At 46.1% G+C, this 222,500-nt stretch overlaps 2 protein-coding genes and 1 long non-coding RNA gene across 11 annotated transcripts in view; 1 reads left to right on the forward strand and 2 right to left on the reverse strand.

The window, feature by feature from the left end:
* Nucleotides 1-25,922: 25,922 nt before the first annotated feature.
* On the reverse strand, nucleotides 25,923-92,522 carry pcdh7b (protocadherin 7b). Of its 2 annotated transcripts, XM_085935946.1 has the most exons (4): nucleotides 88,779-92,522; nucleotides 56,964-57,159; nucleotides 27,018-27,036; nucleotides 25,923-26,064 (listed from the first exon to the last, which is right to left on the reverse strand). In XM_085935946.1, the coding sequence occupies exons 1-3, from the start codon at nucleotides 91,848-91,850 to the stop codon at nucleotides 27,020-27,022; spliced, it is 3,285 nt and encodes a 1,094-aa protein (XP_085792072.1). In that variant the 5' UTR covers nucleotides 91,851-92,522; the 3' UTR covers nucleotides 25,923-26,064; nucleotides 27,018-27,019. The 2 variants fall into 2 exon arrangements, with proteins under 2 accessions (XP_085792072.1, XP_085792063.1); XM_085935937.1 differs by lacking the exons at nucleotides 25,923-26,064; nucleotides 27,018-27,036 and having other exon boundaries at nucleotides 56,583-57,159.
* Nucleotides 73,614-206,030, forward strand: LOC147059990 (uncharacterized). Of its 5 annotated transcripts, none has more exons than XR_015068705.1 (10): nucleotides 73,614-73,724; nucleotides 73,998-74,072; nucleotides 116,670-116,888; nucleotides 118,830-118,965; nucleotides 185,257-185,409; nucleotides 194,074-194,298; nucleotides 194,377-194,473; nucleotides 203,274-203,421; nucleotides 203,517-203,592; nucleotides 203,693-206,030. It is a non-coding gene; the product is annotated as an uncharacterized LOC147059990 (long non-coding RNA). The 5 variants fall into 5 exon arrangements; XR_015068704.1 differs by lacking the exons at nucleotides 73,614-73,724; nucleotides 73,998-74,072 and adding exons at nucleotides 114,954-115,683; nucleotides 193,935-193,972; XR_015068701.1 differs by lacking the exons at nucleotides 73,614-73,724; nucleotides 73,998-74,072 and adding an exon at nucleotides 114,954-115,683.
* A 7,941-nt stretch (nucleotides 206,031-213,971) lies between these two features.
* Nucleotides 213,972-222,500, reverse strand: part of stim2b (stromal interaction molecule 2b) — an 11,788-nt gene continuing 3,259 nt past the window's right edge. For 2 of the 4 annotated variants that reach the window (XM_085905972.1, XM_085905975.1), the window contains exons 2-10: nucleotides 219,353-219,483; nucleotides 217,244-217,355; nucleotides 217,019-217,130; nucleotides 216,659-216,774; nucleotides 216,409-216,586; nucleotides 216,155-216,332; nucleotides 215,757-216,088; nucleotides 215,450-215,688; nucleotides 213,972-215,369 (exon numbers count right to left, since the gene is read on the reverse strand). In XM_085905972.1, coding sequence (XP_085762098.1) covers nucleotides 214,696-215,369; nucleotides 215,450-215,688; nucleotides 215,757-216,088; nucleotides 216,155-216,332; nucleotides 216,409-216,586; nucleotides 216,659-216,774; nucleotides 217,019-217,130; nucleotides 217,244-217,355; nucleotides 219,353-219,483 — 2,072 coding nt within the window. In that variant the 3' untranslated portion in view covers nucleotides 213,972-214,695. Of the gene's footprint in view, nucleotides 215,370-215,449; nucleotides 215,689-215,756; nucleotides 216,089-216,154; nucleotides 216,333-216,408; nucleotides 216,587-216,658; nucleotides 216,775-217,018; nucleotides 217,131-217,243; nucleotides 217,356-219,352; nucleotides 219,484-219,806; nucleotides 220,868-222,500 lie in introns of those variants that run through there. The other 2 variants (XM_085905976.1, XM_085905973.1) reach the window with 2 other exon arrangements.

Here is a 222,500-nt window from a genome sequence, read left to right on the forward strand (position 1 = left end):
ACGAATTCCTCACCTGTAAATGTAAGGCGGCCCCGCAGCATCCCTATACTTTTCATGAGTACATCGCTCTCATAATTAGCCTTTTCTCCGTTTTTTGAGGGGAATGGCAGCTAGCAAATAAGGACGCCGCTCCTTGCTAGAAGATGCCAAGCTTGTGAATAATTTAGTGGCGCTAACAGATGCAGGAGAAAGAGCGAGGGAGCGGTGGCTGGGAGATAGATCAGTGCTAGGGATTTCACTGTAAACATTCTGCTGCTTTAATATTTACCATTGTGTCAATTGCAAATGCAGATTTGCCTCCTTTTGTTTTTCTTCGGCTGTTTCCCTCAGAGCCAAACCTAACAAGGTTTCTAGCCCCCTAAATGCGATATTTGTTATTGTGCCAATTGCTCATGTAAATTTCGCTCAGTCTCCGAGATCAGTGCTCGGTTTCGACTGCCAGCTTTTTTAGCGTGACTCCCTTTTGTGCCGACAGCGATCAAAAGCCAAACGAAAGAACAGCATTCCACCCTGAATGTGCTTTTTCTTGAGATATTTTGCGCAGTGCAAATTTACCTCAGATTCTACGATTGGATTTTTTTTTTTCTCTCTCTTTCTCGGAATGTTTGAATGCTTCACTCCCTTTTTGTGTCGACAGACTCGTCAAGCCAGATAACGAGATCCCGGCTTTAAACGCTTGACTCTGCTGATCCAAATTTCTTTCTACGATGGCAACTTTTTTTCTCTTGTTTTTTTTAATTTCTTGCTTTGCTCCCCCACGTAGTCTCGTTTTAGTTTGCTTTTCACTGGACTATAAATCTATTGTTTTCATTCGAGCTGGGAGCCCTAATTAAAATGTGGGGGGGAAAAAAAAAATATTAAAAACCAGCCGAAAAGGTCACAGAAGCGATCCGTGTGGGCAAATGCCATCGTAAACGGCACACACATGCACGCGCAATGATTTTTTTTTGCCTGCTAACCTGTTCTCGTTCTCATCAACGAACTGCCTCCCCACGCAACAAGAACACACACACACACACGCGCAGACACAAACACGAACACACACACACAACCATACATACACAAACAACACAAAAAAACGCACACAACACACCCGCTCGCTCGCTCACTCGCTCACTCACTCACTCACTCACTCACTCACTCACTCACTCACTCACTCACTCACTCACTCACTCACTCACTCACTCACTCACTCACTCACTCACTCACACACACACACACACACATACATACACAAACAACACAAAAAAACGCACACACCCACTCGCTCACTCACTCACTCACTCACTCACTCACTCACTCACTCACTCACTCACTCACTCACTCACTCACGCACAGACGCACACACGCACACACGCAGACACACACACACACACACACACACACAAACACACACACACAAACATACATACACAAACAACAGAAAAAACGCACACAACACACTCGCTCACTCACTCACTCACTCACTCACTCACTCACTCACTCACTCACTCACTCACTCACTCACATGCATGCACAGACACACACACACACACACTCACAGACACACACACAAACAAACACACACACACGAACACACAAACAACACACACACTGGTCTTGATGGTGGCTCTACCCAATTTTCTCTTGTGACAGTTTGTTCCAGTCCCTGAGCACCTCTCCCCACAATGGCCCTTTGAATCATGCGGCCAAGCCTCTTGAGCGCCGGTAATACCACTTCTTTAGCACCCAGCTGCAGAAAAGGGGAGAGGAGGGGGGGGGCACTTAAAAGAGCCTCCAGCATCAGGCAAGAGCGAGGCCTGAATGCTCGATACCCTACGGACGGACACTTTTACAGGCTTCAATCTCGCCTCTCTCGACGGCGCTCTGATATTTTGCCGGATGCCGCCGCCGCCGTTCGCCCCTGCCGGCGAGACTGGCTTTTGTCTCGGAGGGGGCCGGCGGGCGGGGAAGAAACGGATGTGAGGAAGATCAAATGATCCATAACGTATTAATATGTCATTTGAAAATAGCGTTTGCCGGCGCTGGCTTTCTTCAGGGCCTCAGGTAGCGCCATAAAAGCAAAGCTGTCGGTGTGCTATTAACTAGCCCTTCTCTGAAAATCCAATTGGAGATCCAATTGTTTGGTCGCAACGCAACCACTAGAGGGAATCTTCTCGACTGTATGAATCAAAACTCGCAGGTGTCAAACCTAAGGCCCGGGGGCCGGCTCTGGCCCGCCACATCATTTTATGTGGCCCGCAAAGGCAACTCGTGTGTTAACTCAATGTTTCTTGTTAAAATACTAAAATTGTAGATTGTCTTCCAGTGAGATATTGCCCCAAAAAATTGAAAATGCCAATTTGAATCAATAAATTATAAATCGTGTGTATGCGAAAATAGAAGATAGTCATCGACGGCCCCGCAGGGGGACGTTTTCCTCGCCGATACGATCTCTTTACCATTGGAAAAAAGTTTGTTGGGCCTAATTGGGAATGACGGCCAATCAGGAAGCAACCTGAAGCTGTTGCCAGATCGAAACAAAGGCGCAACCTGTCAAGTTAAGTGTTGCGCAACGTGTTTAGCGGTGCGACAACCGTAATGAAGAATTTGTCATCGCAATTTAGCTGGCATATAGCTTAGTGAGCTGCATACATGTACAAGGACCATTGAGTAAATTCTCGCAAGGAATTGAGCATGCAAGTCAAGGTAGCATTTGCGATCTTTCCCAAGGCCGCCGGCTTCCCTCACTCAAGGACACTTTGTCTCGGGCGAACACTCACTTTGCTCTGATCGATCTTGCGACCTTCTGCTTTAAAGGGGAAAAAAAAAAAGCATTGCTCCCATCTGCCTCCAGACAATTGCATTGCCCCCCCCACCCCACTCCCCAACCTCAACATGTCCATAAATTGCTGAGCAAGTGAACTTAAGCGACACCTTATTCCGCTAACACGATCCGATTACTTGCACATAAAATGCCAACCTCGACAATTGTCTGTGAAATTGAGTCATCTTTAGACCATCATAGCAGCCTGCTCATGTTTCTTCATCGGGATGATGAAGTGCCTCCGTGCTGGTTCATCACCGTCGGAGTGGTCCACGTATGATTCCGATTGAAATGTCACTTTCCTAGAACTTTTACAAAGAGCTGCAGCGTGCTATTTTGAAACTTTTCACTTTGTGATGTCACAAAGTGACATTTTAACGCATCGCGGCTAAAGGCTCGAAAAGTTGTTCAAATGTTTTTGTTTGCGTCAAATGTTTTCATCCCTCTGCGGAAGGCAAGCTCGGGTCATCCATTTATTTATCCGTCTTGTTCCGGCAGGTGGCCCAGGAGTCAAGGCATGGCTAATTATTCGCGGCTAATGCCCGAACGTGGAGGTGCGGCCAGATGCGGCGCACCTGCCAGGAAGGCACATCTGTGCACCGGGGGAGACGGGGGGGGGAAGAAATAATATTCATTGCTCCACTCCCCCATTTTCCAAGCTAGATGTTTCTTGGCAATAGCAGGCGTCATTTAGACGAGATTGCATCTTGTCGAGCGGCCGATTGCTTTGGGAAAAGTTTGCAGAAAAGCCCCCCAAAGGCAAAACTCCACAAACTTTGAGAGAGAGAGAGAGAGAGAGAGAGACGAAGCGGCACTTAGTCGCTTTATCAAACTCGAAGGCCTCTCGTTCGCATTATCAGTTATTAAAAAAATTGATTTCTCAAGAGAATATTTTAAAATGTAGCTGGATTTTTTTTGTGTGTTTTTTGATAAATCGCACAATTGTACAAGACAAATGGTCTCCCGCTGTCGCTTCATTAGGCCGTCTTTCATTTTGCAAGTTTACGGCTTATCCCTGCAAATAATTGCAAAGAATCCCGCCGGGAGCTGCGCACATTTTAATCACAGCTAACCTCAAACTTTGACATGATTTTCGTATTTATTTCTTCGGAGCCGTATGCATATTCAATTTTAATTTATTGTTCTCACCCTTGCCGTGAACAAAGCACGCACGCCAAAGTTACGGGAGGGGAGATGTATGCCCGAGCCGTTCATACAATATTCATTAGTCAGCAGTGATTTATTTTCATTTCCTTTACTGCTGCCGAGCATTACCGGCCAATTTCCATGCAAGTTTGCGGAAGCCCCTTCCAAGGGCCGTGAAAGGCCCTGTGAAATATTTGCCATTGGGTGAGAGGGCACATTTATGAATATTAAATATAATATAAATATAAAAATAAACTTATAAAGAAAATGAAAAAAATATAAAAGTCTCTCTCTCTCAAAATATATACATGTGTGTATTATAATATGTATATATATATATTTTGTATTGTCTATATTAGTAATTTAGACCCTCAATATTCTGATCCCTAAAAGTGAAAGTCACAGATACCAAACATACTACACTGAAGACTCAGCCTTTATCAGCCTTTCTTCACAGAGGATGAATAATATATGCCTGTGATTGCTCTTATATTGTCTGTCTGCCTGTCTGTGTTGCTGCAGCGTTTGTTTTCAGGGCGCCGGCTAATTGTTAGCCCGTCTACTTATTGTGTTTCCAATGTAGCTTAGCGCCAACCTCCTCTAAGCTGAAACTGTTGTTGACGATAACGATAACTAGACCGTCTAATGCGTCTCTTATCCCCAAATGACCTCGGTGGGTGGAGACGGCTCGCAGACGCATTCTAGACCCACGCGATACCTGAGATAGAATCCAGTCGAGTCGTATCACATGCCCGCTTGTGCACTCCCCGACACTGGCGTAGGTGAGAAGTGGGGTCCCCCGTGTGCGTTTGGCACGACGCGACGTGCCCAGCCGTGCCTAATGGCATCAGCGCACGCTCCAGAGAGCTGATGGCGTTTTGTCCTCCCCTCGGCGAGCCGGCGCTTTCCCTCTGTGCTGCCCAATGACCCGTCCCCTTGCGCTCCGTCACCTGACCAAAAGTGCGGTGGGAGGGGGAGGCTTGATGAGGCATCAAACCACTCGAAAATACTCGCCTAACAAAGGACAAAAGAAAAGTTTGCAACCGCCGTCTGCTTCTAAATTTCCATTGTTTCCTTCCGGAAACGTATTTTTTTTGCCAGAAACACTTTAGTATCCGTTGTGTCGTTGGCGGCCAAAAAGGCAAGCCAATAGCAAAACATTGGACACGCTAATGAGGTGTTAGCTATTTAACACCTCCAATCAGTTTTCATGCAAAACACAGAAAGCCAAAGAAATAATCTGCAAATATCATATGAGTCAACAGGTGAGCTGTGAGTTCCAACCTGCCCTGGTCACCATCTTGAATTTCTTAAGGACAAAGAGCTCGGAAGACGCAGTGAACCTCCCTGCTAAGTTTGCAAATTTAACGACTAGATTTTTTTGTAAGTAGGAAAGTAGTACCTGATAAAAGTAGTACCTGCTTGTGGAGGTTCTAAGTCCTGGAATAATATACGCCTGTGAATGCGAGCATATTGTCTGTCTGTCTGTGTGTGTTGCTGCACCGTTTGCTTTCAGATCGCCACCGAAAGGCTAATTCGGCTAAACACTCACGATAGCAATGAAATGACCACGCAAAACCATAAAACATCAACACACCGAGTTAGCACAACGGCTAATAACAAACCTTGGCCCTTTCCATGGCCTGGAATTTCAACTACTGCACGTCAACACCAGAAAAGGTCTCCCCCTCCCCAAATAGTGATTACTATTTGAAACACTGAGCTTTTGCTAATCCTCTTTCTTTTCCAGTACATTGGAATGAGAAGCTAGTAAAGTCCGTGTAATACATAGATGGAGTCGAGTGCCTGCAGCGGCTGACACGGAATCCAACAGTGAGCTTTAGCTACACTTATAATTAAAAGACTCATTGATCTCTGCTCCCATTGCGTGGAGCGCCCCACCCCGGCCGACCCTCCCCTCCCCTCCTTCACGATCCAATTCCTCTTGCCCTGCAGGATTTATTTATCACCCACAATTCCACTCAGGCGCCATAATTCACTGGGTAAAGAGGAAGTCTTGATCTGAGTAGTGAGCGGCTACTTTGGGAAAAAAATGCTTACACCCGGCGTTGTCGCACGTTGTTGCACGATCAGCTTTCGAACGCATCGGGGCCCGATGAGCAGCGGCTCTCTGGAGACAGCGCGCCAAAAACACTGAGGTGGAATATTCATGCCACTGAGCAAAGGGGCTCCGAGTCGCTCCAAATGCACCGAATTGTGCTGCCGAGATTTTTGTTTTGTTTGTTATGCCACGCGGAATTCTTTGGAAAACTTTTTCAGACAGTTGACAGACGTTGAAGCGCTCCGCGTAATGGAGTTTGAGTTCCCTACAGGAGTCGCAATACAGTCGCTGTAGCCAAGATCTCCTGATTAATTTCTTTTTTTTTTTTTTTTTTACCCCCGTGCGTGGCGACGTGTTTACATTAGCAAAGTGATGTGGCAACACGAGGTGTAATCAGGGGCGCAATGTCTCAAGACAGACTCATCCCAAATATTACAGCGAGTTACGAACTCGATTCACCCGCACTCGCGTATTCTCGGAAATACGGTCGGCGTGGCAAACGGCGGCCATCTTTGCTTGCGAGGTTTCATCGCAATATGAATTTGCAGTCACCTCTCAGACAACTCGAAAAAAAAACACCACCATTGTTAGTACATAAAGCAAACAGCGTCTGATCTTTTCCGCCATTCATTTTCGGACTATTGGGAAAACGAGATATTTCGAAATGAAGTCAGGGCTGCGGCGTCGTTTTGTTGGCTCCTCGTTTCCTCAACCCCGCTGAAAGCAAAGCTGGCAGCGTCAATAGGAAAGATGCTGACACATGCGTTTGAAAGCAAAGCCTGACAAGCAATCGCTAGTTCCCTGACGCCGTCGTCATCCAGCCGGCTATTTTTAGTCGGCTAACCTTTTGTTACCGGGCCCCGATCCAAAGCACGCTCTTTCTCTCTTTCTCCCTCGGAGGCTGTGCTGCCGACCCACCGAAAGATTACGCATCCCTTATTGTTATGCCCGACCATTTATTTTTTGTGCTAGCGTTGAATGATCATAATTTGAAATGAAATTGAAGGACCAGGGCGGAGACCCCCCAAAAAAAAAAAGCTCCCTCAAGTGCTTTTGAGTCAAGAAGTGGAATCCGTAAGTTGTCGGTTTGGCCATCCGGGTTTGTGAAATGCTGTCCACGCAGCAGTTTCTGCCCCGATTGGCGCCCGGCGCCCAGATGCTTTTTCCTCCCAGCCGACAGCTGCGTTTGCAGATGATCCGTGCGGCTAATAGGCCGCCGTCTCCATATGCAGCTGCTCGCGAGTTGGGAGGGGGCGACGCTTGTTTTCCATCGGCCTCATTGAGAGCTGCTGACATTTTCACGGTGAGCGCAAAGAAAAAGGTGTTTGACGCTCTTTGCACTAGCAGGATGCAAATTGAGAGCGGGTGACATTTGGAAGCCCCATGTTTCATGGTGACCACTGTGGGCGAGGCTTCACTATTTTGCAAAGACTTGAAAGTCTATTACGTTTTTAAATATATATTTGAATAATAATATTTCATTAAATAATATACATATAAATATGAATAATGCATACGTATAAATAACATTTATATTTAAACAATTCTATTTCATTCAATGAATCAATGATATTTAATCTAACACAATGCTGAAAAATTGTAAGGTCATTCTTACGGATCGTCGTTGGCCAACATATCAGACTGCAGCAGTTTGGTTCCACGTGACGTCATCGTCGTGTTCATCGTCCTTTTCCTGACTTTTCATTGGCTATCTTTCTCAAGCACCGTGTTTACAGTATTTCCCCGCAATCATCGACTTCATCAGCGCCGCTATTTCCAAGTGTTGCAGTTCGAGCCGTCGATCAGCATCTCGCGGTGGAGGGAAGGGGGCGGAAATAGTGAAACGCAGTCCAGCTGGTACAACAAATCACTCGGATTTGTTTCCTACGCGCAGTTTGGCCCGAGCTATCATGTCATAAATTGGCATGTGGCGGCAGGCCAACTGCGTATTGCATTAGTTGCTGAAATAAAATGCAGCGCACGTAAAGACATCGGAGGGGGGGGGGGGGGGGGGGGCTATGGGGGAATAAAAAAAATAACCGAGGTGCTTTCTGCAGATTGAGATCTTAAAAAGGGAGCCGGGCGCCGAACAACACATCTCGGCAAGCGCGGCGGGCGAGCGACCAGTCGCAGAAGATCGTATCGGAGCGCAGGATTACGGCTGCCCTAAATGAGATGACATTCACTCGGACTAATCATTTCCTTCTGTTCCATGCAGATTGGAAAATGAGATTAGTCCAAGTTGTGTTTGTACAGCTTCAGGGGCAACGACGGAAAGGGAACAAAACAATCAATCTGCAGCGCTCGGGCAATACGTTACCTGCTGCGTGTCACCATTGTGTGTAGTAGCCCCGGCCTCGCCCGTGAAATGTTCATTTTCCCCACATCGCTTGTTCTCAAGATGTTAAGACTCTGAAAACATTTCCTTGTCATTCTTCATACATGCTTTATGGCATAGATGAAATCCCATAACGTAGTATGGCAAGCAGCATAGATATAGATAGATAGATAGATAGATAGATAGATAGATAGATAGATAGATAGATAGATAGATAGATAGATAGATAGATAGATAGATAGATAGATAGATAGATAGATAGATAGATAGATAGATAGATAGATAGATAGATAGATAGATAGATAGATAGATAGATAGATAGATAGATAGATAGATAGATAGATAGATAGATAGATAGATAGATATCTCAATCCATCTCTCTCTCGCTCTCTCTCCCCCCCGACCTCAAACCGATCGAGCGTGAATTTCATTTGCTCAAGAAAGACCCGAACTGAAGACGGTTGGCCTAAGAAAGTGTCAAATAATGCTAAACTCAATTAAATGAATTAAATCATTACAAACTAAATGAATTAATTGCAATTAATTAATTAATTAATTCGATTCACTGAAGAACTGTATTTGACAAATGCAAACTAATTAAGACAAAAACAATGTCGTTTACAACACCGTAACCTGTTGTGTTATTCTTTCATGTGGCACTAGGGGGAGCCAGTCAAGTCAATCGTATCCACTTTTAGTGTTGTCGTTACTGGCGACGTAAAGCCATCGAGGCAGCCTGATTCCGATGGTCGTCGCTTTGCGTTTCCCACATCCAGTCCACCGCAGAGATGAATGAAGAAGTGTAGTTTCCCTCCGAATATCTTCGCAGCGCCTCAATCGCTGTAGTCCTTAATTTGGGAACTTTGAGAAAGTCTTTTTTTTGGTCCTTTTTAAACAACTGCACGAAAAAATCTACATGATGAGGCAAATGGATCGAATTGAATTGCATTTTTTTTTCGTCTGGCGTGGGCGGCACATCTTTAACTCGTTCAGTGCCGTTGACGATTATAGACGTCAAAGATATGAATTAGGTTGGCAGTAAATGAGTTTGAAGGCCCCCAGATGAATACCGAAAGTGCTTTGCTTTAAGGAACTGCACACTCCTAAAATGTGGAGCTCGGCTTTTACGACAACCATCACGCAGCGGCCTCATTAAATGGCCGTCGATGGTTTTGCCGCAAAAGCGTCTTGTCATGTTCTTTACCAGGCCGCTGCATGTTCAGTCGATGATTACCGTGTCGCTGTTTATTACCGGCGGCGATGATGTTTATGGGGCGGCTTTTGGTGGCATTTAGCGTGGACGTCTGCCTGATTTAACGGCGAATAAATAACGTGTTAACATCAATAAAGTCATTGACTCGAACTTCTAAACTTTTTACAAGTAGCCTTTATTGTCGGCGGCTCACATAAATGCCCCGCGGCTTGGATTTTATCAGCGCATGACAAATGTCCTGCCACGAATACACAATCCTCGAGCACAAGTCGCTTTATTGTCCCGGCTTGTGCGTATATCTGGAATATCACTTTGTGTGCTAGACCTCCATTTGTGAATAAATACCAGGGAGTCTGCAAAGTGAAATTACTCAGCTTGCGCTCATTGTTAGCGGCGCGCCCCGCCGCCAATTGCTGTTTACTAATCATGCGCCATTATCTGTGGGGGGGAAAAAAAGAAACGTGCGCCGGCCATCCTTTTTGTTTTTCTTTCCAGCCTCTGTCGGCTTGGTTTTTCCCTATCATTTGTGAAATCAGGTGTAGCAGCGGGAGGAGACTTTGCACAAAGTGCACCTCCCGGAGATTCTGCTCGGCGGCAAAAAAAAGCGGCGGCGGCGGTGGCGGCTGAGCCAGGCAGAAAGTTAATGAATAGAACAGTTGGAAGCTAGCTGGAGACGGCCCCCAAACATTTGTCACCTCAACAGGCGTCGCCTCTGTTGTGAGATTGGATTTTGTTTCTGCTTTTTATTTTATTTTATTGTTGTTGTGCAAACAAGGGAGGCGAAAAAAAGGGGGCGTCGCACTGTTCCCGGGCAGAACCTGCTTTTTTTTGCTTGCTTCTCGCGTGACGGGCGAATTCCACGCGCCAAATTCCGCGTATAACGCAGCTAGCCCTGTTATCCATGTACATTTTAACAAATGAGGTTAAAGCATCATGATATCATCACATGGTGAAAGGGGTTGGGTGTATAGTCAGACCTTCAAAATAAAAGCAAGCTAATGTACAACACAGATGGAGCACAGTGATGGCTCCGCCCCCTTTCCCATTTTACCAGTTCTTCCTCATTTCCCATTGCGGCACATTCAGAAATGGATGAGTTAAATTAGGTGTGTCAAACTCAAGGCTCGGGGGCCAGATGCGGCCAGCCACCTAATTTTGTGTGGTCCGCATAGACAAATTCACGTGTCATTACTAAAATTGCAAATTCAGTCTTCACTTTTAAACATCATCGTTTTAAAATTTTTACTTGTGTGATTTGAAAACGAGTTGTTTGTCCGTTTGTTTTGTAGCTTACACGATATAGAATATAGTTCATACATTTAATTGGGTTGACAGCCATCATGGCCCTCCGAAGAAAACTATGACTACATTGTAAATCCATTCATTTCGATGTAAGAACTCCTAAAATTGGGAATAGGAAAGTAGTAATTGGCGTTTCATTGAATTGAGAAACAGTTCAACAAATCAAGTCATCTCCGTTGCTCGGTGGACCCAAGTGCAGGGAAACAAAAAAATCTCCCTAAACATCAAAAAGGCAAAGAAGGAAAACCGATTTACAGTTGACAATTCTTGTTTCTCCTTGGATCTCCTTTGAAGCTTGATCTCGCGTCCTCCTCGTCCCCCCGGTGTCTGAAGAAGCCCTTGGCCAGAAGCATTCTCCGTCAAATGAAGGAGGCAAACGCCTGTGATGTTGACAAGTGCTTAATGGTACCCTTGTTCCACGTAATTGGGCTGGAATAGCGCCGTCATTTGTGACTGGAGAACCCGGACTCGACTTGAGAAAAATGCAAATGTGCGCCAAAGCGGCCCTTTTGCTTAATCAGTCCTCCACAAAGAGAATACTTTGAGTTCATTAGCGCGCCGTTTGCATATGGCCTCTGTAAAGTGGAGAGTTCATGGCAAAAAAAAAAAAAGCCCTTCAAACACAATCACAATCAAAAAAAGGGTTTTTAACTCGTTCGGTTTCATTGACGGTTATGGACGTCAAAGATATTAACTGGGTTGGCAGTGGATGATATAAGAGACAGCATCGTTGTGCATCTTTAAATATTTCAGGCTCCAATTTGATACCATTTAACGTGAATTTGACCTCTCGTGAAGTCATTCCTGTTATTTATCATTCAGTATTTCAGCATTCAGACTCACAAATCACATTCTCGAGCTATTCCGTCAAAATGCTTCGGTTGAAGATAACCAAACACTGACCCTTTCTCCGTTTCACATCTTTTCGTGGAACTTGACCAGTTGTGGCATCTAAATGAAGCTAGCTTCAAGGTCGGCTACCTGAAATAGTTGGAAATACTTTGAAATCACGAGGGATGTTAGGTATCGTAACTCTTGTTCTCTCAGAAGGAGCAAAGCGGGTTTTCTCACCCGACTCGGACTGTGTGAGGTCGGCCTCGGTGATGTGGGCTCTGGCCCAAGCGCTTCTTTGGATGATTCCTCCATGTTAGATGTGGGAGGAGGTTGACAACAAAGCTATCAAAGCAATTGGTTGTCTGGACCCAGTCCAAAGTCCAAAGGAAGGACAGTGGGACTTTTTCCTCGTGTAGGTGTGGATAGCCGTCAGAGCTTACCTGTCCGCCTCTCAATTTTGTCCTCGATATTAGACACGGAGGCCACGCGTACCTTTAAGTACGCCGCGGTGCTTTCCGGGCCTCGCAAAGGTCGTTGCGGATAACACTTGTCGGGTGCTGTCTCAATTATGCCATTGAAATTATGAAGAGCAGCAGAAGTATTTTCTCTCGCCACTCTGGTGGTCCACTTCACCTGGCCAAATGGATGTCGAGTGGTCGGACGTCACATGACCTTCACTGAGTTTAAAAAAAAAACAAAAAAAACATTCTCATTCGAGAAAGTAACATGTAAACAACCTCAGTTGATGAGCAAAATATGTGAGGAAAACATCAACTTGGTTAACTAAACTAAAGGCAAATGTAGGAGAATTACACCTGTGACTTTAAAACAAGCACAAAGTCAGCATTAAATCCACTATCTCAATGCTAACGCTAGCACTTAATTGCAAATTACATAGAGAGCTAACAAATAGCATCAATGTAGCAGTCAGTCAATTCTTTACATGGATTGATTGATTTATCTGACATGTTTTACAATATTACAGAGAGCTGATTAAAATCCACGCGACAAATGCCATTTCCATTGGCCCGTTGACGTTGGAAGTCGGCGAGGAGCAAATGAGGCAAAAATCCACACAAGCGAGCGAATGACACAACTTGCCGACTGTGAGCCCAACCTCAAAGATGAAGCATATTGTCGGTGAACATTTCAAACAGAAGCCAGTCTGCCCACACAAGTCACTTGAGCGCTTTACAAACGTGAATCATATCGTACAGCGATCTGTTTTTGAAGAGCGCTGGTCACATGTGCCACCTTCACCTTCCATCTTCTGCTCCTTCTGTTTGTCCTTCTGCCAGTCTGGCACGGAATGAATTCTGCCTTCCTTTGATTTTCTCCTCATTCTTGGCTGCTAAAGACTCTCCCGGTAGCTACACGCCACAGTTTTGTGGGATGCTTAAGTTTTTCTGCTCGGATCGCAATCGCCCAGCTAGGGCCAAGTTTGAAAATCTATTTTTCGAACCCTCTCGAGGGGAGGGAGGAGTGATGAAGGCAAAGTGAGACAGAGGGAGCAGATCGACACCACAGCTTGGCGACCAGCGTGGGGCCACTCGCGCTTGTTACGCTTCCTTCCCGGCGTCCTTTCCACCGCGACCGCTTACCACACCTGAGTATCTGCGGGCCATGGCCGGGTGACAACCGCGAGCCTCGCCGCCTCTTTAGCGGCCAAGCAATCTGCTCGCTGAGATCCGCCCGCTCTGGGGGGGGACCGAGACCACCTGCGGTGAAACATGGTGGCCAACCAGCAAAGGTAGTCAGAGCAAACCCATGGCGGTTTGGTCCTTGGGAACAATTGGCAATCGTTGGCTAACTAGCGGCTAAAGCTAGCCCCCTGACTTTTAGTTTGTCGACTACAGCTCTAGTATCCATCTGCCCGGGAGGATCCGGAGACGCTCACGTCTACTGGCCGTTACACATCGAAAAATGCTCAAGGCGCATTGCGTGGAGATGAACAGATGTTTGAATCAAATGTGCAAGAGTGAGCCAAGGCGAGGGCAGTTTTATCTAAGCAATGCCGACGAGCAGATTGACGGCGAGCCCGCATTGGGTTCTCCTATCTGGGATTTTTTTCTTTTCAGTTCGAGTGGCTCGAATGAAATGAAAACTAGAAGTGGAAACCATCTGCCGTTCAACATATATATATATATATATATATATATATATATATATATATATATATATATATATATATATATATATATATATTTTAGCAAATTCTGATGCAGAGGAGAGCCTGGATGGATGGATGGATGGATGGATGGATGGATGGATGGATGGATGGATGGATGGATGGATGGACGGACGGATGGATGGACGGATGGATGGATGGATACTTTATTGATCTCCTTTGGGAAGTTCAGTCATGAAATTCTTGCTACAATGGCACGAACGATTGTGGTCCCTAACGATTCTCAATTTCAATTCCCACCAACAAAGGAGGCTTTATTTTCGAACAAATTGGTTGTACTTGACTAATAGGAGGCCTGTGGGTTCTGAAATGTACATTTTGCAAATGTACAAAAGAACGATTTTGCTGTTGCCCATGGAGTCTAAAAAGCACAGCTTCCAAGCGTGCAAGATGTTTGCACTGCTTTGTTCTGGTAGCATCTGCGCTATTGCATAAAAGCAAGTGTGTGCGTCTGTGTGTGTTTGTGTACCGCTTGTGCCTTGCCAACACTTTTTTTTGTTTTGTTTTTTCCCCAAAGTGACTGTGGCAGTTTGGATTACAGTTATAACCTGTTCGCCTCGCCTTCAGATGGCGAGGGGTGGTGTGACGCCATGTCAGGGGCCAGCTTATAATTAAGTCGGCTGCCAAATGCTATTATATATTATCAAGGTCCTGACAAAGTCTAAGGAAGTGTCAGCGCTCTTGTCACTTGCCTAATAAGGTCACCATATGGCATGCTAAATAACAGTTATTTCCACCATTCAAACACGACATTTAGTTGCGCTGTCATCTTGTACGTGGACGACGCGTGGGACGATGTCGTTTATTGAGAACATACACGCACGGACAAAGCTGGAAAAAAAAAAAAGACACAAATAATAAAAAATTCTTTCGGTGGTCCAAAAGATTGATTAAAAAAAGCAATCGAATACTTCAATTTTATTGTTGGACGTGACGTGACTCGCGAATGACTCGGTAGTCTTGAAAATATAAAACATAATATAATGTAATAATATTGGTTGATTGATATCTTTATTTCGATCATATCCAAAAGAGAAAAAAATTAAAAATAAACCAAATAACATTTTAAAGTGCCATTTGTAAATCCATACAACAAACAAGAAACCAAAAAACAGAAAAAAAAATCAATAACATATTAATATAATAACGCAATTTTTCACAATATAAAAACATATGATTATAATATAATATAATAACATAAAAAATAATTATAATATAAAAAATAATAATATAATATGTATAATCTTGACACGGGCAACTTGTTTCGCTCAAAGAAGGTTTTGCCAATCTTGCTACAGTCAGGAAAACAAAATCTCCATCAGGTTCAACTTGGTAGGAACTTCAGCATAAGCGTTTTATCGAGCTTTCTGAGACCGATAGTCTGCAACAAAAGCGGCCATCTCGCCAAGCATCTTGGAGATTTCGCATAAGCTCTCCCTGGACGCTTTCAATATTTTAAGCGTGTCGCCCGGTCATAAACACATTAGCGAGCGCTACGTCTACAAAGTCACATTGACGGCTCTCCCGAAGGACGCCCTCGACAACACGAATCGCTTTGCGTGCGTGCGGCCTTTGATTTCATCCAGATGGACACTTTATTCCATACGGAGCTCTTAACTTGCACTAATCTTGGAAATTTGGATATTATACGTAATCGAGCTGGAAATTGCATTCTTCTAATATTACCTTCAAGGACCGGGAGCTGGTTGAATGTCACCTCCACGCGTCTGTGACGTGTCTGTGGCCCTCGCTCAAGCCAATTTGATCTTCAACTTCCAACGATTTGGACACGCTCGACAGGTCGACTCTCGGCGAATTGCGAGAGAAAACGGAGGCGTTATTTCCCGCACGCTTTTGTGCCAGCCGTTGCACGTGGCCCCGTCATTATTCTCTTGCACAATTACCACTTCTGAATATTTCGCTCGGCCGGTAAATGATGAAAGTGATAATAAAAAAAAAAAAAAAAAATTGTGAGAGAGAGGTCCTTTTGTGCACGCTGTTTTGTTGTGCTTGATTAGCCGATGTAATTACACTTTCCCCCTGCAAGCTTCCCCTCCTCAATTTACATAAGCGCCCTATAGAATGCCTTCCACTTTGCAATATAATCACAACGTCTGTTGAAAAGGCTTTCTTTTCTTTTGTTTTGGGCACAGGCCATTTGGTTAAGTGCAAATTTCTTCCTCCTTATCATGATTATAATAGTAACAAAAATAAATTGCATTGCTCAACAGAGACGTTTTCATTCCGGGTCCTTGCACCGATAGTTAACGTCATTTGGGTTATTGTTTTGAGCCAAGTACGCAAGACTTTTGTTTCAGAGGTGGGAAAGAATACTATGAAAAAAATATATCTGAAGTCAAACTTTAGATAATGGCGTAAAAAAAAAAAAGAGTATTGATTTTACTCATTGTAAAAGGCATTTAGTAGCTGGGCTGGCTGACTCCAAAATGGAATAAAATAAGATGAATCGAATAAGGAAAAAAAAATCCCTGAAAAATAATCTTCAATAAATACTCAATACGAAAATAAGATGAATCAAATAAAAATCATAAGAAAAGTCATTTTGTGGGTGGGCTGGCAGACTCCAAAACGGAATAAGATGAATCAAATAAAAATCAAATACTCAGGAAAAAAATCCCTGAATAATATTAATAAGAATAATAATAAATACTTCATAATAAAATCAGATGAATCAAATAAAAATCAAATACTCAAGGAAAAAAAAAAATCCCTGAAAAATTCTCTTCAATAAATTAACAGTCTTTGTATGGTGTTACTTTCCAACTCCGCTTTCAAATGACTCTACAATGTCCTAATGAATCCCAGCGTGGGACCGAACCCCTCCAATTCCCAAAAAGCAGAACATAGTGATTAGAAGCTTGCGCAAACACAGCAAAAGACGCAAATAGTGATTAGTGCCTATTGGCAACTCTCAAAAGGAAGACGATGCTCAGCATGTCACTTGTTGGAGCGTTTGACCCTTCAGATGAAATTATAAACAACAAATTATTTTCCCAAGACAATATCCCGCTATTAAATGGAAATGCTGTTACGATCAAAGACATGAAAAAATAAACAAAAATAAAATATGCACCATTGGGGTTCACTCTCGGATTCTATATGGATCGGGGTGGGCAATGTTTGGCTTGTTTTAGATCGTCACCACCTCCAGCAGGAAAACTGCCCATTTCCCGTCGGGCTCCTAATGAGAACTTCCTGTGAGGATCATTAGGGAATTTCATCTGGTGGAGATTCCTTTACAAGCGGAGAAAAGACGCCGTCTGCATGTACAAGCAGCCGCTCAGCGGGATTAGCGGCCAATTTGCTGAGTGCGAAGAAGTTACCAGCCCTCAAAATCCTCCCAATCATCACCCACTTGCGTCTTGGGGGTCTTCATTTTCCTTTGACTCGACTTTTTTTTTTTTGACACAAGTACAGAAATTGAGTACCAGAGTTGCTGTCGTTTGAAATTGTGAGTCGCTTACTTTTGTCACCTCTGGCCAAGATGACTCGGACGTCCCTCGAGTCCAACGTTATTTTTTGTAGTCGTTAGCTCGCTGGTTTCCCCGCCGTCTTCCATCACGACCCCTCAGGGGACCTCGGATGGCGGCCACTCGGCGGGGAGGTGTCATTGTGGAGAAGGGCCACCCACGGCGGTAATACAATTAGGCAAATGGCTCTCTTTGCCGCCAGAGGGGAAGGTTAAGGCCGCAGGATTAATCCAAGCCTTAACCCGACTCGTAAACATGACAGTGGATCGACTTGGAAGTGAGAAAAAGATCAAATCTCGGTGGCCTAAAAGCTCAGACCTCTGATTTTAGACATATAAAATGATATCAAATGTACAGCCCCCATAGCAGCAAAAGCCATTTTAGAAGAAAATTAAATTAAATTAAATTAAAACAAGAGTTGGACGGTACTTTGAGGAAAATCACACTCACACGAAAAACAAATTTGTTAGCCGGAGACGTGCAGGGAAAAACAAACTATTGGGAGCATGTGAAGAACAGCCATGTATATAATAATAATAAATAAATAAACATTATAATATATTAATAAGAATATAGATATAAATAAATAAATAAATAAATAAATAAATAAATAAATAAACATGAACATCCATTCCACTCCAAGAGTCGGAAGACTTTTGAAGACAGCTCGAGCAGCGTCGAGCGTTTGATCAGCGAAGCCTCGAGAGTTAAGTCGAAGCGTACCAAGGGGAGGAGAGAACAAACCCAAATAGTAGATTTTTAACTCCATCCGGAACTTGTCGGCTGTGTCTCTTCCAAGCCGGCCCGCCTGGTTGTGTGGTAAGAAGAAGAGCGCCATCACGTTCTCGCAAAGTCAAATCTGCCTTTTGTGAAATGCCAAGCCAATTAGCACCTTTGCATCGTGTTCCCAAATTGAGGCTTTTGCATCATCTGGCGCCTTTCAGAGCCCATGTAGGGGGGGGGGGGGGTTTCCGCCCTCCCGTGAGGCCGGCCAAGCAAGGTGGTTCCTAAACGGGATCCAACAGGACTTGACAGATTTTCCTGGGACGGTAATGCCCGCTTCTGGGATCCAATGTGTGTTTCTTTTATTTATTTTTTGATGCCGGGCAAAATCCATTGTCTTGTGTAAAATCTAACCACTCTTGATCATCTTTTACTTTTGAAAACCTCACCTGGCTTTTCTTGATCTCCCATTTCTTGCCAGGACAATTTACTCATGGCAATATCAGTTCCTCTGCCAGTTTCTTACCAAACCTGTGCTCGGAGAATCTGGCCAGAAACGATCAAACATTTCTCCCTTTGCCAATTATTTTTGATGTGGCTTTCTTTTTTTTTTTTTTTGTGTATTCTGGATGATTTATCTAAAGAGCGCACTGCGCGAGTGTGCGCGCTCTGTGGCGGCCCGCAGCTATTTTCCACACGGGCAACCGTGAAGTCATATTGACACTCAACATATGGTCGGCCCCGTTTGGAGATACACTCGGAGCCTCCCCACGTTTCACTTGTCTTCATGAATAATACCGCGGTGGGATCAGGCATCTGGAATCTGGGAAATTTTTTCACCGGCACCGACAATGCCTTCACGCGTGAATTAGCATGTTACCAAAAATCTATTCTCTTCGTTTCATAGCATTTCTCAAGGCTTTGCTGCTTTCAGTATGTGAGATTTTTGAATCATACGCATCGTCACAAGAGCGTCAAGCCGCTATTTATTGCGCTTTCACAACCACCCGACTGCTTCTCAAGTTTGAAGACGTTCATAAAATGCACAGTGTAACGTAAAATTGGGCAGACGCGTCTATGAAAGCTGAGAGGACGTACATTTGAGCAAAGTATTATTTTATTTTACATTATATTACATTATATTATATTATTTATTATATTACATTACATTATTAAGAATTATGACAAAAATCGCTAACCGCTATGTTCATGTTTTGAAACAAATTCTAAGTGAGGCTTCCAAGGCGTCAAATTGCCTTGCCCTCCAAAAGTCAAACGTGACTTCAGGATGCCGCGTTCGCCATATGCTCTCGGTCGACCGGGCATTTAGGAACCCGTCGACCTGATGACATCGACAATAAGTCCGTCTCGATGCGTACGTCTGCTGATCAATGGCGGGAAGCGAGAGTTGCGCCCGGGAAACTTTGGATGGACGTAAAGGTGTGGCAAGCCAGATGGTCTGAAGCCAAAGTCACTTTCCTTCCTTGGACTTTTGTCACCTTCCACTTAAGTGCTGAATAGGCAGACTTGCCAGAAGGTCACCTTGCACTGAGATTTGGTGTGAGCGGGATTTATTTTTGCCTGCACTAAGTTTAACATTGAGATATTAAAATGGCAGCAAGCACGGAGACTCAAAGGTCATATTTGCACTCGAGTGTTCCCTGTCATGTATTTGATTTGTTGGCTCTGAGTCAGAAAGATTCAAGCCCCCCCCCCCCCCCCCTTTCGTATTAGCCTTCCTATCAGCACATGTTTCCAGAAATATACTCTTGCAGATTCTCTCCATCCTGACATTTCTCTCCGCTATATTTTGATTGACAGATTGGTTGTCTGTTTTTGGAGTTAAGCTTGGCGGAGTGTCTCCGTTCGATTTGATAATAGTTTATCGAGAGATAACAACTTGGATGCTCTGTTGTCTTTGTGATAAAAAAAAAATGGCCTTCACACTTGCCGATAATGTAAACCTTTGAATATTCACCAATCAGGACATAATGTGTAATAAAACAGCCAGTCAAGAAAATGAGCAAATAGATATTAATGACAGTCGGGTGTAATTAATGCCCGGGTTCTACAAGAAGGACGTTGACAGTAACACGGGTCATTTATCACCAGCGGGCCAATGCAGGAGCGGGCCGGCCGTGCAGAATCTTAATTGCCGGCTCAGCCCGGCGTGCCTCGAGACGAGACCGGAAAGCCAAACAGTCAGGCCGGGGCTCCTCGCCGTTTTCTATTTCATTTTCGCCACTGTACACGTGTAATGCTTGGTGGGGGGAGATAAGTGAGCCAATGTGGTGTTCGGGTAGTCCGTCTCATCCGCGGCGAGACTCGGGAGTAGATTACAGAGCTCCTGAGGAAATATTTTCCCTCCTCGGAAGAAGATTGAGTAGCCCAAGACAAACAGACTCCGCCTTCTGCACACAACGTTATGTCCGTCAACCCCCCCCCCCCCCAAAAAAAAAAGAAAACGCCGATTCAGCCAAAGGGAGAGTCAACGCAAACGTGTGAGAGGTTTTCAGGAAGCACCTTTCAATTTTGTAATCCTGTCAAGTATTTTTTTAGACGATGACGGTTTTCATCTTCCATTTCAAACACTAATCATCAGTCTCTCTGGTAGGACTGTTGCGTAATACTTAGCGATCAAATTTCCACGCATTGCGTACAATGACGATTCAGATTCTGATGTGTCCTGGACGTCGTCTGTCCAAAGTCTCGGAGAAAACTCTCAGCCCAACGTGACATCACCGCGCCGGCGTGTCTTGCCGCTTACAAGTTGCGTAATTATGTCAGACATGGTAAAAGACTTTGCTTTGACCAGCAGAACGACTGTAGCGGATATGTGTTAGATGGACTTGGCGTCCAGTGCAGTCCCAAACTTTCTTCCCCCTCCAGGACACGTCCGTGCGTGTCACCCGCACTCCGGTCGCCGGCGACAGTTGCGAGATTGGCCCCGGCTTTGCACGCAAATTGGCGGGTGGGCTGCCACGCACGGCCTGCGTGGAGCCGATCGGCGTGGCAGCGGCGGCGGCAGACGCTAATCTCATGTGCCAGGTTGGAGGTCTCTCACGGGGTTGCCGTCGCATCCGCGGATAAACCCGTTTCTTTCTGGAGCTGACGCCAGTCAGCATTTGTTAAGAGCTCGCCAAAGTTCCGTCACAAAAATCACACGGGGGATCAATACAAACTTCAGTTGAACATGTCTGGAGGAGAAAAAAGATTCTGGCAAAAGTACCTCTGGAAATGTACTGAGCAATTTATTTTTAACAACTTCTTAGTACGATATCTGATGAAAATCGAAGTCGAGTAACAAACTATTTGATTTGCTTGGTAACATGACGCAGCTAAAAGGTGTTTTGTTGCGTGAAGACAGGCTGCCCGCTGGGATCGGGAACAGTTCGGCGTCCCCAATCCCTGCGGGCTCCTCGCCCGTGTTTTTTGTGCGAGGCGCTCATTAGCGCGACGCACTTCCTCACCGAGGGAGGAAGGCAAAGTTTTCGCCGAGGGTCAGGAAGCGCCGCCGTTCGCCGGATGCGGGCCGCGGTTGCAAGTAAACAACTCGTCTGTACTTTTCACCCTTCCAGCGTACGACGGGATGAAAGACGATGACGTGATTCGGTCACATGCAGTACGCGCCCGATTTCTTGCCCTACAATCTGTCACGATTGCGAATGTGGCTTTTCTCTTTCGAAGTGTGTGTGGGGCGCTAACCCCAAATTCCCTCACACGGAACTTTCTGTCTCTCTGTGCCTTATGCAAAATAGCCGTTGATGAATGTTTCATGAGCAAAGAATCACCTGCGGTGTAGGGTTGCCTTGCAAATTCGGTGGCCGCATGTGCTCGGTTTGAAAGATCACAGAAGGATCAATAGCCGCACGGTGTGGAAGGAGGCGCGGTTATTTGTTTATGCATGAACACATGTTCACGACAGATACGGCCCGATACGTCAAGTGTGTTCAGATCTGTTCCCTAAGACGTGATTGGCTGAAAAGACCTTTAAGATTGTGGTTGGTCTGTATTGTGAAAACACGGAGGATCTTTGCAAAGAAAACTTTGATTTATTGATGCTTTGGACATTTTGTTTTTTTTGTTTTTGCAAAATTCGTCATCAAACACCTTTGCCACCCCAAAACATGGCTCGCGTGAAGACCGCAGGAAAGGAATAAAAGTGTCAATCTGGAAGAGTTAGCGCAGGTTTTGCAAATGATAGCCGAGACAAGATGCTCAAGGTGACCCAGGTCCAATAGCTTTAATCTCTGGCATTTGATTCAACTTTGGTTATTTATCTGAGCTCTCAGTTTTGGACCTCTCTGTTGATTAGTGTCATTACAGTTTGCCGACATAATGTATTATGTAGTTTTTCTGCTACTGATGAGTTTTTTCTTGCATTTTAATTGTATTTATCTGATTCAGTCACTGTTTAATTCATTATGAAAACAAAATTTGTATTCATTGCCCCAAAATTAATATCATTCAAATTCATTGTAATTGGCCTTAATTCCCCCCCCCCCACTTGTCTGCTTAAAAATCCGCTACCCCACTGCTTATTTTGGCGATTCACAATGCTTCACAAGACAGGATAATGAGCGACATTTGCATAACAACAACAAATTTCTTTGAAATTGCGTCTTGACTCGGCAAATGGTTAAAAATGGTCTTGGAACTGAATTTTCTCTTAGGTTTGGAAAGCCTCAGAGGGTATGTGTGGAGCAAATTTGTTGTCGAAGCAATTTCCACAAACAAATTTTCAGGATTTTTATCAATAAATTATAATATTTCTCTATATTTTTAAGTCATTAATTAAACACTTTATGGATAGTTAAAGCTCCCTGCAGCAATTATATTATATTATATTATGTTATATTATATTATTACCCTGATGAATTATTCTGTAAAGGGTCATCAAACTCAAATCAAAGCAAAATGGCTGACTTTCTTTTTGGCGTTTTTATGGCTCCTTTTGGGCTCCAGACATGAAACTTTTCCATGTGTCCTGTTAAGACAGACGTATCCTCCAAAATTTGTGAAATTAGTTGAGGAGCAGTTTTTTTCTCCTCAAATTTTCCCCATCAGGTTAAGTCGCCCATAATGTGTGTTTTAGCCTAAAAAAATTCCAATGACAGAAAGATAACGTGGACAGAGGCGTGGACACGGTCAAGATTTACCATGTTATATTTTAATTTTTGCAGGGACAAAATTGACAAGCGATTTATTTACACAAAGCTGTACAAAAGCAAATTAACTTACATAAAATATCTCATAAATAGAAGTGGACTTGCGTTCAATACACGTTGCCATGTTCAGCTAAATTGCGTGCATAGTGATTTATATTTAACGATGATAAGTCAGGATTCCTCGATTTTCTATATCAACATCTAAGTCGCAGGACAAATAGCAATGGTTAATATTACAAATCTGGATACACGTGGTGGATAGTGGAGGACGCACCTCAGGCAGCGCTGGAGTGGAATTCGCACGTTCAGTGTTTTCATCTGGAGGACTCCCTCACATGTAAGCAGTTGAATGTCTCCAGGGGCAATGGGGGGCGGGGCAAACTACAACTTTCAACAACATTCTACGCCTCCATATTCAATCCTAGAGCTTGTTTCATGCAAAAAAAATCCTCTGATGTCTTACTTGTCCATTTATCTGGAGGCAGCGCAGATTCCAACGAGAATCTCAACCATCTCGTCCCCAATCGACGGGATCGATCACTTTCACAAATATATTTGGAGATGCGGCTGATAAAATGCCGAGCGGATAAATCAACATCGTTACGCTCGATACCGACAAGCAAATCTTGGACCGTACCGGGAAATGCACCGCACTAGGAATAGATAGTTGAAGCCCAGTTCAAGTTTGGCTCGCTGACACCCGACCGACCGGACAGGAAGCAAGAAACGTGTGCCCCGTGTCGACTCTTACCGATTGGTAGAAAAAGGCACAATTGCAATTTTGCATTCACTCTCAGCATTTTCGTGTGTGTGTGTAAGTGTGTGTGTGTGTGTGTGTGTGTGTTTGTGTCTTTGTTCAGAAGCACTGAAGATACAAAGTGGCACCAGAAAAAAGAACAACAGTTCAAATAGCGAGTACAATTTCATGATCATCTCTACAATTTCAGCTGTCGTTAACAAAGTCATGACGATGACGTAGATCCCTTGTTCAAAATTTGCGTGACAATATCCATACCCGAATGAGGAACCGGCGTACCGAGTCGGAGTACACGGCTCACCTTTTCATTAGTTATAAAGTAAGCAAGCAACAAGGTGGAATCCAATGTTACAATAGGGGATTTGTCTACATTATAATTTTTCTTCTTCCTTCTCACTAAACCAAGTAAGTTCCATAAAGCGTGCAGTAGAAAAGTAAATATTCATGTATACACTTGCTAAGTATAGGAGCAACGTCGTACACACTCGAGAGAGAGAGAGAGAGCCGGAATGGCTAAAATTGCAACTCTGTTCCGAACGTAACGAACAGAAACACAGCAACAAAGAAAAACAGATGATCCCCTTTTGATTGACAATCGAAAAAAACACGGCGTGGAATGTTTCAAGTTCAGCGTCTGGCGTGAAACACAAAGGATCCAAATGTAAAGTCTGCGTTTGATTGTTTTTGCGTTTGCTCGAGCTGATTTCTACATTCGTGCTCAAAGGATGCCGCGGCGACATCTCGTGCCCTTCCTTCCTTGTGCGTCGCTTTTCGATGCTTTGAGGGGGAATCGTTCCAAAATCGTAACGACGGATGATTGATGGCAAATGTTTACTCGATGATTTTTATTGCTCAGTCTGTCCCACGATGAAGTCAAAGCTGTTTAAAAAAAAACAAAAAAAAAAACAAAACAGGACGCTGTTCTCAGAGCGGCGCGCGGTCATGAACCGTTGGTGCGCTAGCTAGCTAAGCTAGCTATAGCGTAGCCTGTACACTTGTACCGAGTGTCTCTGTACAATTTTTCCATGTCGCCGGTGACATCGCCCGTGCCAAAGAGTCTTGGCAGAAGAATATTTGAAATCATTGCTGACATCTCCTTGTTTTCGGTCTTTGAGTCCACGGATGCTCCAAATGCTGCGGACCGATAGCCGCTATGTTGCAGTAACCAGTTCCAGACAAAACGTTGAAGTTGGCCACTCTTTTAAAAAAAAAAAACAAGTCTTTTTTTTGTGGTTTTTTGTTTTTTGTTCTCAATGTGTATGTGATGGATGTGGATGCATGCATGTGGTGTCGCATCAGTGTGTCAAATACGTTGCTTAATCTACAGGCGGACTCTCGGGCAGCAGAGCACGTTGCAAGAGCCCAAGTCGCCAGATTGACATCTCAGTGGTAGCGCTTATTTTTTCTTATTTTTTAAAGGCCACCTTCTTGACATTTTGAGTCTTTGGAGTCCGACCTCATTGAATGCAAGGGGTGCTGTAGGGGGGTGGAGAAAATAACGTTGTGGGCTTTTCCTTAACGCACGTGGTCTTACAGGTAGACCTCCCGTCGAGTTAAGGTGCCGCAGGAGGTGGGCTTGTACTCCCCGGTGGCCACCATGGGGATCTCCTCGGTGGGGTGGCTCAGGGTCTCCTCGCCGCCCCCGGGCGAACCGTACGGAGGCGAGCCGTAAGACGGCGAGCCGAAGGCCTCGTAGGAGGACGAGGAAGAAGCCATTTTCTTACTAAGAAGGTTGCGGTTGCGGTCGCCCAGCACGTGGCCGGCGGCAGGGTCTCCGTTGGCCATGGCGGCCATGGCGAGGGTCTCTTGGCTGCCGGACTGCTCTTGGCTGCTGCTGCCGCCGTTGTTGCCGTTGCCGCCGCCGCCGCCGCTCATGAAAGTGGAAAGCTTTGGTTGTTGGGGGGTGGTGGTGGACCTGGATAGCCGCCGCTCGGGCGGGGTGCGGACGGGCATCCAGCAGGAGTCCGAGTGGCCGTACTCGTCGCATTCCCGGGTGCACTTGCCGGTCATGGCTACGTCAGGCAAAGGCCGTGAATCTGCGGGGGGGGGAGAAGACAAATGCGTCAGCGCCTTCTGTTTGTTTTCACCAACTTTGGAGATTCATTGATGAGTGGCTCGTGTTGATATCTAACACTTGATTGTGTGAAGTGTTGGCAGATGGCAGAATTTGCGCTTGCGCTACTTGTGTCGACTTGCGCGGTGATTGGCAGCGCGGCACCTGACGTCCAAATTAGTGTCATTCCAAAAAAAAAAAAAAAAAAGGAAACTATCCAACTCCGTCTAGCTGTGTTGCTAAATGTAACCTGTTAAAGTCGCTACTGACTTTTTTTTTTTTTTTTTCTCGCAGCACTAAACGGGCATAAATAAAAGCAATGTTTTTGTTTTCATGCATGCCACCACAGCGAGTGTAACAAGACAATAATGAGAAACTGCTTCTTGCTGGCTCGGACGGACGGCAGAACTCCGACTTGAGACGGGTGGAGGGGTGAAGAAGCCTTTGAAATCATGTCATGCTTCAAAAACGTGTTTGTGCTGAGGCGGCGGCGAGCAACAATGAGCAACTCAAGAATCAATTGGACTCCTTCGCTTATCTGTTGATTGACAGCCGGCAATCACGCCCCCCCCCCCCCCCCCCCCCCCCCCCCCCCGATCTAAGTAGCTTTTCAGATTTGGATGGCTCAAGCGTCCTGCTAGTCTCTTTAATCCACAAATTAGGCCTTGAAGCAATTACCTGTTTTAGCCACGGCCTCAGATTAGCGATTGTATTTACGAGAGGTTTCTAAAGGACTCGCCGGTGTCACTTAAAACGCGTCGCTGGACAAGTGAGAGACGTTATTGTTGTTTTTTTTTTCTCTGGAGATGTTTGATGTAGTTTGGACATGAAAGGATGCATGGGAAATCAAAACCAAGCAGCGACGGGGAGTGCAAACCAAGCCAAGCATGCCTTTGCCCAAAAGAAAACAACAAAAGAGTTGGTATGGCGCCTTACTTTTAATGCTCTTTTTCTCCTGCAAAAGAAAGAAGACAGAACAGAAATCATTTGTTCTGTTTGTCACATTGAATACACGGACGGCGGGCATTTTTTGAAACAAAGGAAAAGGGGGCGGGGCAAGGGAAAAGCTAAAGAGTGCCATTCATAATCCCTTTCCGATGGCTCGAGTGTCAAGCCCTCGGGGGAACCGCTTTCACTTTTATCATTAGCCGATCTGACGCAGCTCTTAATGAATCCGAAGTAGCCGGGTGATGGAAAGGAAAGGCGAGAGAAGTTGACAAAATTGGGAGATGTAATGCCGTGACGTGATGGATGGTGGCGTAAACTCTCACACACACACACAACTTCAGAAAGAGAGACAAGCGGACACTGATTGTCCTGCCCACAACGCCAGGCGGGACTCTTGAGAGCACTGATTGCTCATTCAATTGACTCGTCAGAACAACTAAGGTTCAGATGCTTTTTGTTGTCGGCTCCCCTGGAGATGACATTTCGGTTTTCCGAATTGTAAGAATACAGATGTGAGGCGCTTTTGGGAATTAATTTGACTTGTTTTAGCTCAGTGGTCTCAAACGTGCGGCTCGTGGGCCAATTGCGGCCTGAGGGATGATAGTTTGTGGCCCTCTCCTTAATACGAAAGTTTGTTAGTGTGGCCCGTGATGTAATACGAATGGTTGTGTCCGAATGCGTCTTTTGGGAGCACATAGTACTTGTGCGTAAAGCTCTTTTCTACCTTGAACTTCAATAAGTCCAAGTATATCTCTGGACTTACTGACGAGCAACATAAAATTTAGATCTTCTGACAACCTCTGGATTTTGCAGGCCTTTTGTAACCTCGAATTTGATCGCGAGTTTGAATTTCAAGTGGATATTGAAGGTTGCTTCCATCCCACAATTAGGACGTGGCAAAGAAAAGTCGTCAAGTTTCCGAGCGGGGTCGCAAGCCTCACTACACCTCTAAGTGGCCCGACAAAGAAGGCCCTTTTCTCGCAGGTTTTGCCCCCGGGGGGGCGGAGACCTTATTTGCTAGCCAGAGACGGTCTGTATCGCTCGGGGGAGAAGCGCTTTCAGCCACGGGGAGGTTGTAAATTCATAATGACCCACAACACAGCCCATTTGCCCTCCTTCAGTTCAGAAACGGGAAGCGGGAAGGGTCGATGTCACTACTGCCGTCTTTCGGACGAAGCCAAGCTAAGTTTTTGAATGATCCAATTGAATTCATACAAAAGCTTTGCTCGTGCTGAGCGTCTGGCTTCGCATCAGTTCAGGGTACGCAAGAAACAGAGGGTGACACTGCGGAGACAGAGCCGAGGAGAATTAAAGGAGAGTGACAATGCACCGAGTGTAGCGGAGGTCAAAGCCCGGGCAAGGCAAAGCGAAGCGAAGCAGTCCGTCAGATTGAACAGGGAAGACAGCATGGCCGCCTCTGGGCCGTCATCGGCCAAACACACTGCCAAAAGACGGCGAGTGGTCCAGACGGGATTCCTGGAGGATGCATCCCGGAGGAAGCACTTTGACAGGAACTGGCACTCAGCGTCCAGTACATCTTCTCAGACATGATCTTGTGACATGATCGTGTTTGCTCCCCGTCGACAGATTGAGCTTTTGCTTTATGACAAACGCTGCCATTTTATACAACCCTTGCTATTTTTTTTTAAGTAATTGCAGACACAAATCGTTTGAGAACAGGAAGCTCAATATTTGAAATACATTTATTAATTTTTTTATAGTTTAATTGTAATACTTTTGTAAGATTTTTATTTTTGTAATATTAATAATTAATAATGATAAATAATTATTTTTATTGTTTAATTAATTGTTATAGTTTTGTCATTTCTTTATTTTTTAATCATTTGCTGAATATTCCTTACTTGACTCGGATTAAGCGCAGAACATTCCAATGGACTTTGGTGGCCACTTCAAAGAGCGCAAACAGAAGCGTGACGATCGGACTTTTTCAGATCAGATTAGATTCGACAGAAAAACCCGGGTAGGTGTATTTTGGACTAAGACTCAATCCCTCACTCAGTGCCGTCTTTTGGGCCGGATCATTCGATTGACTCCCACTCCACCCAATTCCCAAGGAAGTTTAGAAACACTTGAACCTCCAAATGTAATTTACACCCCCTTGCACATGTTTTGGATTTCAGGGCAAAGAGTCATAACGGGCCGGGTGGAGCGGAAAAGGCACAAGAGGCGGCGCGGCGGCCTTGTTGAGAACAAAGCTCGGGAAATGGGCTGGCAATTGCCTCCAACCCCTCATCAAAAGGTGCTCAGATGGAGGCGGCGGACGGAGCAATCCCGGATGACAGTGTACATTGCCGCCTGTCGTACAGATTACTTCAAGCCGCCGGCAGAGCCCGATGAAATATTTATCCGGCAAAAAACCAACTGCCACAAATCGGAGGGAGCGTCGCGAGAGATAGGAGGAGACGGGCGACGCTTCATCTTCACACTTCTCGCGTCCAGAAGTGGCTAAAGTACTCTGCAAATGACAAAAGCCGAACAAAATCCCACAGACAAAAACTTCGAGACGTAGAATGCGAGTCCCGAGGGTGGTGTGTCTTCCCCGTTCCAGTGAGCAAAAAGAACAGAAAGAAAATATGGCTACTAAATTCATAATCGCATGACAGCGGGCTGGCACAATCCGCAAAATTTGTCTTCCCCCACGCCGAGACGTTTGCCAGACAATTAAAGGAGTGACGGTGGCCGGGCGGCGCTGCGCTGCGGGGAGACGTGAACTAAAAGCTAATCTCGGGGAGTGCTGACCTTTATGCAAGCGCACCCCGAGCAACGGCATTAATTGACGGCGTTCACGTCGGCGTGGGTGAATATCGTCGTCTATTTGATGGCGGAACGTTGTCCTACTCCCCGGCAGGAGCGGGTGTTTGCATACCGAGTTAACGTCTTAACTCAGACCTCACACAGCGTGAAAAAGAAAAAAGAATAATGCTGAGATGAAAGCTGACTGCCGTGGTACCAAAACCGACCCCGGGAGAGGCAGCCTGGTGCCATAGAGCCTCCAGACTGCCAGAAAATAAAACTGAAGAAGAGAAAGTAATCAGCAAAGAAGAAATCCAAGGCTATAAGCTAACTTCTAGCGCGTCTGCTAACTACATTGAGGTTGCAAACTGAATACAACGAAGAAGAGAAAGTAATCAGCGAAAAAGAAATTGAAGGCTATAAGCTAACCTTTAGCGTGTCTGCTAACTACGCTGAAGAAATCCAAGGTTATAAGCTAACATTTAGCGTGTTTGCTAACTGAGGTTTCAAACTGGAGTTCTAAGGATATGCCAGAAAATATAATAAAGAAGAAAAAATAATTAGCGAATACATCCAAGGCTATAAGCTAACCTTTAGCGTGTTTGCTAACTAAGGTTGCAAACTGGAGTTCTAAGGATATGCCAGAAAATATCATAAAGAAGAAAAAATTATTAGCAAAGAATACATCCAAGGCTATAAGCTAACCTTTAGCGTGTTTGCTAACTGAGGTTGTAAACTGGAGTTCTAAGGATATGCCAGAAAATATCATAAAGAAGAAATAATAATTAGCGAAGAATACATCCAAGGCTATAAGCTAACCTTTAGCGTGTTTACTAACTAAGGTTGCAAACTGGAGTTCTAAGGATATGCCAGAAAATATCATAAAGAAGAAAAAAATAATTAGCAAAGAAGAAATCCAAGGCTATAAGCTAACCTTTCATGTGTCTGCTAACTCCACTGAAGTTTCAAACTGGAGTTCGAGGAATGTGCCATTGTTTCAGAGACACCTTGGTTGACCTTGCAGAGTGAATGCTCAGATCTGGTTAATTGTTGCTATGCTGTGCTCATATGAGATTAGCATTGGCGAACCGGTATCTCTGCTTCAAGAGTGCTTGAGTGGATTTGAGAGGACAAACACAATAGGCATGTATGACATACATTCACAAAGACGACGTTGATTCTTTTGAAAGCTGGTAAATGGCGCAGAGGTGGCCATAAACTGGTACGCTTTACCCCTCCAATTCTTTCGGGAGGGTAAAAATCGGTCGGGAAATGCGTCTACGCTCGGTACTTTTCTGTTTTGCTCGTTTGAGCTCAAACGGCTCGTCTGTGGAGATATTGTAATGAGATGACACTTGCCTCGGGTAACCTAAAAAATGATCACACGGGCTCCCTCAAGGACTGACGCCAACGGAGAAAGTTGACAATAAAGCACGTCGCCGATAAAAACGCTAAAGCGACGTGTCACTCGGCAAATAGGTTCGTCTCGAACGTGTCTTTGAGTCTGACCCGGGCGCCCTTGTTGTTTCAAGCTTCTGGGAAAAGGCTTCCCAAAGTCATCTGATCATCAGTTCAATTTGAAAACATGTCAAATATCAGCGCAGACCGGGCCTCTTGTAAAAATTGCACTCGCTGGAAACGGACGGAAGATCTTTGATTTCTCAAGAGCCTTAAAACATTATCCGGGCTTTCTCGCTGGCTGAGCGATGGGGGCCCGATAACGCCAAGGTGTCCTGGATTAAGGATAGATAGGCTCGCCAGAGTTTGTCCCCTCCAGGTACGCCGCATTACATTTCACCTTTGCTGTTCACCGGCTGTCTTTGAGACTTGCCGTGTAACTTTGACTCCACTCAATTTTTCAATCCACCGGAGGAGACGAGAGGCAGAGGCTCCTCGGCAACAATCTGTCTTTGTGCTTCCTTTTCACCGTGGCGTCTTGCCTTTTGTCTGTAGCGGTACCTTTATTTCCTTTCTTGCAACGGCTGAATATTTTAGAGTTACTCCTTGAGCACTTGATACTTGTAGTTTCTACACCTTACTTTTGCAAAATGAATTCATTTCCTTCCAACTTTGTATGATGATCACAATGTAAATAGGGAGAGGTTAAGATCAATCGATCAAGGTTAGGATCTTGATTGAATAAGGCAGGAAACGAAGCTAGCAAAACTGCTATTATATTTTATTGACGGTAAAAAAAAATAACTCAAGTACTTTTTTGAGCTGCTTATCAGTGATTCTGCTTAAGTATACTTTTGCTAGCCAGTGCTAGCTAGCTAAACTGCTACTCTATTTTATTGATGATCAAAATTTTTTGAACTCAAGTCCTTTTTTTTAGCTGCTTATCAGTGATTCTGCTTAATTACACTTTTGCTAGTCAGCAAAAGTCTTTTTTCAAATCTACTCTTCATTGGTTCCACACCGGGCAGGTTATCCAGGCAATATCCAAGTACACAGTGTGTGCGGAGGCCCAATTTGTCACTCTGGTGGGCCCATCACGGGCGAATCTCCTTTGTGAAATGTATTTTCCACAGCGTCTGTCGGTGAGATCAAAGCGGCAGCCGCCCGGCGATTCCTCCCGTCTTTGTCTCTTTCCCCGAGCTGAGCTGATCCCCACTGACAAAAGCAGTCAATTCAAACTGAGCAGATCTGCTTTTGAAACAACAACAAAAAAAAGAGGAGCTTGGGAAATAGATTGGAAGAGATGAATCTCACGGCTGGGTAAGCTCTGGACAGGTAGATGCGTCGTCACTAAAGAATCTTCTTCAATTTGTTGACTGTCCGAGATGTTCCAAATGTTATGATATGAATGATATGTCATTTCTCCTCTTCAGCAAATGCCTACTTTATTATTTATCCACTCTCGCCCCTTTTGAGCAAAGCACCAATTGATTTTTTTTTTCTCGTGTCTCCCCCACCCCAATCCAGCCTGGCTTTGATTCAAATACTTCTGCCTTATGGGGAGCGTTGATTTTTTATTTATTTTTATTTATTTTTTTCTTCCCCCATCGAGCTGACGACCGAGTTGGAAGTCAAACTGTTTTTAGAATATCTGCCACTGCCGTTCAAGACCAGATGGTCGATGAGTGGAAATTGTGTAGCTCAGCTGGGCTAGTTCTTTGCCACTTTAGGACAACATTTTTTTTTCAAGGTGAAGCTGAAAAAAGCCAGGGTCTTCAAGTTTATAGACAATGGGACTCCAGAATTAATCGAAAGCCGGGCCAAATTTGGGCTTTATTTTCTCTTACGATCAAAGTCCCAGACAATTACACAACAGAGCTCTGTGGCTATTTTTCTTTGGAGTTCTTCCTTTTCAAAATTGCTAAGAGCAGTAAGCACAAATGCCAATTTTTGCCGATATGGATTAAGTTGTCAAAACAGTATCTGTATGCGTGCCCCAGACACAAACGTAGATTCCAAAAACTGACACGAGCCGTACGATCCATCGATAGTCAACCAGTGACAAAATGTCTGCCCCAAAATTAGTAAACGGCTAATCCTCATGAATACCTGCACTCGCTGACTCAAGCGTTCTTTTCATATTTTCAACATTTAAACCAACGTGGAAACGATGATGGGCAACGTCTGAGAAATGCTTCGTCTTCTCCCAAAATAAAAAAGGATATGAGAGAAGGCAAACTGAGCTCCAGTTGAATGTGCTGCAACCAAATTAAGAGAGCGAGAGAGAGAAACATAATCGGTGAGCGTTTGAGCGGTTAGTCATATGCTTGGGGAAATTGAATAAGGCTCAGCGCTCCTCAATAATATCAGCCGCTTCACAGAGTCCTCTGGGACACATGAACTGTACCGATAAGGGATGATGCTGTCCTCTGACAAACCAGAGCTAGCGCACGTGCTAATGCGCTTCGTAGCACACTTTGGTCTCAACTTTAGGGTTTCGTTGTTACTCATGATGACGGCGAAGAGGTTGGGATCGAAACCGATCGAAACGTTGACGTGGCTTTCTTGATGCTGTCCTCTGACAAACAGAGCTAGCGCACATGCTAACGCGTGTCTATCAAACAGAGACAAAGAGAGCTAGCGCACATGCTAAAGAGCTTCGTCGCACACTTTGGTCTCTACTGTAGGGTATCGCTGTTACAGTTGACGGCAAAGAGATTGGGATTAGAATCGATCGAAACGTCGACGTGGCTTTTTTTGACTAGTATCAGTCAAACACGGGTTTCGTGCTGTCGCCGTGATAGCTCGTTCTGTATTTGCCCTGTGATTAACTAGGCTAAAAGCTGCCAGAAAAACCTTGACCAAACACTAAATGGGTCAAGAGCAGACATTTCCAGCCTGCTGCTATTTTCTTGTGGACAGCAGAGCTCCAGTTAGCAAGCCTGGCTCACATTTATGACGTTCTCATCTACATTTCATGTTCTGCGAGCACAGTTTTTCCTTCTGGTTCAGCCCGGAAGAATGTTAGGTCCAGGAAGGTCTATATATTTCCACCCCAAGGATCTACTTCAGCTATTAGGACAAGAACCTTCCAGGAAGTCAAGTTCTTCGCCCTACTTCAGGACTTTTAATAGTCTTAGCCTGAACCTGGTCTCCTTCAATTGACATACATCAGAAGTGTGCGTGTTCCCGCTGACAGCGACACAGCTGAGGAATGCACCTGGCCCGCAATGTCCTGTCAAAGCAACAGAGACAGGCAGCCTCTCGCTCCGTTGACTTTCATGACATTTACATACCACACTCCCTGCTAGTGTAGAAATCACCCTCGGGTTGTACCAGACCTCAAATTTAGGACAGGCTCCCCCAATCAATCTCCCTTGTCGCTACCTTACCGGGACTCGCTCACGCTTGACTAAAAAAACAAAAAACCCAAACATGTATCTTGCTTCACTGCAGCCAGGACGCGCCGTCGGCTTTCAGATGCATAGCGTGAAAGGCAAAAAAGAGAAAAAGGTTGTCCATTTCCCTCCCTCCCTCCCTCGCTGGGCTCTTTCTTATCGAAGATGACATTGATGTTGGCGTTCCCTGGTTCTGTCTATCAAAGCTCACCTGCTCTTTTGTCTCCCCTAATCCGTCCTCGTGCTCGCTCAGCTCCCTTTTGAAAATGTTCTCCTCACTCCGCACGCCCGTTTCTCTCATTATCCGCCTGTGTCTCTGCCGATCGGCCAACGACTCCCCATTGGCAAATTCATGAGATTGATGTCTTTTTTTTTTTATACACGGGTGGGCGGGTGTACTAAAAGGGTCCCTCTCCGCTATTCTCTGCTACCGGTGCGCTTATTTGGCTGCGGAAAGCCCCCGCCCGGCGTCGAGACTCCCGAAGGCCTTGCGAGCGCTTAACATGCACCGGGTTCACCCCCCCACCCCAAGGGAGGCTCCCGCGGTGAAAGGAAAACGAAAGGCGAGTCGTAGGCAGAATACTAATCAAGAGTGGCACTCCAGGAAAAAGGGTCTCCGGAATTACATCTTAATTTGCCGCAGCACTCCAGCCTCTCCACTTGCTTTTATGTTGGTACTGTACGTCATTACATGCTGATATGGCCGCGACTGCGCCGTTCCATCACAGCTATTACATCTTACATTGTTACTTATATATTGCATGTTAGACTTTCTTATGTATTTATATGTACATGTAACATCTAAATGTTATATTTTCTTTCTTATGTACTGGCCTGCCTGGGGACATTATTAGTTCATTAATATCAAAAGTCAAGTTTGTTTTCATACTGTTCATCAATGTGCATTGTACCGAAATAGAAATACTAAATAAATAAATAAATAAATAAATAAATAAATAAATAAATGAATGAATGAATGAATGAATGAATGAATAAATGAATAAATAAATAAATAAATAAATAGATGGATGAATGAATGAATGAATGAATGAATGAATGAATGTGTAAATGTCGGTGATGAATTTGCTAGCCTTTCAACAGTGTAAATTAATAAATAAATGTACGAGTTCGAGAGCATTTCAATAGCGTAAATAAATAAATGAATAGATAAATAGATACATAAATAATCATAAATGAATGTGGTGATGAGGTTGAGAGCATTTCAATAGTGTAAATAAATCAATAAATGTCGGCGATGAGTTTGAGAGCGTTTCAGTAGTGTGTGAAAAAGTTACGGGAGTGAAGTGTGAGAGGTAATTTGGAATTATGTCCTCTAATAAAAAAATAAAAACCACCCTTTTGTTTTATTATTCCATTGGCGGCGTTTGATGCTCAGGCAGAGGCGGCAGAAAAGTGGCCACCATTAGTGCGATCACAAAGACAGTCACAAACGGCCGCCGTGTTTGCATTCTATCGGCCACAAGTATCAAGGGGTTCGCCTCTCGAGGTCGGATCATCCCGACGACTTTCCTCCACGGCCTGTTGTTGTTTTGTGGTTTTCCGAGCGATGGCGGCGTCAGCGTCTGACTAGCCATCAAATTTTAATGGGCTCATGCTCGGTTCGGGTGCTCGGCTGCACACCGCAACCATTTATTGGTTCTGGTCACCGATGGCCCAGTAATTGTCCAGTTTTCCACCTGATGTGAGCATAAGAGCGGAAAAAATAAATGAATCAAAGAAAAAATGTTGCATCGCTGGACGAAGGCGCTTCTATTTTTGCCAGTGTTCATTAATATTAGAGCCGGAGAAAGGCTTTAGCGGACATTATTTTTGACATCTTTTGCAGCCCGTGCACGGCAGGTGCTCTCGGCCGGACTAAGCGCCAGGCCGGCCTCCCGGGATGCGTTTGAAAAAGCGCAGTGCTAGCACAAAGTGTCAAGGTTGCTTTCAACCTTTTAATTTGATATCTTGTTGTGGGAGAGTGTCGCTTCTCATAGACAGCGGACTCGATGTGATTGGAAGGGTGGGGGTCGTCTCGTCTCGTCTGTCGGGCCTTTGGGCAAACACTGAAAGCCGTATTTGAATTATTGAAGCTTCTGTATAAATTCTAGCTATATCTGGAATGCCCTTTAAGGTCCTTACTGGATTTGCAGCAATACTTGAACCCAAGCATGTCCAACTAACAATTGGATCTGTTGTTCAAGCTCATTACGAGACAACATCTGAAAACGTTTTTTTTTTTTTTCCAATCAATACCATTTAATTGTCGCTCGGCCCCCCCGAGTGTGAGATTAGCCTTTGTACGCGGGCGGCGACGTGACGTGAATCCAGCGCGGGGCCGAGCAGAGAGAAAAGTCAACTCGGAATTGGTCCCGCGGTACCAAAGTGTTGTCGTTTGACGAGCCCAAACGCTGCTGGCTTGTGTGATAGATTGAAAAGAAGACAAAAAAATAAAGAAATGCTTGTGAGCAGAATGAGAGGGATAAGCTTTGGCGAGGAAGAATCTATTCTCGGAGTGTGTTTGTCCTATATTTTGAGAGTGCCGCCTTGCGTGAATACAAATGCCCTTCTGTGCTCGGGAGGGGCGGGGCGGCGGTATTGTTTTACAAACGTAAAGAAACAATGAATGGAATGACGCCTTGCAATGCGTAAATGCAAAAGGGGGAGATCTTGTGTCATCACCAGGAAGAAAAACTCTTAAGTAGATTGAAATGTGGATCCACGGGAACCTTGCCATACAAGTTCGATTCGTTCCGCTCGGCTCAACACTGCGGCACTGATATTGTCCGTTCCTCGCAGAGGATAAGGAATCTATGACTCCAAGTCCAAAGATTCAATAGCAAAGACTACTCACAAATTCCTATTCATTTATTTATATTCTATTCCTGGTTTGACAGATTTTCGAAGGGCGACAGATAACCTGTTTGCGTTTTTTGCGTTTATTTATTTTTTAAATCTGTTCCTGATTTGGCAGATTTTCAAAGGGTGACAGATAATCTGTCAGCATTTTTGTATATTTTTTTTTATTATCTGTTCCTGGATTGTCAGATTATCGAAAGGTGCCAGATGACCTGTTTGCATTTTTACTTTTTTTTATATCTGTTCATGGTTTATCAGATCTTCGAAAGGAGCCAGATGACCTGTTTGCGTTTTTACTAGTTGACGATTTCTCTCGTTGGCTTTTTCTCATTGACTTTGGCCCCCGGCTGGTAAACAGGAACGAAAACAAACTCTCTCTCTCTCTCTCTTTCCGAGCTGGTGGATGCATGTGCCCGCTGTTTTTCTCCCCATTGATTTTCTCAGCGGCTGAGGCGCTTGTGACAGGGAGTCTCCCTCACCCCCCTCACGCGGCCGCGTTATTGATTCGCCGAGTGTGGCAGCGGCGTGGGTGCATAAGAGGGTCAAGCGTGCCGGTGAAAAGAGTCGGAATGCGGCCCATTAGCCGCCATCTCTGACACCTCTCATTAACGTCCGCAATGCGGCCCCGTTCTCGTTAAAGGTAATAGGGCGCCTGCACACTCAACATTGTGTCCCAATGGGAGGAAGTCACTTAATAGCGTAAAGTTCCCAGCGTAAGCCGCAACTTTTCTTTTTGTTTTTTCCCCCCCGCCACAGCTTCGACCCCTGCGGTCGGCTGAAACCATCAAACTGGCACTTAAGCACAACCACGGCAGTAAAAGTAACAAATCCGAGATTGCTCACAGTATTGCGGCGGTACCCTGATCCGTGAGTTCGGTTCCGTGATCCTCGTTCGGTCAGCCCGTCTATGATGTGGGTTTTTTTTTTTCTCTCTCTGTAGAAACTGCCAGAGCTCATTTTTTGACGTCTTCATTTCTCGACGTCAACAATCAAGCGGACGGGTCACGTCGACTGAATTTGACACAAGTTGACTTGAGTTTTAGCAACTTTTTCCGAATACGATTTCATACGTCTTGTTGGAGGACACCAGAAAAGTGGCACTAGGTGAGGCAGATGACATTTGGAACCCTCCGCAAGGAGCCAATCATTAGAAGCAGCTCCCCCGGTGGAAGCATTGCCGCGTCAGCGATATTTCACACCGACACTCGACAGCTCAGCTCCTCGTTCCAGCTTTTATTTATGAATATCTCGAGTTCTTTCTTCCTCGCTCGAGACGGCGGCGAATTGGAGGGTACTCGTCGAATGTGGAGCAAATTTGGAACAGTGGCGTGCTGGAAAGAGCGCCGCACTCCAGTTGGAGAGGTTTGATGAGAATCAGCCCCCCCCCCCCCCTTCCTCTTTATGACATATTAGCAGCACTCACACAGACACACTGTTCCTCTCGTGTTTGTCCTTATTTGGGGAAGATGTCTCTTTTGGGTCCCTTGTGTACTGCATCATTCTCAAGGAGCCAGAAAAAAAAAAAAGTTTGGGAGGATTTCTCCTTACTTGGTGCGACCTTCTCCAAAGTTACGCCAAAGTCCCCCCAAGTTGGAAATAACAGCACGCTCTTTGGCAGAAACCAAGCCACGTGAATCTCCAAACAAGTGAGGCATGTTAGCTTTGGACGCCGCTGATGCGGAAAGAGCATCGATCCCAACTCGTCTCCCGGGAGCACTCATTCTTTTTGCTTTCATCCCTCTTTGGGTGGGCCGTGTTGTCTTTTCGCATGCAAATGTACGTCCTTTGCTATCTCGCCGATCTTTTTCTCGTCCGTTTAGTCCGGGAGAACTTCGAGATTTATGATGATTGTTTGTCCTTGCTGACTTTTTGGCAAATTCGGTTGAAGAAATGAAGCGTACTTTCTACATTTTGTCCCAAAAACTACGCAGCGTAATTTGATACGATTTCAATTTATTTACATCCAAGATTTGGGCCTTTGCTAGCTTTGATAGCATGGATGTGAAAATTTTCCAATTTCAACCACATAGCAATGCGTGTGTGTGTGTGTGTGTGTGTGTGTGTGTGTGTGTGTGTGTGTGTGTGTGTGTGTGTGTGTGTGTGCGTGCTTCCGTGTTTTACCGACTGACCGCTACGAAAACAAAATTCAACTCCAAATCACGTGTTACTTTGCGTCGACCCTCACTTACTACTTTCCTAAATTGAGGTCTCACCTCGCCATGAACGCTGTCACGAGCAGTGACTAATACTCGGATCGATTTGCCGGATTGGCTTCGTCTCGGCCAGCCCGGCGGGGGCGGCGGTTGCACACAACTTGTCCGGTGAAGTAAATGCGAGCGCTTGTCAATAATGGCTGAATAATGGGCCTCCGAGGGGAGGGGGGGGGGGGGATTCATTCAGGTGGCGATGAGTTTTGGCCAAACGATAGACTTCTTATTCCCTCGCTTCTCTTTACTTGCCATCTCGATCAATATACCAGCCCCGCGGCTTTGGTGAGGACAAAAAAATAAATAAAAAAAAGCGCAATTGTCTGACTCTCTGTGTCTCGGCCGCATTTCCCGTCCAAACCCGACGGGTCGCTCGGCGTCACATCTAAACAGCTGTAATCGAATGCGCCGCGGTAACGTTGTCGTCCGCCTGATCACAAACGTGGGAGATGCCACAAAAAGAGCATTTGAGCATTTGAAATGAAGACGGCGACGAGCAGAAGAGCTCCTGCTATCTTTTTCCCGCCTTCTGTTATCTCGCTCGCTGCCCGCATTTTCCACCAAAATGGGCTGATGCAAAACCCCTCATTCGGATCACGCCGGGAAAGTTACCAGTGATTTTTTTTTTCCGTCCCCCTGTTGCCTTTGTCTCGACCGTAATTTGGCTTCTTTGCCGCATTTGAGTGCAGCGCATCATTGGTGATGTTCAAAGCCCCCCCTCTGTCATTCAAGTGCCGTCTTGACAATGGCAACACATTTCAAGAGTCTGTGAAGCACCATGGGCAACATAACGCTTCGTTTATTTGTCCTCTTTTTGCCTCCTTCTCCCAGAGGTGTCAGACTGAAAATGAGAAACTTAGCTTAGCTAAAACATTTGTATTTTTTTGGTGTGGTTTGCACAAAACCTGGCAGCTTCAAAATTGGACTCGGTAATTTACGCTTTTGATTCAAAGTGGGTACAACGCGGCAAAGGGACGATAAGAACCGAAACGATGAGCACACCGGATTTCATCCGTCAAATCCCACAAAGAAAGCTACACTACGTTAGCTTGATACTTTAGCTCACCGCTAGCTAAACAAACAATGCTTGATACAGTTGAATTGAGAAGAATTTACAGAAAACAAGGAGAGACCATGACAAATGTTGACATGGTTATGAACGTGAGCAGCAATTCTAGACTCGGAGTGCAAAGTGGTGAGCAGCTAACGCGAGTCCACAGTGGCTGCTAATGTGCTAACGCACTTGGCTATTGAGCCGCGATTGTTCCACTGTAACCGTTTTGAAACTTGAAAGAATCCAAACTTACTCATTTGCGACTTACTCACGCGGCTTTTCCTCGCCGCCCGATAAATAGTTTCAAAAGACCCCTCGCTGTTTTATTTAAAAGACGAGCAAACGGACAACAAGGGAGCGAGCCGTCGACAGCTGCGCTTACGAGGCGGGGAGCAATTTGGTGCGGAAGGGCTCAATGGCCTCATGAATCAAGCCAATATGGACAATGCCGGAGCGATTAAGAGAGCGGGGACAAGCCGCCTGGAGGTTTCCCCTGGCTGTCGCCAACTGTCTGCGCAATCATTCTATGTCCTCAACAAGTCAAGGAAGGTCGATTGCTCGCTTCCTCGCTCTCCCACCAAAATATACTGTTGGTTTGTTTCAAACAGCCAGCAGACAAACAGCTGACCTCTTGTTGGCTACTTAAGCCGCTCACGCTAATGACGGCAATCAAAACACGGGCGCTAATGCCGCTAATAGTGACGATAGCGCTAATGAGGAGGCTACCTGGGAGGCTGTTTGCTTAAGCTGTTTTTCTGGCTCACCCGCGGGGGAGAGCAGATAAGAAGCCCTGATATCCTGTCGTAGCCATCCCCAGGTGGGCCCCCTCGAATGTCATCGACGCTCATCTGCGCCGGAGGACCGCTAATACACGCCGCTAATTAAAGGCAGGGGGAATGAGCTAACGCTAACAGTCCCTCGAGGGGGGAGCGGTGAAAGCAGCCTGATTGTTCTCTCCTTGCGACAACGGAGGTCATGGAACATTTTTGCTTTCCGAGCGGCCCCGCCTCCAAAGAACGACTCGGAATTTTGTTCTGCAAAGTGTCAGCGGAAAGAGAACGAAGAGGGCTTGAGTTCATCTCGCTGCCATTTACAGTATGCGCTGCTGTATTTGGTGTTTTTGTTTGAGGAATCTGCCACTATTGATTGGCCGTCATAAAATCCGGTTATGAAACAGAGGAATCTGAGATTCGAAGCGAACTCGACGACCGCTGCAGAATTACAACCATCTTTGGTCAATAACGTACGCTCGGAATTTGTCATCGGAGCCACTTCGGTGAGACAGCCGCAAGAGCAAAATGGAAGGAGTCTCTTTTGACTGTCTTACCGTATGTGACTACTTGACATGTGACTTTTTTTAATCGTCACTAATAAGAGCAATTACGGTTGCGGTTAGAAGGCTTCGCTTTTGATGACATCAGAGGACGACAACATTAAACAAAATCTATATTCCTCGGGATCAAAGCAAGCGGTAGCCGGCAGATAAAGCCTCGTCTCATGTTTAGTGATGATAAATGTTTAAAAGAGAAGCTCAGAAAAGTATTCTTGGAACAGTGCTCGGCCCCTCCCCTCTCCGCCTTCATTTTTTTTTGTGTGGCTATCTGGCAGTTGGCCTTTAAGAGTGGGAGTCCGCAGGCTCCGTGCAGGAGCCCGATCCCCTGTTTGGTCATTAAAAGCGGATTGGAGAACGGCATCCATCTGCTGCTCCCTCATTACCGCCGTGAGTGATGGCACTAATGTTCCTAAACACGGCAGCGGCGAATTGTCAGCGCGACCCTTGACTCGGAGAGCGGACGCGGGCCGGATAATGATGCCGGCGCACGGACACCGGCGAGTGGCTTCTCTTTTCCGAGCTGAACTTGATGCAGCTTTGCGCGTGCCGCTTGCATCATTAAGATGGCAACAAAACAAACAAAAAAAAAAACAGCTGGAAGGCCAAAAGTCAAAGATTGCGGCACCGCTCGTCAATCAAAACCGGCCTGAGCCAAAGATTCCTTTCTTAGGCGGATGGAAAACTCAAACGTGTGAAATGAGTAATAAAGCGTCGATAAAGCGCTAAGCCCGTGACTCAGCGAATGGCGCATTCACCGAGGATAAACGCCTTTTCCACGGCAGCCATTTTGATTTGGCATGCGCGCCGTCAAGTAGAGGCTACGTCGCTCTTCATCTTTTTGTTTGGGAGGGAGGAGCTCGTTTTCCTCAGTCGCCTCTTCCCCCCCCCCCCCCTTTCATCGTGACCCGCTTTTTGCAACGAGAGCCTAACGACATCATCCCAAATTTCGTCTACGTGCTAAAACGCACACCGTTACACTAACGTGTGAATACGCAAAAGCGAAGCAGCTCGGCGAGGCGTCTTCATACAGTAGATAGTCGACTAAGCACTAATGAGCTCATTGTCTCTGCGGCCCGATTCCTCAAGCGTCACCCTCCACATTTTGCCTTTCCTCCCTCCTCGTCGCCATCTCTTAGTTTTTTCCTCGACTTTTTGAAGCGTCCGAACCGGCGGCTGTTTGTTCGCATTTTGGGTTGGGCCACGGGGTTATCTCGGGTCAGAGCCAGACATAACGGGCGCCACTGTCATACACCGATGGGCGATAATTAGCGCCGCCCTCTGCTGGACATTGGAAAAACTTTACAAAGAAGACCGCTCACCAACTTTAGTTCGCTAGGTTATATCCGTTTGCCTGAGACGGATTTTTCGCTTTGGAAACAAATCTAAATGGCCGGCGAGTTGCGCCGCCATTAAAAAGAGCCACTCTGATCCCATAAAAGGTGTCTTTGTGGTAAACGCAGCTGCTGCACTGCAGTCCGCTGCACTCGGGCTAGCTGGTAATTATCACCGCCTCGCCGGGGAGACGCAGGAACTAATGCCTCATTCCATAAAAAGTCAAGGAAAAAAAAGCTGATGGAAGGAGTGTCGTATCTCCGTTGTTGCTCTCTAAACTTCCAGGCGAGTCCCGCGGGAACTGTCAGGGAGAACCGAACCGATTGTGACCGGAAAATGAACTCAAATTGGCTTCTCCGGTCCTCCGATATTATTTCATTCTTCCAACTTTAATTACTTAGCCATTGTGCGGCCGAAGCGCTCCTAGATTAAAATGGACACTCTTTTAATAAAAAAAAAAGGAACACACCTTAAAGATGGAATAATTAAAGCAGCAGCGAGATAAGATTCATATCCTCCTCTCTTCTCTGCAAATTCGATTGGGCTCCAACCAGAACGCAGAATTGACCACTTCAGTGATTTCAAATCAATTTCAGTATTGATACATTTTGTAACATTTTAGTTTGGAGGTGTGCTGTGTGATTATGATTATTATTTTTTTTAATATGTGCCTCTATTCAGTAAAGCTCGGGAAACCGCTGACATGAAAGTAGTGGAGAGGATAAAAAAGACATTTTATGGAAAGCTTTTAATGACGCATCTCAAGGTGAACACGGGCCGGGTGGGGTCGTGGCCCTCTGGGACCGAGTCTATTTAAAGGGAGGGACGGACAACATGACTCTGCTCAACAAAAAGTGGGGCAGGACGTCCTCCTCGCAAACTGGTGTACTCATTGCAATATTCGGATTTGTTCCCGCATGTTCGCTTTCTGTCAAAGAGCTACTGTAACCCGAATCTCCACGCGAACTCACGATAAAGAATGTTTTGCCGTGGCGCAAGCTAGTTAGCCGCACGCCGTTCGTAACCTCGAACCGTTCTATCCCCCTGTGCTGGAATTTGTCACAATTTATCGATCATTTGGGTTTACAGTTACATGTGTATAGCGACATCGCTTCAATGTTTTCCCGAGCATTTTATTCCTGTCATCTGCCGGGATGTTTTAGAAGTCCCAAATGGGTGATAACCTTGGTAGCTACTATGTTAGCAGCTCGCTATTATCCAGCTTTGATTTGTGGGGTGATGGTGGCCCATTTAACATTTTCAGTGTGTCTCTCCATGTAGGCTAAGCGTGTTTGTCAGCGTTCCTAACCTGCGTACCCTCGTGGCCTCACCTAGTGAGAAAGCCACGGCCGGTTAGCTCGGCAAAGGCGATAGGGCTTGACACATATTTACCAAAGCCACGCAAACAAATGGCCCGCTTTTGCCAACAGCATCCCCTCCGGCCATTTTACGAGTCGCACGCGTCGACTCCTTTCCTTCCATTACGCGGCGGCCGCCCTCGCGTCTCTTTTTCATCCCTCGGTGCTGACACGCCAGTCTGAAGCGATTAGCGTCATACCTTGCTATGAGCTTAAAACATGGGGGAGGTGTCCTTTTCATTCTGGCATAATAGCTTCTATTTGAGAACACAGTCATCTTCACCTTCCACTCGGGTTTCAGACTTTTCTTTGAATCCATCTATAAAAGGTGCACGCAGTACAAGATACACCTGAATCTTTGAAGCATCGGGTACTACCTCCAAAAAAAAACTTGGCTATTCAAGTACCATCGTAGTGATAAAAAAAAAAACAACAAAGCAGAGGTTTTATTCTTCTATTTAATCTTTTTTTGTAACTTCCGTATTGCCACTGTGCTTAACTACAGTCATGCCTTGAGATACAAATGACCCAACTTACGAGTTTTCCCTCATACAAGCCGATTTAAAGTTTCCTGTCAAGCCTAACGTGAAACAAAAAGAATGACGGATTTTTCAAGCAAACAACGTTGCCTTAGGAACTTCCCCCTACTAGCTTATTGCTAATATATAATGGAAATGCCATTGACATGTTAATGGAGAGCATCAATGTTAACTGTTTTACTAGTCTTGAAGTAGTGCATGTTCAAATAAAAATAGGCATATATTCTTTATCCTCTGTGTAAATTGACTAAAATGACCGAATCCAGACTCAATAAACCTGCTCCAGAAACTATTTGTATGCAAGCAAGTCAAAAAGTCAAATTTTCCATCAGCTGTCCCTTTTAATCTACAATGTCGGTGCCACTTCAGTCTGTCGCAAAGTACACAGCCACGATTTGAGAAATATTTGTATATTATGCACGCTATTTAGCCCGCTTCAGCGTTTGATAAGGAGCGCTCGGGGAGTCGTCCGACTGAATGAAGTCGCGAGAGCGACTAATTCAAAACGACGGCTGCGGAGCACAGTGGGAACTCGCAGTGCGCCACCTTGGGCGCAAGCAGATCAGCCCCGTCTAGGTCAGCCATTCCAAGTTGAAGTGAGCTTTAAATTAGTCTTCACACGAGATGGGATGAAGCCGACGGACAGCTGTGACCTTTCTAAACGAGTGTCCGCGGCCAAAGTCGGCGTTGCTTTCTAATTGAAACCTTCAACGCTTCAATTGAGGAGCAGAGGAAGCAAAATAAAGCCGGGAAAGATGTCCAGTTGGCCGACGCTGATGCCCTTCATGTCTGCGAGCTCGAGACACTTCATAAGGTCGAGTTATTTCTTAATGCGTGACGCATCTTGGCTCGGAAAGGCGTGTCAGGAAAGCAGGTGGGGCTGTCATCAGCCAAGACAAATAAACACCTCGGAGGCACTCAGCCAAAACTGCCCTCTGTCGCTCGTTTTTCTTCGCTTCACTTTGACTGATGGATGATGCGCGACTCCAAAAGTTGCTCATGTTTTAGCTTTCAGGTGTAACTTTTGGATTAACTTACAATGCACTGCAACCTTGGTGAGGGGGACTTTTCAAGTCTCTCGCTATCTCTGTCGCAACAAACCTAGGGCGTAGAGATTTGACAGCGAGTTGTAGGAAATCAAAACAAATTCAGTTCAGATAAATAGTAGCAAATTCGAAATATACCATGTGACACGACCTGGGGAGTACCGCAGGGATTGAAACGATTCATGATTTGGTAAATGCATCGAAGCTACATGAAACATTCTTCTTTACTGATGACAGTTATTTATTTCTGGGACGATTAAACAACTCGTAAGGGGAAAAAAGAAAAGAGTATCTATTGTTCACCCAAACCCATACTAAAGGCACAGTTGGAGAATTGGTCAGGTATGGAAACTCAAAATTCCAGGAAGCCTAAGCCTGTTATTGTGTCAAATCTAATTGAAGGAGTATTCTACGACGACAGAGGGAAAAAAATAGCACTCATACATCCTCAAAGGAGGGATTACAGTTCCAAACTGGAGACGAGTAGGAGAAGAAAAAAAAATTGGTGTCAGAAATGGGGATGGACTTCCAAGCGGACTAATTATGCTCGTTGAAAAGTTCAAGCCTCATTTCCCGGGCTTACGTCGTTCAGTGGGCGACCTCATCCGTGATGTGATGAAAAGAAACATTCTGTTCATAACAAGTCTTTCTTTCCAGCCTGGTTCAATGTGACGGCTAAATGTTAGCCTACGCGGGAATGCGTACCGCTCATTTAGGCCACGGCTATTGGTCGATGGGGATCTAATGTGAGCGGCCGAGCTTCGGGAGTCGAACGGGCCGCTGGGCGAGCTCTGAAGCCAAATGCGCTACCGCAAGGTCAAAGGCAGGACAGCGGGTGCGATCGATGCTAAAGCGATTAGCGACGCGCCGAGGTGGCTGCCGGTTAGAGGCCGTCGCGGAGGTGCGAGGGATCCCGGGGAACAGACGTGTGCAGGTTAACGCACAGCTGCCCTCGGAGGCTAATCCATTTAGGACTGTAAACACAGACGAGTCGAGGGGACATTTATTGCTCGGGCCGCTATATCATCTTCTGCGCGGGCTAAAACCGAATACATAAGTTAAATTAAAAGCGACGGCGATGAAGGATCGCTAACCAATTACAGCCGGCGACTCGGGAAAAAACGCTACTCCCGCCGGTCTTAGCGAGAAACCTTTTCAATGCTGTTCTGTTGAATATACAGTACGAGAATAAAAAAGGAAAAAAAATGTGCGTATTTGCCAACGAGCCTTTTTATCAACTGCGCTCGATCGGTTCGCCGACAAGACTCGCCACGCTGCACTTTTGTTAGCCACCGTGAATAAAAGCTAAGCATCATTGTAAAACACAACATATAGACTGTGGTGGCAAAACGGCTTTTTTCACAGTACTCTCTCTCTCTCTCTCTCTCTCTCTCTCTCTCTCTCTCTCTCTCTCTCTCTCTCTCTCTCTCTCTCTCTCTCTCTCTCTCTCTCCACCCATCCATCCATCCATCCATCCATCCCTCCCTCCCTCCCTCTCTCTCTCTCTCTCTCTCTCTCTCTCTCTCTCTCTCTCTCTCTCTCTCTCTCTCTATCTCTCTATCTCTCTATCTCTCTCTCTCTCTCTATCATCTATGCATCCATCCATCCATCCATCCATCCATCCATCCATCCATCCATCCATCCATCCATCCATCCATCCATATATATCTCTATATATAAATCTCGCTCTCTCGATGCAGAAGACTACCTTCTAATTGGCCGCACGCATGTTCCTCTCACGGCGTGATGACAATCAGGCTTCGGCAAACGCCTTGACCGTAGCGTGGTGGCTGATTACGCGTGGGAGGTGTTGGACTTGGGCGGGGGACGGGTGGTGCTTGGGGGGGGGGGGGGGGGGGGGCAATGTTGGACAAAGTTGAAACAAGAAAAAAACGCGTTTGGAGAACACAAAAGGAGCCCTTGCATCGCTGGCTCTCTGCGCTTCAAATAGAAATAGTTGGCATCTCTCTTTTTTTTTTTTTTTTTTTCGTCCTCCCCCTGTAGAGGGGAAAAAAAAAATCTGCAATTGCACGCCCACACGCAGGGAATGGGGAGAAAGAGAAGCAGCTGTAGAAACACTTGCCTCTTCGTATCAGAATAGACAATGACATGTATTTATAGTCCCTAAAAAGACAAGTCACATTCAAAGACGGTGGACATTTGGCTCGTGCCTCAAGCAGGGAACACACGCGCATGCACGCGCACGGTAACTTTGAAAATCTGAACTGAATTTTAAATCCCGCCGCCGTACAAGAAAGAGCCCACCCGATGCCCACAAAACTTTGACGTGTGTCGTCTTTGAGATGATCCGGATGTGTCGGCTTCACATATACAATTGTTAATAATTACTCAGGATCATTTGTCAGTGACATCGGCCAACCGCGTCGTTGCATATGTTGATGACAAATTGGACCCGATTTTCTGTTTTTTGTGATTTTCGATGGCCAACTCAGACCGCAAACATTTTTCGCATTTCTCAAATTGATGTGCAAGCGCCTCACCTTGACGCTTTACAGCAGATTTCTTCCCTAGTAGCGCCGCCAAGGAATTTCATTACCAAAATGTGCAGCCCAAAAAAAAAAAAAAACATGTCGGACGTTCCATTTCATTAGGCCAAGTGCTCTCGCCTTATTTGTTTCTCATTATTTTCCCACTCTTTTATATTTGCATCAGCCGCTCCTCAGATTAAAACAGCGCTCGGATGGCGCACAATTAATCTTGGCAAGAAAATGACCAGGTTGCAAAATCAAATCGCTTTCCTCGCTCGAGGAGCTGACTGCGTGAATGCTTCCGCCCGAATTCCTCCACCTTTGATACTTTTGTCCTCTCTTGAGGTCGGCCAAAGAAAAGCATCCTTAACTGGCGGGCGGGGGGGCGGGATTAACGTCGGCATATATGTATTGACATGGATTAGGACTTTGATGCCGTTAAAAGGTCAGGACAAGAGCATTTGGGGGAATTGGTCAGCGGGGTCTAAGCCTGGATAATGCCCCAAAGACTCTTGTAAAGTCGCCCCAAAGCGGAGGCAGTCATAAAAATAATCATAAAAGAGGGGAGGCCAGATCATAAACAATCAAGAAATGCCATTTTTTTTTATTCCCAAAACCATCTGCTCCCGTCCTAATCTGCGTTTGCTTTCGACGAAGATTAAGCCAAACCCCCGTCAGTTAAATCTGCCTCTGTTTTTTTTTATTTATTTTTTTTATTTTCTTCTCCTTTCCACAACTTTGTATTTATGAATCAATGTGCGCGCACGTCCGAGCAATCCGTCACGGATTAAGACGATTGAGCTCCGATTCAAACGTGAGGTGATGGGCAGTTTTACTTTCGGAGAGCGTGGAGAATGAATCAAACTTTTTTTTTTTTGGCACACAGCGTACACGTGAACCCAATCTGTCACTCGGACGAGATTTCCCCCCCCTACCGCCGAACCCCGAGATAAAAAAGTTGACGTAGGCGGGCGGCTCGACTCCCGAAAAACCCGTTTAAATGCGCTCGTCACTTGCTTCGAGCCGATCCCTCGTGGCCCTTTGAGAGGCTTTTGCGACCCGTCTGGCAAAGTAATGGCCTCGGGCGCAGATTAAGCCGCAGACAAAAAAACTCTACGCGATTGGTTTAGCGTCGCAGGTGGGCCATTAGTTTGCGGGCTCGGTCACAAACAAAAGGACAGGAGGGCGCCGGTCCAAATACTTTGCCAGGTGTGTTCCCAGCGTGTTTGCTCGAAGGGTTAATCTGTGTGTAAAGCTCACCCTAAAGTCACCTGGCTCGAGGCCAGAGTCACGTTACGACCCCGCGCTCGACTCGTCTCGTCTCCGGGGACAAACATTGGCCCGTTTATTTAAAAGACGACGACGCTGCGGGCTGTTTGATGCTTGGGCCACCAGGTGGACTTGACGGTCCACAGAAATAAACGATTGTGTTCTGAATCTGAAACAGCCACATCATTTTGCCTTCTGTGAGCTTCATGCTAATGCTAATTCGCGAGCGATTGCGTTCTGTAATCCGAAACAGCCACATAACTTTGTCTTCTGTGAGCTTCGTGCTAACGCTAATTAGCTTGTGTGTAGCGGTGCTGTAACTCATTAAGATTGAACACAAACGGTGCGGCAACAATTTTTTTCTCTCCAGACTGATCTATTATATATGAAGTCATATCGGTTAGGCCTCTGCTCCGATCAAAGCTAATGAACCGTTAAATAATAGGAAAGATGGGTCAGCTACTTCAATCGAAGTTGCTGACCCCAAAATTGTAGCCTTTTGCGATTTGAAACTTCCTTTCCACTACATCGCCATGCCAGTATGAAATGGATTCATTATTCAGCCCTACAAGAAAATAACAGCCAAAATGGCGGGGCTGCTGCTCCATTCCAGTTTTTGGATGCATATTCATAGCAGATGAAAATGGCAGCTGAGCACCCCCCCCCCCCCCCCCCCCCCCTCCAGTCCCCACCGTGATAATTCTGGAGCCGTCAGCGGGTTGTGTTCTGCGAGCGTCTTTGCATACTGCTGACAACGTTTTCACTGCGACTCCAAATCCGAGAAAAGAGGGCAAGGCGCCGGGAACAATCACGTCTTGTGTACCGTACATGCCACGCACTTAACGCCGTCGCCTTTCAAATGGGTCACGCATGTGCACAATTTACTTTGCCCTAACGGACGCGCCACCAAGACTAAGACGGCGCTCGGTCTTCATAAAACACGCATGACGTCGGCCGTGATGGACGAAGTCTGTCGGACGCAGAAGATTCCACGCCGCCACGGGAGAGAATTAACGCCATCCGCTTTCCCTCTTTGGGAGAGGGGGGGGGGGGGGGGGGGGTTGATGGCTCAGGGTTAGGAGATAATGAGCATCCTGCAATATTTAGATACTTGTGTAATCAGCCATCCTCTTGCAGAGGATTTCTTCACCGGAGTAATTGTCTCTGTGAGCAGGGACCCCTGGAATAAAGCTGAAGGAAATAAAAAGGAGGGAGGAATCAAATCTTTGGCTTTTTGGCTGTTGTGAGAACAACTCGTGTTGTGGCCAATTTCATCATCCCCCTGACCTCAACCCAATGGAGAACTTTCTTAAAAAGAAACTCACGCTTATGCCTCAAATGATCATTTCCCAATTGAATGAATGGAAATGCCATTAATCTGTTCTAGACCCCTACAATGAAAGAACAAAATGATTGAAAGGATTTATTTTAATAAGAAAAAGTATATAAATATTATATTACTTTTGAAGTGTGCCCATTTTGACCACCTGGGGGCAGTATAAGACAGACAGATGGTAGAGAAATTATGAATCACACTTGCGTTCTTGGCAGCCCTTGTCTCTTTGTCTTGCCTTGAACTGATCATTAATATCAGTTGCTCTGCGCAGGGGATAAAGAATATATGACCCTTCTTGACCTATTTGTGTTCAATCTGCTGCCAAACGGGTTAAACCGTTGCAATTAGCATCTACTAATTAGCATGCAAGTTAGCGGGCCTTTTTTTTTTTTAGGTAGCGGTTTTGCAATTTCATCTTTAATTTAACAGAAAAGTTCAACAGGGAGTCACATGAAACAGATTGAAGTCTCCGAACGCCAACGAGCAATCGGTTCACCATCGGGATAGGAACATCTGTCGCCGTCTCGGAAGCGTGAGGGCAGCGAGCCGTTCTCTCGGCCCAGAACTTCTTATTTATTTCAACAACTATCTCAAATGTCAGAGGTTAAGCAGCCGGTGGGGGCCGGCCGCCGCATACATAATACAAAGCGAGGGCTCGGATGAGAACATGTGCAAACATCGGCGAAGGCCGGCCGGCCCAAAAAAAAAAACCTGTCTACACATTTTGGTGATTCCTATCTTAAAAGGTCCCAATGGTGAGGAAGGAGGTGTGTAATCTCCGTCCATTGGGGAATCGACTCAATGTGATAAATGGAAGATACGGCTGTCCTTATTTTCCTTGGCCAAAACGAGGGATTCGTTTTCACTGGGTCCGCTCCGAGCTCCAATCAGACGTGGCGTTTGACAATCACGGCAAATTCCAGCGTGTGGCCTCGTTGTCGTGGCGACGCGTGAAGCAAATGTAGCAGGAGAAACTTGTTCCCGGGAGTTATTATGCACCGAGCGTATGTGCCTCGCCATCCCTCTCCTCCACTGTGAAATATGTTTGCCGGCGACATGAATGAATGCATGAGGCGCCGCCGTCCAAGTATCAAACCTACACAATATGTGTGAACGCCTCAATGTGTGTGTGCGTGTTTTTATTCCGGCACATCTAACTTGAGTGAGAAAAGAAGACAACACACACACACACACTGACTTGATTGTGTGTGTGTGGCAACATATGCACCGTCTTGGCATAATTAGGTATTCAAAGGAAGGACAACAATGTCGGTACAGCTTATTCACATTTCCTTACACAATGCATGACACGCCCCCTCCCCCACATGCAAAATAATGTTGGTGGGAGGGACCTCACCAAAACGCAACACCTGTTATTGCACGCTATAGCCGCGCCGTGCTAGCCAGAGGAAAAAACAAAAAAAACAAAAAAAGGGGGACGGCAATTGTTTGAATCCGAGCCAGACTTCTGCTTGACTGCACATAAATATGACTGCGGGCCCTCATTAAAAACACAATCATGTCTGTGCGCCGCCATGACAAACTGTGTCGTGTGTGTGTGTGTTTGAGTTGTGCGGCAACTCAGAAATCACTCGGCGATTCAACACATTTTAGCATGTATTCGCATTTTCAACAAAAGCAAGGGGCCATCGAGTTCAGAAACGCTTCTCCGGCTTGCTATTGCATTTGAATTTGAATATATATATATGTGTATGTAAACAGATATATATATATATATATATATACACACACACACACACACACACACACTGTGTCTGTCCAAATAGTCTGTTCCTGCGAGACGTATCTTTTCCTCCGGAATCCACGGGGAGGGATTTTGGGGGTGCACAACGGAGGCTTTATGGCTCATGAGTGTTTGCGTGCAGAGGCAGTGAGGAGGAAACCGGACCTTTGGATGCGCCACAAGGGTATGATTTGAATACCTGCCTGCTCCAGCTGAGCAGTGATCAATCACTTCTCTGTCAGCCGCCACTCCCCACTGGCGTCTTATCCGACGATGCTTCCCCCCTCGCCCCGTCCTCTACGTCTTCCTCTCTCGCTCTCTCCCTTTTTTTTACATTGATGAATTAATTTTCCTCCTCTATATCGCCCAGGCCTCTCCCGCCTCCCCGCTGTTCCATCTGCTTTCCGAGCTTCTGTTCTGCCGTGTTAGTCATTGGCTCGGCGGCCATCTCACGGCTGTCGGCTCCCTCGCTCTGCGTTATCTCACCGGGTCCTCTTGTTCTGCCTATCTCGCCTTGCCTGGGGGGATATCACCAAAAGAAATAGGGATGCCAAGGAACAGGTGATGGATAGGATGGGAGCACGCCGTATAAAATCTACAGGAGCAACAACAAAAACTGTTTACAATAGAACCTCCCTGACATCTTGTGTATTGACCTAAACCAGATGATCTTGTTTTAAGAACATTTAAGAGTTTAAGGCCACCACATAATGTGGAACGTCATAGACAGACATTGAGATGATATAGAAATAGATGGAGAGCGAGAGAGAGCGAGAGAGAGAGAGAGAGAGAGAGAGAGAGAGAGAGAGAGAGAGAGAGAGAGAGAGAGAGAGAGAGAGAGAGAGAGAGAGAGAGAGAGAGAGAGAGAGAGAGAGAGAGAGAGAGAGAGAGAGAGAGAGAGAGAGAGAGAGAGAGAGAGAGAGAGACTTTTCAGTATTTATGTCGTACTTAAAATACAGGTGGTGTGGAAAAAGAGAGAGAGATAGGGAGAGAGAGAGAGATCTAGACAGATATCAAAATATCTAGATATCTAGATGTATAGATATAAATATTTAGATATAGAGGTTTGTGCAGCTTGCCGTTGTTGCACGTGTGTGTTTTAATATGTGCGCACCCAGGGGCCGTGACCTTTGGGAGGGGGATAGAAAATGCTTTGGTGCCTTCTGCTTTGCACAACCATCCATCCCTCCGCCACGTTTGGGGAAATCAATCCTAAGACCAGCTCCGTTATTGCGGCCCTCGCTCTTGAAATATGAATGGTTTTAATTAAACACACTTTCTTTGCCATCTGGCCCCACTATCGGGGCCTACCTCGTTAACACACTCACGCATCCTCGTTATTAACTGGGCTTTAAAAAAATGCCAGACATAACAACAAGTGTGGAGTGGGGAAGCTCTTACTCCCCTCGAAAAAAAACCCTCTCAAAGCTCAAGGTAAAGAAAAAGCGTTTTGATTCCCCACCTGTCTTTTGTCTTTTGCCTTATGAACAATTGTAATCTCCCAGTGAGGGAAACGTTTGCTCCCCCGTCTGGCAGCCATTGCCAAAGAGTGTGGGAGGCTTGCTCGGACCAGCTATTACTCTTTTTAGAGCCTGCAATATATTTGCACTCCTCATCCGTCTCGGCGGTCGACGCGAATGAACTCTCAGCGGTGTCCGGGCCAGTAAAAGGTTCTTCTATCTGCAAGTGATCATCCTCGAGGTGCCGCCTCGGCTTGCGGGGAGTGTTTTAACGATTTTTCTGGCTCCCGGCGACTCGCTTTGCTTGCAAAGTTGTCAGTAAACATACAGATGGGCAAAACGCCTTCCCCGGGAACGGTAAATTCAGTCCAAACAAGCTAAGCTAAAAGGTAACGCCGTGCTGCTACGCCGACCTCGTCATGTGACCGCTGAACGGTTTCAAAGGTGGGAGGAAGACAAGAGTGTCAAGTGGTTGAACTTTGCAGCTTCAAACAGGTCCCAGGGGGACTGTGCTAAAATCAAGCTCGTAGCGCGAGTAAGCTATCGCCACATTTACAGACATATATGAAGCGTACATGACAATCGATAATGTTCCAAAACCAAAACACACATCTAGCCGTCACCTTGACCGAGGTCGGCCATTTTTGACTCAATTGCACTTTTCCGCTTCCAACGTTCGACGTAGCGCTCCTAGCTTGCGACCGTGCGGCGGCATGTTGTTGATTTTTGCCCATCGAGTCCAAGAGGTTGGGAAAACGCCACCTCGGAGTGACGTGCTGATCAATAAGACGGCACGAGGCACTTCGCCAGAAGAATTTAATTGGCTGTTTGACGCCGAATTTTGTGAATATCTGATGGAGTGTGGGGGCGAGCTCATGAATAAGTGAAAGGGGTCCAGCTGTGCAGCGTGATCAAGAAGGCAGCAACATTCCAGATGCCGTACTCTTGAGTCATATCCTGTAGTCAGCGCGCCTCCATTTTTAAGATCTGCTATCAACCGGAGAATTTTTTAACACTCCTGTCGCCCGATTTGATGAAAGCGCGACATAGGAGGTCTGATGAAAACTGTCTGGAAGGGAGCTGACAGGCGAGTTCATCGCGGGAAAAACGGCATCACGCCGTAGAAGTAAAACAATTGACATCCAAATGAGAATTGTTAGCTCCTCCCCCCCTTAAAGGCTCGAGCAGTTGCCCTAACCTTTGATCATTGCATTTATTTTGCACTTAGGTGTTGAACTGACACATTCATTCACTGTCAACCCAGTTAATATCTTTGACGTCTATAACCGTCAATGGCACTGAATGAGTTATGGTGCGGCCATGTGTGAGTCGGTGAGCAAAGGTCTTCCTCAAGGACACTTTGGCTTCCTTTTAAGGGCTTGGATGGCAAGAATTTTTTTTCCCCGCCTAATTCGTGGAGGCAGGCAGTTAGGAACAGACTGCAAAAAAAAAAGTGCCGACTGTCCAAAGATTGTTTTTTTATTTTATTTGACGCATCTCCAAGGTGGCTCTATCTGCCCCCCCCCCCCCCCATCAGTCTATATTAAAGCCAGCTGCTCATCTGACGTCGGACATCTGTTTGCGCAAGTCCTCGTGCGTCAAGAGCCACGGCGAGGTCCTTAATCCGGTTATCTTGATTACTCATATTTGTCTTCAAATGGAAAATGATAGCATATGAAGAAACCTGAACTCTCGTCTGAAGATTGACTCCAGACTCGCGGACCTCGAGTTGTTAAATATGAGTATCACATTCACCCCACCGCGTGTCGTTCAAATTCATCCGACTCACTCAAAGACTGTAGTCTTTACACAGCAGGTCTATCCCACGTTTAGAAAAATATTAGCTCTTTCACGCAGGCCTCCAGGCAAATACACAGCAACTGCCAACACAGCTTCTTACCAATTCGAGTAGGGTATTAGCCTCCTGTGGTCACCCCCCCCCCCCTTCCCTCCTCCATTTTATTTCCAAGACAAGGCGAGATACAATGCGGAGAAGACGTTCTTTGGGAATCATCCAAAGCGGCCTCCAGGAAAAAAAAAAGGGGGAACGTTGGCCTGAAAAAGGTCTGATATTTGTCAGGCGGACTATGGTTTGGTACGATTGAATGTACGAACCCTGGTCTTTGGGCTCCGACGGACTAGAAAGTGGAATGGATGGATGGACGGTTCGCCCAAGTGCCGCGTTGTACGCATGTCGTGGCGAAATCCCTTATCCTGGTTTTGAAATACACGCTTGGACATCTGTCTACCTGCCATCCTGCTTGGAACGCTCTGGCCAGTATGTGGGGTGTATGTGTTCCCTGGATCTGATCTCCTTTCAGTGTTTGCCCCTACCATTTTCCATGTGCTCTGCCTCACCGACACTGCCATCCGGCGTGGTCCTCTCGTAGCTGTCCTCGGGCAGGGGCAGGGCGCCCAGTCGGGGCCCTGACGAACTCTTGCTGCTGGGCGTCTCGGACTCGTCCAGGCCGCTGTCGTAGCAGCTCTGCAGCGATCCCTGCTGGTGAGGGTCCTGGGGCTGGCTCACCACCGAGAAGGTCACTCGGCGAAACGGCTACAAGAGAAACCAAATTGCCGGTGGTCACTACAAAAGGGACGCTTAGAGGGGATTTCTGTCCTCGGAAGGCAGTTCGGGGCAGAAACAAAAGCAGGAGAAAGATTCCTAAGAGAGGCTTTCTCGGTCGGACGGTGACGCTAAAGCTAGCTACTACAAAGTCATTCTTCCCCCAAATGGCCGCGGGGCGCTCACATCTTTGCTCATCTTTTCGGGAATGTGTCCTCTGTTATTCCCTGAATAACTCAGCCATTCATTCTTTTTGTACTCCGGCCAAAGCAATAAACTTATTACGTTGGGGCTAGCTTGAGGAATCTCAGTGCTTTATTTTTTTTTTTGTTAGGTTTCATTTTTTCCTTTGAAATGTCCTATTTGGTTGGCGGCCCTTGAAAGTTTGTGTTTGCTTCTCTTCCGATGCAGCCCGTGTTGTCTGCTTTGCCTCTACTCCCTAACATTTGTGAGTTGATGCTAACGTGCTACGTAGCTTAGCATGCGGACTAATACTGTTGATGGTGGTTTGTTTGCGCTGACGACAACTGAAAACGGTCTTTTGTCCCGTGTTCCCCATCATTGCAACCGAGGAGCACGTCGAAACCTTCCCTCCGGTACTTTCTGACAACTTTCATTACTTTTAACACCCACAAATGCATCGATAGGACCCTACGGAGCAGACCTGTAAACATCTCGGCCTTGGTGCGAGCCAGCAGAATGTTTTTCACTCATTTATCGACAAAAGGACGGTGAGTGAACGAGGGCCCGGCAAGTCTTAGCAGCAGATAAGAGCGAGCGTTCCGATCCGGCCGGCCGAGTCTCCGCCGGAGGAGCCGCTGTCGATACGCGTTGCTAGATCGAAGGTGTTATTGAGCAGTGTCAGTGAGTTAAGCAGTAAGAGCATTTCATTAAAGGAGAAGCCTCCCCCCACCGTCTGGGTCGCTCTCCCTCACCGCCTCTGTAGCTCTCGTTCGCTATCGGGAGTAACGGCAGAACGGAGTGCGGCGAAAGCTTCGATCGGGCCCCGTCTTTGCCGTTATCACAACAAACGTCTCGACGACTGCTCTATGCGCTTGGTATACTAATGCTAACGTTGTCACGGCATTGTCGCCGGGCCATTCTTGCTTCTCGAAGTCATGATTTCATTTCTATTCTGATGCGATCCAATTTATTTTTTCTCTGTATGCTGCCGTGACGCATCCTAAAAAAAAACAAAAAAAAAAACAACAACTTTCTGAACGTTGGCAACGCCGTTCCACTGCGAACGTGCATTTATTGAGTTACTTTCACCGAGTTGGCGTTGTCTGGCTGACTGACGCAGACGGCAATCCTGGCAATAAATCATGTTTGCGTGTAATTACAAGCAACACTCAACAAATGAATCGGTATAAATATTCATATGCCGATCTCACTTGGATAGCCAAACATTTGTTGTGTAATTAAAACCGCGGACCCAGACGGGAAAAACGACTCGGTGAGTGTAGCAACACTCGGGTCCATGTTAAGATGTTCGACGTTGTTTTGTTTACGCACCCAAACACTTTTTTTTTTTTTTTGGGTCTTGAGGTGTCGCTTGTGGATTTGTCTCGCCGCACTGTCCTTGGCAAAACTGTTTTCTCAGTGACACAAACGCAATGAATGCCGCCTAATGAATTGGAAACACTCGGGCGAGGAAAAAGAGAAAATTAGTTTGTGGAAATGAAGCTGGGGGGAAATATTTTCTCCACCTGAATTTCCTTCTTTATTGGCCGCGTAGCGAGATGGCGGCGGAAAGCTAATGTGTTTGCAGACGGAGTTCACGCCAGGATTGCCGCGGGCTTTGGATGGGAATCTGCTGTAAGCACCATCTGCACCGTGACCTCTGCTCTTCTCAGCTCCTCTCAGCTCTCAAACTTTTCAATCTGAGAAGCGTTTCAGTCTCTCTTTCCCAGGTTGGCGTCGGCGAGCGAGTGCTTTAAATGAGACTTTGCTAATATGCCGCGCAGCTATCGAATTTTAGTTTGTCTAAGGCCATTCTATTTTTATTTTAAATTGCCTTTCGATATGACATGTCCGTTCTTGGATTTTGTCAGATCAATTTCCCCCCAAAAATGCGACTTATACTCCGCTGCGATTTATATATGTCTTTTTCTTCTTTATTATGCATTTTATGGCTGGTGCGACTTATAGTCCGGAAAATACGGTCACCAAAACCGACTCAGATGCTGACTCGGACGTTTTGCGTGCGACATAAAGCGAACGAAGCAAGTCAAGCTACATCTGAATCGTCACTTGACTTGTAACTTTTTGCTATTTGCAGCAGAGGATTACTATACAAGCCAAATAAGAATCTCTCTGCCAAAATGTGCAATCTTTTTTTTTTTTTTTTTGCTGTCTATCAGCGTTGAGGGAAATGGCGGCGGCGCAGACTTGACCCTCTCTCAGCACCCTTCCGGGCTTTGTGCATTTGTTAAGCCTTGAACGCCAACATACCCTCTCGCCACCTCCTGGCCTTAAAGTTCACCCGTCTGCCACTCAAATCCAACGAGGGAAGCACTCACACAACAAACACACGCGGAGGCCTACGTCCATCTCGCTAAGCTTTTATTCCCGACCGTTACTTTAGATGGCGTTTTACTAGACTGCCCTAGCGGAAAGCCAATAAAAGTCCCCGCGACAAATCTCTTTGAGAGACAACTTTGTTTATGTTAATGGTAACTCAGGAAAGAGGGGCAGTGTGGATATTTGCAGCCCCATGACTCCCATCCGGGATTGTCGTCCTTGAATTCAGAGATGGGAAAAAGATGTCCCGGAGTTGCTGCAAGGCACGCAAAGTGGCTTAACCCCCACGCTGAGCCCGGCCTGCCTTTTAATGGACCACTTTCATTACAAGTTAACACTCGTTTGCTTTATGCTTGCCAGATGCCGGGACCTCTCAGAGGGGGTCGAGGGGGGCGGAGGTTTTTTTTTTTTTTGGGAGGGGGTCGGCGCCTGTGATTGAAAGCCAGCTGCGACAGCCGCGGGTGATTGAGCAAAGCTGCCATCCTCGGAGATGAACAATGTAAAGCAAAGTCGCAGGTAGATTTGGAGGCTTAAGGCAGCCCATTTCCTGTCAGGGGGGGGGGGGGGGACAACACGCGGATTTCTGACTCAAGTACGGGTCAAGCCGGTCAAAATACAAAGCAACGTTTGCCACCTCTTGGATTTTCATTTTCTTTATCCCCATCCCAAACGGTTAGAACACAAATGTCAAACTCAAGGCCCGGGGGCCAGATCCGGCCCTCCACATGATTTCACGTGGCCCGCTAAATCAAAATCAATGTTTCTTGTTCAAATGCCAAAACTCAAAATTGTATTTCCCTTTGATAACAGTGAGATATTGCAATTTTTTTATATATAGTCCCAATTTCAAAATAAGTTTATTTTTTTAACTTTACTGTTGTGTGTATATGATATCCACACCCACTCATTTATATTTAAGTCATTAATGGCCCAACAAGAACAACCATAACTCGGATGTGGCCCGCAACAAAAAAATGAGTTTTTTGTAATGTTTGGAATTGGACTTATTTGGAGTCAAGCACTCAACGCTGGCTGGTCCAGCTGTAAATACCTTTGACAGATGGTAGCAAGGAGATGGAAAGAGCTTCTCAAAATTTAAGCTGGATGACTAAGCGAAAAAATCGCAAATCAAGTTTGTAATGAAGCAGCTTTTCAAATTTTAATGGGCAAGCAGACGGAGCCCTGGGGGACGCCACCCGAGAACACGGGGAGAGTGGCGAATATCCGCATTATAGCCGGCAGATAAAGCTGACTGTAATTCTACTCGTTTGAATTCAAACAATCATCACTTGGCTGATAGATGAGACAAACGCCCTCAAGGTGAATGTCCACGGGGGTCATCAATTGCAACCCGATCAAGCGGCAGCTTTTTTTTTTTTTTTTTTCCAACAACACAGTGGCGGTATTGTCCAAAAAGTACAAATGATCTATTGTGGGAAGTCTCTTAGGTGAGCGATCAGGGGGGAATTTGAACAAGGGTGAGTCTCTGGAATGTTGGCAATAAACGCGGCGGCTTCCTCAGAACGGACTCCCGCCGAGTCAAAGGTTTCGGCCCGGCTGATATCTCGGGGTCGAGCGCCGCTCCCCACCGCCCGCCCACCGTGGAGCTCCATCTCTCTTCTTCACTTCCTTCCCCCGTCAGTCATCCTCCGCCTGCGCATTCCTCCCGTAAGGAAAGACAGGATGAGGAGATGAAACCAGGCTAGCGAGTTCCAAAAAAACACCCCAGACTCCCGTAGAAAGCGCTTTCCAGAGTTCATCGTTTGAATCCACCAAGAAAATCTGCTGTCCTGCTCTACTTGGGCTCAAACGATCCATCATTCAACGTCATTTTGAACATTTTGCTTAAAATGTGCACGCAGGCTGACGGAGAACACATTAGTGGGAGGTAAGACCAGGACCAGGAACCATTTTGTCTTTTTTTCTCAAGTGGATGTTGTTTCTCTATTCATTCTTGGCAGACAGACAGACAGACAGACAGACAGACAGACAGACAAGTCCATTTCTCAACACTTATTTACTTTCTGTGGTCAAAACTATGACTTTCAATGGTGTCTGTCGGGATCATACGTTTACTTTCTTTAAGTCTGCGCTAAACTTTTAATTGCTCTTCAAGAGGCGGATTAAGTCGCTGGTGTAAGTGAGATACGATTCTTGGGGGGAATGCATGTACGTAGTGTTTATCGTTTTGCTTTGGACTCGAGTGGGCTCGCTTGGACGGGTGGAGGCGTGCCAGTCCTCAAACTGACCCTGTTGCTTTGCCGTCAAGCAAATGACCTTCCTGCCTGGCAGCTTGCACAGTTGGCGGAGGGGAGGGGAGGGGGGGGGATCCAATCACCGCTTGACTCCACTCAGACTTCAAGAGACAATTGGAGGACTTGGGACTTGCCAAGATTCTGCCTCACTTTGACCCGTTTCCGCTTTGTTCCGTTTTGTTTGACTTGAAGGGCCTTGTGCCTATGTGTGTGTGATGCTTTTTTGTCGTTGTCATCTTAACGTGTCAGGCTGGGGTGGGGTGGGGGGGGGTTAGGTGTCATGTTGCGGGATCCGTCAGCGCGTCTGACCAGTGGCCTGCTACTGTCAGGTCGCAACGAGCCCGCGGCCGCCGCCAACGTCAACTTGTTGTGACACGAGTCCGGGTTTCAGTGGGGAGCCCCGCCATTGGTCTGGACTTGATGCAAAGTGGCCCCATGTGAATTTCCGCCTTTGCTGTGGCAGATGTGAGAAGGAGACGCTAACTTGTTGTGCTACATTGAAAATTGCGAAGCCGGATGAACGATATTATCGAAACATGAATTGTCAGAGACAGAGGAGAAAACAAAATAAAACAAAACAGAGGGGTGGATGGGCAACAAAAAATATGTAAAAAAAAAAGAAAATATATGGGTGCATGGGTGATGTACGCAATTTATAGAAATTCATTCTCAAGTTTTGTGACCTCATCAATTACTAACAAAAAAAAATTCAAAGCAAAAAAATGCAAACTTTATAAAGGCTGTATTTAAATAGTTTCAACTTTATTCAGTCATTTACAATAAATTAATGTAATGTATCTTGGTAATGTAAATGCTTTAAGAACCAGATAAAAGAACTCGGGGGGGACCATGTAGGCCGTGGGCCATCCTTTGACCACCCCTGATGCCGGTGGTGATAAACAACTTTATTTCACATCCTTAGTCATCAGGAGCTCGGGGCTGCCATCCAATAGGAAACCGAAATGGACTGGCGTAGGATGGAGCGAGCGTTCAACTCATCATCTTAAAAAAAAAAAAAAACGCCATTATTGCCCAACGCCATCATTTCCTTTGCCAAGCGTCCTTATCGTAGCTCGCACACGCTGGCGTAACAGCTTCCATCCACCGCATTTCTGATTCTGATGCACACAATGAGGAAGAGACATGATTCAAATCGCCCTTTACTCAGCCTTTAATAAGCCCGGCCGCATGTTGGACAGAAGAAAAAAAAAAAAAAGAACTCACAGCACATCGCCAAACAGAAATGGCAGTAAAAAAGTGTGGATGTCAGGACCAATTAAGTAAAATTGGAAAATATTGTTGTGGGGGGGAGGGGACACAGACAGAGAGAGAGAGAACTTCAAATACAGGCGGGGTGGCAAATGAAGGGAAGGAGGAATGATGATGACTTTGGCGGCTTATGCAAAGCACAATAACTCCTGCTTACACCTTTGACAAGCCACCAAAGTTTGTTTTCCTCGCTCGGCGTTTCCTCGCCGTCGTGTCGTGTCCGCATTCATCATCACAACTCTTATCTGGCCATCGCCGTCACTCTCGCCCCCAGCCGCGCCATCTCTCAGGCGGGATCGGGCGAGGTCAGACTTCCCCGTCGCTTGATGGATGAAAATGGAATTAGGATGAAAGCGCACTTTTTCATAATGAAGATGTGCGGCGGGAGATTAAGAAGCAAAGGGAGAGGAAGGGAGCTGCCGAGGCAAACCGATGCTAAAATATCTCTGTCGTCACGACAACGCTATCATTTTACAAGGTGTACGATGTAAGCGGCGACAAGCGATAGGCAGACGTCTTACAATGCAATCTATTCCATCTCCGGCGGCTCCGAGACGTCGGATCAGTGTGTTGGGCGAAAAAAAAGGGATAAAGGGGCCCTCGGTGCCTCGCTTGCTCGCCGGGCATCAAAGACGCAGCGTCTATCGAGCCGTCACATCGGCACGCGATGGTGGCGATAGGCGCGCTAATCCGCATGTAAAACGGTCCACCCTGTCGAGGCGCTTAGCTAACACTTGGGCTCCATTTTTTTGCCACCGACTTGTCAAAACCAAAACGGCGCTCGCTCTGAAGCTTTTCATTTTGCTCTTGTTAGATCTCATTACCGACTGGTCGGCCATTTTGGGAGGGTCGTTTAATGGCAGTTTGGAGAAGGCCGCGTTGTCGCTCTCGCCACTTAGCGATAAGCTAAGTGTTTATTTAGCAATCATTCATTTATGTATTTATTGTTCATTGTTTATTTATTATTATTTTTCTTCATTCACTTGTTTATCTCCGCCCGTCATTGTGCACAATGTGTAAAAATAATGCGGAATGACACTGCGGGGGGGATTATAAAAACAAACTGAAGCGCTTTTGTTGCACACAAGGCAATTTTAGCTTTGGTAAAATTCAGACCCGTTTTATAAACGTGCTCGGTACACCCCGGATTGGTCGCCGGCCTGGTTTGGGCAATTTCAAGCCTTGGGTGAGCGACGTGCAAGAAGCTCATCCATCGCAGTGCCCAGAATAAAAAATGGTTCCCCGCTAATACGAGGCTACAAGAAGTCAAGCCCTGGTAATGAGCGTACCTGCACCTGTGCCTGCGCACCGGGAGCACTTTGTCCTCATGTGCATGCGCGGCCATCACCCTAGCGGCAGCTGCTAGCCGCGGAATGCTCCATTCATCAGCGAAGGTTAGCGGGCCACCAGATGGAACTCCCCCCCACTTCCCTCCAAAATCTCCCGCTCTGCGGAACAGGCACCCTGCTACGTGCCGGCGCGGGTGGGCGCCACATTCCATCTTGGCCTCGACCCCGTCAGTTGATTTTTTCCTATCGAGTCATCCAAACGAGTCCGTGTTTGTACCCAACTTCAGAACATAGAGGAGCTTCTCGATGCTAAGCGGCGGAATGATGCCGGAGATATTGAATATGCCGGGAGTGAGCGCGAGATGGTTATTGATTTCAGGTGACATGTGCGGGGGGGGAGGGACTGACATATAATAGTGACGAGTACAGAGAAGTGAAGTATCTTTGATGTGGAATCGATATGAAGGCACAGAGTCTGCTTTGCCGCTCCGCCGTGTCCTTCACGGACAACTGACTCTGGCGTTTCCTTCTCAATCTCGCAGTGACAAAAAAAAAGACAATCTCGGCGCAAGGCCGTCGAGGCTCACGCTCATCCGTATTCCATCGACTGGATTTGTACCTTTTCTTTTCTTCTTGACGTTTTACTTTCTGCACTTTGTCAAAATGGCCTCTTTATTCTCTCAACCCGCCATGATGAAACCGAGTCCTTCCGCCGAAGCACTTTTTCCCCCCGCGAGGACTTGATTCGTTTTTTTTCTATCTGCGACATGTCCTCGTTGGTCTTCCCCATCCTCGTCGGTGACCAGATGAAAGCCAAGCGAATTGCGAAGCACAATTCCGCACACACGGCCGCTCCCCGTGGGGCCGGCCGGATTGCCCCCAGGTGTAAATTGAGGGGTCACTCCGCTGCAGTTGATACGCCGCTAAACCGAAAAGCGCTCATTAGATCAGGGGTGTCAAACCTATTTTTGTCGCGGGCCGCATTGTTGTCATAGTTTCCTTCGGAGGGCCATGATGACTGTTGACTCAAATAAATGTTTGAAATTTTTAAATGCCTCATAACTCTTTCAAATCAGACAATTAAAAACAGTTTTTTATATATACAATATATATATATATATATATATATATATATATTATATATATAGGCAGTATATATACTGTTAATTAATAAATTAATTAATTTAATTAATTATTTTTATTAAAATAAAATAAATAAATAAATAATTTATTTATTTATTTTTAAAAAATCGTAGCGATTTGCAACTTCAGTAATTGCAAATTTGTCTTTGCGGGCCACATAAAATGATGTGGCGGGCCGTATCTGGCCCCCGGGCCTTGGGTTTGTCAACAGTCCATTAGATCATTCAGACGTCGGAGTGGCTTCCTCCCAAGCCTATCCGGATGTCAACATTAGCGACTTTCTTTTCTTCCCTTTCGCGTCTGTCAGGAATATTAGACGCCGCACGCGAATCATCCATCACGCCCTAATTCTGCCGTCTCTGCTTATCTCAATACTTTAGCGCTAAGGCGTAATGCTAACAAGGTAGCCAAAGAGATGAATGTCCCGTCGCCTCGTAAATCCACGCGATAACGTTCCACGTTGGCTTTTTATGCCACAAAAGACCTTGGAGGAGGCGAGCGAATGCCCCCGTCGCTCTTCCCCCGGCGCCGCTAATGAGGTCTATTTAATTCCCGCATTCCTTTACACGACCCCGTCAACCCGAGGCGTGTCGGGTTGCAGCCGTCGCTCGCTTCCATTACGGCCCGTGTCGAGCGGAGTGTCGCAATCTTGTTCGAATTTGATCAGGTTCTCTCGTGTGTAGGTCGCGGTGGCAAATAGCAAATCAAACGGGCGACCCGGGCCTCCTTCTTCGCTTCTCCTGCTATTTCTTTTTTTTTTTTTTTTCAAAGAGAAATAACAAGTTGAAAATTAATTTGCGCGCTCGCCGCAGAGAGCAGCAGGCGGAGGAGGTCCAAGATGGGATGGGGGGGGGGGGGGGGGGGGGGGGGAGATAGCGAGAGACCGCCGGAATCCACATGAATAAAATAGGATTTCCGTTTGAACATATTGCAGTGCAAAATGAAGATATGCTGGCTCGAGGTTCTCTTTGGTCTTGGACAAATTCCCCCATTTAGGAAACTGACACTGCTGCGGAGTGAAAATAAAAAAAATAAAAAAAAAAGAGCTCCAAATGTGTATTTTTTGCACAATGACTCGCGGCTGCTTTTTTCTTCTTCTTTGTACTCTGGAAGGGACATCTGGGCACGCGTGGGTCTTAAATCCACGCACGGATTCGGAGGGTTTACCCTAGATACGGAATCTGAACTGGATTAAGAATGCAAGATCTTTGCAAGTGACCCCCCCCCCGCCCACTGGTCACAGTTTAGCAGTTGCTTTGCTGCGAGTTGCAAAGTGAAAACAAAGGAAAAAATTAGGCCAGCTCACAAAACAAAGCAATTTCTCTAATTTGCCGTGATTACCTTTCGCTGGTACTCTCGTAAAGTCGTTGAGCTCGTTTTTTTTTTTGCAGGGATTCACTATGACGGCAACCCTGACTGTTTTTGTGCACCAGCTCTCCCCCCTCTGAATTTGTTTACGTTTCTTTCTATGAAAAAGAGCGTGAATCATTCATCGGAATCGGTTGACGACGTGGTTACGCTTGGGTCGTATATGTCAGCGCGCTGGCCTTCCTTTTTGGCCGAGCGAGGCTTTGCCATCACCGCCGTGTGATTTATTGCCGGATGTCGGCACGGCAGCTTTGGGATTGCTTTGGAACGCTTTCAAGGCATCTCTGGCCCTTTATCGGCTTAGGCGAGCTGATACATAAACAGACATTTTTTGGCCGGCTGGCCCAACCATGCGCGCGCGCTGTTGCCATCCCGGGAAATGTTAGCGCTTTCAACCGCTAGCCTCGTAGGGTCAAAATCGGTTCGGGTCCCCACTCTTCCCTGATGTGTTGTAAAACAAATGAAATGCAGAGTGAAGTATTGCTGAAATTTTAAATAAAAAAAAATACATAAATGAATAAATAATTAAATAAACAAACAAATAAAAATTCTCTTTGGCAAATATTTCTGAAAAAAAAAAAACTCTCTGCCACAGGTATATATCCCCACTGGTCTAATTTAAGTAGACAACCAACGCAGTAATCTGGCAAAATAAGATAAAAAAATCAACGTTCGCCAACGCTGCCCAAGCCACTGCACACCTTGGCCACAATCATCTCATGGGGCTCAAACCCAAAGTGCGACAGGTGTCTATAAGATGAGCGTCTGATGATAGGCTCGATGCATCGGAGGGCGCTTTCACTCGAGCCCAATTGAGCAAAACAAAAAAAAGGAGGAAAGAAAATGAAAAAAAAAGCGCCTCGGCTTGTCAGTCACGCATTAGCCGGCGAGGCAAAGGAGGAGGAGACCGATGCTGAATGCTCATTAGCGGCTGTGAAATCAGATCCCCCAAAGCTCCTCTCGCGGGCGTTCGGGCGAAGATGCTTTTCATTCTCTTTTCCCTTAAAAAAAAAAAAAAAAAGGAGTATTTGCTCTTGCAACTGCGGTAAAATAGTTCAACTCCTTCCAAAAATATGCAAATGCGTCTGGTGCTTTTTTTCCCCCCCTCCTTGTTCATTTTAAAAGGATAATCTTACAAACACACACTCACTCACACATTGGCACACAATCGCACGGCGCCCACACAGCAAGGACAAAAAAAACCCAAAAACATGACGCAAGCTCACGTTGCCGTCTTCTGTGGCCGACTGACGCGGCGCCTAAACGGATGTGACATGCAAAAGCGTGCGGCCGCGCTTTTGGATTGCTGCTGGTTTCCGAATCCGTCCGCGTCAATGTTGAAATGAGAACGTCACAGTGCATTTGTCAAGCGCAAAGATTTGAAAAGCAGATTTTTTTCGACGCGGGCTTGGAATGGTTTCATTTATCCTCATTGGGAATCACATTTTCAGCCGGCTCAGAAATGAAGCAATATTTGCAAGAGTGTTTCTATGGTTTCTATGATCAACGCGAATTTCTCCTCTTTGGCGGCCATTTTGCGGCCAAATTCCGATTATCTTTTGGTTGGTCACTGTTTCTTTTTCTGCCTTCTTTGTATTCCACTTGGGCGGCGGAGCTGTCAGTCAGAGCTTGACCGGTTTTTTCAAAACGTCCTCCCACTCGTGGGTCCGCTTGATGGCTTTGGTGCGTCACCGGCCGGCTCGTAAGAAATCCCGGAGTGATCCCAAAGGAACAAATTGGACTGCAAATACCAATCGTAGTTTTTTTTTTACTTGTCTTGTGAGTCGAATTCGTTCTGTGAGCGTTTGTAACTTAGATTACCTGAAACGGGCTTTCACTCTTAAAACGATAGGAAAATTGTTAGCCAATTAACGTCAATGCTAGCGTTTTCCTAGCATCAGGCTAGCAGAGCTTTGTTCAACAAACGTGTAGGCAGCATCATTTGCTTCTCTGCGCTAACTTTCTTCGAACCTGTGGTTTGAAAAAAAAGTTCTCCACTAAGTCCGCTATTTACGGGACCCGAGCAAATAAAAATCAGAGCCGGGGGCCCGCTCCCGACTCGCAATTTGGGGAACTGGCGAATCAAACGCCGGGGCTATATTTTGGATTCCGAGGGGGCTTTTGAGGATTAGGTTGGCGGCGTAACCCGGCCCGCTGCGCTATTCCTTCCTCCCTCCCGCTTCCTGTTGTGCATCAACTCGAGGGTTGACCGCGGATGGCGCCTCAATCTGCTCGCTGTTTGATCTCAGCACGGCGGCGCCAAAAGAACAAACAACCAAATCGCGCAAGGATTTTGCATACAAGAGCGACGGCAAAGAGATACAAAGCAAACAAATGCGCGTGCCAACCCCGTGTGAAGCATTCCAGGCTGCGTAATTAGGCAACATTCATAATACATGACCGGAGGGAGGGAAGAGGGGAAGCAAGGGAGCTTGAGTTGATGACGCGCTGTCATTGATGGTGTCGGCCCGGCGAGTGTGTGTGATGGAAGGCAGGTAGGAAAATGACCCGGGCCTTTTTATTTGACACCGCCGCACCTTCAAGCAAACTACCCCGGGCCCACGTAATCCATTCAAGGTAGCCGGCAATTTTCATTATTGACCGGTGAGAAACACAGGGGGGGGGGGGGGGGGGGGGGGGGCAGGACGGGAAAACAAAAAGAGAGTAGCGTGGCGGAGTGAAGAGAGATTGAAAAGAGTGGAGGAGATAGCCACGGCAGCTCTTGGCAAGAGCAGAGGAGGGAAAATAGATTGCAAATCAAGAGGGGAGGGGGGGCAGGAGCTCCAGGAGGAGGCAAGCGAGATGCGGGAGGATTTGCACGTTCAATCACAGGAGCTCCTCGTGGACGGCAGCAAAGATGAGAATATCGCCCGACGTGAAATTTAGTGGAAAGAACTCAGCGTGACAAAAAGAAGACGCAGCAAACTGTATCAGGCTGGAAAATAAATCGAAAAGCGGCCATTTTGGTTCCAAGCAGCCATTTCTGCTTTCATGAGAACAGAAGAAACAACTTTCACGCCACTCATTCAAAAACTGGACGGCGGCCATTTTAAAGGGAAGTACACGGAGGATATGCGGAGTGGGAAGAAAGGAGACGCGAGATGACGGAGCAAACGTTTACAAAGTGGAAAAAAAAAGCGCTGGAACTCCATCGCCGCCGCGTCCTGCGATATCACGCTTTGGAGATTTGTCAGGAATATTGACAGCGCGTTTCGGGGCAAGCTCATTGAAATGCAGCTCAGCAAAGCGCGGAGGAAGAAGCCCAGCGAGGCGAAGACAGATAAATAGAGAGAGGGAGGAGAGGGGAGGGGAGGGCGGCCAAACTTGCTGATGTTCCAAAGAAATCCCTCCGCCCAGTTACAAGGAAATCACACCAATTTGCGCCGTTTAACGGCCTACCAACCGCATCTAACCTTTTTTTTTTTTTTTCCCGACAAATATGTTGTAATGATGACTACAATGCTGTGAATCTCTCACGCCATCGTTTATCTGCACCCATTCATCAAGTTAGCAACAGTTGCTGAAAAACATTTTTTTTTTTCTCTTTCCAGAACAGCAAGCTTCCTTTCAAACAAGACTTGCATTGACTTTTGCTAGGCGGAGGTTGTGTGAATCTTTTGTGTCCTAGCGTTAAGCCTGCCGCCGCCGCCGCATTACCTTCTGCCTACACAGTCACGTGAAGAAAAAGACCGGATTCGATTTACATGCAGAAGCAATCAATGCTCCGAGTTCTTCCTCATTCACCCTCTTTGTTTCCAAAAGCCTTCACGTCATCTCTCTTGACACACACGCACACATACAGGGAGCAAATCTCTTATTTATTTATTTGATATTCCTTTTTTTTTTTGAATGGCCACGACCGGGATCAGAAGCTGCCGCTGTCAGCACAATAAGACCCCCGCTATAATGGAAGCTAATCATTCAGCGTGCATGACGGCCAGAAGAGAAGAGAGTGAGAGAAAGAGAGAGATGGAAGGGGTTGGGGGAAAGAGAGAGAGAGGGAGAATCCGGGGCTCTTCCTCTGCTAATCTTGGCTAATGGCTTCTGCAGAGGCAGGAGAGCGCAATGCACGCTAATAATGCGGCCCGGGAAGGAAGTGAGTGTTCGGCCCCGTGAGGGTGGGAAGATGGAAGACAGAGAATGGGGAGGGAGGGAGGGAGGGAGGGGGTGAGCAAATTCATCTTAAGCTAAAGATTTAATAGCGTCATTATCATAGGGGTCACACACACATAACCAATGTGCAAAAGTCCATTTAAAGACTGCGTGATCAGTCTCGACTAATCACCCAGCTTTTCTTCCAACAACTATTCCCGATTTATGTTCGATGAATCGGATTTTATGGTGCGGAGATTGGGAGCGTTTGGAGATATTTTGTCAACATTCCTTTGCTTCATTTTCCAGATGCATTTAGTAGTCTTTGATTCGCTCCGTATCATCATCCAGGCTCAATTAGTAGCAACAAACCCGTCCGGGGTCTTGCGGTTCAGGAGGCTGAGATCGAAATCACGGCTCTCCAGACTTTTTGTCGATGGGAGGAGAATTTCATTTCATTTCAACGGCCGCGGAGGCAGCGAGGGATCGAATCGTTGAGTTCATGAAGGGAGGTGACTGTCCAAGGTGGCAAAGAATGGAAAAATGATTTCAAACTCGAGGCTCGTGGTCCAGTTGCGGACATCCACCTCAAGTTATTCGGCCTGTGTAAGCGTGCCGCGTTTTTGCAGATGTTGCAATTTTCCGAAACCGTGATGAAGTCAATAAATCTGAACTTTGACATCCCCCGGTCTTCTCGAATGAGAACGACCGCGGCACTTTTGGCCAACAAGGATTTTTTTTCCCCCTCACGAATTGCTTTGCTTGACTGACTTGGTAAAATCGGGGCAAAAGAGGGGGAAGAAAAGATGCCTCCCGGTCTGGCTGGCAAAATAGGTCAGATTTCAGCATCCGGCACGGGGACAAAGCAGGCGTCTTCTTTTGCTGCGAATAAAAATCCATCCCTCGACCAAGCGGAGAGAGGGGGGGGGGGGGCGGCTTAAAAATGGTACACCAAAGTAGATGAAAGTCGATGAAAAGAATGAGATGGAAAAGATGAAGAAAAAGGCACGGAAGAGGATCACAAAGAAGCTTAGGCAGCATGCGAGCGAGCGAGCGACTCAATGTGTGCGTCCAGTGTGAATGATCTTAACGATTTGGCGACCACTTTTGATCCGCCGTAAAAAACGGACAGAACTTTTATGTCCTTCTTGATGGCAATCTTTTAATTAATCTCTCAGATGAGAAAGTCGGTAAATCCTAATCAGCGCTGTGTTTTCTTTCCTGCCTTATTTAATGACAAATAATATTTGTGATGACGATACAAATTGTACTTTGAGGTTACGCAACACGCCAGACATTCTTCCGCCGTCGTTTCGATTGTCAGCTCTGTGAAGAAGGGGCACATGCCTCTTCAGGAGGCGGCGTAAAAAGAACATCCATCAACAAAACGCCGCCGACGTGCGCAAATGTGACTAGAGGCTGGCCCTGAACTTGGCGTTTACCTGCCGCCATTGACTGGAGGCACTGCGTCAAGACGCTCGCTCCATCTTTCTTCTTGACATTGAAACGGCTGAGTCGCTTTTGATTTTTTTTGGTGTGTTGTTGTTGTTGCGAGTCAGGCGCCAGAGGTGGAATGTACGCAGCCTGGTGAAGGAATGTGGATGTTCAACACGACAGAGAGTGCCACATTTTTCCCGGGCACTTCTGGCCGGTCTTGGCTAGCTAGGAGTGCTAGCAAGCTAGTAAAGAGAAAATGGTGGCTGCTCAACTACAGTCAAACCTATATAGTTTTTTATATTCTGCTGTCTTTTCTTAAATACATAAATGTTGAGTTGAAATCCAGCAAAGTGAAATGTGTCCGCATTGTGCTAGCGTGCTAGCGTGCTAGCGTGCTAGAATAGTAAAGAGGAAATGGTGGCAGATCAACTGCTCAATCTTTTCTCAAATCAATAAATGTTGACTTGAAATCCAGCAAAAGGAAATGTGTCCGCATGAACGGCTTTCGCCTTCATCCCTTGTAGACGTTATCAGGTGTTTGCCGTGCGTTCCGTTTGATGGGACCGCTAACGAGGCCCGGCTCTCAAGGGAGGAGAACCAACCCGAGGTCAAAGAGACGGCCACCGTTACGCAAAATCCTTTAATCTAAAGCTCGGCTCCAGGCTCTGTTTGAGGAACCAGATTAAAGGCCATCAAACCAGAGAGGAGGGTTCAATGTCAATCCAGAAAAAATGCTAGCTGTCAAAACACAACGTCGTCGTGACTGTAAAGGGAATCGCTAATTGGTCGTGGAAGAAGGGAGGGGGTGGCGCAGCGTCGTCTTTCAACCTGCAGCCACCGCTAGCTTGCTAAATAGTCCTTCTGGAGATGTTCCAGCACCAGTCAACTGGGGGAGCGCCCGAGAGACAGCTGCCTTGTTCCTACTCTGTATTTTGTTGAAACATTGTGTTACATCAACAAACAGTTTCAGAGATCATTCAGACAAAATAGCCACTAGTTCCCCTCCACACCTGCAGGGGGCAGAGAAAAAAACAGCCACATGACTATTCACCAAACTTCCTGTCAGATGCCAGGGACGGCCATATTGGCTACAGACCAGTATGGAGCTGGGGAACAAAGTATAGAAAGCCAAAACAAAAAAACAAAAAGGGAACGCCTGTTTCCTGGTCACGTGCAACTGGTATGAAATGGACTTCATTTGTTTGAAAAGTTTGGTTTGTTTGAAATATTTGTTTTGAGCTACAAACTGTGTAGCTCGAGTGTCTCAATCCATTTGGAATTACTTATGCTTCATATTTTTCTAGTATATGCATGCAATTACTGAACTTAGTTCAACTAAAAATAATGCAATGTTTTCTTTGGTTAGGGTTATCAACCTGACTAATCACCCTCTAATTAATGAACTCATCTGATCCCAGACTAAAGCGCTTTTTTGTTTTTCAATCTGCGCAAGAATTGGAGCGGCATCATTTGAAAGTTCTCCAGTTCTCGCCGATTCATGTTGGACGCCGCCACTGCCAGCGACCAGGTAAGGTCAAAGTTTCCGGTTTTCATCCGTAGCGTCCCGCGTGCCTTTGTAAAAAAGCCGAGCCTCTCTCGGCGACGGGCCGTCTGATTAACTATTAAAAGCGTTGACATAAAACACACTGTCATCTGGCCGAGGCTTGAGCTCTCACTCAAGCAAAACAAAACAGCCTGTCATATAAAACATTTTATGATGAATATTTTAGTGGCCAACGCCAGCAGGTTGAAAGCTCCGTTTTGCTTGGGAGCGGCAGATTGTTTGGCTTAAGCCCTCCGCTCACTCGCTCGTCTGACCTCCCCGCCTAATACTTCAGTGGCAGATTTACTTTCTTTTTGCCATTTTGGATATATGACTAAATCCTGCAGGCTTTATCCAGATGGTCACTCTCCACCAGATTTTTTTTTTCTTTTTCAAAAAGCAATAAAAGGCAAAGCAAGGATTCACCCAGATATGGTTGCAGACTTTAATATTCCAAGGTTTTCAAGCCTAATGCGTTCGACTTGTAAAGACCGGAGTGTTTAAGCTCCAAAATAGCAATTGAGCAAAACGGAGGCTTTCAAAGTGTGATTAAGAGCGCAGCCACAGCCAACTGTCAAATGATGCGTGCTCAGGCCAGTGGCATAATTTCCGGTGCAAATACAACATTTAAAGACATTTTTGGGGGGGTTGGGCAACCTAGCTTTCATATTATTGAGACAATATTACCTGGATTCGTTCGGATATATATTTTTTTCGCTCATTGATTAACTGCTTACTTGATTTTACATCATAGACGGCGACATACAAAATTTCACAGCATATAAATAATTCATTTGTTCAAATAATTGTGATGAGTGAACGTGTACGATTTTGACTGTGTGTGTCCAAATATTCAATCTATAAATATTTACTGCGTATCAATTTCAGATTTTGTCTGTGGCGTTTTACTTTGTGTCTTGTTAGCATTAAGGTAGATCAAGTCGACGTAAGGGCAAAGTTACAGTTTGAAATGCGGAATGTGTCAAGTTTGTTTTGTGTTTAGTTTGACGTGAAACTTCAGCCCTTGAGCCATCTGCCGCTTTCCAATCAAATGTAGCCCAAAAATGCATCATCCCGTATGTTAGCGTGCGCGTTAGTGTGCCCGTTAGCGTGCACAGCTTCCTCCTTCTGTGCCTCTGACATGCCGGTACACTCCGGCCTCTTCTTTCTCCATGCCGCCATGTCATGATCAATTTGCCACTTGGCACATGACGCTCCCTGCCCGCCGCCTTCGAGGATTTCAAAGACTTTGAACGCAATCCCAGCTCTCTTCACTCTCCCACGTACAAAAAGGATGCTATTTGTATGCCGATCCGGCAAGACGACCCGTCGTTTTGCCTTTTTGATTCCCCGTTATTGTTTGTCTTTGGCTTGCGCTGTAGTTTGAGGAATAAACACCAACTGGCGACTGCGCTTTGGGCCAACTTTGTAAACTCGCCATGCATTTTAGATTAGTCGGTGGTTTTTTTACTCAGGTCGCAGTTGAGCTGGACCCGCCAATCGCCGGTCTGAAACGGCTCAACGAGCGCCATCAGTTCCGAGCGTGTCTCGTGACCTTGCTGACCGTAGCGTAGATCGGCAATGCGGTGCCGCCGCCCCGATTTTTTTTTAGTCTACTAAAAGAGCGGCGGGCTTTGCTTTTTCAGCGCGAGACTTTCCGACTCGGAGAAATGAAGCAAATGCTAAATAGTCGCTCTAATAACTCGCTGAAGCAAAAACGCGCCGTGGAGGACATTTGCAATTCAACAACTGTCATCAGCGCTAATGTGTGCCATGCCGGTCCAGTAGAAATATTAGCTTTCTGTTTTCATATGCAGGTTGATGGCTCTGTGCGTAGGCGGCTGCGCATTATTAAGACGCCCGCTGCCGAACGTACGCGGCGTTCCGTTGCATTGTCCTTTTTTTGACAATACCCTTCCTACGCCCACCTTCCTCAGCGTTTGGATCTTGGATGACTTTTCCCATCCTGCACCCGCCACGGGAGCAGACTTGACTTTTTTTCTCTGCCGCCTAATTGAATAATGCAGCGTAGTATAAAATCCCCCCCCCCACTCATTAAAAGGGCCCCACTCTGGATGAAAATGCTGATGTGGGCACATTTTCCACATGCAGGCGTGACTTAATGTATCTGTCTACCTCCTGGCTAATGAAGTTGAAAGTGCCATTTGGGCTCTGATTCATGTATTTGCCAGGTACATGGGCGCGTTTTTCGGACGGCAATTAGCTGCGTACATATGGAACGAAAATGCAAGACTGTTAAGTGTCCAAACGTAGAATATTTTTCCCCCTCGTAATCCCACGTGACATATTACCACGGGCATTTAAATAAGCTAACTCTTGAAGAAATGTTACAAGAGTAAAGTCAGTAATTAGAAGTAGCTACACAACAAAAATATGCAATCAGGAGATTTTTTTTTTTTAAATACATTTTTAATTATTATATATATTTTTTAAACTGCGTCGAAAGAATTTGTCCAGCACATTAAATAGTATATAGTATAAAATAATAAATGTTTAATTAAAATGTTTTTTCTTTTCAATTTCTTTTTAAAAACTGCGTCGAAAGAATTTGTCCAGCTGATTAAATAGGTACCACAAGCCTAAAGATGATCAAATCAGGGAATACACGCTAACATGGCCTTTCATTTCTGCCGCCTGCAAACCCTGCGGTGCGCTTTCAAATGAGCTCGGCTCGTTCCGGCCCCGGACACGAGTTTTCTCATTATGCCGAGCTAATGAAAGTGCAACAAAAAAAGGTACGAGACGGCGAGCCAAATGTATGTTTAATTTATGAAATCAAATGAATCCAGCCCCACCCCCGCACGCAGCTTTGTTTGCCGGTGTTTTCAAGTGCTCACGTTTTTATTTTTTCAAACAAGAGGAGACGTATAAGTGCTGGACAAGCAGAACCTTATTTGGATTTTTCTCAGGTGATGTAACATTGCGTTGCCAAAAAGATGTCAGGGGGAGAGGTGGGGGTATGCGTAAAATGAGAAATAACCTACATGAGCTTTGCCAAAGGTATTTTAATGATGTCTGGGTTAAAAAAAAAAAAGACAAGGTAATATATAGTTGCTAGCCCACTTTAGCTTTTTGCAACAACCAAAAAATCAACAGACCATCCGGCATTATGAAATGCTTTGTGGGCTTAATTTATTTATTTGATTATTTCAGTGAGCTGCAGAATGGGAACATTTGGAACCAAATTCCAATTTTCATGCCAACGTTTGAGCCGGCTCGCTGGGTTTTTTCCGGTGAAGTCATCGATTGAGCACATCGCATTCAAGCTAGCAAATGCAGTCAACTCTGTTATTTGGGTTGGAGGGCTACAATTCCATCATTGCCCAAGTCACATTTCATATAGAAAAGGACCAGGGTGCTTGCTAAAATAACTTCAAATTATGATTGAGGGAACTCCACTCGTTGCAATTTCCCAGTGTTGTATTCTTTTGAAACATTGAAGCAAGCTCCACAGTAGTAAACACAAAATAGAACGTGTCCACTGAAAATATCAAAGTATTCTTTTTATAATAAAAAATGCAGACGATTCATCTACGCGTTGCAAAATAACGTCAGAGAGTAAAAGAGCTGATGTTAGCCATGCTACTTAGCTAGCTAGCCAGCTAGTTATTAAAAGTAGCCTGTTATTTATTTCAATAGTTGTAGACGTGCTAACTGGTGGCGCTCTCATCAATGTGATACGTCGAGCCGTCTCATCTCAAATGTGTAAAGCACTTATTTTTTTTAAGCATCCTTCACTTCATTTACCCAATGTTTTGAACCTCCTCGTGCATTCTTCCTCTTCGCCATTCAACCCGTAGCGTAGCTTCGCAGAGAGCTTTGTCCTTGTTGGAAAAGCTCACATAAAGACACACTCGAGCGTCAAAAGAATGTTGCCTTCGTCGACGTTGACGGCATAAACAGCGGCGTGTCGTCGCGGGGCAATTTGACACCAAGCACGTCCTGCCCGCAGGCCGCAGACGGCGGTCCGTTGTTAAGGCTAATGATCCAAATTGCACCGCGGCGGAGGTGAAGCTTTTGTGTCGCCGGCCTCAGAGGAAACACTTCCTCACACTGACAAGTTGTCAACACTTGTCGCCTGTCGAGTAACAAAGTTTGCTGGCTATTTCTCAGCTAATGGACGAAACGTTGATTTCGTTGAGCAGTGGCACCACGACAAGATTTCAAGTGTGACTGAGGTAGATCATCTTTAGAAAAGAAATAGGGATCGAAAATTGTTTCCTTGAGCAGTTGTGCTTCGTACTCGGGGGGGGGGTGGGGGGCGAGTTGAGATCATGAGTCGTGTGTAGGTTGAGAAAGCAAGGCTGTGTGCCTCACGGGCACCAGTCAGTCTGCGGGAGCCAAATTTCACGCTCGGTTGTCGAGAGGGAATCAAATACATTTCATAGTGTGTGGCTTTTATGCCTTTCAGATTGTCGCCTCATCAATCAACAAGCATAGACGAGGATAAGGTCAATTTCACGCGAGTACACAAAGACGTCTTTGTCGAGCTCCATCCCAAAACTTTTGGATGGCATTCGACTGCGTGCGTGCTCATCACAAAAGATCTGTCACGACAAACAAGTCCCGCCCCCCCCCAACCGCGTTTTGTTCCCTTTTGTGCTTCTTTTTAACAACGAGCTGGGTAATTAGCCATCACTGAGAGAGCAATCGAAAAGCGAGAAGAGCGTGTTTTTGTTTTTCCCTCCCTTTTGTCGAGGCTCCTCACGTCCTCCGTTGGCAATTTGATTCCGAGCGTCAAATTCGCTCGTTCCTTCACAAAACCGGCTGGATGAGTCTCCGGTGGGTGTCGTTGGCATTTAAGCGCCACCTCTCTCATCTTAAACAGACCCGGGCCGGGCGAAGTGCTCAAAGGTCACAGTCGACGACGAGACTTTCTGCCACCGGGCGCGACTTTGCCGTTTCCCCGCTGCCTGTCACGTAAAAGCGAAACGGGAAAAAAAAGTTTGATTGCTCCAGCTCAGACAGATGGTGCTCCCGAGGTGCTTCTGCTGCGAGTTATTGTCAATCCTCTTGTAAATGTAACGAAAACAACACGACAGAAGCTGGTTTTTTTTTTTTTTTGCCGATTCAAAGGCCGATAAAATGACGTTCACTACACGTTCGACCGCGTGATACGAATGAAGTCGTACCATCTCCAGCCGTTAGGTATACGGGAGCGCCTCTTTATGTCTGATAAAAGGCCGGCGATGCCGGGAACAGCCGTCTAGACGGGGCCCGGAGAGCGAGGCTGCGCCGGAGAGCCAGGTGCTCTATCTAAACGCTCCCATCAGAGATTGGACTTGGCGCTTGTTTGAATAACATTCAAACACGAAGGCCTGCTGTTTATCCAACATCGATTCTCCGCCCCCGACATCCATTATGGCTTGATGGGAGCAGCGAGCGTTGTCAGTAACGGCCATTACTGGAAATCCATAGCTGATGCCTTCCCCTGTATGAATGCTCGTTGTAAAACTTCAATATGGGAGGAGCGCGGCTGGTCATTGTAGCCTCAAGAATGGATGAGCTGTTATTTATTCTGGACGATTGATGGAGGCACAGACGGAAGGCTTTTTCAATGGCCAGGACGGGGACAGAGGGACGATGATATTACGAATGACGACAGATTGACGATGACCCCCCAAATTGCTCAACTCTGCGTCTGTGATTAGCTTATTTGAGCTAACGCTAGCGAGGAGCAGCCCTAAATTAGCAACAAACGTCGTCGTCTCCCGGGACGTATCTCCATTTGGGCCGGAATGGCAAGCGTGACCCTCATCTCGACGCTCCTCACCTCAAACTAATTAAATCAGGCAGCTGCTTGAGATAGGAAAGGGAGGACGTGCGTTTTCAACCAGGAGTTTCAAATCTTTCCATGCGGGATAAAATTGACGTTTTTACTGCACAATTTGATTTGTGCTTAATTCTCAGTCCACAGCTTACGATCAATCCACCACTGTGCTCTTCTCCAGAAACACTATTTCAAGAAAAATAATCATAATGTCACAAGGTGACCTCTGTCCAGGATAAATGCTTCCTATGCTCATTGGAAAATGTAGTATGTCAACAAGCTTGGATGCTTCAAAACAAAATGGCCGACTTCCTGTTCATTTCTCGAGACTTTTTTGCGCATCCTTTCGACGTTCACTGAATGTTCCCATCTTTGGGTTCTTATGATTGACATTTCCACCAAATTTCACAACAAACCGATACTCCTTTGTTCCAAACTTTGCGGAACTTTTGGGGACGATTTAAATTTGGAGGTTGTTCAAATTGCAACGGCGAGATAGCCCCGATGCAATCGTCACCTTCCGGGTAGAGGTTACGAGCCGTCTCTGTCAATACAAAACCTACTTGGAATTCATTGTCTGGGAAATTGTAGTGAAGGCTGTTTGCCAAAGGTGTCAGTTGACTGTGAAAGTATTTGACTAAGTCTGCATTGTAGGCCCTTCAAGTAGTTAAGTCAACACTCCTGCAGGGTGTGTCCTTGACAATTTTCTTTGGGGGAAGGCGTCCAGGGAATGTGGTTTTAAGTCAATGCATATCACCAAAGTTCCCCAGGGCGGGGCTTGTGTGATGTCATCACTTCCAGGAACCGCATCCAAAAAGGTATCTTTGCATTTTAATTCCATACCCAGAAGGTGCAAGGAGGCGAGAGCGGCGCGGGGAAATGTGATTAGCAAGCAGGTCGGCTTCAATCTGATGAAGCGTAGAAGCTCGACGTCCTTGGATTTCCAAAGCCGTCGACGTTTTATTCACACGAGTCGTATTTCCGGGCATCCTTCAAACGCGCTGTGGAAAAAAAAAAACGGGCGCCGCTGGAAACAACGCGCCTCGGCGTGACTGCTACATAAAGGTGCGAGTGATGCATTGTGGTGACGGGAAAGGGGAGGGGGGCGGGCGACACGGTGTTTACCTTGCATCAGCACAATGACAACAAGAAAGGAGGGAGGAGGGAGGAGGGGCCCGCCTTTTGTGCGCCAGCGCACGCCGAGACACGAAAAGGGAGTGACAAGTTTGAAAAATTGGCAAGCGGGCAGCCGCTCCTCGGGGCTCGGCACCCTTTGAAAAGGCCCCGTGAAAAATGGCCGTGCGATTCTAGAGCGTCTTGCGCTTTCTCATATCCTCATCATCTCGCTCGGGAAAGAACGACGTCGCTCCCACCTGCCAATAGTGCAGATTTATCCCGGCTAATTGGCCGAGACATGCATTGTGGTGTGTAAATATGTCGAGTCGACCACAAAAAAAAGCTTCAGGCCGTGGTTAGCTGCAGCTTTAGATTTTTAATGTCTCTCCCTTCCGCTATTGCTCTTCCTTTTTTTTTTATTTTTTTTTTATAAATCTTTGCCTTTCAATTCAACTTTACATTGATCAAATCGGTTACTGGTTTTTCTGAAGAGTAAGAATCACTTGCGGCGCATGGCATCAACCTTGACCCGCCATCTTAATGCGCGATGCAATTTTAATCATATCAAGCTCAATACGACGCGTTCAAAGGCGGCGCTCAGAAATTTTCAGGAGTGGCCGAGCTACGCCGGAACAATGGCCTTGAGTTGGAAAGATGATTTTTAACTGACTTTCCAGCCTCCTTTTAATTGAATTTAGTACCTGTAAAAAAAAAAAAGAAAAACGACACTTTCAAAACAAAATGGCCAACTTCCTGTTTACGTTTGGACCTCTCTGCTCAAGTTCCATGCTCTTGCCATTATTTTCATTTGGTATAGACATCTTTGGCCGCTTATCTCTTTCCACGCCTTGGCGGCTGTCGAAGATATTTTCAGCGGGGGTGCGTCGGACTTTTCAGAGATGTCGAAGCCAGATGGAAAAATATTTCCGAGAGGCCCTCACGAAAACATCAGTTCCTCTGTGGCGGTAACCGTACGCCTCTGTCATAACAGACAGAGGATGCCAGCGAACGATCCGGACTGGATCCCGTGGAGACGCTCATTGATGTTCCTTCATTGTCTAATTTGATCTCGGGGAGCCGGAAGTCTAAAAGAAGGGAGGGGAGTGATTTAGGACTCACGACGGGAGCTTTGACACTGCGACGAGATGAGCCCCCCGTCGTGGCCGAACGAGCGCCTCCAATTTAGCGTCGAGGGACTTTGGCGTTTGAAATGTTCCCGTTTCCCCAGGTGGCTTTATAACAAGATTTGAGCGGAACGCCGTGTTCCTGCGCCTCATCCAAGCCAGGGCCAACTTGTTAGAGTGTGATGGGGGGGGGCGAGGGGGTGCATCTCTGAGCGATGCTTTGGGCATTGATGGGAGCTGTTAAATTGCTTCATCCTCCCCCCCTTCACAAAAAAGAAAATCCAGGCATACTGCCACGGGAGAAGTAAACGGTGGGGGATATGTCGCGCTAGATTGCCATAGTAACAATGGATCGCCCACTAAGGATTCCTGGGCAAACACGGGCATGCGCTTGAAACGGCGACTGAGGACCATTGCCAGAATCCCCCCCCCCCCTCAGCTTCTTCAAACAAAACCATGTTGGCACCGCTAATGCTCACGATTTAAACATAAACGACAAGGGCTCCGATTGTCGTGTCGCGATTCTCGACGAGAGAAGTTAAGAAAAGCTCATTCAAAGGAGTCTGCGCACACAAGCGTCCACGCCCCGACGTAAATCCCAGGCCCAAAAGAAAGGAAGCCGAGGGAGGCGGCCAGATTTGCGTGTTAAGCACATTTGCGCCGACATCAAACAATCAGCTCGGCGGGGCCAAAGTAATCGGAGCTGCTCAAACATTTGCCGCGGAATCCCGATGACGGTAAACGTCTGACCGAGCGACCGGGGAGCTCCAATATACACATTGAAATGTCACCCGGGCTGCCGCTTAGTCGTCCGTCAAAGCAGAAGGGCGGAGCGCTCTTGCTACTGCTATTGCTTGCTTATTTTTTATTATTGTTTATTTATTCAATCAATTAAATTTATGTAATTTAATGTATTTCTTTCTTCGTTTATTTATTGATTTACATCTACCTATCTGTCTGTTTATTTAGTTTATTATTATTATTTATGTATATTTATTTATTTATTTACATCTAGCTATCTATCCATCCATCCGCATTTTGAATGGCAACTGTCGACGTTGGGACATTTTTTAATGGTACCTGGTACAAAAAGTCAAATCTGCTCGAGTCATTCTTATCATCGGCGACCCCGCCGAACCAGGCGGGCTAATTTGACGGATGGCGTCGTCAACCTGACGGCGACAACAGTCTGTATTTCCACAAACAAGGCGGTTCCCACCGACTCATTTACAACCGATTGTTGCACACCACCAATTGAGGCTAAACGAAGCGTGTCAAAGAGCAATATTTCAGCCGGGATTAGAACAGGCCACCCGCCCGCTAACAATTGTCTTTTCTTCCCATTCAAAATGGCCGCCGTGCTCCATCCCGTCGCTCGGGTTGATTTACCGCTTGTTGCTAAGGACTTTGTTGCCGGGGAGAGCGAGCGCGAGGGAAGAGAAGCGACTCTCTTGAGATGGCGCAAAGAGTAAAAGGTGATATCAAAGCTAAATCCCAAACTAGTGGGCAAGATGCCGTCAATCCCACGCCTGGAGCCAAACTTCACGCCTGGAGTCCTTCCATCCATTTGTCTGACGAGAGGCGGAATTAGAGAAGCTTCCGCTTGCCAAAAACAATTCACGTGACCTTTTTGAGCCTTTTGACAACTTTTTGTGCTCACTTTTGGTTAAAATTCTCATTTTTTTTTGGACACAAACCAGCCAAAAGCAATTCAAGCCGGAGCTTTTTAAACTCGTATCATGTTCTGTTTTTTTTTTTTTTTGGTTTTGTCCTAGCGCAAATTAGCACTTGTGAGGCATTTTTGGAGCAACAACAAAATGACCTATCCCACTTCTGGCAGACTTAAGCCCCGCCTCCAACTAGTGCGTCCGTCAGGGGCCAGATACTCATTCAAATCTGACCAACGGCGTTTCTTGGGCAGACACCTGACGCACGCACGCACGCCTGCCTGCTCATATTCATGCAGGATATTAAAAGGCTCTCAGGCGTGTCGCGGGATGGATGATAGAGCGGCGGCACGGCACGGCGGCGTTCCTTCGCACGATACGCTCCCACTGTACTGTACAACGGTAGCGCGGATATTTCTGCTCGGGCCCGCCTCCAGGCTTTGATGGATGGCACCTCCTGCTTCATACACATGTAATTTCATTTGGGGGAGGTGGGGCACCCAAACCAGAAGGGGGGGGGCGGGGTGATCCAAGCGGTCAAGTAGTCTTGTCATGGACGTTGGTTTTCTGCCGCTTAGCTAATATGCGGAGTGTGTTCATGAAAGGCGGCGGTGCAAATGTAAAGCTTGTGAATGCATTATTTATTTCCAGCCAGACATGAATGTGTCTCATAAAGTCGCTGGATTTCGGGACTTGTTAATATTTCAGATCTGTTGCATTACAAAGAAGGAAGGTCAAAGTCGGGCGGGGGCTGCTATTGCGCAGGAACAGGTGCCGTCACAGTCGTAAGGAAATCAATGTGAACCTGAACCCAGGGTGAAGGTTGCAGTTTATTTTTTTTTTAAATACCCACGGCATTACGTTTTTCTCCTGTTCAAAGTCACTTTGCTAACATACGGCAGAGTTTGATTTGTGAAAGCCAAAGATTTGCCCTATCGCTACCCGACTCGCTAGCGTCCCTCCCCAAAATCAAACAAGGATGTCGTCTTCACCTCTCAAGGCGTTCGATCCATCCAATCCATGTGTTTGATTTTTTGGGGGGGGAATAGTCTCTTGGAATACATACGCGACTTCCTCCCACGTTAGCTCAAGCGACTGACAGAATCCAGAAGAGCGACATTTTTAGACAGCAGACCGCCCGAGGCCTTTTTGTACAAAATAGTTAGACTACAATCAGGCCCGAGTCGGCCAGACATTTTTTTTTTTGCAATTTTGATGAGGTACACAAAAGCGCGGCGGTGCCCATTAGTCACACAAACAAGCCCGACGTCTGATCCGTGTTGCTACGCGCCGGGTCGACAGGCAACAATTCCCCCGAGTCGGAGACGCGGCGCAGCTTAAGTGATGTTCCCATCCAGCCGGCTTGAACTCCTGAAGTCGATACGGGACGACAGCGCCGGGAAACGGCCTAGATGAGCGTAAGCGCATCGTAAAAACCCCGAGAGCCTTGTAAAAGTCAATTTGCCGTACAAATTCCCGGCTAACAATGGCCGCGGATAAACAAAGCGTGCCATACGGCGGATGGACGGCGACGTGAAATCAAATTCCACGTTTGATGGCGACAAATTGAAAGGAGCGTCGACGCCGAGGTGGCATCCCCCCCCCCCACGCTCCGAAGTGGTTTCCCGTTTCAAAGCTCTTCTCTCGGTATCGTTCTTATCTTGACAGGTGTCGAGAGAGCGAGCGGGTCCTTCAATCACGAGTGGAATTTTTTTTGTTGTCGTCGTCGTTCTGAGAGGAATCTCGAGCTCGCCGGCGCATTTATCATAGGCGGGGGGAAGAAGGCTGAAAGGAAAGACAAAGCTTCGTTTTTCGTCACGAGGATTATTATTATTTTTTTTTAAATGGCCTGTTTGTCTCCAGCCGTCAAGGTCCACGGCCAACAGCTACAATTTTTCCAAACCTAACGCAGAGGCATTTTGTGTAACACAGCTGTGCCTTGACTTTGGAACTTCATTTGTTTGGTCATCGGGATGTTCTGCACCTCAGTATCAAGCATCGACCCCAAAGCATTGATTGAATTGATTGCTGATCGATCCATTTGGCTTCAGCTGGCCAAAGATGACAAAAAAAAATGGGCCATTCCAAAACACAACTTCTTGCCTCCTCTTTTCCTTTGGCGGCCAACGGTTGGCGGAACTAAGCCGACCCGACACGACGCCGGCGAGGTGAATGAAACTCGAGAGCTCCTGTGGAATCTCTTGTTTAGTAACTAATTGGACTTGATGAGTGACTGACTGCCTCAGCTGAGCCTGTGAGCCTGCCTGGGAATCTTAAAAGTCACTAATTGTTTTTCTTTTGCAACAACTTGAGCCTCTCTGGAATGTCTCCACGTCCACCGATCGGATGGGAACCAAGTCAAGGCTTTCTCGAAATCTCTCTCGCTCTCTCTCTCTCTCTCTCTTAGCTCAGCATTTTTACAAAGATTTTTGCCTTATTCTGACAGTGTCCACCACCAACATTCAAACTTCATTGATTCATTCAGGAGGAAAACATCGATTTGTTTTTTTGGTGCAATTAAGTTTACACTTTTTTTGAACGATCATTGTTTCGAAAGTGCGTCAAAGTGAGACTTTGCGAATCCAAAATGAGCCGTATTTGCTAGACCACCGCAGGCAAAGGCGCACATTTCCATCTCGGCCTCCCGCGAATGTTTACATGGCTACAAATGCAATTCAGATGGTTGAGCTTATGTCGCAGCGGGGATGGAAGGCCAGCCCGAGCGTTGGGAAAGTGACTGACCGCGAGGTTAAAAGTCGTCGGGCTCACCGCGTTGGCCCTGAGGCGAGAAATCCTGTGTGTGTGTCTGTCTGTCTGTCTGTCTGTCTGTGTGCGTGAGTGTGCCTGTGTGTGTGTGTTTCTGTCTGTCTGTCAGTATGTGTGTGTGTGTGTGTGTGTGTGTGTGTGTGTGTGTGTGTGTGTGTGTGTGTGTGTGTGTGTGTGTGTGTGTGTGTGTGTGTGTGTGTGTGTGTGTGTGTGTGTGTGTGTGTGTGTGTGTGTGCCTACTACAAACTGCCGAGGATTAAGAGATCCTCGCGAGGTGCGACGATAAAAGCGAATCCGATGACCTTTGATAATTCGACGCTTAAGTGATTTAAAACCCTCGCCACATTTGGGCTCGCCTTGCATTGTTTTCACAACGGGGGGAAGAAAAAAAAAAAAAAGCTCCGCCAAGAATAGTAAAGTTAAAAGTCCGGCAAGGTACACACAATGAAGACGAGGAGGCGGCTAAGTGTGAAGACGCTCTGTTAATATTTTATCATCCGGAGTGGCGGGAAGTGTCCGGATGGCTTGCTTTGGAACGAGGAGGCTAAAAAGAGATGATAAACCCGCACGGTTGCCTGGTTACCCACTTGGCCAGGTTGTCTCTACAATTATGGAAAGATCAGCAGGACCAGGGGGACAGAGAAAAGAAACCCCATACCAAGAGGTTACATTGAATGGTTGGTATTATACCGCCTCCCCCCCCTCCTCCCCCAGTCTCCCTCCCCGAAGGGCCTTTGTCGGAACAGTAGGGGCTCTCTACCTTCTAACAGGGCCGTCTTTCTTGCGCCTCTTTCTATCTCTTCCCAATGACAGGCCGGGGGGGGGGGGGGGGGTGATGGCTGGAAAAGCCATAAACTGCAAAATGGACCGATACACGGTAAATACTTCAAATAGTCATGACCTTGTCACTTCAAACAATTCACCTGAAATGTAAAATACAAAGATAACCTGCCATCATATGACGTGGCGACAAAAGTGGAGAGAGAGAGAGAGAGAGAGAGAGAGAGAGAGAGAGAGAGAGAGAGAGCGCGAGCGAGGCGGTAAATAATTATATAAGTGGAGCACAGTGACACGCAATACAATGCGGAGGATAGAGTGCCCTTTTAATTATGCAAGAGACATCCAAAAGCAACAGCGCTCAACATCCTCCGGGAAGTAGCTGGCCAAATAGACACGCCGGGAGTGTTGAGATGACAATTACTGGTGAAGGGGGAGATATATGCGTGTATATAAAAACATTTTCATATATATATATATATTTTATTATTTTTTCCCCCCAAAAAATATATATATGGAAAAAAAAAAATATATATATATGGAAAAAAATATATATACATATATATATATAGAGAGAGAGAGAGAGCATTCGAGATATCCCGCACAGGGCTGAAAAAAAAGATATACTCGATGTCAAGTAAAAGCAGCAGAAAAGGATCAATAATTCATTTCTTTGCCTAATCAAGCCCAACGAAGCACCTCAGCAAATCACCCGACTCGTTTTCTCTTGTCGTACCTCCATGTTTTCATGCTGGTCCAAAAGATTTTTTTTTCCTTCTTTTTTTTTTGTGAGGAAGCAAACAGAAGAGAGTTAAGCCTCGCCGGAGGGCAGACGAGACAAGAAAAGAGGTACGGGAAAGAGATCAAGTAAGACACAGTATGGACGGTGATGGAAAGGAAAACGTACAAATGGTATCTGGGCGGAACGGAAGGCGCGCCGGAACGTTAACGTGACCCCGATGACCAGACTCTGCCTCTTATTGGACGGTAACAAAACGTGTTTGCTCTTCTACCTGCCTCAGCTTTCTACGAGAAGAAAAGGGCCGCCTTTTCAGAAGCGGCGAGTCGACGCCTCCCTCGCCCCGCCCCCCCCCCCCCCCACCCCACCCTCTGGGATGAATTAACCCCTAACCAAAGCCTTACGCGAGCTGTCTGCAGTTCTCCCGGCACATTAGCGGCGAGTGGAAAAAAAAAAGTTCAAGCTGGGGCCCCGAGTGGTCACAAGAAATGAGCTCATCGGAACCATTACGGCCCCTTTCAATATTGCATGTGAATGGCACTCCAAACCAAAACAGATCAATAGCGCTAACTTGACACACATTAGCACGCTAAAGGCAACACGACTACTGAGACTCGCCCTGTCAGAAGGCATTACGCCGCACAAAACAGCGAGAGGAGGAAACGGAATACGTCGAAGAGCCAGCGCAACACGCAAGACGCGTGTCCTCACCTGTTTGTTGTACTTGTTGATGGTCTGACTGCTGTAGTCGGAACAGTGGTCCGATCCCAGGGAAATGTTATCTCCGGTGCCGACGAAGGTATTGGCCGGGGGCAGGTCCTGAACCGCCTGGTGCTTTTTGCCGGCGGTGGGCGACTGAGGGTGCAGCTGGACGGTGGGCAGCGGCGAGCTGGATTTGTAGTGGCGGGCCAGATCCGGGCTGCCCGGGCCCCCGTTGACCGAGCGGTAGCGGCCCATGCCGGGGCTGTCCGACAGTTTCTCGTTGACGCCGTCGTAGCGCTGGCCGTTGGGTTTGGAGGCCTCCACCGTGACGATGCTGCTGTAGAGCGGCTGCTTGGACTTCTGCTTGCGCTTGTCCTTCTTGGGTTTCTTGGACTTGTCGTGCGGCTGCGGCGTGAAGAAGTCCTCGTGGTCCTTCTTGCCGGCCTCGTAGCCGTTCTTGTTCTTGGGTCGGCAGTAGCGGGCCGTGACCACCACCAGGATGATGAGGATGACCGTCACGATTCCCGAGACCACGCCGATGACGATGCTCAGGCGTTGTTTGCTCAGGTCGTAGTTGGGGTCGCCGGCAATGTCGACGTTGAGGGAGGTGCTCAAGCTCCTGGCCACCTGCGCCTCCACCACGGTGGAGTTGAAAAGCGTCTCGTTGACGTAGACGTGGACCAGCGACGTGCTGCTCTGGGACGGCTGCCCGCTGTCGTTGACCCGGACCACCAAGCGGTGCAGTCCGTAATGCTTCTGCTCCAGCTTCGCCACCAGCGAGATCACGCCGGTGCCGCCGTCGATCTCAAAAAGCCGGAAAGGGTTCCCGCCCACGATGCTGTAGTTGAGGTCGGCGTTGATGCCCGTGTCGCCGTCGGTGGCGATGACCGCCCTCACCACCGTTCGGATGTTGCTGGAAGGCGGGAGGAGGGTGTAAGAGCTGTTGATGGGGAAGGTGACGCCGGGCGCGTTGTCGTTGTCGTCCATGACAAACAGCGAGACGGTGGCGGTGGCCGAGCGGGGCGGGTCGCCCCCGTCCACCGCCTTCACCCGGAAGGTGTACGTGGTCTTCTGCTCCCTGTCGAACGACAGCGTGGAGAAAATGGTCCCCGTGTCGTTCTCGATGGAAAAGATCTCCTCCTCCTCCTCCACGTACAGGCTCATTTCGGCGTTCTGCCCTTTATCCGCATCGATGACCGTCACCATGCCGACCGGGCTGTTGGGCTCCAGGTTCTCCTTGACGTAGAAGGTAAACACCTCCTGCATGAACTTGGGCTCGTTGTCATTTTTGTCCGCCACCAGGACGACCACGGTGGCCGAGCCTTGCAAGGTGTTGACGCCCTTGTCTCTCGCGATCACTTTGAATTCGTAGCGCTCGCTTTGCTCCCGGTCCAAGATGGCGTTGACCCGGATGTCGCCGCTGTCGGCGTCGACGGAGAAAATCCCGTTGACGGACGGGTCCAGGGAATAGCTGATTTCGGCGTTCTTGCCGCTGTCGGCGTCACTGGCGCTCACCGTGGTCACCCGCTCGCCGGGGGCGTTGTTTTCCGAAAAGGACACCTCCACCACGTTCAGTCCGAAGACGGGGGCGTTGTCGTTGGTGTCGGCCACCTTGACCACCAGCGAGTTGTTACTGGCCAGGCTGGGGCTGCCCGAGTCCACCGCCACGATGACCACGTTGTACTCCCGCACGGCCTCGTAGTCCAGCAGGGCCGAGGTGTGGAGGAAGTATTTCTTTTTGTTCTGCTCGCCTTCCATCTCGCTGGCCGGCTTAAGCTGGAAGGGCACGTCGCCCACCACCGTGCAGGTCACGATGCCGTTCTCGCCCTGGTCGCGGTCCGACACCTGCACCAGGGCGATGGGCGTGTCCACCACCACGTCCTCGGCCACGTTGGCCACGCCGTCCTTGAGGAAAATGCGTCCGATCTTGCGGATCTCGATGGCGGGGACGTTGTCGTTCTCGTCCTTGATGTTCAGCACCACGGTGGCCTTGTCCATTTTGGGCGGCTGGCCTCGGTCGCGGGCCATCACGGTGAACCTCAGCTGGCTCACTTCTTCGCGGTCGATGCGGTGCAGCACGCTCAGCCACCCGGTGCTCTCGTCCAACCTCAGCAGCCTCCGCACCGACTCGGTGGCCGCCCCGAACACGTACTCGATTTGACCGTTGACCCCCACGTCGGCGTCGGCCGCCTTGAGCTGCAGGATGGGGGCGCCGGGGGAGCTGTTCTCCAGCAGGTCGGCCTCGTACACGCTCTTCTCGAAGCGGGGGCTGTTGTCGTTCACGTCGGTGATCATCACCCTCAGGATGGCCTGGGAGGAACGCGGGGGATCGCCCCCGTCCCTCACCCGCAGCGTCAGCTCGTAGGAGTCCCTCTGCTCCCGATCCAGCGCCCCTTTGATGATGAGCTGGGGCTGCTTCTCGCCGTCGGTGGTGTCGGCGACTTGCAGCTCAAAAACGCCGCCGCCCCTGCCGGCGCCCTCGTCGAATCGCCTCTTCCCCGAGTACGGGTCTCCCGAGGCGCGCCTGGAGCTCTCGCCGGCGTCCTGAATGAGCTCGTACCTCTCGATCCCGTTCCTGCCGAAATCCCGGTCGGTGGCCGTGGGCAGCAGGTAGAGGGTTCCGATGGGTCTGTTTTCCTCCACGGACAGCGTCAGCACCGGCGAGGGGAAAGAAGGAGTGTTGTCGTTGATGTCTGAGATGATGACCTTTCCCTCAAAGAGGTCAACCCAGCTCTGGGCCGGTCCGATGACGGACACCTCGAAATCGATGAAGCACTCGTTCTCGTCAAAAATCATCTGGCACTGCTGTAATTTCTCACGGTCGATCCGTCTCTCGTTGGTGGCCAGCTCGCCCGTGATGTTGTCGATCTTGAAAAAATCCGAGCCGGACTCCAGCGTGAACGTCACCTCGCCGGAGCCCGCCACGATGCCCAGGTCGGTGGCCACGTTGCCCACCCGCACGTCCGGCGGTCCCTCCTCTGCCAGGCGGTAGCGGAACACCTGCTTGGCGGCGGGCTGGTGCACAAACTGCAGGATGAGCATGCAGTAGTATAAATAGTCCACTGCGCCAGTAGTCCTCATTGCTCCCTTGTCAAAGTGTCCGACAGAATGACCACCAAAAAAAAAAAATCACTGTAGTCGACTGGGTGTTGGAATCAAACGACTTCTTCTACATCACTCCTGCTGCAGTGGAAGGCAGCAAGTTTCCCCTCTCTTTCTCTCGCTCTCCGTCTTTATGAATTTAAATGACGCCTCAGCTGTGCTTGTAGGTAAGGGGAGAAAAAAAAAAAAAAAACCTCGATGCACCACTGAATTTTCACACGCGTAAAAAGCGCCAGCAGTAAGTGCAAGCTGTTCGCATTGTCACTCACGTTCTTCTGCGCGGGATCGCTCCTCTCAGTATTCCTCTGCGCCGCGATATGTCCACGCGAGTCAGTGAAAAGTGTGGAAGGAGGTAAAAAAAAAAAGGGGGGGGGGGCAGACGGACGAGCGACAAAAAAAAAAAAAAAACAACCACCTTGCTCAGGCTGCTCTCATCCTGCAAGTCACTTAGTTGTGTTTCCTGGCGCGACGCAGCTCCACGCGCATTAAAAAAAGGAAAAACGACTGGAGCGGTACAAAAACAAAAAAAAAGCGGCAAAATAGATGTAAATCCGTTGTGGGGTATTTTTTCTTTTTTCTTTTTGATTGGATCCCTTAGCGGATGCAGCGACCTGTCCACTTGCCTGCAGACGTGTGTCGGCTGCAGCCCCTCTCTGCAGCACACGGAGAGGGACGCGCAAATGATATTCTCTCTTTCTCCCTCCCTCACTCGCTCGCTTTCCCTCTCTCTCTCTCTCTCTCTCTCTACCTCGCTCACTAACTCACCCCCCACCTCTCCAGTAAACGTAAGCAGGCGCGCGCTTGGGCCAGGCGTTCTGGTTTCGGGGGTTGCGATTTTGTCACACAGGGCAGCGGAACATACTTGAATGCATTTCATTTCTTTTTTTCTTCAAGTGGAGGCTTTGTCATTATGACGCTGTCGAGTGGCGGGACAGGCACCAGACCACGTACATATAAGAAAACCCACAAAAAAGGAAGGTGGGGTGGTGACGCTCCACTTGCGGCACTGTATTGACTTGAAGTGAGTTGAAATTCCCGTTGTGCGCAAGACTGATGCGAGGACAGGAGATGCAGAGCAAACGGGATTCCAGCGGTGCTTGTTCCTTACTAACTTGCGCCCTCTATCGTCTGATGGTAAAATGACACGAGGGGCTTGAACAGCATCAAGCATCATAAGGGCTTCTTGAGACGCCGGGTGTGTTATTTTGATATTTCTGATAACTCCATTGTTGTTAATTTTGGAACGATTTATGTCCCAGTGTTGTCACTACGTTTCAGCTCCATTACGCCTCATATAAGTCTGTGAGTTTTTTTTCTTTTAAATATTTTCCCTTGATGAGACAGCACTTAATTTGTCTGGCCAAAATTTGAAAATGGCCTCAGTCTAAAAGCATCAGGAGATTTGGAAAAGCCTCCTAGTTTGAAGACGAGAAAAAGCTCGATCCAAAAACCACTGACCGGTTTGACAGCATTTCCAAAAATTCCCATCTTCTGCCTTTTACTTTTCAGTCTGTGGAAAATTATGAAGTGTCAACATTAGGTGTATGACATTGAGTAACTTGCAAAGCGAGGCAGGAGGCATTTCTTATTAGAGCATGCGGGTGTACCTAATGAAGCGTCCGCCTAGCATCGGCCGGTGATCAATGCCATTGCTTTCGCTTCAGAAACATCCCGGATGATTTACGAGCAAGAGAGTGGCGCGGGAAAAAATAAATAAATGAAACCCCGCCGTGCCCGCCAGTCGCCTCCTGCAGGAAATCAATCAGTCTAATCAATCCCCAAAAAATTGCTTCGACTCATGTTGCCTTGTAGTCAGCGTGGGTCTTTGTTTATTTATTTATTTACTTATGTATTTATTTATTTATTTATTTATTTATGTATTTATTTATGTATTTATTTATTTATTTATTTATTTATTTATTTATTATTGATTAAATGATTATTATTTGTTTGAAGATATAGTTTAACCTGCTCCACATTCACCGCACGGCTTCCCCGTTGTTGGTCACCGCACAAAGTCTGAGTCGCCGCGAGAAACCAGTAAAATGGTCCGTCGTGTCAAAAGTTGCCCGACAGCACGCGGCGGCGTTAATGGGGCAGCCGGACAGGCCGCTCTTGGGCGAGTCTTTGTGGAAGGCAATCTGTCTTTTTCAAACAACAGCGAGCAAAACATCACAACACGGCATGACTCAGAAAAGAAGCGTCCGCTTCCATTCCGACTCCCTCCGGCCATTTTGCTATTTCGATACCGTGGCTCTTCTCGGCTCCCTCTGAGCCAAAGACCCGGTTCAACTTTTGTGAGATCGACCCAGTCCTGGTCGCGGTTCTGCCGACCGCAACTCCCGATTTTACACGACGGGGGGAAGGAACCGTTATTGGACTCATGACAGTAACAGAAAAGCCAACAGGGCAACTTGTCTTCCGGACCGTTCTTTATCTCAACGAGAAAAAAGATTTGGTCTCATAGCGGTGTCTCTGAACGACCCGCTCCATTTGCATATTATAACGTCTTGTTCTGTTGATGTAATTTTGACAAGCGGTCCCATCAGAAGGAAGGGGGGGGGGGCTGTCAGCTTTGCGGCCTCGGTGACACCAGAGGCAGCGGCTCCTTTCAAAATCCCCTCCGACATCAAAAGGGGAAGCGCTCAAAGAAGCCATTGACGGGCTGCTTTTCAATGGGACGAGCCCTGAGGGGGGGTTCTACTCAATGGGTCCGACGTGCTGGCATTGTGATGTCTTTCAGGGTCGACGGCGCCCGCTCCACCCGCGGCCCGTCGAGCCGGCCACTTGGCACGGAGAAAAGAGGCGCTCCGCACAATGCCCGGCTAATTCCCCACCATCCGGACAAAAAACCCCCCCCAAAAAAACAGGACAACACTGGCGCCATTATAAAGATCTTCCGAAGGCGATTTGGACCGAGACACCCCCCGCTCAGCTCTTTTGCATGCGTGAAAATAGCGGCGGTGTTCAGGTGACGTCTTCTTTTAACTTTAGCGACGTGACGAGCGTGTGAAGAAGCGCCTTTACCATTCAAAGTTACTTTTTTTTTCGGGTTCTGCTCGAGAGTCTGCTGGCGGGTTCTGCCTCCACGGCCGCTACTCGGTTGATCTGTTTATGGAGTGTTTGTGTGCCACGGTCCCGCTGTTTCGGCGGAAAATAAGAAGACACCTGCTCGGCTATTCGGAGCCGGCTGTCAAAAACAGGAAAGAAAGTGTTGGTAGAAGATGGCAGGGGGGGGGGGGGGAAAGTCAGCCAGCCCGGAGATGTATCTATTCTGGCTCCCCGCTTCCCTCCAGCTGCAGGTAGGAGACTTGAAAATGGCCCCGCTGCCTGCCACGGAGCTGCTCTGGCCTGTCAAAATGTCTTTGAGTGGAAAACACTGACGGAAAGTTTCTCTCTCGCTTGCCCTTCTCCTCTCGCTCTGGCCGTCCATCCTTCACGGCAGCGCCAAAAGGGCAACGGCCATCTCGCAGAATGTGGGGGAAGTCAAAGATCCGCCATGCTGGCTCTCAATCGTGTCAAAATTGAAAGCATCAAAAATCACTTGTTTTTTTTCTTGGACGCTTTGTCTTCTCGGGAGGACGCAGAAATGCCGGCGATGGTTTTGTCCCCCGGAGAGGAGGAGCACTTGGAAGATCCATCCAGCGGAATGGCCTCCCAAAGGCCGTTTTGTGTTTCGGCTTTTTCACTGCCAGCCCAGTTACAAATTGACGACTGTAGTCGTCATTGGGAGGGAATGGGTTGATATTCCAATGTCTTGAATTCCATTCCGCCACCGCTTTGGCTTTTATTCCAGGTGGCTTCATCACCTGTAGCCAGAGGGAATTCCGCCTAATGGCCACTTTGGTCTGATCATCGCTTATCGTAACATTCCGGGTATAATTGGGGTGGGGGAGGGGCGGCTGTTTAATTAGCACGCCTTTGCTTAGCTCATCGTATTCGTATGCTCGCTGTACCGGCTGTGGATAAAGAAAAGAAATTGCCGTTTTATCATCATTCGAAAGTGTTCCCTGATTCTCAGACGTTTTTCTGCCAACATACACAAAAAATGATATAAAAAAAAATGGTTGATAATTGTCATGGGCTGAGTGATGTTTTCTGTCCCCTCGACCAACCGTTTGGCTAGTTAGTGACTATTTTGTGTCGTTAGCGAGACTTCTCGAAGTGTGCTGAAAGAGAAAGACGGGTCGTTTAACCGAATCCACCGGCGCGCTTTCGGAAAGAATAAAAGGAAAAAAAAATAAAAAATAAAATAACGTTTAACACCCGTCTCGGCAGGCACTCCACGTAGACCCGACTATTTGCTCGCAATTAAAAAGTCAATTTTGCTCATACGGTGCCAAGTACGATTTGAAACTCAGCACACATGTGAAACGACGGCGGCCGTGTGTTAACACCGAGTCCATGTCCTTGCCAAAGACAAAAGATGAGCGATACCTCAGACCAAGCCTTCAATCTCTTCACAACGCTCATCCCGCTAATAATTCATTCGGTGGCCGAAGAAATGGAAAATATTGATTTTCAATGAATAACACCTCCAAACCAGAGCCCGAGAACCAGAAGAAGAAGACAAAGGAGTCTGTGCCCTCTCTGGAAGGCAGCCAAGAAAATGTGTGAACGGACGGGGTCGGTAGCGGTGCCATCGAGCTGCGTCTCGACGCGCGTGTTAGCGTGGCTTTAATCACAAGCGACGAGTCACTGAATGCCGTCCGTCCGTCCATCCATCCGCTGTAATTAGCCACATTAGTCTTCGTTCTCCACCTCGCCAGTCGTGTTAACGAGGTCGTCGTTGATGGATATTTCAGATCCTTTCGTATGATGATTTTCTGTATGTTAGTTTAGCCTAGGTTATTTTAGCTTATCTTATTTTATATTCGCTTATTTTGGCTTATCTTACCTTAGTTTATCTTGGTTTAGCTTCTTTTATCTTACTTAGCTCGTCTTATCTTATTTTAGCTTAGTTTATCTTGGTTTAGCTTCTTTTATCTTACTTAGCTCGTCTTATCTTAGATTACTTTAGGTTAACTTAGTTTAGCTTATCTTAGTTTACCTTAGTTTAGCTTAGTTTAGAGACGTCGCCCTCCTCACCTAGGCGGGCTGCCACGATTCCGAGGATCAAAATCTCCCATTTGGCTGATGGGATTAAAACAACAGGATTCAAATCAACACGTCGATGATTAAAAGCCGTTTCTCATGAATACGTTAATGAGAGCAAATCCTTCATGAGATGATGACAATTCTGACAGATTATCTATCGTTTGTCGTGTCGGCCACGAAAACGACGGTCCCCGCGGCGGCCCGGTCGGTCGGTCGGCGGGGTTTCGAATGGCCCCTCCCCATCCGACCTTCTGCGTGGAAATCACTTAAGCGCTCCTCCGCCCCGGGCTCCCTTATCTGTCCCCGTCGACGCCTCTAACCTCCGCCCGCTCTCCCCAGGAGTGCAATCTGTTGTCGGCAAGTATTGATCAGGCGCACAAGGTTTTGATTAGCACAAGATTGGGCTCCTCCAGCCCCACTGTCTTTCTCCTCTATCGGCTGGGGACTACTTGACTTCATTGGAGTCGGCCAAGGGCTACGCCGCAGACCGCCCGTCCTGCGGGGAAAAAGATCCGACAATACCTTCTCACTCCACTGAGTGTTTTTATATGGCTCCTGTCGCATAGGGGAGCGAGTGCAATCAAGTCAAAATGCGAAAAGGTTCATCCCCAAAGTAGCAAAATCTCACCGCGACGGAACAAAACGTGCGGCCGTAAAAGACGATAGGGCGCTTCAATCAACGGGGAAACTTTTTTCTCATTTGCCCCGGCAGAAAGGACGACTTGTCGGGCCTTGTGACATTGCAGCCTAAAAGCCAATCGCCCCCCGTTGGCCTATTCACTGGTCAGCCAATTAGGTCTCGGCGGTCAGGGATTAATAGCCCCGGTTAAGGCCGCCATTGTGCGCCAACCAAAGCAATTTCAGACTTTTGCTCGCCCGGAGAGCTTTCATTAAAGCCGCATGAATGCTTTCGGTTATTCACACGAGGGCTCTCGCATTTCTTTAAGGAGTCACCGCTTAGTGGATATCAAAAAAAATAAAAAATGACTTTGCCGTTCTCAAAGCGTGCGACAGGTTAGGCCGCTTCTTATGTACAATTCCCGACGTGCCATGCGAGTCGTCGTGAGTTTTTGGGTAGCGTCGCCGTCCGTTCCGGGTGGGTGGATTGTAAACAAGGTCCACCCGCCGAGCGCAAAAGCCGTCAGATGGAACCGGGCCGGGCGTTGAGTTCATTAGTTGCACGCTCGCTGCGACGCATGCTGGGCCATGTCGGGCCGGGCTGGAGGCGAGTTTGGAGGAAGGGACGTGAGAGACCAGGCGGGGAGGGGAGGGGAGGGGAAGGGAATGGTCCCCCAGTGAGACTTGTTGTCTCACTCCACTGGTCCTTTTAATGTATGTCGTTCAGGAGATTGACAGGCTGTGTAAAAACCACAAGTTAGATTCATCAAAACGGCGAGAATGGTGCTGGTGTGGTAGACCCAAGTTTTTGCTGGGGTCCATTTCCACTTAAATGTGCCAGCCGAGCGATGTTAGGTTTTGGGCTGCTATAATTGGACGCCAGATGATCAACCAGTGTGGGTAGATGCTGTCTTCCAAGCTTGCCAACGAGCTCCTTTTTTGAAGTTAACTAAGGCCAGTCGGAAGTACTAGTTAGGCTCAAGGACAACATGAGTAGCCCGGGTCTGTTATGAAAATAGCTCACCCAGTGATGGGACACTGTGACTTACTGAGAAGAATTAAAATAAATAATGAATAAATCAACATAAAAATGACAACTTTAAAAATAATAAAAATAAATAAAATTTAAAAATTACAACTTTAAAACTATAAATAAGTCAATAAATAAATCAATACAATTATTTCTTGGTTGGTTGCCAGCCAATGACAGAAATAGTAATATTAGTAAGTAATATTTTTCCACTGTTGTCAAAGCATGATGCTGATTAGCAATGTTTTTCCACTGTTGTCAAAGGGTCCAGTATAATGTTTGATGAATTCATCACGGAGCCCTCTTTAAGGTCGTTAAGCACGCTCGCTCTCCAGCTGCCCATCCAGCTTTAATGATGGCGCGTGACGCTGGCGTGACGCCGGCGTGCCGAGTCGTTTGGTTTTGCCTGGCGAGATAATGGAGCGCCCCGTCGGCCACACGCAATTTGCTCATCCCAATTTAAGAGCGCTGGCCATCACGGCCGCCGCCGTCACGCCCGCTCTCGGATCGAACAATCAAAGCGCGGCAGGACATCGACTCAAACCAGTTGCTTGTCATTAGCATGCAAGGAGTGGCTACGCTAACAGCGTGCGGTGGAAATGCAAAGCAAACATTGTCGGAGCTTATCGGGATTTACTTCAGGCTTCTTTTGTTGCCTAATGCAAACAATTGCTCAGCCCACTAAACTATTTATGTTTTCCTACAACCAAAAACACAACACGCGAGACAAGCCAGCGGATTTTACCGCCCGAAAACATTCATTTGTATGTAAATGTTTTTTGGGGGGTTGCCTTTGCATTGTTCATTTAGGGAGAGCTGTTATTTAACTTTTTAAGTGCTATGCATTTTTTGTTTGTTGACGAACCATTGATTCAAGATGATTTAAAAAATAAATAAATAAATAAATAAATAAATAAATAAATAAATAAATAAATAAGACCTTAAAAGTGCTTGCTCCATATGCAGCAAAGACTCTCCATCGCCTCAGCTAACAACCCAGGCTAAAGTTAGCTTCTTCCAACACTCACTGCTCGTCTTGCAAATGTATTTCCTACGGAAGAGGATTAGGGCCAGTGAAGAAAAAAAAACGAGGGGTGACAGGATTCTGACTTTTTTTCTCAGAATTCTGACTTTAAAGTCAAAAGTCAAAAATTAATGTTAAAAATCCGTAACATTTCCGGGTCAAAGTACAATTCAAACTGCCTGTAACCACCTAAATAATACCAGAATTTACCAGTCAGAATTCTGACTTTAAAGTCAGAATTCTGAGAATAAAGTCAGAAATTGGGAATTCTGACTTTAAAGTCAGAATTCTGACTTTATTCTGAGAATTCTGAGAATTCTGAGAAACTTAAGTCAGAATTCTGACTTTAAAGTCGGAATTCTGAGAATAAAGTCAGAATTCTGACTTTCCTGCCACCCCTCGTTTTTTTTTCTTCACTGGCCCTAATCCTCTTCCGTAATTTCCTCATCCGTCCTTGACACCCAAAAAAATTAAAAACAGGCTCAGGCGGCATCTTTTGAATTTTCAGTGGTGGTGGGGGCAACTCGGGGAATCAGTGTGGTTATGCGGTGATTATTTCAGAAAGCCGGTAGTGGCTTTTTTTGGGTTTAACTGTGGTTTGAATCCCATGCGAAAATATCGAATGCAACATTCGTGGCGACCCATCACATCCTTACATCATAAATCATGCATTTATGTGGCACGGAGAGGTGTCAGCTCGACTCCTTTTCATGCACGGCCATTGTTGTCACTAAAGCGCATACCTTATTTATGTTTGCATCCCACTTTTCGCTCGCCTCATCACAAGGAGTTAAAGAGGCCAATTACATCGCCCGGATTAAACGTCAAATCCTCGAGCATGATGAGAACCGATGGCAATATCCGCCGCGGGGTATCCTAGCAACCGTCGCTTCGCCGATACTTGTTTGGGCATACGACAGGATGTTGTTATTGTTGCGATGGCAGCCGCAAATATGGGAAAAGAAGATGCCGGGAGGCTGCGCGGGGGCTGAAGTGGGGGGGGGGGGGCAAGACGTATAAAGTGAGAGGCTTGAAGTGGAGACGTACTGATTAAGTGCCAGAGTGGTGGAAGCATGGAAGGCTCTACGAGGAATTAGGCAGCTTAGGGGGCATTATGTCAGTGTACACAGGATTTTGTGTCCAAATGGGGATTACGGCCTTTCTCTTTGAGAAGGAAAATGCCACCTTATAGGCAAAGGGGGAGACGCCCTTTGTTCTTCAGGCACCTATCAAAGAACCCCCACCCCCCCAATGTTTTTGGGAGAAGGCGGCCACTTGATCCGCTCGCCCGGGAACTGGAATGGGATTTGCCGCAGCCGAAATGCATTCTTGTTGCGTACGTGGGGGCGAGCCGGACCGGTGCGTAGATGCTGAGAGCCACAAATGCAGCGTGAGCATGTGACGCTGACAAGGTCTGACTGGGAGGAAATGTCTATGTGTGTGGGGAGGGGGGGGGGCGGGGGACTCACTCAAATGTACGTACTCCAATATAGTGGTGTTTTTTTTTCGGTGGGGTAAAATAAGCTTTGACGCTGTAAAAGTTGGGAAATGTGCCCAAGTCATATTTCATCATGCTATCTGCATGCTAGGAACGGCAAGTAATTCATCATCCCAAAAGGTGTTGGGTATTTTTTGTTGTCTAAAAATGGCACTGGATGTGATCTGTAACAACATAAATAATAATAATAATAATATAACATATATAACAAATTACATGTAATATATTATAATAAATAATATAATAATAAAATTTAATTAATTTAATTAATTTAATATAAATTAATATAATATAAAATAATGTAATATAAATTAATGAGCCCGTGTTACATAAACGACCATCTCATGTACTTGAGTTCGTCAGCCACCTTCACATAAGGTAAGCGCATCGAGAGCAAACAAATCGGTGCTCCGCTCGGAGAAAAAGGCGCCGTTGCCAGCGCTGAGCGATTGAAATTCCCATTTGGCGCCGCTTTCCATTCAAAGCACCGACTGAGAACTTCTCAGCCATCCCCGGGTTCGTGTCCTTCAAGTTGTGTGAAGCGTTGGCGTCGGTGTCTAATCTGACTTTGTCACTTTTTTCGCTTTTGGATCTGACGCCATTCGCTACTCCCGAAGGGCCGGGCCACGGGAAAGTCACATCGGCTCCAACTCAGTCGAGCAAATGAAGGTTTGGAGGACGACGTGACTCGCCCCCGTCCCGGCCGTGACTCATATGAACGGAGGCCCCGGCGGGTATGTTGTGACGTCTCCGCTATCCTCCGCCGTCCTTCCCCGCCTGTGTCAAATAAAGTCATCGCTCACGCCGCTGGCCCGCGGGAACGCAGACAAGGCTCCCTTTCTTCATCGCAATGATTCCCCCCCCCCCCCCCCCCCCCCAACTGATCATAATAGACCGCATCCATTTTTTCAAAAGTTGAAATTCTCTTCACCGCCAAGTGTGCAAGGACGCCATCAAAGAGAAACTGTTAAATAGCCCAATTTTTGTAGGGACTTGGTGGAATGGACAGGTCAGATGTTTTTCTGACCTCGGTTAGCGTTTCTCTCCAACTTCTGCAAAGTTCTGGCGTTGCAAAGTCGGACATGATAGTTCATCGTGATGAATGGTGATACCACCGGTCACGTTCTAATTAGCGGGCTTTCATATCTTGACGAAACCATATCAGGACGGGACAGCATCACGGAGCCAATCCGACTTGCGGGCCTGCTAATAATGCTAAATTCATGGCACGTCTTGAGATGAATGACTCATCAATTTTGCACGGCCGATCATTAGCGCACGCTTCATTAGAGCCCGCCAGCTGTTCTGTGAAAGCCCGATTCCTAATTGATGGCGGCGCGATCAGGCGTATTCTCTGACACTCCGTCCTCATTTCATCCAAATTACGAGCTCGCTCTCGGAATGACGGCGGGCCGGCGCGCGGCATATGTCCGCGCCGCTCGTCCGCCCGTTAATCCGGGCGAGTCAACTTGTTGCCGCCTGGCGCCAAGCGACAGCCGGCCCGGTGTTTGTAACGCTAGCCAGGAGGGATTATAGCGAGTAGGCTTTAATATCTGATTTTAATTAGCAGTTTAACACAGTCATTAGAGAAGCGGGGGATGCTCAGGATGCGCATAAATATGCCGGCGAGGCCGAGAGAGAGAGCGGAGAAAAGGTGACGGCCGAGCCGACGACTATAAATATGCGAGATGATTTATTGATTTTTTTTGTCCTCTCAGGAAGTTGCTGTGCGACGCAACACCACCTCGCTGCTTTTCTCCCCCCCAACCTCTCAGGAAAATGCCGTGATGCAGATTATAATCCTTAAACTGCACCTCGCTGCATCTTCACGTGGTCCCGCCCGCCCAGGCCTGCCACTTAAGGATTTAGCCCGAGTGGATCCAATGTGTGAATAGCGCGGGGTAAAAAGATTATGGCATTTTAACCCCTGGGAGGGAGGGAACCCCTGCACTTTTGCTCCCAGCGTCGAGGAAGTCGATTTTTTTTTTGCTATTGTGTCTGCGCGGGAGTGTTGACGGTGTCGCCAGGTGGCGCGGAACTCGGAATTAGCAAATGGGACCCTCGGTGGAGTGGCCGGGTGGTCAGCTGCTAACGCGCTAATGCTGTTTTTGATCTCTTTTTCTTCGTTCTCCTCAGAAACACACACACACACATAGGTGGACACAGACAAACAGACACGCAAACATTGACACACACACAGACAGACACATGGACAGAGACAGACACAGACACACATAGACACAGACACACACAGACATAGACACACAAACACGCAGACACACACACAGAGACACACGCACACAGACACACAGACACACACACACCTCTCGTCAGTACTGCCAAACTGTCTGCATCGAGAAAATGCATTCAATCCACTTTCAATCACCTCGATTTAGTTCAGGGGCAGCTCTCACTTTTGTCGGCGAGAGTTTGAAGCACCTCTCGAAGCACTATGGCGCTTTCCAACGCCACAAAAAAAAAAAGACGATGTCTTTGCAATTGCGATTGATAATGCGGCTGCCTCACTGCTAAAAATACAGTTAATGACCCTTTTGGTGCATTCTTATTTGTTTGGACACGTTCTTTCCCTAAACAGCAATTCCAAAGATGGCATTGAGTCATTTTGTCTGAAAAGTAACAGCCAAAGCGCTTTGTGAAAATCCCTCGTAAAGCTACTTAGCGCATAACCGGAGAGCATATGCTCACCACTTAAAGGAGAAACATTAACGTGCACTATTAATAAGTAGAGGAAAGTGAGAACAAAAAAAACAAAAAAAAAGGGAATATACTCCAAAGAGTCCATTAGGCCGCTGGCTGGCGGATGCATGGGAAGATTAGCAGCGCGAGCCGAGTCCTTTGTGTCCTAAGTCAAAGGAATGAGTGACGGCCAGACGACGAGAGCCGTCGCGCCAGATGTCGCCAGTCTCTCATCGTATGTTGTGTCGCAACATGGCCGCCCGATGTTACGTATGCGTTCTTCGGCATTGTAGATGGGGGTCAGAGGGCGACGCCTCAAAGGCTTTCACGTGGAAGCATTAATCAAAGGCGGCATCGCAGACCTCGACTTTAGTAACATTGCCGCGTTGTTTATTTTTTCGCTGGCATATTTTTTGTCAGAATGTTTGAAAAGCCACGGCCTGCCCGCAGGCTGGCTTGAAAGGGGGAACGTTAGTCAAGGTAAGGCATTTTCATTTCAGACGGAAGGCCACGGTGCTTTTCAGAGGCACGCAATTAAGGAATTTTTACAACATTAAATCAAAAGATTAAGGTCAAGGTAACATCAAAAGAGATGAAATAAAATTTGCAAACAAAAAAGGAAAATCATAGGCAGGATATTTATATATATATATATATATATATATATATATATATATATATATATATATATATATATATATATATATATATATATATATATATATATATATATATATATATATATATATATATAGATATATATATAGATATATATATAAAAAAAATTCTTTTGAGTTTGACTTCCTCTAATATAAACATGTTTGTCTAAGTTGTAGTCTGACACCACACCGCTCCAAGTGTGTCATTTGGCGGCTTGGTGCTAAAATGCCGCTGGCTCTGTAAGTGATAATCACTTTCGGGATAGTTGATGGTAGATCTGCTCCAATTAGCTACTTTGCGCATGCTCATACGTTGCAAGTCTGGTGAAATGGTGAAAAAAAAAGAAAAAAATGCACGTCTCCCTTAAAGATGAGTCCCCTGTGTTGTTGTTTTTTTGGCCTTTAATCCAAAATGGCAGCCACCCTCCTCACTGAGCTCACCTTTTAACAGCGCTATAATTAGTTTTAGCCCCAGGTGTCTGCTTTTGTGGGCCACGTCTTTCCCGAGAATCGAACCTGTCTAGCAAACAGAAACAAACTGCGCCGCGTGACTGGGCTCGTTTGTACCCGGCCGCCCCCACCTCACCATTGCTTATCGAACATCCGAGAGGGGAGGGGTGGAGTGACGGGTTGAGGGGTGTGGGGGGTTTTCAATTCGCACCAGACGCAATGTTTCAAGACAACTCGTTTTTTTTTCTTCATCATTTAAGTTGTCTGGCCGCTAATGTGCCCACGCGTTCAATTAAAAAGAAAAGTTGAAAGAGTAATTGAAGGCAAAGCCTGCCCGCGCCAGAACAATGCGAGCGCTAATGCGTCTTGGCAGCGGGGATACATCACATTAGTTCATCGCAAGTTGACCTCGGAGCAGGACGAGTCAGAGAGCGAACACCGGAGACCGCGACAAAGCTCCGCACTTGCCGCTAATTGTGGAAAAGAATCGACCGCCTGATTGATAACTCTTTCCAAAATGAAGGCAGAAATGTCAGGATGGAGAAAGTCGACAGACACCGTCAGCAATGGCCGCTAATGGTGCGCCACGGCAAAACTTGGCATGTAGCCATTTTGGCGGCCGGGGGGAAAAAAAACAACATCTGTGACATGTCTGCCAGGTAGAGGAAACAAAGCAATTCCGCAAGTCATTTGAGCCCAGTCGGTGACGCTCGGATGATAATCGTCCTAGAGCGAGCGAGAGACAAAGAGAGAGAGAGCTAAATTTCAAATCCGAATTTTCATCCCAAAATATTTGCTCCATTTCTGCTTCAAATTACAGGCCGTCCATTCCAGCGGCGCTTTCCTCCGCAGATAAATATCCCGGCGGACATGGTGGATGGCTGGCTTTAATTAACCCCGAATGGCCATAAATGTAAATGTCAAACGTTTTTTTTTTCGGGGGCGGAAAGCAGCACGTGGGCGGACCCGGTACCGAAAGGACGCTCGTCTTTTCCGCTTCTCCAGCAAGGCTGACGTTTATCACAGCAGGCGGGTTAAGAGTCCGATCGGCGGCTTGTAGACGGACACGGTTTGAGTTTCAAGTGGTCTCTTAAGATAATGGGTCCCCGCTGTAATTGTCGCAGGAGCCGTGACACGTCCTGACCCATCCTAAGACATCTGCTGATTGCGCTGACTAGACCGCCGCTGTTTTTGCTTGATTCAATCCAGTCCTTTGTTGTTTCTTTTGTTGGCGTTCTCTGTGTCTCAGCATCTCTCAGGGCCTTGTTTTCACACCCACGTTGGGATGGGATCGGCGCCGTTACCTCAAATCAGTTTGGGGAGTTTCAGACGGTCAACTTACCCAAGGCCTTTTTGGTTTTTTTTTGCTAGCCACCGCGAGACTGTTTTCCTGCCGTCCTCCTCCTTCCCCCGCCGCCATTGTTTGAGCAAGGTTGGTTTTTTTTCTGTCATGTTTTATCGGTAGCCGTGCTGAATCCGAGCGAGGCCCGCGAAAAGGTCAAGAGTCAAATGAGAACTGTTAATATCGCTCGCTTGCGTTTGCTGAAATGAGTTGGCGTGGTATTTGCAAGATGTTTTTTTCTTTTTGAACCTGAATGATTCACGAACAAGTAGATGTTTTTTTTTTTTTTTTTGTTTTGTTTTTTACCTGAAAGATTCCGAAACGACGAACAGGCAGACAGTTTTTTTTTTTTTACCTGAATAATTCACGAACAATGAACAGGTAGACAGTTTTTATTTATTTTTTATTTTTTACCTGAATGATTCAGAAACGACGAACAGGCAGACTTTTTTTTTGTATTTTTTTTTTACCTGAATGATTCAGAAACGACGAACAGGCAGACATTTATTTATTTTTTTACCTGAATGATTCACGAACGACGAACAGGTAGACAGGTCTGTTTTTTTACCAAGGTAAAACTTCCAATTGCTCCTCTCACAAAGAGCCACATTAATGAACGGTAAGTGAAGGACAAGTTTTATTGTTTCACGCTAACGCTGGCAACCTTTCTAGCAGATGGGGGGGGGGGGGCAACGTCTATATCCTGTATGAGTAAAAGCACTTAAACGTCAGAGCACTTTAGTCAGTCTAACGCAAGGAAATTGACTGTGATGTCATCATAAATCCAAAAAGGGCCCAGCTTATGATTTGAAACAAACAAGTCTGACTTTGTCATAGCTTTCTTTTGAATCAATTCACAATAGAAGTGATGCGGTGGCGCTTTAGACATGGAGCAGGTCAAGGACCACATTTGGCAACTGACTCAAGGGAAAAACCTCATTTGGGTAAATTCTTCGGACCTTGAACAGAGCCTCGGCTCTGTGGAGCGACATTCTGTCTCGTAATTGTGGATCCAGTGCAACTTGAGTTTGGGAATTCAGTTCAAACTGATTGCTGAGTCATATTATCATTCTCTGATTTGATCTTTTACGAAGGAACCGACTTAACTCTGATATGTCGCTCGCTCGCTCGCCTCCCTCTTCCGCGTTAACGGCCAAAAGCATCCCGATCGATGCGTTTTCTAATGGGGCCTCCTAGCAGAAAGCGGGGCAGGGCGCTAGCTTTTCATTACGCACGGCAGATTGCTACGTTCAGTCAGCGCACTCGGGCCTTTCCCGAAAAGAGAGCCACGGAGCATAAAAAGCCCGGGCGAGACTCATCCCATCCTTGGATTGCCCCGTGACGGCTGTCAACTAAGTCACATGGCGGTAAAACAAACATCTTCCCGCCTTTCCGCCACTCAAATGTCCCGCTCCTTCCATGTTAGCGCAAGAGTAGCTAGCCATGGCTAACAGCCGTCATGACTGCCAACAGCAGCATGCTGAAAGTTTGATTTGGGCTGGTGCTAACATATCTGGACTGGAATAAAAAGAAAATATTAGCATTAGCATTATCACGCATGAATGACTCCAAAAGGTGTTATGAAGAAGCAACAGGCCATGAGAAGCTGGCAGCTGTAAGATTTATTTTAACGTCTCGACAAGAATAAAGCAGGTGGTGTTTAATTACGCAGGGCGAGGGCGGTGTGAAACATCTTGATAACAACGCAGAGTGATAACCGAGTTCCTCGTCTCGCCGTCGGGTTACGTGGCGTCTTGCTGTTCTATTCTCATCGTCGAACGGGATCCATCCGCAAGTGTGTCTCACCTTGATTGGCTTAAAGTTGGGATTTCACGGCTTCTCGCCGGCTAATGCGAAAACACGCTTTGACATTTTTTAATAAACCATGTATCGTCCGCGTTCACATTGTGACAACTACAGAACTTCATTAACAACCCCAAAATGGCATCTTGTCATGATTGCGTGAGTGCTATACAGGCGCCCCCTAGTGGCATATAAAAGGATCACAATCCATGTCATTATTTAACTTATAATTTGATGGCTTTTCAGAAATTGACCCAAAAATACACGTAGCATAAAAATATGTAATCATGTCATTCTTTTGTGCCAATATCTTTTGGAACAGTTCACAAATATTGCCTGACAAACTAGCCAAATCATTTTAAAGCAATAAGATTGAACGGTCTCGCCACCCGATGACCATTTTTTTTCCAAAAAGGACGTTTTTGATCATCTCCGACATACGACTCCCTCTATAGATAAAATTTTGGTGCACAATGCTTGCTGTTGAGTTCAACCAATCCGAAGATAGTTCTTCCTCGTATCCGTTTGGTGACTTGTTTGGTTTCATTGACATGGCAGCACTTCTAGCTGAGTAAATATTTTGTAGATTATATTTCGGTTTGATTGAAATTGTGTAAACATTCTGGACACCTATATTCTGTGTAAAATGATTTAAGAGTTATTTTTGTCAAGGAATCCGTTTTGATGAAATTGTAAATTCCTTTGTCGGTTCCGCATTACCTGTTGCAGTAATATTAACGTGACACATACCGGAGTGGTAAAAGTGACTATGATTGTATTGTTACTCTCGCTGCAGGTGAGCGATCACTCCGTTCGTTGCCGGCGTGAACGTGACGTCTTGCTGCATTACAGGGGGCGTTATGACTCATTGTTGGTCATTTAATGTTCTCTCTTGCACTTCAGTACATTAGCTGGTAACAATGTCAAATGCACTTTTTGATTCAAAACATTTCTGTGGATACAAAATGGGAAAGACTATTTCTTTCAGATTTTAGACCAGTGTTATTCCCTTCAATTACAGCAATACGTTGTATTTAATCTATTTTTGGATTAGATGCACAAAGAGTAAAAAAAATAAAAATAAAAAAAAAGAAGAAGGAAAAAATACAGGGACTGATTCTGTAATCACTACAGAGTGCGCGCTCTTGCTACATCACACAATAAAAAGGTGTTTGTCCTGACCCCTGACCGATTTGTTCACCTACATGAGTACCTGACATCGATCTTAAATCGACAACACACACGGATGCTGAAATCATGCATGATAAACAAATCTAACCTTCACACTACTTGAAGCTGGCCAGCTAACAATGTCCATGAAATGAAGATGCAAGGCGAAGGAAGGGAAAAAAAAAAAAAAAGCCATCCCTGACCTCAACCCCACTGAGAGCTCTAAAAAAAGAGGGTAGGTGCTTTACTTGACAACTAGATAGAACTTTGTTTCATTTCATCTCCATCATGTGATTTTTTTTTTTCAATTCCGGCATCTGACGTCCAACATCATTTCCAGTAGGCTAAAAAGAACAGTGCCCCCCACACCCCCCCCTGTCCCTCCTTCCCAGCCTGTAAGGAAGAAAAGATTGTCTTTGGAAAGGGGAAAAAAAAAAAAAAACAGCAACTATGGCTATATTTCCGTGTGTGTGCGTGAGCAGGCTTCCCGTGAAGATAACAAGCGTGTGAACATCTCAGCGCCAAGTGACTCTCCGTCGGGGAGACGACATGGCGTTCCTGTTTCTGATCCGTCACATACGCTCGCGGCAAACGCAAACTTGCGCTCCGAGTTCCATATTGAGCCGACGGGAATTAGAATTCAGAAGAGATTAGCTACGGAAGTAGACGACACACACACACACACTCAGCCCGGAGCTGTGTTTTGAGGCCCCGCCCCCGCCCCTCCATTTAACATTAGCTTTCCATTGTAGCCTTTTAAGCTCACCCTTTTTGTTTTTCTTTGGCCGTGCACCAACCCCCCAAAAAAAAAAAAATCAATTCACACGCTAGTTGCTGACAAATACACAAATGCACATTGTTTGATGCACTTTAGCGCATTCATTGAGCGGCACCAGTCAATATTTTCCTGAGCTGTAAGTCACGTGAGTGCGTACGCAATTTAATGAGGACGGGTGGGGCGCAGGGCCTTCTCTGCTTCAGACAGCTCGCATCACTCACGGGATGTAGATGTTGATGGATTATTGAATACCTACATGATAAAGTTGCATCATTAAAAACAAAAAAAAACAGCCAGGTCCACTTTGTGTGTTGCAGGGTTGCTATCGTTACGGATTGTTAATTTTGTTTTCAATTTTCTTTTGTAAGTTCATTTAGTTTAAATGAGTTTTTAGAGCGGGGTTGATATTGTTTTGAAAATGGTTTTTAGGTTGGATATCAGTTTGTTTGTTTTTTTTTTTATGTATGTTGAGTGCCAAAAAGAGTCTTTCGTTGGTACAGACGGTAGCGCTCTCATTTAATTATTCTATTAACACAAATGTTTTTTTTATTTTTGTTTTTTTCAATTGTTTTCATTAACTATAATAACCTTGGCGAGTGAGTGCACTTGTTTTGTGTGTGTGTGTTGTGAAATTGTGTTTAAAGGAGCAAAGTTAATAGCCTCACGTTTAAAAGCCACAAGCCTTATAAAATAGCGAAACAGAGAAGGGGAAAAAAAAAACACATCCACAATAAGAATTCTAAATAGCTCATCAATAATTAGAAGCGAAAATTAGATTGGCATTCAAATCCCCAAGCGGGCTAATCACATCTAATGTTGATGTTTTGCTCTTTCCACTTTTGTTCACTTACAGAGTCATCAAGAGTCCAAAAAGCCAGCCGAGTGCAAAACCTCTGCTTATTGTCTCGTTCGATAGCGGCGCATTAAGTCGGCGCTTGCTAATTAATTTCCATCAAGACAGCCGCTCGCACGCTCGATAGTCAATTTTTAAAAGCTATAGACTGGATAGCATGTGGCCTTGTGCAACGCTAAGTGCTCCGCTTAATAAGCCAAGCTGGCTAAATGCGAGATGCAAATGTCTGCATTGGCAGCGGCAACATTATTTGAGATACTCGAGTACAACCGGGCTTTGACTATGAAGTGCTGCTTCCGCAAGTAAAATTGCCGTCGTTGCCCCGGCGGAGGATGCGCCCACGGTCGTCATAGCGACAAACTTTGCTTTCATGGCGTCGCAAACACTTTAGGAGGACCAAAAAGCTACTTTTTACAAAGTGTCTCTAGCGATTTAAGATTTTTTTTTGCGTTTGGATATTATTTACAAAAAATAAATGACAAACTAGAACGTCTTCATTGTTGAGTCAGACGTGGCGAGATGACCTATTGACCTTTTTTTTTTTTTATTCACTGTCACAGTTATGACATATCCAAACAAAACGACAAGAACAAAAACAGCTTTGAGACAGCATGGAGAAGACGGGTCGGGTCGGGCCGCCCGTGGCACTAATGATGACATGCGGTTGATAATCGGCGGGCCGCTCCCTTCCTCTCGGCCGGCTCGCCAGGTGACAGGCCCGCCGGCTAACGAGCGTCGAATACGCGGGGACCTCGAAACCGCACCGCGCTGCGAGGGAGATCATCTTTTCCGTGTAACAACAACAAAAAAGCCGGGCTTATTATTTGGCAGACGGGTCCCTGGAGTGGAAAATTAGCTCCGGCGACAATTTGCTACTTAAAGGATGAGCGTGTAAATGAAAGTGTGGGAAAAGCAATCGTCGGCCGCGTTGACGGACGGCGTCGCCCAAGCGGGATGGTTGGCTCGCTTGTGAAGTGACATAATTGTGTTTGTCATACCTGCTCGTATTCATCCGTTCAATTGCGGCAAAGGTCTCTGTTGCACTGCGGGAAGAAAAGAATAATTGTGGCCACAATGAAGACGTACACCTGCACTCTTGTGAAATGATCATTTATGGGCCACGGGAAAAAAAAAAAAACGAACGTGCACAACATGCACCAATCAGACGGACGCAATTTTGATTTTTTCGTCCACAAACACAAGGGAGGTGCTCCTGAGACCACAAGGTGACTTTTAATGCGGCCAATTATTTATGGTGATAATAGGCGTGAAAATTATTCGTTCCCCTTTTTGCGATGACTAAGTATTGATTAGTTGGCCTGTTTTTTTAATTTTTCCTCCTCCAATGAATCGTTTCTCCCTGCTGGAGCGGGTCCACATGTCGGCGCCGTGCGGGATGTCTGCCCCCCCCCCCCCCCCCTCTGACAAGAGGTTAACTCCTTCAGTGCCATTGACGGTTATCGACGTCAAAGATCTCAACTGGGTTGGCAGTGAATGAGTTGACGATGACCCCACGAGAAGTCTCGCTGTGTTACTTCCTCGCATCATTTGAAGCGGGAAGCTGTGAAAAAGATGCAAGAGTTGTGTGCTCCCTTACTGTGCCCCAAAAAAAAGTTCTTTGTGAACGCCGGCGTCCATCACGTCTCCTCTTTGTTTCCAACAAGCACAACGTGACCTCGCGGCTTTGTAATGCAGCCATTGCGTCCTTTCCCGCCCGCCCGTCTTTTATGCAGTTCCCAACAAATTCAATTGTACATTGTGATTGCTTTCATTGATTCCTACATTGCAGCCCCGTCCCGCCGGACCCTCGTCAACTACGGATCGCTTTATTCCCCCTTCACACACCTCACTGCTCTCTAATAACACCCCCCCTCCCCCCCTTTGGCGAGAAACACCGTGTTACCTGCGATCTCCGCCGGGACGGGAGTAATATCAGAAATGCAAACCAGGTGAAATCTCAGGACGAGCCTCCCGCTAATTAATGGGACGTTCGTCGTTTAGGGGCGGAGAAGACGAGCCTCGCGGAGACGGGCTAGCGTGGAGGAGATGAGTGCTGAGCAACCAGCTCGTGGGGATTGAAGGCATCCTTTTCTTGGCAACTGATCTTCAGTCCATGTAATTAGACGGGGATGCTGTGGTGGGTTGGGGGGCAGATTTTCTAATCCAATCAGTAATGGCCGTCCGGAATGTATGTCGGAGGGAACGCAACATTCACCGCAGAGAACGAGTTTAAAGGACGCACACAGCAGTTGCTATGGAACCCGTTGTTACTCTGTGCAGGATGGGGTGGCCGGTCCGTCAAAGGATATCAATCTATATAGAGCTCTCTCTTGATGGGAGAGAAAAACAAATAGGGGATGGTGGGGGGTTGGGTCGACTCCGCTACTGTGATGAAAGGAAGCAAGATGTGCAAGACGTTTCTGAAAGAACGCAGAAAGGCGCACGCTCCTTTTATCCATTCAGCGCTCCGCTTGAGATTCAGCCTGTGAGGCAGAACGGGGGCAAGGGAGCACCCATCCTTGTTTCCTTCACATGGCCAGTCGTCTCAGACGGCTGCAAATTGAACAGCGCATCAAGGCTGACCATTCAAAAATGCGCCCCCACCCCACATATGCTGCCCATGGGCTGCGATGTAATGGAAGCCTTTTTGTGATGCTCTGATGCTGCGAGCTGTAGCTCGGGGGTCAGCGGAATCATTTGCATTATGGTGCGTTTGACTTTAGTGATCCTTCCCAGGCAGACCAATGCAAAACAGCAAAAAAGGTTAAAGTTGAGATAGATAGATGGATGGATAGATGGATAGATGGACAGATGGACAGATGGACAGATAGATAGATAGATAGATAGATAGATAGATAGATAGATAGATAGATAGATAGATAGATAGTCTAGCGCATGAGTTAGCGTAGCACGGTGATTCTTAATGTGCAGTAAGAATTGAAATAAAATCTGTAAGTGCCGCAAAGTTACATTCAAGTGCCATCAAAAGTAACAGAAGGGAACTTCTGGACTGGATTTTGTAAGGTCTAATTCTGTGATTCTTTCATCTACCACTGGATGGCGCTTGACTCGGCACCCGTTTTAGCCTATCATGCGCTCAACAGGTGCGGCCCAGCTAATGACAAAGACCTTGCCGCTTCAAGCGTTGAATGGAACCGCCTTGTACCGGACACCCTCGCTAAACCCGAACGGTCACGTCTCGGTTCGGGTGACAACTCCGGTTCAAAGCACTCAGATAGCGGGGGGGAGGGTGTCGGGAGGTGGGCGGACTTCATCTGTCAGGCACGCTCCAAAGGCGACCTTGAGCAGAGGGTTTGATTGAGGTGTTCAAAACCCGGGCGTGAAAAAGAGGATTGATAGAATCAAGCGCGCGGGATTACTTGGCATTCGGCAGCGCAGGCTGGCCTCTGGCCTGCCGATGGTGTTGCAAATGAAGTGTCGACGCAACTTTGCGAGGAAAGACGAATGGAAATGAGAGAGCAACGGCGAGCCGCCCAAAGAGGAATAGGACGAGAAGGAAAGGTAGAAATCTTTCAAAGGTGTGCTCACTGAAGCACCGTGCAGACAATGAATACTGATGCTAGATGGAGCTCCGTTGGCTTCCCCTCAAACTTTGGACTGTAAAAGTTTCTGATGAGTACGACGCGGTTGTCCAGCGGTTAGCTCAAGCTAACCTATGACAACAGTTTGAGGACATTTATTGGGTCAAAATCGGATGAGTGGAATAGAATGCGTGGTTGGGTATTTGCCAAAATGGCGGCCAGTCCAGGTTGTCACCTTCAAAGTCAGATTTCATTTCACGGGCTTATTATGCAAAAAAAACAAAACAACAACATCGTATATCTTCTTTACAGTAACAAGGCAAGTGGAAGCGTTGCAAAAATAATGCCGCCATACATCATTCGCGTAACGTTGTGGCAAAATATAGCTTTAGCCAATGATCCGTCGACGCCGTGTTAGCGTCCGTAATTGAACCGTTCGTCACGCGCCGCACCTCATCCAATCTCCATTAGCCGTCTTTCACTCGGAGTTCACGCCGCTCAAAGGCGCCGAGCCGAGCGAGGGGACGGAGCGGCGCCCCCATTCGTGCCCGTGACCCGATTGAAAGGCGAGCGAGATGATGAGACACGACTCAGAGAGCCAAGTTGACGCTCATGTGGGTTGGGTGACAACCCCCTTCCCAGAAAAAACAGCAAAGACTGCCAAAAGACTCCATCGAGATACTTGTGTAAGAAAATGCGACGGTTCAAGTGGTGTACTTCCGAAAAACATACACGTCATGAGATTATTTTTTTAAGCTAGCACGGCACACAACTCCTCATCCCGCTTAAGTAGCATCATGACGTAGTATGTGATGACTTGCCCTTCATTACAAAAAAAATGAGCAAAAATAGCCGCGGAGAGCCGTAGCATGTCTCCACGGCGGCTCTTAGAAATAAGTGGCTAGAATATGACACAGGGAGCAACATTGTCAGGAGGAATTGACTCGGCCGAACACAAATAAAGCAGCGACTTGAAAGAGCCTTGAAGATGATGATTTCCAGATATTGCGCCCGATGCGCTTCGCGTCCCCATCCGTCACGCCGCAATCTCCTCGACGCACTCTCCGTTCCTTTCATCCGCCGCTCGCAAAATGAATCCCGCTCAGCGTCATTGTGCGCGTGACTCCCCTCATTTTGCCGTTTGGCCCTCCGCCGCTGCTAACGTCAGCCTTCATCTAGCCGGGAAACGTACGATGGGAGGATTCCATTTTGCCGGTCGAGAGGAAAAGGATAGCGGGAAGAAAAGCAACGGTAATTTAAGCAGCGGGCGGCGATGAACGTGGCCTCGCCAGCCCTTTTTTTTTTGTGACAAATCCTCAAAAGCAACCTTTGGAGTTGGAGGACATTTTTATGTCCGGACCCGTGAAATGTCAAAGTTATCCACGGCTGAATACTGAAATATGTCCTCGTGTAAACCACCGTCGCGCGTCGTCCAAGTTGCTGTGAGTCCAAAATAAAATTTCCAAAGTTTGACACTGGTTTAGGCGATAGGGAAAATGCTATCGATTCTCATAAGCTAGCACGCGGACATCTTTTTGTGGACCGAAGATTTGATCATTCTTCCGGTATCCAAATTTCTGTGAGTCCAAAATAAAATATTCAATTGCCAGAAATTTGACGCTACATAAGGTAGTTCGCGCTAGCGGAACTGTGGGAAAATGCTATTGATTATTTTAAGCTAGCACGCGGACATCTTCAAAGTTCATTCAATTTTTGTGGACCGAAGATTTGATCCTTCTTCCGGTACCCAAGTTGCTGTGAGTCCAAAATAAGATTTCAAATCGCCAAAAAGTTTGACACTCACTTCGATAGATAGCGCTGACGTAACTGTGGGAAAATGCTATTAATTTGCTTAAGCTAGCACGTGGATATCTTCAAAGTCCATGTAAACTTTGTCGCAGCGTGGACCGAAGATTTGATCATTCTTAAGGTATCCAAGTTGCTGTGAGTCCAAAATAAAATTCTTCCGGTATCCTTCGCATAATGTCATCTCAAAATTGACCCCAAACTGACGTTATTTCATTCCAAAATTTGGTGCATCCAGACTTCTATCGATGTTGCTTGCTTGCAGTATCGCGCGGTTTAAAAGTGGCAATGTTTTGCTGAAGCCTCAATTATTGTCGTGTTGAAATAGTCGCATGTTTATGTCTGCTGGACAAGCGTCACTCTTGGCAGGCACGGGGGGGGAAGGAGCATGAGATGATTCTAAACGAGTGTTCTTTTGCCTCATTTTCCAGCAAGCCAGTCCGAAGATGAAGGCGCCGCCACACACCGAAGGCCTCTCGTTAGCGGCCGAGATCGAAGCGCTGCCGAGGCGGTGGACGTTGACCCAGCCGCACGACCTGACGCCGGCGCGTAGACTTATGATATGAAGGCCCGCAAAAGCCAGTTGAGATGTGATATTTTCAACATGAGAGCCTTTCATCACCAAAAAGTGTACGTATTTGTTTTTGAAGGTGAGAAGTGTTTATTTATTTTTTAACGTCTGTATTGTCACAGCTCGACATTCCCGCCGTTCCTAATGAGCACTCGGAGATGGTGCTGCTGTCTTCAACCCAAAAAAAGCAAATTAGCCACACGCCGTCTTGTGGGAAGGACGGAACATGTGTTCTCAAACGCAGGATCTGTCACCTCCCGTCAATTATTCCGCATATGACGGGGAGATGTTTCGCCGAGTTGTTGGTATTTGAGACAAACGATGCAGCAAGCCCAACACGGATCCTTTCAAGAAGTTTCGAGTCGGCCGCAGTCGGGCACACGCAACGACTTTGAACATCTTAGACAATCGTTAAAATGTGAGCTTGGTTTTTATTGCTTTTTATTTTTCGACAGAGATAGAAAACGGACATTTGGCCAGCGCTCTACTCGTTGGCTGTCATTGTAGAAGCGCGGTTGCGGTATTAAGCCAGCGGGGGCGCTGCTGCATCAGAAACAAGTTGCACTTAAACCCATCAAAGAAGAACAGAAGAGATAAAATCATCTGAATAATCAGGTCGATTATTGGCGCTAAGACATCGGTGTCAAACCCAAGGCCCGGGGGGCCGTATCCGGCCCGCCGTATCATTTTATGCATCCCGCAAAGACAAATTTTCCATCGACTTTGTGTCGTTACTAAAATGACAAATTGTTTAAAAAAAAACAAAATAGAGATTTTTTTTATTTTTAGATGAATTTTTATTCAACCGTTTTTCCTAGTCTCTGATTTCAAAAGTAGTTTAATGGCCCACCGAAGGAAACTATGTCTACGATGCGGCCCGTGACAAAAAAATGAGTTTGACACCCCTTCTTGACAAAGATTGAACGGATTCATTTTCTTCCTCCAACGTTTTCAGTCGTCGGCGGAGTTTGGCAACTTTCAAGCAGTTGCCGTGGAATTGTCCCAAACGGCAAAATAGCATCAAAAGAGGCTGCCGAGCCGCTCAATCTATGGCGCCTACTCACTCGACTTGAAAAATGTCAAAAGTTGGCAGCGCGCGTGACAGCGCCGCAGTGCACAGCCACCTGCATGAATTCGCATCATCTGTCAGTACTGCCTACGCTCTCCCCCCCCCCCGGCCCCAGCCCGGCCCCGCCCGCCCCGGGAAGCGCGCCGGGCGCTCCCTCCTTTCCGCCCCTTCGACTTCATCCGTCACGGACTCGGCGGCGGCTTCTCCCTCGCCCGAGGCGCGCCTTCGTCGACGGCAAAACGGGCTAAGCGTGACTATTTAATCAGTCACGCTTTGGAGCGCAAACTCGCACTTTGCTGACTATCTGACTGACAAGCGTGACGACGTCAGAGTGCATTTCTCACGGCTGCCGTCAAGGCGGAGAAAACACGACTCTCCTCCGCAAATCACACCATCCGCCGGTGTGAGATCAGGACACGTCGCGACCGTCACTTCTGCTTTAATTGTGTGAATGCAGGAAGCGATCACACTTAGGTTGATTTTTTTATTTTTATTTAGGACATTTGACTTTCCTCAATTCGTTGCCGCGCTTCTTGAAAATTCGCGCGCAATTTCCCAAGTGACACTTTCAACTTAACCCATTCACTGCCATTGACGCATATAGACGTCAAAGGCGTATTTTATCTTTGACGTCTGAATGCGTCAATGGCAGTAAATGAGTCAACAGAATCCCGCCGATCCCCGTTCAGACATTTTCAGATTGTTCGATGAATTTGTAACATTTTTCATTTTAACCATGTTGCACATTTTTCACCTACACCATGCCACAGTCTTCCTTTCACCTGACATCAGCCACAACTCCCAACGTGAATGAATGCAAAGTTCTCGTGGGCATCCATTCATCCGTCCGTCCGTCCACCCATTCCCATCATACGTCCAATTTAACTCTGAAGTGACTCTAACTTCTACCTTCAAACTTTGCAAAAATGACTTGTCTCTCTTCTTTCCTAGCCCTTTCCCTTGGCGAGCGTCTTCCTTCGCCACAACCGCCTCATCCGTGCCCACGGAGGCCGGGTAGAAGGCCGACGTTTGGATTCAGATTCTCTCTACCTCGCTCTACCACCTGCTGGGCCGCGACTTCCTTTAGGTAGGGTCTGGTTTTCTTTTTTGGGTTAGCTCCAGCAGTAGCTCTTTATATCCGATAAACTGCTGCCGTGTGGAGGAATGTGCAGTTTGTGTGTGTGGGTTGGGTCAATCACAGCTGTGTGTATGATATGTTATTAATTTGTCTAGCTGTCAGTGGAAACACACTCATGGCTGTATTTATTTCAGCGCCCTCTCAGGCTCCATTAGTGAGTGGGGTTATTGCTTTTTGATTGTATTTATTCCCCTTCTGCCTTTCATATCCGCAACAATATTACCTGCATCTACCCCCCCCCCCCTCCCCCTTTCTGCCATTGTCAACATTTGACTGATTGATCTTTCAATAAATCTATTAGTTTATTGCTTTTCTGTGGTGGAATGCTGTTTCCATCCTGGGAAAGGAGAGATCGACAGCGAGATCAAGTTAGGTCTGTCGGCGGATATCGCGTTGCGCAATACTCGGTTTGCTTTCGGTCTTGTGGTTGAAAGAATTACATTGGAAGAGCTACAGGTAGACTAGTTGACTGTTTTGATCCAGTTTTATTCATTCATTCATTCATTCATTCATTCATTCATTCATTTATTTATTTATTTATTTATTTAAAAATGATTTATTCATTGAGTTATTTTGTCAGTATCACACAAAATATTTGGGAAATATTGACCTGTGCCACCCAGGGAAGAACATTTTGCTTTTCCACGTAAATCCCTATCAAGAATCACATTTGGAAAGCGTCTGTAATCTTGCACTTAGTTGCCTATTGAAGTTTTTGCAAGTTACAGTTTTGTGACTTTTTCCGACCCGCAAATCCAGACTCAGCGATCGAGTCTGGTTCGCCGCATCAAGCGGATTTCCGAGGGCGAGGCAATCAAATCGAAACACGTCTTGTTTTGAAATAGCCGCTGAAGTTCAAGTGACTCTCGATGTCTTTCTAGTCATTTAACGCCGAATGAAACATACTAAACTCTCTCGTGGGCGACATTTTTTTTTTCTGACAATGACTTTTAGTCATAGCAGGTTTGAATCAGTTGTCAGCAACTAACAAACAAATCGAGTCGGGCGCACGGAACAAAGTCGCATTTGTCCAAGTCCAGACGCTGAATTTCACGACATCTCCCTTCAGGTTGTCCTCAAGCGCAAGCACAAGCCGCTCAGACGTTAATACCCGCAGAGTGCCGGCTTTGATTGACATTGCAGACTTAACCGGAGGCGTAAATCCAAAGCGGCGCCAATGACTATAGGCTGTAAACAGCAATAAATAAACAGCGATAAACTCATCATTGTAACGGGAAGCTTGTTGCGTCGCAGTAGTCCTTGCAAGTGGGGAACATCTCTGGAGCCCTTGATAAAACGCACTTCAATAAAGTGTTGCCATGAGATTCACGGGCCTGCGTGTTTTTACTCGGCGCGTCGTTGACTCCATCGGAAAGGACGGCGGCGTGCCAGCAAGGCGCGTGAAACCTTTTGTCATTTGTTTCATATGCACTTAAGAGCCAGCAGCCAAGAATTGCGGGAATTCCTGGAAAGTATGTGAGGGATTCATCGCTGAGAGTATAATTGCTTGTCATTTGCAAAGGAAAGCAAAAGGGTGAAAAATAATAGCATCCGTTTTTTTGGCAGCTGTTTTCAACACTTTCACCAAAATCTCAGGAAGGTTGAATTGAAAGAGACAACGTTACTGATTTGTTCAGATCAGATTAGCTGGATCAAGGATTGGCTGCTAGTCAGCACCTGGCTCAATGAATATGAAATAAAATATTTTTAGCATATTTTATTAAGAATTTATTTAACAATTATTTAAATTCATAAAATCAATTGATTCATTAAAAATGTATTAAATTAATTAATGTATTAAAAAATATTAAATGAATTCATTTATTTAAAAATATATTAGAAATATATTAACACATGGGGATTAAAAAAAAAAAAAAAATCAACCCAATGGTGTTTTCTGCATCGACAAGCCAGCACGTTATATCATCAAGCACCTCGGGCTAATAACTGTCAATGCAAGGCCGAGTTTTTCATTGCGAATCTCTTAGTATCCAATTATTGATTTTTCTCCCCTGAGCTTTGATGAATGATATTAAAATCCTCACATGGCAATTTTGTTGAAAAAGGCCACAGATGGTTCTGAAGCTTGTGCAACCATGGTGGATATTTGCAAATTTTTCACATCCCCACCAGCGTCATATTTCCTCATAGCCTATTTAACTGACTTAAATGGTGTTTACTGTTTATGACTTTTTCAACTCCACAGACTGGAGAAATGTGAATGGACATGTAAAAAAAATTTTCATTCGCCACATATTTGAGCAGCGTTTGTCCTTCCGTGTCACTATGAGCTCTTTCCAATGTTTATTAAAGATTTGAGCTCTTTACTTTTGGCAGATAGCTAACCAACAGCGCCCTAGCTAACATTAGCTTTCTTATTTAGCACATGGAGAAGCAGCAATCAGGTTCTCTTTATCAGTCGACGGCGCCCTCCTTTATCTTCTGATCGATAGCTCAGTGTAATCCTATCAATGCGTCGGGCATTGCCTTGATGCCTGCCGTGCCAAAAATACACTCGCAGGCAAATGGGGTCAGATAGCAATTTGAAAGCTTCCCGGAATGGCAGCGCTTGATGAATGGCAGCCGCAAACATGCGTTAATGATCCATTTGTCTCGGACTCGTCGGCTGGTTTTTGTACTTGTTTTTTTTTTTTTTTTGCCTTTTGTTGATTTGACTCGGTCGTTCCCTCGGGTGCGTGCCATCGGTGCAAGGTGCAATTGGTTCCGCATGGCCGAGTGCGGCCGAGTCAATATCTACCTGGCGCTCGCTTAAAGACGAGGTGACCCGAGATCAGGGCGGAGATGTCAATCTCCCCAAAAAAAATCTGTCTCCACCAGGGCGATCGATAACTTTGTGAAATACAATTATAAGTGCGCAGAGGTACGGCAAAATAAGTCAATTGCTCAGCGGCTTGTTTATTGACGCGCTTAACTCAACTACGGGACTAATTAGAACTTGATCCCCTGACAATAGACACGCATGACTGAGTCTGGCTTTGAATTATCCTGACAACAGAATCGACCCAAGTAAAATGTTTTTGTTTTTTTGTTTTTAAAAAAAAAAGGGTTGATGTGAATAAAAGTGCCTTCCTGGCTCATTTGTTATGCAAGGTTCAAAAAACCCCAAATAGAAACGCTACATGATTCATAAGCGCGGATGGATAATTATCACCATCCCAATTATAAAAGGGATGCAAACAAGAGGTCTTGTAGCGAGCCAATATTTCTTGTCTGATTCGGTGTTCAAATAATTAATGAGCGTACTTTTAATCTCCCGATGGAGAAACAACGCTCCACCAGAGGAGAAAAAATTGCTAAAGCCCTGGATGGCTGCGTAGTAGGTGGCTACAAAAAAAAAAAAAAGCTAATGATGATACAGGGCAGGCCAGTGCATGTTCCCATGTAGTTGACACCCTTTTGCTCACGTGGCCCTCATGTTTTCGCCCGAAAACTTTAGTCAGCCGGCGGTGCACTGGGAATACGCCAGTGTGTCAGGTGAATCGGTGCGAGCAGTTGTTTTCCTCCGAGGGGCGGGAAGGGCCTGCCAGGCCGGCTCGTTGACTACTTAGCATGCGCACCGCTGTGTGTCTATGCGTGCGGTCTGGCTGGCCGCCGTTCTCTTGTCGTGCTTTAAAGGAGACATTTTTGTTTTCACATTTTTGTCGTCTTACCAAATCGCCCCTGACTACAAGGGGTCCTCGATTTACGACCTCCTCGAGTTACGCTGTTTGTCTTTACGACACGCGTCTCATATAAATTATTTTTTGTTATATATATTATTTTTGTTGTATTTCAGCTCATGTATTTAAAGCCTTTTTTCGAGCTAAGCGGTTATTTATTGATATTAAGATATAGTGTCTGTTTATCTATTTCCTCCCAGGAATCAATAAAGTATCTATCTATCTGGCTAGCTACCTAGCTAACGAGATAGCTATCTATCTATAGCTAGCTAGCTAGTTAGCACCCCCCTCCTCTCTCTCTCTCTCAATCACAGGAATAAAGGTGAGGAATTTTCTCTTTTTTTTATCGCTGTACTGTTTCATTTTATTACTGTTCCGACTTACACGGAAATTCGATTCACGTCGCTGCGTAGGAACGGATCAACGTCGTAAACAGAGGACCCCCCCCCCCCTTTATGTGCTCGACAATCCAAGCAGGCCTGTATTTGTCACATTAAGATTTGGAACAGCTATCACAAATAAAAAGGCTTCACGACGTCGTTTAATTTCACACTTGGTAAGAGGGAAATCCATAAGTAAATTTTCCATACGTCTCCTTTAACACGTATACATAGACTCTCATGTTCAGAGGTAGTTGATGCCAAAACAAAGAACCTCGCTGGCTTTGGCTGACAGTGTTCAAACATTTGTCCCGAATTGGATTAAAGTCTGTCAACGCTAAGCCCGATCTCACGAAAGAGAAACAAAGGGCCTCATTTGTGGCCACGTATCGTTGCTTTGGCGGCAGCATAGACTACCAGATAAATATCATCGCAATGTCAGGACAAGAAAATGAGTTGACTTTTTATCGTCACTTAACCTCTCGTAACTATCTTCCCATCACATCTTAAAAAAAAAAAAAAAAAAAGGAAGATTGGCACTGGGTGCAAATAACCAAGGGCAAGGGGGTCTTCCTCACTCGATAAATAATAGACGTACTCGGGCCTCGGTTGTAATTCCAAGCACGCGCCGCCGGTTCAAATGGTCTCAATTTTATTATCGTTGCCGTAGGAAGTTCATATCGGGTTCAGCATCTAATAGGTGTGATTGGATTCCTTCAGTCTGGCTGGAGGGAGCCACGGGTGTGAGAGGGCTGCCAGGCTATCGGGGGGTCGCTCAAACTCTTTTGGGTTGGCGCTCATCGAAAGATTCCGTCCTTGGATGTGAGGGCCACGCAATCCAGTAGAGTGTGTGTTTTGGGTCCCATCGTCGAGTCATTTCTAGATTGGGGTTGGGGTCGAACCGCTGATTGACATTGAAAAGACAAAAGACGTAGCAAGAAATCAAGACAAACCTTGAATCTTCAAGTAGCCGTTTCTTGTCCAAATGCGGTTTTTCGATCTGGCGAGCCACTACCTTTAATTGCCTGGACATTCCATGCGCATCCGATTTAAATCAAAGATAAGACCGGGTTGTGTGTTCATGTAGTCCGACATCAATTTTTTTTTTTATGTTGTCGCAGTGAATCCGACCGACGCATAACTTTGCCTCAGTTAGGAGTAGCTAGTGATGAGGCAGCGCTAAAGGTGGCATTTGCGCTCGCTGATGAGCTTGCAAATCAGGTCTCGGCCGCCGTCGCCGGGTGGGGGCACGTATTCATTCATTTGTACTTTGAGATTGTGACCATCAATCAGAGCGCAATAAATCTCCTCGCTCTCATCAATAGGCAATCGGCTAATGCACGCCGCAGATCAATTCCTGACTCGCAGGAATCTCATCTCTCTCTGGCCAGCCCGCTCCAATATATGCAAAGAAGCAAACCTGTGCGACGGATTCACGGGACATTCTGTCAGGTAAAGTCCCTCGATGACGTCTGGCGTCTATGTTCAGATCCGCAAAACCAATGAGACGTCTTTTCAGACCAAGGGTGTCAAACGCTTCGTTTTTGTCACAGGCCAAACTGATGAAAAACTAGTTTTAAAATCAGAGACGAGTAAACACTGTTCAAATTTCTTAAAAACTCAAATGTAATAAAAATTGCAAGCAATATCTATATATTTTTTTGAAAGTGAAGACAATTTGTCATTTTAGTAATGACACAAAGTTGATCCTATGTTTGCCTTCGCGGGCCACATAAAATGATATGGTGGGCCGTATCTGGCCCCCGGGCCTTAGGTTTGATACCAATGTCTTAGACTCGATGCCATCATTCAAATTTATCAAGAGTTGCAAAAGTCTCACGGCGGCTCACATCGACGGGTCCCTTTAAAGTCATGTACTTGATGGAGAAACAAAAGAAGTGATGACGAGGCCCGAGCAAGTTTTGCAGTGTTAATAAATGAAAGACGATGGTGGACCGGGACAGAAAACCAAAACGTTCCACTCGTGTTTTAAACAGAGACCGAAAGGTGACCCGATTGTGATGTTTAGCCGTACACAAAGCCACTTATCACTTCTCGCGGCCAGCAGACAGCTGATCAGCGCATCTGTAATAAGAAAAACCCAAATGGTGTTTACAAGAAAAACACATCTCGTCTATGCCGCCGACGAGATAAGGCGCAGCGGCCGGGCCGGGCCGTCCTTGGACGTATTGACAGGCGGAGATTAAAAACACATAGGCCCGGCCCATTAAGCGCACGGCAAACACGGTTTGTGACTTTACGGGTCACGCCGTGGAGATACGCCTCAGTTGCCCTTGACTGCCTCGCCGTTTCCTCAAAGGCAATCATAGCGGCGGCGTCTTTGGTCTTTTAATATCGGCCGGCGCCCCGGAGCTCCATGGCAGGCGGATTAATTGTCATAACAACAGTCGCGCGCGGTGCCAAACAACTCCCGCCGGCCGGACATTAGCTAAAGACATGACACCGTGTTGAGTTATTCACGCTGACATTAGCAAAGAGCGTCGACGTGACGCCCCCTCAAGCGCAGACGACTGCACCGCAGGTAGAGACAGGCGACAACAAGTACGCTTGATTTTTCTTCTTTTTTGGAAGACGGCCAAGAGCAGATGTAGCGAAGATCCTCTTGCGGGGCTCGGGAATGCCCCCCCCCCTTTCCCACCGTGCTTGATCGTGTTGTACAAAGTGTGCTAGCTAGCATGTGTGATACGGGAACAGGTGGACGCCGTGGTATGCACGTTGGGTTGACTTCAGTCAAAGCCGCTCTTGTTATGCTAGCCTGAGGTCTGAGACGGGCTGTGGGCTATCTATTCGGCACAAACTAGAGTCAGATCTACAGATGGCGCAAATTTGGAGTAGTTTGTCCCGCTCGCGATCAAAAGGCGAAAGCTTCTTCGTTGAAAACGCCGACAAAGGTCTCGATGGCTCTTCACCTGACATCGTGCCGATTTAAGGGAACAACACAATTAAGGGTCGTGTCTTATTAATCCGTGTCCACCTAGGAGCATGAAGGCACACACGCTTTGGTTATTAGCCTCCGCCTCGTAGCGGCCGGCCTAGCTTTTTTGCGGGAAAAAACAAAGCTTTTGTTTCTCTGTCATATTTATTTGGCCGGCCGTTATTGCCGCGTATCTGGCAAAACGCTGTTTGAAATTAATCCAGAGCTCTTAATTTGAGGCTTTCATAAGACGTTATGTGCCCACTCTGGGAGAACAATAGCTTATTAAAACCTCTCACTTTGCAAGATGATACATTTCCGAGCCCGAGCGAAAAAGCTAACGGGGCTCGTGAAGCGCAAAGTACGGAACCTGAATTTAATACGCTACTTTGTCACGGCACCCTTGAAGTAATAACCTGGTCAAAAGCATATTTATCAGGGTGCAAGATTGCTCTGTACATTACGTCTGTGTTTATAGTCTGAGCTAGCTTGCGTTCAAAGTTTGTTTTCAAAGGGAAACGACGGCGCCTCGGCTTTTTTGCCCTTGACTTTGCGCATCGGGAAGGAGGCGTGATTTTCAAAGCGGTTAACCTGCTGATGCACTTGCTAAAACTTCACCCCAAGTCATTCATTCTCCCCTAAATATGACACCATGATTAATTCAGCAGCTCACGCAGCCGCCTCGGCTCGCTAAAGTCGAAGTTTCCTCACCGCCCTCCCTGGGGCCGAATTTGCAAAAGCAGGTCATCCCAGAATTCATCTCCTCCCCCTGGTGGAGGGCTCTTATTCATCTATCATGAAGCTTCCCAGCGGATCTCCACGGCCATGTAAATGGAGGTTCTTAAAAAACCGCACTTGAGGAAAATTGTGTTTCTGCCGCTGCTTTCTGGATCTTTTGCTCTGACGCCCTTTCCCCCGGCTTATCAGTCTGACGCGCCAAGGTCAGGCGGGCCTGAGGCTATCTGTCTCGATAAAGACGGGATGCGGCGTCCTGCTCCGACAGGTCCCCGTCCAGCCCGTGAAGCCAAATCGAAAGACGACACAGGTTGCGTTGGAGAAAATCCAAATACGCATCATTTTAGATTTTCGTGTCGGCCATGGCTTTTGTTACTGTGCTTTGAGTATCGTGCTAATGCTAAGTGCAAATGCTAAGCCAAAAACTCTGCTTCCCTTTTGGCTGTGATGTCTCATTGCCAGAGAATGCGGCCGTTAAATTTCTCAAGATGATCTTGAAGAAAGGTCCGCGTGGCTAGCCGCCGCATTAACAACTTCGAGTATCCTGCTAATGCTAAGTGCTAACGCTAAGCCAACAACTCTCAATGCAACTCTGCTGCTGACCGCTAGCCGATCAACAATTTAGCTTGCACACAAAATGTTTCAATCATCTGACAGCAGTGAATAATAACAATAATAATCAGGTCATGGCCTGAGATGAGTTGAAAAATACAAGTTGGAGTTTATTTTTTGTCTTTAAAACGGTTAACAATGGCAATCTGCAAGCTTTTGAAAAGAAGTGATTCGTGTCTATTTTGTGCGTTTGGTCTTGCTTTCATATGCAAGCGCACGGACCATGAAGGAGATTGAACGTGAGCGGGAGAGAATGGACGCTGGCATCTCCACGCTCCCGCTCCCGTGGCAGCCAAAGTAAGACTCATCACGACTTGTTTCCGCCTCCCGAGCGGCAGGAAATGGATCAGCCTCAGGCCCTAATCCCTTTCAATATCCTCGCCGCTCCCAATTGTGATCCCAGATTGAGACGTCGGCCTTGGGAATCGTAGAAAAAAAAAAATTGACAGGTGCAATCACTGACCTTTTTTTGAAGTCACCTGCCCCACTTAAATTTAGAAGAATGTCACGAAACACCAAATAGCGCAAATCCCACCCCCGACACACACGCACGTACACCACTAAGGCTATGGGAGTGCTATTAAATAATTCAAATGGCTGTCCTAGGACGCCAATCAGAAATACTACAGCCATAAAAGCCGTGTCTATACTTGGCGTGGAGCGGAGGCCCTGCAGCAAATGAAGGCATTATTCTTGTTATCCTCGGGAGGATGCGGCAGCGGGCGTATTTCTTCTTCTCGGGCTTGTCATCCACTTATTTCTTTATTTATTTTGCAAGAGGGGAAGAGATGTTTGGGTTTTGAAGGAGGACGTCTCTGCGGGGCCAAGAGACTGTCAGCCCGACTTTATCCCCATTTGAATAGCGCCTTTGCGCTCGCTCCGAGGCGAAACACACTGGAAAAAAAACAACAACCATGTTTTCCAATTGACACGTAGCTGCGAATAGCAAACAGCAAAAAGTCATTAACACCCGTACTTTAAATATGTTTATTAACACCCGCACTTTCAATATGTTTATTTATGTTGAGTGAATAGTTCAAACGAAATATTTCAAAAACTGTGAGACGAATTTTGAAATCCGAAGGCCCGGGCCGGGCGGATTGGACCTGTCAACACAAAGAGGCTGGAATCAGAATAGCTGACGTTCCGGAAGAATCGAAATGTGACAAAAATGAAGATAATGAATTAGGACAGTTTTCATAAAGCAAATGTGAAGCGTTACGTACTTTCTGAATTAAAAGGAGCAGCATCGCCACGGGCACGGCGGCTTTAGAATTCACCTCAGGTCCGAACGTTTGCGGTTCCCTCCCGACGCGCCTCCTTAATGGCTGCAAAACGTCCACGTTCTTTATTATTTCTCAACACGCGTGGAGCCAATTAGCCGGCCATTATGGCAAGGCAGGTGGTGCGCTAATACAAGATAATAACACACCTTGGGCATTGAGCGCCGGCGTGCCGCTGGAGGGGAGGATTTGTGCTCTCAGCAAAATAACCCAGCTCGCCTCGCCTCGCCAACCTAATTGGGATTGCTTAGAGATGAAAAAAAAATGAACACCACTTCACAGCTTGGATGTTTTGGGACTCGCCGATGAGAAGGACAGTGGCTTTATCGCCAAAGACGAGGTTTAGGCGGGGCTCGGGGGACACCGCGCGTAACATCATCGCATCGAGCGAAAATTGAAGCCTCCTATGATTGGACGTGAGCCACGGCGCTTACTTTGCATGACGATTTGAATTGAAGTGACAAGGATGGATGGATGGATGGATGGATGGATGGATGGAAGTTGGGTGGATGGATGGATGGGTGTTGGGTGGATGGATGGATGGATGGATGGATGGATGGATGGTGGACGGAAGAATGGACGGACGAATGGACGGATGGACGTACGAATGGATGGACGGATGGACGGACGGACGGATGGATGGACGGATGGATGGATGCATTTTAAAATGGAGCCAAGGTAGCTATCAAAACGGGAGTCCCGTCCGGCCCACTTTATCGCAAGCTGACATGTTTGACAAGTGAGGGATGGAGTGTCCCCGCGACTGCGCTTTAGCTAAAGCTACCGGCAGCCGAAGGTGTCAAAAGTCATTAGCGTGCCCAACGGCCCGAGTCACACGTTACGGTGTCACGGCCGCGTTGTTTGCGGCCGCCCCACCCGCCGCGTTTTTGACTGACACGCCGCTTATGAGCAATGATGGCTGCCCGGGCTCCGAGGGGTGGGCGCTGTGAAGACGCCCGTGCCCGCTGACAACATCATGAAGCCCGGGGCGTCACGCCAGCGACACGCTTGGACAGTTGCTTTTTTTAGGTTTGGCCAGGAATTGGAAACACGTTTGTTCTCGCGATAACCTTTGCGCTCTTTCCATGGCTGAAATAATCATTTTTCGTGCCAATCTCGGGGAATGATACATTCAATGAATCCTGCCGTTTTTTGTACGTAGAGTTTTCCCGGGCCCAGTCAAACATCTGTGCCCAAAGAAGCAGCGCGATGCCACGGTTTTCTGCGTTTGGCCCGCCAGATGGCCTCGCCAACTGTTACTACGGCGAGTATCCGCAGTCTGAGGTAATAAAACAGGCTGCTTGCGTGAAAAAAAAAAAAAGATGGAAAAACAAAGCTGCCGATAGCTTCCGGCGTGTGATTAGTTCATGGGTTTTATTTGTCAATCAGCTGCTCACAAAAAAACAAAGTGTTAATAATGACAGAAATCTAATTAAGCAAACAGCTTAAGGATTGAAGGTTTTAAAGAGGATTTGGACTATAACACAAGTTAATACACGACTCCAATGGCGCTAGCAATTTTCCCGCACAGCATGTCATTTTTATCAAGCGATACTTAATTTTTTTTAGCACATTTAAGCTAAAGCATTCATTCACTCTCACAGTTCACCAAATCCAACAAAAACGTCCCTTGCCTGAAGCCTTTTATTGATCACGCACTTTAAAATTGACCATCTGCTAGCTTAATGCTAACGTACAATGTGACATACGAAATGAACTGACACGTAGAACAAAAGAGAATTAAATAGTATGCTTATGTTTAAATGTTTAACCAAACAAAAAATACACTTTTATTATTTTTTTTTTTCATATAGGCACAAGTTGCTTCATGTTAACATAATGCTAAGCGCTATAGACGAGCTAACAAAATTAGCATGCATGAAACAGTGGTTATAAATCTTAAAACAACTTGTTCAACACGACACATAACATACACGAAAGGCACACAATCCTAAATTTGAACTTGCCAGTATTGTGTAAAAAAACAACAACACAAATATCATCTTTTCCAAATGCGGATTTAGACGCAAACAAAGAACCTCACCTGGCCTTACCTTTCTGTATATTTAAGAAGCGGCTGTGCAATTGCAGGCTACTGTCTCCGGCAAATCATCAGCCGGAGGCTACGTCCCATCCCTAGCGAGATCCCAGATGATAGAAGAGGATGATGTTGGAGGTTGCTGAGCAAAAACAAAAAACAGCTAATCATCAAAATGACTTCCCATTTAGTAGGAAATCTCCAGGCTGAGTAATGACTTTACTTCTTCGCTGATCACGGCTGCACTCTTCTCGATGGCTGCGAATGTGCCACGGAATCCATCGCGGCAATTAGGGAACGCCGCAGCCGTTCACGTGTCAATCACGGAGGTGCGCTTGAACTCGCGCTGTCGTCAAGGCAACGGCATTTCAATTGAAACGATGCGCCCGGATCACTAATGAGTCATGTTAACTAGAAAAGGCAATTGCACGTTTGTGTTGAAACGCCGAGGCTCAACTGATTTGGAAATTTTAAGTAGCTTCAGTGTCTATTGTCACACAATTTTGAATTGGTCAAGAAATGTGGAACGATTTGTTTGTCCATTTTTCAATTGGTGACAAAATACAAAACGTTTGGAGAATATGAACAGCCAGAAGACAAAATGCTTTGAATCGTTTGAATACAATGCGTTAAACTGGTCTTCAATCATTGCAGTGGAAATTATTATTATTTTTTTTTTAGGAAAAATATGGACTGAAAGCAAGTTGAAGCAAGTCCGCAAAAGCACGAGTCTAGAAATGTTGAGTTAAGAAACCTAAAAAAAAAATCCAACAAATAAAGCAGTACATCTTCACAGTTACTTTCCACTTAGAAATTTAAAGTGAACTTGGCACAGGCAGTAAATCTGAAGCGGTGAAAAGTCTTTATATTGGGATTTATTGTGCAAGAAGTGGAATATAAAAGAGACGGGCGGGAAGCACATAACAAGGCAGAAAGTAATACCACTTGGCCCGCTTCCAAATTCGGATGGAAGTCCATTGCCGCAGTTTTGTCTCAGCGATGAGTTTGACAAAAGTTGAACTCGTTAAGACCCGATACAAATAAACCCCCGGGTCCGCTCGGCGGGATGTTTCTTCGGATGCGCCGCCGGGCTGTTTGAGGCTGTCGGTGGTTCAGGTGGCTCGACGCAATTTCTTACCCCGCCGTCGAAACGAAAATAACCACGGCTTGAAATTAAACAGTCGTCAGATGGGAGCAATGCGATGGCTCCAAAGTTAGCAAGAAATTGCCAGTGTGTGTTCCGCTCGGTCCGTTTGGGCATCCCGAGGGGGCATCGGCGCCGAGTCGTAGGCGGCCTTGCTGTTTTTATTTTTGACACGCTCGTTCATTGTCCGCCCGTGCTCAGACCTTGGCCAAATGTTTGATGGAGCTTTCCGAGCGGCCGATAGCCTTGGAGTGAAGAAAAAAAAAAAAAAAATGACTGACTTTCCGGGAAAATACTGAGCTATATAATTCCAGATGACAAACATGTCACGGTGTAGGAGAGGCAGCTCGGGAGTAAATTTAGAAACACCGCGAATCGGGAGGGTGGTCGCTGCGTGACGGCTTTTGTAAGCATCGGCCGTGAAAACGCGCCGGCGCTCCCCCGTAAGGTGATTACCTGGCTAAATGAGATACGGCGGGGATTCTCGTAAGCGCTTAATCCGAGGATCTTCGAACGACATGCCAACAAAGATTCTCCTCATCCTTTCCTTCCACCTCCCTCCCCCGTATGAGTATTTTTGGACACCATCTATGCAGACGATTGCGCTAATTCTCTAATAAGTTGGGGTTTGGTCCAAATGTGCTTCTTTTTTGCATGAGGGATGGTCCGATTAAAGGTTCCGGAGGTGCCATGTTGAGGGTGGGTTGACCCGATTAGAGTCGCCAGAAAACTCCGCCCTTGAGGATTTATTTTGATGGTATCCAGGGTGTAGTCCTTCTACCTACCCAAGTAGATCCGGTTTAGGCTCCAGTGTTTCATAACAACATGGCAATGCGAGGTCCAGCCCCGTCATCAGCCAGTCCAGCGCGATTTTTTTGGTATCATTCTCGTGATGGTAAAATGAAGGTTCAAATCTGCTTCATGGACTAGTTCCTATATTTTTTGAATCCTCTCGATAGCATTGTTGTTTTATATAAAGGGGTTTAAGAAGCCAATGTACTATCAGACCAATGTTCAATCAATCAATCAATCAAGTCAAGTTTATATAGCCCTAAATCACAAGCAGTCTCAAAGGGCTCTGTCCTCTGCATTTAACCCATCCCCATGTGATTTTGATCCATCCCCTGGGGGAGAGGGGAGCAGTGAGCAGCAGCGGCGCCGCGCTCGGGAATCATTTTTGGTGATCTAACCCCCCAATTCCAACCCTTAAATGCTGAGTGCCAAGCAGGGAGGCAATGGGTTCCATTTTTATAGTCTTTGGTATGACCCGGCCGGGGTTTGAACCCACAACCTTCCAGTCTCAGGGCGGACACTCTACTACTAGGCCACTGAGCTGGTCAATGTTGAATTGGGTGCGCCATCTAGAGGAGTAAAAAAAATACAACAGGTTCATGAAGCTTCATTTTACCATCACTATTAATCGTGTCTGGCTTTGGCATTTCTGGGACTCGGGTGAAGAGACTGCGATGAGCGAGGCTTGAACTCAGTTAATTGCCAGTGATATTTTTTTTTTCGCACTCGCCATCGTTAGGTCGCGTAGATGTCCCCTTTCTTCCTTCCATGGGCGGTCACGCACCTCGGCGTCTGAAGGAAATGTTTTGAGGCAAGCAGGTGGCGTCTTCGCCGTGTCGAAAAACGAGAGCCCCGACCGGCCCTTTCTAGTTCCCTTCCCCTCGTCTTTCATCATTCTCTTTTTTTGATTTCCCTTTGCAGCTTTCAGAGCTTAATGCCCATGTTTGAGTTCTCTCTGGCTGACAGGTTGTCATAGATAATAAGTTTTAATTCCCCTTCTGGGACCAGAACTCACTCTCCTTGTAATTTCCTCCTAATTTTATTCCCCTTTGAATGTAGATTGGCGAGATGTCAGTTGGAAGCAGGGGAAAACTGGATGCAAATGTTGTCTTTGAGGCTCACATTGGAATCTTTTGTTCAATTAAAGAAGATCAAGTGTGTTATTTATCATATTTTAATGGCCACGCTGTCACAGGTGATTTATCACTTTGCGCGTTCTGATCGGATCACTCCAGCTATGAAATGGTAACATTTTATGTTTGTGCCGGGTCGGTGCGTCTAAACGCCGCGTTTGGAAATGCAGCCTGCACTACCGGAATCGTAATCAGTCCTCCCTGATTCCCGTGGTCACCGTTGGCACCCTTTCTCGTGGGCTCCACGCTGATTCCCGATTGATCCTGAGTGATGGATGCTCGTAATGACGGCTGTTCGTTGAAGTCACCCGCAGGCTATCGTCACGCCTGGCCAATGTTCACTCGGCTCGGCGCAGGCCCGGGGAGGGCCAAGGAGCCGGAATTGGATTTGAAGCTCTGAGGCAGGTAATAAAAAGCAACACTCCCGCACACCGAGGAGCGGTGATTTCCCCAAGCACCCCTGGCAGACATGTTGAATTTCTCCTCGCTATGCATCGGCGTCCGAGCTATTCATAACCCGCGAGGCCTCGGAATGTACCTTAGCTTAAGCTGGTAGTCGTCATCGGATCGGCAGCCAAGTACGGTCTGCTCGGTTTTTACTTCGGCGAGCCCGGTCGCGGGTGTCGGCCCGACCTTGCCAAACGGTTTCGATTGACCCTTCAGCGGTTCCAGCCCAGGAGAGCCTTAGGCTGGAACTAAGCCTCGTGGCCATCCCTGACATCGTTTCACATCTCAGTCTGTGGCAGATGAAGAGTGAGCGAGTGGAGATGTTTTTTTTTTTTTGGACATTTGCATTTAACACAACATTACTGCTTTCCATTACTGGTGACAGGGGCGTAGGTACAGAAGAACCTGGCGAGCCGGTCCCCACAGGACATTTAGTGGCGAAACATCATTAGTTTATTTTAATGCGGCGCCATTGCACGCTGAGTGACACTAATGGTGGGCCACGTAGAAAAACGCTGTCAATCTTAGCAGGAGCACATTAGCGCTCAAAAGTATTTCAGGTCTCCAGGTATGGCTTTCTCTCTCCTGTGCCTGAGGAAGGCGAGCAACTGGAGCAATTCGGAACGCTCTTTCAATATTCATATGTCGGGAAAACGTCTCCGTCGCTGCTGTCAAGTCTAAAAGCTAGAGATGCTGAATCGGTTTTCTTCAGCTGGCTGCGAGGAGGCTTTGGATTGAAAACGTGACGGTGGCTTGCTACGGCGCGACGCCGCAAGTATGTTTTTATTGAGGAGAGGAGAAGAATGTTGAGTACTTTCTGATTTGGGATGAAATGAGAATCGCGTGTCGTAACCAAGGCACTCTTGAGATTTCTTGACTTCTTCATTGTTAGCCGACTGACAACCAGAAATATTTTGTGGATGTCTGTCATAGCAGCAGATTTAAAAAAAAACTCTCAAAAATTGGAAATGAATTCGGGAGTCTGCCATTTTGGTTTGAAGAAGCCATTTTGGGCAAATTCCATTTCTGTCGAGGTATTCCGACGACCATCTCCCCTTCCCGTTCTCCGAACGAACGCAAACGTTTAACTTTCCTTCTCGAGCGGCGCCCTTTGATGCTAACGGTAGTAGTTCTGCATTGGACGAGTTCACATTGACTCTGCACATAATTTGATAAAAGTGACAAGCCGTACAAACCCAAGGCGGGGAGCGAATTAATAATTCACAACCATAGAATTCTAAGCGCCGCAGACAGACGGGAAGAAAACATAGGAATAAGAAATATGATCCCCCGGTGTCAGCTGAATTCCCTTTTCTTTGCAGGCTTGGTGAAATATGGGGCGCGTGACTTGGAGGTTGTGGTGGGGTGTATGTTTATACATTCTGCATTTGCCAAGATGGATAAAGCCGGAGTAGCGGAATTCATCTAAACAACTGGGATCGGAAATAACACGCGGCGTGGTTGAAAACGGCCACGGCGGTCGGGGTCGAGAGAAAATTACACTGCAAATTGTATCGGAGCAAACAAAAACTCCCGCTTGTATTTGCATCGCTTCGGTCGTCACGCTGATGTGATTCTCACCACCGGGGTTAATAACCCCATCTCCTCCTAAGCGATTCACAAAACCTTGGCTATCTCCTTGTGGAAAAGAACCCGACCTACTTTAAAAAAAACCCTCCGTGTTGTTTACCTGTTATCTGTGCTTGTTTGGGATTCGTTTGGCCTCGGGAATTCTTTCGGGAGATGCCCTTTACGTACGTCGCCCCCGCAGGTTGCCTCTCGGGCATCAGCGTCAAACCCCGAGGCGGTGTTTGTCCTTTACCTTGGCAAATCTGCGTTCTTGTTGTCGACGCGCCAAATCGTTGCTAGAACACGCTGTATTCTTTGAAAGCCCCGGGACGAGCTGTCGGGGAGGCGCACGACAACACGCACGTCAACACGCTTGAGTGTTTGCCCGCCAAGCCCCCAGCCCCTCCCCTTCCCATGATGAATCTCGTAGCTTTGGCGAGATGAGCTTCAACCTGGCACCGCAATGCGCCAGAAGCCTTCCGAGACGTCCGCCGTCATTATTTATGAGCGTCGTTGGTTTTGGTTTTGTTCTCTCGATGAATCTGGCCCGAGCCCAAATGTGGGCGGCTTGTCGTTCCAGCACGGAACATTCTTTATTTTTTTTTCACTTTGCCGACTAAAAAATGCAGAGTATCCTCGGAGCATTTAGCCTCGTGTTAAAGGTGGCCGCTCGCCTAGCTTCTTAATTGATTTCATGTACAAAGACGTTGGGGCGGCTGTTGGCTACGCCCCCCCCCCCCCCCCAGGCTTGAACAAAAAAGGAGGCGGTAAACTGAAAATCCCATCTGACTTTTTTTTTTTTTTACCATCAGAAGCTTAGCTAGCCGTTGACGCATCTGCTAGCAACATTTTCTTCTGATTGTGGCGAAACAAACACTCAGCACGACTGTAGCTCCTCCTCTTTTTGTTGCGAGCTTGGTTATTGGCTACTCATGCGTCATAATCCCGCCGACCGTGGATCAGCACAATCGCAAATATTGGACAGATACAATATTTACTAAACTTTTTCCAGAGAGGAAAAATCGCTATCGACGTGAACATTTGCTGACGTTTGACCTTTGCCGACTTGAATTGCAAAGGAAATGTTCCCTTTAGGCCCGACTGTTATTTTCACTTCATAAAAAGAATCACACCTTTTTTTTTTTCTTTTTGTCGGAATCCTAATTATACATCTTGGCACCATCGTTAGGTCAATAATTTCCCTTTCGTGTCAGCGTGGCTCGATAAGAAAAACACCAATTAGTCTGACTTTAGTTCTTCAAGGCCCGAGCAGACACGGAGCGCTCTCGGAAGAGGCGCCCCGGGTTAAACTCCTTTCCCGAGACCCTCGCCGCACACGGCTAATTCCTGCCCTGTACCCTCTAAAGTGGGAAACGAGCGGGCCTGAGAGAGCCGCTGGCCTAAATAACCGTAATGAGCTGCGACTTTCACGTGGTCGCCAGCCTAACGTGGCGAGACGTGAAGACTTGAGAACGCTATGGAAATTTAACACAGGCAAGTGCGTGTGTGTGTGTAATAGGCATATTGATGGGTCTTTTGCTAATCTCATTTGAGAGGTCTGACGGCAAGAGAACGCGTTGGGATTGCGCGGCTCCAGGGAACATCCAAGGGCAGTAATGAGACTCTTTGCACTCTCATAATTGCTGCACCTTTATTTGCTAGCGATAGCGTCTAACTGCAGCGCCGTACCCAAGCCGATACGTAGCCAATCGACTCCAATGTGTTGTAAAAAGTATGTTTGGCCACTAATTACTTGTTACGTTTGGAAATAGACAGAAATGGACCAACGTTTGTGCTCAAGGGCCACATTGGAGTTTGAAATTGGACAGATGGGTCATGTCATTTGAAGTTTTACAAACAGCATACTTTTTTGACGTTAAAATAAAGGGCTCTTGTTTTTTCATTTTTATCACATATCAAACTCGCCCTCCCTCTCTCTAGCTAGCTAGCTATCTAGCTATCTTTGTTAGCTTCTACAGTGAGCATCTGCGCCTTATTCAATTTTGAATCCATGTCACACTTGACTTTCTTTGGATATATCGCGACTCAGAAAATAATTGTAGCTAGCTATCTTTGTTAGCTTCCACAGTGAGCATCTGCGCATTATCCAATTTTGAATCCGTGTCACACGTGACTTTCTTTCGATGTGACACGATTTAGAAAATAATTGTTCTGCTCTCAAGGTGAACATCGGTCTGTAATGGGAAGGGAAAAAAAATACAGCTCTTTATCTTTCAACTAATTAACCCGCTCTGTGGGTGATAACTGAACTTTCTTCTTTGTATCACTTAGCTAATCAAGACTCCTATCATATTTGCTGTAATAGATGTTTTTCTTCTTAAAAGTTTTCAACTCAAATACAACCAAATATATTCATTTCAGTTCATGTCAAGAGATGAGGCCGGCCCGATCCGGCCCCCGAGCTTTAAGTTTGACCACTGTTGCGTCATAGCCTCCCGATGCCTCTCGCCCGTTTTGGATCGACATCGGGGACGACGATATACATTCAAAGCCTTTCTTATCTTCTTTGAGCAGTTGCTTTGGGTATTTCGGTGTGGTCGGCGTGTCGGCAATTATAAATCACCGGTACACGAGATGGCAATCGCCGAGTATTGTTGCAAAAGGTGGCCGAGTGAAAACACACACACACACACACACACACACACACTTGGGAATGTCCCGCAAATCCGCTGCAGTATCGACCCCCTACTGTCAGCGAGGTGCAATAACGGGGGATCCGTCACGAACGGTGCCGTTTGGGCCGAGCCGGGCCAGATAAGGCCAAAACAAATGCTCGCTACCTTGTTTGTTCCATCACGCCAATCGGCAGATTTCTTTGGAGAGGACTTGATCATTTCATCTGCGAGAGGAATACAAATGCGCGTGGCTCGGCTTTTCCCGGCGGTAATTCCCATTTAATTGTAAATATGTGCTACAACCTTTTCCTTTGGAATAAATTAGCATGTTTGCGATTGTTGCGCGGCGCTTCCAAGCACCTGGCAGTGATCAAAGCAAGGAGTTTGTTTGAAGAACGCAGCGTTCAGCATATTTCAAATTAACAAGGCTCGAGTTTTCCTCTCCGCGCTGCGCCGGTTGTCTCGGCGCCCTCGCTCTCCTCATCAAATATGGCACGCCGTCTCTTTTGTTTGTGTGAACGCTGACGAGCATTCACGCACGGTTCGGCACCCAGAGAAAGAAAACGTCGATTCCTCTTCTTTGACCCACTTTGTTGACATTCTGTTCTTGCCACATTTCTTTCCTTTGCAATTTACCCCAATTTCAAATTTCTCATATTTAAATACTAAAGTTCCTCAAACACAATCACCTCATCTTTCTTTCATCTTCAGGTTAAAAAATTATTATGAACAGAAGAATGATTAGCCTATCTTGCTGCCGAGAAGACAACAACATGTTGGCTGTCTGGAACGGATTCTTTTACTTTACATTGTTTCCTTTGGGAAACCATTCTTTGGTTTCTGTACTTTCAGTTTTCAGACTTTTTGGAGCAGGTTCATCAGGTAACCCGAGGCTCCTCTGGACAAACAAAGGCAACAAATGTCCTCCGTGATATGACGTTCCGCTTGAAGCCCCCGTGGCGATGAGTCGTGTTAATACACAAAAGACGAAGAGTCTGAGACACGGGGGCAAGCATCAAGAGGCAAATGGAGAGGTTGGGCGGGGCGGGGTCTTTGAAGGGAGACAGTGATGGATTGTGAGCGAGGGGAACCAGACCTGGCGCCCCCGCGCTCAGCACTTTCACTGACTGAGTACAACACCCAGGATGTCACGGGGTCTTAAATCACTCACTCTGGCTCCATTTACATTTCGGGGAAATACCCCCCACCCCCGACACACACACACGAGCCAGAAAGGTTGTTTTACTTAACTGTCCCAGGCTACAAATATCAATTACCATAATGCAGTTCCTCCAGGAGGATGTGAGACCGCTGAGTAATGGAGCACATGGAATTGCTTTTGCTAGTCGGCCCGCATGTTCATCTTGGCATCACCTGAAGTTCGCTGGGACCACCGAGTCAATCCGCAACCTTCGACGTACCTTCTCTGATACAGACGGATTCTGTTGTGAGCATCTTTGATCGGACCAAAGCGCAGCGGCTAATGCGGCAATGATGGCCTCTGCCTATTAAAAAAACGCCAAGGAGGATCGGTCAAGGACGGACCCTCGGTTAATTACAGACGAGGCGTGTAATAGGCGGGCTTACGCAGACACCTTTGACACCGTTAACACGGTTTGCCCGTATTGCTGCTTGGGCTCAAATTGTGTGCAAAGCAAATCATCATGGAAGAAAATTGGAATATTTGCATATTTGTGAGTTACCAGCTTTGTTGCAGCATAAATAAAACGTAATCATAAATTCCAGTTCTATTGCAAACGTTAGAACCGAGGTGCTTTTTGTAACATTCCAATCGCAGCTTTTAATTTGGGCCGCCATTGAGGAAAAACGCGCTCCTCTTTGTTAACATCTTCATATAACCAACAAAAGAAGCATTGTATCAAATAATATGTTTTGTACAGCTAAATTATTCAACACAAAGATAACTGAGACTTTCGGAATACCCGACCCAGACAATAACCGCGCTTTATCTCATCAGTGGGAAGGAAAAAAAAAAAAACAGGGTGTTATAACACCAACGTTATACGAGAGAGCCCTCCGGAGCAGGAATGTTTGCTTATTTCTTGATTTCTTTTTCAAGCTAGCTACGTCTATAAAGGCCATCGTGTGCCTCGTTTCTACTTTGGTGCGTCCTCGGTGTCTCATTGAGACGTGCGCGCAACGCAGCGGCAAGAATCGACCGGCGCTACTGTTTTCGCTTTGGAAAATGCGCCGGTGAACTCCCGCTAACCTTTCTTAATGTCGAGCGGGGGAATTTTGACGAAAAAGGCGGCAATTTTACCCTGACTTCACCTTCGCCTTTCATCCCTTCAATTTGAGCATGTTTTGAATAACTTGTTCTTAAATCTTTCATTTCGTAGCAGACGCTATCGACTCATTGTATTTCAAACTACTTTCACTACGGGGCCATGCCGCTGTGTCTTTTCAACTCTAAATCATATAATCGAAGCCCAAGAAAATGTACTGCGCAATCTCACACAAGTTGGCTTTGTTTGAGTGGACTGAAACTCCTTATTTGAGTAACAAGTGCAAGTTTTTTTTTTTTTTTAACACAAAATTAGCAATTGTATGAAATAACGCCATAAAGCATTTATGCTAGTAGCATGTTGACACTGGTTGAGCAAAAAACTATAATTAAAAAAGTACTACGCCATCTCAGACAAGTTAGCTTTGTTTTAGTGTACTGAAACTCCTTATTTGAGTAACAAGTGCAAGATCAAATTAATAATTGTATGAAATAACGCCATATAGCATTTATGCTAGTAGCATGTCGAGGCTGTGGTTGAGCATAAAACTATAATTTAAAAAAATCACTGTGCCATCTCAGACAACTTGGTTTTGTTTACTGAAACTCCTTTGAGTACCAAGTGCAGGATTTTTTTTTTTTAACATGAAATTAGAAATTGTATGAAATAACGCCATATAGCATTTCTGCTAGTAGCATGTTGAGACTGTGTTTGCGTTATCATAAAAAAAAAGAGCGACTATAAACAATGTAGGCATCAGAACAGTGCCAAAATTTTAAGCCCATTGCAATTATTTCTCTGAAACATTCAGGTCTCTTCTGAAAAACTCAGTTTCTCCGAACTATATGTATCTTATGCGTTTAAACATCTCCTGTAATGGCACATGGAAAATACAATGGGAGCATCTAAAAAGACATCCCCAGCATTCATTGTCCTTTATGTGGCTATAATCTAATCACGTGCCTTAACATCCACAGCAAATTGACAGCAGCCACATCAATAATAGAATCGCTCTGGTTACCTGATGTAAAATTAATCTTAATACGGAGACACGGAATTCTTCCTCGCGTGACGTTGAGTGTTTGCCTACTTTTTCTTGTGGCGGGCGCGGCGGAAGCGTGCCTTCAACATCATCAAATTGAGATGAACAGACCTGCTTTGCACACTTGTGTTTCTCAAACTCTTGTCTGACATGATTGCCGAGGCTTCGGGTTTAGCAAACGGTCACCTGTCAGCTCTTCAACGTTTCGCCTCGACTAATCCGTGCGGTAGACAATCATCCGTCAGTGAACGTGAACAGAGGGGAAAGCGCGGCGGCGCTGGCTGAATGATGGCCCTGTTTTTCCTGGGGGGGGGGGGGGCAGAGCGTTCATCTGCAACAAGGCCTGACTAATGAAGAGCGAGCTTAAATCCAAACACCGTCAAGCGCTTCTTCATCCGCAAATGTAAATGCACGGCGGGCGGAGTCATCAAGCATTCGGCTAGATTGTTGTTTGTCAGCGTGCACGGCAGAGAGCATTTGTTCAAAGTGCTCCTGCTTATCCAAACATCCCTTTTTTTTTTTTTTTTTATCTGATCGTTTATGTTGTCGCAACGGGACCGTGAGCTATGTCGGTGCCATTGCCATCTCTTATGTCAAATTGTTTTGAACTTGTCCGCCAAAAATGACCAACAATAAAATACAATAGTGTAGTCGGTGCAAGTGTTCAGAATAAGGGAGGCTGTTTAGAAAGCATTTCTCTTTTTAAATTGATTTAAACATACAAAAACTCATATTAATAATAAGACATGACAGTCACTCCTGGCACATAACGTTCTGCTCATCGGTCACAAAGTTTTGAAATAATTATATGATATTATATTATGTTATGTTATGTTATATTATATTATATTATATTATATTATAATAATTACACTAACCTGGCATTTGTGTGTGGACTTTAGATCATCTTGAGCTTGTAACGTTGAAAGATTTAAGCCCGACACAAAGCTGTCATGTAACAATGACAGAATGGATTGGAGAAACGTTTAAGGCTTGGCGGTCAGTGTCCTTATCTCCGCATTGACATTTCCTCGACGGCGCTTTCCATCACCGCTCGACGACAACACGCGGTCGGGTTCGAGGTCTGACGGCCGGCCTGACAGCTGTTTCGTGGGTTGGCCCGGAAACAAGCGGAACGTCGCCCTTAACCTGCGTAACAGCACTTTGCTGAGAGCCATGCGGAATATCCAGGTCCACTGTGATCCGCGTATCGTTCAATCAAAAATTTTCAAAATGAAAATATGACAAAGGCAAAGACAGCCCCAACATTTAAAAATAAAATGTGATGTTCTATGCAGCAATGTTTTGATTTTTTTTTGTTGTAAAATATGAACTCAACAAAATCCACCTGTTTTTATCCATCTCAGTGGGCGGCCGTTTTTTTTTTCATAAATCAGCTGATTCATTGCTCACCAAAATTGTACCTCTGGTGAATAACGACACAAAACGAATAATTTCACTTTAGTAATTATTTGCACCATCTTAATGATGAATAATTTTATGTTTTGGTGCTGCAGTATAACCCTCGAAACAGCACGTGTCGACACAAAATATCATGGCACTCGAGGCATGTGTTCTTTATCCTCTGCAAAGAGCGACTAATATTAGTGCTGCATTGAAAGGAGCTGAACTGTCTCAATGAACAAACATCTGTTTTCATGTTCGATCAAAAAAAGAAAAAAAAACTGCACTTCATCATGTTTGATTGCCAATATAGAAAATGAATCTTGTCCAACATTTACAGATCAAAAGCGCAATTTATCGTCACGATTCTGAGCGCCAAATCCAATGTTCAGGACGCATTCAAAGCGGGGACCTCGCCTGAATGATATTAATTAAAGCTCCCTAACTAATTGTGTGTTACATTTTGCTGTCGACCAATTATATTTTACACTCTTGGGGAGATCTGCCCCCCCCCCCCCCCCTCCCCTCCCCCGCTCGCCGTGAAACTCCAGCTGTCATTGAATTTCAATAAGCACGTATTTAATTAACATAGCGGGCTGCCGAAGCATATCAATGTTTATTTCTCTCCCAGACAAGAAGGCAGCTTGGGTTCACCCCGTCGAGCTGACGCGAGCAAACGTTTGATCCAGGAGTGCGTCTACGGGCCCATCCGGTGGCATCGGACTGAACCAGGCAAAGTGGGCGGCGGCGTCCGGGTCAAAGGGCTTCATAGAAGGTTGATTCAATTCAAATCGGCATCAGCATGTAGCAGAATGCACGTTTATAATCACAAAGAATGCATTTCTTTGAAAAGTGCCAGAATTTCCGAAGCCTAGCCGATACAAATGATGAATATTTGAGGTCCCCCTCCTTCCTTCCCTCCCTCCTGCCTGCCACCCTTTTCCCTCACGCAGTTCTTTTATCAAGTACTGCCTTTGACAACGCAACAGAAATCATCCGTCATCTCGATTTGCCCCCGCGACCCGAATATCTTTCCCGCAGTCCTCTGCCATAACTCCTCGAATGCATTCTAGAAGAGAAAGTGGAGATGGAGGAGTATAGCCGCCACGCCAAAGGCAACGTTTCCCTGAGATGTTTTTTTTTTTCTTTCTTTTTTTTTTTTTTGGCTCGCTTTCTCGCTGGGTCAGCGGGAAAAACTGCACCCAGGCAGCATCAATTGATTCATCCGCGAATTTCGGGAAAGGGAGGCATATCTCTGTCGAGCGCCTCCGCTCGCCTGCCTCCCTTTTATTGGGCGGCGCGCACCTGGCTCCTCGGAGCCCTGTCACACATAATGAGGCCCGAGTTTGAGAAGCGGCGGGTCAAGACAGCCCCAAAACACAGCCAGCGGAGGCCTGGCGGGCCACGGCGGAAATAGTCCATATTTTAGCATAATGCGCTAGCGCTTCAATCTTGTTTGAATAGCACGCGGCAAGCGAGCGCTGCACGTGGCACCCATGTGTCCGCTCATCCTGCCGTCCGGCTCACGGATGCAAATGGAGGCATAGATGGGGAGATCTCGGTTTTTTTTCCCAAGAAGAAGGTATCAAGTCGGCGGTGATGACACGAGAACGAATAATCCTACAGATCGATCGTTCAGTTTGCGGTTATATTGCAGTCGGGCAAAAGTATTTTTTCTGACCAAAATTCTGCAATAGATTTTCTCTTGCCAATTTCATGTCGGGTAGGATAAACAGCATTTGTTTTTGCTTTTTTAATTATCCAGATTAGGTCATTGAGAAAATATTTAGAAAATATTTCTATTTTGATATATAAATATATTTATATATCTATTATTTCATGTCGGGTGGGATAAACAGCATAATTGTATTTTTTCTAATGATCCAGATTGAGAAAATATTTAGAAAATATTTATTTAAATTTATATTAGAAAATTGACAGTCGTATTTAAAGTTCTGCTAGTGGTTGTGTTGCATGTATTGATAACACCTTCCAAGTCAGCGACATTCACAAGCTAACAGTTTGCCGAGCATCTTGGATTTCACACACAAGCACACGAGAAGCGCAGCAAGTAAGGTAGATGGCGTTTAAACATTGAATGTTCAAATTTGTTACGTGTGTACCGCGCTCAACCAAAGCTAGAGAAAACGAAAAAACTCTCCCTAAGTGGTTGGCATACTTGCCATTGTCAAGACTTCCTAAGTAGCTCTCAATTTTATGCAGTGGAGATGATAAAATGATTTTTTTTTTTTTTTTTTTTGGCTGCTCCTCCTTCACATGAGAGCGCCCCGGGGCTCGGAAGAAAAGGATGGAGGCTGTTTCACCCCCTCCATTTTTACACGTCTCCCTGTCAGCCATCGAGCCCTGAATGCACTCAGGTTCATTTTGGTGATGGGTGTCATCATGGCGTCACCCCGAAGATGTGCGAGAAGATCATATAAGTGAAGTAATTACCAGGAAGTCATGATTAGAATGTCATTGCGTTGACAAGGGCTAATTAGGGACGTCCTGGCGCCCCATCCCTTCTCCTGCTGACAGGCCATAAAGGGAAAGGAGCAAAATGCGGGAATTATGAACTTTGCCAGCGTGATAACACGCCGATAATGCGGCTCTCTTCATAATTGCTGGCACTTTAGTCATCTTAACATTTTTTTTTTTTTACAGAAACCTTTCTCCACTCGCAACTCTGAACTTCCGCTACTTTAACAAGCTAAAAAAAAAAATGTTAAAAGCGGCAACCCACTAATGGATGCTGTCATTTAGCATCAATTCCTTATGAGTACCCCCCCCCTCATATGAGGGAATTAAAGAGAAGTCGATTCCAGATGGCAACACGTATTGCGGAACACGACCGCCACTGTCGTGGCACAAAGGAGTCGCTGAACTATTGTGTAGCAAACAGCGGAACAATTAATTACTGTGTTGGATCATGTGTAAATGAAATACATTTCCCTTTCAAATTATCTTGGGAGCGATGAAACGAGCGAGGTGGCTAAGGAATAATTGCGCTATCCATCCGTTGGCAGCGTTTCAGAAGCTGCCTCCCAAAACGTAGCACCTTGAGATACAATTAAAACACCCTAGATGACACGGCGAGCAACTTTTACCGCTGAAATGAATGGAAATGACGTTCATCCATTCCAACCCCTCAAAAATATATATATCCACGTGTTTGGAACATATCAAATAGGAAAAATAGCAGTCCTGTTAATGTGTTGCTACGTCGTTTGTGTTCCGATATAAGTTGTTTAAAGGTTGATAAGTGTCTACTTTTGTAAGCCCGTCCATAGGATTTGCATGATTTGTTAGCATCAAGCTAAGTGACGTTCATGAGACAGACATTTTTTGACAACATGGTTAGCATGTGTTCGCATCAAGAGAAGTGACGTTCATGAAACGGGTCATGTTTTGATATTGTGGTTAGCTAGTTTAATAACAATATGTAATTGCATGAAATGACAGCATTTGCCATTCCGTGGTTCAAATCACCATTAAAAAAGCTTAACAGCATTGTGTTAGCATTAAGCTGACTGACTTTCATAAAACAAAGTATAGTATATTTTATCAGTATCTTAGTATTTTATAGTATCAGTATATTTTGATGTATGGCTTAAACTCCAAAATGGCTTGTGCCCGAGTCAACTCAAAACTTCTGGAATGCAACTGAGGCCCAAAAAAAACCCGGCAAGCGGTGGTTTCCTCCAGCATGAAGAGGCCCCTTGGAGACCCGTCTCCCATCGGGCCTGTCCGGGTAGCGTTTGAGACGAGACGGGCTTGGATTCGTCCTGAGGGAAAACAGCAGCTGGCGGTTGGCTGGATCGACCATAGCTGCAATCTCCCGAGAGGGCTTCCAGTGCGTTTACATGCGCCGTGTGAATTGATTAACTCCCAACACGCTGACATACAGATAGATGAGGCATGTTGAACATCATTCAATTTACATTTGGATCAGCATTTCTTGTATGCGCCCGGATTTTATACACCGATGCACAACAATACATTCTAAAAAAAATATGGAAATCTAGATTTAGTCAGTCAATTACAAACGCCGATCTGCGACTAAAGCCCATGTACAAAAAGTACTGTAATTGATTCTATAATTTAGCAATACTAGTGTCAAACCTTAACCCAAGTTTGAAACCCTAATTTGAAACCCTAAATTTGAAACCCTAACCCTAGTTTTAAACCCTAGTTTGAAACCCTAACCCTGGTTTAAAACCCTAACTCTAGTTTGAAACCCTAATCCTGGTTTGAAACCCTTGTTTGAAGCCCCAACCCTAGTTTGAAAACCCAACCCTAGTATCAAACCCTAACCCTAGTTTGAAACCCTAACCCTAGTTTGAAACCCTAATCCTGGTTTGAAACCCTTGTTTGAAACCTTAATTTAAACCCTAACCCTCATTTGAAACCCTAACTCTACTATGAAACCCTAGTTTGAAGCCCTAACCCTAGTATAAAAACCCTAACACTAGTTTGAATCCCTGACCCTAGTTTTGAACCCCAACAGTAGTTTCAAACCCTAGTTTGAAACACTAAACCTAGTTTGAAACCCTAACCCTTGTTTGAACCCTAGTTTGAAACCCTAACCCCAGTTTGAAACCCTAACCCTACTTTGAAACCCTAATCCCGGTTTTAAAAACATGCGAATTTAAAATGATTCAAAGATGATAGACATAGACAGATTTCATTATTTTCTTCATATCGTACGGCAGCTTTTGATATTTTGTTGATATAGTATCGAAGCTTTTGAGCATGAAAGGTTACAACGATTACGAGGTGTTTGCGGTCTTTAGTGACCTCCATTATCAACTTGTGCTCTTGTGGCATTTGCAAAATAAAAATTTTCATTACCTTTTGAAGACGTTTCCTTTTTTTTTGACAACCCAATCGCATCGAGAGGCACCGGTGCACTTCAGGGCAGTGACAAGCTCCTTTCCTTTTTCATTTTTTTTTTTGTTTGTTGTTGTTGCCAAGTCCAGGCGACACAGTGCCCGAGGCGTTTGAGCAAGCAAACAAATAATTGACACGGCCGCTTCGCGAGGTGCCAGCGGGGGATTCAGACTTGGCCAAAGGACTTGCGGGGCCCGTCTCTTCAAGGCTTGAGCCTGTCAGAGGGCAACAACTTGGAATTTACAAACGCGGGCTCAACAGCAGAACAAATATTGCCGGGGGGGGGGGGGGGGGGGGGGTGTCATAATACCAGATGATGCTTGTCTGGCATGCCGTTGTCTGTCTGTCATTGATAAAAGTTGCTTATTTAAATGTGCCGTTGCGTTCCTGTTCCCTCCTATCAGGATAAATGTCTGATCGGGATTTGCCGCTCGGAATGGCAAATCTGATGGAGGCTTATGAATTTCTGCTGTATTTCTTTATTGACGTTTTTTTCTTTTTTCTTTTTGCTTTCCCGTGAGACGCGTCCCCTAATTCCTCCCCTCGTGCTGTCTATGCAAATCATATCACACGTCGCCGGGTTGAGATGCCTTCTCCGGCTCGGCGTGGACATGACGGACGGCTTTTGTGTTCATTCTGAGTCAAACCGCTATCGGATTTATGCAGCGGCATTGCGTGGGCGCGAGGCGTAAACAAAGCCGTCGCGGGCCACACGCGAAGGGATCGTCTTTACTGTATCCGGAGATCGCAACTTTTTTCTCGCAATCGATACGTAACCTGTCGAACCAAAGAGAGCATCAAAAACAGCAATCCCGTGAGGAAGCGAGCTCTCGGAAGCAGCGTCATTTATTTCTTCCCCAAATCCTAGCGATGTTTTGCAATCAACTCCAATGAGCTGCAAAGACCAACACATCAACATAGTCACATCGGGCGCGTCTTGATCTTCCTCCGCAGAGAGAAAAAAAAAAAAAAAAAAGCATGAAAAGGTAGCCGTTCTAAAACAGAAATTAAAGTTTGATCATATAAATAAATTAAATCAATTAAAAATCCGTTTGCGCAGCTGCCGTGGAGAAAGGTTGGCTTTTAAGTCAAAAGCAATATGCGAAGGCTTTGATAGCATCGACTTCCGCTGCATTTGCTCTGATTGAATTTGTCAAACAGGATTCGTCAGTTACTCGAGGACCGTTTCATGTTATCACCCCACCAAAATTACACGCGAGGCAATCGTGACACAATGTCACCTTTGACTTGATCTCCTAAAGTCGACTCAGACTCTGAAAGATGACTGAGAGGCGTAGGCCATGTCAAGACAAAAACTGTCAATAAAATATCTATCTATCTATCTATCTGTCTGTCTGTCTGTCCACCCATCCATCCATCCATCCATCCATCCAGATATCCATCTATCTAACTGGTTCCGTCCATAAAATGTAATGCGACAGGTTCCGAGTTTGAAGCTCAGCTCCAAAGTAGCCCAAAGTTTCAAATGACCTATGTTGACGTTCATCCCGATGACAAACGTATTCCAAAGCAAATTACACATCCACATCATGGAGAGCTTGAGGTCAGCAGGTGCCACAAAACCTCCCCGCCTCACCTACATTGCATAATATTCTCATCCGGCATGGTGTCAGGACTCCAGCCAAGCGTGAAGCAAACTGTCGTTGCGTGAGAAAGAGCTTTTCTCCAGGTCACGTGTTTGTTGTTTGTTTTTTTGTTTTTTTCTTGCTACCTGACTGATGCCGGCCTGCCTCCGGCTCTCGTATTCCTGCAAGACAAACAACACCAGCCGAGCGAGAAAGTGTTTCCCGCAAGGGCTGAGTTGTTTTGGGATGAATAATAACATTCAAAGTCAACGATCAGAGCCAAGCAAGACAAATTAATAGACAATACCCGGACTGGGTCGGAACCAATAGAAAGGACATTGAGCCCACGTTCAAAGTATATTAATGAAAGCCGCAAAAAATGAGCAGGATTCCTTTCACGTCGTGTCTTCGGTCTGCTGGAAATGAATGTTTATTTCTTTGGAAATGAGTTACTGGCACGTCGGCGAGTCCAAATTCTCGCAATCCCTCCTCGGCAGCGTCTCTCGACAGTTCAGCCATCAATCAAAAGCAGCTTCTCTTCGGGTCTTCTCCCCAACCAGGACTATTTATATTAGCATGAACAACTTCGCCTATTTTAGCATGAGCAACTTAGCCGTCAACAACAACGTTTTGATTAGCATTACCATTGCTATTATTTATCTCCCGAATCTTTGGAAAGTGGTCAAGCAAACTTGGCCGAGAATCTGAAAAGTCCCGCGTCGGCAGTTTTAAAAATTGTGCAAAATCTCCAGTCTGACGGGTTCATTCAATCTCGGATTGTTGATTATTTCATGAGCGGCAACCTCAGCCTGCTTTGAGGAAAATGATGTAAGGATTTAGAGAAATTCTCCAAAATGCCGAGAGGGGGGTTTGGATCAGGTGGCCGGGCGGCGAGCATCTTTGGCCCGAGCTAATGGAGGAGCGCACGCCCGTTTGGTCGCAAAGTGCCGATTCGGAATGAACGACACGTGTAAAAGCGAGTCGCCTTCCCCCGCTTTCCCCGTTTTAATGACTGCCAAAAAAAACAAAAAAAACATGCGCGAGTGTGTCAAATCCAAATGAGGACGTTATTCGTTTTCCTCCGATCCCGCGGGCGCAGCTTAAATGCCTCGTTAGGCATCGGGAAAATTTTCTCAAAAGGATAAGCACGGCCTTTGCCAGCTGGGATCGGCAGACGGCGAGATTCACGGCTGCCCTCGCTTGTCCGAGCGCTCGTAATGATGTCGGCGACGGCCCTGAAGTGATATGAAAATACCTCGTGGCCAAAGATGAAAGCATTCCTGCCACATCCGCAATAAATCGGCCTGTAATCGTTTGCTGTCATCGAGGCTTTCTTTGGCCCCATTCAATTAAAAGCTTGTTGACGAGAGTCGGAATAAGAATGCGTCGTGAAGGAATGGCCGTTGGTTTTTTTTTTTTTTTTTTTTGGAGAGCGGTCCTGAACATCTGCCAACGTGCACGGGGAAGGAAGGGCATGACAAGGACGGAGAGGCGGGCGCCGGCGGCGGTGAGTCGAAGGCTCGCCTCAAACAAACGCCTTCCGCCAACAAGGGGATTAAGCCTCGGGCTTTGAGAGTAGGATTGAGCTGTGCAGACAACACACACCCTTTTTGGATTTCAGCTCAAGGCTTCTTCAGCCTCTTGATGTCGGGGAAAATAAGAACTATTTACCCAAGTCTAAATAAGGTCTCACCGTAACCACTTTGGAGTCAACTCTAACTTTTGTATTCCTCTGATTGTGATTTTGATGGCACCTCATTTTGGCGAAAAAAGCTTCCTATGCTGTATTTTGAAAAACGGAAAATTTCATCTAGGTTAGTCTCGGTTTTCTGTAGGGTCAAGTAAATTTCCCTGCTGTGGGATGAATAAAGTTCTATCATCATCATCATCTATCTATAGTTGGTTTCAATAGAATGCAGTCTGGTATTTCTTGATTGACGGCTCTTGGGCTCTAATTTGAAAATTGATAGACGAACAGATAGTCGACCTCCTTCCCATTGCTTGGCGAGATGATCCTGACATCTTTTGTTGTCAGCCCCTGATGACTTCTTGCTAACGGGTTCTTGGGCCGATTTTCAGATCAATTCTCTCACCACATGATTGAGCTCCATATATGACACAAATGAACCAAGATCCTTCAAAAAAAATATTCAAACAAAATCCTGATTTATGAAAAGCCACCAAAGTTAGCAAAGGCCTGATTAGCAGCATTAGCATGTTTGCAAGACGTCCTAATCTGTTTTTAAGGCTTTTTAATCTGCTCTAGGCTGACAATCGTTAAAAGTTAATCCTGTTCAATATTTACGAGCGCCAATCTTGTTGATCGTCTAAAACTGAACCGGTCGTATACAAAAACGACAACAACAAAATCAGCCTAATGTTAGACTGGAGGAATCTTATGAGAGGAACGTTTCCACCCGGGAGATTTATGACCTCGCCGTTGCTCTTGTAATGAGGCCGGACGTGAGAAAGCCGGCGTGTCGTTCTCTGCCGGGACCACAGTCGCGGTCCCCCGTGCGTGGGAGTTAGCAGGTGTACCAAAAAAAAAAAACAAGCACAGGTTTGCCGGATCCTCCGGGGTCCCTCCCCCGAGTGACAGAAGAGACCCTCAAGTGTTTGCGTACACGCTCCAGAAGAAAAGTGCTTCTGGGTATTGCAAACGCATGAGAAATCAAGTCCAGCCAATTACCGCAAACCAATGTTTTCATTCCAAAACTTGCTGGCAGTGGAAGGGCAACATATTTTAGCTTATGTTCCATTTAAGATTCATAAAGCTGTGTGTGTGTGTGTGTTGGATGCAGAAAAATCAAAATAGTCGTGGAGTGGTGTAATGGCGGTGATTGCAATTGGCTCTTCATCCAAATCTCAGGAAGCTCAGAATACTCGAGTAGGTGTACAGGTGCGTCCAAGTGCTCTCCTGCTTTTTGAGTGACCTACTTTCAGGTTGCAAGCAAATTGCACGGCGAACCCTCACGGCAGTCAAAATAGCACAAATGTCAGCCCTAAAAAAATAAAAAAAAATCACCACAATACATTTTGAAGTTGATCGTTTGATAAGGATAAAGATATTCTCGGACATTTAGCGGCATTTAAATTTGAAGGTCTCCGAAGTGCTCGCTTGTAGAAAGATGGGGAGCAATTTTAAGATTTATAGTTTGGAGCTGGAATTCAGCCAGCGTTGGCTGAAGTTTTTCCCCCTCCCGCGAATCTATCACAGAGGCATTTTTTGGGATGAGCGAGCAACGGAAAAGTGTGTGTGCAAATCTCCCAACTTGCAAATTGGGCGACATGGGAGAACCCTTGGCAATACTTGAGAAGAATGTTGAAAGCTAAAGCCTTGCATTGATTTGACCCCGTGTGGGCCAACGCGAGCTGGAGCCATTAGCGTCTCCTCAGATAGCGCTTCGCATTTGTTTGCGTAAACGAGCTCCCAGGGTGAGCGCCTGCTAAATAGAGCCGGCTTTTCATAGCTAGCGCTTCGGCAGTTCGCGGCGACACGCTAACCTGTTCTTTGGCTTTCCTATGCAATTTTTTTTTTGTTCCTTGCCGCTTTGGTAGCCTGGAGGAATTCTGTGTATCCCACATCACGGCAGACGTAAGACTGATGTTTGTAGTCTAGTGATGGCAAAATGAAGCTTCGTGAACCAGTTTTTTTTACTCCTCTAGATGGCGCACCTAATTCAACATTGTCTTCTCAAACCCCCTTTATTTAAAACAATAGCGCCATCTAGAGGATTAAAAAAATAGCAACTAGGACATGAAGCAGACTGACTACCAAAGCAGTCAACGCGAACGACATTCCGCAGCAGTGGAAAGAAAGAAAATACGTAAGCATTGTTTTTGTGGGCCATCCGCACGACAAAATGAAATTCGCAATCAATTTTCAAACCAAGCTTTGGCTAATGAAAGCTATTTGCTAGCGCACCTGTAAATGAGCTTCGTGCCTTGAGCAATATTCAGGGCGATTATTTCTCCTTTTTTGTCCCAAATGAAATCACATGAAAATGATTCCACTCCTGTTTTGTGTGACTTAGTTGGAAAATGTCATTCAAACAAAGCGACCCAAAATTTTGAAGCGGTGCACGCCAGGGCACGCTGATTTATTTGAAAAACATTTCGTTGAGTTGGATTGTTTTGATTGAATGAAAGTACATTTCATTGAGTTGAGTGGCTTTCGCCGAAGGAACCACGTTGAGGTTGAAATGTTCCAAAAGGACCATGACCTTGGCAAAATGGACCTAAAGGTTTGAGAAGCCTCGCTCTCTACTCATTATCCAAATGTGAATTTATCAAATACTAATGTAAAGTACAAATCTATTTTAGCCCCAATAATACGCTTTTTTTTTTTTTCTTCAAAATATCCTTGATGGCACTCTGCCAATAAGTTTGTCCTATGATGGATAACGGCGCCGTCCAGATCGCACTCAAAGAAGACGCCTCGACATCACGATAGCGCAGCGCTAAGGCTGCCTTTGCTACATCTGCAAACTTGATGGATTCACACACACCGGTGTCAAAGTCAAGGCCCGGGGATCAGATACGGCCCGCCACATCATTTTAGGTGGCCCGCAAAGACAAATCGTGCATCGAAAATGTCCATTCCAAAATTCCAAATTGCTTTCACTTTTAAAAAAATAGAGATATTGTTTGCAATTTTTATTACCGTTCATTTTTTGAAATAATTTTGATTTTTAAATATTTGATTTCAAAATGTCATTGTTAAATATTGGGACAGTTTTTATTTGGCTCTTTTTGGAAAATTAGTTATTCATCAGTTTGTTGTGTCGTCTATACGATACATGCAATGTGAAACATTCATTTGGGTTGACAATTTTAACGGCATACTATGATGCGGCCCGCGACAAAAAATACGTTTGACACCCCTGGATTAAGACAAACAGGTTATTTATGAAGCCGGCCCAAAAAATAAAAAAAAAAAGCTTCATCGACTTGCCCACACATCGTTTGCTGAAAGGGAAAAAAACTCGGCGGCGGCGAGGACCTCTGCTTCTCGCCGGCATGAAACGAATCGAAATCAAACGCCAAGCGGGACTCGTGTTGATGTGAAACAATTGCTTTTTGGGTGTGTGTGGGCAGGAGAGAAGTTTCAGCTCCACAAGCTAAAGGGGATGGCTTTGGTTCACCAAAAATGCTTTGGAATATTGCGATTCTGGGGGCGTCAATTGAGGCAACAAAAAAGAGTTAGAAAATGGAAGAGAGTCTGTCTCGGGATCATCTTTGCTTGCTTCAATTGGACCTTGGTATTTGGTTTACTCCGCTTTCAACTCCTTCGTCAAGCTGAGTCCAATTTTTTTGACATTTTTTCAGGTTAATCCTGAAATTTCTACCATTTTGATCTTCTCATCTTTTTAATCTCGGATCATTCGTCATCTTCTATTTGGAGCCTAATTATCTGCAAATTGGGACACCTGAAACGCCGTCATGCGTTCGCTACGGTTTTTACTACCAACGATCCGAGCCTTTTCGGGTATATGCGACAAAAAAAAAAAGACAATGCATCAATAATTAAAAGCGCACATTTCAACGGCATTACGTTTGAAGTGAGGAGGAAAATCTGCAATTTAGTTTGAAATCTCCTCGCTTTTGTTTCCACGCGCCAAAGAAGGCAAAAACTCTGATCCCTTAAGCCGCTTAATTCAGCTACTGTGACTTCATTACATGCCGTGCTGTTTGGAGGAAAAAATGGAGGGCGGAGGAAAAGCGGCACGGGGCGCTCAATCGGGCTTTTTTGGTTTTCCCGAGCCGAGGTGCGTCGGAACGTCGGACCCCGGAGGATGGCGCACAGCGTTATATTAAAAGTTTGACCAAAACTATTAAAAAAATAAATAAAATAAAAGCAAGCAAAAAGTCTGGCTCCCACTGTGCAATTAAAGTGTCTGAAACTATTGATTTGATCTGGTGTTTGGTCCGTCCACCCACCTGCTCGCCGGGGAATCATCCGCAACCGCCACGGCCGGAACAAATTCTCTCATGTCAGCGCATGAAATATTGTCATCTGATATCAGACGCATTTTAAACCAGGACGTGACTGAGCCGCATTTTAACGGATGACCATCGATCGCTTTTTAATCGGCCTCGTCTTCCTTTTTCCCGTCGTCTCGATTGCGCAACAAAACGAGCCAGTTGTTGTCGTGTCTAAAGTATTTTGCCGCTGGGCTTTTGCTAGCAATTATACATCAGCGACTTGGAGACGCTTGCATTATTTAACGCTCAGTGAGTAAAACATATATTTACAAGCGTTTTCATCATCGTAACGAGACGAGTAATTGAAAAGTTGCGGCGTGCGAGGGAAAAGTCTGGCGAGAATCGGACTCATTAGAATTCATTCATCCATTTTTCATGGCAATCAAGCCCCCCCCCCCCCCGTATTTACATGCGTTTGACCCCTGAGGAATCGGATCCTCATTTCAGTGTGAGAAAAAAAACATTTTTGTAGCTAGATGCAATCAGCGGGATGTCGTTTTTGAGCGCCCCCCCGAAAGAACAACATTAACGGCGACTCAACGGCGTCATTTTTATTTTTTTCAAAGCTTAGCATGGCCTATTGGATAGCGAGAGGAAAAAAAAAAAGACTCAGGTGAAGACTTCAAACAAAAAGCAAGAAAAGTTTGCGTGACATTCGGCCGCTGACGGTGCGCCCGCTCGTGCACTTTGATTAGCGGCGAATATAAACGGAATCCCGCCAGGATCACCGCGACCAAAAGCCGCCAAATTGACGGCGGTGACGACCAATCGCTTTCATATGTCGCCGCGGCAAAAAAAAAAAAAAAAGGTCAGCGTCGGGCCAACTATAGCTCGCTCGTTTTGCAGCCTCCCACGCACGTAGCGGGAAGCGACCCCGGACGCGAGTCAAAAGATGCATATTTCAACAGTTTGCGCCCAGCTTGATGGCTGCAAATCGACTTCATTAATCAACTCCCGGGGATTTATGACGGGCGCGGGGAGGAGAAGTTTACGCTGGCGAGCTCGTGTCCGACCAGGCAACCGTGGCAACAGCTGCTACGGAAAGCACGCTGACTAAAATGCCTTTCGGTTGCCTCGTCTCCATTCCGGCGAGGGCAATTACGACATAACGCCGCACCTCTCGCCGCGTCCAACACAAGATGCGATGGGAAAAGTATGACCGCCGCAAATGAGGACCGCGCTCTCTTCCAAGTTCTTTGGCAGAGGTAGTCTGTTGGCAATATGGCGGCCGCCCACCGACCATCCAGAAAGCCGTTTGTTTGGAAAGTAGCGTGCTAATCATCGCTCGTGGAAAAGCTGCTTTTGCTTTCTGAGTCGGAGACGACGAGACGGGGAAAAAAAAATGTTCTGTGAAATGAAAAGAATATTGGATCTGAACTACATCCAGAGTAGTTGCTCTTTGGATTTTTGAGTCTTCATTTTGAAAGGAAGCCGAAGGTCGGCCGAAGCCTCCTCCCTCCAGCAAGTCGTTGTCATCAGAGTCAAGGTTGAAAGTATGACAGCAAGCAAAAAAAGGCCTCGCTCGAGTTTGACTCCAGTCAGCCAGACGTGTGCCACTCCTTTACATGAAAGCTGTCCCCTGGTGGGAAGCGTCTTTCGCCTCCCGTTGGGATTTGTAATTTGGATTCCAGACTGGAGAGAGCGAGAGAGAGAGAGACAGAGAGAGAGAGAGAGAGAGAGAGACAGAGAGAGAGAGACAGAGACAGAGACAGAGACAGAGAGAGCGGTCGATGGAAGCGTCCGGCTGTTTAAAGACAGGTAATCCATTTCAAGGTGTCCCCCTCGGGATCCCGGGCCAGGCCGGCCCGGACCGTGTGGCGCTTCCGATTTGTTTTTGTGAAAGATCTTGCCTCCCGCGGGGGGGGGGGGGGGCAAACAATGACTCGGTCCAGATTGTCCATTGGATGGATGGATGGATGGATGAAATTCCACGGCGGGACCGTTGGCTTTACCACGTGACGCCGCCACCCCGTCTCGGAATGTCCCGGCGGAGGAGACCATCGATCATACCGGCGGCTACTCTCGCTGTCTGCCGTCAATGTATGGCTAGCTGGACATTCTTTTTTCCATCCTGTGCTTTTGGCTTCTGCAGACATTTTCATCGTTCAACTTGTACAATCCATTTTGTTCATCACTGAGCTATAATCTCAGAACACAGCCTAAACCACAAGAGACAAATACTTGTAAACGATGATCCAATTTCATTGTGGCTTCATTGAGGTGTTTACATGAGGTTTCCCTTTTGGTGTCAAAGCAGTTCCGTTGGGGGTCCGCATGATCTGTTTCCAATACTCACAAAGCCTTTTGACAGTCCAATGAGCAGCAATCTATAAATATCAAAATGTGGCAGTCTATTCATGGAGTGTGTGCTTTTATTTTATTTATTTTGTTTATTTAATTGTATATTTTTATTTTGTGTTATTTTTTTTATTTAAATTTATATTTGATTTAACTTGATTTTGTCAGATATACGACTTTTTCTATATTTCTACTCTGGCCATCACGGATTCTCCACAAAGCAAAACATTTTCCGATTATTTCAATGTTGAGGTCGACCGAGCGGCGTCGAATGAAAATGAAGCGAGCGGCTAGCTTACTGTTAAATTTGCGCTAAAAATAGCAGCGCTAACTCGAGCTCGTAATGGTTTGAATTCTGCTTGCACGACACTTTTGTTAAGGCCAAACGATATCCTATTCAGAGCGCGGGATGAATGACCTTCATCGATAATTGCCTCATTTTTCTCAATGATTCTGGAGTGCTTGATAGGATTTAAATATTCAAAACGCAAGGCCTCTTATTTGAAAGATTAGGAGATCCTTTTACCTTAGCCATCTTTGACGTATGAAATGTCAAACATATGGCCCGTTCATTTATGCAGATTGGATTCAGTTGAGATTAGAAGGAAGTGTATCGAGCCATCGGTGCCGGCCAGCTGCCGAGCGATCCTCCCAAATCGACAAGTTGGGCGGTCCTCAAATTATTCAAATATTTTGTCGATGGCTGCGGAAAGCCAAAGAGAATCGGGTCCATTCTATTTGCAAAATCCGACCGCGGTGTCTTTCAATTTTCGAAGGTATTCAAATTTGATTTCATGCTTTTGGCTGGCTGTCTGTTCCCCGTGAACTTTGTTGTCCTCTCGTACTTTTTGTCCCGGGCATTTTCTGATTCAAAATAAGCAATTTTATTTTGACAGCTATTTGTATGTAAAGTGTGAAGGGGGGGGGGGGGGGTCTATTGTCATTGCGCCTGTGTTTTTGTTATTTATTGAAGTCTGGCTATATTAGCCATTTTTCTTCACAGCAAATCCTCAGCACTTTTTTTTCCCCTCTCCTTTGAGTAAGACGCACTTTTCATCTTAACTCATTCAGTGCCATTGACGGTTATAGACGTCAAAGATATTACCTGGGTCGCTGGCTCAATAGGAGACGGACATTTGGCTTTTCGTCCAAAGCATTCAAGTGTGGCGACCTCCCCGGGAAAAGCGGCGATTGTCGTGTTGTTTCGGCGCCCTCGGCCTTGCGTGTCCGCTTTCTCACTCTCACAAATCCCCGTACGAGGCTTTAATCCCCTCCCAGTCGTTTCGGGTCGCTCTTGGCCAAAACATTCTTACAAGACGTGGCTCCATAATATCTGTCCATTAAATTTTTATCGGGCTTTCCCCGTTCACTCATTTGCTTGTTTATTTTGGCGGCAGTAAAGGGAGACGCAACGGCGATGATGTATCGTTATTTTGGGCTTTTTCTGGATTTCAATTATGCATGTGTGTGTGGCGGTCCGGGATGGTCGCGCTTGAGCCTGTCGTTTTGGAGTGTGTTTCTGTCTCTGCTTTCATGCCTCACTTCTTCAATCATGACAATAGAAAATTTAGACGGATTGTCGGGAACAAATTTGCTGGTGCTAAAATGGCAACCGTTGCATTTCTTTGAATTTCTTTGTTATTCACCAAGCACCCGGCTATAACTGGCATGGAGACTTTTCTGCAAAGCAGTCATACGCTCTTGAGGAAATTCAATTTCTTTAGGCTTAGTGGGGTCTAATCACTGATTGGGATTATTAACCCTATCATCCAGTTGATTAACTTTGTCTCTGATAGCCACTAAAGCAGATAACCCAACTTGTGCGCGAGGAGAAAAAGTCATTTCCTTTCTAATTAAAAGCAATTAGCGAATCAATTACAGCTCGATCAGAGCTGATGGAAAACACAATAAAATGGCATTTGCTGATACGCAAATGCAGAGAGGCGCCGTCATGGGGATGACTGGACCCGAGATGAAAGGGTTAGGGAAAAATCCAATCCAATCGTACGTCAGACGCCCAATGTTCATGCTAGCGTAGCGCTTAGCTTTTTTTTTTAATTGTTTGCCCACCGTGGAGTGCATGATGAAGCCTGGAATTAAACTACAAGATTAAATTAAACTTCTAGAGGCCGCGCTATAAATAGCTCTCGAGTCGTCCGAGATGTCCAAGCGGTGACGTAAAGTTGTCGCTAGCAAATCCAAGCGAGCGCCGGCGTAGCGCGGGCCGACCGAGACGTCAAGTAGCGAGACCTGGGCGTCCGCTTGTGGAGTCGTCCGTCGACGGCAGACGGACTCACGCCTAGCTGCTCCGATTTGCCGAATGATTTTCTGCTGATGCGACAAAAATGCACTTGGGTCAAAAGTGGAAGCGACAGCGTGCGCCGGTCGGGCTGGACTCTGCGCCCAACCGCTCGTAATGCGCACGGGTCATAAAACACGGCCGCCGGGGCGGTTCTTTTGACGACGCCGTAAATCCGCCGTCCAGGCGAAGCGGCATCATCGGCGTTCTCATCAGCAGGTGACCCTCCCTCCCTCCCCCACTTGCCTTCCCGCTGGCTTCCTCTCATTAAGTTTCCCCTCTTGATGATTGTAGCACGGCTAACCTTTCCGTTTCTTTTCATTTCTTCCGCCCTGGGTCGAGAGGCGCCAGATCAGCCTTAATTGACGACAATCTCACGCAGGTGGCATTTCAAGGTGGCCTTGAGTCACCCTCGCTTTCTTTTTGCCCAGTTGGTTCCGGGCCCCGCAAAGGGCGCAATTACGACCTGTTATTTGCCCCCAATCCACACGACACGAGTGCACTCCAGCGGCCGTCTTGTTGTCGCTAATTGCCATTAGCTTGTCGATTGGATTGTGCTGAAGCCACTTGAGTTGGAGCGTTCAATTGGACTTTTATTTGCTGGGAAAGAAAATGGAGGAAGCCTTGAAGCGTTAGAATCCAAGATGGCTGGCTGACATTGTCCTCAGTAGTGACCCGAGATTAGAAATGGGCTTAGCGGAACCACAGCTAAAGTTAGATAAGGAAACACGTCCAGAGGCCGCTTGTTCGAGGGTTAAAAAGCGACATTTGTCTTTTGGATGTTATCTTACGACCCAAAAGGGAGCGCATAAAACAAAATTTCAGTTGGCGGCGTCACCGGCAAAGAAAATTCTAAGCGATTTGTTGACGTCCGAATATTCGCACGTCGGCCATTTTGTCGGACACCCGAATGGATCACCTCTACCTTGATTTTGTTTACCTCTCGGCAAAGCTCTGACGCGCAAAAAAAAAAAAAACTCGGCGGAGATTCCTCTGGAAATCCAAATGCGCCTTGAAAATGCATTTGTGGAGCTTGACCTTGTTTTGGACTGTGATGGATTTTTTTGGGGGGGGTGGGATGGATTTTTATTTTATTTTTTTTACTCGGCACTAAATTGTCTTTTGGTTCTTCTTTGGGTTGCACGATGGAGTCTGTGCCTGGGTGTTTGGCACTGAGGGAGGAATTTGCCATTGTGCCTCCGTATCTCTCTTGCCAGCTTGGCCGTCCCTTCACCGCTGATCTGAAAGATTTAGGATTGCTCCCGGAGTGCTTGTCTAATCTGGTTCTCCTTCCCTTCGTGGAAATAAGTCAAAAAGAAAGTGTTTGCCTCTGATGCCCTCAAGTACGTGAACTTTTACGATGTAGCGCTCTGGTTAGATTTAGTATTGACATGGTGTCGCTCGCCCCAGCGGCACTTATTATTTGAACAAAAGGCGATCGCCACGCCGTTCCTAATTGCGGACTAGGCGTCGCGTCGCAACATCACAAATCTGCTGCGGCGTCTCATAAAAAATACATTTCGCCTGTTTGCCTCCCCAAACCGACGTCCAATTAGCGCTGAGAAAAACATTTCACGCACCCACCCGCCGCCCCCGGACCACCAACGGCGCCTGCAACATATCAGAACATGACATTATGAATGCAATTGGGTAATAATTAGGAGGAATGATGGGGCGCTCACGTTGAGGCGTCATTAAGGAGGACGGGTTGCCGCCGCATCGCTGCCGCATCGCTGCCGCATCGCCGCTGACCTCAGCCTTTCTCCAACACTTGCTGCCATCAGGATTAGACTCTCAGACATTTTGCAGTCTGAAGGAAGAAAGAAAAGAAAAAAAGTGACTTCTGGAACAATTGGCACCTCCTCTGGATTTTTCAGAAAAACCTAATTACAAGGTGTTGATTATACTTGAAAATGAGTTCTGCAGCTATTAAATACTTTGAGAATTATTCGTATCCTACTAATTATTCCATTGAATAGTGCGATGAAAATTTAAACACACTGAATGTGCATGAGGTTCACGTATTTTTTTGTCCACCTGGGGTCACTGTCTTGGCATGCTACTTTAATATTGAATATATATATATATATATATATATATATATATATATATATATATATATATATATATATATATATATATATATATATATATATATATATATATATATAATTTTTCATTTTATGTTTTATATTTTATTTAATATATAATAAATATATGTAATATTTTATTTCATATGTGATTTTTGAGTGTGTATGTTTTATATACGATGAGGTGAGTGACTTGGGTGCCAGAAAATGAAAACGGAGATTTGGCAGTTTATTAACTGGCTGCATCTGGTGAGTGACGTGGGTGTCGGAAAATGAAATGACTTTGAGAGTTGTGGCCATCCACAGTGATCCCAAACCTCTGCTCCCTGACGAGCGCAAAAAGCCAGGCTTGGCCGTAATTTTCGTAAGCAACCAACAGCACGCTTTCGAGCTGGCACGCGCCGTCTCGGCAAGACGCGAGGCGCTGTCCACGATCAGAAGTTCCGTGGGTGTATTCTCTTGAGCCGTGCGTCTGAACGTTATTACTTGCTGTCGGAACTCGTTTGTGATGTTATGAGTCCAATTAACACTGTGAAAGAGGAAATGTCTTTCCTTCATTGTTTAGCCCATGTTATGTTTTTGTTTTTCACCTGCCTTTGACAGCGCTTGTATGATATCATTGAACGAGTCTTGTTAGCATCTGTTGTTTGGCAGCAATCTCCCATAATTGTGTGTCAGATGTTCAGGTAGACGTACCCATATTGTAACATCTGACATCTAACCTGAATTCTAACTCTCTCGCTAGCTAAGAGCTGGCTAGCTAACTATCTATCTATCTATCTATCTATCTATCTATCTATCTATCTATCTATCTATCTATCTATCTATCTATCCATCCATCCATCCATCCATCCATCCATCCATCCATCCATCCATCCATCCATCCATCCATCCATCCATCCATCTATCGATCGGTCGCATGCGTTGATCGGCGAATAAGAATAAAATCGAGTCTATGCGATAAATATTCATTTATTCAGCAATTCAATGACATTGGGTTATTTCCCGCAGCATAGTGATTAGCATGTTTCCGGGCTGGAAGACGATTTCGATGCTTCTCCGTCCCTTCTTTGCAACTTGCCCTCACCAAGTCATTTCACAAAAAAATGCAACAAATTAAAATTGTTGACATGCCCAACGACTCCCATGATCCGAATTTTTTTCCTTCTTCAGATCCAAAGTCATTTCAAATGACTTGTCATTAGGAACGGTCAAATGAAATCTGTCTTTTGCGGCACGAGTCGGACTCCGAGTCGGAGGGTTCCATTCTCCGCTGTGATTGGCTGCGGCCGTCGGTCCGCCATGCGTACGGCGATGAGAAGCGAAACGTTAACTTGGAGTTCAAAAGATGTGACCCCCTTTCGTGTCGGATTAGGAGAATCCATTTGTTAGCTTGTCGGGCCCTGCCATCTGTTTGCGCAAGTAAAAGACCAAATCTGCATATTATTGAACACTGAAGGCATCAAATAAGGAGATGAAGGGGATTAATCACCCAAACTTCAAGATGATTAATTTGGTGCTGCAGTTCTGTTGATTGGTCTATAAAAAAAAAATTGGAATGGTATTTAAGGGAACGCGCAGGCTCTCGAGCAATCAAAGGCTGCTCTGCCATTTATGCGCTCAACTTTTTGAGAGGTAATCAAAGAGCGGGCGCTGCCAGGGATCGTGCCAGCGGCTCTTCGCCATGCCGTCCACGCATTTCCGACGGGATGGGCGAGCTGTTTTGTCTTTCGGAAAAGGGCCATTTGCTGGCCCGACACCACGCTGATGACATCACTTGCCAAGTTAGGCAGCTGTCCCCGTCCCAATGCAGCGGCGAGGCGATGGAGGTCATTTTGGCTTCTGAAATGAATTCCAAAGCACGGAAGGGCTTGTGTCCAAATAAAGGATCGGTAATAGCAATGCCACCGAGCCCACTTCGGGTTCAGCGTACCGAGAAAATAGAACCGTCGTCTGCCGTGTTTTTGGTCTCGTGCGTGCGCTCAGCTGACAACAAGGCACTCTAAAGCGGTGAAGCTGATGTCAATCTAAGTGCTCAAGTTGTTCAATCGCTCAAGAGCTCGTGGTTCATTTTAGCAAAAGAAAACCTGAAATTTGAGTACTACTCGTGTACACCGACACCCAACAACGAGGCGCTCTAATCGGGCAGAGACATATTTGCAAGGGTCATGCCCCCAAAAATCTGAAAACCTGTTTACCTGAATGTACACATCTCCCCCCCCCCCCGCCAGCAAGCATGTTCAATGCATTTAGAAATAAATTTCTGAGTTGGAATATTTCAGACGTGGGGAAAAACACACACACCAAATGTGTGCCAACCAAATCCGCTGCAGACCCACCTTGCATAAGCCGCCAATTTTTACTTTGAAAGAGCCGTCGGTTCCCACAGAAATCAATAAAAGCCGCCAATGCCGATCGATCGACGAGGGAGGCACCGATCGAGCAGGTCACCGAGGGATTAGCCGGGTTCCGCGCGGGGGGGGGAGAAGCTTAGCGTCTTAGCGTCGGCGTGAACCTTGACGGGAACGAGGGTTAAGGAAGGTGGGCTTGTTAGCATCGGCGCTCTCCGGGAAGCGAGCCGAGCACATCAAAGCGTATCTTATTGCCCCTGGAAATCGTCTGTAAAATCATTCATAAAAAAAGCAAAATTGCCTCCGTGCGATCGGCCGGGCGCAGCTGTGCTATTCTACGCTACGGCCCAGAGTTACCATTTGAGCCAAAGTGGGGGGACAAGTTTAATCAAAATCGATAGCGGCTCCTGTAATTGGCGGTCACTGCCTTTTTTGACAAAGTATCATGAGGAGGGAATTAATGACGGCGCGCCGGCGCGTGTCCCGGCAAACGTGCTTTCGCTTGGCTGACTGATGGGAGCCATTACACTTGAAATTAAGTTGAATGTTCCCCTTGGAAGTCGTTGATTTTTTTTGACCGTCAGGGTTCTGCGCCTCGCAGTCGGTGCCCAGTTGCTGCTACGTTTAGAACCGGAGCGTCTCGTAAAATGCTGCATGACGGTTGAACAAAAAACAAAACAAAAAAAACGTAATGAAATGGCCCCTTTGAGCATTCCATTTTGGAAAAATATTCCCCAGCTGGTAAATAGTCGATTTACGAAACGTTTTAAGAAAATGCTAACGTGCCAATCACAACAGCAGAAATTGCGCAAGCCTTTCCAGTAATTATCTCATATTATTGCCCTCTTATTGTCAGCGCCGAGGTCTGTCAGAACGTAAATGGAGTTCCGCGGCGCCGTGATTGCCTGCTTTCGGTGCCTTTGCGTTATCTGGTGATTGCTTTGCGAACATTTTCAAACAAATTAGAATATTGGAACGGCGCTAAGAAGATAGCGCCGGTTCTTCCTCCAGTGTTCTCGTTGCGCGTTGAAACGTCGCTGATTAAAACGCCTTGAAACTGAGACGAGTGAGTTAGACTCATGTCACGTTAAAAAAAGAACAAAAAATCAAAACAAAGCCCCGAAAAGCTGCAGCGTGTCATTCAGACAACTTTAATCTGTAATGAAAAAACTTCTCTCCAGAGTTAGCATGAAATGGAAGCTAATAGCGTGAAGCCTCGCTATTGACACGCTTTCCCACGGCAAAGGCCAGTCCAAAAACTCGTGACAAAATGGACGCCCGTTCAAAAAAAGGACAATAAAACCAATTGTCAATTCACTCATGCGTTTTTTTTTTTCAATGCAGTTGGGCACTTTCTGTACCTTCTTTTGAAGAGCAAGCCGCCACCGGATGATCTCGGCTTTCCTGAAGTCCCGATGGGTATTATCTTGTCTTCCTTGCCTTTAACTCATTCTTACCTCTGACGTCTGTAATATGTTTGACGTCTATAACCGTCAATGGCACTGAATGAGTTAATATTATAATATTGACCCCAACCCTCGATGTTCCCGCCTCAGACAAGGGGAGGCTGACAGCTTGGCGCAATCACAAAATTCCACTAATGACAAGACTGCCAGGTGTAGCGCCAGGTGAGGTTGATTAGCGACAACGCCACGCACGGCGGCCAAGGTGACAACCGACGCCGCGTTCCAGCTGAGAGAATTCGCTGATCAAAGTGCTGCCCATGTCAACGCGGCGCCGCCAAGTGACAGAGAAAGTTTTCAAGAGTTTCGCCGTTTGGGTTCCTGGTGAGACTGATGAACTCAATCAGTGCCATTGACGGTTATGGAGGTCAAACCCTAACTTAAACAAATAAAATTCAATTCAATTACCGTATCGGCCCGAATATAAGACGACCCCGATTATAAGACGACCCCCGACTATAAGACGACTTTGTCGAGACCCCGAATGTAAGAACCCCCCCCCCTTTTTCAGTTGTATTTCAATGCAAAAAAAACTCGTCTTATATTCGGGCCAATACGGTAGATTACATAGAAGTTGTCCGCTAAGGAGGCCTCTGGGAGCTGGAAGGAGAGAAGAAGAATAATTGTGACATGCCGCTGAGTCTAAAGAGGGCTTCCCGCTGACAGAGAGAGAGAGAGGGCGGCAAAAGAAAGAGCTGCTCCCACTTCTTCACACCTCTTGACATCCTGCAGTCAAAGTCGGACTGAAGGCGGAAGTCGAAAGAAAAGGCGAGACGGCCCATACGATGAATAATTCCCAATGTCCTCTGGCCCCGGTGGTGACCCGGACTCTAATTAATGCATGAAGCCAGTCGGCTCCCGCGTTTGCAGATCGGGGCCGTGAGATGGACGGCGTAGACCAAACTACCCCGGTTGAGCGTGCGTAATGGCCGGCCGGCGTTTGCGGCCGGCGCCCTTTTTCAAGTGGCCAATGTCATCCAGATAACCAACAATGTCAAGGTTTGTATTTGGACGTGTTTCCAATTTCGCTAGACACTGATGCGTGACAGCGGCGACAAGAACTCTTGCCCGCTATTCATAAATTCTCAGAAGAGTGCTGACATTGCTGCCGAATTTCTCTTTCTCTCGCCACCTCGAGTGAGACGAGACTCGAGCCTGTCACCTGCGAAGCTTCTCCAACTTTTTTTTTTTTTGCAGGGGCACGGGGGGGATTTTTCCTCGTTATCTAAACGTATGCCCTCAATGTTTTTAGACCATCATAATGACAAAAATTTGGATTATATTCTTAAAAAACACGGCTATTATTCAAAAAAGACGTGTCAGAGCTTTTAATTGGCCCCGAGTTGAGGTAAGGAGTCGATTTTTGCAAACGTGCACATTCTTTGAAATGATGCAACCTAACAATTAATGGAATGTTATCAGGCAGCCCCCCCGGGGGCTTTTTCGATTGCCCACCATCAAGGCTTTGGGGGATTTATTTTAAGAACCGCTGCTCTAAAAACTTACCGCTTCCAATTTTGAAGGAGAAATGTCACACGAGGGCCGCTACGCTAAAGCACCCATCGGCCCCTACTCCATCCGGCAGGTGAAAACAATCGTCTTCGTTCCTTACGATGCAAATTCCATCCTCTCCCTTCCCCTAAAGCCAGCTTTGAATTTGGGAATGTCTGCCGGCGATTAGCTCGCTTCTCAGCTCCGAGATGAATAAATGCGGTGGCGGTCTGCAGGCGAGCGATACAAGCCGGATGACGATTTTGTGAAGAGCGTTGAAAATCGGAAAAATGTACCTCCACCAAGCCCGATGCCCAAAGTGAAAGCTTGTGGCAGCAATGTGTGCGATCGAATGGTTTGTAAGATTCCTAGTTCAATACATCGACTGCCATACGATTCAAAGACGATTTTCATGTTGATTACGATTCCATCTGGTACCATGCGATGCTAACAACGATTGACACCCACAATTTCCTCTTGCTATTTGACATACGAATGAACTGTGAGAAAAGACGATTTGATATGCTTTTCAATCTAATATAAAATGGAGTCATTTGATTTGTGTCACTGGTTGTAGCCCGCCTTTCGCTGGGATAAATTCCGCCATCCCCCTTGTAAACGATATTGAAAATGGATTACATTTGCCTGAAGAGCAAAATGTAATTTGCTATTCCAGTCTGCATGCTTTAGGATAGTAAGGCCACGATGAGCACTATTAGCTGAGATTTATTGAAATTGTATTCTAAAGAGTTTCAATTCAAGATCGGCAGGTATTGCGCATAAATGCCATGTCGTCCAGATGCTAAAATGCTGTCAAAAGTGATGATGGCGCGTTTGGCCGTGCAATGCTACGCTACGCTATGCTAAGCCGGAACCGTAGAGGTCGACAGGGCCTTGTTAGGTGCCGTGTCAGCTTGACATGACAGCAACAGGAAATGGCTTGCGAGGTTCAGAGATAGGGCAGAGCGAGGGGGGGGGGGTAGGTGCACCCTGCAAAGGTGAGAATTTGAAAGTGCTTCAGCGTAGCGTAGCAGATGATTGCCAGAAGAGCCCCGCCACCATCGCCGGCCTCCGTTCAAGCCCAACATTAGCGAGGAGAAGGCATGTCGGATGAACAGCTGTACACGTGCTTTCCACTTCCTGCCAGCTTGTTTGCCAAGGTGACCTTCAACTAGCTTGGCACCGATTTGTGAAGCTCACCGGAGGTTTTAGCTGCGCCCGCAAGCACAAGTTTCAGTTGTTGAAAGGTGTTGGTTAAAAAAAAAAAACACTCGGGAAGATGAGTTTGGAAAACAATTGCGTGTGAAATCACAATAGATGATTTGTTCTTATAGTCCGCAACTAGAAAGTCAATCCCCAAACTGTCTTTGTAATATGTTCTGTGCAGCCCAACTACTCGAACCACAGTGTTGAGATGAATGTTTTGTTTGTAGAATATGAATTAAACAAGGAAAAATGCACCTGTTTGGAAGAGGCGGCCATTTTGCTGAGAATAAAAAAACAGTCGCCAGGTCACAGCCAATTACGGCTCACTCGTTTTCTGAAGCTGAGGGTTGATGATGTAAACCTTTTAACAGTTTGTGTACAAATAGAACGTTTAAGTCTGAAATTAGACAAGAAAATTTATTTTTCTGCGTAGTCTTCAGGATTGCTACATGAAGTTTTGTTTGGGGGGGGGGCGTTCTGCAAGTAACGTCAAAGCCACTCACCTGACTCAACCCCGGCCGGTCGTCATGGTAACGAAAGTCATCCTCTGCATTGTTTCCGCTACAGATGGCAAGGTGAGCCCGTCGCTCATTTTCATGAGACCGGAACCACCTGCCCGATAGAAATTCTCCAGTCTTTATATTTTTACCCAAGAAAGCCTAGAACTTCAAAGCAGCATCGTTTTTAATCATGGTTTAAAGCAGTTTGCCTATGTCATGATTATCAAATTTCAAATTGAAACTGTGGTCATCAGCCCGAAGCACCAGATGGCCCAAAACACCCAAAGACGAAACAAAACAAAAAAAAAAAAGAGTCAAACTTTTGTGACATTAATTACTCAGAGAGGCTCGTCAAAGACGCTAGCCGAAGATGGTCGTGCGCTCGCGAGACCTCATTCTTTTAGTATGACGTTTATTTAGTTGGACAGCGCGAGTGGCACTAAACAGCCCGAAGGAAGAATTCACCGCTGCCTGCCAAATGAAAAAACTCACTCAGTTGTTTCATTTCACCCTTGATTGTGTGCAAACATGAAAAAAAAACAAGTCGATTTTTCATAATATGACCCCTTTAATATTTGCTGGAACATTCCAGAGATGTGTCAGAAAGCAACATTAGCATCAAGCGTGCAAGTTTGAATTCAAGTCTCAGGGCTGCTTTCTTAATGTGACCTTTTTGGGCAGTTGGGAACACAAAGCGTCCCGACGTCTCGTGGGGAGGGGACTGAGGTGCGAGCAAAATGTCACCAAAAACTATTGCGCCGCCACTTAATTGCCACTTTTCCTGGGTCGGAATAAACAGCTTGCTTTTAATTTGCTTGAGCTTTTTTTTTATCTGTTTGTTTGCTTGATGTCGAGCCAGCCGCGCGTTGAAATAAATGACTTGCGAGCGAGCGTTTAAAAAAGGCTTTTGGAAATGTCATTTCTCATTGTTGTCATAATTGATGTGTTTGCTTGTTTTAAAAGTCATCAAAGCAACAGTTAATTCAGTTCCTCGGTTATTTTGATTGTCTCGTATTAGCGATTCGTTATTGATTTGGACCGGCTGCCACTCGAACAATGCGTAGATTTTTACAGCGCTTGAGAAATTGCCATCGGATTGAAATGTTTCTTAAGGGACCAAATGCAAATGCGCGGGATTGATTGGAGTCGTGAATTTTGCAGCAATCGGCAGCGAAAAGCACATTGGGACATTTCAATTCAATTAGTTTGCGGCGAGGCGGCTCGAGCGTCGGACCGTTTTCAATTGGGTGCTGGCCCATTTGCCACTTGGAGACGTTTAGTTTTGTTGAAGTTGAAAATCGCAACAGTGAAACTGCGTTCCCCAAAAAAAAAACATCTATAATATAAATGTCCTTTATTTTCATCAATGTCACTTAATATTATACACAAGCTTTTGTGGTTAATTTATATTTATTTTAGGATTACTGTGCATATTTATTTGAGGATTACTGTACAAAAGTCGGGCTTTGAAAATTGTATCGAATTGGATCCTTTGAGAATTGTTATTTCCTTGATCACACAATACATAGTGGCCTTTTGTATGGGTGGCTGGATGGATGGATGGATGGATGGATGGATGGATGGATGGATGGATGGATGGATGGATGGATGGATGGATGGATGGATGGATGGATGGATGGATGGATTGACGGACGGACGGACGCATGGACGGACAAATGGATATTTTATTTATTTATTTATTCATTTATATATTTATATATCCATTTATTTTTAGTTTTAAACAAGTCCAAACAAAATAAAAAGTAACTATCATAAAGTAGTCGTGTTGGAACAATACATAAAATTCACAAATTCACCATCGTAAATTTTCTGTCCGAATGTGTTTCTGCACCGTTTGTTTTCAGCCCTTGTTTAAAGGTTCACAGCTAGTCTCGTGAGCCTGTTGATTGTGTTTTGCAAATGCGTTAGCATTAAGCCAGCAGACTCACATCACGTCATTCTTTTTCTCAACTGCAACTGGGCAAACTTTGAAAGCGTATTTTGGACTTGATGTATATTGCCTAAACAATTCCAATCCTGCAATGTGGCTACATCTGCAAAGAGCACTTGTACCGTTCACTCGCCTCCAAAGTCAGACTATCTTGCGCTATCGCCAAGTCTGTGCCGTTAGAAGACACACCGAGATATTCCGGCCTCCTTGTTGATTATTTTAATCGAATCCCGCCCTTCGGGATTTTGCCGAGTCTTATCAGGTGGCGGGCCGGCTGCTCGCAAATCCGTCTTGCTCGCCAAGGTGTAGAGTCTGGGGGACCCGTGCTTTCCTGAGACCCCCCCCCCCCCCCAAGCAGTGCTGAGAGCCACGGATATCTTCACTGCTCTCCTCGCCGCTGTACATAGTACGCCGACTAGATACGAAGAAGAGCAATCCTGATGCCAGCAGTGATGGCAGACTCATATATGAAATTGGCTCTCGCTAAAGTTTTATTAGCACGGCATGACCGGTGCTTTTCAAAGTGCTTCTGTTTCTCAGGGAATTAAACACGCTTTTTTTTTTTTTTAAAAAGACTTGCGAGGAAAGGAAATAGAGCGACAAGTTGACAACGGAAGCCTCGCTCCCCTCTCTTTGTCGCCACGTTTGAAATTTGGAATTGATTCACTCGGGTTCCGTTCTATTCTCTGAGCTCATGAATATTTAGGTGGAATTGCATTTACAGGTGAAACCTGAAAGTTTAATTGGTGTTTAGATTATGAGAGGCTGCTTGGGGGGCGAGAAAAAATACCCATGGCCAAAAAGTTGTCATGACAAAGCAACGTTTGGTTTTTATCCTGAGGGTCAGACATGCTGAAAAAAAAATTCCAGACAGGAAGTTTTTCGATGGAGGACTTGTGAGTTGCCGTGCTACGTTGGGAGGCTTCATCAGACTTTTGTGTGTTTTCGTTCTTTTTCATCTTTTGTTCTGAGGTTATCTCAAGGGCGGCGCAATTACGAGCGTAAATGAGCCCGTTTGATTGCTTGAGGTGATATCGCAGTTGTCACTATCACGGCCAAACAAATAATCCTTTGGCAGAGGTGCCGGACTGGAGTCCAATGTCAGTTGAAGGGCTTGTCGTGCCTTTCTATTGAGAAGATCAAGTTCTAGAAAACACAAAGAAAAAAAAGAAAACACGACAATTTGCAATGGGATGATGGAAAAAGTACTGCCAGGTGTTAGCAGGCAGACAGACCCAAAGCCTTTTTTTCCTCTTTGTTTTGCCACCTTCATTGCTTATTGTCACGGAACACATTTGTCTTATTTCATATTTTTTCATTGATTTATTGAATTTATGATTTGATATTTTTATTATTTTTATCTTGGTCCAAAGAGATTGCGAGCTCTTATGAAATTGTGGGCAAAATGCATACGTCTCAACAACAATAGTTGTATTTTATTATTTATTTATTTTTTATGAATGAATTGAATTTATTATTAAATATTTGTATTATTTGATCTCAGTCCAACGAAATACAACAAATATTTATATTTTACTATTTAATATCTTTTTATTAATGAATTGAATTTATGATTTACCGTATTGGCCCGACGACCCCGATTATAAGACGACCCCTTCTTTTTCAAGACTCGAGTTTGAAAAAAGCCTTTGTCTAGGCACTGAATGTAAGCCGACCCCCCCGCCTTTCAGTTTTACTTCAATGAAAAAAATCTCGTCCTATATTCGGGCCAATACGGTAATATTTGTATTCTTTTTATCTCAGTCCAATGAGTTTGCCTGCGACAACTCAATTAAAACCCCTGCGAGCAAAATGCATACGTCTCCCTTACATTGAAATACATTGAGACAAGAGTAGCTTGAGTCGCTCCATTGAAATCCAAGGAAGCAATGTTTTAAAAAAATAAAATAAAATAAAAAATCCTTGCACACTGCAGGCCAAATCAATTGATTTTTATGGTACCGGCGGGATAGATGAGGGCATGGACGGACCGCACTGATGAATTGCGGGGCCAAGTGGATTTTCACAACACCCGACAAGATCACGACTTCAGATTCATCACTTTGGACACCCCCCCCCCCAACTTTCCGCTATAGAACAAGGAAATTGGTGAAGCACACAAAAAAAAAATCCAGTGGTGGGAATGAAGCGATAAATCAGAGTGAAACAGTTGTGGTAATAACAGAGGCTTGTTAAAGTCCGTCGGCCGGGAGCGGCAGCTCTTAAACGTTTGATATCGTCACACGGCGGAGGATGATTTAGCGGCAAACGCGCAGGTGTCATAACCTCACCGGCACGCAAACAAGAGGCAGGCCGTCGACCGCGTAAAGTTTTCCAGATGTTTTCATCCCACTTGACGCTTGTTAAAGGCACGCCGCTCAGGGGAAAGGTCGAGGAGAGCTCCGCCATCTAATCATCGGGTTCCGAAATGAAAAAAGAAACATTTCCGCTTGGCCCTTGTTTTGCAACGATGCTTCTCAGCAACAACGCCGGTAAGCAAGCGTAAAAAACGCCGCCTTACCCTAATGAGGCTCGGCTTTCAAAGCGTCACAAATGAGTCATTGGACGCAAAAGGTCAGGCTCGGACGCGGCTTTTTTGCGTGATTCATTGCAACCATTTGTCGATGGAAAATGCTTGGATGAAGCCTGATAAATCATCAAATAAATGGGCCTGGTGTCCTTGAATGAATTGAACAGCAATCGGGCGAAAGCGAAGCAGTTTTCAAAAATATGCTTTCCTCGGATGTCGCTAAAATGCTCTTTTGTTTCTATTCGAAATGATTGACGTTGTCTTGACCCGATGGTCGTGTTCTGTGAGGTGTGATTTTTTTTTTTTTCCCCCCTCGTTGATCTTCTGGGAACGTGGCAGAGAATTGTAAATGCCAAAGCGGGTCAATGGTGTATTTTGGTTTGCAAATACTTACTTGTGTGTACTGTCAACAACAAGGAGACCCGACCCGACCCGACCCGATTGTCGTGACGTGTCAACACACGTGATGGTGATTTGTCTTTCTTTGTATTTGCTGGTGTCATGTCTTCTGATTTCAAAATTGCTTGTGATATTCCCTAGTGTGTGTGTTTGTGTCTGTCTGTCCGTGTGTGTCTGTTTGTGTGCGTGCATGTCTGTCTGTCTGTCTGTGTGTTTGTTTCCGTATGTTTGTGTACTGCTTAAGCGGCATGGCAAAGCAAACAGCGTGTTGGAGGACGTTGGGCGCAAATAGCATCCAGATGCAAATTCTCGCCATCATGCGTGCTCATATCTCCGAGGGGGAAGAAGACGCAAGACAGACCGAGTCTGTGTCTGCATGTGTGTGTGTGTGTGTGTGTGTGTGTGAGTGTGTGTGTCTTCACAGCAGATTAAACTTAGCAGCTCCGTCTCTGAATGCAATCTTCTCAATGCCAAAAGTGGTTATGGTTGGAAATATTGAAACAGCTTGAGGATTGCGCGGCCTATCTCGCTCGGCACCCGTGCACTCGGGAACATCGCTGGACAGATAAGATTAAGTACTCGTGTGTTTTCAATGAACAAGGCAACTTTTGGGGGCAGACTACAACCCCCTCCGGGATATGGTTGGATTATTATGTTGTTGCATTTTAATTTTGGGGTCATTGTGAGTGACTTTTGGGGTTTTTTTCTTGAGTTTTGTGTCCCCGGCTCAACTTCGATTCAAATTCGATTGGAGATTTTAGCGTGCGTTTGATTTTTTTTTTTTTTTTTTGTGGCCTTGGTATTTTAATTAGCGATTCTAGCCTCCCTTGGAGCAGCACCTGGCTCATAAGCACCTGCCCCTACCCGTTGTATGAAAATGTTCATATTTATCCTGCTCTCGTTCGCTTGCTCGCTCTGGTTCTAAAAGGGGAATATCGGTGATGAACAGTGCAGCTGGAGACAATAAAGCCGGTGGAAGAAGCAATTACCAGCAGGTGACAAGCTGGCGCTTCAGAGCTTTCAACGCGTCATTATGTGCTCATCGACATTTGCGGGAGCCCTGACAGGCCATTTCGTTGGCAAAGTGCCGTCACCGACCGGCCCGGCCCGAGCCGGGAGCACCTTTTCACACGCCGACGCAAAAAATCAAAAATAAAGATGCACGTAAACAAATCTACGCTACTGAATCTTCAAATAACCACTCAGTACCTGAATAGGTTTTTGTCGTCGTCATCAAAATGGAGTTTTCGGTTCAATCTCAAATATTTGACTTGACGGGAAATAATTACGGTTTTATATCATTTTATTTTAAGATATATTCTCCAAAATATACATCTTTTAAATCTGAAAATGTGATTTTCAGCTAAAAAAAAAAAAAAAACGTCATTTTAATGGTATTATGTCTTTAATAAATAAAAAGCTCAAAAACATGACCTTAATTATAAATTGTACACATAAAAAGAAACTCAAAAAAGTCATTGCAATTAGTTTTTCTCAAGATTGCAATTGTGATTTTATTTCTGATTCTTTTTTCAAAGTTCTCCTGTATCAAACACGAAATAATGTATTTTTTATTGCAATAAACAATATCAGATTAATTCCACACAAATATTTGGGTGTCACAGCTAAATTCAAAATTGCATTTTTTTTTGCGCTTGAAATCTTCATTCGACGACATTGCCATGTCGATTTCGAATCGAACGAATCGTTCGGCCTTTAAATTGGCGCAGCCGAGCGCAGTTGGGAAACTCGCTCCTCAAACTTTACGGAACACTGCGCACGGTCGATGCTGAATTAGTGCGAGAGAACTCGTTCCCTTGCATCCCGTTTCATGTACAGTAGAACAGTAATTGCCTTTCCCTAATCTAATCCCTTGACATGCCCTGCGGCAAATGTCAATGTATGACATCACCGTTTGGATGCCGCCGATTTTGGCCCAACTTGGGCGCGGGAGACAGAAACGTTTTTGAAAACATCCGACTGTATGCTCGATTGACATGCGACGGACAGCGCTAAATTTAGCGGCCCCCGTTAGCACCCGTCGGACGCCGCAGAAATTGCCAGTTTCCTCCTGGTTCTTGTTATCAAATAAAGTTAGCAGTTCTGCAGTTCCCGGGCTACTGAGATTAGAGGGGAGGGGGCGGGCGGGGTAAAAAAAAAAAAAATCGAAGCCAGCAGGATGCCTCTACTTGAGCAGAGAAGCTGTCACTACTCATGAAAGTCGGGCAAAGTGAAACCGAGGGGGGTGGCGGAAAACAGCAAGCTGTGCACATTCCAATGACGACGCCCGTGGACTCATTTTCTTCTAGTTAGGCCGGCTGGGAGGAGAGAGGGAAGGAGCGAGGGAGGGAGGGAGGGAGGGAGGAAGGAAGGAAGGAAGGAAGGGTACAAGGGAGGGAGCGAGCGCCTCCTCGATGTACCTACGAGAACTCTGTACGTCATTCACAAATCTATACCCAGCAAAAAAAAGAAATCATCGAATAGATACAACATTTAAAGTAAAGTTGAGCCTTAAAATCAAGAGAAAATGCTGCTATTTTGGAAATCAAGCTTTAAAATGCGTTTTGTTGTATGTTTTCAAAATCTTAACGTGTGTGGGCTTTTCTTTTTGTTTGTTTTGTAACATTTTTTTTTTTTTTATGGATGATCTGTCAAACACAAATTGCGCCCCCACTTTTCTGCCTCCTTTCAAGTTTTTTTTCTTCCCCTCACCTGTTTGTGACCGACGGTGGTCATGGCGAGTACAGACGAGCGAGACTCTTTGTGGCCGATTTCAATTAGACGCCTGCCATCTCTCTCCCTCGTGTCATTGATCGCGAGCCCCGCTTTACTCGTCGCATTAGCCCGCGAGATGTGGAAAAAGTGGCAAAGGGGTGCGCAGAGGTGTAATCAGGATTTTTTTTTTTTTTCCTCTCTGCTATTCAAAAGAAAGTGAGAGGTAGGGGAAGACAGCAGGCACACACATCACTCGAAGCGCTTTCATCTCCCCGGCTTTATTTCTGCTTTGATTTGAGATTTTTGGAAGGCCTCACGAGAACCTGACAATCCAGAGCCCGGGTGGAATACATTACACAGTTGTCTTGGCGGGGGGGAGGGGTGACATCTTTTTTTTTTTTTTTTTCCCCCCCATTCCTTTTCAGCAGTTATTTTTCTGACACACATCGCACGATAATCAGGTTCAATTTTAGCTGGAGTCTTCCGGTGGTGTGCGTTGTTTGTTGTCAGGGACAACAATCATAAATGTTCCACCTTTTCAATATTCAAGATCTAATCCGTAAATGCAAATGATTTGCAACCCCAACATAAATTTGCTTCCATTTTTTTCCAGCACCCCACCAATAAAAGAATTTCTAAAAGAAATACACATACTTTAAATACATTTCGGAAGAATGACAGAGCTTTTCAGTACGGCTGTAGTATTTTGTGTTGACATATCTGCTGTTAGCCCGTTAGCATGTAACATAAGATAATGGTTAGCCTCTTCCATTTCTTCCAGCGCCCCCCCCCCCCCAAAAAAAAGAATTCTAAAGGAAATAGAACAGTTTTGTAAAAAGACACATGAAATACATTTAGGAAGAATTAAAGAGTTTGTCAGTACAGCAGTAATATTCTGTGTTGATATATCTGCTGCTCAAAAGGTTAGCGCTCACTGTTAGCCCGTAGCACTCATTGTTAGTCCATTAGCATGTGGAAGTTCCCACTTTATCTTCGCACTAAGCGAGCACACAAAATGTAATTCCCTCTGTTTTATGCATGTTTGGACCTTCAGGCGAGAAAAGCAGGAATCATCTTTTTGTAGGAATATTGACGCTTGATATGAAGTGAGTTGTTGTGGATGGAGGGCCTCTCTTAGCCAAGATATTATAAAGCAAGAATATGCCTAACCTGCTTAAGTCCATCCTAAAAGGAGGCCCTTGACTCCAAATGTTATTTCTAGCTTGCAGATTTTCCATTTGTAATCTCCCCAAGGGTCTCTTTCCTTTTACCTTTCAAAAAATAAGTCCAAAATGCAATTACCTTTGTCTTTCAAGAAAATATACATTCGGATCAGTTCGAAGGGGGGGACATCAAATTTGTTTTTGTATTGATTTTGTTTGCGCCTTGGCCATATATCAACTTCTCCCTCACTCACGTCCACACCACCAAAAATATGAAGCCGTCCGAGTAGCACCGTCGGTATTAGCAGGCTAGCGTGAGAAAATGCTCGCCAAGCGTTTCCAAACCGAAAGCTAATTCTTGGCTTATGGCTGCCACAAACTCAAAAGTCAAATTCAGTAGCTCTGATTACAGTTCCCTAAAAATAAGAAATGCAATGTATGCACCAATTGAAGTTGACTCCCAAATTAAACATAACGTTTATGCGAAAGATAAGTCACTTGAGTTTAATGTTTGTAATATATTCCCAATTCAAACCAGCAATACAGACCAAGGTTGTTTCAGTTAACGGAATAATATTAATTCATAATAATATTGAAAAAATGCTTTAATCCAGAAAAAAAAAAGCTAAATAAATAAAAAGTATATCTTGCTAATAGCTAAACTCAAGCAAAGCTTTTTTAGAAAAAAAGCTAAAACTAATTAAAGTAAAAAGGAAACAAAAACAAACAAAACAAAAAATATATAAAATAAAAATGTAAATAAAATAAATTAGAAATAAAAATTCAAAAGTCTTTTAACCCCAATGCAAATAATTCTATGTATTTTCAAGAAAGCGTCAATGACAATTCCAAAGTATTAAACTAAGCGCGTAAAAATTGAATTTCGATCCATCGTAAGCCGCTTACTTTTCTGACATTGAACTTTTTTGCCGACAGCGAGGAGGAGCAGCAGCCTGACTCGTTAAATGCTTGCGAAGGTGGGCGGGGCAGCCCGATGCTCGTCTCTTTCGCTCCTTGAAACTGAAATTGGCCAGAGGTGGCGGCCGCGCACTTTGTCAGATGACCGCATGGCCTCAGCAAGGCGCTGCTGCTCTGTCCTTCCCGCCGGTCACATTTCCCTTCCTCCCCTCGTTTCCTCTGATCTCCTCTTCATCCTCTGGTCTCCTCCAGGCTCCCTCTACCAGATCCAGATCGGCCTCCCGCAGCTCTGAAACTTTGTCCGCTTGGAGCTGAATGTTAAAAAAAAGCGGCGGGTCGAGTTTAGCAAGATCTTGAGTTTTATAATGACGCGCGGGATCGATTGCTATATATCTCCAGCGAGTGAAATCACTTTTGCGATCCCCCACACCTCATGAATTGCTGATGCGCCGGCGGGTAAACACATCCGCTGCTCTATTCCCAGTTAAAATGGCCATTTTCTCCGGGATAGGACAGGCAAGGCCTCGGGATACCGCATAAAACACGAGCGAGTGAACCGTCGCTGGATCGGAAAGCGGATTGAGTCTCTCGAGTCCTCCGGCGCACCCACAAATGACTCTAAGCGTTCCTCGTACCTTCCCGCGAAACCCGAGCGAGGCTCTCGAGGTTGCAACCATCCACGCGCCTCAAACACCAATATTCTACCCGAGAGCTTTTTTTGGACTAGTCAGCTGGATTCTGTGCGGCACCCCCAAAAATAGTTCAAGTGCAACGCCCCCACGGTCCATTCCAGGTTCTTGTTCTGGATCTGCTCCCGCCGAGCAGGCCCGAGCGATTCTAAACACGTTATCATCAATCCGGCGCGGTGCGGCGAGGCATTGGCGTCTGCCGAAGACAGATTGCTCCAGTAAGGTGCTCCATAATTTAATATCCATCTCATTCTTCATCTTTCGTGTTGCTCCCCCCGCCCTCCCTCTATTCTTCCCGGCGAGTTCCTAAAAACTCATAAAATTATGGACGTGTCACAGAACTAATTCCCTCCCTCGGATATGAATCACATGATGGAATGGCCCCGCCCCCACCGGCCTTACCTTTGACACTGTATGCACACCGCAACGTGATGGATTAAAATTAGCCACAGGTCTCTTAAATTATTGACCCCGGCGGCCTCGTTTCGACCCGGTTCACCTCGACCCATCCAACAAGTACGGCGCGAGCAGACTTTGGCGAAGCGTTAAAACACGCTAACAATGAAATGGCTCGTTGGTGTACTTAATAATAATGTGTCTTGAAACATTCATGGAATGGGCGCAATCTGAATTAATTCAATTTTTAATAGGCCGCATTTATTATTAAGCATTTTTGTATGAATATTTCACAATCTAATCTTATTAGCGGCATAGACTCGCTTTGCCGCACAACAGATTTAATTGAACTTGTGTTTGCATATGAGATAAAGCCAGCCATTAGGCAGATAAACCGGAAAAATCAGACAGACAAGCAAAAGATGCCATGACGACGTTGGCTTCGTTTCAGAACATCCTACGCTACTCGCAAAATATAGCGTACACTTAACAGCTGAACGTAACGTGACTCAAATAATATTGCAGTTGAGTTTCAGAAAAATGAAGCTAACATTGTTTCATGTGCCAAGATTGCTCATGACTGCCACCTAGAGGACCGGAGTGGTGTTTCTGTATGAATGCCATTGCCGTGGCTTTTGAAACGAAAATTCTGATTTGTCTTGGCCGCAGTTGTTGTCACGGAGGATTTCGCAGTCCCAGAGACGAGTAGAACGATGGCACCGGTCAGCACCGCTAAAAGTGAATAGAATGACAACGTGTGTGAATTATTATGATTATTTTGAAATATTATAACTTCCATCTCATCACTGCGTATCTGCAATATCTGTTTCATCCTTGCGTGAATGAATTTAGGAAACAGTAAACTGCTGACATAGTCTATTTCCTCAGCGGGAAGGGCCTGCATCTCATTGCTCCAAGCATTTCTTTTCTTTTCCCCCACATGTCGCGCTGCCTCTCCAGCGTCACGACTTTGAAGTCCTATCTCGCCACCTTCACTGTTTTGTATTCATTTATTTATCTCTTGGCCGTGAGTGTGCTATAGCAATATGGTGCCCCCCCCCCCCCCCCACAAAAGCAGAGGCAGAGCCACGTGCCCACTTTCAATGACTTGAAATATTTGACAAAGCTAGCGTAGCATCTATCAGCGGGAAATAATTTGCTGTCACTCACTTTTTATTTGTTGCATATCGAGGAGAGCGGCGTCGCAATCGATGGGCGGCGACGCCGCAAAAGGAAATGAGAAAAAGTTGTGATTTACGGCCGGCGAGCCCTGGCTTCTGTCGTCCGCTTTCACGTATATTTCTTGGTCAAGACGTCTGGGCTTTAAAAGCCATGTGAGCGTCATACCCGGCCGGCCGGGTTCCGCGTGGACACAAAGGCTCGTTTTCCAAAAGCTTCTTCTGATGACCTGGACAAAGCCAGATGTGTATTTTGATGCAGACGATTCCTTTGACTTTCTGCTTGGCTGTTGTGGACAAAACATTTGACTTGTTGGTTGGAAAGGTTGATTCATTAGCCATGTTCAAAGACTCTTGACAAGCACGCGCACACCAAATGAATTCTCCACGCCTGATTCTTTATTTATTTATTTATTTTATATATTTTATTATTCTTTATTTATTCATTCATTTATTTGGTCGTTAATATTGTCATTTATTTTGTTTATTTATTTATTTTGTCATTTATTTATAATTTATTGGTGTTTTTATTTAGTCATTCATTCATTTGTTTTCATTTATTCATCTATTCATTGATTTATTCATTTGCCGCGTGGGGAGAAGCGATATAGAACATTTACATTTTTTATTTATTTGTTTGTTTATTTATTTATTTATTTATTTATTTATTTATTGGCGGCGTGGGGGCAAGTGGTATAGAAAATTGATTTAGCTCCAAACATTTTACCCGCCTCTGCGTAAATGCAAGGCTTTCTTGCCACGGTGCAGAACCGGAGGGCAAACCTTGATGAACCGACTTGGATTATTTGTTTACATCCTTCCGCATGCGCAGCTGACTTGATGGTGCCGGCAAAAACCGTGAGAAGGGGGAAAAAAAAAAAAAAAAAGACTTTTTCCCCTCCGTTTCTACGCTCACCACCGTGACGTGAGAAGAGTGTTAAGTCCTCAAAAGGCGCTTTAGAAATATGGTTTCCTAATGAGAAAACGGTCCCGGCCTTCTCGCCGCGCCCAGGGGAGAGCCTAATACCTGCCTTCATTAATTATGACTTAATGAGATAGCAAATTGCCCCGGGTTCCGTTTTGATTGACAGCAAATCCTCAGACAGGGGAAAGCCCCCCTTTCAATGTACCTATATATGCTTTGCTAGTATGACGTTACGCTGTAATTGGCAATTTAGCAGCCGCTCGATCGGTCCGAATTGCTTTTCCTGCAACTTTTCCGAAATGCTCGGAAACGTCTTGGAAAAGATGAGATGATGATGCGCATTGAAAAAAAACTGCCCACAGAGGCCATATTGGAAAAAAAGACATGTTTTTTCGCCAATGACACCCCTCCCCCCCCTTTTTGCCGTTACAAGTCAAGTGGAAGTTGAGAGACTTCATCAAATGGTTTCTGTCAGAAAGATAGATGGAGACATTGTTCATTTAGCATAAATGCTCTAATTGTTCCAATGCTGCTAAATTAAGCGCCGGTAATTAATTGCAGAGAGAAAAGCCATTGGAGAGTAAACAAAAGGTTTTGCATTGCGGCTGGGCAGGTGCTTGATGGGGATTGATGAGAAAAGTTGTTTTGCATTTAAAAAAAACAACGACACAGATGAAAAGGAGGTAAAACGTTTCAATTAGGGATAAGAAGCGCCTGCCCAGAGGTCAAAATCCAAGCCGGCCGCTGTAATCGAGGATTAATGACATCTCCGGTGTTGTTATTGTTCAGGTTCATGCAAAAGGAGAAAATACAACTATATATATATATATATATATATATATATATATATATATATATATATATATATATATATATATATATATATATATATATATATATATATATTCAGACACCTCGGCAAAGTAAGAAGTGAGAAAGTTGGGTGGCAGGGCCGGAGGGGCTAGACTGTGACAAAAAAGGAGGAGGAGGAGGCGGCGGCCTGCTTAGTAAAATGGACGAGTGACAAAACGCCAAAGCTCCAAGCTAAGATTAGGATTCCATCTGTCTTGAATGAAATATTCAAAATCTACGCCTGCTCCGCTGATCCTGCAGCAGTACGTTAGCAAAAAGCCTTTACTTACACTTGACACACTACCTGAGAGGGCAAATATTTTTTTTCTTTCCCCTTCACGGCCATTTGAATGCTTTAACGTCATTTGGACTTGACCTTCAAAGCGTGAAGTGGGGCGGGGGGGGCACAAAAAGCAAAATGTCACGCCTGTTTCGCTCCATGATGGCATGTCATGATATCCCTGAGCGTGTGACTTCAGCAAGCAAGTTTAAAAACCAGATGAGCGTCATCCGGGAAGAAGAATCATCCTGATAAACCCCAGCCTGATTTTTTTTTTGAAAGATGACTTAAATAAAAAATTAAATCAAAAAAAGCCTCGGTTATATCGCAGACTCGTTTAATAAAGACACCTCGAGAAATTATTTCCACAAATTCCGAAGCAAACTGGCAAGGATGGGATACGATATCCGATTGGCCGGAATTACAAACAAAAAAGCACCGCCCGCTCGCCCGGACTGCGATTGGATCCTCTTCAAAGATTTGAGCCCACGAATCCTGTGACATGAAAGGAAGGCGAGATTTCATTTCCTTGCTGTCTTGGTTGGTAGCAGAAGTAAAAAAAAAAAAAAATCCAATAAAATGGCGCCATATTTATGAAAACATGCATATATGCTGTAGAAACCTTATTTATTGATTTATCTATCTATTTATTGATTGAACTATAATTTGACCATACCATTTTTTTCTGGGCCGTCCCTTAAAAACCATAACAAAGATCCTCGAGAAAAAAAAAAAAAAGTTCCAAGCAAAACTTCAATTCTGGACTTTCTGCTTTAAGGAAGAGTTATGTTCTGTGTGGGACTCTGTCCTTGGAGAAAATGCAACGTTCAATAGGAGAAATGGATTCAAAGAGACCAAAAAGAATCTCAGCAGACCCGACGGAGCTGTGTTTGCGGCCCGTGATCATAAATCCAGAGACGGCTTTGCCTCTGTATGGTACTTCTGTGGCGCCAACTTGTGTGTGATTCTTCACTGTCACTCTCCCACAGTTTTTTTTTATGATGATTTTATTTTATTTTTAAAGCTGGACTCTACCTGTTGAATGAAACGCAGTCGCCGGCAACTTAAAAGATGTTGATCACTCGCGTCTTATCTCTGGCCGCTCCCCCATCCCTGGTGAATTAAAGGTGAAATTGTGCCTTCATTTTTCACCACGCAGAGATGCTCACTTGGTGCCATGCCAGAGAGATAATCCGGGCCCGTTCCGGGCAGACCCATTCATCTTAGCCCTGGGGGTCGGACCAGCGAGTCCTTGGCTCGCCCGGAGGTCGTTTGAGCCTTCGACCGAAAGGCGAACAAACCACTCTTGTTTTTTTGGACCGGGCCGAACGGAACGGGTGGCTCGGAGCTCCAAATTTCCAATGTTGCAAGAGCGCAGATATTTGCCGGGCCACCCGGATCCCATTTGGCCGTCCGTGCGTTTGAGCCATTATTACACATGCAAAGGCAGCGGCTACCAGATGGCGGCGCTATTGCTCAGCTAAGCCTACTGAAGGGAAGGCAAATAGAAAAGTCAAAGAAAAACAGTCCCCCCCACCACCACCACCACCACGGCCTCACGCATATCAGCACTTGGAAAGCAGATGGCAGGGACCGTGTGGGGGCGAGCGTGTGAGAAGCAAACAAACGAGAGCGTAGAAAAGAAATATTTTCTTGGGCGCTGTCGACGAGGTGACGCAGGCGCTTTGCAGGGGCGTCCCTTTCGGCAGACGCGAGATGCGCTTCGTGGAATATTCACAAAGGCACACGACTCGCTCCGTGAGGCGTTTGCTGCGAGCGCAATGCTAATTGCGTCTTTTATATGTCACACATAGCCAAGTTGGTTTCAGTCATGCAATGTCTGGATGGTGTTTCCTTGCGACCTGACCAATATATTTCCTGCACCACGTAGCTGTGAAGTTGTTTGCTGGTCTTCACAGGACTGGCTAGCTTACTAATTGGACCTTGCATGGCGAACGGCATATGCTCCTGCTTCTAATGACGTCCGTGTTTGCCCCTTGGTATTACAGGACCTGCCATCTGAGCCGCTGATGATGCCAGAAGCCCTCCTCTCCGAGGCTCCTTTTTGATCCATCATTTTGTCACCTGTGCATCATTGAGAGAACGGCTGGAACGTGTCAAGTCCAAGAAGCCGCCGCGCTATGCGGTTCAAGGCGTAATCAGTGAGTACAATCAGGCACTCTTCCAACATACTGACTGTCAAGTTGAACTTTGATATCTTCATTTTCCCCTTTCTCTGCATAACGCCCGCGCACTCGTGGCCAACAATGAGGCGCTCTAACGTTGTATTTTCCAATTATTCATTTGTTTGATTTAATTATTTATTAATATTATTGATACTCATAATAATATCATATTTTTATAGATCATATGAATGCAGTAATATTATTGTATTTAATATTAATAAATTAATACTAATAAATGAATATCAATCTCTCTATCTATCTTTTTTTATCTATATGTCGCGTCCCAAAACAATGTGACAAAGTGAAACCTCTTCAACGTTAGCCCTCCGCAACTCGTTCTCAGCCTTGGCACGTTTTCAGCAATTCAATTGTATCGTGTCTTCATAAACAAATCTTTGAATTGATACAGAACATATCTCAATACGTGCGCTGCCATTTCAAGTCAAACAATTGCATTCGCTGTGATTCAAACCATTGGTGAAGCCAAACAGCTTGTGCTTAAAAAATAAAAAAAAAGATAAAGGGCGTGTGACTGATCCCTTACATAAAACTAAAGCCAACTATTGATCTGAGCCCTTTCCCGTTCAAATAAATCAGTCTTAGTATATAACACACGCTGTATAGATTTGCTTGAAACAATGGCCGCTCACAGGATGTAGCTGTCATGTCGCCCAAGATTGACAAGCACATCGCAAAAGGCTGCTCGGCGGCGGGCTGGCCGCATCGTCGGGGGGCTTACCTGCCACCCGTCTTTTTACACCCCTTTTAAATCCGCCATGTTCCTTTATTATTTTGATGATGCTTATTTAGAAGTGTGACTTTGTAATAAATTTTTGCCTGGCGACTTGTCCCCCCCGCCCCAAAAAAAATAAATAAATAGCCCTCGCGCATTCATCATCTTTCAATTCGCCGACGGGGAGGCCGAGATTTGCATTTTGATTAGCGCGCACTAACACGCGACTCCCTCCCGATAGCGCCGCGGCAACATTCTAAGGCCGGCTGCACACATTGAAATGATACAATTAAATAATGAACGCAAAGAGGGAGGGCTGCGGATGTTCTATGAATATCTCTTGAATAGATTCCAGTTGTATTTGCATGCTGTCAAGAGAGGCATCCCTATTGTTGGAATTTAAAAAAAAAAAAAAAAAAAGGGGGGGGGGAGTTAGCGGGTTATTTCAGCTGTCACTCATGTTTGAGCTCGATGTCGGGCTAAATTCGAACCTCGTGGGAGTCGTCCACGGCTTGTCTCGCTTAGAGCTGGTCTTTGAAGTGCAATCTCCGACACAGGTTTGGATGAGTCGTACCGAAAGCCATGAAACAAAACTTTTCATCTCCTCCTCGATGCTTTGTCAGAATTCGGCATGCCGGAGGGATCTATGCGCAAAACTGTTTGTTTGTCTTGCATTAATTTCGCAGGGAGTCACAAAAGAAAACAGAAAAACATCTGCAGAACAAAGTGCTTTGCTTTGTGTGATCATTTAGGAGGCTTTAGCTCAATCGTGAATGCCATTACAAATATGAAAGTGGATGGATGGATGGATGGATGGATGGATGGATGGATGGATGGATGGATGGATGGATGGATGGATGGATGGATGGATGGATGGATGGATGGATGGATGGATGGATGGATGGATGGATGGATGGATGGATGGATGGATGGCATCATAAAAGCAAGATCGCACCTCACCATTGCGACAGTCACAAGGCATAGAAGCGGACGTCTGTGGAAAGAAAGAAAAAAAATAGTACGTGCCTGCTTGGTGTCGTGGAAAAATTTCAAAAGTTAACCTCTGAAGGTTATATCCCAAGGCTCGATATCACGATTCTGAAAGAAATTCTTCTGCAGTTTTCCATACGCAAAGAGTTTTTAATTTAAGACGGAGGTGTAAGTACATTCCGTACTTTGGTGTATTCTCGCACTCCTGAGCTAACTTTCCAGCTGAAGCATTTATAACGTGTGCTTTTAATTAAAACCAGGAGAGTTTTGGGATGAACTTGCTTCTATCTGTCTTCCCCCCACCCCCCAAGGCCTTTCCGGTTCCAGTTGCTGTTTGTCTCGGGGCATTGTTTTATTACCTCCAAAACTCTACTGGGAAAATCTTAAAGAGAGCAGTTGCCTAGCAACAAAGACCTGGCGGTTCCGCCACAGGAGCGCAGCGGAGGAAAAAAAAAAAGTAGAGGGAGGAAGGCGCTGGGGGGAAAGAGCGAACGCCGAGACTGGAACAGCGGGAATGCGGTCACAGCCGGAGCCACGGGTTAGCCAAGCGGCAGTGACACGCTAGCACGTACGGCCACGGGAGAGGCGGCGGGAGGCGATAAGAAAAATAGGAATCGGTTTATCACCGTTGTTGACAAGAAATACTTGAAAAGTTCCCGCCAACAAAGCCGAGCGCAGCGTCCTTTTTTTTTTTTTTTACTTTTCAAAGTCGGGTAGGGCAGACGTAGCAGTTCCCAACCTTTACTGAGCCAAGGCGCATAATATCCACTTTGATGACAGCCAAAAAAATGTATTCCTTTGGTGCCATCTGGTGGAATCGTGCTCTTGTTAGCTTGAATTTATTTGTAATTGGCTCTTTTTGTTGTTTGTTTGCGTTTGAGATGTCCCCAATTTTGTCAACTCTCTTCAACTAAACCACAATATTTATTTAGGCAAATGAATTTTTGTAAGCGCAATGCTAACAGATCATGTAAACCCTCCGTACAAAGGCTTATGGAAATTTACGTCAACGCACATGGAGCACGTAGAGAGCAATACTCCGAATCCGACCTATACTGCCAGACGTGTGGCACAAACCGGTACTGCAACAAAGGCACATAATTCAGACTTGAGAAAGTATTTAAAAAAAACATTTGTCCAAATTGTTTGTATTGTGAATGTTCCTTAAATGATTCATGACAAATAGAAATAAAATAATAAATCATATAATGCCTTTATTGAATTCATTATAAACCAAATATTATTCTTTGAAAATGTATGTAAACCCACAAAATTTATCGTATCGCAAGATTGACATCATCAACAATAGCTGCACATTTTATTTCTATCCAGTCCGGTCAGTCGCTTCCCGAACAAGCCCGCTTCTTTCTTTTGGAATGAAAGAACTTGCTGATGGTTGACTGAATTTTAGAGCATTGAGGTCACAGAGGAGAAGAGAGAAGATCTCCACAGGATCTGCAATTTGTCCATCAGGTAGCGAAGACGTTTGTTCACCAGAGTGATTTGTCGGCACCCCGCCAGCTACTTCATCATAATTAGCCAAACGCTTTCCAGGCTAATTGTTATTGGTGCGATATCCCAGCACGGCTGCACTTGGTCGAGCACGTGTCATGCCGCTCAAGTTGGACTTTATTTATGACAGCGCTTTGAAAGCGGAAAGAAAATGGTGCAAAAGGCCAGTTAAAGGCCAGCTTGAATAGCGAGGCCTTTCCACTGTCGGCGTTGTGCTCCATCCGGCTGATACACACGTTTACGTCGAGGTCATGAAGGCAAGCGAGACGCCAAGGCTCATCCGATGACTCGTCATTTCTGACACGGTGTCCCAAATTATTTGGTGGAGGCCCTTTTTGTTCTTGTTCCAAAATAAATAAAATATATATATCATAAAAAAAGTCATATAGAAGAAATAATATAAATAATACATGAAATATAAACAAATAAATCATGATCAAAAAATAAATAATAAAAATACAATTTGCTCTCAGCTGATTGATCAGATCAGTGAAGTCGATTATGTAAACGGCAAATCGGACAATCCAATAATCGTCAACTTTCAATGGTAAGGACAAAATAGTTTCCATCTAAACGTGACTGTAGGCAGGAGAAATCTGCAAATCTTCCTCAGAATTCAAATGTCCACTTAAGTACTCATTCGGAACGTCATCATTCTTCCGTTGCAGTTTTCTCAAGTAAGTGGGTTGCCGTTGTTCTGCCATCAGCGTCTTTTTGGGGAATTCTGCTGATCTCTCGGTACTGTTAGCCTCTTTTTTTCTTTTTTTTTTCCCCCTCAGTTGGTGATGATGTATGCTTTTCCTTAAGATGCCAGTCACATCCAGCAAAGAGTGATGCAAGTCGGGCATGATGCAAAATGAGCTGACGCAGGCCCCATTCAATCTTGATTAGGAGTTAATAAGCCTTATGGAAGCTTCTGGAAATTAGCCCGCCTGTGAATGACCCTCTTTGAATTTGTTACGAGCGTTAAATCTAGAGCAGGTCATTCCGAAGGCCTGGCATGTTGGACTCGCCAAGATTTTTCATCAAGAACGTTTTGTGGCTAATGCGTTGTATTGAGTTAAAATGGCAACGTGACAATCTTTCCAAAAAATGAACAGTCTGGTTGATTTGGAAAATTGAGTTGAAATTAAGGGGGAAAAAAATGAGCTTCAAATTTGCCTCAACTGGACCCAGTTCAGTTCCCAGTATCAGCCAACTGCTTTTATTTTTTGTTGTTATGAGCTAAACTAGCATTTTTTTTCTTCGTCACAATCGTTTTACTTCCCTCGTGCCGGGAAAGACAAGATGGCCGACTTGCTTAGTTGGGGAAAACCCTCACGTGGCAACCAGCGGACGGCAGCATTAAATCAAAGCTAGCGGCCTTAATGCCCATCTCCGGGGGAAAATATCTGCTTTGGAATATATTCAACGACTTATTGATTCGGGGGATGTCCGACTGTCGTCGGACACCGAGGCGCCTCCCACTGTTCGGTAAATGCCTCCCCCAGCTTTCCACAAAGCACCTCCGAGAAAGCGAGCCAAGCTCCTTAGCAAGGACGCTAGCAAGAGCCCGGGGAGATTAAGTGGGGATGGAAAGGATGACACGCAACATCCCACGCCGGAACTAAATCTCAAGCGGGGCCTGCCTCTCTGCCGCTAATACAAAAGCACTCGGCTTTGACGTATTCATCTGTTTGTCAGAAGAGAACTTGCCGAAAACAATGCTAATGCGCTAGCCGCTAAATAAGGGCTTAGCCGCTCTCTTGGCTGTGACCTAAGTACACTAAGCGGGCTGCTCTTTATTGACTTGGTGCCAGTTGTCACTACTTCTGTGTAAATGACTTTTTGTTTGCTTTGTAAAAAGTTGGTCCCGGTCTAGGGATATGTTCTTGATGCTTCCAGTTGCTCTGGCACAAAAGCGAGTTCATTGAAGACCTCATCGGCGTGTTTTATTTTTTTGTGTTCCGCTGGTGACCATTTCAGGGACTGACTGATTGTGTGGGTGGATGGGTTGGTTTGGACGGACGGACAGATGGATGGATGGGCTGGGGTGGATGGGTTGGGTTGGGTTGGGTCGTGGGTTGATGGATGGACGGACGGACAGATGGATGAATGGGACGGCTATGTACGTCGAATGCCGGCATTGGTGGGAAATGACCTCTGAGTGTAATGCAGCCCGAGCGATACAACGCTGTGACTCATTAGGCGATCCGGCACGGCGTTCTGCTGACGCCGGCGCAAAACTGTCTTTCCTCGAGGGCGAGCGAGAGCCTGTCAAGGATGAGAGGGAGTGTCAGTCTGCCAGGATCAATAGGTGAATATGAAGCGGCGCTAATATTTCACTCCTCTCCGACGCTCTTTTATGTATTCCCCGTCTCTTCTTCTTCTTCTTCCGCCGCCGTCAAGTCTTTCTTCATCTGAAGCCGCCAGCGAGACGAAAAAGTGCTGACAAACAGTCGTCTGGGCGTTTTTCCAGCGTCTCTATTTGCACTTGATCCAAGAAAAGGCAAAAAAAAAAGAAAGAAAGCCCAAAGCCCTTGCAGCTCTTTGGACTTTTCTTTGGCGTGAAGAACAGGTGACAGCCAACGATCATGGCGACCCTTGGCTCAAGCTTCAAGGCCCGCCCCGCCGTCAACTTAGCGTGCGCGGCTTACACGCTAGCTGTCGTAGAGAGTCACATTTAGGTTTATCTTCACGTTAACGGCACGTGCATTGTCTCAGTAGAAAAACAGAGCGCTTGTCGTGGTCCCGGAGATAAAATATCGACTTCAACGTGGAATTGAAAGTCTCGTGTTTCCACGGCAACGCAATTTCATGCCCCTTTATTAGCCCTTTCCGTCGAGTCAGACATTTCAGGCGGCTTTCTCTGTTTGGGGCGAACTATAAGAGAAAAACAACAGATTGACTTTTATTTTATTCATAAAGGAGTCGAATCACGTTCACTTTTTCTTTTCAAAGGTGTACTTGGGATTAAGCTCCGGGGTCCGCCAGCACGGCGCGCTTTGATGGCACGCCACTGTCTTGTGCTTAGATCAAAACGAAATGAGCGTGCAACATGTATTTCACAATCACAAATGATGACTTAATTATCAATTATTTTTAAAATGATAAAATACAAAAATGGGGTAAACTGATTCATATAAATATTCCACATTTTTTAATTTGTTTTAAAATTGTCACAAAATTTGAATTGAAATTACAGTTTCAAAATCTGTACTTGACTAAACAATTTGATTCACTGTGAATACAAATTGTGAACAATTTAGTTTATAAAATTTTTTCTTTTCTTGCATTAAATGACTTTTATTCATTTCTAGAATAATTTAGATCAAATAAATCAAATGATAAAATAAATCAAGTAAAATAATACATTTGACTAATTTCAAAATTACAAAACAATATTATATAATAAATAACACAATAATAGTAATGATAGAAAATGAAAGTACATATTTTGCACATCACATTTGCCCATTGTGGGACAAATACAGATCGTTTTCTTGTTATTGCATCTAAATCATACATTAAGAAATGATGATGAGCTGTTTAAATAAATGAAAAACAATTTAAAACTGCGATTGATTCATGATTTGAAATGGACATTGAATCATTTTACAGGCCACAATGGCATTTTGTGTCCATTGCGCCCCTTGAGTAATTCAGGTAACGTTGGCACCCGTGGCGTGAAAGTACTCCAAGTACTTTTATCAAGTTGCAAAGTCAAATCCCCACGATGTCTCCGCCTCCTCCCTATTCTTCACCCACCCGGGGAGCGCCGAGCACTTAACTCGGCGCTGTCATGATTTCTCCAATTATGGGTGACAGCTTCCGATCCACGTGGGAGGCAGATCAACTCGGAAAGTGCCAAGCAGAATGCGAAGCGCACCCCCCCCACCACCCCGTCATTAATAATTCAACCGCCGTTCCATTCATATGCAGCCTAAGCGCCGCAGTTTGGGCCCCATTAGTGCTAAAGGCGAGCGAACGAACGAGCAGGCGCTCCCTCACAGGCCTCGCTTTTCACCATGATGTTCGCTCGCTCGCTCGCAGGTGGAAAGCCAACCCGCTGTTTGCTTTCGACGAGGCCAAACGCTTTCAAGGTTCCACGCCGACAAAAGTGCGGAAACAAACTTTAGGAATGACTGACAAGCTTGTTTCTCCTAAAGTGTGACAATGCAATTTGCAGCCTGCCTGCCGGTCAATGGAGGCCGCCGGGGTTCCGCCCCGCCTCTCGCCGTGCTCACCGTGTTGCTTTTGCAGCTCCTGCGGGCGGGCGGCAAAAAAAAAAAAAATCGCACGTGACAAATGCATCGCATGAGAAAAGCCGCAATGGAGGTCGACAGCAAGGTAATGGGCTTCGGATAAAGATGCCGCATGGAAAGAAAAAAAAAACACACAACAAATAAAAACAACGGCTTAAATTGAACCGTTATGCGCCAAGGTTTTGAAGGTGGTCAATTCTTTTGCAATATATCCTGATGAAAATAATTATATTGAGCTGCGCCAACCTATCAAACTTGGTCTTTAACATTAGGTGGACATGTTTGTTTGTGTGCGCATGCATGGAAAAAGTCTCAGAAACGGAAACAGTAAGTCAGCAGCCATTCGAAGAAAAAAAAAAAATGTTTTACTAATGGTTCCAAAATTGAGTGTAGAGGTCTGTGCCAGGAAGTGAGAAGGAAGGCGGCCATTTTGTTTTGAGCCGGACAAATTTCCATAAAAGTCAGATTCAGGACAAAAACCTAAGTCACCACCTGTCCACCATAACAGGACACATGAAGAAGTCTCAAGGGCCTGCCTGGCTGCCATTTTGGTTTGAAATGGGAACTTTTGACAGCCCAATGTCAAGAACCATTATACAAAGAGCTTTCATTTCACGAGGATTTGCCCACCAAAAAAAAAAAGCGATGACATTGGCCAGTCAGAAGCCGAGCGCGGGCAAGCCCTGTGATCACAAAAAAAAAAAAAATCCCGTTCTCCGCTTTGTAAAGAGTGAAGAAATTTCATGACAAAGCAATATATTTCATTCAAGATGATGAACCGTGGCTCATCTGATTCTTAATAACGGGCTTTCTTGAAATAGCCATTGAGGAAATCAGCACACATTAGCACTTGAAAGGGGGCGCTAGGTCGGCTAATTACTGTCATTTTACCTCATTTCAAATGTCTTTTTAGCGATTTAAGTCATCACCGCGGACTATAATTTTGAAGTGACACTAAAAAAAGAAAAATGAGCCTCAAATAAACTTGATGATGATGATTTTTTTTTTTTATATAACCACAGCGAGATTTGAGGTGTCCTTGAGAAGCAGCAAAGCAAAAGTCAGCAACATTCTTTTTTTTTTCTCTTTTTCATTCTTGAAAGTCACTCAAGTCATCGGAATGCTTACAGGTTGTTGCCTTTATGTTTTTTTTTTCCCCAGGTTTGGATCACTCCAAGCCTGTTGACTGTTCTTGAGGCGGGCGCCACAGGCTAGAAATTTCTCAAACATGTGCTGGAGCCACGCTCGAGTTCACGACGCAACAAGTCGTGTCCCGGGCTGCCTGGTTGCGAAGAGACGTGTACGTTATTGAAACAGAATTATTCAGTGTAATCATACCGAGGACGCAATCCTTGGCTTTGCTCGCTCTTCATTAAAAGCAGCCATGTAGGTAATCGCCTCCCCGCCCGCCCGCCCGCCGGCCGCTTTCACGCCACTTCGGTAAATTTGCATTTACATCAGCAGATGATCCCTGGCAAACTCATCCCCATCATATCGTCGGTCCATCTCATTTGGAAAAGCGGCGCGTACGTCAACGTCTACACGGGCCACCCACCTGCAGGCAAGTCCGGCACTCGATACATAAACATGATCCATTTGCTCGCAGGAAGAGGGCGAAGCTGAAAAGCCACACCGGTGAGAAAACGGCAAACGTGACGGATTAAACGGTCAAGATTTTCCTTCAATTCACGTTGGGGAGATTTTTGAATGCATCTCCGCCGAGTTTAGCCTGGGTCGTTGTCGGAAGTTACGGAGAGTCTTTGTTTGTGCAAGAACTTATTCGTTCTTTTTTCCCCAAGCTTTTCAAATTCCAGTTTGTTTGCATAAAGTGCAGGTTGGAAATAACTTTAAAAAAAGTCTCTGAATTTGAGTGGGGGAGGGAGGAGTGGCCTAAAAACAGCCAGTGCAGGACAAAATTGATGTGTACATTTTTTTTTCTTTTTTTTTGTAGCTGTGTAGCGAGCCCCCATAGTACACTGTATCTTCCAATATCTCTTTCCTCGGGCATCTGTTTTCACAATCTCTCTCTCTTTCTCTCTCTTCTCGTTCGCTCTCTCTCTCCATCTCTCTCTCTAAATCGCTCTCCGTCGCCCTCCCTCTCTCGCTTTCTCTCTCTCTCTCTTGCTCTCTGTCTCTCTCTCACTGTCACTCTCTCTCACCCTTCCTCTGTCTCTCTCTCTCTCGCTCTCCATTTCTCTCGATCTCTCTCTCCGTCTCTCTCTATCTTTCTCCATCTCTCGCTCTCTCTCTCTCTCTCTCTCTCCCCTCCCTCCTCGGCGAGATCGTTTCTTGAATTGACTCCCACTCGCGTGCTCAAATTGCTTACGCGAGCCAGATCATTTGCCTAAAATATACCCGCGGCCATCAGCGGCGCTTTGACGGCACGGAGGGTAAACTGGCGTGATGGATCCACCCGTGGCGGTGATTATGATCGCTCTTTGAGCGACACGCCGGCCGTATTTCATTTGTGCAATTTGAAGCGCCGCACCTGACACCCAGGTGTCAGATAGGGCCGACTTACATGGGCTTTTTGATCTCGCCCCGATGCGGCGGGCGAGTTTGACGTCCGGCGACTGAATTCTGCGGAGACCTTTTGTCTCTTTCTTTGTCAGGGTTCACAAAGTAAAGCGGCGGAAGTGGCCGGAAATGCAGAATCAAAGACGGCAGACAGTTGGGAATGAAGTTGGGCGGGCGTCATGTAGCACGTTAGCACTAAATAAAATAATAATAGCAAACTGTCACATGCTCTTACTCGATCCGCAGCTGAGTTTTTGTCCTTTCGCCATGCTAAAGCTAATGTCACGCTAATGCTCTTTTTGCGTGATGGTTATTTTTAAGCCACCATATTTGTTTTGACTTGTTTACAGCAACATGTAGCATGTAGCGCTGGACTAGTAGCTTGGCTAATTTTCCGTTTGTAAGCGTCCCTCTTAAATTGCCTTTTGAATCACGTTTTTTTTTTCCAAGTGAGTTATTGGTTATGAAGAATTCAGTGCTCTGAGACGATTTTCAAAGAGAGGAAGCCCTTCTCGCTGCAGACGTCATGTTTTCTTCCATTTCCACTTCTGGGATTTAAGTCAGCAGTTTAGCAGGCAAACATCGTGATGAGGCACCTGCAGCTCACCCCCGGCTAATGCTATCATTAGCGGCACGATATGCGCTTTATCAGCCGCAACCCGGCACGGACGCCATCTGCCCAGACAATCTTCCAAAGACAAAGCAGTTCCCGGAGCGCCTGGCCTTTGGAATGAAATCCGATTTTATGAACATGAAAGGCAGACGCGGTGATTTCCTCTTTATCGCTCGGTTGTGTTTTCGTTTATTTACCCCGTTGTGTCCTTCAAGCTCCCGAGCATGGCAAGCCGCGGCGTCGGGATGCCACCGGTGGCTACCTTGCAATCAAAAGCGCAGGTGGTCCAGACATGCTTCTTCATCAGGCAGCCTGATGGAACACTACGTCCGGAAATGGAAGCGCCGTGGTCAGGATGGGGCTGGAGTGCCAAGAGAATAGCGTGACTGGTCGGGGAAGGCTCATCTGGAATGTGTCAGCACTAACGTTTTCGATAAAGGCGCAATCTGTCGTCATTTGTCCTCAACCGATCGTATGTACGTCTTCTGTGATCCGAAGTGCACATGAGTGAAACATGAAGTCAACCAGCGGGCTTTTTTTTTGTTTTTAAAGAAAAACACAAATAATCGATACGAGGTGATTGGGTGCACTAATTCAAACGCAAATAGCAGATGTCAGGGCTCAGCGGGCCAGCGCAAAAAATAAGCCGATTGAAATTGTTATGACCGCCCGAGGCAAATGTAGCAGAAGTACAAACACAGGTGGCATCGCATCGGCCACAATGCGATTCTTTTTTTTTTAGTCAGACTTTCTGGATGGATGGATGGATGGATGGATGGATGGATGGATGGATGGATGGATGGATGGATGGATGGATGGATGGATGGATGGATGGATGGATGGATGGATGGATGGATGGATGGATGGATGGATGGATGGATGGATGGATGGATGGATGGATGGATGGATCTATAGAACGATCTATAGAACGATCTATAGAACGATCTATAGAACGATCTATAGAACGATCTATAGATAGATAGATATCTATAGCTAGCTAGCAAGATAGATAGATAGATAGATAGATAGATAGATAGATAGATAGATAGATAGATAGATAGATAGATAGATAGATAGATAGATAGATAGATAGATAGATAGATAGATAGATAGATAGATAGATAGATAGATAGATAGATAGATAGATGCCACTGTAAAAAGTCTCCTGAAATACTTAGTTACGTCCCATTCCCACCTTGTTGTCCGACATGAAGCGATGGAGTGAGGACAACTCAAGTCTAAAAAGCCAGTGGGCGGCTTTCCGCTCTGAACAATGCAAGCAACGTTCCCGAGAAACGGCGCCCTTTGTTTTTCAGCCGCTACCATTAAAAAGGCATGCAAATCAAGCATGTTTTGTGGCCAATGAACACATTCACTATGAATGTCCTCAGGAGGGGAAAAAATAAAACACGCACACGACGGACCAGAAGGTGCGTTTATGCCAGAACGCTTAAAAGCACTTCATCCCCCGGTGCTTTACCATGCCGACCCCAACCTTGAACTGGCAGCATCAGATACAATCCCACTTGAGAGATTGTGTCAAGGTCAAGAAGGTTGTGGAGGAAAGTTGGCAAGTGAAGGAGAGATTTTTTTATTTTTTTTCCATTGGCTGAATGAAAGCTGCTGAGGTGCAAATCCCACCTGGAAGGTCAATCTCGAGTGTGCCTGCTGAGTGGCTTTACAAAAAAAAAATTCACAGACAAGCTTTCCCTCATGTCCGTCCACCTGATAAAAAAAAAACTGAACATGCTTCCAAATATACGTCAGTGGCGACGAACGCTCGGACGCCCCTCCATGAAATTCCGACGTTGCAAAACCATAGCAGTTCTGCAACCCACACCTGGTCACCGGTTATTGGAGACCTCATCTCCAGCAATGAAGCATGCTGAAAAGTGTCAATTGAATGGAGGATGCACAAAAGTAGTCGCTGCTGCTACTACTGGCTGGCTACGCCCACGTGCGTCCGTCAGTCCGTCCAGGGCAGTAACGTCGTTTGGCCAAAAAGCCGTGCTGCATCAAAAACACTCAAATAAAGTCGTCTACTGATGCAAATGAAGCTCCAGGGGTGCGTCCGTCCGTCCGTGCGTGCATGTGTGTGTCTCTTTCCCACTCACTCTCTCTCTGTCTCTCTCTCTGTCTCATCGAGAAGAAGTCCTGAAATCAATATGATATTGAGCTCCATAATCATTCCGTACGCTGTGTTTGGGGAAGGAGAAAGTCTTGAAGTCTTTTCATCTCTTCCGCTCAAAGCGGGGTGCCTGGCATTGACCTGGTTTGATCCTGTAAGCCAGGGATGCTCGCACTTTTTCAGCTGGTGAGCTACTTTTAAAATGACCAAGTCGCAAAACTCTAGCCACTACAAAAAAAAAAAATAATTAATTGGATGGACGGACAAACGGACACGTCACCATCTCAATCGACCTCGGCCTCGGTGTTCATCGAAGACCAGACAAAATCTGGAGAACGTTTAATCAATTTCTACTTTCATGAAAGTTCAAAACAAACAGTCGTCGTAGAGGATTCATGGAAACTGGAAATCAATTTCAAAGTTCAATACTCATGTTGTGATTCTTTTGCCAAGCACTAGAGGGCGCACCCGTGGCTCAAAGCATCCAGATCCAGAATGCCGCAAAAATGTGACATCTTTTTCGATCCATAATATCGCTGACGCGGGCCATTTTGGACTTGTATTGGGAGTGTCTTATCCGAGCAAATAGGCTGTTTGATTCTCGAGTGCGTTGTATATGTTGGCATCTGAGCCAGCCCTTCGGCGCCGGCTAATCCACCGAGGTGCTGACCGGGTCTGGCTTTTTTTTTTTTTTTTTCTCGACGTGTTCAAAGCTAGATGAAAATAGGCCCTTGGTCGCCAGCGACGAGCTTATATGATTTTGCGTCCAATGTTTAGGAGTCGATACAGGCCGCCGACGTTTGACTGACACCTGCCTGGGCTCTAATCCGAGGGCTTCTCCGTCACGTTTGACAAGCGTCCGAGCGGACCCGACTTCCGATACCCGGTACGGCTTTACACCGTCAAAGCCGCGGCGCTATCTTGTTCTGGCAGAGACAATCGCAGGATTTCCTAAACGGCTGCCTCTAAATCCTCCTTAAATTCCCAACCGGAACTTAAGAGGAATTTGAGGTGTTTGAGTGATGCACCTCCGCAGTTTGGACCTGCAGATAAAGCGGCCAAGGCGCTAATCTTTTCGTCATTTACGCAAACCCCTTTTTTCACTGGCGGCGAGCGTCTCACGGCACGATTAGCAAACGGATTTATTCTTCGACTCACCGGGCTCGGAATAAATATTTGAGTCGTCCCCACCCCCCTCGGTATCGCCGCGCTGTGTCATTTCCAAGCTGATAAGTGTCTGGCAGAGTTTACATTCACATGCCGGTGGCCTGATGGAAGTAATCCTCCGTTTAGACACCTTTATTGAGGCCTTAATGGTATTTCTCAAGAAAAGTTGCAAAATCCATGGATCAGACATACTTGTTCTTTTCCCAGCTACGCGGTTTTTGACAGTTTAGACCAGGGGTGCCAAAGTCATTTTTGTTGCGGGCCGCATCGTCGTCGTAGTTTCTTATTTTTCGAATCCGAAACAAGTAAAAAAATAATAATAATTCAAATATATTGAAAAGATGAATGGTAAATAGAGATACTAACAATGTCTCTATTTTTTTTAAACATGAAGACAATTTGCAATTTTACTACTGAGATGAATTTGTCTTTGCGGGCCACATAAAAGGATGTGGCGGTCCGTATCTGACCCCCGGGCCTTGAGTTTGACACCGAGGGTTTAGACAGTTGCCATGTGTCTCTGTCATTAGTCGCCGATTGGTCCTTAAGCAACAGATGCTTAATAAGGGCGGAGCGATTCGGCGAGTCTGTAAAGATTTAAACTAATTTGCGAAGTCACTCAGCTTTCATAACATAACGGTGACTTTTTTTGTTCAAAAATACATACAAGACTTTTTGTGCTCGCTTCCTCCAGAACAGGAAGTGTTGACCGTCTCAAATGAATTGTCACATCTGGTTGGTTTCCAAATGATCAAATATATGTCAACAATGTTCATGTTTTGATGGAGGCTCAAAAAATGTGATCGTATTTTCCCCGAATCTGTGTAGGGATACGAGATTTCCTTAATAGAAATCTGCCCCCTCCAGCCAATCCATTCATTTGGGAGAAACTGATTTTAACGCACAAGGAGGTGTCGGAAGATGCTGCCGAATTGGTTAGCGGCGGCGGCTTTGGTTGGGATGATTTAAACGGAATCTCATATGGTCGCCCGCAAGGCCGGGGGCGACTCATAAAGTGCTTTTAAAATAATAAAGACATTTAAAGTGGCTATTAAAATCAATGTCGCCTCGTACTAAAATATGCGCTTTGGTGCGTGTGCGCATCCCGAGTGGAGAGGATGCCTCGTTTTTGAAAGCAGTGCTCCATTTGTAGCATCAACACGGACAGCCCAAACTAAATCGGGACTTTATCAAGACCTCACATTTTGTGGACTTGTTTCTTCAATTTCGATGACTTGATGACTTGGTTCAGGCAAGTCATCAATGAAGTCATAAAACAAGTCCCAGCATACATTTGTCACGTTAGCTAACTTACGCTATTTAAAGTTAAATTCTGATCAAGTCTGGCTTAGTCACATCATACGTTAGACACGTTAGCTAACTTACACTAGTTAGCTCCACAAACGCATAAGTTAAGCCATAAAGTCTGGCTTAGTCACAGCATACGTTTGTGGCGTTAGCTAACTTGCGCTAGTTACCTCCCCAAACGCATAAGTCATAAAGTCTGGCTTAGTCACGGCATACGTTTGTCGCGTTAGCTAACTTGCGCTAATTACCCCCACAAACGCATTCAAGGTCACGTCCTTTTATTTCAGGCTTCCAACCAAGCCTGTTTGTTGTTTCTTACTTTGAAATCTTACGTACACAATGGAATCACCGCCCCCAAGTGCAGTAAATGTTTCATGAGCTCAAATACAAAGTTGACGTATGACCTTAGACGTCCTTGTTGTGGTCTGGTGTTGTGTCCAAATGCTTGAATGAGGATTTCATCCTAAGTAGAGCCCTGGAATGGTTGCTCGGAGCGCCTCTGCGTTCTGCCACTTTGTGGTGTGACTGTGACAGTGGTCGGTCGAGTCGAAAAGCTCAACGGTCAGAACAGAACCGAGCGCCTGTCAGTGAAAAAAGTCTTTATTGCCACCATCGATTTGGGTATCGAGTCGAGCGCAGGAGCTTTCATTTGAAGGTGCAGACACGAACGGGAGGGAGGCTGATGATGTCACACGACGCTCCTAACCACGTCTGAGGATGATTTGGCGTTCACGGCGCCATGTCGGTTCCCCTGCCCCGCCAAGGGTGGACCGACCGCAGCAGGTTTTCTTCCTATTCCCTGCTTCTCTTTCTCTTTGTTTTTACCAGCATCCCAACCCACAATAGGTTATGGAATGCTTTTTTTTCCTGCGGCATTACTCACAGGCACCAGCCGCCACATGCCATTAGGCTCAGCTCGGGGAAAGTGGGGGGCTGGGGCTGGGGGGGGGCTTGGATGGCGACGCCAGCCAAACTGCATGACTGCCATCTAGTGCACTGGCCCAGGAACTGAACAAAAAGCGAGTATCCCTTCCACAATGATGAGGGTTTTTAAAATGGGGCCACCTGTGAGATCATCGTCCCCAGATTTTTGGGAACAGGCATCAAATGACATTTTCATGGAAAAACCTTTTTTCAACATTGAATAGATAGTCTTTCTGGGCTAGAGCTTGAAAGGGATTTACAAGTATCTTTTCATCAGCCCATTTTTTGAAAGAGAAATACTGAAAGTAGAAAAAATATATAGATATGTACATATCTATATATTTTTATTATTATATTTTTTCATTTACACACATATATATATATATATATATATATATATATATATATATATATATATATATATATATATATATATATATATATATATAATTATTAAATAATTATTTCTGTATATTGATGTATTTTTATTTATTAGAATTTTTTCATTTACATATGGATATATTTATACATATATGTAGTTTATAAAAAATCATGGTGGTCTGAATGAAAGAAATAATGAAAATAATTTTTGAAATAATTTTTTCATTTACATATGGATATATTTATACATATATGTAGTTTATAAAAATCATGGTGGTCCGAATGAAAGAAAGAAGCGGGGCAAGTGCGACCAGGAGCGAAGTCACGGCATCCGCCGAGAGTTCACGCTCATTCCGTTTCCATCAGCGACAATTTAAGATTTTCTTATTTCACGCTCCGGTCTGTATCTTCGCTAAACTCCGATGTCGGCTTGACATTTTGGAATACGCAAAGCAATAAAAGGTTGGCGCAGGGAGAAAGGTGCGTCGTGTAATATGGCGGCGCTTGTTGATAAAGGTTCTGCAAATGTCATTGTATCAATTACTTGTGTCAATGCGCCACGGCAGGCGCTTATGGCGGTAGTGTCGGACGTCATGACATTTGCATTCATGTCATAATTGCCCCTAAACAAAACATTCTTTGCGAGATCTGTGATACTAGTGGTTAGCAAAACCAGTCCAGAAAGTCAAACCCTGCCACATCCTGTCTGGTTGGCCAGCCAGTTAAGTCGAAGACAAAAGGTGGCAGGCTTTTTCATTTCTGGACCGGGTTCTCCCACCTCCGCCGGTGAGCACGTAGCTCTGCTGAGCGGTTCTGGGCTTGAATCCCGACCTGCTGTTTGGCTCTAAGCAATCACTAGCTCGCCGGATGTGTCCGTCCTCTTTCTGTCTCCTATTTTTATATTTTTTTTTTTGCTTCATCGCTCTTCCCCTTCCTTGTTGTCTCCCGGCTTCTGCTACATTCGCTTCGCTGAGTCTTTTCCCGCCGTCTCCGATTTGAATTCGCCCGGTTCGATTGGCTGACGTTTTTGCAAAACGACCTGACTGCATTTGTGTCGTTTTTGCCAACTGGCCTTTTGATTGTTTGTTTATTTCGTTTTAATTATTGATTTACTTGTTTTTATTGATTTCAAAAGAAAGGAGCCTCATTCAGTTTCTGAGACGTTAGTGTTTGGTGCGAAACCTGTAGGCCATAGGAAGTGGAACAATAACAATGTTCTCAATACAATTCATTTAATTTTCTTTGCTTATTATGCCTTTGAGATGGACAACGTGCACAGCGGCCAAAATTATTCATAACAACTACTGTCCTCCTGATTTCCAGACGGAAATGTTCCTCCATATATTTATGGACTAGTTTTCTTGGCGTCGTCCTCGATCTTCCTCCTTTGGTTCGACGGCCGGCGTACGGAGGAAGATAAGGCCGTGCGTTTCTCTTCAAAAGCGCTCGATGAAGAAACGCCGCAAATGAGGTTTGAAGGCCGCACGTCGACTGTCAGCCGCAAATTGACGCCATGTGTCGTTTGTGGTGTTTTGACATGCTTGGTATCTGCTTTTTGTTCCACAGCGACATGGCGGGAAGCCACATCTTTGTCACGTGAGCGGCGCGCACCATTTGCTTGCCACAAACTTTGAGCAAAAAAGTAAGCGGGCATCTCTAAATCCTGCACGGCTCACTCAATGCAATGCAATTGCCGTATCCGTAATGACGACAGCGACGTAAAATGATTCTGTTTTGTTCAGGTTTGACTCAATTGTCCATGTCAGGAAGACAAAGTCAAGATTGACAGGAAGTCACATGGATACTACATGCTGAACTTTTCCCGCCGGCCTTCTTTTAAAGAAGCTCCACAAACAGCTCTTGTGTGATCTACTTTCGGGGATGGATTCAAAGGCGAAGCCGAAGAGTAAAAGAAAGAAATAAAGAGGTGCCGCTGCCGCACATTGCCGTTCCTTTTGATCAGTTTGTCTCGCAGATGGCAACCGGTGTGATCGGGGGGGATGGCGCCGAGCAACGTGAGTAGATTTCATGTGAAACTTGAGGTTGGTTGGACGGGGAGAGCAAAGTCGCATGCTGGTCTCCTCTAGTGGTAGCAATCTCTCTGCCCCTTTATTTTTTTTTATTTTATTTTTTTTTTTTTATAGATTTGTTGGATAGTGAAAGCAAAGTTGCACACTGGGCCCCTCTCGTGGTAGCAATCTATCTGCCCCTTTTTTTTAATTTTTTTTTTTTTATTAGAAATTCACTGGATGGGGAAAACAAAGTTGCATGCTGGGCCCCTCTAGTGGTAGGAATCTATCTGCCCCTTTTTTTTTCTTTTTTTATTAGAGATTTGCTGGATGGGGAAAGCAAAGTCGCACGCTGGCCCCCTCTAGTGGTAGCAATCTATCTGCCCCCTTTTCTTTCTTTTTTTTAATGATTAAATCTGCCATGAATTTCCATTCATTTATCAAAACCAGGATATGATTTCAAACCTTTTTTTGGACGGAGGTGTAAAAATGGTCAGTAGCACTCGGTTAAACCTTTTCAAGTGACACCAGACAGAAGCTGCTAAGAAGAAGAACAAACGCTGCCTGCGTGGCGGAGGTGACACCAGCTCCCGCCACCTACACAAAATCAAAATATCGAGAAACATGGAGTTTTCTCATTTGCCCCGCCGCGCGCACTTTCCATCAGCCCAAGATTGGAATTAATGGAGGTCAGGCGAGCTGCCAGTTCACTTTCATTTACGAGCCGCGTGCGAGGAAGCGAGCGCATCAAAACAAAAGCCGAAGCTGGCGGGGATCTTTTATCGCTAAAATAAATTGCCTTGTAGACAAAAGAAGTCATTTGCCACAATGGGAAAAACAAGAGCAGCCCGATGATCATGTTCATCAGCATGTTCTGTCTCCAAATGCAGTCAAGAGTGCTGCGAGGGCTCCCTCTGGTGGTAGGTCAGAGAATCACTCAATTCTATTATCTTCTCATCATGATCATGCACATAATGTTGTACTGCTTTGAACTTTTGTGCCTCTTCTTCTTTTGGCCTGAAAAAAAAAAATGGAGTTTTTGTGCAAAAAAAAAAGATGACAACATGCAGGTCTTTACCATGGATTTCCTTTTTTGTCCTTTTCGTTTGATGTTATTAAGATGAGATTTTATCGAAGTCGAGTGTAAAGTTCCAGTTCATAGCCTAATTTAGTCTGAGCATCTGCATAATGAGAGGATGATTCTGAAATGTGCTCAAGGCCCGCCGCCGTTGATTGATGGCAATTTAATGATGACACCTGGCAAGTTGGAAAGTCGAGCTCGTGAACGCTCAAGTCACACAACGTTGCATTTTGGCAAAAATAAACGCTCCTGGTGAAAGGCAAGCGAGACATTTTCAACAGGCCTCTTTTTCATTATTATGATTGCCAGGTGTTAACTTAAATCAGAATTTGAAACGTCAATTCTGTGCAAATCCTCTTTTGATGACTTGCTAAAAATCAACATGACTGACTTCCATATGACTTGAGTTGAGCAGGGGAAAAAAAAAAAAAACTTTTTTGCACTATTGCAGTTGGAAATGTTCTTCTACATGGTGTCCAGGGCTGGCTAAAAATGTCAACAAGTCCAGATAGCACAAAAACGGCAGTCCTCAACTCTGCCGCATCCACTTTGAGCGCCAGATGTTAGCAGTCTGCCTCTTTACATTTTTGTCGCGATACGGTGACGGCTCCAAAGTGCCGCTCCTCCTCCTCCACACTTCCTTTTCGTCTTTGCACCCACTCAAAGCGTCACTCCACCTGATGATTTCCAAATCATCGCCTCCTTGATAAGTGTGTTATCCGCAGGTAACCATGGCAACGGCGAATGGAGATGATCAGATAGTCAGTCTGTGACCAAATTGATTTCATTATTGGTGTTAACAGAAAAAAAATGCACAGTAACCTGGGTTTAAAATAACACACACACACACAGGAAGGGCCTGTTTTGAAATTGTACGTGTTCACTGTGCATGGTTGAAATTTACCGGCAACAAGTGTCAGCAGTGCTTGTGAATCCCAAAAGTATTGTTACTCAGCTTTGTGTCAGCACAATGACCCATTTTCCCCGACAGAGATCATTAAAGTTTCATCTCATCTTAAGAAATAGTTGAAGGCGTAATGGAAAGATGAGGATTATGGATGAGGGAGGGGGGGGGCGGGCTCGGGGAAGCGGCGCATCTCCTCGGCGCGGCGTCTGCAGAGAATCCTTGAACTGAAGTCATGCACCTCCCCTGCCGTCTGTAGCCTGCGTGTGCTAAATGGATGTTGCCATTTCTTACTTGATGTCTTTGACGTCTTTTCTACTGCTGCGTAGTTCCGGGGGCGACTTTCGGAGTGGCGGAAAAAGTTTGAAGCAAAAAGGAAGCTTCTGTGCCCCTTTCGCCGTATTTTTTTTTCCCGCTGCGTTTTGTGCTATGCAAAAGAGGAACTGCTCGTCCCGTTTTTTGGAGTTTTTTTGTTGTTGTTGTTGTTCTTCACAAGTACTAAGTTTGAGGGCCAGTGATCGGTTCATCTGCTCTACTCGGAGAAGCTCGGTAAATTTGGGGGTGTCACATGCTACCATAAATCCAGTCCGTGCCGTGAGGGTAATTGGTCGTAGAGAAGAAAAAAAAAGGGCTCTCGTTTATTTCGACGGCCACTCGTAAAATAAAACAAAAAATAAAATTCGATGCACGAAGCGGCGAAGTGTGTGTCTCCGAAAGCCCAACCAGAGCGCGGTGGGAACTTTGACTGCAGTTTGGAGCATCAGGCGGCCGGCCGGCCGGCAGTTTGTGTGCATACTGGTCGGAGATGCAAAAGTGCCGAGAAGCTCTTGCTAACGTATGAAAAGTTTGGGCCATAAATATGTGGTATGTATTTATTTCTTTTCTTTTTTTTCGTCCAATTTTTAAAAATCCTTTCCGTTTGCTCTCATCTCCACTCCGGGGGATTTCCGAGTCTCCCTTTTTCAGAGCGCCCGATTAGCATTTGAGGCGAGAGGGGGCGACTCGCTTGTTAAGAACGTGGCGACAAATTCTAATCGTGAGCGAACAATCAATCGGACCATCTCAGACCTTTGGCATTCAGTCAACGGCTTTTTGTGCGCATGCGGAGCCAGCAACCCAAATGACACAATTAGGGAGGTCCGCCTTGCCTCCGCCTCGGCACTCATTTAGCGGGAAGAGAGCGCCCGCCTCCGCGTAAACCCAAATGCCAGCGTCCAAATCTGACCTTAATTAGGCGGCAGCCGGGGCTGCAGCTAACAATATTCGTTGTTGACAAAAGCATCAGCTTCCTCGTTAGGCCACATGTGTCACATGGTGAAAAGGTCGCGCCGAGGAGATGAAGCCGCTTCAAATTGGACATGGATTCTTCGTCTTTCAGTTCATCCCTATTCTGGATTTTCCCCTCCGCGGTCCGAAATGGTCAGTGTTGGATGTCAGGGAAATGTATACACATGTATTGATTGATGTATTTATTGATTTAAAAATATTTCAAATCTGAAATAACAGGATGGGGGGATTTTTTTTCTGTCTCTCGCTCGCATGCAGTACAAACAAACTCGCGCCTTCCGTGTTCTCCCTGATGGTTCTCTCGCACTTTTTCTGATTGAGCACGATGTTGTTCCTCGTGCAAACGACGGCCAGGCTACGGAATTCCATCTGAAATCTTTGATCCGTCTAACCGCGGGGTCAGGCGCTTCTCCATCCATCTCTTCCGGCATTTGCGGCCCTCGCCATCTCATTTTCGAGTCCTCCCCTTTCTCACCGTGACAGACAAACGTTGTTCTTCTGGTGCCGCCGCCATCCCTCTTTGTCACCTTGGCCGGCTCCTCGTTCGACTTTCTTCATTTATTGACTGCTCATGCGTCCTTTTTTTCGTGCGTGCGTGTAACTGCTTCAAACCAGTCGTGCTTTTTTTGATTCCGTCGGTGTGATCCCTCCTGCGTGTTTCTGCAGCGTCACCGAACCAGGTCAAAAGGGAGAACGCGTGACGCTGACTCGGAGCCAGATCAAACAGACGCCAAGTTTTATTCATCTCGTGGAATTCCAAAGCCTCCCACTTTTGGTTTCTGAGCTCCAGCTTGAACTTTGACACCGGGTCGTTTTTGGATTTCGGCGCTGATGCTGTCGGAGTTGGTGTTTACGGACAATATTGGCTATTTTCTGCTTGGTCCAACTTGTTGATGTTGCTAATCATCTTGTGTGGCACGTTTCATCTTCTCTGCACTCTTGCTGAGGTGGCCCTTGGCATCATGCCGACTCACTTTATTCTGTCGTCTTTCTTTCGTCCGTTGTTGAAAAAATGCAGCATTTTTGTTTCAAGCTGTTTTAAATTTAGCATCTTTCAAACAAATAAACAGCTTTTAATCATTTTCCTGACTAGTTGAAAACATTTACAAACATTAAAAACGTTTTGTTCATGAACAATTCATTTAACTTTTTGGTTGCTCCCTTTGCATCCAAATCATGGAAAGTTTCCACTGAATTATTTTACCGACTGTTGGGTACTGTTGGCTCGTGAGTGAACGATTCGTTCAAAGGAACGAATCCTTTCAGTGAACGAGAGTGAACGAATCACTTCCTCGAATCACCTGATGATTCGGGGTTTTTTTTCAGTTCATATGACTTCAACCAGTAGGTATCGGTGATGCACATTGAAGCTGGTGGCACCGTAAAACAAAACGAAGAAGAAAATGAACGAGTCGTGAATTGCATTTCCCGTTCACCAACTAGTGAGTGAGTGAGTGAGTGAGTGAGTGAGTGAGTGAGTGAGTGAGTGAGTGAGTGAGTGAGTGAGTGAGTGAGTGAGTGAGTGAGTGAGTGAGTGAGTGAAGCCAGAATGTAGATTTACGATTTACTTATAGTGGGTTTTAAATAACGTGTATGCATATATATATGCCTAAATATTGTTATCCAATATATCGACTGCAGTTTCACATTAGATTGCTGGTTTGAGATGTACTTTTATTATTATTATTTGAATAAACATTTATGTTAAAACTTGTCTGGTGTTGTATGCCTTGTTTTTATATTCGCCAATTAAAACATAAAAATCTGACATTTGGTTAACTGCTTTAAATGACAATATGTATGTGTTTTACGTGGTTATATGTCCCCCAAAAGAACAAATGTCGGCATTAAGGATTTTTTTTCAACCTTTTATTCAAACACATTCGGTATAATAACACCATCAATCCAATACAATCCAACTGTCGGCATAAAGGATTTTTTTTAACCTTTTATTCAAACACATTCGGTATAATAACACCATCAATCCAATACAATCCAACTATACAAAATTAAAACAATGTCGGCATAACGTGTGAATCTTCGCGAACGAACCTGAAAATGGCGGTGTACCTATTATATTGTCCTAGTGACGTCACAGATCAAACAGCCAATCAGAAAGTGGGGGTGAGGGCGGGTGTGGCACTTTTCACTTTCCGTGAAGCTTTGACCATGATTTTTCCTTAATGAAGTGGCCTGTTATTAGTAACACCTGAAAATGGCGATGTACCTAATGGAGTGTCCGAATGACGTCACAGATCCAACAGCCAATCAGAAAGTGGGGGTGAGGGCGGGTGTGGCGCTTTTCACTTTCCGTGAAGCTTTGACCATGATTTTTCCCTAATGAAGTGGCCTGCAATTAGGAACACCTGAAAATGGCGGTGTACCTAATGGAGTGTCAGAGTGATGTCACAGATCCAACAGCCAATCAGAAAGTGGGGGTGAGGGCGGGTGTGGCACTTTTCACTTTCACTTCAGCTTTTTCCCTAATGAAGTGGCCTGTTATTAGGTACACCTGAAAATGGCAGTGACCTAATGCAGTGTCCGAGTGACGTCACACATCAACCAGCCAATCAGAAAGTGGGGGTGAGGGCGGGTGTGCACTTTTCACTTTCCGTGAAGCTTTGACCATGATTTTTCCCTAATGAAGTGGCCTGTTATTAGGAACACCTGAAAATGGCGGTGTACCTAATGGAGTGTCATAGTGACGTCACAGATCCAACAGCCAATCAGAAAGTGGGGGTGAGGGCGGGTGTGGCACTTTTCACTTTCACTTAAGCTTTGACCATGATTTTTCCCTAATGAAGTGGCCTGTTATTAGGGACACCTGAAAACGGCGGTGTACCTAATGGAGTGTCCGAGTGACGTCACACATCAACCAGCCAATCAGAAAGTGGGGGTGAGGGCGGGTGTGGCACTTTTCACTTTCACTTCAGCTTTTTCCCTAATGAAGTGGCCTGTAATTAGGAACACCTGAAAATGTCGGTGTACCTAATGGACTGTCCGAATGACGTCACACATCAACCAGCCAATCAGAAAGTGGGGGTGAGGGCGGGCGTGGCACTTTTCACTTTCACTTAAGCTTTGACCATGATTTTTCCCTAATGAAGTGGCCTGTTATTAGGTACACCTGAAAATGGCGGTGTACCTAATGGAGTGTCCGAGTGACGTCACACATCAACCAGCCAATCAGAAAGTGGGGGTGAGGGCCAGTGTGGCACTTTTCACTTTCATTAAAGTTTTGACCATGATTTTTCCCTAATGAAGTGGCCTGTGATTAGGTACACCTGAAAATGGCGGTGTACCTAATGCAGTGTCCAAGTGACGTCACACATCAACCAGCCAATCAGAAAGTGGGGGTGACGGCCAGTGTGACACTTTTCACTTTCACTTAAGCTTTTTCCCTAATAAAGTGCCCTGTTATGAGGTACACCTTAAAATGGTGGTGTACCTAATGGAGTGTCTGAGTGACGTCACAGATCAAACAGCCAATCAGAAAGTGGGGGTGAGGGCGGGTGTGGCACTTTTCACTTTCCGTGAAGCTTTGACCATGATTTTTCCCTAATGAAGTGGCCTGCAATTAGGAACACCTGAAAATGGCGGTGTACCTAATGGAGTGTCAGAGTGATGTCACAGATCCAACAGCCAATCAGAAAGTGGGGGTGAGGGCGGGTGTGGCATTTTTTACTTTCACTTAAGCATTTTCCCTAATGAAGTGGCCTGGTATTCAGAACACCTGAAAATAGCGGTGTACCTAATGAAGTGGCCTGTTATGAGGTACACCTCATTGACACTTCCATAGGTACACTACACGAGGTAAAAAAAAAAAAAAGAATAAATAAATAAGTTTTGCGAACGATTCGGGGAACGATTCTTTTGAACGAATCTTTTGAGGGAACCGATTCAGAAGATTCCGTTCACTTAAACGAACTGGAATGCACATCACTACTGGCAATTACTTTCGGATTTTGAATAGAAAAGCAAGTCAAAATTGGCCCGCGGGCTCTTATTTGCCGACCACTGCCCTAGAGAAATACAGACTCTGAATCGTGATCGTGTACAAAAGTATGTTGTTGTTTTTTAAACCTAAAAAAAAAAACCTTTAATGTTGTGCAAGTTTGTTTTCCTTGTCCGAGCCAAAGCCGTCTCTCGGGTGAAGCCTCGACTGAAACGGCTTCATTATGCCTGTTAAATGACTGCAGGTCTCCCCGGCAGAGTTTGGAAGCGTGAACAATGTTCTTCTTTGATTTATTTCTTCTTTGTCTTTTTGGTACAGAGCGCAGCCGCTGCCAGTGGCGACTTTTTCCCCGTCCCGGAGAGGTTAAACATGGCAGCTATCGACCCAGACAAGCTCGGGCTGTTTGAGAACGCGACGTCTCTGGCTTCTTTGTTACAGCTGGCTGCCAATGTGTGTCGGCACTGGCGCTTTTGCTTTTGGTCTTTTTTTTTTTCCTGACTCGCTCGTTTTCCTGACTTCACAACCGACTTTTTTGTATAATGTCTGCTTTTTGTATTAACCCCCCCCCCCCCCCAACTAAGTATTTTTCCTGTGTAGTTTTTGATGGAACAAAGTTTCCTTTTTCGACTGTCGCAATATGTGACACGGAGATGTCAACAAAGCCAAAATGGTCTTATCTGTGGATTTGAAAGCAAAAGTGTGAATTGTGAATGTTGGATCCCAACCAGAGGAAATTTACAAGGGATCTGATCACTAATAAGGGCTCATGCCACAGAAAATGGATCCAAAGTAGGCATGAAGTTGGAAAGCGGAGTTGAAATTGGAAGTCGTGAGTACAACGTGCGGCTAGCTTGATGCTCTGCTGCCCCCGTGTGGTTCTAGCACGCAAGCGCAGGGGCTTCTGGGTGCTTTTCCGATCATGCAGCTGCCTGGGAACGACAGGGGGGGGGGGGGCAAAGACGGGGGGGAAAAAAAAGTCTCTTCCATTTGATTGAATAGGGCACGCAAGAAAGTTGGAGACAAAAATCCTAAAATAGTCTCTTCCATTTGCTAGAAAAATCCCACCTGTCTTTAAGAAGAAGAAGAAAGGTCCTTTCGATTGCAAAGCGCATGCAAGAAAGTTTCTTCCATTCATCTCTGCTCGTCTTCTCACGCATCGCCACGTTGGCCCACAAGATGGCGCTATTGACATCAAACACTACCACCAAGAGGGATGAAGACTTTATTGTGGTTTCGAGTGGATACATAACACCAAGGCAAAGTTGCACCATCAAATTGCTCAAATTGAGTGACATTGTAAATCACATAATAATAAATTGAGTATCATCCATCATGATAATAACTTGAGTAGTAAGCAATGCTAATAAATGGAGTAAGTTGAAGACCAAAACAAAATCGCCTTGACCTCCCTCCCCAATGCTAAAGTTGAGTGACATCATCCATTGTAAATCATAATGAATGGAATAAGTAGAAGAAAAAGGAATAAGACTTAAAAAAATAAATAAAAAAGCTTTCCCGCTTAACTCTCGGCCCCTCCCCTGCCGCAAACAAATCCAAGGCCAACCGCTCAGGCGTGCCCTCCCTGGTCTTCTTATTGCTGATGATTGAATTCTTTTGATTGGTGAATGAAGGAAAAATGAAAAACAGAACACCGCTGGCCTCCGGGATCTCTCGTCTGAGGAAAAGCAGACAGACAGCTGCCGGTTGGGCAAGGCGGGACGGAAGGAAAATGGCGACCCACGTTTCCGAACGTCAGCCACTGGTAGCTTTTGACGGCACCGTCGGCGACACACGTGAGGACACTGGCACGCCGTTCGACGCTGGTTTCGGCATCACCGGTGACCTCGCACTCTAAAGGTCGCATCGCAGCCCGCTTCCCTTCCTGACTGTTGGGATAGAGGAAATGAGAGTCCATTTCAAGGGCCGGCATGTCCCGCTTGCATTTTCCAAGGGCCCCCTCATTTCATCATCCAACGTCAGAGAGGGTGGTCCTTCAAAAAAAAAAGTTGCAACAAAAGTTGGACCTTTTTAACCAGTGCATCGATCAAGTAGATGTCTCAACAGCGACACAAATGGCGGCAGCGGCAGGCAGCTCTGCCGTTGTGGTCCCTGGATTGTTTGAGCGGCTGGCTACCTCGAGACTTCCAACAAGTGAGCGAAAGGAGCGAGTGCGAGAGCCAAACTTACCTCGGACTTGGACTGGAAATTGGTCAACTTCGGCTTGGTCACTGGTTTTCTTGGTCCGCTTTCAGGTTTTTTTTCCATGTTGATGATTTTCTTGATGGAGGATTCGGGAAGAAACGTGGGCTTGTCAGAGTCAGTGAGCGACTCCCAGCTGACAGCTTCGTTTGCAATTGTGGAAACCAATTTGATGGTCACCGTTTTACAATTGCACTCAAATGACGGACGGCTGTCTCTCTCTCTCTGTCTCTCTGTCTGTCTCTCTGTCTGTCTCTCTGTCTGTCTCTCTGTCTGTCTCTCTGTCTGTCTCTCTGTCTGTCTCTCTCTGTCTCTCTCTCTCTCTCTCTGTCTCTCTCTCTGTCTCTCTCTCTCTCTCTCTCTCGCCATCTTGTGACTGGTGGCTGTGACAGATTTTTCCAAACAGCCTCACCGACCGATTAAATCTGATATTATGGTTTTGATAACTACCCACACCGTTTTTTGTTGATGTTTTTTTTTTTAATCAATTAATTTTATTCATTCATCTTTTTTATGATTAACTCTTCTACAGTATACAAATATTCACACTTACAATGTTCTGAAAAACACAATTAAGTGTGTGTCATTGACAGTTGTGCCAAACTTACACTTTGGACTTTTTATTACTTCAGTGTGTGCTGTTTAGTCGTCCACAATAATAATAATATCGATTGAACAGCATCGCCCAGCCCGCCGCCACGTGAGACCTAAGTGACGAGACCCGAGCCACAGTGTGAGGTGGAAACATTTGACATCGACACACGCGGGGGTCCCGATTGAGTCTTGGTGGGACACCGCCGGGACCTTTGTTTTTTTTTTCGTTTTGTTTCTTTCTATTTCTTTTTTGAGGAAGCAAATGAAGGTGTCTGATACAGACGCACCCTTGGGAGCCCTGAAAAATGAAGAATTGCTACGCAAGGGAAGGGAATCAAGTAGTGGAAGGTGACCGACCTGGAACAACGGATGGCGGATGAAGTTGAGAGGCATCAGGTGACAGCCCCACCCCTCTCCGCCTCATAAATAAAAGAATCGAGTCTCTTCCCCAAACATCAGCAAGTAGTGCAAAGAGCTTTTTAGCGTGACCTATTCGCCCCCCCCCCCCCCAACCAACACGCTAGGTAACAATAAATCAAGTGCTGGAGTAGTTTTGGGAAACATTTTTTTTGTCTTTGTGTGCTTGGAAATAGATGACTGGCTTGGTGTTTTCACTCGCGGCCCCGCCAAGGCAACGTTGGTGTAGAGGGGGGGGCAAGGCGACCAGACCTTTCGGCGGTTGCTGTAACGTTAGCTTACAGTCCCATCCCGACGTGTTATTTCTTCTTCTTGAATAAGCTTTTGATTTTGGAAGAGGAGCGCTTGATTCTCTCTCCGTTGTCACTGGAGTCCTGGGAGGAGGCGCTCAGGAGCTTGCGTTCTCGCCCCACGCTGCGGCCCTCCGAATCCAGAGAGGTGAGCGACGGGTAGCGGCCCACCGAGGCCGGCGTGCCGGCGGGCAACGTGCTGAAGCTGTACGACTTTTCCAAGACGCCGTTGTGTGCGCCCTTGCCCGACAGAGGGAGGTCGGGCACCGCGCGGGTGAGGTCCGGCGACGGCGAGGTGGACGGCGGGCCCGACGGGGTGGGGGCGGGCGTCGGGGGGAGAGGAGGCGGGGTGGAGTCTCCGCTGTTGCTGCCGGCGGACGTCGGCAACTCTTGGTTGAAGAGCAGCAATTCCTCGCGGGAAATCCTGCGCCACGGCTTTTCCAGGCTGACAAAATGCGGCGCCTTGCGACCCATCGACGAGTTCGGAGCGTCTGTCTCGGGGCTATCCGAGCCGAACGTGACGTACTCGTCGTCCGCCTCCAGGGCATAGGAGAGCGACGAGCCGGCCGCCGACAGCAGGTCGGGATCGGCCGACAAGACGGAGGAGGGCGGCGAGCTGGCGAGGCTGCGGCGGGAGCGGCAGGCGCCGCTGTTGCGGGTCAACGCCGGCCGCATCATGGTCGCTTCAAAAAAAGATGTAAAATGATTTGACGGCCTTTGCTGCAATTTCAACCTGGTCTGTCACATTTGATCGATAGCTCACCGGTGAATTGGGGGACGATGGGAGGCGTGTCTTCGTCCAGGTCGTCCACACCGCCGGCTATGGGGTACGGCGGGACAGAGACGCGCGGCATCACCACCCAACTGTGGTCCGAGTACAGGCTGGCCGTCAGACTGGGCAGCCCCGAGTTGTTGACCACGGGGAAGCCGCAGAGCCTCTCGATCTGCTGCCAGCGGTGCAGGCGCTCCCTCAGGCACGCCGTCACCTCCGACAAGGATTTCCTGGAGGAGGGGAAAAAGCGGCTTGAGTGGGCCGCATTAAAATGCCCCCCCCCGACGCCAAACCTTACTTGGCCTCCAGTATCTTGTGGTCCACCTCATCCAGGGACGAGCTGTGCGCCACGTGAAGCGTTCCAAACACAGAACTTCTTTTCTTTTTGATTTTCTCTGCCTGGAAGCCGAAAGGGAGAGGAAAGAAAAGCGTGGCGTGGTGGCGCAGGGCCCGGCGACGGGCGCTCACCTCGTCCTTGGCGACGCAGAGTTGTAACTCGGCGCTCTGTTTCTTGATGTTGTAGTACTGAACCTCCACTTCGTGCGTGAGCTGCAGCCACGTCTGCAGAGCTTCCGGCAGCGACCGCTCAGACTGCATCTCCTTCTCGGCTCGCTTGAGGGCCTTTCGGACCTAGGCGGGGGGCGGAGTCGGGGGCGGTTTAGTGGTTTTCCATGAGCGCGAAGGAGCGTGCTTCACCTGGACGAGTTCCTCCTCAGCGTATTTGAGGCGGCTAAGCTCGCATTCGGCACCCTCCCGCAGGTCCCGGAGTCTGTGGGCCTCCTTTTTGGCTCCGGTGATCTCGTCCCTCATCTTCTGCTCAAGATTCTGCTTCTCCACAATCACCGTTCGGTTCTCTTCCTGAGCCTTTTCCAAACTGAAAGGAAGGAAGCCCGTTTCGCTAGCGTTTTTTTCCAGCCGGCCGACGATCGGATTGTATTTCTCTCGCTAACCGACTCTGCAGATCGAGGAGGCTTTGCTCTGCGTTTTGCAAGCTCTCCAGATCCTTCATCATCTGCCAGATGTGCACTTTGCTGGACTTATTCTGCACGTAGGCAAACCAGCAGCCGCCCACGCCGATCACGATGGAGATCATGAGGACAAAGTCTTTCACCCAGTTGTGTTGTGGACCTGAGGGGAGAAGGTGTAGCAGGGGTGCCATTTGAAGCAACGTGCGGGCAGCTGGGCGAGGCGCAGACTTACGCAGCGGGGGGCCGAAAAGAACCGCGTCCAGCGCCTTGAGGTTGAGTTTTTGTTTGTGGCGCTGGTCGGACACCTTGAGCTGTAAGGACAGGAACGACGGCTCATTGGCGGCGATTCTGCAACGTAAAGAGAGGCGAGGTCTTTGAGGATCCAAGACCGCAGGCGCTCTTTGAGACCACGACGCTCACGCATTTCGTTTTGAGACTGCCCTATTTTAAGACGAGAGAGAGAGGCTGTAACATGATCGATCCCCCCCCCCCTGTTAACCGCGCTGCACCCACTCCGGGCAGCCACAAGAGGGCAGCATTGTAAAACGAATAGATTTGTTCACAACAAACAGCTCAAGCTCAAAAAACTCACCGAGGCAATGTGTTGCCGGTCACACGGAAGTCCCGGAAGTTCTTTTCGTACTGAGGCAGCTCCACCGACTCCTTCAACCACCGTACCGTGTCTTCTACCGTCCAGTTGTGGACTGACAGACACAAAAAGCCGTACAATGATCTGACCGGGTCCGGCAAATGCAGTATGATGGGGTGTTGGAGTTTGTCACTGGATGTCGTTATGCAAAGTGTGGCGTGTATTTGCCTTCACAGGTCTTCCAGCCCTTCCACAGCTCCTCCACGGTGATGTGCTGGTCCTCGCGATGCAAGTTGCTGTGCTTGTTGGTCTGATGCTGCTTCATGTCTTCCCTTATGAACTAAGGAGAGATCAGATGTATGAGCATCTTGACAAGTTCATGTATTTACAGCTCACTTTTTTTTTTGATTGACACTCTTTCAGCTCTCTTTCACTCTCTCTTTCGCTCTCTCTCTCTCTCTCTCTCTCTCTCGCATCTATTCTTCCTTTTATGGACCTAAAAAAGGCAGCAAGGGTTCCGCTTCCACCTGCCTGAGTGCTAAGTTTTCCAAGAGTCCTTCTTTTGAACTTCACGGTCCTGTGGAGAAGTCTTAGCCCCAACAAAAGAAATGCCAGAGTACCTTTTGCCCTTACTTGTACCATTTTGATGAGGAAAGGTTGAACAATAGAGCATGCTCACATTTCAACCTCAGTCTAATTATCGTCAATACCCCATTCTCAGAGCCAAGGTGGTTCTGCTCCAATGTTTGGTATTTGTGATTTGAATTTCCCATTCAGTTTCAGCTCCATTCTCAGGTTCGGGGAGCTCCCATCCCTCAAGGTGTGCTCCAAAAGCATATTTGGACGATGCAAACGGCTTCAGGCAACCTCACTGTGGTGACATTGCCAGAAAAGAAGAACCGAACGGTAAACAAGGATATCGTGAGAAGAACACGGGGGCTACGGCGGAGCGATAGGATGCTCAACTCATGGCTACGTTTCACCGCGACACGGTTCCGAGACTATAAATAATCATCAATAGACTGATGTTGGTGTTGCTTCAGGTGGATGAGACAGGCTAGAAGAGTTTGATCAAAGATTCAGCGTGATGAAATGGCTCTTTGGGGAATTTTCTTTGGAGGTCCAAAAATGCATGCAGCCATGCTGAAAAAAGGCACGACGAGGATCACCTGCTAAATGCTAAATGCTAAAGTCATTGAACGCCACACTTGATGTGGAGATCAAGCTCGAATCAGTCAGTCAGTAATGGGGTCACCTGGAACATCTTGATGGTCCCAGCTCTAGCGTGTGCCTGTCTTGGACTCTTCCTCACATGGACGATCCAAAATGCTTGAAATGCAGCTCATGGAAAAGTGGATGTCGAGTTGATGGATGTTCCGTGACAGCAATGACAAATGCCTTCATTAGACTCTCAACTTTTGGGCTTAGGGGGGTCGTGGGGGGTCGGGGGGTTGGTTGGATAAGAACCAAAGGCAGTCAGCGCCAGTGGAATCTTGGTTGGACGGTGTAGGGTGTCAAGCAGTGGCGCTGGGAATGGCAGACATCTTGAGAAGAAACTCTAATCCTACTGTCTCCGCCTCCAAAGTTCTTCCTCATAATTGCCCCCGTTACAGTCGCTGCATCCAGAAGGTTTTGTCCTTCGGAGCTGCTGTCAGGGGACACGAGTCACTCGAGCTCTTCCTCCCTAAGGGAGTTCTGACGCTTTTCAAAACGATGGTCCATCACGGATGCTTTCAAGCAAGGCGCTGTGGGGAACCTGCAAGTTGAAACTTCAAACAAGCTGTGCCGTGGGTCCCACAATTTCCAAAGACCTCCTTTGAACAGTTCTTGCAAACACTTGGCATGAAAAAATAAAAATACGCCACCACATTACGCACTTTTTGAGGCGTCACAAACTTGGAAAGACCATGTGGTGATTGACCCGCACGCCAATGCTAATAGTGAGCGGCTAGCGACAGCTAGCGAAAGCTAGCTCCTAGCAGCTAGCTGTGAGTTTGGGGCTTGAAGTTTGGGTCCTCGTTTTTTGTTTTTTTTTTTGCTTCAGGTTTTGTTCCCGTTTGGCGTTTCATCTCTATGTCAGTCCTGTCACGAGCGAGGCCTTGTCAGAACAAAGATGCAAGACGCAAAACAGAAGGTCACTGACTCGGTAATCAGCGAGGTCACGCTGGGTCAGCGAGCTCTCGGGTGTCAGCGCAAGCGGATGCCCAAAGAAAGCAAGCAGAGACTTTGAGGTGACTAGTTGGAAGTCAACTCATTGCTTTCAACCAAATGACCCTGGACAAGAGACTCAGATGCACATAAAAACAAAAACAAAAAACATACGTTTGCAAAACTCACCTCTACGCTCTCGTTCACTTCGATACCGCCGTCGTTGTCGTCGTCAAGCTCTTTGTGGATGTGTCGCAAGGCCACCAGGCTGAAGCGATCCGCATCGCTCGCGCACGGCGGCATGACCATGAGGCACGGGTCTAGATGGACACACACACACACACACACACACACACACACACACATACACACACACACACACACACACACACACACACACACACACACAACTTCGTTCAACTTTGCTTTGTGCTGTTGTGTGTTTGCAATATTATCAAAAAACTGTTTGACTGGACACTAAGTTTGGACCAGGGTGGCATCGCTAGAATGTCGGCGGCGGGACGAAAACGACTCATCAAAAAAAACTTCCATTAACGACAAAATGCTTCGGGGGGGCCGTCGCACAAAGATTTCACGTGATATTGCATATTGGACTTGGAATACTGTGTCATGCTTTCTTTACTTTAGTGGCCAGACAGGTTCTCAGCTTCAAACGTTGCTTGTTTAGTTCCAGTTCCGGTTTGTCAGGACTTGAAGTCAAATTAGCTTGAATGCTATCAGACAGGCCACTCGACTCAACTTCAAAGTTGTTTAAAGTGGACATTGTATGGAAAATTGTCCTTTTGAATTTGTAAAACTGCGCCTGTCCATCCGTCCAAATGGGCAGTGATTTTTATGACAGTGAGTTTCTTTGTCCACAACGTCCCATTTCCAAGTGATGGCTTACGGACGCACGATGGTATGAAAAGGTTAAAGGTAAGCACGGCTGCAGAGTCAGCCTTATGCGGGGCACGCAGGAATGGTTGGTCAAATTGTCAACGTGATGGTGGGGGATGGGGCGCGGGGCCAAAGCGAGTGTACAGGAAGTCTGTACTATTTTGGGAAAAACGGGAATTGTTTTCAATTGTAAAAAAATAAAAAAATAAATGGATGTCTTTTTTCATCTTCTGTTTTGTCAATTGTCGCCATCTTTTTATTGTTGGCCTAATTCTGTTCTGCATGTTCAGCAAACTCTTCCAAAGATACCTTCTGAAGCTTAAGAAGAAAGACAATCCCGAGATATTTTTAAAAAGCGTCATTTACGGTGACAGGTTTTAATCTGTGAAAATGGCGACAATGTGAGCATGAGCCTTCTCAGTTGTCGTCTTGTTTGATTGTGTGCTGAGGGATGGTGGTGAGCAACTAGGTGACAGGAAGTCACCGGCGGTGACCGGGAAAGGAGGTGGCAAAATCAAAACAGCCGGTCCCAAAAGACTGCAGAGTTATTTTTAACAAAGCGGGCTCCCGTTTGTCAGAAACAATGGCAGAGGTCTCCCCGCACGTGCACATGCAGTAAGCGCTAATTGACTTGGCCGGCTGTCACAAACGTGCTTGGAAAAAAAAAAAAAAGCAAAGACTTGCGCTGTCGGCCTGCTCCCGACACGCGCGTCAATAACAAAGGCCTTCCTGCTAGCTGCTGTTTTTTTTTTTTCTCTCCTCGGAACTTTAACGTGACATCGTATGATGTCAAACGCTTTCAGTTCTGGCAATGCTCCGGTGGTGAGTGTATCCTCAAGCGATAACTGCCCTCTGTCCCCCTTTCCGATTGGTCAATCGAAAACGCAACTCTCCCCCCCCCCCCAGGGTGCCTAAAAGCCTCGTTAAATCATCACTAATCCTATCTTAGTCAAAAGGCTGGAAGTTGTACTCCAGCGTCAGGTCCCAGCCAAAAACTTCCAGAAAAGGAGATGCTCTTTGCGGGCCGGATTTCTGCGGGAAGCTTTGAAAAACAGCCCTTGAACACGAGATTTTCCGTGTCCACGACTTTAGAGAACAAATAGGACAACCAGACGGCCGGCCGGCACTGGAAAAGAGAAGATCTTTGAAACAATGCTTGGCGACCAGGAAGCGCTGAGATACAAAGAAGGGTCCACACGTCACACGAGAGAGGCGTCACTCAGATCCAGTTGGATCGCATTGCTAGGATGCCACAATGTGCCCGCACTTAGCATTCCCATGCTAACCAACGAGGTTAGCGCATCTAGTTTGAGTTCCATCCCCAAAGACGGGCTTCCAGGAGCAGGTGGGCTTTCACTTCCGGGGTCGGCGCTTGTTAACCTGCTCATTGCTAGCGAGCGCGAGTCAGCACGTTAACGGCAGCGAAGCTCATGCCCGAGAAATCCACACCTCCCAGCGAGAAAGTCCCCGACGGACGCGAGGTGACTGAAACCGGCTGGCGCGGTGCCGCAAGTTTCTCTCTACAAGAGATGGGCCACGGCGGCCGTCTCGGGTGTCCGCTTTGGACGCTTCCCCGTGTCAAGCGGGTGACAAGCCTCAGCGATGGCGCACACGGGTCAGAGCCGACCGACCCAAACGGGCAGGTGCCCTCGCCGTGTCATAGAAGTAAGGACAAAGGCACCGCGGCTTCTCCATTTGGCTTCGTGTCTTCATATTTCATGTATCCCGTTCATCGTCGCTGTCAAGACTCCATTTTGTCCGGTCCCCGACAAGAAACCACATCCAAACTTTGGTGTCTTGAAATACAGCCGCCGGTGGAGGTCACTTCCGCCGGCCACCGAGGTGCCCAGGCGGCTAAAAGCAGCGCGGTGCCAAAGCAGGGGATAAACACCTTTTTATGTGTGGCCCACAACAGACGTTTGTCTGCTACTGTGTGGGGGGGGGGGGACACGGCAGAGTCCAACGCTTGTACGCTGAAGGTCCGGCGGTTAGTGCGCACCGGGACTTCCTACGACCACCTGCGACCTTGGAACAAGAGAATTAGCACCTGGGAAAGAAGTATTAAGTCAGCCGCCTGATGGGGAAACAAGCAAAGAAACCTCAGCGGTAACTTTATAAATACTCTCAGAGGGGCTCTGCTCTCAGGCCTCATTAGGTTGCATAACAAGCCTAAAGACCACGGCCTGAGACGGACCGACGGACGGGGAGGGGTGGGGGGGGATGCAGCAGCTGTCCACCTTCGCGCACCCCCCCAACGGGTAAGCCGGCGGGCAGGACGAGGTTGACCTTCACAACGGGCCGTTAGAAAACAAATTGGAACACGCTACGGTAGCAAAAGACGAATAGGGCGAATAATAAGTGAGACGGCCATCGGACAATCGGCCTCGTGTTGACACATGACTGGCTTTGGAAGCTGCTTGACGCTGAAATGCAGCAGTGT

Source organism: Syngnathus leptorhynchus, chromosome 2, assembly GCF_054491065.1.
Source record: "Syngnathus leptorhynchus isolate UIUO chromosome 2, UIUO_Slep, whole genome shotgun sequence".
Lineage (NCBI taxonomy): Eukaryota > Metazoa > Chordata > Actinopteri > Syngnathiformes > Syngnathidae > Syngnathus > Syngnathus leptorhynchus.

Coding starts and splice junctions, on each gene's coding strand:
- pcdh7b (XM_085935937.1), bottom strand. CDS start 91,850: ATGAGGACTACTGGCGCAGTGGACTATTTATACTACTGCATGCTCATC. Junction 57,160..88,778: donor TCAACAAGTACAACAAACAG/GTGAGGACACGC, acceptor TTTCTCTTGTAG/CCGTTTCGCCGAGTGACCTT.